At 38.7% G+C, this 288,358-nt stretch overlaps 4 protein-coding genes and 1 pseudogene across 5 annotated transcripts; 4 read left to right on the forward strand and 1 right to left on the reverse strand.

The window, feature by feature from the left end:
* Positions 1-10,626: 10,626 nt before the first annotated feature.
* Positions 10,627-193,107, forward strand: RXFP1 (relaxin family peptide receptor 1). 2 transcript variants are annotated; one of them, XM_043972848.1, is made up of 19 exons: positions 10,627-10,696; positions 11,181-11,247; positions 65,859-65,996; positions 119,490-119,588; positions 125,478-125,583; positions 137,969-138,040; positions 140,998-141,069; positions 144,907-144,978; positions 145,061-145,132; positions 146,319-146,393; positions 169,770-169,841; positions 171,280-171,351; positions 175,395-175,466; positions 177,459-177,530; positions 181,573-181,644; positions 182,954-183,183; positions 186,281-186,691; positions 187,866-188,084; positions 191,344-193,107. In XM_043972848.1, exons 2-19 carry the CDS (start codon positions 11,199-11,201, stop codon positions 191,643-191,645), a joined length of 2,277 nt encoding a protein of 758 aa, XP_043828783.1. In that variant the 5' UTR covers positions 10,627-10,696; positions 11,181-11,198; the 3' UTR covers positions 191,646-193,107. The 2 variants fall into 2 exon arrangements, with proteins under 2 accessions (XP_043828783.1, XP_043828782.1); XM_043972847.1 differs by lacking the exon at positions 10,627-10,696 and having other exon boundaries at positions 10,948-11,247.
* LOC122732600 (E3 ubiquitin-protein ligase RNF168-like) lies at positions 153,479-155,604 on the forward strand. The gene has a single exon (XM_043972849.1). The coding sequence runs from the start codon at positions 153,530-153,532 to the stop codon at positions 155,144-155,146; it is 1,617 nt and encodes a 538-aa protein (XP_043828784.1). The 5' UTR covers positions 153,479-153,529; the 3' UTR covers positions 155,147-155,604.
* On the forward strand, positions 173,258-173,901 carry LOC122732601 (annotated as a pseudogene).
* Positions 193,108-205,602: 12,495 nt separating the features above from the next.
* Positions 205,603-219,001, reverse strand: C6H4orf46 (chromosome 6 C4orf46 homolog). Its single transcript, XM_043970293.1, has 2 exons — positions 218,296-219,001; positions 205,603-208,021 (listed from the first exon to the last, which is right to left on the reverse strand). Exons 1-2 carry the CDS (start codon positions 218,503-218,505, stop codon positions 207,848-207,850), a joined length of 384 nt encoding a protein of 127 aa, XP_043826228.1. The 5' UTR covers positions 218,506-219,001; the 3' UTR covers positions 205,603-207,847.
* Positions 219,002-219,027: 26 nt separating this feature from the next.
* On the forward strand, positions 219,028-248,454 carry ETFDH (electron transfer flavoprotein dehydrogenase). The gene is made up of 13 exons (XM_043970292.1): positions 219,028-219,211; positions 222,974-223,120; positions 223,696-223,925; positions 225,014-225,095; positions 227,648-227,766; positions 227,933-228,010; positions 233,354-233,500; positions 234,405-234,545; positions 235,217-235,360; positions 238,376-238,544; positions 243,936-244,118; positions 245,222-245,443; positions 245,932-248,454. Exons 1-13 carry the CDS (start codon positions 219,178-219,180, stop codon positions 246,093-246,095), a joined length of 1,860 nt encoding a protein of 619 aa, XP_043826227.1. The 5' UTR covers positions 219,028-219,177; the 3' UTR covers positions 246,096-248,454.
* The last annotated feature ends 39,904 nt before the right edge of the window (positions 248,455-288,358 follow it).

The raw sequence follows: 288,358 nt of genomic DNA on the forward strand, positions 1-288,358 counted from the left end.
AGAAGCAAGTACAGCAGACCCAGAATAGAGCAATACCTAAAAGTGAGAGCATCACCCATGAAAATATCATCAAAAGATACTGGCAGGGGGCAGCTAGGTGGTTCAGTGGATAGAGCACTGGCCCTAGAGTCAGGAGTACCTGAGTTCAAATCCGGCCTCAGACACTTAACACTTACTAACTGTGTGACCCTGGGCAAGTCATTTAACCCCAATTGCCTCACTAAAAAAAAAAAAAAAAAAAAGCTACTGGCAGACCTGCAGGATCAGAGACATGAATCGCCCTAGCCTACATATATGTTCTTCTTATATCCCTAAGTTTCTCCCACTGAAAGTGCCTATGGATAGAAAAAAAAGTATCCTAGGTTTAGGTGGTAGGGCATAGGAAATGCTATTTTTCTTACTATATTTCACTAAAAGTATTAACTTTGAACCAAATGTTCCCTGGCTAAATAATAGAAGCAAACAAATTAGTCTGGGTTTGAGAGCTGCAGTGAATATGGACCGAGAGAGTACCTTGAACTCAGGGTAACGTTTCTGAGAGCCTTATGTGTGAAAGGTGGGGTTTCCAGGTATTGTTTATGAAATATATATATATATATATAAATATATATAGGTGTGTGTTTGTGTGTATTTATACATGCACACGTGTGTGCATACACATGTGTACATGTGTGTAGACATGTATGTTTGTCTATATGCATTGTGTGTGCATATTATATGTGTGTGTGTGTGTGTGTACAAATTATATATGGTGCAATGGAAAGACCCTGGATTTGGAGTCAAAGTACCTGGATTCATATCTCAGCTCTCCTGGTTACTATCTTTGTAGCCTTGGACAAGTCACTCAATTGCTCTGGGTCAAAGTTTCCTCTTGTATAAAATTACAAGGTTGAGCTATCTGACTTGTAAGCTTCCTTCTAGTTCCCAGTCTGTGATCCTGTGACCTAAAGTAAAGATTTGGCCATTCTTACAGGTTTTCATCAAAAACTTGGTTTTTTTTAGAATTCTTGGGATAGACATCTAACTTGTACACGCCTTCTTCACTCACTTTGGAACCTTTTTTGGAATGCTAATGATCACATGAGGCTATCAACTTAGAAGTCAGATATAAGTAACTAAATGTGGCATTGAATTGAGATAAGGTCAGGAATAGCTTACTCTGCTTAAATGTCATATTAAGGCTTATTGTTGTTGTTAAGTTGTTTTCCAGTTGTCTGATTCTCCAAGACCCATTTGGGGTTTTCTTGGCAGAGATTCTGAAGTAGTTTGCCATTTCCTGCTCCATTTCATTTTACAGATGAGGATTCTGACGCCAACAGAGTCAATTGACTTGCTCAGGGTCACACGGCTACTAGGTGTCTGATGCTGGATTTGAATTCATGAAGATGAGTCTTCCAGATTCCAAGCCTAGCACTCTATCCACAGTAGCACATAGATGCCCTATTAAAGGTATAGTACATTAAAGCACCATTTGAAAAAGTACAATTTGGGGAGCTAGCGGTGAAAATGGTCAGTTTACCAAGTGAAAAGCATAACCCTAACACTCCAGATGTTGCAAGAACACTTTTTCTTTCTCAAAATCCTAAGTAAAAAAGGTTTATTTAATTAATGATATTGCTCTTATTTTAAAAATGTAAGCCTCCTAGATTGACAAGAAAATATTTCCATAAATTGTTTTTTAATGAATGTGTTATACACCACATGCATTTTGCAGATCCTCTCAACCTTATTTCAAAAGAGGATAAATCATTACTAGAAAATGAGATGTGTTGTATCTTGATTTATATACCAAAAAAATGGGGGTTTGGGGGTATTTATTGTGAAGTAACATTCCCACCTGCTGGAATTTTAGCATATTGCTACTAAAGGATTCCAAGGGAAGGTAAAATGCCATTGGATTTTCATAACTATTATATAAGTAAATGAAACTGACAGTTGCATTGGGATTTTCAATTGTACAGATGGATGGGTTTTTTTATTCATTACTGACTTAGGAAAAATATGTATAGAGAGAATGTGACATCTTTTTTTCCATTCCACAAATAGAGATTTTTCCCCTCTACTCTCTCCCAACCCTTTATTTAGGTAACCATGATGCCTAAAAGAGATAATTTCTTTCTCTTTGTTAGCCCATTCCCCTACCTTTTTTTAAGACTAAAATAAAAATTAATCATCGGTAAGTGTCCCTATACTGATTCAAAACCACATTAGCAAAGAGAAAAGATATCTACTTAAATTTTGTCATATGTGTGTTTATTTATACATACCCTCAATTTTGCCCCTATTCTATTAACATCTCCATAGAATATATATTAACTAAATTCTTACTTTCTGGTAAAATACTAATCCATACCACATGAGAACTTTAAAAATATTGAATGGTGATGGTAATTATAAATCACTGAAGTTCATTAGATGTATAAAAGATAAAATAATAATAATAATAATTAGAATTTCTAAATCATATTAATGTTTAAAAAGTGCTTTACAAATATATTATCACATTTTATCCTCACAACAACCTTGGGAGGTAGGTGTTTTTATTCGACCCACTTTACAAATGAAGCAACTAAATCTGAGAGGGGTTAATTGACTTTACCCAGAATTACACAATTCATGTGTCTGAAGCAAGATCAGAACTCAGGTCTTTCTGACTCCAAATACTACATTATACCCACCATGCGACCAACTTGCTTCTTAACAGAGCAAGAGAATATGGACTAACTTGCATCAGGAGAGAGTTAAATTGACTGCAAAGGAAAATATCCAATGAAGACTATTAAACAGGGAAAGATTACCCAAAGGAAGGGATCTTCCTTGATTGCTAAAAAGAATTTGGATACCTACCTGAGGTGAAATTATTTAGACAGTCTAGTTGGAACCAGAAGTCAAATGATGTGTGTTCAAATCACATTTCTGACACTATCTGTGTGACCATGGGTACAACATGTAACCTCTCTGCTGATGACCTCAAAGTTCTCTGCCAAATATAAATCTGTGCTCTTATGATATTATGACCATCATAAGTTTCTTCCCTAGCTCTATATTAAATGAATGGTTGCTCCATAGGGCAGCTGAACTAAGTGAGCTATATACCCAGGAGTTGAATAAGAAATATGGGCCAATAAAGATAGACAATCTGTAGAAATTTTTGTTTTTCAATCATGTCTGAAATTTTTTTTTAATTTTTCAAAAAATCATGTCCAACTTTTCATGAACCTATTTGGGATTTTCTTGGCAAAGAGACTAGAGTGGTTTGCCATTTCCTTGTACAAATCATTTTACAGAAGAGGAAATTGAGACAAACAGAATTGAATGACCTGTCCAGGGTCACACAGCTAGGAAGTGTCAAGGACCAGATTTAAACTGCTGAAGATGAGTCTTCCTGACTCCAGGCTCAGCACTCTATGCACTGCACCACCTAGCTTCCCATGATCTGTGGAAATGCCTGACTCCCAATCCTGAAATGGCAGTAGGAGTCTATAGCAGTGACGGAGATGAGGCAAAGAAGTATGGTTGCAGATGTGGTTGAGGATCCAACATCCCCATCTTCATCCTCAACCAGGAGATACAAGAGCTGACAAGTCTCCTGTGGCTATTTCACAACACTCCAAGATGAGCAGCTGTCACCACAAACATAATTTAGAAATCTAACAAGCCCCAGGACTTCTGTGACAGACAAGCTAATGAGAAGTGGCAGATACATTTTTGTTTTGGAAACTAATCTCCTCGACCCAACACCTCCACACTTCAGTGGCACAGCTAGAAGTGTTACCTCACAAAGAAAAAAAACTCAGTACAATAAAGTGGATCCACTTTTATTCACCCCAAAAATCACCTGCTCAATCTTACAATAACCTAAGTTCTGTGTCATACAATGTGTATGTTTTGTGCTCATGAACATATAGCAGACACAACTCCCATCCTTCAAAAGCTTCACTCAAAACCCCTTGGGAACCCTAATTCAGATTACAGGAGTTTATACCTCACTTATGTCTCCCAGTCATGCCTTCACTTTTTTTATCAGTTTGTTCGATGAATCCTCTTTTTACCATATCCATCCACTGCATGAATATGCCTCAGGGCCTCTGTGGACCTTTACTATTTTTCTGCTGAACTCACTTACTTGAGAGCTTCTGAGCAATATCAGTTGATTATATAGAAATATATACCCATAAGAGACAGTGTGTACCTCAAAAGAATATATGATATGTAGTTTACCAAGAAGATAGCTAGCTGACCCACAAAAACACCATCTTTCATCATTTCCTAGCTATGTGAAGATCACTTTGGGTCTAAATTGTAGCATTTGAAGACTGAAGATAATTTGTAATCTAAAGGTAAGGGTTGGACCAAGTGATGCCTGAAAGCTATTTTCAGTTCTGTTATTCTGTAACTTCAAGATTCACATTCCTCACCATCACCTTTTTACCCTTCCTTAGTTCTTTTTTTGGTTTTGTTTCGCTTTTTTTATTTTCTTTTGTTTTTGTGGGACAATGAGGGTTAAGTGACTTGCCCAAGGTCACACAGCTAGTGAGTGTCAAGTGTCTAAAGTCAGATTTGAACTCAGGTCCTCCTGAATCCAGGGCCAGTGCTTTATCCACTGCACCACCTAGCTGCCCCCTCCTTAGTTCTTTATATCCCATTGCCTGATAGACATCTCTACTGAGGTCATTATTTGAAAAGTCACATGTATAGAGGTAGAGGATTAATTGAATGTACTGTCAGATAATCAGTGCCTTGGGGGTAGTTTTGCTGAAGTCCTCTTTTTTGTCTTTCTTTTTTTCCCTCTTTATTATAAGAGATAGTTCACTGGGTGAAGGAGAAGGAAGATAAAGAGCCAGAAATGAATGTGATTCAAAAACAAAAGGTATCTATACCCTAACCCTAACAAAAATACTTACAGCAATTCTTTTTGTAGTAGCAAAGAATTATAAAATAAGGTGTGCTCATCATTTGGGGAATTGTTGAACGAAGTATGGTATATGGATGTAAAGAAATATTACTGTGCTGTAAGAAATGAAGAAAGAATAAATTTCAGAAAAACCTGGGAAGATGCATATGGACTGATGCAGAGTGAAGTGAGAACAAAGAAAATGATTTATACTATAACATCAACATTGTGAAAATAAACAACTGTGAAAGACTTAACAACTCTGACCAGTACAATAACCATCTATCAGATATAGAAGGATGCTACCTTTATAATGACTCTTTAATGAACACATCATATAAAATTAGCCATTATAGTTACTTGTGTTCATTTCTTATCTTTCTAGACTGGAAATTTCTTGAGGGCAGGGACCATGTCTTGCCTAAATTTGTTATCTCCATCATCTACCACAGAGTTCTGCATACAATAGATAATAAATGTTTTGAGGTTGTAGTCTCCTTAGTTTGCCTTGTACTACTATATCCAGTACAATCTCACAAGCAAATAATCTTGTTAAGCTTAATAATACAACTACTTCTACCTACCTCCCAAGACTGTTGAAAAGAAATCATCTTATAAGCTTTAATGTATTATATTTAATATATTATAATGTATTATAGAACTGTGAATTTTTATTAGCATTAGTGCTGGCTTTGAAGACAATGCAGGTGATGATGAAAGAAGACAGCACTGAAGTTCAAACAGCCTCATCCATTATATTGCCATCTAATTTTAAAGTGAGGTGTTGAAAACAGTGAAGTAGTGTTTCAGATATGTTATAGTAGAACAAGCCTTGGACCAGGAGTCAGAAGACCTGAGTTCGAGTTCTGGTTCTGCCAAAGACTAGCTGTACAATCTCAGACAACTTATTTTGTTTCATTCTTTTTCTTTCTAACATGAGAATCATCGTATGCTAGCATTATAGATTTAGATTTATCTAAAATATTTAGAACTGGCTTAGAGGACATCGAGTCCAATCTTTCATTTTACAGGAAGAAACGGAGGCCTAGAGAACTGAGGTGATTTGTCCATCACATAGTAAGTGGCAGAGCTATGTCTCTTACTCCAAATCCAGTGCTTTTAACGCTACATTAGGCTGCCCCTAGAGGACGCTCTCACACGGTTGGTATGAAGATGCTCCCTCAAAGTTCTTCTCATGGTGTGAAGATGATACTTCTTGAAGGATTTTGAAGGCTAAACCAGTAGAATATAAACTGTATCAGTTGCTACAAAAAATTTGTATGACTTTGAATGGGTCCAACAATAGGGTCAAAGTAACACAAATCTAGAGTCTTATGAGAGAGAGATCATCTAGCTGAACCATTTCATTTACAGATGAGGAAACAGGCCAAGAAAGGCTAAGTGACCTGCCCAAGGTCATACAGGTAAAAATCATTAGAATTAGGATTTGGAACTTCTGACTCCAGAGCTAGTTCCATTTCCACTATACCACACTCTTTCCCTGTGCCATCTACATACAGTAGGTGTTTAATAAATGCTCATTAAATAAATGAATGAATAAAAATGGAAGCCCAATTAGCAAGCTATTAGAAGAATCCAGGCTAGCTGAAGGTAATAAAGCCTCATCTGAGGACCCTAGACTAGCCAATGCAGAGACTCATCACTAGGTTGCCCATGGAAGGATAGGTTTTTCGACTACAACAACTCATAACAACCAACTATTAAGGAATAGAAAATTTAATGTGTAATCTCCGTTGGTGGAGAAAGGATTCATACTGATAAAATAAGAGATTCTTTACACATGAAGTGAAGTGCATACATTAGGCAGAACGGATAAGATTGTTCAAACCAGAGCAATACTGAAGAATTTTTGCATCTGAGGCCAGAGGCAGGAACATTGCCCTCTGTTGGGGGGGAAAGAGGAGAAGTGCAGAGACCCCAAAACTCAAGTAAATGGAGTAACTCACTAGATACATCTCCTGGCAGCTTCTAATTAGATCCAACAACCATTTATTAAGCACCTATGATATGTAAAGCAGTATACTAAAAATAGAGTCATAATTAGAATATTTGAATCTGAGGCAAGAAGCAACAAAGACACTCTCAGTTCAGGGACAGGGATAGGAGGAGAGAGTCTAAAACGCAATCACAAAGAAGAAATAGCCCACCCCTGTGTGCCTGTCATATCTAAAGCACTATTCTAGGCACTGGGGATACACAGACAAAAAGAAGAACCATCACTGACTAACCAAAGGATATTTGATAAAAAACCATAGATAAGTGTTCAAAAGCTATGAACAAACCATTCTCAAAAGAATTGCATACTATTAGCAATTGTGTAAATGTACCAAATCACTAATAAGTGAAGCTCTGCATTATTTTCACCTCATGCACAACAAATTAGCAATGAGAAAGGGGATATTTTTTAAAGGTGGAGGTTAGAGTACATTCCATCCATGGGGGTAGGGGGTGTCTATGCAAGGTCTTAGAGATAGGAGATGGAATATCTTAAATGGGACACAGTAAGCAGGCCAGTCTGACTAAAATGCAGAGTACATGAAGAAGAGCAATGTTCAGTAAGTCTGGAAGAGAGGGGAGTGTCCTGTCTCTACTCTCTCTAGTCCACACAACTGCCAAAATAATCATTGTAAAGCCCAAAACTTAGTAATCAATTGAATACTGTGGATGGAACTACCACACCAGGAGTGGCCTACCCTGAAGAAATCATGGATCCTTCCTGATTTTGATAGGGCATCAAAATTGCTGTATCTAAACCTTGTTGAAAATTGAAGACAGCTAAGTGGTACAGTGGCAAGAGTGCTGGACAAGAGTCAGGAAACATCTGAGTTCAAATCTAGCCTCAGATGCTCCCAAGGAGCTTTCCAGTTGTGTGCCATGACAAGTCACTTAACCTCTATTTGCCCCAGTTGCCTCATCTGTAAGATGGAGGTAATTAATATCTACCAGGGAGATTGTGAGGAACAAATGAGATACCATATATTAAGCTTCTTACAAACCTTAGTTTGCCATATAAACAGTAGCTGTGTTTGTCATCGAAGCATCTAGTTTCAATGTATGATGACGGCATATGGAGTCTGTTTTTTTCTTAATTTATTGACATGCAAATAGTGGAACCATGGGAGTAAAAAAAAAAAGTTTTTCTCTATGTCCACAACTCCTAAGAGAATAAAGGCTGCTAATGTTAGAAATCATCTTTTCAAGCAAAATCCTTTAAAATACAATATAGGCGGGGGCAGCTAGGTGGCGCAGTGGATAAAGCACCGGCCCTGGATTCAGGAGTACTTGAGTTCAAATCCGGCCTCAGACACTTAACACTTACTAGCTGTGTGACCCTGGGCAAGTCACTTAACCCCCATTGCCCTGCAAAAAAAAAAAATACAATATAGGCTATCTTTAACAAAATTAGCAATGATTTTTAAGCGTTGGGTTGGCAATCTGAGAAAGTTTATAAGATTTGTTTATCTTTATATTACCCTTTTTAAAAAATCACTATCCAACTACCTACTCTAGCTAACATCCTAGATCTCTCCTCCCTTTCATAGTTAAATTCTTTAAGAAAGCCATCTACATTAGGTGCCTCCACTTTTCTCTCTTCTAAATTCTCTGCAATCATCTGGCTTTCAACGTTTTTAAAGCATCTACTATAGGCAAACACTGTGCCAGGTACCAGCTAGTCAATAAGCAATTAATAAATAATAAATAAGTCAATAAACTTGAACATCAACTAATCATCCCTCATAAGAGTGATACAAGTCCTACTATGAGAAGTGCATACAAGAGATCGCCACAGAGCAGTCTGAGTTATTTGAGGAGGGTGGGGAGAAAAAGGAGAAGGATTATTTCTAGCTATGGAGATGAGAAAAGAGGTAATGAAGGAAGTAGCACTTGATCTGGGCTTTGAAAGAAGGATAAGATGTCAGAGACAGAAACATGGAAAGAAACCATTGAAAGTCACTGGGGAAAAAATAAAATACCTTATATGTTAAAAAAAAAAAAAAAAGAAAGTCACTGGGGACAACACACAGTCAGTGTCAGGAGACAGCAGAGCAAAACTGTTCAGTCTTCCTTTTTTGTCTAATTGATTTTATTATAAACTGAAGAAATAAAATAAGCATTTTCATAACATAGAATAGACAGGAAAAGAAAGATGATTGCACATGAAACTGTGACTTACCCTCTGGTCAGCTTAGTTTACATATAGCAAATTCACAAAGCAACTGAAAGCACTTCATAGTTTATCTGTGGGTCCTCATTAGATGCTGGCAGTCTTCCCAGACCACTCTTCAATGAGGGACTGAATGAATGGATGGATGGATAAATGAACAGAAAAATAAATAAGCAATGGAATCACTAATACCACAAATACATTTTGAAAGCATTTCCAATATTATTAAGACTATTTAACCAGGGCAGCTAGATGGTACAATGGATAAATCACCGGCCCTGGATTCAGGAGGACCTGAGTTCAAATCTGGCCTCAGACACTTGACACTTACTAGGTGTGTGACCCTGGGCAAGTCACTTAACCCTCATTGCCTTGCCAATAAATAAATAACCAATAGGAGTTGAAAAACAGTTAACATGGAGGGGCTATATAATATAGTAAAAGAGCACTCCAGAGAACCTGGGTTCAAATCCTGGATTTGCTATTTACCTGCTTAAGTAGTACTTGACCTAGGGCAAGGTCATCTCTGTGAACCTCACTTTCCTTATCTATGAGGGAATTGGATCAGATTATCCTTGACACCCCTTTCAGTTCCAAATATTATGCTCCAATGAACACAATATCTTCCAAAGGAACAACTTCATTAAATAAATTGACTGCTAAATGAATGGGTTCTTTTGAATGTGTCAATACACAACTGCTTAATCTATCCGTTTCATCATTTCCACATGAACCAAGAATCATCAGTAGAGGCTGTCAACCAGGACTTAGTACTAGCCTGCATATATTGAACTAAACATTGTAATGACATTCGATAAAATGGGATTTCTGCCTGCAGAGTGGTTGGAAGCCCTAACCTCACATAGATTCAATTCTCATAAGCACATTCAGTTTGAGGTATGCTAGTGGCAGATGTATTTCCCTATTGGGGAGAGCTGGAACAAGAATGTTAAAAGAAAAAGGAAAGAAAACGGTCAGTACCATGGGAAATGAGAATGAGAGTTTTCTCAGTTGGAAAAGCATTAATAGCTTAGACGTTATTTATAGGGGAACACTCCTCACTCCTTATTTCCCTTCAGGTAATCAATGTAACCTTTAAAAGAGCCATCACTACGGGAGAAACTGCCAGTTTACTAGTTTCGAAATGTATTTTCTTATTTTTATTGATCTATGGAAAAGATTATTCAAATTCATGACTGTAATCATGTGCTAACCTAAAATGAATTTGCTCTAACACTTTTCCTTCCACTTTGCAATTACTTTCTGAACTCTAGGGTGGTGTTTTGTCTTCTTTCCTGACCCGAAGTCACTTTAAAATGAAACATTTTGATTTGTATAACTTTGGCTTATATTCCTTATAGTAGTGTGATTCAAATATTTGTCAGTACACACACACACATTCTCAGTTTTTTTAGCAGAACACAAAAATAAGATCTGTAGAGCAATCAAGGAGAGACTGAATGTTCTCCATTTGAAACTTTTTCTCCCATCTCAGTTTTAAGAGATCGAGAGTGTGGGAGTGTGTGTGTGTGTGTGTGTGTGTGTGTGTGTGTGTGTGTGTTAGAAAAAGGGAATAAGACATAAAAAGAAGAGGAAAATAAGGATAGAGTCTTCAGGTGAATGGGGAGAAAGGGAGTGGAAGAAAGGGGTGGGGAAAAGAGAGGGAAAGGCAATGAGAGAAAGGAGTGAGAGGAGGGGGAGAGAGAGAGAGAGAGAGAGAGAGAGAGAGAGAGAGAGAGAGAGAGAGAGAGAGAGAGAGAGAGAGATTGAGAGAGAACTGAGGGAGACAGAAGGGGAGAGAGACAGAGAGGATAGGGAGGGACAGGAAGGAGAGGGAAGGAGACTGAGAGAAAGAAGAAAGAGGGAGGAGGAGAGAAAGAAGAAAGGGAGGGAGAAAGCGGACAGGAGTCAGAGAGAAAGGAGAGGGAGGGAGAGAGGAAATGAGAGAGAACAAGAGAAAGGGGATGGGAAAGAAAGGAAGAAAGATTGCTTTATAGCTGCTACGACTGCAGTCAGAAATAGCATATGTAATAACTACCGTGAGCTGTATACTATCTACAAGCCGAGACCAGATTTTGTTCACTTTTATTTATTAATTAGTTACTAAGGGGGAAAGAGATGACAGCTGGTTCCATCTTCTTCTACATCTTGATCATTGGAAAATACTGTAAGTATGCTTAGCATTTTATTTATATATACTTTAGCATGTCATGAACTGGGCACATTTACATGAATATTTATGACTTCATTTATGTTAGTAAGATAAAAATGCATGAGGGGGGAGGGGGAGAATGCTCAAACTTGCTCTCTTCAAGATTATTCCTCTTAATGAATTTCTATGTTCATATAATTTGCAATCTATTGCCAGAGTTGATCATTGTGTAAAGCATGGTTAAAAATCCATCTAATGCTTTATTTTATGCCTGCCTGTTTGTGTGTTCTATATTAGTTGTAATTAATAAGGAAATGCTTTTTTAAAAAGAGTAAAGATATTTGAAGAAGTTATATCTAAGCAATATTACTGATAGTTTATGCTGGAGTAAATGGTCAGAAATATTTCCGTTGGGAAATGTCTTATTTTGCCCCCTTCTTTATGACTTTAATATCTTATTTGTGATTACTGTTGGAAGGATGTCTGCATATCATGCCTCTGTCTAAACAAGAGTTTCTCACTCTCCATTTAGCCACAGACACACGGTAACACACCAGGAATCATTTAAACCACTGCCGTGAGCTCTGAGCAATCCCTTTCACTCTGCTGCTATAAAGGCACACTGTGCTTTCTCTAGCCAGTTATTTACTTTTCAGGAAACCTTTTCTGCGGAAGGGAAAGCTCTGTTTTGCATGAACCACATCTGAATGAATGTGGATATCCCTATAGAATCGCGTGCCTAGTTTCATTTCTATCTTAGAAAAAAATAAGGCACCGAAGGACAGATGGCAAGGCATGCAGGGCCAGTCAACAGAGGGCAGGAAAGTTTCTCAGCACCCTGAACACCTGGTAACAAATAATGTTTGGATCTTAAGAAATTCACAACTGACAAGAGTGTTGCTATTTCTGTAATTAACCTTCATATACTGGCCAAGAGTTGATTTATATATTCAGCCTTAAAACTCAGGGTGGCATTATTGCCACTGCTTGGGAAGTGGGATGGGCAGGGATAAAGATGAGAAGCACTTTTTTGGATGACTTTAATCTCATTCCCCTACTTCTGATTGGGGGCAAGCAGAAGCGTACCTCTTGCCACCGTCCCCTCCTCTTCCCTCCTCTTTCTTTCTATCACCATCCACCCTCCACCCCAAAGTTGGAGCTGCAAGGTGGACAGGGTAGAGGAAGCATGGTCAGTTAGAAGATGTCAACAGTGGTGAAAAACTTTATTCCATGATGGTGGAAAACAAATCTGGCTAAATTCTTTGTTTGCCACCACCACACCACAGCTCCATCTTGATTATTGCCACTTCCATTTCACATATAGAAAAAATAAGGTACATAGCAAATATGTCCCATAGCATAGACTAGACCTAGAAAGGCTCTAAGAAATCATCCAGTCCAGGGGTTTATAACTATTTTTGTGTCACAGACCCCTTTGATAATCTGGTGCAACCAATGAGTCTCTTCTCAGAATAATATAGAATATAATATATAATAATATATCTAAATGCATAAAATTTAAATAAACAAAATAAATTTTTAAAAAGGGGGGCAGCTAGGTGGCACAGTGGATATAGCACCGGCCCTGGATTCAGGAGTTCCTGAGTTCAAATCCAGCCTTAGACACTTGACACTTATTATCTGTGTGACCCTAGGCAAGTCACTTAACCCCCATTGCCACACACAAAAATAAATAAATAAACAAAATTAATTTTAAAAAATTAAATGCATAAAATACATAGGATTAAAAAAGAAAACCAATTATATTGATATTCAGTAATCTATATATTTTCCAAAGTTCATGAACCTCAAGTTAAGAACCCTTGATCTAGTCCAACCCCCTGTTTTAGATAAAGACACTGAGATCAATGAAGTTAAGCAACTCGTCCAAGGTCACACAGGAGACCCAAGTATCAGAAATGGAGAGGTTTCTGCTTACAGCCTAGAGTTTGAATAGCTTTTGATAATATTTGAGACATCAGTAACAGCACCAAAATCTCCAGTGAATTTTCCATTTCCTTCTAATATGCATTTTCCATTATATGAACAAGATAAGCAGGGGCAGCGAGTTGGTGCAGTGGATAGAGCACTGACCCTGGATTCAGGAGGACCAGAGTTCAAATGAGGCCTCAAACACTTGACACTTACTAGCTGTGTGACCCTGGGCAAGTCACTTAACCCCAATTGCCTCACCAAAAAAAAAAAAAAAAAAAGATAAGCAGGAAAATTTTTTATATACAACATAGCAATGATATAAATATCCTAGGCTTGGAGTCAGAAAACCTGTGTTTCAGTCCTTGACTCTGGTATGTGACCTCATCTCCTTGAGCCTCAATGTTGTCTGTAAAATGGAGGGTCCTATATGCTCCACCAAATTCATGGGTTGGCATGAAGAAAATGATCGTTATTAACTGTGAAACTCCAAGTTAATGTGAGAGATAATGATGAAGGTGGGGGCGAACAAGAATTCAGGAGTGTTTGAAATGTATTGGGGAAATTTCAGAAGCAACTTTGGCTAAATGAATCATACCAATCATTTCAGGCTTTGCACCTTGTAGGGCTTCAAAACTTGCTGAATGAATAAAGGAATGTTAAATAAGAAAATGTTTTCATTTGTTAAACCCTCTAACAATTAATTGGGGAAGGAGAGGGAGTTCTTTATTTCTGGTTAGTGGACACAGTACGAAATAAAAGTAATCATTGACTCCAATTGTTGTTCCCTCTTTATGACCACTTATGGACTCTTCAAGAGGGGAGAGATTCAGGGAACCAGCAAAAAGGCAGGAGTATTCAAAATGTCATGTGAAGGGGTGTTGGACACTCCTGTCATAGCCTGATATTAAATCTCATCCATAAAGCTGCATTCTTTTAAGTCTTGAAAGATTTTTAGGCTTCCAAAAAGCCATATTTAAAATAACAATCTTATGGAATAATTTTATCTTGAGTTTGTATGCGATGATGGTTTATGAAAACGTTTGCATGCATAGTCATAAAAGCTCACACATATATAGAACTTTATTGTTTACAAAGCTCTTCCCTCATGAAAACCTTATTTGATAAGCAGTACAAGAATCCCTATTCCCATTCAACTCATGAGGAAGCTGAGATTCACAGAGAATTAGTGATGTTCACATGGGTATACTAATAGTAAATGACTAAGGCAGTCTTGAACATGTCTTCTACATTTCCCACTACACCACACATTTGGTCATCATAGTCCTGCAAAATAGACAATATTGTTCCCCGGCCACCATTATAGAGAAAGAGAAACTGAGGCTCAGCTAGGTTAAGTGACATTGTTATAAGATCACAGAGTGCAATTGAACCCAGGACTTCCATGACTCAGGATCATAGCTTTAGATATAGAAGACATATAGGAGATAACATAGTCAAATGGACTCCTTTTACAAAGGAGGACACTGGGGTGAGGAAATACAAAGGGTTTTGCCAATTTCACTCAGATAGTAAGTGAAAGAGTCAGAATTTGAACCCAAGTCCCCTGATTCCCTTTCCAAGGTTCTTTCTACTGCATCAGGCTACCACCACATGAGATCCATAAGCCTTTGTCAGCTAACACCTTAGTTGTAGGCTAACACTAGGTGGATTTAGCAAAAATGGGGCATGGAGTAGTGGTAGGAAGCCCAAGAAGGAACCAGGGTGAGAAACTAGAAAGTAGGAAGAGGACTCTAATAAGAGAGATTGGGAGGGGCAGCTAGGTGGTGCAGAGCATGGACCCTGGAGTCAGGAGGACCTGAGTTCAAGTCTGGCCTCAGACACTTGACACTTACTCCTTGGGCAAGTCACTTAACCCTAATTGCTGAGAGAGAGAGAGAGAGAGAGAGAGAGAGAGAGAGAGAGAGAGAGAGAGAGAGAGCGAGAGCGAGAGATTGGGAGGTTAGGGGGAAGGGCTGAGAGAGGGAAGAGAAAGTGGGGAAATAATATCCCCAAGACAGGTAGCCTGTTTCAAAATTTGGGGCTGTTGCTACTGTTCCCCTGCTTTGAAGAGCTAATTAATCCAGAAAGTAGAAGGCTATACAAGAGGTTAGGCCACAGTTTATTCCTGTTCACATAGATTTACTCTTTTTACCATCTGGCTACTGTGTTCCCTTTAGAAAATTCATCTCCAGACACCGGCATATCTGTCTACTGTTTAGTCTGGCTGCTTGCAATGTTCCTTTATAGTCATGAATAGGGAGGAGGCATTCCTGGGCAGGAATGTAGCTTATTTTGATTTACACATGCAAAAGGAGAAAAATTGGGTTACTTGCCTACCCCAGGAAAGGAAAAATAAAATATTTTCTTTTCCAAAGAAAACTGCAGATGTATCCCTTCTTGCATTTTACTTTTCTATTTTATTGGGTTGTGCTAAAAATTTTGTAGTGCTCAGTCTTTTCACCTGTAATCATATTTTTAATCTTCAGGGGAAAAGGAAATTTGAGATATCTTCATAAAACATCATTGTCAGCACTTTCTTTTCTGCCCAATTAAATTAACAAGGAGGTGTATGGTATTATATTTGTGAAGAAAATAATTTCTTAGGCATCTGGCTTTGCATCAGAATAAAATAAAACTAGTTAGGGAAAATTCAATTAACTGGAATGTTTATGGAATGAAATGTTCCGGTTAATTGGATTTTCTCCCTAAAGTGTTATGCTTGATAACCATAAATGCTTCTTATATCACTCCTGCTGATGAATATTTTTCTAAGATCTTAAAATTAGGAGGAACCTCAAGAGACCATCTGTGCCAGCTTCTTATGCAGGGCAAGAAAATTTGTAGGAGCATGGGTTTTGTGTCATTTGAAATTATATGGGGGAGCCTATCTCTGTCCCAAGTTTTAGGGAACTTAGCTGGGGTTTCTAATACATTGCTACTTATAAATTAGAAGCTTTAGCATCAGAGTTGGGCATTAAGCATTTATTAAAGCATATTAAATATTAGTAAAGAGTGACACGTGCCTCAGAAAGTTCAGAAGGGAGAGAGGGCCATGGCTGCTATGCTTGAGCCCCAGGCCAAGAGAGAGAGAGTGAGTGTAAGCTTCCTGAGGGTCTGGAGGAAAGGCGGCCCTTACACTGCTCCAAGCTAATTGGCTAGCATCATTCAAATCTCTTGGTTTACTGAACTTGAGGGTGGTCCATGAGCAGTATGTGCTGAAGTCAGAGTGCAGAGGACAGACCCTCTGAGGGGAAAGGTTTTCAGGTGGGTGTGGTTTCAATCTCTATTGTCTGTATTCAGAGTCTTAGGTCCAACTTTACTGACTCTGGTCAAGGCTCCGGAGTTAGGCCCTCGAGTAGGGGCTTCTGGGAGCCCCAAAACCCAATATTTTCTCACAGTTTAGAGATGGAAGATACCTTGGTCAACTAATCCAACTGGCTCATTCAACAGACAAAGATAACTAAAGCCTTGAGAGAGTAAGTGACATCAAAAGTCACACAGAGAGTTAGGGGTAGAATGGAGGTCTAAATCCAGGACTCTTGCCTCCTAGTGCCAGCCCAAGACCACGTGGCCTCCATCTATCAGAGAAGCTCTGCTTTCATTAAGTTTAATAGAATTTCAAGGGCTATATTTTGTTGAAATAAAACTTCAAATACTTTATTAGGGCTGTGATCTCATTGTTGTGGGAATTCCCTCTGCCAGTGCAGATCACAATCTCTCTGTTAATTTGCCATGCCAGTAAAACTTCCCTGTCACCCAGTGGCCAGTTGATAAGTCCCCTAGTTTCCAGATAGCAGTGCATCACCTTCCATGTACCAGCCTTTTTAGGTGGGTAAGATCCTCATGTGACATATAAGAATCCTTGGACTCTGAAGGGTTATTTCTGAGAAATACAAGCTCTACTGGGTCTTACCAAGTCATAGATTCCTGATTAAAACTAACAACGTATTTTTTTGGGGGGGCAATGAGAGTTAAGTGACTTGCCCAGAGTCACACAGCTAGTAAATGTCAAGTGTCTGAGGCTGGATTTGAACTCAGGTCCTCCTGAATCCAAAGCCAGGGCTTTATCCACTGCACCACCTAGCTGCCCCCAAAGTATTTTTTAATGACGGGTTTTTACAGTGCCCTATGGTCATGATTATGAGTAGCAATGATCAATGGACAATACTGTAAGTGTGGGAAGGTGGATAAGATTTGGCTGAACCCTGGAAGTCACTTTATTTTAATAAATACCAGAGATCAGCTTGTTCTTGTCTATTTATAATAAAAGAGAAATGAAAAAGAAAAAGTAGGTGGAGGTTATGTGTGCTCTCACTAATTGAGGTTTGATGATACCTGTATAGCCCTGATTTAGCCTTTTGTAGGGAAGGCATGCTGGGAAGTCTGGTGAGCCACTAGACCACTAGAACTTTGTGTTTACATACAGATGTACATGCTCATAAGATCATAGGGTTAGAGAGAGAAAGGCCCTCAAAAGTCAATGAAAGGGGGGCGGCTAGGTGGCACAGTGGATAAAGCACCGGCCCTGGATTCAGAAGTACCTGAGTTCAAATCCGGCCTCAAACACTTGACACTTACTAGCTGTGTGACCCTGGGCAAGTCACTTAACCCCCATTGCCCCGCAAAAAAAAAAAAAAAAATTAAAAAAAAAAAAGTCAATGAAAGACCCTTTGAGGTGATCTAATCCAACTTTGTCATTTTACAGATGAGGTAAGCCATGCCCAGGGAGCTGATGTGATTATCCTTATCTCTGTCCCACTCCATCCACAGTAGAATGTCACCTACTCCGGAAAACAGTTTTACTTTTATGAGGGTCTCCAGCACCTAGCAGAAGGTTTTCCTTGCACATAGTAAATGTGAGGTGTGCCCTTTTTTCACCTCCTACATCAAGTGCATAACAGTCAGTTGTTGACTAGAAATTAATGTAATTGCCTCTGAATGCATTTTATTAGATTTTATAAAACTAAAAATTTAAAAAAAAAAAGAATTTTCTTTTCCTGTTTCACCAACAAATCATAGGAACACAGATTTAGATCTAGAAGGGAGCTTAGAGATCAGCTAGCTTAACCTTCTTGTTTCAGATCTGGAGACAGATCTGGAGACTTGGGTTCGAATTCTACCTCTAACACTTGCGATTTGGGTGATCTAAAGCCAGTCACATAATCTCCCTGGGCTTCAGTTTGCTCATCTATAAAATGGGGGAGCTGGACCAAATGGCTTCTGAGGTCCCTTTCAGCTCTGAATTCTATGAATTCTATGCTCCTGTGATCAATCAATCAGTCAATCACCAATCATTTTTAAGTGTTTACTAAGTACCACGTATTAGGAACATAGAGATGAGGAAGCCCCTGAAAAGTTAAATGATTTGTTCATGGTCACACAGGTAGCAAGCAAATAGCAGAGACAAGTACCCTGGTCCTCTAACTACTAAAGTTCTTTCCACTACATTCTCATTCTCTCCTCTCCTCTCCTCTCCCCTACCCTCCTCTCCTCTCCTCTCCTCTCCTCTCCTCTCTCTCTCTCTCTCTCTCTCTCTCTCTCTCTCTCTGCCTCTCTCTCTCTCTCTCTGTCCCTTTCTCTTGTCCTCCCTTCTTTCTCCCCATCTCCATCTCTGTCTCTCTCTTGTTGTTCCTTCTCCCTCTCTCTCCCTCTCTCTCTCCCCTTCTCCCTCTTTCCTCCTTCTCTCCTTTTCTCTCTCCTCTCTCCACCTCTTTTCCCCCTCCCTCCTTCCTTTTCTATCTGTTTCTGTTGTTCTCTATCTCTCACCGTCTCCTCCCTCTCCTTCTTTCTCTCTCTCCCTCCCTCTGTCCTCCTGCTCCTCCTCTTCCATCTTCTTCTTCTCCCCATCCTCTTCTCCCAGCCACATTACTCCTTAGTGAATGCCATTAGTTAAAAAGACTCTTTCCTCAAACATAAAACCATTCTTAATTACAATTTGTTCTCTCCTGTTTTCTCATTTCCTACCTTGCATTGTCTTTTGAATGGTCTTTTCTGAATCTCAAATGTCCAAGGCCAGGACATATTTGAGAGTAAAGTGGGAAGACGGTGGAGGCAATGCCGCATTAAAATAGGACAGGGTTTTGTCAGAGGTCACTTAAATATGTCAGATGTCTCCAGATTTACTGTCCTTAATAATCTGATTTGTGTACACCCACCCCCGAGTTTAATTAATTTTTTGCAAGCAGTCAAATCCCAGGATTGCATAGACACAATCTTGCATCCTTGAGATTGCTCCCCACTTACCACTTTCAAGACTTTAAAATGAGAAGATGGTCAATGGAGTGGTTATAGCATTAGAGCTGAAGAGGGAGTCAGATAGAAAAATAGCCCATTCCAGTCCCCCAGAGCTCCACCTTCCCATCTCCTGCTCACTAGTCTCCATTGAGACTAAGACAGGTCACCTTCAGTAAGGAAATGAGCTTTCTGAATTCTGTAACCTCTTCGATAACAAACAGCACAGTGGAGTGGAGCTCTTCCTAATAAAATCGGCTCCCCTGCAGTTTAGTGTGTTTAAATGTATTCGACATGCTTTTTGTTCACATCAAGTTCCATTCTGCTTTGAATTCTCTGTGTACTGTTTTTGACCTTAAAGCCCACTGCTCAAAAGTACTTACACAGAGCACTCAGGGAGTGTCCTGTCTCCTAGAAAGGGAGACGAGTGCTGCTTCACAGGTAGAGGAAGGGAATGTCAGGATAGAGACCAATGAATATTCTTTTTTTTTTTTTTTAACAGGGCAATGGGGTTAAGTGACTTGCCCAGGGTGACACAGCTAGTAAGTGTTAAGTGTCTGAGGTCGGATTTGAACTCAGGTCCTCCTGACTCCAGGGCCAGTGCTCTAACCACTGCCCTACCTAGCTGCCCCCTGAATATTCTTAATGTGGCTCACAACAGCCCTCTGACTTTTGCCCACATCCAAGGAAACTCTGGCTCCTGCTTCTCCCAAACCAGGACCACAGCTCAGAAAAGGGCTCATATTTAAATCCACTGACAGTTGAGAAAACTCTTCCCTTCTATCAGAAGGGCAACCAAAACTGTCCCCCTAATCTCTGATGGATCCCACCTTGTGCAAGGATCTACATGGGTCATATGGAGGCCTCACAATGGGGAGGCCAGTGAGGACACTTTGCTCCTCAATCTCATGACTCTATAATATTTATTACTCTTTAGGGCCTGTCTCCCTGTTTCTGCCTCTCTTTTTGTTCTCTCTGTCTCTCCCTTCCTGTATATGCCTCTACCCTCTGATTTTTTCTGAGTTTCTGTTTCTCTCTGTGTGTCTCTCCTTCTGTCTCCTCTGTCTCTGTCTCTGTCTCTGTTTTTCTCTCTGTCTCTCTCTCTCTGTCTCTCTCTCTGTCTCTGTCTCCCTCTGTCTCCTCAGTCTCTCTCTCTGTTTCTCTCTCTGTCTCTGTCTCCCTCTGTCTCCTCTGTCTCCTCTGTCTCTCTCTCTCTGTCTCTCTCTCTCTCTTTCTTATCTTCCCCCTCCCCACTCTGCCTAGTGCCATCCCCTTCTCTCCTGGGGATATATTCTCCGTAGGCCTCTCTCTAGGACCTTTATGACTCACTACTGCTATCTCCTCTTTATCACCCAGCTTCTGTGTTCCTTGCCTTTTCTCTCCCTGAGGCTCCACTTCCTAAGGCTTTCCTGGTCAAAGTTTCTCTTATCAAGGCTCACTTTTTTCAAGGAATTTTTGTTTTGTTTTGTTTTGTTTTGGTGAGGCAATTGGGTTTAAGTGACTTGCCCAGGGTCACACAGCTAGTAAGTGTCAAGTGTCTGAGGCTGGATTTGAACTTAGGTCCTCCTGACTCCAGGGCCGATGCTCTATCCACTGTGCCACCTAGCTGTCCCTTTTCAAGGAATTTTTAACCCAGGCCTCTCACTGGGTCCTTGGTATTATTTAAGCTGGTACTACCTAGAGTTCCCTACAATATACTTACCTCTATTCCTCATAGCCCATGGCAACTCCACCTGAAACTTGAACCTTGCCCAGCATCTCAGGATGTACCAATATAGTCCTAGATTTAAAGGTACCAAGACAGAGGCTCACATGCAATAAAAGCTAACTCTGAGGCTCATTTATCATATATGAAACAAACAAAAACTATTTTGAAGATGCTTATGTCCTATTGCCTCATTGTCATTCAAGGTATAACTATCTGTTCTAGTTCCAAGTTATAAAGTAGTGCTTGCAATTCTCTTACCATCCCCCCCCCCATTTTACATAATGAATCAGATTCAGCTGGGACAGGGAGAGAAGTTGGAGATTATACTAAAACAGAAAAAGGGACGTGGAGTCCATGCCCATATATGCCAGCCACCTTTTAATACACCATGAATAGGACAGATACAAATAAACAGGGATTAATAGAATCCCTTTGTCTTCAGAAATTGCATTTAGTGATTCTTCTATCGGTCCAGCTGTTTTTGGGGGAGTTAATCTCAGATCTGAAGTCTGAGTGGACCAGACAAATTTAAGGGTTTTAGAATTTTTAAATAATTATATTCAATTGATCTGCCAGGTCTTTAGCATTCCGCCCAGTTCCCTCTGGAAGAAGGAGCCCAAAAAGGGCAAACCCAATCATAAAACCAAGCACCTTCCTCTCAACCACCTTGTAAGGTAGGTACTGGAAGTATTATCAACATTTTACAGATGAGGAAAGTGAGGGCCAAACTGTCAAAGGGGCTTGCCTGGGATAGCAGTGAAGTTTCTCCTACATCCTATCTCATCTCTCTTCTTTTTAAAACACTTAGAGTCGGGGTAGCCTTTCATTTTGCTGATTGGCATTTAAAACGCCTCAATCTGCCTCCCCACTTACCTCTCCAGATGTTTCAAATTACTCCCCTTCAAATGCTCTACATTCCAACCAAATTGGCCTACCACTGTTCCTTGAACTGGGCATGTCTTCTCTACCACCATGCTTTTAAACAGACTGTAAAGCATGCTGGGAATCCTTCCCCTTTGCTCCTTCATGTCTCAGAATTCCTATTTTACTTCAGAGCTCGGTTCAGACACGACCCCTTCCATCAAGCCTCTCTCGATTCTCCCCACTTGTTAGCACTATTACCTCCTGAAATTACTTTGTATAGACATTGTACATCCCCACTAGAATGTTAAATTGCTTAAGGATAGGACTGTATTGTTCTTGTCTTTCAACTATTTGTTGAATTGGATTAGATTGAATTGAATTGAAGCTAATCAACAAAGTGTCCTGGCTTTATGATAAATTATTTGGCTTGCTTGTTTTGCTGAGCTGGTATTATAAGTCTTCCACCGGCCTCCCTTCCCCCTCCCTCACCTTGGCAACATAAGGACCCACTTTCAAGTGCGCCTGTCAAGTCACTCCTGCTTTGTAGTGGTAATGGGTGATGATACACTTTATTCCATTTTGCCAATCTGGAATTGGAGCTTGGTGAAATAGAACATGCAAATAGATGTGAACGGGTATCAATTTATGTTTAAAATATGCAAATAAATGTCCATGAATTGACTGCAGAGAAATCAGATTATTTTACCTATTATGTGATCTGTGAGTTTATTCAAGTCACACAGGCTTCAAATTTGAAAATAATCAAAGATCATTAATAAAGTTCCTGGGCACTGACTTCTAAAACAGGTCATTATTCATTGTCATTCATTGTTTAAGATTATATATAACCTTTTTTTCTTGCCCTTCATTACTCCTTTCCAAACTGAATGGGGACATTAGTCCTCTCTTTAACTATCCTGAAAACTGACACACCTCTCTCTCAATTTCTTGATAATTTAATACTTTCCCGGCTTAGATTGGAAACCTTTTACTTATCCATAGCCATCACCATTCTTGTTGTCTAGATTTTCTGACATTCCAGAGACTTCAAGGGCAAGCCTAGATTTATCAACATTTCCACTTCCCCAAATACTTTAAAACCAGGGGAAGTAAAAATATTGCTCATCAGGCTTGGTAGTACAGTGGATAGAGCTCTTGGCCTAGGGTCAGGAAGACCTCTGTTCAAATCCAGTCTCAGACATTTAATATGTGACTTTGGCCAAGTCCCCTTAACCACTGTCTGCCTCAGTTTCCATAACTACAAATTGGAAGTTGTAATAGCACCTTCCTCCCATGATTTTTTTTTTTGGTGGGGCAATGGGGTTAAGTGACTTGCCCAAAGTCACACAGCTAGTGAGTATCAACTGTCTGAGGCCAGATTTGAACTCAGGTCCTCATGAATCCAGGGCTGGTGCTTTATCTACTGTGCCACATAGCTGCCCCCTCCTCCCATGATTTTTATGAGGATCAAATGAGATATTTGTAAAGTATTAAGCACAGGACTTGACATATAGTAGGTGCTTAATAAATGGGTTTTTTTTCCTTCCTTCCTTTTGATTAGCTTCCCTTCCTTTAGCCTCCCTCATTATATCTTTATATTAATTGAAGTGGTTGGCTAATTTGTCAAGTTAAATTTAGAGCTTTATTTCCCTCCTATTAATTGCTATCCTTAACAGTAATCTGGTAAGTTTCCCGCACAGGAAATCATATTCCCTGACAAAAGAGATTGCTTTTCTGTGTTGGGCTTCAGTGTATTTTCCCAACAACTGAGTGATCATCCCTGGGGCTAGCAAAAAGTAAGTAGCTTTCTTATCAAGTCCTCGGCAATGGAAAATTCTCTCCTGACTTCTTCCTAGAATGTCTTATCCGGCTATCTTTAGGTTTCCTTCATTAACACACAGAGGAAGTTTCCTCTGCATGATTTCCAAGGATTCATTATGATTATGAAGAGACTTATTAAGCCCTTAATTGCAAGGGATGCTCTCTACATTTTGGAGGTAAAACAGAATTAAATAGAGCTGATGCCTGCCCTCTTGGCACTCACAAGCCAAGACAGACTTTCTAAAATTGAAATTGTTTAATCAATCAATCAACAGACATTTATAAAATACCTTCTGTGTGCCAAGTGATATGCTAGGCACTGAGATGATATAGTGTAGTAGAAAGAATCTTGGCTTTGGAGTCAAAATTTGGGTTCAGATCCTTCCTCTGCCATGTAAAACCTGTGTGCCACTGGACAGATTCCTTAGCCTCTCTGTGTCATAGTTCTTTGTCTAAAAAATGAAGGGGTTTGGGTCAGCTAGGTGGCGCAGTAGATAGAGCACTGGCCCTGGAGTCAGGAGGACCTGAGTTCAAATCTGGCCTCAGACACTTAACACTTATTAGCTGTGTGACCCTAGGCAAGTCACTTAACCTCAATTGCCTCACCCCCCCCCACCCAAAAAAATGAAGGGGTTTGATCAGAGGGCCTTTAAGCTCCCTTGTAACTCACAATCTATGATCCTATGATACAAAGATAAAAATAAAAGTCTCTGCTCTTAAAGAGCTTATATTTTAATAGGCAAACAACGTGAAAATATACAGGGGTGTGTGTATATGTGTGTTTGTATGTTTGTATGTACCTGTATACAGGTACATATACAAAAGGGACACAATAACCTGGATGAAATGTGAAATCATTAGTAGCTAGGTAAAACAAGAAAGGATTTATTCAAACATGGCACTTGAGATAGTTTTTATTTATTAATTCAATTTCATTTTATTTTCATGTCTTCATTCTCTCCTGTTCACCTGCATCTTCCCCTCCCATCTCCACCCCACTCCCCCAGAAAACAAACAAAAAATTTCATTACAAAGACATATAGTAAAACAAAACAAATTCTTACAGTGACCATGTCATTCATATATATATGTGTGTATATGTATACATATACATCTATACATACTTACATATATTATATGTATATTTTATATCTATATAGATAGATATAGATATAGATATATAGATATACCTTCATCGGCACTCCGAGTCCATCGTCCTTCTATATGGAGGTGGGAAGCATGTTTCATCACGAGTCCTCTAGAATTGTGATTGATTAATGCGTTGATCAGAGGTCCTAAGTCTTTCAAAATTTTTTATTTTTATAATATTGTTGTTATTGTATAAATTGTTCCCCTTGGCTGCAGCTAGGTGGTGCAGTGGATAAAGCACCAGCCCTGGATTCATGAGGACCTGACTTCAAATCTGACCTCAGACACTTGACACTAACTGTGTGACCCTGGGCAAGTCACTTAACCCTCATTGCCCCACAAAAATAAACAGATAGATAGATAGATAGAAAGATGATAGATAGATAGAAAGATGATAGATAGATAGATAAATTGCTCTCCTTATTCTGCTCACTTCATTTTATATCAATTCATACTAGTCTACTCAGTCTTCTCTGAAACCATCCCTTTCATCATTTCTTACAGCACAATACTGTTCCATCATATTCATATGCCCTAACTTGTTCAACCACTCCCCAATTGATGAGCACTCCCTTAGTTTCCAACACTTTGCTACTATAAAAAGAGCTGCTAGAAATATATTTTGACCATGTGAGTCCTTTTTTCTCTTTCTTTGCTATCTTTGGAATACAGATCCAGTTGCAGTATTACTGGGTCAAAATATAGACACAGTTTAAAAGTTCTTTGCGCATAGTCCCAAATAACTTTCCATCATGACTGGACTGGTTTACAGTCTCACCAACATAGCATTAATTTACCTGTTTTCCCACAGTCCCTCCAACATTTGTCATTTTTTTTTTTTGTCAAGTTGATGTCTGTGAGCCAGTACCTCAGAGTTGTTTTAATTTATATCCTGATATTAATGATTTAGCAACAGTGTCAAACTAAAATAGAAAGGGATCCCTGGCACTGCATATTGACTTAGAAAACATCAAATTAACATATATCTATGTAGAATTGTATTTTTATTTTGGTAAATATCTCCTAATTACATTTTAATCTAGTTCTGCTAAGGAGGTTCAAATGAGTTCGATACCTCTGATTTAGGGCACTGTTTTTACATGGCTTTTGATAGCTTGGATTTCTTCCTCTGAAAACTGCCTACTCATGTCCTTTCACCATTTATCCATTGAGAAATGGCTTCTATTCTTATAAATTTGAATCTGTTCCCTAAATATCATAGAAATGAGATCTTTATCAGAGAAACTTGCTATAAATATTTTCCCAATTTCCTGAATCTCTCATTTTTGCTAAATTGGTTTTGCTTGAGCACAAACTTTTTCATCTTATATAATCAAAATTATCTATTTTATCTCCAGTGAACCTCTTTGTTTCTTGATTGGTCTTGAATTCTTCCTCTATAGATCTGATAGGTAATTTCTTCCATGTTTCCTTAATTAGTAAGCCATCCTTTATGTCTAATTCATTTACTCATTTAGAGTTTGTCTTCGTATACAATATAAGATGTTAGTCTATACTTAGTTTCTACCATTCTGCTTTCTGGTTTTCCCAGGAGTTTTGGTCAAATAATGAGTTCTTGCCCCAATAACCGGAATCTTTGAGTTTACCAAACACTAGACTATTGTCCTCATCTCTTTATGTAGATTAGATACGTAAGCTGTTTTGCTGATCAACCTTTCTATTACCCAGAATCAAACTATTGTGATGATTATAATTTTGCAATATAATCTGATATACTTTTAAGCTCCTTTCCTTCCCATATTTTTCATTAATTCTCTTGATATTCTTGACCTTTTGTTTCTCCAGACAAATTTGGTTATTTTTCCTAGCTCTATAAAGTAATCCCTTGATACTTTGTCATAGCACTGAACATGTAAAGTAATTTAGGCAACACTGTCATTTTTATTACATTGACTCAGCCTACCCATGAACAATTAATATTTCTACAATTATTGAGATTTATCTTTGTGTAAAAAATATTTCATAACTGTGATCATGTAATTCCTGTGTGTATCTTGGCAGAAAGACTCCCAAGTATTGAAATACTATTTGAGCCAGGTTTTGAAAGAAATGAAATTTCTAAAAAATAGAGATGAAGAAAGAATGCATGCTAGGCCTGAGGGATAGCCAATGTAAAGCACAGAAATAGTAGATGGAGTGCAAATGTGCAACAGCAAAAAGGCTATTTTGACTAGATAGTAGAGTGGGGAGCAGGAGGGAATAGTGTTTTTAAAAGCTAGAAAGGTAAGCTGGGGTGGGTTATAAAGAACTTCAAATGACAAACAGAGGCTTTTGTATTTGATCCTAGAGGTAGGAGGGTGTTTATTGAGTAGAGGAGAGAGACAAACATGCACTTATACTTTAGGAAAATCATTCTGGTGGCAATGTAGATGGAGTGAAGCTGGGAGGGAGACTAGAGGCAAGTAGATGGGTGAGAGCCATGAAAAAGCATACAAGCAGCAAAATTAAAACATTAAAATAGCATAGGAGTGGATGGTGAGAAGCATCATTGTAGTATAGATAAGGAAGAAGTTAAGTAACTCTATGCTAGAGGCATAGAGGATCAATGATTCAAATCCACGGGAGCAGAGTTGGAAATAAAAATTTTGTACCTGAGGCGAGCAAGCAGGGTGTAGAAACCCAGGACTAGCCAGGTAAGGAATCTCACTTGGCATGCCCTCTGAAGAAGAGGAAGAAACACATCTGTAAGCTTCCTTCTTTTAACTAATTGCTGTTGCTAGCTAAGTGCTAAGCTGTGATGATCCTACCTGCTGAAGGACTTCACTGGAAATGCTATGGTACCTTCTAAATTCAGTGCCCTCAGGCAAAGTACAAGTTGCCCCTGACAAGTTCCAGATCTGAGGCAGGAAAGGGGATGAAGTACTGTTCCCCTCTCATCATTTTGGAGCAACACTGATTTCTCACATAAAGAAACAGGGCATGACACAGCTGATGGCAGATATAACAATGAAAGGCAAGTCAAATGAGGGGGCACAAGACCATCATCACCTTTGGTAACTATGCCAATGTATATGCCAAACACTTGACCAAGATTAATGGGTCTTTACAAAATGTTTTGCTGAGATATTAGGTCAGGAATTTGTATAACTTTCTTTGATTATGCAAATTTGTTACCACACTTTCAGAAGAATTAACTAGACTTGGAGATTTATAGATTTGTTCCCATTTTCAATAAAAACCTCATCAGTCAGGTCAATTTTTACAGAGTTGATAAATCAGAGGATAATTATTCACGTTACAAAAAGAATAGACTGATTTTGTAAATCAAAACCTGAGGCATTGAAATCAAAGAACTATGTTTTTAATCACAAAGAATGAATTCTTTTGGAAATATGAAAGGCAACATGGTATAATGGATGGAAGATTGGCCTTAGATTCAGGAAGATTTAAAGTCCTGCCTCAGTTGGACTCAACCCCACAGTGCTTCCAGACAAATCTTAAGTCAATAAATTGCCAACCTGCACCAATGAAGGGATTTTACACACCTAAAGTATCACTCTGGGGTTGGGGGGTGGGAAAGAAATTCCAATGCCAAAAAAAAAAAAAGTGGGGTGGAGATTGGGGTATGTAAGACATCTTGAACAAATTTAACTCTTAATTCCTATGTTATTAGAACCACAGCCTTACACTCCTTGAGCCTCATTTTCTCCTATTCTTCCAAGGCATTTGTCCAGACTAGTTTGTATTTTCTTTCCACTCATTTCACACAAATATGCCTGCATATCCATGTACACACTGTGCATTTTTATTTTTATCTCCCTTCTCTATTCTTATCTCTCTTTTCCTCTATGCTACTGTGCTAAATAACTCTAATCACAATTTTGGAGGCAACTATTCTCTCTAAAGCATGAGGGCATTAGCCCAAAATCTGCAAATTCCTGTGTGTACATGTTTTTTCCCCATGGCTTAACACTGTGCCTGGGACAGAGTCAGCATTCAAATGCTTGTTGAATTTCTGGCTCTGAGACTTTAGCCTCTCTATTTCTGATAAAATTCATTTTAGTTGTTTGAATTAAATTAAACTCCTCATCCAAAAGCTAACCCTCTACACGATCTCTGATCTCCTACTCCTTCACCCACATTTTGGCACCTGTGATTTCATGGGTATAGGAAGCTGTCCTGGAAGGAAATTTCCTCTATCAACGTGTCAACATAGATCAGCACCTTAAGTCTTAGAGTTACACTGAAAGATTAAACTTGCACTTAGACTGAAAAATGAACTAGGTCAGTTATGTTCCAAAAATGGAACCTGAACCTAGGTCTTCTTAGCCCTAAAGCTCTCACTGCTTAAGAGGGAATCCCTAAAATAATGTATATTATTTTGGACAAATATTTGTTGGTCCTGATATTCATGGCTGCTTAGAGGGGAGGGAAGGGAACGAGCATTTATTAAGCACTTACTGTATAATAGATACTATGCTAAGTGCTTTACAAATCTTTTTTAATAATATTTTAGTTTTCCCCAATTACATGTAAAAATAATTTTTAACATTTTTAAAAAAGTTTTGAGTTCCAAATTTTATCTCTCCCTCCCTGAAATGGTAAGCAATTTGATATGGGTCATACATGTGCAACCATGTAAAACATATTCATATTGGTCATTTTGTACAAGAAGCTGGAAGGGAGAGAGGGAGGGAGGGAGGAAGGAAGGAAAGAAGGAAGGGAGGGAGAGAGGAAGGGAGGGAGGAAGGAAGGAGGAGGGGGAGGGAGGAAGGAAGGAAGGAGGGAAGGAGGAAGGAAGGAAGGGAGGGAGGAAAGAAAGGGAGGGAGGAAAGAAAGGGAGTATGCTTCAGTCTGTAATCAGACAATATCAGTTCTTTCTCTGGAGGCAGTTAGCATGTTTCATCATAGTCTTTTGGGATTGCCTCGGATGACTGTATTGCTGAGAATAGCTAAGTCATTCATAGTTCTTCATACAATATTGTTGTTTCTGTTTACAACATTCTCCTGGTTCTGCTCACTTCACTTCACAAACAGTCTTCTGTTTGTACATATACACACAAAAACTTGGCCAAAAATAACATTGTTCTTCATTTTGTCATTAGATAGTTTAAATGACTGATGCACCCAATAAAATGTTTAGTGAACTCTTGAAAAGACCAAGTTCCCATACTTTTCAAGGTTAAAATTTGCCTCTTATAAGCAAACCTTTGCACCTTGAGGTCTTTATCCATAAAATATAGGTTTCCTCTTTTCCCAATGAAAATAAGGTTTCTAAGTATTGGCAGACTAGTGCAAGATGGTAGTAAAGGGATTTTTTTGGAAATGGATACCTGGTTATGCCTCCTTTAGGCTGCCTCTTGGGCCGGGGTTGAAGCCTAACAGAGGTCAATTCCTGTCTGTGGACTGTGAGTAGTTCATGGAAAGGGAGCCCCTCCAGGCTCAGAGTAGAAGGGAGAGCGTGGGGTAGAGTAGGGAGAGAGGAGAATTAATACTAAGAATCTCTTTGACCACCACCCGACCTCTTCCTCTTCTGTTCTTCCTAAGTGGAATGAATGAGATCTAGGGACTGATGTGTTCCTAGGAGTTCCCAAAAAGAGCAGGAAAAAGGCTTCTTCGTGCTACCAGTCTAGTGTTTTGTACCAACTGTAAGCACCTCTTCTTTAATCTCTGGGAGCACTCCCTTGAGCTCCTCAATCTTTTTGCTCATCCTCAGCCAAAGGCATCTCCACTGCCTTTTGTTCAGGTTGGCCAATCTCTTCTCAATGACATCCACAGATTTGATGAACTGAGACAGCCTCAAAATACTTGGCTGGTATAAGAATAGGGCAGTCCCAGCTACTAATGGGTCTCAGCCAGCAGCTGGTCTGTGCCTCCAGGTAGTTCTGTTAAAGAGCAGAATCTCCTTTCCCTTCATTCAGCTAGCTGCCAGAGAATCCCATTGTCTAGCTATTTCAAAATCTCTGACTTCTGCAAAAGTGGTTTTTTAATGGAAATTTTTTAATGAGAAGGTTCTCAGATGCAGTGGTTACCTATTTCCCACAATTCCTTACTATAGGATTCTCATGCTGGGAACACAATCTTTTTCCTTACATTTAAAAACAGGATGATCAAATTTCATAGTCCTCACATTACAAGATTCACATCTTTATTAAGTCAAGAATTGTGGTACAAAAGAAACATTTCATTAGCTTTAAATCACTACAATTTTCTGCAAAAGTTTTCATGTTGACTAGAATATGTAAGAAAAGATCCATATAATCTATTGATTTTAAATTACTCCCAGGACCTAATAAGCATATATGCATATGTGTGTGCTGCATGTTATATGTATATATAACATGCAAATTACATGTGAAGTATATATACATGAAATATGATGTTGTTCTGTTATTTAACATGCTGCATAGCATGCGTATATATTATAGTGTATATTTGTGTATATATTATAAATATATACACAGAATATATACGTGTATTAATTTTTTTCTCTACCTCTGGAGGTTGCTCTCTAGACGATTGTGTACAAAATATGTTTTTTAACACATGAAATTGAATAGGACTGGCCATTGCTGTACTCTGTACCTCCAGTCATCAGGAATGGCTTTCCTGCATCTCTCACCCCACTGGTTCTGCATTTCATTTCTCTACTTCTCATTTTCAATAAATTCTGCATCATCTGGAGTTCACTTATTTGACTAAGTACATTTCCCATCCCTTTCTCCCTCCTTCCTTTTAAAAAAAATTGATTATTGTTTCATCTTACTGGTTAATACCATCAGCTTTAACTTGCAAACATGGTTTAGACGAAATATAATTACAGAGCACGTTGTTAGCTAAAGGATGACAAGTGAAGAAAGCATGATTACTCATGTAGCCATTCAAAGCACAAGCAACTGATGAAGGTGCATTAAGAAGTGTGATCAGAAAACAAGAACAAAAACAAAAAAGGAGGCAGCTAGGTGGCGCAGTGGATAAAGTACCAGCCCTGGATTCGGGAGGACCTGAGTTCAAATGTGACCTCAGACACTTGACACTTACTAGCTGTGTGACCTTGGGCATGTCACTTAACCCTCATTGCCCTGCAATAAAACAAAAACAAGAAGTGTGATCAGACATTCTATTGTGTTTTTTTATCTGCGTATCTATCCTATCTCCCCAGTAATAAAGCATAATAAGCTCCTTGAGGGTAAGGACCGATTTGATTTTGTACTCACATAAACTAGCACAGTGCTTTCTGTTTTTATGGAGGGGTTGGGGTGGAGAGAAAAGCACCGGGCCTGTGAGTTCATTAGTATAAGGAACGACCAGTGAAGCCACTCTCTCTAACAAGGCAAATCTGCAGCTGTTTTACAGCCTATAGTCTTAATAATTGGAGGAAGGGGGTGCACAGTGAGGGGAGGGGGGTACTAAGAGGTTAAGTGACTTGCCCAGCATCACAATACATGCCCAGGGCAGAATTTGAACCCAGTTCTTTCAGACTTCTAGGGGGCTATCTACTATGCCAAGCTGACTTTTCTTTACACAAAGATCCTTTAAAAATATTTCTTAATCAATTCAGTTTATATTTTACACATAGGTAAAGCAATCAAGTCCCTGAATCATGCCTTAGGCACAGGGCAGCTTAAATGTTGGGCATTTTCTATGAGGAAGGGAAGACATTGTCACAAAGTCCAAGGAGAGGCTTGTAAAATTCTCTTCCTATATCCCCACCTTGCCAGTGCACCTTGTGCTCCCTCAAACAGTTTGTAAACTCCTAGGGAACAATCTGGTTTTCTGCTCCACAGCTTTGTCCCAACCATTGTTTGAGACCTTATAAATGAGGACAACTCATTCCAAGTAACTGCATCCCCCCCAAGGTAATGATTAACCACATTATTCCACTAAGGAGATATGTTCAGGACACAGAGTTTTTCAACAAATAATATTTGCCACTTGCAAAACCTGTTGCTGAGGGAATCCAGTAGAACTAGTAATTGTATAACTACTTTAGCCATTGGTGACCAAAAACCAAGTGACCATAGAGTTACTAAAACTCAACTCAGCCTATGGAACGATCACTGTCAGTTTTACTCCTAATCAGCCAACTTTCTCCACTACTTAAGTTATTCCTTAGGTTGTTAAGGGGCTAAAATTCTAGCAAGTTTGTCTAAAATATCTAATGAGTGGTCGCCAATAAATTATAAGCTTCAGCAAGAGTTAGACTTTTAAGCATTTATTAAGGAGAATAAGAATTTGGTAAAGAGAGAGAGAAAGGCCTAGATTTCTATCTATTAAAGGGAGAGCACATTTCTAGCTCCGCTCTCCACCAGAGTCCAAAGGAAAGACAGCGCGAGACTGAGCGCCAGTCTCTTCCTTCCTCCTCCCACTAGCCCGCGTCACTTCCTGACTCCTGGTCTTGCCCTCAAAGACCTTTGCTTCATGGGCAGAACTCTTCTACAGTAAGTATCCAGCAGGTGGCATCATTCCAATCGTTACAAGGTACAAATTAGCCCCCTTTGAAATCTGCACTAAAGTTCGACCTCCAGCATATGGGACTTCAAGGAACCATGAGTAATAATCTGTTACTGGTTCACAGCACTGAGCAGTAAGTACCCAGGTTAGCAACAACACCAACAAGCACTTCCTATATCCCCAACACTGTGCTGGGAATACGAAGAAAATAAACAACACAGTCCCTGCCCTCAAGGATCTCACATTCTAATGGGGGAGATAACACATCAACAACTGTGTTTTTTGCAGAGAGAGAAAAAAAGAGACAGAGACACAGATAGACAGACAGACAGACAGAGTAAACAAGAGGTAAAACACTATTAGCATTGAGGAAGCTCAAAATAACGCTTCTTGTAGAAGGTGGGATTTTAGATGAGCCTTGAAGGAAACCAGGAGGCAGAGATGAGGAGGAAGAGCATTTCAGACAAGGGGGACCACCAGTGAAAAAGGCAGAGTAAGGAGTGATGTGTACAAAAAATGGTGCATAGCCTAATGTCATTGGATCATATGGTGCGTGGAGGATAGTTAAATGGAAAGGTAGGAAGGTATTGGGTTGTAAAGGGCTTTAAAAGCCAAACGCAGGATTTTAAATTTGATCCTAGAGGCAATACATAGTCATTGGAGTTTACTGAAGTGTGTGTGTGTGTGTGTGTGTGTGTGTGTGTGTGTGTGTGTGAGACATGTCATACCTGAGTTTTAGAAAGACTTTGGCAGGCAGCTAAGTGGAGGATGCCCTGGAGTGGGGAAAGACTTGAGGCAAGAAGACTAGCAGGCTATTACAATAGTCCAGCTGATGAGGGCCTGTACAAGCAGAGCTGTTGTGTGAGTAGAGAGAAGGGGAATGCATAGAAGAAATGTAGAAGAGTGTAAATGACAAGAGTTGGCAACGGATTGAATATGTAAAGTGAGTGGGAAGGGAGTAAGTATTTAAGTGCCCACAATGTGTCAGGCACTATGCTGAGCGCTTTGCAAGTATTATCTCATTTGATCCTCAAAACAACCCTGCAGGGTTGGTACTATTATTAGCCCCATTTTGTAGTTGAGGAACCTGAGGTAAATAGAGGCTAAATGATTTGGGTCACAGAGCTAATAAGTGTCCGAGGAAGCCAAATCTGAACTCAGATCCTTCAGGCCCAGCAGTCTATCTACTTACAATACCTAGCTGCCAAGGCAAAAGTGGAGATGAACAAGGCTGTGAGCTTGAGTGACTGGGAGGATGGTCAGTGGAAAGAGCTTTATTTGTATGGGGGGCATGTTTTACAAAAGGTTAAAAAAGACTTGGTTTCTTTCTTTCTTTCTTTCTTTCTTTCTTTCTTTCTTTCTTTCTTTCTTTTTTAGTGAGGCAATTGGGGTTAAGTGACTTGCCCAGGGTCACACAGCTAGTAAGTGTTCAAGACTTGGTTTCTACCCTCAAGGAATGGCACATTAAAGCAAATATGAACACTGAAGATCCATGAATTCAGGACAGTTCAGCCAAGCTGGTAAATGAAAACCTAAATGATGCAGACTGGTGCTCCAGAAACGAAATCTCCAATATTCCCCAATATGGGTGGGGCCTCTGAGAACAAAGATGAAGGTCCAATATGGCAGGGTCCTGGTACCCTGTCTTTTCTCCCTTTCTCATCCCTTTTTCCTTGTCTGAGCCCCCCCACAACTTTCCCTCTTCTATCTACCCAGGAACTGAATCCAAAGATCAGGCATTTTTCTTAGGCTCAGTTATTCTGACAGCTCTATCACTTCCTGCTTTGGCCAATGGACAACTCTGCTGGGCTCTAAATCCTAGTGGCCACTGAGCAGCCACTTGGCAGGAAGAATTGTGACCTAATTCAATTGGAGCCACAGCTGGAGGGAAAGACCAGCTTATCCTATCACACCAGAGACATCTTTAGGACACACTCAGAAAACATTTCTGGAAAAGTCTCAGATTCCCAGATCCTTGCACAATTTCCCTCTCACTTTGACTATGTAACCTTGGCCTAAAAGACAAGACGAAAACACAACAAAAATAATAGCTGACATTTATAAAGTGCTTTAAGCCTACATTATCTCATTGGAGCCTCAAAAACATCTGGTGAAATAGTTATTTGCAGTTATTATCCCCATTTTATTGATGATTATAACTAGCATTTATATGGCACTTTATGGTTTTGTGCATATTCCTCCTCACAATAAACCTTGGTAAGTAGGATCTATTACTATCCCCATTTTGCAGATTAAAAATCTGGGGTTCATAGAGATGAAGCGATTTTCCCCAGTCATAAATCTAGTATCAGAAGGAGGATTTGAACCGATGCTCTTCCTGCCTCCAAGTCTAACACTCTTTCTTCTATACAATCCTATATAAAGTAGTATAGGCTGCTTGCCTACACATGAAGATTGGTGGGGAGAGGGATAGGGGGAGAGAAGAGAAGGAAGGAATGTAGAGAAAGGAAGACAAGATAAAAAAAATGGAGAATCAGGAGAGAGAGAGAGAGAGAGAGAGAGAGAGAGAGAGAGAGAGAGAGAGAGCAAGAGAGAGAACCTGACTGAAAGGTAAGCCTTCACACTTAATAATTCAGTTCTAGAGAAATTTTGCTTCCTCTTTCCATATTTCTGGGGAACTGTCTATACATTGATCTGGACACCATATCCAAATGGATAGGTCAGCAGGCAGTTATTCAAAGTGTACACAAATGGCTACATAAGAGCCACTGCCTGAATGTATGGGGACTGAAATGCTTCTGTTTGCTCATCCAGGTCACTTCTATTAACCAATATTTCATTCTGAATTCAACACGGCAGATACACAGAGGCAGGAAGTCAGTTGGTCAATGATGCTTACTGAACCTGTACAGCAGAACACCAGAGAGGCCTCCCCCGCCCCACTCACTAGCTAGTGAGCGGCTTTTAATGGACTGTCTAGCGCTGCTCTGTTGCTTCCTGTCCCACCCTTTGCTGAGAAACCAAAAGTGGAAAAATAGTCACCAAGCCAGGAAAAAGAATGGAAGCAGAGATGACATATCATCCATTCCTTTGCTGTTGCCACGCCCTGTTGATTCTGCTCTCATTCCCACAGGACTAAGATCATGTATATAAAATATTTTGAAAATTTGAAAGTGCTAATCGAAAGTGAGATATCATCATCACTGTCATCATCGTCATCATCAAATAGTCCCAGGATGAGTCACTATCTTCCATTTATTCTTTTCTGTTTAGTGTTCAGTGAACTATTGCACAGGTGGACAAAATGATTGATTTTTTGTAATTGAATACAAGTATTGAGATTCAGACTCAGCTTCCATAGGCTTGCTGAAAGCATCTTCAAGATAATCCCAATCACAGACAGGATGATAGAGATGAGCATACTTCCTCTTCCCACTTCTTTCACTTGGTCTGTAGCTTTCTTTCTTTTCCTTTCTTTCTCTCTTTCTTCTTTCCTTTTCTTTCATTCTTTCTTTAAGAAAGTCCAAGGAAGGGGCAGCTAGGTGGTGCAGTGGATAAAGCACCAGCCCTGGATTTAGGAGGATCTGAGTTCAAATCTGGCCTCAGACACTTGACACTTACTAGCTGTGTGACCTTGGGCAAGTCACTTAACCCTCATTGCCCCATGCCAAAAAAAGTCCAAGAAAAATATAGAATGATATAAAATCACAGAATCATAAAATTTCAGAGTTGAAAGAGATCTCAGTAGTCATGTAGTGCAACACAAGCACAAAAAAAGAATCCCCACACAATATGTGAGAAGTAGTCATCCAGTCTCTGACTGAAGACCTCTAAGGAGCAAAGGAACCTGCTGTACCTCACAAAAAAGTCCATTCCACTTTTGAAGACAGCAAAAATGGTTAGGAAGCTTTTGCTTATTTAGGGGTAGGGTGGTTTTTTTATCCAAACCCACCCCACTTGAAGTAAATAACAAGATGTCCAATCAAGTTCAGTCACAGGCTTTAGAATAAGTGATGAAAGACTGGCTTTGCCCAAGAAACACTGTCCAAGTTGAAGAAGCTTGGCCACACTCCAGGACTTATCTCTAAATTAGCAAGTGGGTTTGGAAGAGACTCACTCAAGTGGGGCAAGCATAGCATTCTTGTATACCCCTAAAGAACAAAGAAAGAACTAAACTCTGGCAGAGAAGGAAAATACTTAGGAGAGTCATAGGTTCTACAGACATCTGGGAATAGAAGACCTGAGCTCAGAAAAGTTTTGAGAAAAGGATGACTCTTTCCTCAAGTTACTGGTGCCTATCTACCCACAGACACCATAATATAATCTATTGTTTTGTTACCTGGACATTTTCAGCAAACTGAGTTTTGTCTCACACACGGAGTAGAAAGGGATTATGCAGAAATAGATATAAATGAAAAGTTTGGCAGAGAGCCCAACCTCTGCCTAGATGTTAGGAATGTTTCTGACTGGGTGGGGGCTTTGACCAATTTGTTACTGAACTCATAAGTTTTTGTCTAAAAAAATTACTTGAAGAGTAGGGGACAATGTGGACCTTAGGGAACATTATATTGCCCTCTGAGCTTAAAATAACCTAATTATTGTGTTATGCTTCAATCAAGCCTAAAACATTCTTTTGCTAGGAAAATAAGAATTATTATAGTTAACTCTATCTTATCTAAGGGAAGATTCTAGAAACATTTTCTGAAAATAGTAAAACCTGAATGAATTGTTGAGATATGAATGAATTAGTTAAGTAGTGGTTGGGACATTGTAGACAGAGATGTAATTAGGACCAAGCACAGTGTAACACAAAGTCGTTCCTCAATAAACACTAGATTGTTAATTAATCACAAAAGGTGGCAAAATAATTATTCAGAATAACTATTTAGCACTAAAAGTTTGTGAAAGGTAGAGGAACCAGGAAATGAAGAAAAAGGTCATTTGGGTTAAGACATTAGAATATACAATATCTATCATAAACAAGCAATAAAAATACACAGAATATTCTTATTGTTGTCGACATCATCACCACCACCATCAAGATCATATCATTCCCCATCATCCTGTCTGAAGATGACTTCGGTAAGTCTATAGAAGATAAACTTGCATCCTGGTATACTTTTTGTAAGTTGCAAAGGCAGTCATTTTGCCCACCTGCTCAAAATAGGCAGGATAATACAATACAATATAGCAAGATATCAGCCTGTACCAAGACCATTTCTAGCTGAATTCCAATGAACAAGAGGAGAATGAGATGATAATAATAGCAATGATAATAGATGACATGCTAAAGTATTTTGATGGTCTACAAAGTGCTTTACCTACATTTTTTTCATTTGATCTATACAACAACCCTGTGAGTCTGTTGTTATTGTTATTTCGTTTCAACAGATGAGGAAAATGAGGCTGAAGAGATTTAAGTGATACATCGTTAGTCCCATAGCATTCATGGTGGTATTTGAACAAGCACTAATGGTGATATTCAAACTGGGGTCTTTTCTGATTCACAGTCCAGAGTAATTTCTACTAGATTCAACTGACTTACAGAGTGACAAGTGTGATCAAAAAGCCATCTTTAAGTTTCTTGAGAAATTAGCAAGGAATTAAAACGGATCCAAATGCTGTCAAATGTAGAGCTGCCAAATAATAGCTGACATGGGAAGGAAGGCTGGCCACAAGAAGTTAGCAGCTTTGCACCAGGGACAGTGCAGTTAGCTATCAGACAGTCTGCCAGCTCTCTGTGCTGAGCAGTCGTTTGATGCCGTCCCACAGGGAGCTTGATCACTGTGTTTTCTTCTCTTCAGAGAGAAACCATACTAACAATAAGCTATGAGGCTTCTTCGATGCATCCTAGGAAGTCTATGTGCTAAGAACAGACTCCCCACTCTTCCTTTGGTTTAAAAGAAGTCATTTCAAAATCACAGAGCTCTGTAACTCCATCAACATGCAGATGGTTTGTAATGAAGGGACTTATGAATGATGTTTTAACAGATTAGGAGAGGAGAGGTGGCAAAAGAGGTACCTATTCTTGTGTGGGTCAATTCAGAAACTGGTCACAGATATGTGAGGGCATGTGGCATAATTTTTTAAATGGTCTAGGCATACAATTTTTATCAGTGTGAGGAACTCTTTGGGCAGCTAGGTAGTGCAGTGGATAGAGTCAGGAAGACCTGAGTTCAAATTTGGCCCCAAACCCTTACTAGTTGTGTGACCCTGAGCAAGTCACTGAGCCCTTTGTCTCAGTTTCCTCATCTGTAAAATAGGCTGGAGAAAGAAATGGAAAATCACTTTAGTATCTTTGTCAACACAACCCCAAACAGGGTCATGAATTTAAATGGACATGACTGAAACAAACAAAGAAAGAACAAAGGAACTATTTATGTGAAACTCCCTCCATTGAGGAAATGTCTCTGTAATTTAGAACCATAGAAAATTGTATGTGGCACTAAGATGTTGAATGATTTGCCCATGGTCACAGAGTATGTGTCAGAGGCAGTGTGTGAATTCTTTCTGACTACAGGATCAGCCCTACATCGTCTCTGTACTATCTCTCATATATAATATAATAGATGTGCCAGATATAAGTGCGGATTAGTTCAAAATTCTTGTTAAAAATGGGCAAAGACCTCTATCCCTAGAGCCTAATTTGGACAACTCTAGCAAATCAGTGGTGTGTGTGTGTGTGTGTGTGTGTGTGTGTGTGTGTGTGTGTGTGTGTATGTATGTTTAAAAGTGCAAGATATTCTCTTAGAATTGTGTGTTTTGAAGCTTGGCAGAGAGAGGGGACATCACTAGGTACTGAGAGGTTGATCTTAGAGTAACCAAGAATGGAGTTTAAGCCCTGCATCATGTATGTTATACTTTACATTATATTGTATTATTATATATCATATAATTATTATATATTTTTATATGTGTGCTTATAAATATTTAAAAAGCAGTTCAATAGGCATATGAGTATAAACTGTGGGGACCAATTTTTAATTGGGGAGTGTTAGCTCAGCGGCTTGCCACAATATTGGGGCAAGGAAGGAGACCGGCAGCCTCCCTCAAAACAGAACAGGATTTATTTTAACAAGAACGAACTTAAAAAAAAAAAACAAACCACAAACAGGATCTGTAGGAACAAGGGAAAGGTAATAAAATTGGGAAAGGGAAATTATACAACCTGAAAAAACACCACCGCCCAGGAATCAGCTGAGAATACACAACCCTGCTCCTGTCGCCTTCCAGCTTCCAGCTAGAATGGCGAATTCTCCTCCCCCTTCCCAGCAAACCCCACACAGCCCCCAGCCGATTGGCTGGCCACTCTGACAGTCACATGACTGCCCTCACTAGGCTTCCAATCATTATAATTTTGCCAGACCCATGTAGGCATTGGTGAGGGGTGATGATGTGAGGTGCCAGTGCCATGGCAACGGCTACAACCAGTGGGTGGAGCACCATGCGATTTGCGGAGCCCCAGGCCAGTGCACACTGAGGTTTTTGTTTTATTTTTAATTCTAGCCAAAAGATGGGGTCATAAAAACCTCAAATAACAACTAATTCTTTACAACACACACATGTATATACATACACTAGATGTATAAACATATAATACATGTATATGTGCCATATATATATATATATATATATACCTTTTGTATGTTTATACCATGTATATACACGTGCATACAGTTGTATGCTGGTAAGTGTTTAACAATTTACTCTTGGGATAAAAAACGAATTAGAAATATTTTCTCCAACACTTTCTTAAATTTAGACAATCAACGAAACAGTAAATCAAGCCCTGATTTGTAGTGTTTGCGGATTTCCAAGTTATAAATGCTCACATTGTAAATTTATCAATTATCTGAGACAAGCTAGCTCCAGCACACATATGTCTGGGGCTGGGGGGCGGGCAACTAGGTGACAAACTGAGTAAAATACTAGACTTGCTCAGCAAGCCTGGCTCCTATTTAAATACTCCCTAAATTCAAATTAATATATAGATACCCAGGAGGCAGCATGATATAGTAAGAGTCTATGACAAAGGGTCTGGGAGACCTAGATTCACATCTTCTCTCTGCTACTTATTTACCTTGATGCTTGAGTTTCCTGTTCTGGTCTAAAGAGTTTCCATACCAAAGAATTTATATATCCTTGAAGTATTGGCATATATAACGGTCCCATATTTATATCTGCAGTCATTTTCCTTTCCCAACAAAAAATAATTCTCTGCTAAACATAAGGTAGAATGGTAGGAAGTCAGCATGGTACAGTGGAGTAGACACTGACTCGAGTCAAAAGACTCTTGGTTCAAATCTTGCTTCTGTCAATTACTTCCTGTGTGACCATGGACAAGTTATGACCTTCCTGGGCCTCAGCTTCCTTGCTTGTAGAACTAGGGGGTTGGCCTAGATGGCATCTGTAGTCCCTTCCAGCTCAAGATAAGAGTTTCTTCACCTTTCTGTAAAATAGACCCCATTCACAGTCTGGTAAAACCACTGGACCCCCTCCTCGGAATAATGTTTTGCTGCCTATATTTATAATAGAAGGAAATGCTAAATTCCAGTTCAAGGTTGATGAAAATAAAGATATAATTTTCTTCCCCATTCAACTTCATAGACCCCCTGAATCTATCAGGTTCCATAGATCCCAACCTAAGAATCCTCTAAATCTATGATTTTGTGAAAGGAGAAGAAATACCAAATTCAAACCTCTCCAGTGTATCACACAGCCGGCTTATTAAAAAATCACAGTGGATAGAGCAATGAGTTTGGAGTCAGGAAGATTCATCTGCACGAGTTTAAATCTGGCATCAGATACTTACTTACTAGCTGGGCAAGTCACTTTACCCTGTTTGCCTCAGTTTCCTCATCTGTAAAATGAGCTGGAGAAGGGAATGACAAACCACTCCAGTATCTTTGCCGAGAAAATGCCAAATAGAGTCACAAAGAGTCAGACAGGACTGAAACAAATGAACAACAACAAATGTCTCTTTAACCTTAAGCAGCCCTTCAAGCAAATAACAATTATTTGAATGCCAGTTATGTTCAGGCTGGGCACCATAACAAAAACAGCATCTGCTCTCAAGGAGTTTCCTGTCTGGTTGTAGAAATAAGACACATACTGAGAAAAGTTCATGAATAACATGAGTTGTTAGCATTCCATATACCAGATCAAAGTGTGCAAAGGCAATGGGTGATTCAACACTGAAGGAACAGTACCAGTAGTAAGAGAAGGTCACTCACTGTGAACTAAAGTAGGAGTGACTCCCAAGAGAAACAATTAGGTCTGGTATTTAAAGAATGGATGGGATTTGAAGAATAAATGGAAGGGGAGGAGAAGCAAGCAATGGACATTTGTTCTAAATAAAGGAAAACACATGATTTAGAAGCAAAAAGGTAAAGAAGCACAAGGTGAGTTTGGAGAACATATAAATACATACATGATGTTTACCCTTAGCCTGCATAAAGGTTAATACAAACCAGACCTCCCCCTTTTCCTTTCCCCAAACATTCTTGCTAATAAGAATCATAAATTGTCCCGTGTAAATGCCCTAAAGGTGACAGTCTATTCATTCATCTCTGGCATCTGAATCAATTCAAAAATGTATTTGTGGGGCAGCTAGGTGGCGCAGTGGATAGAGCACCAGCCCTGGAGTCAGGAGTACCTGAGTTCAAATCTGGCCTCAGACACTTAACACATACTAGCTGTGTGACCCTGAGCAAGTCACTTAACCCCAATTGCCTCACTTTAAAAAAAAATGTATTTGTCCATATTCTATTGTTCTTTTGTCTTCCTCCTCTCCAAACAGGTCTGAAACACTTTCATTCTGTTACCCCCTACTCAACCTCTCTTCCTTTCTCTGAATGGCTTCCTGCCACCATTTCTGTAAAGACTCCCTCTGCTCACTCTTTGTGAAGGCCACAGCCATGTATCCATCAAACCTCATAACATCTTTGTGTCTGGATGTAGAGAAAAAAGTGTTATCACATCTGGCCTCAGACACAAGTGTTATCACCAATCTGTAGATGAATAAACTCTGACCAGTGACCTGCCCAAACACACCAATCTATAAATGAACCAACCACTAAGTACATAACTACAAATTTCCAAATTCTTTTCTTTCATGATCATATCATTTACCCCAAAGAATTGTATTAAATTCTTGAACATAATATTTTCTATAGGATTCAATTATCCATTTTTACCATAAAATTATAAATTATTTGCATATACCAGTAAAATTTTTCTATTAAAATATGAGTTATAAAAGAAGCAAGGTATATACATATGTGTATGGGTATATTTACATACAATATTATATATGGAAGACTCTGGTTTGAATTGCTTTTCATACTTACTAGCTGTGTGACCATGCAATAAGTTGTGTAAGCCTCCCTGGACTTCAGGATACTTACTCCTCTATAAAATAGAGGGGTTGGTTTAGATGCCCTCTTACAGGTGCCTTCTAGTTCTAGATCCCAAAGTTTTTCTGGATCAGTATTAGTAGAAGACATTTTGGGGGTGGGCGGGGCAATGAGGATTAAGTGACTTGCCCAGGGTCACACAGCTAGTAAGTGTCAAGTGTCTGAGGCCAGATGTGAACTCAGGTACTCCTGAATCCAGGGCCCATGCTTTATCCACTGTGCCACCTAGCTGCCCCTAGTAGAAGACATTTTAAGCATTCGTGGAATTTATTTATGTCATGCCACTCAAAAAAAAAAAAACTAGACTGAGAAACAGGATTCTGGAAAGCATACTTATTTGCTAAAATGGTTTCAAAATCATCATGCCTAATTTTCTCTTCCACAACAATAAATGTATATTCTCCAAGCATAATAGGGCAAAAACTAATTAATAATTAGAGACTTCATAATTAAACAGGAATGCCTATCCCTAAGGTTAGAAGGGCCAGCTAAGTGGTGCAGTAGACAGAGCACCAGGCCTGAAGGCAGGACGTTTCCTCTTCATGAGTTCAAACCTGGCCTGAGACACTAGCTGTGTGACCCTGGGCAAGTCATTTACCCATCTTTGCCTCAGTTTCCTCATCTATAAAATAAGCTAGAGAAGGAAATGGCAAACCACTGCCATATCTTTTCAAAGAAAAACTCAAATGCGGTCACAGACATGACTGAAACTACTGAACCACTGAAGGGATAGAAAGTCCCTGCTTTTAATACTTTTTTGCACATCTCTGAAAGTAGCCCAGAAGGGTGTATAACTAGGTGCGTGGGGATTGTCAAGTGGAAAATATGCTGAAGCACATATTACCAGGTCTTCACATCCTTGAGTATTTCTCCTCTCCAAAAGCAAAGCAGAAATAGAGCATCTAAATGAAAAGACTTTCCATTCATTCATAGAGAGAAGCTATTTTCTCCCTCAGATCATGTAAATACTTTAGGAGGCAAACCCATAAAGATTTATGAGAACCTGTTTCCAACCTCCAAGGTATTGTTTCATTCACAACAATTATTTATTGAGTTCTTAATAGTTGAACAACAGTGTACCAGGTCCTGGAGGAATCAAGGAAGTCGAATAGAGATAGTATGGTTCACTGAAAACAATGCTGTATTTGGAAGCAGATATAGCTTCATATTGATCACATTGCCTAATTAGCTGTATTCCAATGGGCCAGCCATTGAACCTTTCTGATTCTCTGTTTCTTCATCTATAAAATAGGAATAATAATTCTCTCACAAAGTTGGGAGAATCAAATGTACTACTGCCTTTAGGATCGAATCTAAATTCTCCTGACATTTAAAGCCCTCCATGACCTGAGTCAAATTCTGCGTCAGATACTTACTAACTGTGTGACCCTGGACAAGTCACTTAACCTTCTCTGCCTCAGTTCCTCATCTATAAAATGAACAGGAGAAGAAAATGGTAAACTCCAATATCTTGGACAAAGAAATCATAAATGGTGTCTCAATGGATAGAACAGAGCCAGGAATTAGGAAGACCTGAGTTCTAATTCAGCTTCAGACACTTTTTAGTCATGTGACCCTGAGCAAATCACTTAACCTTAGTTTCCTCAAAGATAGGGATAATGATAGCACCTATCTCACAAGATTTGTGCAAAGATCAAATGACATATTTGTAAAAATATTTATGTGTATGTGTGTGTCTGTGCGTGTGTGTGTGTGCTTGGCATTTTTTTACAGTTCCTGGCACATAGTTGGTGTTATATAAATGCTTATTTCCTTTAGTCCTTCATCCATTCATTGTTTCCACAATCGTGTATTTAATTACTTCTCTGTGCATATCACAGGCAGACAGCATGGATTGGTTATGGGGAATCAGGAGATATGAGTTTTACTCCTGACTTGGTCACTAATTCATTGGGTGACCTTGGAAAAGACATTTCATCATTCTGGGTCTGTTTCCTCATCTGTAAAATGGGTATAAATAGGCAGCTAGGTGGTGCAGTGGATAGAGCACCAGCCCTGGAGTCAGGAGTACCTGAGTTCAAATCCGACCTCAGACACTTAACACTTACTAGCTGTGTGACCCTGGTCAAGTCACTTAACCCCAATTGCCTCACTTAAAAAAAACAAACAAAAAAATGAGTATAAATAACACCTGTAACCACCTCACAATGGTAATATAAGGAAAGTGCTTTGCAACCTTTACCAAACTATATAAATGGAAGGCAGAGCAGCAATAGTAATATGGGGGGGGGGTGACTACAATAGAGAGGGTACTGAGTCAGTAAATATAGATGGAACAAAATGCAAATTTATTTGACTTAGGTAATCTCACAAAACTACTGATTTTTAAAAATTACTTGCACTGGGGCAGCTAGGTAGCACAGTGAATAAAGCACTGGCCCTAGATTCAGGATGATCTGAGTTCAAATCTGGCCTCACACACTTGTCACTTACTAGCTGTGTGACCCTGGGCAAGTCACTTAACCCTCATTGCCCTGAAAAAAAAGGGGGGCAGCTAGGTGGCACAGTGGATAGAGCACCAGCCCTGGAGTCAGGAGTACCTGAGTTCAAATCCAGCCTCAGACACTTAACACTTACTAGCTGTGTGACCCTGGGCAAGTCACTTAACACCAATTGCCTCCCCTAAAGAAAAAAAAAAAGGAAGTCCAAGAAAGGGGCAGCTAGGTAGCTAGGTGGTGCAGTGGATAAAGCACCGGCCCTAGATTCAGGAGGACCTGAGTTCAAATCCAGCCTCAGACACTTGACACTTAATAGCTGTGTGACCCTGGGCAAGTCACTTAACCCTCATTGCCCCTCCCCCCAAAAATTATTTGCACTCGTGTGATAACAGTGAAACAAATACAGTGATATTTCATGTTGAAATTCACATGAATTGCTGCTGCACATTCACAACTTTACAAAGCAAACACATCTCAGATTTGAAGCTAAAATAACACTATAGATGATGGACCACATATAAACATTTGTGTTTGAACCTCACCTCATCCCCGTCCCTCTTCTGTTGACAACACAACACTTCAACAACCAAATAAGAAGCCATATTGTTTTTCCAGCCCTCCCATGAAAGTCTCAATAACCCATTAATATCTAATAACCTTCCCCATAAGGAAGTTCTTCTCTTTATCAAAATCAACACTCCCTATGGTTATTTGTCAATTTCCTCTCTGCACTTAATAGAGAGAAAGAACAGAGGAAAGCTTGAAGAATAGATGTGCACTATTCCTATGCAAAAAAAAAGCTTTGCTATTACACAAATGTACTACTTTAAATTTTCCTCTTTTAAAGAAATGAGTTATACCATATCTGGCAATATCTACCCACTTCTAAAATATTTACAAAATCAATTACAGAATTTCCTCTAGCCATCACAGAAATACCTTATCCATGAATGATCTAATGAGTAAAGACTCCATTTCCAGACTTTTTCTTACTGCAGCTCACCAGCACTCTATATACCAAGTTGCATAAGATCCCAAAGCAAACTAATTAATATTAGGAATGAATGCTTCTCATCAATAATTCAGCAACCAAGAGATTTTATATATTCCTGTCATCTATGTAAGTAAACTTAGGGGTTTTTTTATTTTATTGATATTTGTTGTATTTACATGACCTCTATTTCCCAATATACCCTTCCTTCCTCCCCACCCAGAGAATAATCTCTTATACAAAAAAAAAAAAAAAACGAAAAGAAAAGTGAGGGAAGGTAACTCAAGAAAACTATCTAACACATTATCCAATTCTAATAGTATATGCAGGGTTCTATACCCATAGAGCCCTCATCTCTCTGCAAAGAGAAGAGGCAAATTCTCTTATTCTTCTTCCAGACCAATCTTGATCATTTTAATTGAATAGCAATCATTTTCCATTTTATTATTGTTATTCTTTTCCATTTGCATTGGTGTAGCCATTATACATATTGCTTTCCTGGTTCTCTTTACTTCACTTTGCATCAGTTCATATATGTCTTCCCATGTTTCTCATATCCATTGTTTTTGTTTGTTTCTTTTTCTTTTACAAAGTAATAATATTCCCTATAATCTCTTGGCAATAGGCATCTCCTGACAGCAAGGATGTGGGAGTTCCTAAGAGTAGTCAGAGTGCAGAATAAGGGAGAAGAAGAGGTAGACACAGAAGCAGAGATGAAGTGGCCAGAACTTAGGAAAAGATACTTCTAAAAATAAGGTACTACAGAGGATAAAGCAAGATGAATAAAGGCAATAATAAAAATTGTAGAGCAGATGAACTCAGACCAAGTACTTCAGAATCATTAGCCCAGTAAGGGACACAGAGAGAGTAAAGAAGGAATAAATAGGGTATCATTCACAATTTAGAAAATGAAGTTAAGAATGGACTGAAAATGAAACAATATGAGGAATGCCTTTTTAATAATTATGTCTAAGCTGGTGATTAATGGGAAAGGAATCAAATAATGTTAAGAAATCAACATGTACTGTGCTAGGGTAAGCTCATTTAGGAAGCTAAGAGGGGGAAGAACAAAAAGAAGAGGAAGAAGAAAAGGTTGAGAAGTTATTCCCTTAACTATTTTTTTTTTGGTTAAGCAATTGGGGTTAAGTGACTTAGGGTCACACAGCTAGTAAGTGTTAAGTGTCTGAAGCCAAATTTGGACTCAGGTCCTCCTGAATCCAGGGCCAGTGCTCTATCCACTGAACCACCTAGCTGATCTATTCCCTTAACTATTACAGAATCCAGCAAAAAAAATAACAACTATGTTTTAGATGATATGATACTACAGATAAAAAATGGAAACATTATAAAGTCGATGTGGATCATAGACAAGATTTAAATTCCAGAAGTCATTGAATATAATGAAGTTCAAATCTTAGTGTTTACAATCTGCCCAGAGTTCTCTGGAAAATCATTTTATTCACACTGTAATTGGGCATCCTGAGAATACTTATTATATAACACCATTAAATGAGGTTGTCTTTAATTCAATGGCTGAATTCATTTCAAATCTTCTTATTTAAATAGAATTTTAAATATCTGTCCCTACATCCCAAAAAGGAAGAAAGAAAAAGACATATTTGTATGTGTGTGTGTGTGTGTGTGTGTATATATATATACAGCAGCTCTTTTTGAGGTGGCTAAGAATTGGAAATCAAAGGAATGCCCATCAATTGGGAAATGGCTGAACAAGCTGTTGTATATGGTGGTGATGGATTATTGAGCAAAAGAAATGACAAGTAGAATGATTTCAGAAAGGCTTGGAAAGACTTGAATGAACTAATGTATAGTGAAGTGAGCAGAACCAAGAGAATGTTGTGCACAGGACATCAATATTGTTCAGTGAAGAACTGTGAATGATTTGACTATTCTCAGCAGTACAATGATCCAAGAAAATCTCAAAGGACTAAAGATGAAGCATACCATCCACCTCCAGAAGAAGAACCGATATTGATTGAACACAGACTGAAGCATGCTATTTTTTCCTTTCTTTCATTTTTTTCTTTTATTCAAGTTTTCTTATACAAAATGACTAATATGGAAATGTTTTACAAAATTGCACATGTATAACCTATATTTGACTCCTTACTGGCTCAGGGAGTGGGGAAGGGAGGGAGGGAAAGAGGGATAAAATTTGGAACTCAAAACTTTAAATAAAAATGTTTATTATTTTAAAATTTTTTTAATGTTAACTAAATGTGTTGCAGAGTTGATAAGATGGGGCTTTCAGTGGCTCCTTTTTTGACACTGAAGCTATATTGATATCTCTGTCAAGATCTGTCAAAAAACAAAACCTTTAGTCTTCATTGATTAAAGCCACCCCATTCCCCCAAAAATACCACATGAAGAATCACATTTTTATTACTTTTTTCTGTTTAGAATTTTATTTTCCAAATTACATGTAAAAACAAATTTTGACATCAATTTTTTAAAACTATGTGTTCCAACTTCTCTTCCTCCCTCCCTTCCCACCCTCCACCCCCAAGAACTCAAGCAGTTCAATATAAGTTACACATGAGTAGTCATGGAAAACATCTCCACATTAGCTAGGTTGTGAGAGAAAACAGATAAAAACAAAACTTCAGATTAAGGAACTGTCCAAAAAAAATGTGTTTCAATCTATTTTCAGATACCATCAGTTCTTTCTCTGTAAATGGACTACAATTTTCATAAGTCCTTCAGAGTTATATTGGATCATTTCATTGCTGAAAATAACCACATGCTTCCCAGAAGACCATCTTACACTATTGCCATTATTTTGTATACAGTACATTTCACTCTGCTTCAGTTCATTCAGGTCTTTCCAGGTTTTTTGATAGCATCTTGTTTATCATAATTTTTATGTAGTACCTTAAATTTGACAAAGAATTTTCTTCACAATAGCCCAGTAAAGTAGGTACCATATGTTTTGCCATTATAGTCAATCATCAAAACTATTTCCCTCCATCCTATTACCTTCCCATGGTATTTACTCTATTTTCTATCTTCTTTTACCCTATTCCTCCTCAAAAGTGTTTTGCTTCTGACTACCCCCTCCTCTGCTCTGCCCTCTCTTATTTCACTCTTCCCTCTTTATCCTCTTCCCCTCCTACTTTCCTGTAGGGTTAAATAGATTACTCCTCCCAACTGGGTGTGTATGTTAGGCCCTCCTTGAGCCCATTCTGATGAGATTAAGGTCTTTGAACTAATTCTGTGTTCTAAATTTTTCTTCCTCCCTCCCTCCTCAACCCTCCCTATGAAATCAAGCAATTCAATATGTCATACATGTGCAGTTATGCAGAAATCATGAGGGATATTGGAAGATTAAATGGTTTATATTCCTCCATGGGAAGATAATACTTTGAACTCATAAGAACTTTCTCGGTATTGGGGTAGCTAAAAGGAATACACTTAGACAGAAGATGCAGGTCTGAATTGAATATGAAGGGATGATATTTGTAAAGCATTTTTTTTTTTGTTTATCCTTGTTTTTTGTGGGGCAGGCAGGGTGGGTTGTCTTATGTCTGGGGCAGGATTTGGGTTCAGGCCCTCCTGGGTCCAGGGCTGGTGCTTTCTCCATTGTGCCACCTAGCTAACCCATTATGACATCTTTAAAATAGGGTTGAGAGATAGGAGGAATGTAGTAGGGGAGGGGGGGCAGGGGAGAGATGGACTGGGGAGAGGTAGCTCACATGACAGAACCAAGAAAAAAGCTTATGGAGGGGAGGGGAAGAAGGGGAAGGAATCGGGGAGTAAGTGAACCTTATGGTCATCAGAATTGGCTGAAAGAGGGAATAACATACATACATACTCAAGTGGATATAGTAATATATTTTTGCCCTGAGGGAAAGTGAGAGGGGAAGGAGATAAGGGTGGGGGGAGTGAGAGAAAGGGGAAGGAGGGAAGGGCAGATAGGGGGAGGGAGCAGTAAAAAGCAAAGCACTTTCTAGGAAGGTGAAGATGTTCTGCATTATCACATTTGTTTGAGTACTTAATGGGCCCAATCGCATCCTATAAAATATAACCGCTACATACTGTAAACTAGGATATATGATAAGACCTCTGATGAGATGTTCCTTCTTTCTCCCAACACACAAATTTATAAAAGGAATTCCTCTATTTTTAGCTCATGATTCTGTTTTATAATTACATTTGGTGGTTAGTCCTAGATAACACATTTTAGGAAGAACACTGTACATTGGAATGTGTCCAAAGGAGAGCACCCAGGATGATGAGGGGACTTGAAATCCTGGCATGTGGACACTGGTTGAAGGAACTGAAATATTTATCTTAGGAAAAAAATAAGTCATAGAAGGGACATGTCTTCAATTACTTGAAGGATGCTTATGTTGAAATTAGATTAGTTATTTGTTTGATCTCAGGGGTGACAAAGGATAGACGCTGCAGGTCTTTGTTTGATATAAGAAACAACTTTACTGAAAATTACTACAGCCCAATGTGGAAAAGTCTGCATGTATAACTTATTTTGAAATGCTTGAGTTCTAGTGGGTGGGGGTGGGGGGTGGGAATGGAGGAGGAAAAGAAGTTGGAACACAATTATTTTTAAAAACTTGATGTTAAAATTTGTTTTTACATATATTTTGGAAAATAAAATTCTATTCAATCAAAAAAAAAGGTAGTGAGTTCTCTATAACTGCAGGTCTTCAAGTGGATGTCAGGGATGAGATAGAGCAAGGGGTTCTTAACCATTTTTGTGTGATAACCTCCTTTGGCAGTCTGTTGAAGCCTATGGATCCCTTCTCAGAATAATGTTTTTAAATGCATAAAATAAAATACAAAGAATTACAAAGGAATTATATTTAAATACAGTTGATCAAAATGTAAAAAATAGAGGTTAAGAACCCTGTTCCCAACTATGGGTTATATTAGATGACTTATGAGGCCCTAATCTGATATTCTATAGCCCTGTCCAGAAAGCTGATTGCTCCTCTTCTTAACCCCTTCACCATGGTTCAGAAAGAATTCACAATGTAACATAGGCAAGTCAAGTGATGCCAAGCCAATTCATCAACCATTCATTAAGCACCTACTATGTTCAAGACATTAGTAAGGCAGAAGTATAATTTAAAAAAAGCAGTCTCAAGGTATTTACATTCTTCTGAAAGAACCTAGATACCTTTCCCCAAAAAACATGAGAACATCAAAATGGAAAAACTTCATCACTTGATCTGTGGCACATTTACCATCTAGTCTAGAGACTAGATGGCTGGTGTAATGCTTCCGTCTGGTGGCAGTGGAACTTCAAAAAAAATTATATACATATGTATGTATATATATATAAAGAGAGTGCTAGTCATACATAGATATAAATATACACACATATATATCCAGATGTATTTTATGTATATATATATATATATTGTTCAACAAAAATGATTCCTATTTATAAATTGCTTGAGTGATATTATAATTATTAGAAATTATTTTCTAATTTAACTTCCTAGTTTAACTGTTATGACCTTATAGGTTCATGGTCCCTGGACCATTGTTGTTATTGTTATTTTTAGAATTACTAGTATCCTTCCATCATCCCCACCTCTAATCTTTAATATCTCCATGTCAAATGACTCCTTTCTCTCTGCCTGCAAACATACTCACATCTTCCCATCTTTAAAAAACACTTCATTTGGCCCTACAATTTCCTCAAGGTATCATCTTATATCTCTTCTACCTTTCACAGTAAAAATCCTATTTTAAAAAAAAACTGTTTATAAATACAGCCTCTAATTCCTTTCATCCTACTCACTCCTTGGCTTCATGGGATCTGGCTTCTAACTTCATTCACCTGAAAATGATTCCTTCAAGGTTAAAAGCAATCTTTAATTGCTACATCCAACAGCCTTTTTTTAATCTTCATTATTTTTATTAATATCTAACATTTATATATCACTATAATAATAGCTAAAAATTATGTAGCACTTTAAGGTTTGAAATGGACTTTTTATATAAATTATCTTATTTGATCCTAACAACATATCTGCAAGGTTGATGTTATAATTATCCCCATTTTACAAATAAGGATAGTGGGCAGCTAGATGGCACAGTGGTTAAAGCACCGGCCCTGGATTCAGGAGAACCTGAGTTCAAATGCAGCCTCAGACACTTGACACTTACTAGCTGTGTGACCCTGGGCAAGTCACTTAACCCCCATTGCCTGCAAAACAAAACAAAACAAACAAATAAAGATAGTGAGGTTGAGAGGGTAAGTGGCTTGCCCTGAGTGACATACAGAACTTAATAAGTGTCCAAGGCAAGATTTTAAACTCATTTTCCTGACTCCCAAGTTAAGAACTATAGTCACCGCTCCACCAACCTGCCTCAGTTTGTAAAGAACTTTATATAAATAATTCCATTTGATATTATCTCAATATTTGCCTTTGAACATTTTACACTGTCAACCACTTCATTCTAGATTTCTTGGCACATCTCTCTCTTGATTTTCATCTGTCTAGTTTCTCTTTCTCTATCTTTGCTAGGTCATCATTATTGCCATGCTCCTGAATTGTGGGTATCCCCATTTCTCTTTTCAGAGTCCTCTTAGTTCTCTACATTCTCTCTATTAGTCTAATGGTCTTAGTTCTCCTGGTTTCAGTGATCAGATCTTTACAGATAATGCCCAAGTTTTTAGCTTCATGCCTGATTGATCTCTGTCTCTGTCTCTGTCTGTCTCTCTGTCTCTGTCTCTGTCTCTGTCTGTCTGTCTGTCTGTCTGTCTGTCTGTCTGTCTCTCTCTCTCTCTCTCTCTCTCTCTCTCTCTCTCTCTCTGACCATTTCTCCAAAAGCCTATTGGACATTTCCATCTAGATGACTCATAGGTTTCTAGAGTGTAATATTGCACTATAAATTCACCTCTCCTCCAAATGTTTCTATTTGTATTGAGGACACAACTATCTTTCCAGTCTTCCAGGTTCTCAATCTCAGTATGATCCTCAATTCATCCCTCCCCCTCACCCTCCATACACATTCTTGTCAATTCTAATTCCATATCATTAAACTTGTCTATCCCCTTCTCTCTACTTACACAGCAACTCTAATTCATGATCTCCTTATCTTTCACCTGGATGGAAGCAAAAATTTACTAATGTATTCCTAGTTTTCAATCTCTCCATTCTCCAAATCATACCTCATCCAGTGGCCAATCTTCCTAAAGCACATCTGGCCCATCATATCTGCTTCCTCTTGCCTCTATTTTAAAATACAAATTCCTGGCATTTGAAGCCTTTCACAGCCTGGCTCCAGCCAACATTTCTGAGTTAATTTTACATTCTTCTTCTTTGTTAACTCTACATTTCAGCCAAATTATACAACTTGCTTTTCCCTGACCTTGGCATCCCATCATAGATCATTGTACCTTTGTATAGGCAATTCAATGACACCTGGAATGAACTCCTTCCTCTTCAGTATCACTTAATCCCATGTGCCCAGCACTATGGAAGTCTTTTCTCATCTCCCTAGCTGTCAGGGTTCTCTCCCTTTTCAAAGAACCGTGTATCATCATTGATTTACATGTCAAATCCTTCAAGTAGAATGTAAGGTCTTTGAGGGCAGGGACTGGTTTTTATTTTGTAGTTGACTGTTTCCCCAGCATATCATCCAGTGCTTTGCATATAATAGAGACTTAATAAATACTTATTGGATTGGATTGAGTTCCTCTTTGAAATAAATTGATGAATCCCTAAATCATGCACAATTCTATAGGAATGTGAGATTATTCAAATAAGCAACAACAAAAGCAAGCTTTTTATTACAAAGAATACTGAAAATAAAACACATTTGTATTAATATGAAGCACTTGGGAGAATAATTCCCATTTATCAAGTTTATAGTACTGTTAGACTCAAACTAATACTTTATTGTTCAGTCTCACTAGAATCTATTCAGATATATTCTTTCTTTCCACAAACCTTTCCAAAATAACTTATTTAGGCATAATTCAGATTCTAATCCACATAATTATTTTCCCCAGTCTGGTAATCTAGTAGCAATTACATAAAAATCACATTTTTCTTCCAACTTAATCTGCTTGATCTGTGTATTCTTTGTTAAAAGAAAAATAATAATGCATGATTCTTTGAAGAGGGAGAGAACCCTGACAGCTAGAGAGATTTAAAAAGGCTTCCATAGTGCTAGGCATATGGGACTAAGAAGTATTAGAGAGGGAGGAGTTCATTCCAGGTTGCCCATCCAAAGGTACAATGGACTATGATGGAATGCCAAGGTCAGGGAAAAGCAAGCTGGATAATTTTGCTGGAATGTAGAATTAACAAAGAAGAAGAATGTGCCATTATTGAGACTACATGAGTTTAACAAATGTATCAGTTACCCAGAACCTCATTGAAATTTTGGCTTGTGTTTTTATTGACCTTCTGAAATATTTCACCTGGATGAAGCACCTGATACTCAAGTTGTCTCAAATATCTTCCCCATTATCTTGACTCCTTTTTCAATCAATATCAACCAATCAATAAATATTAAGTGCCTACCATGTGCCAAGCATTGAACTAAGTGCTGAGGACACAAAAGAGGCAAAAGACAGTCCCTAAAGAAGCCTATAATCTAATAGGGGAGATAACATCTAAACAAATATAGAAAGCAAGCTATATACAAGAAAAGAAATAATTAAAAGATAGAACTTGCTGGAGTTAAGAGGGATTAAGGAAAGCTTCCTGGAAAAGGTGGAATTTTACTTGACATTTAAAGGAAGCCAGGGAGGTCAATAGTTAGAGTGGGGGAACCATTGGGGAAAGCCAGAGAAAAAGCCTGGAGCCAAGAGATGGAGTGTCTTATTCATGGAACAGCACAGAGGCCAGTGTCACTGGGTCAAAGAGTATGAGTTGGGGAAAAGGTTGCAACAAGACTGGAAAGGTAGAAGGGTAGTAGGTTATGAAGGGCTTTGAATACCAAACACAGCATTCTGCATTTGTTCCTGACACCAATAGGGAGTCAGTAGTGTTTATAGAGTAGGGGAATGACATGATCAGACCTGTGCTTTAGGAAAATCACTTTAGTGACTTCTGTATCACCCACCATTCTCGTGGTCACATATGGCTTTAACTTCATAGCTATCTTTGACTCCTTCCTCTCCACTCAGTCATCAACTCCCATTAATTCCATTTCCAAATCTCTTCATGTCAGCCCTAAAACCTCAAACCAAGAAGAAATGAGTACTACAGAATGAATAGGCATTGTGATTTAGGTTTGAAGTCCCTAGTTGCTACTTTTTGTCATTGCAAGAACTATGAGTACAGAATGGAGAGATGGAAAGTGCCCTGTGTGAAGTGTAAAGCTTAGCAATCAAATCCAGCTTCTACCACTTACCAGCTTGTAATTTAGGTTAATCCCTTCATCTCTCCAGGATTTATTTTCCTTATCTCATTTAATAATGAGGATAATACTCTACCTAACTCACAGAGTTGTTGTGAAGATTATGTGAAATAATACATGAAAAAGTTTTGCAAATTGTAAAGATGAACATATATTATTGGAAATTATTGGGTAGCTAGGTGACACAGTGAATAAAGCACCGGCCCTGGATTCAGGAAGACCCAAGTTCAAATCTGGCCTCAGACACTTGACACTTACTAGCTGTGTGACCCTGGGCAAGTCACTTAACCCTCATTGCCTCGCAAAAAAAAAAAAAATTATTGGGAAGTACTAGAAAAGCAGTCTGTAGGTCTCCCACATAACTCTGCATCTTTAGTAAATATGTTTGCTTCCTTTCTCAGATGGACTACAATAACTTCCATTTCTTTTTAAATAATGAACATTTTTATTTATAGTTTTAATTTCCAAATTTTATCCCTCCTTCCCTCCCTCCCCCCCAGATGGTAAGCAATCAGATATGGATTATACATGTATGATTATATAAAACATTACCATATTAGTCATTTTGTATAAGAAAGCTTGAATAAAAGAAAAAATGAAAGAAAGTGAAAAATAGCATGCCTCATTCAGTCTGTTCTATCAATATCATCATCAACGTCCTCTTTCTCTGGAGGTGGATAGTCTGCTTCATCAATAGTCCTTTGGGATTGTCTTGGATCATTGCATTGCTGAGAATAGCTAAGTCCTTCACAGTTCTTCATCAAACAGTATTGCTGTCTCTGTGCACAATGTTCTCTTGGTTCTGCTCTCTTCACTATGCATCAGTTCATACTCTTCCATTTCTTTCTTTCTTTCTTTCTTCCTTTCTTTCTTTCTTTCTTTCTTTCTTTCTTTCTTTCTTTCTTTCTTTCTTTCTTTCTTTCTTTCTTTCTTTCTTTCTTTCTTTCTTTCTTTCTTTCTAGGGAGGCAACTGGGGTTAAGTGACTTACCCAGGGTTAACACAGCTATTAATTGTCAAGTGTTTGAGGCTGGATTTGAACTCAGGTCCTCCTGAATTCAAGGCCAGTGCTTTATCCACTGCGCCACCTAGCTGCCCCCACTCTTCCATTTCTTAAGGATGACTTTATGGCAAAATGTCAGTGTTGTGTAAGGGCTGGAGTGCTAGGCTTAGAGTCAAAGATCAGGCTTCACAACCCCTCTAAGCCACCTATTATCTGTATGAATATTGAGCAAATTACTTAACTTCCTTACTATCTCTTGGATTAATGATAATAATAACAACAACAAACAAACAAACAAACAAAAACTAACATTTAGATCACATTTACCATATGCCAGTCACTGTGCTAGGCTCTTTACAAATATATCATTTGAAAAGAAAAACACCTCATTTGATGCTCAAAGCCCTAGCATGTAGGTGCTATTATTATCCTTATTTTATAAATGAAAAAACTGAGGCAGAGGTTAAGTAACTTGCTCAGGGTCACACAGCTAGCAAGTGTCCGAGGCCAGATTTGAACTCAGTATTTCCTGACTCCTAGCCCAATTCTCTATCCATTGCATCTTGACCAGCTGCCCGAAAACTAAACCCCTCTGGCAGGCATTTAAAGATGTCACAACTTGGCCCCCACCCTACCTTTCAGGCATTGTTATACTTTACTCCCCTCCCTTCCTGCTATCCTCCAGGCAAACTGTTTTTCTTGCAGTTCCTCACACATGACACTCCATCTTTTCTCTGTGCCCAGCTGGCTAGGAAGATGGGTGTTACAGTGGATACAGTACTAGTCCTAGAGTCAGGAAGATGTGAGTTCAAGCCCAGCCTCTGACACTTACTAGCTGTGACCCAAGGCAAATCATTTAACATTCATTTGCCTCAGTTTCCTCTTTAATGGGGATAATATTAGCACCTGCCTTCCAGGGTTGGAGTGAGGATGAGATATTATTTGTAAAAGTGCTTATGGATCTGGTACATTGTTGTTCAGTTGTGTCAGACTCTTCATGACTCCATTTGGAATTTTCTTGGCAAAGATGCTGGAGTGGTTTGCAATTTCCTTCTCCAACTCATTTTACAGATGAAAAAACTGAGATAAACAGGGTTAAGTGACTTGCCCAGGGTCACACAGCTAATACATGTCTGAGTCTAGGTTTGAACTCTTGAAGATCAGTTTTCCTGAATCCAGGCTTGGCACTCTATCCACTAAACCAACTAGCTAGCCATGGTCTGGTATACATCTGGTATATAGTCAGCACTTAATAAATGCATGCTTCCTTCCTTCCTTTGAGCTATCTGTCCTCTGTACCTGGAATGCACTACTTCCTCATCCCTGCCTCTTGAAATCCCTGGTTTTCCTTCAAGATTTACCTCAAATGGTCCCTTCTGCATAAGGCCTCTCCTGGTATCCACCAGCTTCTAGAGCCTTACCCTTTCCCCACATGCTTGGTATGTGGTTTGTGTATTCTTCTAGGTATGCAGTTTGTCTCCCCATTAAAATGTAAGCTCTTTAGCTGTGTGACCCTGGGCAAGTCACTTAACTCTCATTGCCCCACAAAACAAACACACACACACACACACACACACACAGAATGTAAAAAAAAAAAACCCGTAAGCTCTTGAAAGACCCGGGTTGCTTCCATTTTATCTTTGTATCCCCAGCACCTGGCACTATGTCTGGCCCATTGTAAAAACTTGATAACTGCTTATTGATTGGTTGATTAACCTCAATGAGCCTCAATTTCCATGCATGTAAAATGGGGAATAATAGCAGTAGCCACCTCATAGAGCTGTTATAAACCTCAACTGAGATAACAGATATAAAGTGATTTTCAAGCCCTGAAGCATTATATAAATGCAAGCCATTAGTATGGCCTATTTATTATCTAAGGCATGACCCAGCGTGTACATGAGTAATGCACAGGAAAAATTATTAGGTTCTCTATTCAGCAGTAATTCTATGCAGCGGATATTCAAGAAACACTGGGATATAAAATCAGTTTGTGACAACATGGAATATGTTATTCAGTATGCATGGGAAACAGTTTTCCAGACAACAGTAAGAAACCATTCAGGCAGGACTAGTTAAAATGTCTTACAGCCTGAGGCTCTATTCATAGGCTCTAAGGTCTTCAAAGATTTATTATGAATACCTTGATTCTTAACTTTATTCTTAAAAGAAAATAAAGATAAAGAAAGTAAATCTCAATACAAATCAAACGTGGGCTTGATATATCTACCATTCCAAATTCATTACAATCACCATTTATAAAAAACTAATAATAATTGTTTTGATTTTATATTCAAAGATTGAGAAATAAATTCAAAGATGATTTTTCAAATTTACCCAAAATGTCATAACTTGTTATTTCAAAGATTTGAATCTCAAACCCCAAATCATGTACCCTGATACATAAGAACTAGAAAGAGTGAAAGAACACTATATAATGGGTAATCTTTGATAAATGTGATTCTTCCCTGTTTATAGAGTGTCATTGTTCAGAAACGTGCTAAAGACAGCTGAACCAAGGATAAATGCTAAATTGTTGGTGAGAGCATTTATACCTCGGAAAACAGCAAACATTATAAATCATGACTTGATTTATTGTTTTGTCGATTGCTTAGACTTAAGAAAGTGATGGTGAAAATGTTAAGAATGCATATGAGACTTATAAGTGTCTGTGTACTTTCCACCTCCTTCCCCAGATGGTTGTTAAATATTTACCAGCACTTCCCAGATTGAATTACAAAGCGGAAGGGTAAAACATACCTTTATTGCCTCTTCCACCTGGATCAAATACTCAAATAGGTCTGGGATCTCATGATACAAGGCAGATCCTATCCTATATATGCCTGGCAGTCTTCCATAGCTCTGAACTCTTGTTCATGTCTCCCCATACATTCATGCCAAGGGATCCTGTGAGGCCCAACATCCTGCAGACTTTCCTTGCTTTTTCTTGATATCATGAGGATATCAGGAGAGCACACAGACTGTTATCCTTCACTCTTATCACAATGACCAAGGCCCCATTGCTTTAGTCAAGGGGGTCTTAGCCAGGAGACTGTCAACTCTTGGGTCCCTAGATAGATTTCAGAAAGTATTTGAACTTGTATGGGGGACACATATCTTTATTTAAACATAATTGGTTTCCTATGTGATCTTTTATTTCTTTATTTTATACATTTTATTATTTTATGTGTTTTATATATAATATGTGGTTTATTTTATTGTTATACATTTTATTTATGTTTTGTTTTTATATTTAAATACATTATTTTTTAAAAGGTACAATTATATAAATGTTTTTCCCTACCCCTTCCTCTATCTTTCATTCCCCTTATAGAGAATATAGATAATCACATTTCAATATTGGTTTCCTTTGTAATCCTATGTATTTATTACATACAATCAAAAACATCACTCTGGGAAGGGGTTCATAGGCTTCACTAAACTCCCAAAGGATTCCATGACACAAAAAATTAAGAACCTCTGCCTAAATATTGTGAAAAATATCTCCATACATTTTTCCATTAAAAAAAAAATGGGGGAAGCTAGGTGGCGCATTGGATAGAGCACCGGCCCTGGAGTCAGGAGTACCTGAGTTCAAATCTGGCCTCAGACACTTAACACTTACTAGCTGTGTGACCCTGGGCAAGTCACTTAACCCCAATTGCCTCACTAAAAAAAAAAAAATGATTGGGCAGCTAGGTAGTGCAGTGGATAGAGCACTGACCCTGGAGTCAGGAGGATCTGAGTTCAAATCTAGCCTCAGACACTTGACAACTTACTAGCTGTGTGACCCTGGGCAAGTCACTTAACCCTCATTGCCTTGCCAAAAAAAAAAATTATAGGGCAGCTAAGTGGATAGAGTACCAACCCTGAAGTCAGGAGGACCTGAGTTCAAATCTGGCCTCAGACACTTGACAACTTACTAGCTGTGTGACCCTGGGCAAGTTAACTTAACCCCAATTGCCTCACAAAAAAAAAGATGAGATCTCTTATGTTTTGTTTGTTTGGGTTTTTTTTGGTTTCATTACACTGCCAAAGGAGTCCATGATACAAAAAAAATTAAGAAATCCTGCTTTAATCATTTACCAGTTTAATGATCCCCAATAATTAGTGCCCTCCTCCTCTCCCCCAACTGAAGAACAGGGTTGTTGGGTCTTTTTTTTTTTTGGAGGGGAGGAGAGGGTAGGTGAGAGAAGACAGACTTATGAGAGCAGAGGTAAGCTGTGGTCAAGGAGGAGAGGGAGACAGCACAATAATGGCATCATGCCTTCCTTGTGTTTGCTACTGAGCCCACTCACTGTAGCTGAAGAAAAAAGTGATCAGAAGTCCCAGTTGCAACTAGACAGCTGAAGCCAGAGAAGACGTCAAGTGTCACGCGCTGTAATTTGCACCAGATCCCAAGTCACACTGGTGGGTTAAGCCAAGGGCCCTGTTTCTGAGACTTTGGGCTCTGCTGGATTTATGAATTAAACATTCTGCATTGTTTATACTACTTTGCCTGGACACTAAAGGGACAGGCATGGAGAGGACCTGAATAAATTCAAACTGTGCATTTGGACTTAGGTCCAAAGTAGTTTCTTACTGTCTAAGGACACTCATAAGATCTAAGAGAGAAACAGGCTTAGAGTCACTTGGGAGATATTTTGTTAGGCATTATTTTCTTGTTATGATGTACTGTTTTTTGGATCTCAAATTGCATTCTAAGTAAAAACAACTCTAGGCCGTATCCAAGCATCTTTGTCTACAACTATGGAGAACTAACATCGATAAGAGACTAGAACTCACCGGTATAGAGCAGGTACAGGAAAGAAGCAATGGAGATTCAAGAGCTAACTTCTGACTGGGTAAATCCACAAGTCTCCATGCCCTTCGATAATTCTGTCCTGCATAGAAAAGCAGAAAGGAAGGATAAAAGGTTCCTAGATCTCTGAGAATCCAGCACTTCTGCTCCCTGGGAAACTTGTGCAAACTGCATTGGTAAGCATGGGACTTTTCAAGACTCTAATATTTTTTGCTAAATAGGTCTGAATGACTGTTCATCAATCTCATATGGTGGTTTCACCAGAAATTAGACTTAACCTATCTGTTTCTTGACTTTTCAAAATGCTATACTCTTAATTTCCTTATAACTGACTTTGTATTCAAGAAAAGATAGAAGATTAATATACCAAAAAAGATTGTAAGCTTGCATTAAGAGCCTAAACCAATATATTAATTAATTAAGTCTGGGTTAGTAGAGTCCCTAAATAACCATCTTTCAGGGTCCAGATTGATTTCTGCAACATTTGGGGCAAGGGGAAGGAGCATTATTGGCCCTGGCAAGGCCTACCGCAGTGAGGACAGAAAAATAGGAAAGAAAAACCCCAGAGGCACCAAGTTGGAAGGAAAACCCTGTGACAGCCCAGCTGAGATGACTAGTCCCATGTAAAGAATGTATTTGTCAGGCATGTGTAAGCCAGGAACTGCCTGAAAGTTGTTTTCTATTTGCTGTTGTTTCATGTATGTTAATCTCTACAGTGAAATGATAACAGCTCACATTTGCATAGCATAACATTTACAAGATGATTTCCCCACGACAACCCTATAACAAAGGTAGGACAAGTATCATTATCACCAGTTTGCAGGTGAAGAAACTAAGGCATGGAATGATAAAGGCATTTTGCCTATATTTATACTGCAAACAAATTTTAGATCCAGGGGTTAAATCTCCATCTTCTGGCTTCAAGTCCAGGTCAAATGGCAAACTTCTTGAAGTGAAGACACACCTCTCACATATCTATATGCCCCATAATTCCTACCTGGATATTCTCAACCTTCTCCCTGCACTCTCTTAGCTCTCCCATCTACTCTCATGACTTCTATTATCACCTCCATAGGCATAACTAAATCTCCATCCAACCATGCTTACTTTCAGAATCACATCTCTAGCAGCCTGAAAGATATCACCATCTAGATGTTCCACCAACATGTCTACAATTAAACTCATTATCCTCTTTTTTGTGAGGCAATTAGGGTTAAGTGACTTGCCCAGGGTCACACAGCTAGTAAGTGTCAAGTGTCTGAGGCTGGATTTGAACTCAAATCCTCCTGACTCCAGGGCCAGTGCTCTGTCCACTGCACCACCTAGCTGCCCCCATTATCCTCTTTTTAAAAAAAAAACTGCTTTTACCCCTTTTTCTCCCTCAAATACTCAAATGGATCTGTGTGCTCATCCATCTAGTAGTCCCCTCCGATATTGGAGAAGACCATTCATCCTTGCCTCTCTAACCTCTGTAACCCTTGTCCATGTCCTCCCAAGAGTTTACCACAGGGATTCCACCCAACATGTAAGAGACTTTGTCCACTTTCTACCAACATTGTGAGTTTACCAGTGAAACCCTCTAGCCATTCACCTGTCATTACTTGCTCTCACCATGTGGCCAACTTACCTTCTCCTTCAGTTGTACAATTATTTGATGATATCCTTTCTTCCTGTTCTTTGGAGTTCCTCACTAAAGATATGTTGCAGCCTGATCACACCCACCATGCTTGTTTTCCATTGCCTTCTGTATGCTCATCTTTAGTTCTTTGGAGGCTCTCATTTTTCAGGTCTTACTGCCCTACAGTTGTTGTTGTTCAGTCTTTTCAGTCATGTTCAACTCTGTGACCCCATTTGGGGTTTTCTTGGCAAAGATACTGGTTTGCCATTTCCTTCTACAGCTCATTTTACAGATGAGGGACTGAGGCAAACAGGGTTAAGTGATTTGCCCAGGGTCACCCAGGTAAGTAAGTGTCTGAGGCTGGGTTTGGACACAGGAAAATGAGTCTTCCTGACTCTAATCCCAGAACTCTCTCCACTGTGCTACCTAGATGCCCTGCTGCCCTGCAGTAATGCTGGCAGAATGTCTGTATTGAAAAGATAGGTTTTTGCTGTTCAGACAAACATGGGTCATTAAAAGAGCAGTGCAATTTCTTGAAAGCAATACAGCCTGATCTGCTCTTCTTTTTCAGCTCTGGGTCCACCTCATCATCCATCTGTATTGTCTGTTCTGGGTATATAAACTGTCTGATGAGCTTTACAGGCTCTTCATTTCAATCATGCTAAAATCTGTGCAATAGAAATTCTTCATTTGGTCTTTTCTTTGTGGGTAGATAGGTAAACTCCTTCGAGTGATCAGATCTCTTTGTAAGAGGCTCTGCCATATAAATCAGTCAATAATCATCTATTAAGAAATCTCCCTAAGTCAGGTCCTCATAAACTTTCTTCTCTGCCTTCAGCCTCCTCTGTATTCAAACCTCCCTTCATAATGCTATCCAGGTAAAGAAAAATGATACTACTAATAATTTAAACAGGCATTTATTAAGCACCTGCTATGTGCAGGGCATTGTGCTAAGCTCATTACAAGTATTATCCTATTTGAGCCTTACAACAACCTTTGGAGGTAGGTTCTATTGTTTGTCTCCATTTTACAAATAAAGTGAGGGAAGCAAAGGTGAAACAACCTGCCCAGACTCACATGGCTACTAACTATCTGAAGCCAGATTTGAATTCAGATCTTCTAACTCCAGGTCCAGGACTATATCCACTGCCCCACCTCACTATAATCCTAGTACTAATATGACTACTATGCCACACTAATAATGCACACCGAAATTTTCAGTAGCTATTCATTGCCTACTAAACAAGTACAAATCCTTTAACCTGGCATCAAATTTAGCTTCACAATCTATTTTTCCAGCCCAAAATGCTATACAAAAATGTCAGCTCTGGGGAAGCTAGGTGGTGCAGTAAATAAAGCACCGACCCTGGATTCAGGAGGATCTGAGTTCAAATCTGACCTCCAGACACTTGACACTTACTAGCTATGTGACCCTAGGCAAGTCATTTCACCCAGTTGCCTCACCAAAAAAAGAAAAAAGAAAAGAAAAAAGTCAGCTATTATTATTGCTGTTGTTATTGCTAGGCAGGAAAACATAGTGGGTAGAGTGGTAGGCTGGAAGTCAAGTGAGACCTGGATTTGAAATTAACCTGTGACTAACTCCACAAATGGAAGGAGTCTCCATACCAAGACTCTCTCATGCATATGAAATCACTGGTCCTTTGCATATTCATCTATTGCTATTAATATTCCTGTCTTCCCAACTAGATTTTCAAACACCGTGAAGGCAGCTTGTAGCATTTATTTCATATTTCATTTAACAAACAGGTGGGATACTCATAAAAGAGCATGGGAAATATCCCTTTCCTGGTTAACCCCATCACAAAGGCACCACAGCCCTCCTACTCACACCTTGCTTGTACAAATGGAGTCTTCTCTGCTCTTGTCTTCACAGTTATTCATGGAAGTGAACATGATAGCCAATGCTCCCTTGGTTATTTCCCGTGTGGAAATGTAACCAAGTGCTTGCCTCAGCTACTTCATTGTAACGGTGTGGATGACTGTGGAAATCATGCCGATGAAGAAAATTGCGGTAAGTGAACAGATCATGATCCTAGACTTTAGAGACAGCAGGAATCCGTAATCAGTCCACAGACTGATAGAGCCCAGCAGAATAGAAATGAGGAAGGAAAAAGGAGAAAAGAATGAGTGATCAACCTGCTTCAGAAAAACCTATCATTTTACTTCCCCTTTTGCTCCCCATCATTTCAAACAAAGACTGGAATCCCATGTATCAGAGAGGTTAGAGATGGGATTCCTCTTCATGTTGGATTCTGAAGTCCCTTTCAATTCTGAAATTCTATTAACTCAAAATATCATATTAATTCGAGGGATTTTAATATCTGACCTGTGAAAGGACTCTATGATAAGATATGGCATCCATCAGGGACTTAATAGTTAAACCAACTTCTTTTACATTTTCCACTTTATTTCAGATAGGGATCCCTGTGTACATATTAATTAGATTTGATTCAATTTTTAAAATTAATTAGCTACTCCATGCAAGAAACTTGTGTTGGATTCTAGGGATAAAAAGACAAAAGTGAAAAAAAATCCCTGTCCTTGATAAACTTACATTCTCCTGAGGGGATAAAACATGGATGTAGATAAGTCAATACAAAATAATTTCAGGAGAGAGAAAGCCTAACAATTGGAGAGAATCATGGAGGAGGCAGTTAGCTGAATTGTACTAAGGATGTTATAAGGTAGAAATGAGAACATTTATATCTTGGCATAATAGATTCGCTCCATTAATCTTTATTCTTTTTCAAGTTTTCCCCAGAATAGAGAGAAAACAAGAAAGTCCAGTAGGAAAGGTGTTGAGACACATTTAGCTGGTCTAGGGAAGGAGAAAGATAAGACAGAGCCCTGCAGAAGCAGGAGTGTTTGCACTGAGGATACCCCAGATGTTTCTTCATTGATGCTGCATAGTTCAAATACTGTCAACAAACCCTTGCACTCAGGTTAGCTCCTTGGATCTATAGATTGGCTCCATAATTCTGCCACTGGTAGAGAATAAGCAAATGAAACCAAGGTCAGGAAGCCCCTGAAAGAAGAGGTATGGAGGGCAGATGTTGCAAACCATGACACGGAGGTCCAAAAATTATGGGGCACTTATTCCTATGAGTCTGTAACCATGCTAATAAGGATTTCCTAAGGAGAAGACTAAAAGAGGCATGTCTGATGTCCATCCCCAACACATGCACCCAGCTAAAGTCTTAATCATTTGTAATCCACTTGTCAAGCAATTTGGTGTGTCATCCACAAAGAACACCTCAGGTGTCTTGTTTGTCTTTTTTTTTCCTGCAGGGCAATGGGGGTTAAGTGACTTGCCCAGGGTCACACAGCTAGTAAGTGTCAAGTGTCTGAGGTCAGATTTGAACTCAGGTCCTCCTGAATCCAGGGCAGGTGCTTTATCCACTGCGCCATCTAGCTGCCCCCTTGTTTGTCTTTTTAACTATGATGTACTCATATTTCCAAATCGATAAAATCTGTCATTAACAGATCCTTCTGAGCTATTTCTTGTTCTTTAAGGAATGTCAGTGTCAAGAGACTAGGGAACTCAAGGTCTTATTATGGACCTTGACAAACAGTTCTGAAAGTAGATTTGTCACCAGCTAGAGCTTCTAGGAAAACTAGTCTTGGGCTTTTCTTCAAATCTGTATAATAGGAAACCTTGAAAATTAGTTTAATTTCCTTGAATCATCTGACCATAAAGCATACACAAAAGTGAAGGTTTGGGCAAGAAACAATAGTATAATGTATGCCATTCATGGGGGGAAAAGGGAGATTTTTCCAGAAGATGCATGCATATGCTTACTAGAATTTGAAGTAAAATATCTATTTAATCTTGTTGTTACTCCAATATTTTTGCTTTCCAGAGTCAAAGAGATTTAGTTACCTCTCAGAGGAAAGTGAACCTCTAATCTGGATAAATTGCCCCCAAGACAGTGACAATGTCTCAGTAACAGTGAAACAGTCTGAACTATGTGGATTAAGTTGTAGAATATTTGAATTAGAAATTATTATGGTTTTTCCCCTTTTAAAAATCAACTCTTTACCAAGATAGCTGTAGTTAACATTAAACTAAATTTTAGGATGAAGTTTTAGCATTGGGTTTCCAGCTATTAGATTATGAAGTATGACCCTTTTGCTTGTGAACTGGTAGCCACTATTTGCTTATCATAGTCCATTGGACTTTTAAGTAAAAAAAACCACAAGAAGGTAATATGGTTACTCCTTGTGACTTAAAGTGCAATAGGAAGACTACTAATTTTGGCATCAGAATTCCCAGACTCAAATTCTAGCTCTATTTTTTTATGACATGGGTAAGCTTTAAACACATCACCTAGACTCTCTATGCCTCAGTTTCTTCACATGTGAAATAAGGAAGTTGTATTAGATGACCCCTATGGTTGCTTCCAGCTCTAAACCCCTATGGTCCTAACTACTGTAAACAACTGGATTGTCCTTCATAACCTGAAGATGTAAGTAGATTAAGCTAAATTTTAAAGAGTAAAAATGATCAGAATATTAAAATGTGAACATTGGGAATGGCAAATGGAATAGCCCATTTCTCATGTAATTATAGCAAATTCAGCTTCGTTCTCATTTACCTTGAGAAATTGTCCAGCAATTTGAAAAGCAAATATGAAAAACGTTTCATGACAAATCATAGCACAGTTTGCCAGAAAATGTGCTGCTGATGATTCGTGGGGAAAAGCAAGAGAAGAGCAAATAAAATCTATATTTGCTAATAGGATAAAATTATCAGCCAGGAAAGTAGTGGCTCAGGAGTTGCTAAACATAGGAAATCATTCACAAATAGTGAATGCACAAAAATGTTTAGTCGGTATATTAAAATACCTTTATAGAAAATTTTTAAAATAAAATATTTCTAATACTGTGAAAACTCTTAGAGACAATTTAATTTAATAACCATACATGAAGTATTTACTATTTGTGAGGCACTCTGCTTGGTATTAGGGATACAAAAAACAAAAAGTGAAACAGTTCCTGCCCTCAGAGACTTTACCTTCTACTAATATGGTCATTTTTATTTATAACCAACCAGAAGATTAAATCTGTGCTGTCATATTCTATTGCATGCGGTGTATTATGGGAGCTGGAAGAGATTCTGATGGTTTACCTCCTAAATAAATATGTTAATGCTTAAGGGCCTCATGAAGAATTAATAACACTGCTTCTGTTCAACAAAGGACATACTAGCAAGGAAGATTTTTCATCTACTCTTACAGAATGTTTGAAACATAAATAAATTTACATCAGTACATCTAGTTCTATTGCTGTTTGATAGGGCTCTGAGTATAGGGGAAGCAAATGTTTCCTCTCTTTATTTAAAAAAACACCAGCATTCCATTTCCCTTCATAACCCACCAGATGCACTTTATGTGCAAATATTGCTGAAGGAAATAGCAGGGGAATGGTTTTAGCCCCTTAGTTTGTCAACAAAATTAAGGTGATCACCCTTGTGGACCATTTTGAGCATTTCTCCAAGAAGCTGATAGTCAATATCCAGAGCTTCTTCGACTAACGAGTTATGATGGCTCTGCCGGGGTGACATATAGAAGAAATTTTCATTCTGTCTCAAACAACTGAAGATGTTTCTGTCAGAAGGGGGTAAAGCAGAGGCTTTGAATATAGGGAATAACTGAAATTCTTTTTCATGATGAACACGGCTTCTCATTTAAACATGCCAAATGAGGGAGTGGGAGGTAAAGGGCTTACTTTGGAAAGACTTTCTTTTACTGGAATGAAAGCTCTCTGCATTTAAAGGTAATTGAGAAAGGCACATTGGTGTTTGCAGCCCTTGCCGCAATAGAAGTGTGGGTCAGACTTGAGTTCTTTGCAAAAGCAACCATCAACAGTCAAGGCATATTTGCTGAAAAATTTCAGGAGTTCAGAGAGAGAAAAAATAGCTTTTCCCATTCCAATTAAACCCTAGATAAGAACAATTATGAACTCAGCCTTTGCCATTTGTTAAAGGTGACCAACCACAATTAGAACCTGACTAAATAGACTGAAAGGTTTGTGCAAACAACCTTTAGGAATCTTGTCAATGAGGTTAAGAATTGGATCCTTAAAGCTATAACATGGGTTCCCCTAAAACTAGTACCTTTAAAAAAACAACAGATGATGGTCAATGTTGACAATGACTTCCAAAATTACAGTAATTTCTATTATTCTGTAAACAAAGATTAAACATCTGCTATCCAAAAGTGGGCTGGAGCCAGCTCATACCAGCTGCCTTATCAATGATTAAATTTTCAGTGTGTAATCATTTATGCCTCAGAAATTAGCAAATGCTACAAATCAGTTATTGATTTATTGTTTCATTATCTAGACTTAAGAAAGTAATAAAAAAGGAAAGTAATGGACAAAATGGTAATAATACAGATTTAACTAAAAGCATGTCCTGCATACTTCCCCCCCCCCCCCCCCCCCCCCCGCCCCAGATACCCTGTTGTTAAACACCTACCAATACAATCCTTGCTGGTATGTAATAGGCAGCCAGGTTAAAGGGATAGAAGGTCCAACTTTGAAATGAGAAAAATTTAGGTTCATGTATTGCCTCCCATATATACTAACTGTTTGTCGGGGGGTGGGGCAGTGTCACAACATTCAGTGCCCAGGCAACTCTCTGAGATTAAAAATGAGTTGTCTATGTGCATTAGTGAAAGGAATTCCCATACCCAGAGTTTAATAAGCCCACAAAATGACAGGCTTAGATCAAAAAAAATATCTATAGTAGTGTGCTAAGAATTAGGAATTATAGGGGCAGCTAGGTGGCACAGTGGATAGAGCACCAGCCCTGGAGTCAGGAGTACCTGAGTTCAAATCTGACCTCAGACACTTAACACTTACTAGCTGTGTGACCCTGGGCAAGTCACTTAAACTCAAATAAAAAAAAAAAAGGAGTCACATCCACTGAAGAACCTCTCTAGGCACAGCTGGGCCTCACCAAAAAAAAAAAAAAAGAATTAGGAATTACAAATAAAAGTAGCCTAGTCTTTGCTTTCAAGGAATTTATAACCTAGCAGGGATGATATAGGGGCAGCTAGGTGGTGCAGTGGATGGAGCACCAAGCCTGGAAGATGATGAGTCTTCCTGAGCTCAAATCTGCTCTCAGATATTTACTACCTGCATTACCCTGGGCAAGTCACTTAACACTGTTTGTCTCAGTTCCCTCATCTGTAAAATGAGCTGGACAAGGAAATGGCAAACCACTCCAGTATCTTTGCCAAGAAAACCCCAAATGGGGTCACAAAGATGAGTACATGACTGAACAACCACAAAAAAGGAATGAGATATTAGTAATAGTGTAGAATCTTTATAGTACTTTAATGTTTGCAAAGTGCTTGAGTACAAATTGTAACATTTCCCCATTTTGCAAATAAGGAAAAAGCTCACAGAGTTTTAGTAAGCTTATGATACAGGTAGTTGTTGAGCATGTGTGGGCAAAGAATCCTAGCTCTGGAAGCAGGGAGCCTGGGCTTGAATCTCAGCTCTTCCACTGTGTGACCTTGGGCAAGGTTACCTGAACTCCTCGAAACTATTTACTCATCCATAAAACGAAGGTATTAGATCATCTGTCCCTTCTACTTCTAAATCCTATGATTCCATGAATGTTATTTGAAAAATTACGCATTGAAAATTCTCTCAATTTTGGCTCAACATAGAAACGTTTTCTAATATTAATTTTAATAAGAATAGGCTAAGAAGCTAACAGATAAGTCTTGATTCATGTCTGAAAATGAAAAGGTATTTGCTCATTGTTGAGCGTATCTCTAAGAAATGAAAACACAGAAGTCCAAAAAACCCACATTTTTATCAAGATAATAGATTATTAAATATTTTTCATAAATAATAGTCATATGCTTTCTTGGTCTGTTTATACTTACTTTTAAAATTTTTTATTGATTCTTTTGTTATTTATACCTATTATTTTTTTATCTTTTCCACATACACATTGAACCTTCATTTATAACAAAGAATTCAATTCAGTAAACATTTAACAAATTGAAATAATAATCCAAAATTGACCACAAAATTACTGTGTCTGGCGCTGTGTACAAAATTTTGCACCTTTGCACCTTTGAGTGTTAATGCAATGTATGCCTGTATTGATTTTGATAGCCATTTGATTTATAGTATCATCATTATTGGAACTCTCTCTAAGAAGACAGATTTTAGCCCCTCCACCATTTTTCTGCTTTGCAATTATCACTTGTGTCATCCCAAGAATATTCCAAAGATCATTCACCCAAAATGCCTGCTGCCTTCCTCGGGTTTTATTCATTTCTCAAGGGATATCAACACAGCTTTTGCAACGTCTATCCACTGTCTTCAGTACTTACTATATGACCAGCCCACAGCCCACAGCCCACATCTATCAATCTGTCTATCTATCTATCTGTCTATCTATCTATCTATCTATCTATCTATCTATCTATCTATCTATCTATCTATCTATCTGTCTGTCTGTCTGTCTGTCTGTCTGTCTGTCTGTCTATCTATCTATCTATCTATCTGTATATATCTATCTATCTGTATATATGTGTATATATTCTTTATGATGCCTTCTATGCCATTTCTTGCACATAAAGCACTGTTGGAAATGTGCTAAAGCCTACCGATGCTGACAATGCATCTTCTCATTGTCCTTTGGATATCTGTAACTTTGATTCTTCTGAAATCATGGTGTTCTATCAGTACTTTAGGTGGCAAAATGGATAGAATGATGAACTTGAAGTCAGAAAGACCACACTTCAAATCCTGCCTCCTACTAGCTGTGTAAATTGGAGGTGATAATAATACTTATCTCACTAAGCCATGCTGCCTTAATTTTTTTATGCTGCTGCCCTAATTTTTTATATTAAAGCAATAAAATATATAGGGGTACAGATAAGGTTAGTGTAAAATCTCTCTGGCATCCATTAAAATGCATGTCAAATATTTAACAGCTCTTACAAAGAACATTTTTATGTTTGGAAAATATTATACCAAAATGGTTCTTCCCCCTTTAAATGTTAAGACCATTTTTATTTGAAAATCTGCTTCTGTAAAACATAAATAAAGAAGGATCATTTTTAATTAATGTTCATGTAACAAAAACATGAAGAATTCAAAAGTTATATAAATTAAAGCTGTAAAACTCCTGTATTCAACTATAGAAGCACACTCAGGAGAATAACTGAATTTACAAATACACATCGTTGTGTCAGGAATTAGGATTTGTGTTTTGTCTTTTAGCTTATTCATCAAATTCTATTCTCTCCATATATTGTAGAATGGTAGAGAAACAGTATTAAAGTGACTACTCATAAATAAGGCAATCAGCCATAAAAATATACAGGCTTTACCTTTTTTTCCCTTTTGTCAGCTATTTAATGTGCAACCCATTACCAAGGGAAAATTGTGCAAGAAAAGTAGCTAAAAGGATGTCATCAGAGAGGTGATTCTAAGATCCCTTGTAGGTCTGAATTTCTTATCCCATCATGTTCCTAGGAAATGTATGCCTGGAAAAAGAAGTGGGCCAGCAATATAGTAAGAGACCATCATAATAGACAGATAGCCCTCACATTGCTTGGCTGGTGCCCATGTGGTTTCAAGAGATCTGAAGCAACTAGGTGATCAGGGAAAAGGACTTGGCATCAAGAAGACAAGGTTTAAGTTCTTCCTCAGGCACTTTCTAGTTGTGTGATCCAGGACAGGTCACTTAATATCCTTTTGAGTTTCAGTTTCTTCTCTATAAAATGGAGATAATAGGAGTATCTACCTCACGCAGTTGTTATTAGGACATAGAAAAATAATATATGTTTAGGACATTGTAAAACTTCAATAATGTTGGCCATTATTATCATCATCATCTAGAGAAGACCCTCAGCTAGTTAGGTGGACCTGGTATGGAGGATCTATCAGAAGACATGGACAAGAGTCCCATAGGATGAACAGACAGAGATAGATCATGACCTATATCATTAAATCTTCATTGGTGAGATAATAAATTCATCCAAGCATTGAAACAGCAACCAAGGTTTAAAGGAATAATATATCCACCCACTCTTCCCTTAGGGTTGATCATTATACAGATGTATGTGAAAGATGATTTTTCATATACTTCTGAAAAAATAATACAGTAGTTTTACAAACTGGAAGAAAGAACAAATTGGGCCCATTGATGTGCTCATTTTTCTGCTATTCCCAGATCCCTGGCTCTCCATGAATTTTAATAGTAAGCAATATAAAGTGAGAGAGCACATTATGACTCCTTTCTTTCTACTTTAAATTTGACTTTTGACCATAAACTGGAATTCAATTATTACCATTGCAGCAATTCTTATTAAGAGCTAGAGGCAAGTTGGAAATGTCACCCCATTTATTAGAGGCCTTAATTTAACAGCATGATCAAGCTAGAAAATAGGAAAGAGTTCAACAGGTGAATACAGGCAAACCACCAGATGATGAAAGTAGCATCAAAGTTTCATTGCTATCTATATTTCATTGCCATAGAAAAGTCTATGATTTTTGTCACTGTGGGTATATCCTAGAGTGGTGGACACAAGTCCTCTGTGCCTTAAGTAGACAGCCTTCATGAGTAGCTGTGGTCAAAAAAAGTTCATCCCCTACCAATCAATTTTCTGGAGATTTCTCTGCTCATTCAAGTAGGTCAAAGGTGACAGGTATACATTTTGTCAAAAAGCCCATACATGAAGGCTTCCCAGTTTGGTAGGAGATGTCAGAATTGATGTGGTCCACTTTGAGAATTCAAGGTCTCCCCAATGCCACACTGAGATACCAGAATTAGGATGTAATGGTGCATAATTACCTACAAGAAAAATAAAATCTTCAATTGTTTCTGAATTTTCTTTTCAAATATGATTTCTATTGGGTTTTTAAAGCTCAAAGGTTTCCTAAGAAACAGAGTCTAGAATTTAATCTATTTCTCTTCATATAAAGATTAAAAACAGATGGGTAGGAACAGATGATACCAATCACTGGTAATTAAGCAAAAAAAAATAGAGAATCTCAGAGTTGGAAAGGACTTCAGAGACCATCTAGCTGTACCCATGCCTGAACAATAATCCTTTCAATAATAATTAAAAATCAGAGAGAGTAACTATGGCATAGGAAGTTTAACAGCAAAAACATCCAGTGATTTGTGGGAGACAAAATCTAAAAGACCAATCGAACAATAAATATTTGTTAAGCACTTTTTATGTGCCAGGCACTGTGGTAAGTGCCAGGGATACAAAAAGAGGCAAAAGAGAATCCCTGCCCTCAAAGAGCTTACAATCTAATGTCCAAGAACATACAATTTTGTACAAAACGAGCTATATAGAGCATAAATAGGAAATAATTAACAGAGGGAAGGCATTATAATTAAGAAGGGTTGAGAAAGTCTTCCTGTAGAAGGTGGGATTTTAGTTGGCACTTAAAGGAAGCCAGGGAGGTCAGTAGTCAAAGTGGAGGAGGAATATTTTTGCAGGCATTTGGGGACAGCCAGAGAGAATGCCCAAAGCCAAGAGATAGAGTGTCTTATTTGTGGAACAGCCAGGAGACCAGTGTCACTGGGTTGGAGAGTTTATGTTAGGGAATAAGGTAGAAGAAGACTGGAAAGGTAGGAGGAGGGTAGGTTATGAGAGACTCTGAATGCCAAACAGAGCATTCTGCATTTGTTCCTGAAGGCAATAGGGAGCCATTGGAGTTTATAGGTCAGGAGGAGGTAAAGAGGGGAACATAATTGGACCTGCACTTTAGGAAAATCACTTTTGGGACTGATGTAGCAGAAAGAAAATCAAACCTGAATTCAGCTAACCTGGGTTCTGCTCTGGGGCATAGCTCTGCCACTTAATGTATTTAACCCCAGAAGAGTAACTTTATTTCCCTGGGCCTCAACTTTCTCATGTCAAACTGTAAAATGGAGATTGGTCTAGATCATTTCTAAAGTCCCTTCTAGCTCTGCAATGCTATTTAAAGGGAACCTTCAGACCCTGGTGGGAGTGACTTAAGGTTCTTTTCTCAAAAAGGCAACCTACACATTTGTTCAAGTCAAGAAAGGCAATCAGAGTGTTTAAAAAAAAGAAACGTATTTGTTAGCTAGAGTAACAGAACATATCTTGTGCAAGGTCCCAACAAAAGATGGCTTTACAACTGATGCATTTTTACACAATTAGTATCTTACCAAGCACAGAGTCTTAAAATCCTATAAAGCCGGGGCAGCTAGATGGCGCAGTGGATAGAGCACCGGCCCTGGAGTCAGGAGTACCTGAGTTCAAATCCGGCCTCAGACACTTAACACTTACTAGCTGTGTGACCCTAGGCAAGTCACTTAACCCCAATTGCCTCACTAAAAAAAAAAAAAATCCTATAAAGCCTCCTCAGAGAAATCTGATCATGTGAAAGAGATTAGTCTAACCATCCACGATGGAAAAGCAAAATGGATATGAAATGTATACTGCCTAATTGTGACATATGGCTGAATATGTGTTCTATCAAATCTGTTCATTAATATGTATCTTGATGAGATGGACTTTTATACTGCTATCCATCCCTACACAAACTCAGGTGTTTCTCATTCCAGAAACACTGGCAGCAATAACAAGTTGTCCATATGTGAGGTTCTTTCAGAATATTAAGAAGGTTGAGATAAACCCTAAATGCTAACAAAAAGATGGCAGCAAGTTACATGAATCAAATTAATTTCAAAAATAACTTATTTATAAGATCAAACCCATTTGGACACCCTATTCTTTGGACTCTTGTCTAACATCAGTTTTGCTTTTTATGTTCCAATGCTCCCAAATTGCCAACCATTGTTTCTAGGTCTTATACACAGTAGGCACTTAATAAATTGATCGATATAACCTATATCAAATTGCTTACTTTCTCAGGGATGGAGGAAGTGAGGGAAGGAGAGAGAAAATTTGGAATTCAAAATGTTTTTAAATGGAATGTTAAAAATGATCTTTACATGTAATTTGGGTAAATAAAATATTATTAAAAATAAGTTGAAATAATAATAAGCTAGCATTTATATAGTGCCTACTACATGCCAGGCACTATATTAGGAGCTTGACAAATATGATCTCATTCAATCCTCACAACATGAATTGAATCCTGGACACCAAACTTGCTTTTGGCTTCGAGATCTGCTTGCTATCTTGTAAAAATTGGCTTTGTGTATAAGAATGCAAATCAAATGACATACCACCACTCCACTTGCTTCTGGTAATTCGCAGCCAGGACTATTACTATTACAGACTGTTACAGTCAAAGCAGGGTTTTCTATCCAGGTGGCCTCTGAATCATCTTCCACATCCCCTCATCACCAACAGTGGCCTCCGGGCCAAAGTCTACAATCAGGGTAGGACCCATGGGAATAGTACAGCTGCAGAAAATAATGAACTTGGCAGAGAAAAAAGATTTGTCTAGGCATCTGTACCAGGAAACAAAATAAATTAAAAATGTGCATTCCCCAGACTAGCAGATGGATAGTAAAAATTGGTCATATAAGTCTATCAATAAGTTAGTTTTGAAGAGGTACTGCAGTTGGACAATATGCTGAGCCTAGAATTAAGGAGACTAGACAATTGAAACACAGGAATCCTCTGGTTGAAAAACATGAAGAAAATTTTAAAACATCTTTGATAAAAAATAACCCCACTTGGTTTTTGGGTGACCAAAGTGAGCCCAAGGGAATCTGGCTTTGCCGGTGTCACATAACTTGTCAGGGGTATGGAAGGGACAAGAATACAGTTTGAATTTCTCCCTGTTCAGTGCCCTTGTCACCACACCTTACTTTCATTATTAAGGGAAGGTGGGGGAACAGGCTGTTTTGATTTCCTCCCTCTCCTTTTTTCCCCTTTCATCATTCTTTTTATTTATTTATTTATTTATTTATTTATTTTTGCGGGGCAACGGGGGTTAAGTGACTTGCCCAGGGTCACACAGCTAGTAAGTGTAAAGTGTCTGAGGTCACATTTGAACTCAGGTCCTCCTGAATCCAGGGCCAGGGTTTTATCCACTGTGCCACCTAGCTGACCCCCTTTCATCATTCTTAACCCTCAAAAATCCTTATTTACAAATTTTGGAAATTTGGGGAGATTTTTTTAATCTTAATGAAAATACCTTTCTTTTATATCATTTCTCTTACCGTCTATGAAAACTGCCATTTTGGGGGCAGTGAGGTGGCTCAACAGATAGAGTACTGGCTCTGGAATCAGGAGGACCTGAGTTCAAATGCAGCCTCAGACACTTGATACTTACTAGCTGTGTGACCCTGGGAAGTCATTTAACCCTGATTGACTCACCAAAATAAATAAATAAATGGAAAATAAAGGGAAAAACCAACAGAAGAAAAAAAAGAAATTGACATTTTGACAGTTTAAATTTGGATACAGTCTTACATACCCATGAGATGGGTTGCTCTTGGTTTTGCTACTACTTCACCATAGGAGAAGGCAGTTGTTTTCACTTTTACCTGGCAGCAGCAGCAGCAGCAGCACCACCACCACCACCACCACCACCATCATCACTAACATTTAGATAGCACTTACTTTTGCCAAGTTTGCTAAGTTCTTTACAAAGATCTCATTTTATCCTCACAACAACCCTGGGAGGGAAGTTCTATATTATCCCCATTTTATAGATGAGGCAATTGAGGCAAATAATGTTTAAATGACTTGTCCAGGCTCACACAGTGTCTGAGATCAGATTTAAAATCAAGTCTTCCTGACTCCAGGCTCGTTGTTCTACCCATTGTGCAACCTCATCTTCCCCAGTTCAAATAATAGCACTAGCAAATGAAGACCAGGGCCAAGTTTATCCTGCTAACCAATCAACATCATCAATCTCAAAACCATTAATGTCAACCAAAATGTATTGCCTTCCCCCACCCCCAGGGGCATGGCAATTTAGTAGCTACCACCAGCTAGTCACCAAAAATGCTAGGTTATTCTTCACACTGTAGCAAGGCCAGATCTTTCCAAAATGGGTCTCAACTTTGGATGCAAATGATAAAATGATGAAACTCATTTATTTCTGCGTGCCCCTTGTTAGCTTAATTTCTTTTTGCAGCTGTGTTTTTTCCACATTATATTATCTGGATAATTTATGCTACCCATGCTGTTTGATTTAAATATATTTAAATTCTGAACACTGCTAATTAAATTAAGCTGAAAGTTTGATTCTCTTCAGAATCAAATGTAAACTCTCACACATTTTAAATAAGCAGCTTTAAAATAATTTTGCCAATACAGCATAGAAAAGCAAAATCAGCAAACTTACACATCAGCTTAGAGTAATTATATGCAACTTAATAGCACAAACTCAATCAAAAGCCTACAATGTTACTGTTATTATTTTGACAAATGGAAACTGGCAAGTTTTCTAAACAGGCGCTCTTAAGCTTAGCTTGTAAAAGTTTCCTATGACTCCTTTTAAACTATTTAACATCTACATAAGTAAAAATTATTAAAGTTAAACATTTTAATTTGATAGGAACTAGTAAATAAAGAAGTAAAACTTCCATAACACAATTTTTGGGTTTTTGTGGGGCAATGGGGGTTCAGTGACTTACCCAGGGTCACACAGCTAGTAAGTGTCAAGTGTCTGAGGCCGAATTTGAACTCAGGTACTCCTGAATCCAGGGCCAGTGCTTTATCCACTGCGCCACCTAGCTGCCCCTAGAACACAATTTTTTAAAGATGGAAAGAAAAGCATTACAAAGGAGAAATAAAATGAATATGCACTTATCATACTGTTACGTAATAATTCTTGAAATTTAGAAAGGAGAGTTATTTTGAACCTCTTAAAAAATAACTCAGGGAAATTTGAAATCATTCACCTTGTTTCGGTACTGAGCTCCATGAAATTCTCCATTTAAAAAAAGTTAATTTAAATATGTTAGGAAAATGTAAAAATTAAACCTAAAAGATCTTTTTTAAAAATATCAAACTTTAAGGGCATCAAGCTATTAAATGTTCCCTGTGGAAACATATAAGGAACTTAGAGAGAGAAGGAACTCTCAAAAAGTTAGGAGAGTAGGGGCACCTAGGTGGAGCAGTAGATAAAGCACTGGCCCTGGATTCAGGAGGATCTGAGTTCAAATCCAGTCTCAGACACTTGACACTTACTAGCTGTATGACCCTGGGCAAATCATTTAACCCTCTTTACCCCGTCCACCCCCCCCCCCAAAAAAAAAGGTTAGGAGAGTAATTTTCTTTCTAAACTGCCATAGCTTTTAACAGACCAGTGACTAAACATCCCTGCCTTCCAGCAAGGGATGTTCACACCCCACAAGAGTTCTAGGGAAATCCAGATAACAGACTGGTTCACAGTAAAGACAGTAAGGGCCTAGGGCTTGAGATTTTAAAAGGAGCCTCATCCTATCATAAGAGTCTACCTACATATCCCAGGGCAACTAGGTGATGCAGTGGATAGAGCACTGGCCCCAGAATCAAGAGGACCTGAGTTCAAATCTCACCTCAGGGGGCAGCTAGGTGGTACAGTGGATAAGCACCAGCCCTGGATTCAGGAGGACCTGAGTTCAAATCCAGTCTCAGACACTTGACACTTACTAGCTGTGTGACCTTGGGCAAGTCACTTAACCCTCATTGCCCTGCCTAAAAAAAAAATCTCACTTCAGACACTAGCAGTATGACCCTGGGAAAGTCACTTAACCCCAATTACCTTAAATATCCGGGACCATCTCTAGTAGTCCTGATAGATAGATAGATGATAGATAGATAGATAGATAGATAGATAGATAGATAGATAGATAGATAGATAGATAGATAGATAGATAGATAGATAGATAGATAGATAGATATCTTGCCACTGTACCCAGATGGCTCTGGAGGAAAGAGTGAGATAGATGACCTTGCACAGCCCTGCCTCACTTTAAATCCAATTCAGTGCAAGTCATACCACCACCCTGATGTCATGGTCCTCTTCAACAACAAAAGACAAAAAAATCCCAGGAAACTGGAACAGAGGAAGGAGCAAGAGGTCATCAATTCTCTTATCCCTTGTTCCAGCCAACCTCAGAACTGCTTGGTCTGGCTGCATAAAATCGATACTAATTAGAGTTACATCTGAACTGCTCACCATGGATAACTACTTACCAATATGTGTTTTCAGATTAACTTGGTTGTCAGCGTTATTTGATTTCAACACTAAGTCCATTCATACTGGTTTAACCCTCTTAGCTCAGTTGCATGGGTATCTGTTCATAAGTGAAAAATCAGAAGAAACTTTTGTCCTGATCTCGTTCTGGTGATTAAAGAGATCCTAGGAAATTATTTAGCATCGAGTAACTCTAGTCAATCAATCAGCAAACATTTATTTAAGCACCAAGTATATGCCATGCACTGTGCTAAGCCCTAGGAATACAAAAAGAGGCAAGGAAGTAGCCCCAAAGATATCCTACCCACCGGATAAAATAAAGCTCAACTATAATGGAGCTATTATAGTCATGGAAGCCTGAATAATTCCATGTGACTTAAGGAAGCGGATCATAGACTTCTTAACTTGAGGAACTAGATGTGTTTTCAATGACCCAGAAAACTCCTGAGCAAGAAAACTGCCTATTAAGATCACCACATTATGGTCTGAGGATTGACCCAGAGCACTCAGAGGTGAAGTGTCTTCCCCAGGATAATACAACCAGTATGTGTCTGAGGCAGAATTTGAACCCAGCTCTTCCTGGCTTCCAGGCCAACTTCTATTCACCACACCATCTCTCCTTTTGTGTTTTATTTATATCTCTGTATCTGCATGCTGTCTTTTCCTTTTGAATGAATCCCCCTTGAGACCTCACATGTGGGTTTGATTTCATATTCTAGGAAAATGCCTGGTATATAATAGGCATTTAAATTAATGCTTGCTGATTGGTAAAGCTTATTTTTTATAAAGCTTTATTATTGATTAAGTTTATTTTTTTTAAGTCATGATAGGGGGCAGGTAGGTGGCAGAGTAGATAAAACACCAACCCTGGATTCAGGAGGACCTGAGTTCAAATCTGCCCTGAGACACTAGACACTTACTAGCTGTGTGACCCTAGGCAAGTCACTTAACCGTCATAGCCCCACCAAAAAAAAAAATGTCCTGATAGAGTCAGTTTAAGAGATCCTTCTACCTTTTTGTCCACCTTCATGATGCTTTCAGTATCCTAAATATTCCATTTTCATTAAATACAGTTTCTTATGAAACTATTAAAATTGTGGTGCTTTCAGAGTCACAAGTAGAACTTGATCATCCCCCAGTTAGACTATACATTGAAGTGGAAGTATCCTTTCCTTTAAAAACAAAAGAATCACCAACTAAACTTTAACAGGAAAAGGATCTATAATTTCATCATTGTGTTATACTTTTTATCAATTTGAAATAGAAAAGTTCCTATAACCCTCTCCCCCAAAAAAATCATTACTAAGGTGCTAATCTTGATGATTTCTCTAAATCTAAACTATCTTCAAGTTTTTGAACAGTTTTTGGAAGTAGATAGCGTGCCATACTTGGAGTCAAGAAGATTTGAGTTCAAATCCTACCTCAAACATTTACTAGCCTTGTGACCTTGGGCAAGTCACTTAACCTTTCTCTCAGCCTGTTTTCTCATCTGTAGAATGGTGATAAAAATAGCATTTCCCTCCCAGGGTTGTTGTGAGGATTCAATGGGATAACCTATGTAAAAAAATACATTGCAAACTTTTAAGCTCTATATAAATTGTAGTTATTATCATTACTGTTGTTATTGTCATTTGAAAAAGAAATTAGACTTTTTGTGCTTGATCCCAGGGAACAGAACTGGGAGCAATGGGTAGAAAGGCAGATTGTGCTTAATATCAAGAAAAGATTGCTCATAATTAGATCTATCCAAAAGTGGGAAGATCTACCTTCAGGAAGTTGTGGGGTTTTCCCTGTAATTGAAGGGTTTTGAACAAGGGTTGGATAAGTAGTTGTTAGGCTAATTATAAGGGAGATTCTTTTTTCCCCATACATGTGACTAGATTGGATGACCCCTGAAGGCTCTTCTGATTGACACTCAGCTCATCACCAAATCCATTCTTGGGACCTTCTCAGTTTTGTGACCCACCTGATCACTCGTGGTCCCATGGCAAACTTACCCACATGTGATGAGACCTCAAAGCAGGACTTTAATGGAGAAAGGAAATCAAGAAAGGAAAAAAGAAAACTGAAGTGGTTCATAAACAGGATGTATTGATATGCAATCGTGTCCTGTTTTTAAAAACTCAGTTTCTTATTTTAGCTTTCTGTTTATCATTCCCTAAGTGATTATGAAAATAACCAAGTGCTCTGCAGAGTTTACATCACAACGCAGTTCCATTTAGAGCAGGGTAATTTGTGGTCACGGTTTGCTTTGTTGTTCAGTTGTTTCCCTTTTCTTCAAATGAGCCCATAGATAACATTATGCTCTTCTACTAACTTTCTTGATATCATGAACAACCATGTTCAAAAATGCTGACAAACCAGGTGGTTTATTTGTTCATGAGGCAACTAATGGGATTAACATTCCAATGGATACCAGAGAACTGGTTAGATGGATCGTCCTGTCTTTGCAGGCTATATTTCAGGGACTCTTCTAATGGCTATGGGCACCTCTTTTTTTTCTGAGGGCCATCATTCTGGGGGGGAAATGCTCCCAATTATATTTTAATGTCCCTAATAAAATCAACAAAACTTGATAATTAATGCAGAAGAAAAAGAGGTCGGAAGAGAACAGAGAAGAAAATAAGATAATGTTGTTATTACTTCATTAATGTTAAATAAAGCAACTATACACATTTTTTCCTCCCCAATAAACTATAAATATCTTGGAGTTAATGGTCTTAGTTATGATTTAATTTTTTTATTTTGTTTGAATATTTTTGCTCTTGGCCGTTTTGTTAATATAAAATTATAATGTAAAAGTAGAGGGGATATAGTGTAATGAAAAGAGTGCTAGATTTAGTATTAGAAGATTAAGTTCAGGTCCTGAGCCCTGGATCTGCTACCATGAACCTGGACAAACCTGGACAAGTAATTTCTCCTGTGAGGTCTTAATTTCCTTAGTTGTAAAATGAGGGGACTAGACCAGACCGAGGTTCTTAACTTCTTTGTGTGTCGGCCAATAAACATTTATTAAGTGGTAGGCACTGTGCTAAGCACTGGAGGGTATAAAGAAAGCCAAAAGGTAATCCCTTGTCCTCAAGGACCTCATAACCTAATGCAAGAGACAATAGCAAACAAGTCTGTGCAGAGTAAATAGGAAATAATTGACAGAGGGAAGTCACCAGAATTAAGAAGCATTGAAAAAGGCTTCTTCTAAAGAGTGGGATTTTAGTTAGAACTTGAAGGAAGCCAGAAGGCAGAGATGAAGTGGAAGAGAGCATTCCAGGCATGGGAGGGAGGGGCAGCCAGAGAAAATACCCAGAGCTGAGGGCTGGAGTGTCTTGCTCATAAAATAACCCGGAGGCCAGTGTCACTGGATCAAAGAGTATATTGGAGGGGCGGGGTGGGAGAAAGGGGAGGAAGGGGAGAAGCCTTGGCCATGAAGGACTTTGAACTCCAAACAGAGGATTTTGTCATTGATCCTATAGGTGATAGGGATCCCCTGGAGTTTATTGAGTAGTAGGGTGACATAATAGCACCTGCACTTTAGGAAAAATCACTTTGGCAGCTAACTAGAGGACAGACTAGAGTAGGGAGAGACATGAGGCAGGCACACCAAACAGCAGGCTGTGACAGTGGTCCAGGTGTGAGGTGATAAGGGCCTACACCAGGGTGGTGCTGAGTGGTATACTGTTATCAGAGAAGGGGGCGGGGGATATTTGAGGGATTTTGCAAAAGGTGAAATTAACAGGCCTTGAGAGCAGATTGGATGTGGGGGGAGGGGAATACAAGGCTGGGGGACTGGGAGGATGCTGATGCTCTTCAAAAAGTATTATGAGGGCAGCTAAGTGATGCAGTGGATAAAGCGCTGGCCCTAGATTCAGCAGGACCTGAGTTCAAATCCGACCTCAGATACTTGACACTTACTAGCTGTGTGACCCTGGGCAAGTCACTTAACCCTCATTGCCCTGCCCAAAAACAAGAAAACAAACAAAAAGTATTAGGGAAATTTGGAAGAGGGTGGGCTTAAGGGGTATAATGAGTTCATTTTTTGATAGACTGAGTTTAAGATGTCTACTGAATATCCAGTTCAAGATATCTGAAAGGCCATTGGAGATGCCAGGTTTGAGATCAGTTTAGAAGTTAGTTAGGGCTGGATTAGGCAAATCTAGGAATCATCAGCAGAGAGGTGATAAATCCACAAACCTGAAGAGATCATCAAATGAAGTAGTAAAAGACATGGAACTCTCTGACGATGTAGTAAGGCCTATAGGCTCCTTGTCAAAATAATGCTTCTAAATACATAAGATAGTCATAGAATTACAAAGGAAACAAATTTTACTGATATACCATTATCAAAATATCCTCTATCCTTTAGATAGAGTACATTAAAGGTATAATAAGGTTACATATGAAAACCAGGTTGTGAAGGAGTTTAAAGGCTACACAGAAGAGTTTATAGTTGTTCCTAAAGACAATAGGGAGAAACTTGAGTTTATTGAGTAAGGCAGTAAGATCAGTATACTGTTAACATACAAAATAAAGATAATTAATATTTTCTGTCTAGCCTTTTTTATTGACTTGATTTCCTCATTAATTAATGACTCAAATTAACAGCGAAACATGTTTCATTTTAATTCAAGCTTATACTAATTCATGCAAAGGAATGATTATCATATCATCAATTGTTCTTCCATTTTCTCTGCCAGAATTAATTTAGAAACATTAGGGGTAGGGAGTCCCAATCCACAACTCCTGACTGACCCCAATTTTCCTTCTTCCCAGTAAAACATCTAGAATCTATGAATGTTGTACAGAAGTAATGACCATGAGTTTTTTGTTAAATGCATGCCCCCTTTTATGCATGCATACAAACACACACACACACACACACACATTCACACACATCCTTATCACCTCACACATCACCTAGTTAGAATCCCTGCCTAAAGTCTCTTCCCACATGAGTCTGTCCTTCACTCAGGGGGCCAAAGTGAACCTCTTAAAGTACAAGTCTGACCATGTGCCTTGCCCCCCCACTCAATAAACTACAGTGATTCCCTATTGCCTCCAGGATCAAATATGAAACGATCTTTTTAAGTTTTAAAGTCCTACATAACTTGAAGCCTTCCTACCTCTCTAATCTTTGTCTACTCCATATTATCTATGATCCAGAGACACCAGCCTTCTTACTATTTCTCACACCGAGTGATTATATGCCTTTTCACTGGTACTACCATAGGTAGTGCCTTTGGTACCTTTCATGAGTACTACCCCCATCCCTGAAATGTCCTTCCTCCTCACCTCTGCCTCCTGGCTTTCCTGTTGTTCATCATCCTTTCTCAAAGAGGACCAATGACATCAAGAGGCTGATGTATGAATTGAATTTAAGTGAGGCAGAGCTGTACAAAGTTATCCGCCTCACCCCTCCAGTCATTGGAGTCCGCTGGCAAGACAAGAGTCAAGATGACCTGCAATGGCCTGGCCCTGGCTTCGCTAGCCTTTCCTTCAAGTCTCAGCTAAAATTCCACCTTCCTTAAGAAGGCTTTCCATCCCCCCCTTACTGCTGACTGCCCTCTGATAGTTTAGATAGATTTTTGTGGTTCAGTTATTTCAGTCATATCTGACTTTTTGTGACCTCATTTTGGGGTTTTCTTGGCAAAGATACTGAAGTGGTTTGCCATTTCCTTCTCCAGTTTATTTTATTTTATTTTATTTTTTGGTGAGGCAATTGGGGTTAAGTGACTTGCCCAGGGTCATACAGCTAGTAAGTGTTAAGTGTCTGAGGCCGGATTTGAACTCAGGTACTTCTGAATCCAGGGCCGGTGCTCTATCCACTACACCATCTAGCTGCCCCCAGTTTATTTTTAAGATGAGGAAACTGAGACAAACAGGATTAAGTGACTTGCCTAGGGTCACATAGCAAATAAATGTCTCAGGCTGGACTTGAACTCATGAAGATGAATCTTCTTGATTCCAAGCTTAGTGCTCTATCCACTTTGTCATCTAGCTGAAGATACAGATAGATACATGATAGATAGCAAGATAGATAGAGATAGATAGATGATATAGATTGATAGATTGATAGATGATAGATAGCTAGATAGATGACAGATGATTTTTGCATTCCAAGTGCTTAATACAATGTCCAGAACACAGAAGACATTTCATAAATGCTAGTTGATTTGATTTTATACATCCATAGCATTTGCCCTCAAATGCTAACCCCAGACGATCTGCCTGCCACAAATAAGGAAGGAGGGAAACGTGCTCCCAGTGTACTAAGTTGGTGGAGACAGGGTGGTATAGTGTAAAGAGCCCACAATTTGAAGTCAGGGCATTTGCTTTCAAATCCTGACTCTTCTGTTTACAACCTGACTAATCTCAGAAAAGTCACCTGATTTCCCTGAGTCTTGATCTCTTCATCTGTAAAAAGAAGGCGTTTAAGTTAAATAACTCCCAAGTCCCATTCAGCTCTAAATTCTATTATTCTTTAAAAGTTACCTAATTTCTTTGAGCATACATCTCCCCATCAGTAAAATGGATATAACACTACTTTTACTACCTATATCATAGGGTTGTAAGGGAAGTGCTTAGTGAACCTTCTTGTTATATATAAATGAGTGACATTGTCGTTCCAGAAACATTTCCACAAGTGTGGAAATGATACCATTGGTGTTATAGTGTAGTGGTGATGTTACCCAGATCCTCACTCCCCCACAATTCCCTGAGCCCCAGTGCATGTTTTTATGAGTTGCTTTGGCCAGGAAAAAAACAAAATCTTCACCTATCAACCAGGTCTCTGGAGATGAACCTCTCTGTATGGAGCTAGGCTGATCCTTAAACAACACTAGATCCCCAGGTCTATACTTCAAGCCTTTCCTACATGGTAAGACCAGCTGAAGCTTGTGTTCCATTGGCATGGCCTTAGAAAACCTTGGGCTCATGGTTTGGGAGCAGAAATACAGTGGAAGACTGTAGATTTATCACTCAGCATGGGGTTTTTTGACTACTCTGGGAATCTAGTTGCCATTTGGAATATAATTTTCTTGAGAAAAAGCATTGTAATTTTCAAACCGATTAAACAATGAACTTTTAGAACTCAACCCATTTGAAGTTTGAGGCTACCTGTAACATGTCTTTAATAGGGTTTGAAATTTATTGTCACCAGGTTGCTTGTGACAAGCTGAGAATTAAACTCTGTTGTACGGCTAAGGAAAATAAATGCCTACTTATGGCAAGATAGGTGTTTTATTCTTTTTCATTTTTTATTAATATAAATGTCATAAAGCTCAACAAATGCACATAATCAAATAATAAAACCAGAGCAAATCTCCAAATAAAACCTTAAAATCTGAAATTACATTCTAACAAAATAATTGTCTAATAAAATTGTTAACAAAAGAACAAGAACAATTGATTAATTCTATGTATAAAGTTTTGTTTCCTTTGTTCAATTTTTATTGTTGATAATCAAGATACATGTTGTACTGGTTCTCCTGACTTTGTTTGGCAACACTTTTGTGAGTCTTTCCATACATATTTTTAAAGTCTTCATATTTGTCATTTTGATGGGACAACTATATTGCATGATTTGAATATACCACAATTTTATTCATTCCAATGACACAATACCAGAGTTAGAAAGAAACTAATGCAAACCCCATAGGTAACTGAGACCCTGGAATTTGGCTGACATAGTTGGTAAAAAAAAAAAATCAATTGCCAGGTCCCAGTCTTGAGTGTCATTTTAATACTTTTGAGTGTTTTTATGAGCATAACTCTCTCTCTCTTTAGTGTAAAAGCTATGTACTTCCTACCACAAACTCATTCCTCTCCATTCCCCCAATACACTTGATTCTTTGCTGTACCATGTATTTGAATAAGAGGAAGAGGAAGAGTCTAATCCCCAGAGAACTCATGAAAATCCCAATCTGGCTAAAATGTCTCCAATTTTCCATTTCTGATCCATCAACCTTAATGCTATGGAAACAAAAGATGAACCACAAAATGGTTAGTGGATAGTGTCACTTTAGGAAGCAGTGTGATATAATCAAAGTTCCACTGGATCTGAACTTGGGACACATATGTGAGTTCAAATGCCAATTCTGTACATTACTAGCTATTTGACTTCAGGTAATCAATCAAAAACAAGAATTTATTGAGCACCTATTATGTACTAAGTAAGCACTGTGCTAAGTACTAAGGACATTAGGACAAAAGTAATTTAATGTCTCTAGAACTCAGTTTCTTCCTCTTTAGGAGTGAGAGAGTTGGGTAGATGATCTCCGAAGTCCTTCTCATTTCATATATCCTAAGTAGATTGTGTTGTAGTAAAAAGAGTTCTGAATTTTTAGCTGAAGAACCTGGGTTCCAATGCTGAGTGCTATTTCCTATAGGTATGATCTTGGGAAAGTCTCCCTTCCTTTTTGATCCTCAGTTACCTCATCTGTAAAATTAAGAGGCTTGATGGGGATATTTAAGGCGACATGACTTTGATATAAAAACAAAAGGTAATTGTGAATCTTTTTAAAAAGAGAAAAAAATGAGAGGACAAGACTAAATGGTTTCTAAAATCTCTTTTAGTTCTGAATCTAAAATAACCAGGTGAGGGGCAGCTAGGTGGTGCAGTGGATAGAGCACCGGCCCTGGATTCAGGAGGACCTGAGTTCAAATCTAGCCTCAGACACTTTAACACTTACTAGCTGTGTGACCCTGGACAAGTCATTTAACCCCAACTGCCTTAGCAAAAAAATAAAAATAATAAAAATAAAAATAAAATAAAATAGCCAGGTGGCAAAGTGAATAGACCACCAGGCCTGTAGTCAAGAAGACCTAAGTTCAAATCCCATCCCAGATACTTACTAACTGTGTGACTTTGGACAAGTCACTTAACTTCTGTTTGCCTCCCTCATCTTTAAAATAGGGATAATAATAGTACCTACCTCCCAGGGTTGTTGTGAAGGTCAAATGAGATAATAATTGTAAAGCACTTAACAGAGTGCCTGGAATATAGCAATTACTATAAAAATGTTAGTACTTCAATGTTTGCAACATACTTTAAGGATATTATTTGAATCTCACAACAACCCTATGAGGTAGCCACCCATAGCTTCCATTTTTCCCAGCTTTATTTATGGAGAAACTGAGATCTAGAAAGATCAAATAGGTTACTCTCCTTCTACAAGCAATATGCTGACCAAATGTATATGTATATATACATACACTGGCATACTTACATACATAGATACATACATACACATATACACACACATATATGTATACATACATACATATATATATGTGTGTATATATATATATATATATTCATGTATCTGAAGAGAGAGAGAAAGTTCAGTGTCCTAAGCTTTCCTGAAGTGAGATAAATGCAAACCCATGAATTTTGTACCTTGTTCCCAGTACAACGGAAAGGCAATTCTAGATTCCAATCAACTCCTGTTTCCAAGTCCATCAATCAATCAATCGATTACACCACTTAGCTACCATTATATTCATTATCTGGGGCAGAGTAGGATATATGTACACATATGTCTATATATATGTGTATGTGTGTTTATACATATGTACATGTTATGTACGTGTGTGTATGTGTGTATATACATGCATGTGTGTATAAACTTTGGGGCCTTTTGGCTAAGCAACTCTCTCATTATAACTAGGGGTGAAGCCCGGTGTAGACTTGTGATTTCATTTGGGTGAGGACTGATCTCCCTGGGAAATTGCTGGTATGGAAACTCTGACCATTGTTGCAGATCAACAAGTCCTCTGCAGAGAGCTGTCTCAGGTACTAAGCAATTAAGTGATTTGCCCAAGGTCACACAGCTCATGTATGTCAGAGGCATGAAGTAAACTGAAGACTTCCTAACTCCACAGGTAGCACTCTCTCCATAAGGCTAAGCTGCCTCTCACCCTGAATTATCACAAATAAGTTCCAAATGAACAGTCCTTCCTAATGAGATTTTCCTATATACTCAGGAACCGTAATTAAGAAGACTGAAATGCCTTGTTTGCAAAAGCTAAGCTAAATATAGTGCCTTTTTAAGAACCACGGGTAGGGAATATGCAGATGATAACCAAGCAGCTATTTTCTGGCAGCCATTCAAATTCATTGTCTCTTGAAATTTCCAAGCAACAATACAAGGAGAGACAGAGACAGAGACAGAGAAAGAGAGAGACAGAGACAGATAGACAAAGACAGAGAGAGAAAGACAGAAAGACAGCCACAGAGAGACGGACAGACAGACAGACAAAGACAGAGACAGACAGACAGACAGACAGACAGAAACAGAGGCAAAGGAGATAGAAACACCACAATCTCTATTCTAACTCTGTACCACCTGGTCCTGCAGATTTCTGAGGGGTCCACAATGACCTTCAGTGACTGAGATATGCAAGCAGCATTAGCCTGGGCTAAGGAGGAATGGGAATGTCAGGTTCTAAAGAAAGAAGAATTCTGGATTCCCCTGACCACCCTACCTAAGCAGAAGGTAGCAGTAGCAACTCATGCTGCTGAGAGTTTCAAGTCTATCTTTCCACCACAGCCCTGTCCTCACCCAATAAGTGAGTCTATGTCAATCTGTCTATTCCTCATCACAACTGGAGGCAAATCAATATCCCTTGCTTAATTTTTAATGTTTGCTAAATGAAATTATTTTGATAAATTGTTTTGTAGTAGATAACAATGATTTGATTACCATTACTTGTGTGAATCAATTTTTTACAAATTTATAAGCTGAAATGGAAGTATGATTCATTTCTGATGGCTACTACTTAAAATTATCCTTTTATATAAATAAATCATTTTTACTGGAGAAAGAGCAATGATTTTAAAAATGAAACAGTCAATCAAATGAGCAAAGAATAAAAACTCAGGGGGCAGTAAGTGGTGCAATAGATAAAGAACCAGCCCTGGATTCAAGAGGACCTGAGTTCAAATCCAGCCTCAGACACTTGACACTTACTAGCTGTGTGACCCTGGGCTAGTCACGTAACCCTCATTGCCCCGCAGGAAAAAAAGAATACAAACTCAATGACTGTATACTTGAGGTTCTTTGATAGTTCTGTGATTTCACTGATATCAGGATGCCAAATATTACAGATTGTAATCTCTTCATATCCTCCCATCCTGTGTGACATTTGTCCATGTTTCAATAATAAAGCCTAAAAATAGCTAGTTTTTACATAGCACTTTAAAGTTTGCAAAGCACTTTATAAATACTATATCATTTTATCCTCATGACATCCCATGAGTTAGGTATTATTATCATCCTTTCGGTTGGAGAAACTGAGGCAGGCAGACATTAAGTGATTTGTTTAAAGTCACACAGCTAGTGTCTGAGGCCAGATTTGAACTCGAGTTTTCCTGACTATAGGTCTAATGTTCTAGCCATTGGGTCACCTACTCCATGAGTGAAATACCCAGAATTCTACAGATCTTCCTATTATTCTTTCAGTATCTCAAAATACCAGTGTACCTCTTAGTTATCAGTAGATTCTCATTCTCCCTATGTGATTGATCCGCCTCCTTCTTTGGTCAAATATGCTATTGATAATTCCTTTGACACCAGTTCTTGCACGAAAGTCATCATTCCAACATCTTCAAGCCTGATCATCATGTTTCTTTCTGTTACAATTGAATTTATTTGCCATTTTAAGTCTTTTAAAGTCATGGTGTTGAAGGATTTGCAGCCAGATGGCATCATCAGAAGAGTATTATTGACAAAGATATGTAGTGTTAAGTAGCATGGAATGATTGAAAGCACTGCTCAATTTCCGAAATGCAATCCAGCCTAGTCTCTTCCTAATACCAGACTCATTAAGTAGAATTTTTTTCAAATGGGGAAAAAAGAGTTTAATAGAGGCATAGGGGATGATGATCTGTCCCCAGTCCTAACCCTGGAAGGAGCTGACTAGGAAGGAGACTCCTGGGAAAGAAATGCCATAACAATGGAGTCAAGAAAAGTGGTAGGCCCAAGATTAACTGTGGCATGTGGTGGTGCAGACCAATAGAGAATCATGAGGTGCTTAGATGGTTATCACAGTGGGGAGGAAACTCACCCCCTAGAGAGGAAGTACACTCCTTCTGTATATAAGCACTCTGGAAAAACACTTTATTTACCCTATCCAAGTTAAATCTTTGTCTACTACTTGATTTTAGGCCTAGTTCATTGTCTATCTATAGCAACTATCTAAGATATACCTATTTATGAACTAATTCAATAGATTGTCTAATTACATCGATGTAAAAAATGTGCATTTTGAGAGGCTATTATGATTTTCCATTAGGCCTGATTAGATTGATTTCTTTCTCATTTCTGTGGTTGCCAAAGAGGAGAATCTGAAAAATTCTGGGCTTCAAGGCAATGAATATGTATGAATAGGAACACTTGGAAAACCTCACTTCCAATTGGGAATCTTTTTGTGTTACCTCTTCCACAATTCTGAAGGACACTTTAGCTAACATATGTTAAAAACTCACTTGAAGTCAATACTCAGTATGTCATTAAATAGTCATCTCTGTAGTTGCCCTTGGTCAGGAATTTGTATGATTCTGATGTAAGTATGCGAGACACTTCTGAGAAAGAGTTATATGGTTGCATTTTGTCCAATCAAGTCAAAAGCTTCAGTACTTACTTTGATGGATCGATGTTCTAATAATGAAGATCATCCATGATTTTTGTCCATGTCTTCATGTAAAGCCTTTACTGCAGTCCACCCAACAGGCTGGGTGATTTCTCTTAGACTTCTTGACACTTTGTTGGCATTAGTGGGCTTGACTTATGGACTGTCCATCAGGTATCCCTTGCTCTCATCACAAGCTATTCAAACTTCTTTTCTGGCAGCAGAAACACCAAACTCAAGGCCCACAGGATACATGTGGACCACAACACTCTTGAGTGCAGCCTAAAACAGATTAAAATGTAGTTAACCATTTGATTTTAATGTGTTGATGTATTAGTTTAAAAAATACATAAACAGGGGGGCAGCTAGGTGGCAAAGTGGATAAAGCACTGGCCCTGGATTCAGGAGGTCCTGAGTTCAAATCCAGACTCACACACTTGACACTTACTAGCTGTGTGACCTTGAGTAAGTCACTTAACCCTCATTGCCCCTGCCAAAAAAAATACATAAACATATGTGGCGTTCTAAGTCAATATGTGGTCCATAAGGATGTCTGGTTTAGTGGCTTCCATTTCTTTTTTAGTTTGACACCACTGTTTATAACACTTGTGCAATGCATTGTTGGTAATGGATTGCATCCCACTCCTGCCCACTTTGTATCTCTCAATTCCTCAGAAACTAAGGTATATCATGACTTTTGGCTATAAAAACTGGGGGAAAATCTTATAGTTAAAAAGATGAACCTTTGTTTCAGGAAGAAGCTTAGAATCATAAAATCACCACACAAATTCCTATATGAGATCCAGACCACTTTCCTCCTCCCATATATTTATTGGCCTAGCTCATTGCCCATCCATATTTAAATAATAAATACAGCAGGTTCTTATATTCTTCAAACCTATCAGTACAGTTATATGATCACAAATATGTGGTCCACTGTATTCCATGAAAGAATGCTTGTTCCCATGTCATAGTCTCATTAAGGATATTTTCACTCTATGTGTAGCTGCTTACCAGTGAAGGGATTGATGGGAAGTATAGTGGGATGGAAAACTTTTGAGTTCCTCAAATAGGAGGGGGCCCAAGGTGCACACATGCACCAGCACTAGCAGCCAGATGATTGCTTATGAAGGAAGCTGCTACTCTAAACTAAATATAATTAGCAGTCAGAGCTTTGTCTGTCTCGCTCACCCACTTAAGAAGTATCCTGCCAGGACAGAATTTGTTTTTTCCTTGTATGTTGTCACAGTGGGACTTGGTGAATTTATCCATTCTCCATTCCCCAACTCTGCTTCACCATTGCCTGGCCCAGTTTCCTGTTTTCTTTAAACCTTGCTGATTTACTGTCTACACTTTTATAATGAGTTTTGTCTCCAGATAAAAAGATAATTTTATTGCATTCTGAGTGAGTATTTGCAATAAATGAATGTACTATGCTATGGGGAAGAATAAAAGGGAACCTATGGACCAACAGCCTTAGACTTAACCATAAACTTATATTAAAGCTCTGCTACTCTCTGGAGACACAGTGAGGAACTTCATATGCAGGGACCATTTTATAATACTTTAAAGAATTGAGAAAGCAATCATATAGGACATTAGTTGAGGGTTTCTTCTTGGTTATACAACTTTAGTTAAAGTATCTTCCCGGATGGATCTTTTCCATAGTTCTGGAATCTTTGTTTCTCTTTGCTCTATCATAGAATCATATATTTAGAGCTAGAAGACATTGCAAAAGTCATCTAGTTCAACACCTTTATTTTACAGTTCAGAAAATTGGGGCCCAGGAAGGTTGGGTGATCTTTTCAAGGTCATACAGGTAGCAGACCCAATACTCAAGATCAGAGCTATCCAATTTGATTGGTGCTAGACTCAGCACTCTTTCTACTTGAGTCCCTGAATGTCTTTAAAATGGGTAGTCTATGTGGATTTCTTCCATGTGTATTTTGTAAGGTCCAGAAGTTCTTCCTGAATCTTTGTTAAGTGTCATTACCCGATGTGCATTAGGTATAGAGATGGTATAATCCAAATGACAGCGAAACCATCAAAATTCAAATAAATCTCAAAAATGCCCATAGAATGTCATCATTTTACAGTTGAAAGGGAGCTAAGAAATGATTATACTATAGCCTGTTGATGTAACAGATATTGAAAGTGAGACACAGAGAGATTAATGGTGTGACTTATTTACCCAAAGTACCAGCACAGCAAAAAGAAAACCCCAAACTCATGCTACCACTCAAAATGGTGTTTTTTCTGCTAAGACTCTATTTGTCTGAATATATTACTATGTGGTCACACTTTTATAATGGGTTTGTCTCCAGATGCAGATAAAGTTATTTTATTAGGCCTTTAAACAACCCATGCTAGTTTGTTAAGAGGTGTTATAAAAGGTAAACATAAATGTTCATTTATTTCTCAATATGGTACTTATAAATTTTTCACTATTGGTTTCTTTAAAGATGATGTTATTTTAAAAATTAAAAACAAAATCAATTAGCATTAATTAAGCACTTAGTGTCTTCCAGGTGGGGTGCTAAGTAGTAAGGCTACCAAAAAAAAAGGCACAAAAATAGTTCCTGCCATCAAGGAACTAACTTACTAACAGAGGAGACAGTGTAGAAAGAAAGAAAAGGGAAAAAGGAAGGAAGGCAGGAAGGCAGGAAGGCATGGAGGAAGGAAAAGGAAGGAAAGAAGTTGGAAGGGGGAGGAAGGAAGGAGGAAGGAAAAATGGTTTTGCGTTGGAGGGTATGAAAGGAAGAGGCATGATACAATTTTTTTTTGAGGCAATCAGAATTAAGTGAATTGCCCAGGATCACACAGCTAGTAAGTGGCTGAGGTGGGATTATGAACTCAGGTCCTCCTGACTTCCAGGCCAGTGCTCTCTCCACTGTGCCACCTAGCTGCCCCCATGATACAAATCTAAAATAGTTACATACATGAACAATATGGAGTATCTTCTTTAAAGGAAAAGTATCAAGTGACTCCACATACTAGGAAGGTCTCCGACAGAAGGTGACATTTTTTTTGCAATTATGTAAAACATTATTATATTAGTCATTTTGTACAAGAAAACTCAAATAAAAGGAAAAAAAGAAAGTGAAAAATAGCATGCTTCAGTCTGTTTTCAATCAATATCCTTTTTTTGAAGGTGAATAGTATGCTTTTGTATTTCTGAGAATAGTTACATTCATTCACTGTTCTTCATTGAACAAATATTACTGTCACTGTGCACAACATTCTCCCGGTTCTGCTCACTTCACTATAAACCAGTTCATATAATTCTTTCCAGGCCTTTCTGAAATCATCCTGTTTTTCACTTCTTATAGCACAATAATATTTCATTACAATCATATACCACAACTTTAACAGCCTTGAAAGAAGCTTATCTGGAAAAAATTGACATTCAAATATTAGGTATTGCTATTGTTTAAAAAAATTAGAGTTATTAATAGTTATTATACCCAAGGTTGATGAATTAAGAGCCAAAAGAGACAGCAGCACAATTAAATGTGCTTTGACCCAAAATAAAATTCCTGTTCAAATCTACTTTGTCAGTGGGAAATAAATTAATCCTAAGAAATTATAAATCTTTTTTTAAAGTAAAGGAAGTTCATACTGAATGTATTATTATTTAGGGGAAATTCCCAGGATTCATTTTCCTTATTTTTTTTACAATATATGATTAAGGGTAAAATACACTAGTACTTTACTAGTATTTTACTAGTCATAGATGCTTTTTAAGTTAGTGTTTTGTTTTCTTTTTTTTAAGAAATTCTTCAGTTTGGTTTTGAATAGGTACTTCAGAATGCAGAGACATATTTCACATTAAATTTCCATTATCACACCCAGCCAAATTCTCCCTAGGCAGATAAGGATACCTAAGATGGGCTTATAGCCATACATCCTTCTAATCATCTAGGACCAGGAAGCAAGCAGGATATATGGTAGAAGATGAGAAATAAACCTGCTTTTTTTTGTATTCTTGGACATAGTAGATACTAAATAAATGCTGGATTGAATGGAAATGAAATGAATTAAGATTAAATTATTTTAATTGAATTGAATTGAACTAAACAGAACTGAATCCTACCATAGTCCAAAGCTTTCCTCTATGACTAGGGGAATGGAAGTAGACACACTAGGGTATCCTTGCCCAAAGGGGTGTCTAATCTTCAAATGTTCCCCAAATCTACATTTCCCTTCTGCCAAAGAGCATGGAGGCCACAAAGTCTGGGCCTTTGCCAAAGGTAGTTTATGATCTAGGAAACAGGTATGGAAAGCCAAGCTGTTGATCATCTACCAGTGCAATTGTCATCATCCCTATTGGCATTTCTATAACCCTTTAAGATTTTACAAAAAACCCTTCCGCATGTTATTTTTCCTCAAGATAACCCTGTGAGGTAGGTCCTAAACATATTATTATTATTCCCATTTTACAAATGAGAAAACAAAGACTAAGAGAGGTTGGATAGATTACTCAGAGTCATACAGCTAGAAAGTGTCAGAGGCAGGATTCAAAGCCAAGGTCTCGATGACTCCAACTCTAACACTGTAGCCCCTACACAGCACATAGCTACCAGCCCTCCCAGTTCATATTAACTATGATTCATCACAGACCAACCTCCCTACATTTGGCAATAAGAGGCCCCAAAGCAGAGCTTAAATCTGAGTCATTCTATTTAAAACAAGTAGTTAAAATCCTGGGTTGTCTCAGTTAAACCATGATATCTAATCAAAAGTATTTCCTTTTTATATTCCTTTCCTCAATGCATTTACTAAACCCATACTATGAATATACTAGGTGCTGGAGGGTGCAAAGGGAAGAGACATGGTACAAATCTTTTTTTTTTTTTTTTTTTTTTTTTGGTCAATGGGATTAAATAACTTGCCCAGGGTCACACAGCTAGTAAGTGTCTGAGGCTGGATTTGAACTTATGTCCTCCTGACTTCAGGGCCAGTGCTCTATCCACTGTGCCACCTATCTGCCCCCATGATACAAATCTAAACTAAGGCCTGCCCCTTGCTCTCATGGAGGTATATGACATATGTGTCAATAACTATAATATGAAGTATAAATGTGAAATCTGAGTATAGAAACATCATTACTTGCTAGGAAACCAAGGAAGGCTTCAAAAAGAATATCCTTGCCTTCTTACCTCTCTGCGTCTTGGTTTCCTCATCTTTAAAACGAGGTAAACTAGATGGTCTCTGAGATCCCTAATAGTTCTAAATCCGTGATCTCACGATCCTGCCTTACAAAACATGCTCTACTTAAAGGGGAGATCAAAATCACAAGTCACCTTATATAAACAGGAAAGACCAAGAGAATGAGTAGAAGAAGGTTGTAAGGTACAACAAACAAGGTACTTGGGGTCAGGAGACTTGCATTGAAATCCTAGCTTTGACACTTGTTCCCCATGTAACCTTGAGATAGTCACTTAGACTCCTTGGGCCTGTTTCCTCAACTGTAAAATAAACTGGCTGAGCCAGATGATCTCAGCTCTTCCATTGCTCCACCTATGATTCTATTAACTTATAATATTTTTCAGAATCAGTTTGGATAACAAGGGCTCTTTCTTAGAGAACCATGATCAAAAGGTGAAAAAAAAAACACTGGCCAAAAAAAAAGTTACTTCAGGGTTCATATTGCTCTGAGACTCTAATTTACATGCAAAATCCCAATTAATTCTTCTCAGCTTTATAGGCATTGAAAAATATGGGTGGGGGCAGCTAGGTGGCACAGTGAAAAAAGCACTGGCCCTGGATTCAGGTAGACCTGAGTTCCAATCTGACCTCAGACACTTGACACGTACTAGCTGTGTGACCTTGGGCAAGTCACTTAACCTTCATTGCCCCACCAAAAAAAAAAAAAGGAACTAAGAAAAATATGAGCTAAGTTAATGAGAGTACATATTTTTATTTGCTTCTCAGGTAAGTTTTTATCTGTTCTAAATTTAACTTTAGATACTTATAGTAAGTATGTTCAGTTGTCTTTCAATCATGACTAACTCTTAGTGACCCTATTTAGGATTTTCTTGGCAAAGATACTGGAGTGGTTTGCCAGTTCCTTCTCCAGCTCATTTTACAGATGAGGAAACTGAGGCAAATAGAGTTAAGTGGCTTTCTCAGGGTCATACAGCTAGTAAGTGTCTGAGGCCAGATTTTAACACAAGATGATGAGTCTTCCTGAGTGGAAGCTCAGCACTTTATCCACTGTACCACTTGGCTGCCCATTTATAGTAACCTCCTTTAAAGAGTTCAAAGTATATTTCATTGATAGGGGGCGGAAAACCCACACATACTTCTGAATCCTTTCTCCAAAAGAACTCTAGCCTTCACCTTTGTTACTCTCAGGTTAACATAATCCCTGTGTGGGTACAGTGACTTGCCCAGGATCACACAGCTAGTAAGTGTCAAGTGTCTGAGGTGGAATTTGAACTCAGGTCCTCCTGAATCCAGGGCCCATGCTTTATCCACTGTGCCACCTAGCTGCCCCTCCAAGTGTCTGAGGTCCTACTGAATCCAGGGCTGGTTCTTTATCCACTGCGCCACATAGCTTCCCCCCACCCCCGGATTCTTTAATGTAGAAGCTACTAGATCCTATTTAATACTGACTATGGCTCATCAATATTTGAATTGTTTCTTTCTGGCTGCTTTAAATATTTTCTCCTTGACCTGATCAGGAATTTGGCTATATTCCTGGATGTTTTCATTTTGAAATATCTTTCAGGAGGTGATCAGTGGATTCTTTAAATTACTCTCTTTAATTCTTTAATTTTACTCTCTGGTTCTAGGATATCAGGGCAGTTTTCCTTGATAATTTCTTGAAAGATACTTTCCAGGCACTTTTTTTGATAGTGGCTTTCAGGTAATCCAATAATTCTTAAATTATCTCTCCTTAATCTATTTTCTAGGTCCATTGTTTTTCTTTCTTTTTTTTTTTTTTGCGGAGCAATGGGGGTTAAGTGACTTGCCCAGGGTCACACAGCTAGTAAGTGTCAAGTGTCTGAGACTGGATTTGAACTCAGGTACTCCTGAATCCAGGGCCGGTGCTTTATCCACTGCGCCACCTAGCCGCCCCCTCCATTGTTTTTCTAATGAAATATTTCACATTTTCTTCTATTTTTTCATTCTTTTGATTTTATTTGATTAATTCTTGATGTCTCACAGAGTTGTTAGTTTCACTTGCCCAATTCTAATTTTTAAGGAATTATTTTCTTCAGTTAACTTTTGTACCTCCTTTTCTATTTAGCCAATTCTACTTTTTAAAAAGCTGTTTTCTTCAGTGGATTTTTTCCATTTTTTCATTTTTCCTTTACCAAGCTGTTGACTCATTTTTATGATTCTTTTAGATAACTTTCATTTATTTTCCCAATTTTTCTTCTACCTCTCTTATTTGATTTTTAAAATGCTTTTTAAGCTCTTCTAGGATTTCTTTTTGGGCCCAAGAACAATTCATATTTCTCTTTGAGGCTTCATGAGTAGATGTTTTAACACTGTTGTCCTCTTCTGAATTTGTGTTTTGATCTTCCCTGTTACCATAGTAGCTTTCTATGGTCATGATTTTGGTTTTGCATTTTGCTCATTTTCTAGCCTGCTTTGTGACTTTTAAAGTTGAGCTCTACTCTTGGGAAACAGGGGGCACTGTCCCAAGCTTCTTGCTCTGGGGGGCAGGGGCCTGGCCACTGGCCTGCTGCAGCAGGGTCTCTGGGCCTGGTCTCTCATTTGCTGCACCAAGGATTGGCCACTCACCTGCTGCACCCGGGATGGAGGCCTCAGAGCTGGCCCATTTTGCCACTGGCCTACTGTTCCAGGGCCTGAAGGAATTGGTTGCTAATCTGTGCTCAGACTAGGGGCTTCCTGCTGGTTTGCCTAGATACCTCCTGCACTGGGCTATCCTCCCTTTTACCTGAATGGGAAAGACCTTTCCTGGAGTCCTTCTAAGTTACCTTGGGCTGGAAAATTGTTTCACCCTGTCCCTTTATGGATTCTGATGCTCCGAAATTTGTTCGGAGGTGTGGTTAAGAGTTGTTTGGAAGGGAATTTGGGAAGGCTTAGCCAAGTTCCTGTCTTTTCTCTGCCACCTTGGCCCTGATGGAATACTTCTGAAAGGAATGAAATAACCATTTATTAAGCACCTAGTATGTCCGTGTCAAGTGCTTTACAATTATCATCTCATTTGTTCCTCTCATCAACCCTGTGATATAGTTTTGTTATGATCCTCATTTAATAGTTGAGGAAACCGAGTCATACAGAGGTAAAGTGAATTGTGCAGGTTCACACAGATAGTAAGTATTTGAGGCCAAACTTGAATTCAAGCCTTCCTGACTCCAGGCAGACTCTACACTGTGACACCTAACTAACTCAATGCTGCAAGGTTTGGGACTTCAAAGTGCAAAGACTAAGCCCTGAGCCTCACTTGTGAGTGTCACATCATAAAGCCAATTAAGGAAAACAAGATCTTCTAAGATAAACCAAAGGGGCGGCTAGGTGGCGCAGTGGATAGAGCACCGGCCCTGGAGTCAGGAGTACCTGGGTTCAAATCTGGCCTCAGACACTTAACACTTACTAGCTGTGTGACCCTGGGCAAGTCACTTAACCCCAATTGCCTCACTTAAAAAAAAAAAAAAGATAAACCAAGAGCACAGAATCTAAAGGATGCCTTGTTCTCCTATATCTGAGCTCTCTGAGGCTCCTTGGAAAGTTGGTATAATTTTGTTTCTGGGCCCAGCTTCCTATTCATAATCAAGTTTACGTACATTTGAAAGTGTGCTCACCTTAGCAACAGATGACCCAGGTGTGAACTTTTAATTTTTTCCAGCCCCCAAGTCCCTCTAGGTTTAGAATGAACAGTAAAGTAGGATGAGCTATTTCCTAGCTATGTTTTCCTAGCTCTGTGTTTGGTAACCTACATTTGTTTAAAATTGGGTATATACTGGGGGGCAGCTAGGGGGCACAGTGGATAAAGCACTGGCCCTGGATTCAGGAGTACCTGAGTTCAAAGCCAGCTTCAGACACTTGACACTTACTAGTTATGTTACCCTGAGCAAGTCACTTAATCCCTATTGCCCCACCAAAAAAAAATTGGGTATATACTTAACGAAGAACACCTGTGCTCTAGGTCGTCATCTGCCCTATTTGAATTTATTTCTTTTATTATATTGTGATACTTTGACAAGCTGTATTCCCACTAATCCAGGAGCAAAATTTCCTGAGTCAGTGACTTCTTGGGCTAGTCAAATCCTTACCCTATCAGACTAAACTGATAAGAATATTGAACTGGGAATCAGAAAAACCTGAGTTCAAAAAAGAAAAGAAAAACCTGAATTCAAATCCTACCTTTAACACTAGTTGTGTGACCATGTACAAGTCTCTTAACTCTCAGAGTCACGCTTTCCTCATAAAAAATGGGGATATGTAAAATGGGCAGCTAGATGGCCCAGTGAATAGAATGCTAGACCTGAAGTCAGAAAGGCCTGAGTTCAAATCTGGCTTCAGACACTTACTGGCTGTGTGACCCTGGGCAAATTACTTAATCCTGTTTGCCTCAGTTTCTTCATCTATAAAATGAGTTGGACAAGGAAATGGCAAACCACTCCAGTATCTTTGCCTACAAAAATCCCAAATGGGGTCATGAGGAGTCAGATACAACTGAAAAGACTGAGTAAGAAGAACATAAAAAAATGGAGGTAATGATACCTGTAAGCACTTACCTCTCTGATGTGTTGTGAAGCTCAAATGAGATAATATCTAGAAAGCACTTTGCAAACTTTAAAGCTCTATAGAAATGCTTGTTATTATTATTGTTGGTATATCCGTTAAATCCTATTGTAGACTTAGCCAATCTAAAACTTGCATCGCTTTTAAAGCCCTTTACGGCACTGCCCCTTCTCACCTTTCCAGTTTTCGGATACTTTACCCTCCTCCATGTACTCTATGATCCAGCAACAATGGCCTTCTTGGGATTCTTTTCACACCACATCCCCTCCATGTACTCTATGACCCAGCAACAATGGCCTTCTTGGGATTCTTTTCACACCACATCCACCTTGAGACTTGTTGCCTTTCCATTGGCTGAACCCTATGCACAGAATGTTCTCCCTTCCCATCTTCCAACCCCCTGGCTTCTCTGCCTTTCAGAGAGTCTCAACTGAAATCCCATGTTCAGCAGGAGGCCTTTGCTTGTCCTCCCACTGCAAATACCTTCCTTCCAAGATTACCTCCATTTATACTGAATAAATCTTGCTTGTGCATAGTTGTCTCTGCCATTCAAATACAACTTCCTGGAAGGCAGAGATCCACGGGACTTTGCCTTTCTTTGTATCCCCAGCACTTAGCAGAGGACCAAGCATAGATTAAGTGCTTAATTACTGCCTTTTACTGACCATGATTCCAGAGCTTCTGTTCTGGGTGCACACAATTTTCTTACTCCCCTCAGTGCTTTTTTCATACAACAACACTACTGTCTAGCATTTATATAATACTTAAAGGTTTGCAAAGCGCTTTCTAAATTTGTCCTCCGAACAATTCTGGTAGGTAGGAGCTATTTTACAGATGCAGATAGATGCCTATTTTACAGATGAGGAGATTGAGGTGGGGGAGCCCAAGTGACACAGCCAGTAAGTATCTGAGGCTGGGTTTAAGCTCAGGCCTTCCTGACTCCAAACTCGTTACTCTGTGCCTCCTAGCTGCATCAGATATACTCCCCCTTCCCAGAATGCACAGTCAAAGATTAATCGTGCCTCATCTCTCCTTCATAATTATGCTCAAAATGGACTTCCTTCATATAGCCACCCCCACTGAAAGTTATTATTGTTCAGTCATTTTTCAGTTGCATCCTACTCTTCATGACCCCATTTTGGTTTTCTTGGCAGAGATACTAGAATAGTTTGCATTTCCTTCCATAGCTCATTTTACAGATGAGGAAATGGTGGCAAACAGGGTTAAGTGACTAGCCCAGAGTCACACAGCTAGTAGGTGTGTGAGGCCAGATTTTAAGTCAGGAAGAGAAGTCTTTCTGACTCCAGACCCAGGACTCTATGCACCAAGGTGCCACCTAGCTGCCCCCCAACATTGACAATGGGACCATTTTTAATGACTAACAACCCCTCAGTCCTTCTAGATGAAACATCAAAGAGGATGCTCATTTACATGTTTCTATTGTGTTTTGTCTGTCTTCCCCCAAAAACTGAAAACTCCTGAAGGGAACAGAATTAGTTTCTTTTTTGTCTTCTTAAAGTACTAAACAAACAAATGTAATTAAGTAAATAATCATTATTTTACTGTATCCATCTGCATTGGGATTGGCCTCATAAATGGGATTTTTCATGCGTAAGATATTTTACATGGCCTAAAAGCTATAGATTGCTGATAGTCAGACCACAGCTTAATTCTCTGCACTAGGTCTTAGCCAGAAATAGTTCAAGACAGGACAGGTTAGATTCATGGAACCAGCTAAACCATATGGTTGTCAAGCAGATCAGTTCATAGAGTGAAGAGCATTTGAATACCCTAAGATGAATCAGGGAGAAGAAGGCAGCTTTTGAAGATGCAGGCTGACAGATCAGAGGTGAGGGTCTTACTGTTCTATAACTCTCCATTCTCTCTCCCCATCCCAATCCATCTGACATACTGCTGTTGTTGTAATCTTGATGCACAAGTGCATTGATTCAAGACGGGTTATTCTTTGTTCCCTGAACTCATCCTGTCTTGCCTCACATTACAGATAACATCCCCCACATCTCAAATGCATTCTCTCCACAAAGCTGTCAGCAAAAGTCTTTCCTTAACTTCAACATCCAACTTGGGATACTTCCTCTATGGAACTTTACCCATTTTTCACTCCTTGAATTGATTGATCCTTCCCTCTTCAAATCTCTCAGTGCCACTCCAGTTTGTACATCTTTTTCTGTACTACTCATCCCTTCTTCTTTATCCCAAGCACCCAGAACAACACTGGCCACAATGAATGTTTTCAATTGAATTAAAAATTGTGGGATCATAGATTTGAAGTTGGAAAGGACCTTAGAACTCATTTCATATAAAATCCTGAATGTACAGATGAGGAAAGAGGCACAGGGAGGTTACGTAACTTTTCCAAAAACATATAAATATTAAGCATTAAAGGTGGAATTTGAAAACAGGACCTCTTCCTCCAGAGTCTGTGCTTTCCAAAATATTGGGCAATTGGGCAATTGAGGAATCTGGAAGCTAGCATTAGGAATCTGAAGATGACTCTATCAGGTGCCCAGACACAGGAACGATGGGTGGTAGGGATTAGGAACCCAGACAAAGAGAAAATGGAGAGGAGGAATCAGAATCCAGAAACAGATTTTGGAGCCAAGAAGCTCAGGACCAACAGCAAGAATTACCTTCATACTGAGGAGCTAAGCACTTTATAAAAGCAAGGGATCCTCATAACCTTCCTGCCCAGCACTAACACTAGTCACAGAAGGTTGGCAAGCTTGAGTCCAAAGACAGAATAAAAAATATATGCCTGCCTACAGTGGGGGGAGTGAGAAAGAACAAGCAAGAAACCTACTTGAAGGCTGAAGGAAGGAACTGTTTAGCCTGGAGAAAAGACTTAAGAGGAGGTATTTCCAGAATTGTCATCTGGAAGAGAAATTCAATTTTTTTTCTACTTGGCCTTGTGGGGGATGGGGGATGGGGGACAGGGAAGGTGGGAGGAGAGAAGAACCAGAAACAATAAGTGAAAATTGAAGAAAAGTAGATTTAGGCTCGAGTTAAAAAAAATATGTACAATGCTTTGCAAACTTTAAAACACCATATAAACACTAGTTATTATTCTTAAGATTACTAAAATTAGAGGAATCCAAAAGAGGAATGGGCTTCAAAAGGAGATAGGAATCTAAGGTACCGCTCCCCTAGAAGTCTTTACGAAAAGCTAAACAAAGCTCAGGGCCTGTAGTCAGGAAAATCTGAGTTCAAATCCAGGCTGAAATACCTATGAGCTGTGTGACCTTGGGAAAGTCACTTAACCTCTACCTGCCTCATATTCTTCATCTATAAAATGGAGATAATAATTGTATCAATGTCCTAGGGTGGTTGTGAGGATAAAAGGAGATAATAATTGTAAAGCACTTACTACTGGGACTTGACTCATAGAAAGCACTTATATAAATGTTAGTTTTTATCATCATCATCCTCACCACTTGTCCCATATGTGGTAGTGAGTGGGTCGGGGAATTCGCCTACTGATTCAATACTCAGGACTCAAGAAGAAAGGAGGCCAAAGCATAGAGTTAATTTATTATTCTTTCGAAAGAAGGTGCCTCTTGCCACCAGGACATCTGACACACCAAAGCAGTAAGTCAAGCACCTTTTTACAATCACAAGGCTCAGCACAGGATGTGGCAATCAAGTTAAGACCAGATGTTAATAAGTGACATATTTCTTTTTCTCAGAGCAGAATCCCCCTTGACCCTGGGGTCCCAACAATGAGGTATTCTTCCATTCTTTATCCTAGCAAACCTTTTATTTCTTTGATTTCCCAACATAACCAAAGGTAAATTTTAAGCCTGTCATCCTTCTAAAATTAACACGACTACAAAACAATGCTGAAATACCTGAGTGACTCTTCCTGTTATTCAAGTTGAACATCTTTAGAGATAGGGGCCAGGGTCTGAAACACCTGATTCTTCTCAGTAGTAAGACAGATTTTTGTACCACAGTGTGGACTAAATGACCTCTGAGCTACCTTCCAAATCTGAAATTCTGCGGTTCTATGACACCAAATTAACCACACTGCAGGCTTTAGTTTGGAAATGAAAATTGTCATTAACTGAGAAGCACCCAGAGGAATGCACTATACTCAATGATCTCTAACATTCTTTCCAGCACTTCTAGTCCACCTGCTGCCTCTGAAAGTGGTCTGGACTGTTCTAAAGGCAAGAGTCTGTTCTGTTATCTGATAGCCAGTCCCACTGCCAACTTGCCAGTTGGCTCTTTCCATTTATAATTAAGAAAAATGATTTTATAGGACATATAAATATAGATGTGTGTATATATATTTACATATGTGTGTGTGCAAACCTTCAAACTGTGGCATCAGTACCACTACTGATGCTACTTTTGCTACTTCTAAAACTCAAGCTAAAATAAAATCTCCCTAGCCCATTCCAGTTAAGAATATGCCTTGTGGTCTAATGTGCTGGCAGTGGCAGCCCACCCAGCAGGTTTGCTGCCCTGAGGAGACATGAGGATTGCTTTTCAGACACATGGATCCTGTGCCAGGATATTTGCTATCCTATCCTGGAAGTCAGATGACAACCAAGCCAAAATCTCCATTTCTGTAACTAATAGAAAAGTAGCCTAAAGTGGATAAGGTAAAGGCGAGGAAAATCTTAACCCACCAACCATTCTCTATGCTCTTATGTGCTCCTCTTCTTTTATTTTCCCCTTCCTCTCACAGTTTTTAAAAAGAAAAATACTGCAAAATCTCATTTTCCCTTTCTCACAACTTCCCAGACTCCCCACCATTCCCCCAGAACAGTGGTACCAAATACATTCCAAACACATTAAACATACAAAAGCGCCCCACGCCCCACTCCCCAGAGCAGCTCCCACCCCTATGTGGCACATTGTTTAGATAATGACAATCCATTTACCAAAAAGTATTTAGTAAACACGGGTAGCATTCCAGGCGCTCAGCTAAGGTCTGAGGACACAAATATTAAAACAGAAATGAATTAAGGAAACAGACCCTTGCATTGAATGGCAGGGAAACACTACACAAATAAGCACCTATAAAAGATGTGCCGTTGGGTAAGGGAGCAGAGAATAGCAACTGGGCAGAATAAAAAAATACCCCTGTACAAGATAGTGCTTGAGCAGAGCTTCCCAGGAAGCTAGGAGCAGACAAAAGGAAAGATTGTCCCTGTTATGGAGTACAGCCAGTGAAAAGACACAAAAATGGAGAAGGAACTTCATGTGTGGGAAGCAGCAAGCAGGCCTGTTTTAGTAGACCATATGATAGATGAAAGTTAGTGATGTGTAACAAGCCTGGAAAGGTAGGCTGGAGCTAGACTGGGAAAGGCTTTAAATATTTTTTTAAAGTTCATATTTTATGCTAGAGGCAATAGAGAGACTCTGGAGCTTTGTAAGCAGATGAGTGATATATCAGACCCCTGTTTTAGGAATATTGCTTTGTCAGATTGGAGAGGGAAAGACTAAAGGCAGGGAGAAAAGATGAGGCAGGAGACCAATTGGGAGTCTATTGCAGTAGTCTAAGTGAGATGTAATGAGGTTTTGAAGTGGTTTAATGGCCAAGTGAATGGAGAGAAAGTGGGAAAGATTTGGAAAGGAAAAAGGAAAAGAGGGAAAGATAATTTTAAGGGGTAAATATCTAGGACTCTGGGCCTCCTTCAGGAAGTATCAAAAGTCATCAAATGCTTAACTAAGGATGAAACTCAATATGGTCTTTTGTTGTTTAATCAGTTTCAGTCATATCTGATTCTTCCTGACCCTATTTGAGGTTTTCTTGGCAAAGATACTAGAGTGGTTTGCCATTTCCTTCTCCGGCTCATTTAAGACATTTCAAATGAATAGATAGTCCAACATCTTCACAGTTCAAAAGTAGAAATTAAAATAGAAATTTAACTATTCCACTGGGGAATTTTCGGCAACCCAAAGGAAGAGGTCATGAAAGTGACAATATGATAGCCCAACGCAAGCATGAAATACAGATGTTATTGTCAGTTCATTGCACAAAATTTTAGAAGGGTCAACCAGACAGCATTTGAATAATTGACAATATTGAACTGTAACTACAGCTTGTTGTTGCTGTTCATTCATTTCAGTCATATCCAACTCTTCGTGACCCATTTGGGGTCTACTTGGCAAAGATACTGGAGTGGTTTGCCATTTTTCTTCTCTAGCTTATTTTATAGCTGCTGAAACTGAGACAAACAGGGTTAAGTGACTTGCCCCACGGTCAACACAGCTAGCAAGAATCTGAAGCTCAATTTGAAGTAGTCTTCCTGACTCCAGACCCAGCATTCTATCTACTATACCACCTAGTTGTCCACAATAGCTTATATATTTGTTTATTTTTTTAATTTTATACTTAAGCAAAATTATCATTATATTAAAAATAATTAAGACAACTCCTAAGAAATTGTACTTTAATTAAAATCTTTAAAGCATATGCAAAAATTAATTAAAAGCAAAATTTCCATTAGATAACAGAGATAAATATGTAATAAAGATATGAAATATTTGTATTTAAAGAAATTATATTTTGTTCTTATTTCAAAAGGGGCCTCCTACTCTAGACAGCTGCAGTCTTGATATAATATTTCATAACAATACAATATTTATTATTAAATATCATATACCTATAGAAGTCAGGGGTGTAACTGGAGCCAGCTCAAAATGGCTTATGAGAGCCCATTGTTAAACTTTCAGTGTGAGTATTCACACCTTTGGAAATTGGCCAATGCTACAAATTAGGATTAGGTTTATTGTGATACCAATTACCTTGACTTTTAATCTTTTTTTTTTTTGAGGCAATAAGTATTAAGTGACTTGCCCAGGGTCACACAGCTAGTAAGTGTTAAGTATCTGAGGTCGGACTTGAACTCAGGTCCTCCTGACTCCAGGGCCAGTGCTCTATCCACTGTGCCACCTAACTGCCCCAATTACCTTGACTTTTAAAAGTGATGGAGAAGGGGCAGCTAGGTGGCACAGTGGATAGAGCACTGGCTCTGGAGTCAGGAATACCTGAGTTCAAATCCAGCCTCAGACACTTAACACTTACTAGCTGTGTGACCCTGGGGCAAGTCACTTAACCCCAATTGCCTCACTTTAAAAAAAAAAAAGTAATGGAGAAAATGTTAACAATGCAGATCAAATTTAAAAGTATGTTGTGTATATTCAGAGAGCCAATTGTTAAACATTTACCAACTCACCCCTGATAGAAGTAATGAAACATTGACCAAGTGCAAGTCTCATCAGATATTGAAGATAATACAAAACAAACTATTAAAACACAAAAATTAATAATTTAAAGAAAATGAACCCAAAATTTATTATTAAAAGAACTTATTTTATAAATAGAGATCTCAACTCCAATACTCTGATGTTCATTAAATCTTACATTGTTATTATTAAATATTTCATTATTAATCAAATATATCATTATCAATATTTATATAACAATATTAAATCTAGTGTATCAATATTATTAAATATTTCATTAAAATTAAGACAAAAAATTTATAAACATACAAATTATTCTGATACTTTGATGAATCCAGAATCCCACCAGTGTCAATATATTCAGTTCTCATACTCTCTCTCTCTTTTTTTTTCTTTTTTTCTTTTTTTTTTTGCAGGGCAATGAGAGTTAAGTGACTTGCCCAGGGTCACACAGGTAGTAAGTGTCAAGTGTCTGAGGTTGGATTTGAACTCAGGTCCTCCTGAATCCAGGGCCAGTGCCTTTTCCACTGTGCCACCTAGCTGCCCCCACCAGTGTCAATATACACCCCACCTACAAAGAATGCAACCCAACGGCAACTTCTCACCATATGCAATTCATATCCATCCATATCCTCTCATAAATCTTCTATAGACTTCTACTCTACATGCTAGAGGCCATCCTCCAAGTCTTTTAATATATTGCACACAATATAATCACAGCTGGTATCACTATCATTATCACTATTTATTGGAAAAAATTGAAACTATCTGAAATAATTGCCATAAAAAGAAGCCAAAAGAGCCCAGAATGAGCCAGCAAGCACAGACTACTGCAAACGTGAGCTACCTACCTGATATCTCTTATTCCTTCTATATAACTAGTCCAGTTCCATTGCCCAATCACATATATTGATAATCCTATCTGATATCATGCATTAAGTATAAATCATCATTGGTAATTATACTGTAGCCTACTTATACCTAGGAGGAATCAATAAGCAATAAGCACAGCACCATCTCCTCTCCCTTCACGCCTCAGTTAATTATATGGCTGTGAAGATATGGCCTGTTTCAAGCATCTGCCAATTCCCTTCTCATTTTCATCATGGATGTTCTATGAGTAGAGGCCATTTTCGTAGAGATTGTATCAAGATGAGAAAGTAGACACATGAATAGATAGCTACAGATGTCTTAAGTTGTTTTTTTGGTAGTGATACCAGCTGTAATTATTTTGAAATTTTCACTTCCTTAGGACATTTTGATAATTGCTTATATTTGAAATTGTGTACCTCCAGCACAAATTTCCTTTGTATGTACTTATTTTCATGCATTCTTCCTGATTTCATCTTCTTTAGTGCCATTTTTACTTCCTTATATAATACATTAAGCACTGAGAGTGCCTAATGTGTTGATTCTATTGTCCTCCATGAAGAAAATAGAATCCTATGGAAATTATGGAAGATAGATTCCATTTCATGTTTGCTGTCCATCCAGGTTCATCTATCATGCTCTTGGGATGATCTCGATTCGTTAGACCTCACAATAAGCTTTTTCCCAGTTTGCTTTCCCCTCTGTGGCTGCTCACAATTGTGTCACACAGTACTGCTTGTCATCCTCCATCCTTCTTCCCCATAATATTTTGCAAATGAGCTTATACTTCAAACTGAAGCTATTCTTGACTGCCTAGTATGGCTCTCTAATTGGCAAGGGAGATGAAGTGCTTGCTGGCTTGTTCTGGGTTCTTTTGGCATCGTCTTTATGGCAATTATTTCAGATCATTTCAATTTTTTCTAATAAATGGTGATTAATAGAGTAAATGTTTTTATTGTATCTATTTCTTATTTTTCCAAGTAAAAACTTTGCTTAAATAGATCATAATAAGTAGTTGTGATGGCCCTCAGTGTCTTCTTATTTTAATTCTTTCTTCTATTTTGATAGTAATTCTAACCTTTGTTTCTAATGAGCTCTAATGACATACAGCTGACTAGTTACATCAGTAACTACTTTTTCCATTAACAAAAAGAGGCTGTTCAAATATACTAAATTTCATTTCTTGTGTATTGCTTTTGGGTGCTTACCTTGTCCAGTGTTTTCCACCCCTGTACTCAAGGGAAATAATTGTGATTCATAGATATTATATTTCTGAGTGAGGCTTATAGAAGTCTTATTTTTCATTTTTCACTCTCCTCCCTTGTGCCAAAATTCACATTGAAGTCATTGACTAAGTATATGTTGATATAGTTTGGTAGGGAGGGAACATCAGGTTTACATAGGATGTTTCTACTTCTTTGAAAGGAACATTAATCCTAAATATGCCATTTTTTTCATTTTCTGCAACACATAATTGCCACGTAAGGTATAATTCTCTTCATGGTGTTCCTCTTCTGAATTCTTCTGGAGTGCTGCAAGTTAAGATTTTATAATGGCTGATGAAATTATCTTTGATTTACCTCTTCAAGGAAAACCACCAGCCTAGCCTTCCATTTTACAACTTCAATTTGTTCATAGGATCATAGATTTAAAGCTACAAGGTGTCTCAGAAGCCACCGAGGTCATCTAACCTCTCAATGTCTTCTTTTATTCAAATAGTTAATATGTATATTAACTCACAACAACTACGTGAAGTGATGCATTAGGTTTTGTTTTGTTTTGTTTTAGTGAGGCAATTGGGGTTAAGTGACTTGCCCAGGGTCACACAGCTAGTAAGTGTTAAGTGTCTGAGACCAGATTGGAACCCAGGTACTCCTGACTCCAGGGCCAGTGCTCTATCCACTGTGCCACCTAGCTGCCCCAATGCATTAGGTTAAATCACCTGAAATCAAAGAGCTACTAAATTTCTGAAACAGGTTTTGAACTTGTCTTCATGAATCAAGTGCCTACTTTATCCACTGTAAAACCTAGCTGCCCTAAATTATAGGGAAAAAATATGTGTTTCAACTCTTCGGTGTCTAGGCATTATTTTTTACATTTAGAATATCAATAGTTAAATTAATGCTTTATATATATGTACATACATATATATACATATACATATATATATATATTTCTAACTCTTTGTAATTCTTAGCACATTATGTGTCAAAGAATTCATTGCCAAATAGCCAACCTATAAGGGGAGGCAATTTCCATACCTAGCAAGGCTGGTCTGGTAGAACTTGTGAGAGCTTACACTCCATCATCCCCATGGTTACTTCCACATCACAATGGAAGATCTGAGGAAGACTTTTGTGGAATTACACTGGCTTTTCTGAAATTAGTACTTTGATATTAATTTTAAAGTTTTGAGAAGGGGGCAGCTAGGTGGCACAGTGGATAAAGCACTGGCCCTGGATTCAGGAGGACCTGAGTTCAAATCTGGACTCAGACACTTGACACTTACTAGCTGTGTTACCTTGGGCAAGTAACTTAACCCTCATTGCCCCACCCCCAAAAATGGTTAAAGAAAATAATAAAGTTTTGAGAAAATCTTAATTTCTTTTAATGAAATAATATTCAGAACATAAATACACTCCAAATGAAAAGCAAGCCAGGTTTGACTTCTATGTCAAAACAATCTGTTAGGAATCACCAGAGTGAAGGAAATGGCCAGTTATTTCCAGCTTGTACTATTACATCTACCCCTAATATTTAAATGCATTAAAATGTTTTCAAAGTAAATTTCTTTTCATTTTATTCCTTAACTCTATATGGTTTTATGTTTATTAATGTTTTAAATAACAGTTCCTTCCCAGTAACTGGCTTTAGTGATAAAATACTGGCTGATTGGCAACTCTCCTTTGCTATCTCCCAAACTGCACACCCCCTCACAGCCCTTCATCATCCTCTCTCTCTCTGTCTCTGTCTCTCTCTCTGTCTCTCTCTCTGTCTCTCTCTCCCCCTCCCTCCCTCCCATTTTAAATAGCATTTGTGCTAGCAGTAGAGGTAGTCTAAGCAGAACTTTCTTTGGCCTTTTCAGAGCAAACAAAAGTAGTAATATCAATTGGATGTTTACCACTAACTATACTAAGAAGAAGGGTGAGTTTAATCAATCAACAAGTATTTATTAAAACCTCCTATACTCCAAGCACTGTGCTAGGAGCTGGAGAGACAAGTACATATAAAGAATGAAACAATTCCCTACTTACAGTGAGCTTATTTTCTAATAGAAGAGACCACAAGTACAAATAAAAATATATATGGGGAAGCTAGGTGGCGCAGTAGATAGAGCACTGGCCCTGGATTCAGGAGCATCTGAGTTCAAATATGGCTTCAGACACTTGACACTTACTAGCTGTGTGACCCTGGGCAAGTCACTTAACCCTCATTGCCCAGCAAAAAAAAAAAATATATATATATATATATATGTGTGTGTGTATATATATATGCATAAAGTCAATAAATAAATATATATGTACAAAGTAGTTTGAGAAAGAGAGAAGGAAAAGTAGAAGGAGGGAGGGAAGGAGAGAGAGAGAGAGAGAGACTGATTGATTGATTCAGGAGAGAAGGCACTAGTAGTTGGGGGATCAGGAAAGGCTTTATACAGAAACTTGTGCCTGAACTTCATCTTATTTTTTTTTAGTGAGGCAATTGGGGTTAAGTGACTTGCCCAGGGTCACACAGCTAGTAAGTGTTAAGTGTCTGAGGCCGGATTTGAACTCAGGTACTCCTGAATCCAGGGCCAGTGCTCTATCCACTGCGCCACCTAGCTGCCCCTGAACTTAAAGAAAGAAAGCAACTCTGAGACAAATGTAAGGAAAGAGTGTATTCTACATTTCAGAAACAATGAGTGCAAAGGCCTGGAGGTAGGAGATAGAGTGTTGTGAGTGAGCAACAAAGGGAAGGCAGTTTGACTAGACCACAGAATGCCAGAGACGTAGTAAAGTTGAATGAAGTTTGAAAGATAGATTAGAACCAGGTTGTGAAGGGCTTTAAAAACTAAGGAAAGAGGGGCAGCTAGGTGGTGCAGTGGATAAAGCACTAGCCCTGGATTCAGGAGGACCTGAGTTCAAATCCAGCCTCAGCCACTTGATACTAGCTGTGTGACCCTGGGCAGGTCACTTACCCCACACCCAAAAAAAACACAAAAATCTAAGCAAAGGATTTTATATTTTATTTTACAAGCAATAAGAAGTCCCTGGAGTTGGAAGAGTAGAGAAGTCAGCTCTCAGTACTCCATCCTGACCAGCTGCCTCTTGCCTCTTTTTTCATCTTTTCTTCTTCCTATTGACATGGAGCAAGGGGATAGAACAGTGGTGTTCTGAGGCTTTAGCAGCTGCTCTGGTCATTCTCTACCTGGCACAGCTCCAAACAAAAAACTTAAAAGGAAAGGAAATCCTAAATACAAATATTGTCTTTCAATCTTGCAGCAGCTTGATGTAGTAGATAGGGGCTCAGCTTAGATTCCAGAAGTCCTGGGTTCAAATCCTGTCTTTGGTACTTACTAGCTGTGGGTCACTTTATTTCTTTGAGCCTCAGACAGCTTTCCCAGACTGGTTGCTGGTTCACACACATTCTCTCATTCAATCCTAACAAAAACCCTATCAGGTAAGTAAGGGGAGGAGTGATGAAGGGCATGTAAATTTAAAAATCTATAAATAACAAATCTACTATGATGCAGCTTTTACACATATTCTTTGCTTTTCAAAAAACTCATTTACTGTAGTTTGTATTCTTTTACCTTCACCCATTCGATTTCCCTTTCTTCCAAAGTCACTGTCCCTGATTCACCTCCTGCATAGGTAGGAATACACTTTCTCTGGTTGCAAAAAGGAGAAAAGTTCCTTCCTGAATTCTCTCCTTAGACTAGGGAAGTGGTGGAAAATATAAGTGGCACTGTGCATTACCACCATGTTAATTAAAGAAAATTAAAGTAAAGCCATGATCCCTAAGCCTTCATGCTATCAAGTAGAGTAGAGTTCTTCTCTGAAAATTAGCAAATCCTATTAATCCATGTCTATTACTAGACCTGTCCCTCTAACTAGATAATGAGCTTCTTGAAAGCAACAACCACATCTTGTAGGTTTTTGTGTTCCTCCTGCCCATTTCCTGGCCTCAGAGTCCATAACAGATGCTTAATAAATGTCTGAGGAGGCAGGGAAGGAAGAGTGCCTGGCATAGTATTAAAAGCACTGGATTTAGAACAAGAGGGTCTGGGTTCAAATACCAAATCTTTTTTTTTTTTTTCATATGTGTGATCCCTAGAGCAAGTCACTTGGTAGACCATAGTTTCCTCACTGTAAAAGGGGGTAAAGGAAGGAAGGAGAAAAGATTGGACTAAATTATCTCTAAGGTCCCATTTAGCTCTAAATAATAGGATCCTAAGAAGTGGAAGAATGTTAAACTTCCTTTAAATCGCACCCTTACACACAAATTACCCCAATCCCTTCTTTCACTCTTGTCAAATTTGTGGAGGGCATCTTTCCTTCATGAAGATGAACACATGCAGTTATCTCAACTATGGGACATAAAAATGGACACAATAGATCAAAATGTCCTTTTCCTCTTGTCTCTAGAAGAAGCATGGCTTACTATCTTTGGACTTCTTTCTCTCTACATATGGTTAAGAGAGCACTGATTGCGCAGTTTCTTAGATGTAAAAAAGAGGTTTTTTCTTTACCCTCTTCATATACAACCACTGTATACCAGACTAACCAAGGAATAACAACTACTACCTACAATCATTTTCTTATGGTGCAGGTGATCAGAAGAAGGGAACATATTAACATGCCATCAGTGTGCTTTCTGCAGCCCCAACTAATGACCCAGTGAAACCAAAATGAAAACTGCACCCCTTCACCATTCAGTACAATTATTTCAAGATTATTTTATCCCAAGCAATATAATATGCCTTGAAAATATGTCTTACAAACATCCAGTTTATGATGAAGAATTACTACTGTTAGTATCATGTACTTTTCAATGTCTTTTCACATCTATCATTATGTTAGATCATCACAATCCTAGGAACTAGATGGGGCAAACATTATTATTCCCACTTAATAGATGAAAAAAAACCCTGAAGTAGAGAAAGATAATGTGACTTCTTTTCAATGAATACAGGTTAAATCAAAATTATTTAAAAGAGTTGCTAAAGTCACATAACATGTTCTTTCCTTGAGGAATTCCTGCATGATAACTATAACCAGATGTTTTTTTATATTGAAAAAGCTGAGCTAACCTCTCAAACTTACATTTTACATAGCTTGGGGCTCCTATATTGTTGTTTATCCTTCATTCTGAAAGAGGACCATGACATTAAGGTGATGTCATGACTTGCACTGAATTGGATTTCAGTGAGGGAGGGCTGTGCAAGGTCACCAACCTCACTCTCTCCTCCAGAGTCATCTGGGTCCAGTGGCAAGATATACATCAAGATGACTGGAGATGGCACTGGATGTTTAAGGCAATTGGAGTTAAGTGACTTGCCCAGGGTCACACAGCTAGTAAATGTCTGAGATGAGATTTGAACTCAGGTCCTCCCAACTTCAGAGCCAGTGCTCTATCCACTGTACCACCTAACTACCCTGGGGCTCTTATAAATGGCCTACTAAAAGCTACACTCAGGTTCAAGTAATTCTTTGGGTCATTATGTTTTCAAATCTATAATTCACAAATTGCCATCCATTGTCTGTCTTTTACCAAACTAAAACAGATCACACAAGTTCAAAGAAGAAACACAAGGCACAATGTTGTGTTTTTAATTGAATAATCAAATTTAAATCAACTTAATAGGATTATTATTAATTCTTATTATTCTTGCTATGTGATTATACTTAGGTGAGTCCACACATAGTGTATCATACCATTCTGAGAAGTTTTCAGGACTTCTAGATATGCTCACATTTCAATCAACTCAAATGAATAAGTCTTTATATCATTTTTATTCTAATTTGAGGTTTTCTTTTTTTATTCAAGTATATTTTATTTTCAGTTTCAAATTCTCTCCCTCTTCCCTTCCTCTCCCCCACCAATTGAGAAGGAAAAAAAGTAAAGAAAAAAAACATTACAAATATGTTTAGACATGTAAAATTAATTTCCATATTAGCCATGTTTCAAAAAAAAAGCAAAAAAGACAGAAATATGCTCAAAAAAAAAGAGAAAAATATGCTATATCCTAGGAGTCCATTAGTTTTCTATCTGGAGGTGGATAGCATGCTTTATCATAAATCCTTTGGAATTGTGTTTGGTCATTGTGTTGATCAGAGTTACTAAGTCTTTCAGAATTGATTAGCCTTACAATATTGTTACTGTGTAATTGTTTGCATGGTTCTGCTTACCTCAATTTGTATCAGCTCATACAAGTCTTCCCAGGCTTTTTCTGAAATCATCCTCTTCATCATGTTTTACAGCACAGTAATACTCCATCATATTTATATACTATAACTTGTTCAGCCATTCCCCAACTGATATGCATCCCCTCGGTTTCCAATTCTTTGTCACCCCAAAAAGAATTGCTATAAATATTTTGTACACACAAGGCCCTTTTCTTCTTTCTTTCATCTTTTTGGGGTATAGACCCAGGAGCAGTATCCTGGGTCAGAGGGTGTGTACAATTGAAAAACCCTTGGGGCATGGTTACAACTTGCTCTCCAGAATGGTTGGACTAGTTCACTACTCCACAAGTAGTATTTTAGTGCACCTATTTTCCCACATCCACATTTCCTTGCTGTATACTATTTTTGGAAGAAATTAAAAGGTCACCTAAAACATAATTCTAATGTTTAAAATAGTTTGATTTCTTCCAGTAAGAATATAATGAAACATCTATTTTCCCAGACATGGCTGAATGTTTCTGAAGTTTTTTTGAACTTTTTGTCTGATTTCTTTTTAGGAGACAACAATGGATGGTCTCAGCAGCTTGATAAATATTTTGCAAATACTTATAAAATGATTTCCCCATATCCTTTTGAGACAGAGCCATCTGAATGCTGTAAGTAGTCATAGGAATCTACCATCATTGTTAAATATCATAGAGTCAAGTATGTTTCTTTGGTGAACTTAAGTGTAATGAAAAACTATTTTTTAAAATACAAGATGTTTGTTTAAAAAAAAATTGATGAATTGCAATCTGTTATTTGAAGTTTCTCTTCCAAAAAATTGAAAGAGAAATTAGTAAAGAATAAAAATAAGTGATTCTTCATGCCTTTCATTCTAATAATTATTAATCATATGGGAGATGTTGTTATGACAGGATTTTGTGAAATGGAAATAATGTCACTTAGGGATGGACAATGCTTTTGGCATGGACCCCCACTTTTAGCTATAACTTGAGTGCTCTTGTGAACTCTAACATGAATAAAACTGAGAAATGGGGCTACTACATGGATTTTAATGTTTGTTCAAGTAAGAAATATCCTATAAAACTCAGTTATCTTTTAAGTTATGACAGCATCATTAATCAAAATACAACAATGTGTAGAAATACTATCATAGATTACAAAGCTATTGAATTTAAATGTCAAACCTTAAATATAAGCTTTTCTAATGTTTTCTATTATGAAGACAAATTTGAAACAAAATAACTCATTTTTTATAATTTTTTGTACTCTATAAATATTAAAAATGGGTACCTTCTATATCTAAGAGGTAAAAGTTTGTACTCAACATTTTGATTAATAACAAAGTTGTTTTTCTTTACATTATTGGGTATAGTGTTATATTTCACTATCAGTTGAGGGATGTCACTCAAATTTTTTTAACCTCGCATTTTGTTCACTTTGAGGGGAATAAAAATGTACCCATAAATTTTAAAGTGGTTACTATTTTTATGTGTGACCAGAATCGTTCCAATAACTCACAGAGAAATTATAACAGTAAACTAATCTAGCATCGGTGTGAGCATAAAGTTAAAAGAAAAAATTGCGGGAGAGGTATTTCCGGCCCAAGTTATATAACTTGGTTATTTATTTATATTTGTTAAAGGGTTAAAAGTATTTAGACACAAATAACGTTACCTAAAAACTAATATGAAACATTGAAATAATAATTGGATAAACTGTACTAATTCTAAAAGTATATTCCTTTTCATTTTTTACTTTATTATTGCTGTCTTTTATTGAATGAGAGTTTAATATCTAAGTTGAAATGATGCATGAATGGAAAAACTTAATGGAAATATCATATGAAGACTTTAGGTAAAACTTAAATTAAGGTTCCTAATGTACTGCAATATTAAGATCATATTTTCATATAGGTGCATTTCACATTAAACATGTGAGTCTTGCTTTTGGCCATTTGGAAGCTAGATAAGAGGAAATCCCAATATTTACTTCAATATTTCAAGTGTCACTGGCAGACATAGTACTCTTTCACTGATGCAGATTGCAACTCTTCTATGACTCAACTGACAGTCTTGGAGGGTTGCTGTCGTGAAAAATAAGTCACCCTACAGCCAAAGGGGTATCGTGCCTCTCCTACTTCACTAGATGTTCTTGAATGACAGCTAGCCCTCACCAGGTGGATGCTTTCCAGCTTGATAGGACCTATCTTCTGGCATAGTTTTAGGGAAAAAAAACAGGATCATCTCTATGCCATTATGAGACACCAAAATAAGACATTAATAGGGGAGAACATTTCAATTAACACTTTAAAATTGATTTCCAGGGGCAGCTAGGTGGTGCAATGGATAGAGTACTGGTCCTGGAATCAGGAGGACCTGAGTTCAAATCCGGCCTCAGACACTTAACACTTACTAGCTTGTGTGACCCTGGGCAAGTCACTTAACCCCAATTGCCTCACTAAAAAAAAAATGTATTTCCATCTCTACTTTGACCTGTAGAACTTTCTTCATATACCACACAGTATATATGCACAGTACTTCCCAAAAAGCATAGTTCTCTAAAGATGTGGAGAACTCTTAATTTCAACATAAAATAACATAAAGACTATGACTTGGAATGGAATGGCCTGACCAAGCCTACCAAGCTTAAAGGATGAGGCCTTTGTTCTGGTCTTGAAGACACCTGATTGAAGTGAAGGGGCAAGCTCATTGAGAGGACTAAGATCAGTTCCTAAACAGAGTATGAAGAAGTAGACAAGTCAAGTTAACCTTCTTCCAAGGACCCAATACAATTCTCTGGCCTCTGCTTATCTCTGCTCTCTTTTATAGTGGCCCTGGGTGAGTCTCGGGCTATCCACAATAGCCATAACTCAGTTCAACTTCCTCAATGCCATGATTCAGTCAATCACTCACAACAGACTGACAGTCACCTAAGAAAAGGTACCCATTTATACCTGGAAGGAGATACCGTCAATCACCTCAATGTGATGAAAATGGGGACATACTGAAGGCCTTATCCTTTAACCTTGTTGGGTTTACCAAGCTATTATTATTCATACCCTCCACGTTATCATTGTAACAGACATTACTTAAAACTACCATCCTTTAAAAGGAAGCTTATACCATTTCTATGATTCCAAGGAAGAATCTGGGTTTGAAATCAAAGAAAATCAAGGCTGTGTCACCTATTACCTGTGTAGCCTTGTGCAAGTCTCATCACCTCACTACCTCAGTTTCCTTATGTGTAAGATAGAGGGGCAGATGCTCTTTAAGGTCTCTCCCAGAACTTAATCCATGATCCTGTGTTCTAAGTAAAATTAAGAAATTAATAATAGCTTCTGGTTGGGATAAGAGCACTTGTCATTCACAAAAGACAGAAGATAATAACTTCATTTTATCACATTGTTTATATAAAGGAACTGGATTAAGATGCCCTAATACAAAGAGCTATGCCAAGTTCCTAGAAGATATCTGTAGGACCTTGCTCATTGTGTGTAACTGATTAAATAAGGTAGCTCTTTAAAGTTCTAACATGAAAACAAACTATTTCCTTCACTTCCTCTTGAAAGATGGCAATTTCTCCCTATAGTACCTTTTTCACTCACTCATAGGGACATAAATAAGAGCATCAAGAAGTGATCGATAGATGAATAGATAGATAGATAGATAGATAGATAGATAGATAGATAGATAGATAGATAGATAGATAGATAGATGATTCAAGGCACACTTTTCAGTTTAATCTGCATTATTAACTTTCTCCATCACTTTCATAAGTCTAGACAATCGACAAAACAGTAAGACAAGCCCCAATTTGTAGTATTTTCCAATTTCTGAGGTGTAAAAGCCAATACAAGCAATCTCCAAGCACACTGCTTCCCCCATCTTTTAGGTGTGGCTAAAAGTAGCATTAGCATGTGTTGCCCACCAATGGTCAGAAAACATTTACTTTCAAGTCTGGTTTTCCCTGTTTTCCTTGACTTTCAACTAATTATATGAAATTTGAAATTTAGTAATTTGGTAGGAAATGGAGGCCCCTCATAATCTGAGGTCCTAAACTAAAATTTACTTGGCCAACAATGGCTAAATATAGGAGTGCATGGTGGTGAAGATTCCTGTTTCCTCGATTACAATGGTCCCCCATCTACTTTGAAGCTCTTGAAAAGATGTGGGCATTGCCATATTATACTTTTGTTTTGGACTGGACTTGTGATTTCAATGTTATAGGAAATTCCCTTATCCAATACAGATCACCAACTGCTCTACAATTTATGGTCTTAGAGAGTGACCTCAAGCACTGAGTGATTAAGTGACTCTACCAGAGTGACATAGCCAGTATGAGTCAAAGCCAGGATTTAAAACCCAGGTCTTCCTGATGACAAAACCAGTTCTTTATCTTCTATCATAGAGGACCTTAATCTCTGGTCCATGGACCTCCATTTCAAATGGTCTATGAATGCAGATGGAAAAAAATATATCTTTATTTTCACTGAGCTCTAACTGAAAATTAGCTCTTCCTTCAATTAGATTAAAACATTATTCTGAGGAGTCCTTAGGCTTCACCAGACTTCCAAAGGAGTCTAGGACACAAGAAGCTACCAGCTTGTGGCAGACGTAACTTAACCCATCTTAACCCAGATGCTATTATTACCTTAAAATGAGTTTGGGGAGGTTTGGATGAAGAAATAAGTTTGGTTTGTTTTGTTATTAAAAAGTATAGTAGGATCTCTTTATAAAACTCCTCATTATTACTGAATGGAGTAGACCAGGGTTAAGATGCATCTCTAGAGTTTATTACTATCTAAGGCAGGCATTTAGCCTTTCTCCCATGCCAGAGTACAAAGGGCTCCCAATGCCTCTTATTTTTCAAGTGTAATTTTTCTGGAATGCAAATGGAGGTTTATTTTGCTTCATTTGGCCTTCCACAGCCAGAAGTCTCAAACAGTTTCATTGAAAAGATCTTGGCACTTGTGCCATACTCTGGGACAGGTGTCAGCATCAAGGCTGCAGAACCAAAACTCTCCCTGAGAATCTGTCCAGTAAATGCCCCAAAAAGAGTTGTGGAAGTTGGCTGACCAAAACCCCAACAGGAGCAAGAGGACAAGCAAAGGAAGCCCTCATGGTACTTCCCCACAGTCAATTGGCCAATAAAGAGAGAATCAAACAGACTGGGTACCATAGTCATCTCATGATGTCATAAAGGAATGAAAATTCCATTAAACCTGTTAATTTGGACCGTTTAGGTGTGTGATTCATCAACTACATAAGTAAGATTGTTAACACTTTGTGGTACAGTGAAATGAGCACTGACTCTGGAGTCAAAGGATCTGCATTCGAAATTGTGCCTTGAATGAGGTATGATATTGGGTTGGTCAATTAACCTCCCTGGGCCTTAGTATCTTCAGCTATAAGATGGTGGGGGGGGGCACAGTATAGACTAAATGACTTCTGAGGAGTTTTGTCTCTAGAATTACAAAGCTTCAGAAAGTGTTGAAGAAGGTTCTTAAAGGCTTCCATTGTATCCCAAGGACAGAGTCTGGTGAAACCTAAGAATGCCTTCTCAGAATGATATTTTAAATAATTGAAGGGAATGCTAGATTTCAATAAAAAGTTAGGGAAAATAAAGGTACATTTTCCCATCCAAATTCATAGATCCCCTAAAATCTATTCCCAGATTTTAAACCCCTGTTCTATCCCCAACCAGGAAAACTAAAGGCAGAAATCCCTTCCTTTCACTGCTTTCTCCTCCTCCCCATCCTTCCCTACATGTGACCCATAGGCATGGGAACCCAAAGAGCTTTCCACAATAGAGAATTGGGCATTCCTACACACCTAAGAAAGTCATAAAAGGGCTACTCTTTGGCTCAAAAAATTTGTCAGAGAAATTCTCCAAAAGCAAATGACTTCTTCTGTGGTGCAGATGGTAAATTACCAAATTATCTGAAAAATTCCTGAACTCTCCTAAGAAATTCTGCAGCAAAGCTATGGTATAACATGTTTAATGAATTTTCTTTTCTTCTATTTTCCTCACTAGTTCATAAAAATTATGTAGTGTTCTATTAAAGGCAATGGCTATGCTGCTACTCATAATACTTTCTTCTTGAATAGCTTCAGCGTTAATGTGGACCTCAAAGTGCATCACAGAGGAACAAGCCAGCTTTGGAAATAGCTACTTCCCTAGGTCAAAGGACAGCAAGTTCTAAAGAATGCTGATTTCATTCATTTTGCTGGGAGTAAAGGAGGGTAGGTTGGTTAAAACAAATGTGGGCTGGTAATTTAATGTACATATTTACAAGGCTGCATTAAGCCATATAATTTCAGTTCATAGATGGGCGAATTATTCTTAACAACATCTAACATCCAAAGAAAAGTAAATCAAATGTAAATCTGGGAACCTTAATTTAAAGCCTTACCTAACTGTCCTCAGCATAGGATATGCTATGGTACTAAGTAATTTTCTCCTAGCTTCTCTCTTCCACTTTCTATCTTCCTATTCATCCCTCACCTTCTGCTATCCCTCTCCCCCTCCTCTTCATTCAGTGGTTGATTCTGTGCCAGTGAAATGTCTATGCCAAGGTCTAGAGCTTGACTGTGACGAAGCCAACTTACGTGCTGTCCCATCTGTATCTTCAAATGTGACTGTGATGTAAGTAGAGCAGAATGTCCTTACCTGCCAGCCATCAATTGCACCCAGAGAGACCACATCACAACCAGGGCTTCATAATTAATAATGACACCCTGTTTTGTTTTTTTTTTGTTTTGTTTTGTTTTGTTTTGCGGGGCAATGGGGGTTAAGTGACTTGCCCAGGGTCACACAGCTAGTAAGTGTTAAGTGTCTGAGGCCGGGTTTGAACTCAGGTACTCCTGAATCCAGGGCCGGTGCTTTAACCACTGCGCCATCTAGCTGCCCCCGACACCCTGTTTTTAATATCACATAAATGATATCACCGACCCTTGGTCGATAGGAAATGTACTTAGAGTGATTATAAAATGATTATTTTCCTATGAAGTTAATGCTAAAAAGAATAAAAGGATCTACTATCTCAACACCTAAGGTGGTTTGCTAATCTCTTACTGTTGAACCAGACTAAGCTCCATCTGCTTTAAGATGGAAGTGTTGACAACATAAAGCTAAACATCTGGTTGAAAACTGTGGAACTTACCTCTCAGCAAAGAGCTATTGGACTAGAGGTGCAGGAGGTGGCTTACATTGTCTTTCTTTTTTTAAACTGTATTTCTTCAATGAACAAAATCTGTTTCTCTCCCTCCCACCTTTCCCCTCTGGAAAACAAAAACAAAAACCTTTGCACAGTCAAGCAAAACAAATTCCTTCATTGTATTATATCATAAGATATAATGAAAAAGACATTTTGAGACAAACTTGAGAAGCCTCTTGTGAAATGATATAAAGCGACATAAGCAGAACCAAAAGAACAATTTATATAATAATAACATTGAAAAGACAGACAGACACCTTTGAAAGATCTAAAAACTCTCATCAACACAATGACCAACCATGATTCCAGGGGACCAATGCTGAAGCCTGCTGCATACCTTCTGAGAAAAGTGTTGGACTCACATGCCAAAACAAGACATATATCTTTTGGACAAGCCAATGTGGGAATTGGATGTGTGCGTGTATGTGTGTGTGTGTGGTTTACATTTCCACACCTGGCCAATGCATAGATTTGATTTTGCTTGACTATAATAACTTGTTACAATATAACATTCTTTTTAAAAAAATAGAAAATTGAGGGATAGAAAGCCAGGGTTCCCCCACCCTCTTTTAACCAACTTAATTTCAGAGATACAAGTTGTCCAAATGTTTACTGAAATTTTCTTTCTTAATACAGTTATTTTCATGTCATATAAACTCAACCTTTGAATATACATGGTTTAGATGTCAACAAGCACAGATCAGTCTGTGTATATGGCTGACACTCCTAGGATAAGATATTCAGAGAGGTAAAGGACGTTAGAGGCCATCAAATCTAACCTTTTCACTTTATAGATTAGGAAAGAGAAGCCTAGATCATTCAAGTGACTTGCCCTTGGTCCACACAGCTAGTTACTATTGAAGGTGAAATTTGAACCCAGTTCTTCTTAACTCTGTCTAGTTCCCTACCCACTATGCCATACTGCTTTAATAAATGCCTATTGAAATTAATTTCTACTCTGCATAAGAAAGTAGGTTGTATGCCTTTACTCAAAGGGGAAAAATAATGGAACACAACAGGGAGGAGCTAAGGAAGGCCATGCAAGCAATAATTCTGCCATTTTTGCAGCTAGCCCTCTAGTGCCTTTCATAGGAAATGTTATTCTATGAATCAAGTATCAAATATTTCTAGGTCACCAACAGTTTGTACAGCTGGTGATGGCCTGGGAAAATAAAAATTAGGGAATATAGTAGACCTAGGATCTAAGGAAGGTTCTTTTCTCTCTAAACTCACTAAGGTATTAGATGTCACTTTCCCAAGCTCATAAGGAAAAAATAAGCTTCCTTCATTTTTCTTCTCCCCAAGCAAGAGAGAGACAAACAAAAAGACAGAGAGAGCAGAGACAGAGAATGAGAGGAGGGGGGGCGGGGAAGGGGAGAGAGTGAGAGAGATGGTGGAGGGGGAGAGGACAAAGAGGAGAGACAGAGACAGAGAGGAGGGAGAAAAAGGGAGTGAGCACTAAATCCTATTTCAATCTTAGTATTGGTGTGGATTTCATTCATTTAAAAAAAAACAGTTAATACTGATGTGAGATTTTAAGAGACATTACCATATACCTTCTCTTTTCCCTCTTTTCAGTTTCCTTTTGTGTTATCTTAAATTGTAAGTTCCTTGAGGGCAAGAACTGTTTTTCTTTTCTGTATTTGTATACCTAGCACTTACCACTGTGCCTGGCATATGGAAGGAGTTTTGTGTATTGACTGACGAACTCTATAAACTTAAATAAAAAGATACTGGTACAACATGATGCTATAAAGCAAGCAACATTCTTTGCAATCTCTCTCTTCTGCAACATCTTGAAAGTACAGAATGGCATTCAAGATTTGCAGTATCCAGTGTGACTCATTATTTTGTGTAGTTATCATCTGCTTTACCCCATGAAAGAACTAAAAATGCTTCCTGAAGGGGAGTTCATTAATCTTCCCAGTAAGCCAGTAAAAATGAGGAGTTAGGTCACAGAAAGGTGAATTATTTGACCAGCAAGTTGGTGGAAGCATAGGAATTAGTGAGATTTGATCTGAAGACACCCTAATAGACAACCATTTTTTCACTATGGTGAACAACACAACCAAATACACCTGTCACCTAAATCAGGACCACCAGACTTAACTGTGACAGGAGATGGAACTGGGGATTGTGACAAGTCTAGCAGAATTCCCAATAGTTTCAGGATAGCAATGTAAAAGATAGGTTTGTCAATTGTGAACACAGGAGTTGTTAAGTCTCGGGTTGAATGATTCTGATTTTGAGGCAAATGGAATTCTCTCGTTTATTTGTATTTCCCTGTTCGTGTCTTAGTGGATGAAGGTGAAGTAAAATAACTGGTCAATTAAGGGGATTTAAGAGACAAGTGGGACACAACGAGCCTACCATGTAGGCTTCCTGATTGGCTGAAAGTGGACCTGTGATTAGAAAAATGAATCAATGAGCTCAGTCAAGAAAGTCAAGATAGTCTAATACTAAATTTTGATGTAGAGTGTTGTGATAGTACACACCATTTTCATCTGAAGTCATGCAAGATGGGGCCTACAGGGAGGTAGCCATGTTCTATTCTTGGGGGCTTAGAAACTTGATTAGAGAATAGTTTAGAAAGTTTAAGGTCACCTTGTCTGGGACCAGGTAGGTTTCTTTTACATGAATTTCTAATATTCTTTCCCTGATCTATCATTTCTGAATGTACCTGTTCTTGTTTCTCTTGTTACAAAAAAAAAAAAAAACCTACAAAATGTGCTCATGATGTAGAGTGTTGTTAGTTAGAGCATAAAAGGGAAAGAGAAAAGTGAGTCCTAAGAGGAAAAGGGAAAACCTGGAGGGAGTTGCAACAACAAAGGAAAATAGGCTGGTAATTAGATCTCAGGTGCAATCAAGCTAAATTCAAAGTTCAACATAAAAGTCAAGTCCAGGATGCTTAGTATCCCAAGCCAGAGTCCCAAGATCAAAGGATTATCATAAAAAGTGTAAGGGGGAAAAGTCTTCAGGGAAACAATCCCGGGACCAGCTAGTTCCAAAAGGAGTTGGCATTCTAAAATCCTGACTGTGTCAATAGGGCCCAAGGTCTGTCTGAAGCTAGATTGTGGCATCTTTTATAAACCTGACTTCTCAAATGCCCAATATTAAATCTTTTGAGAGCTATGAAACCTTTCTACCAGCCCTAGATATTCTTTCATACATTAGGACTTGGCTCAAACAACCCACAGGACATTCTACTGATATGTCCGTGGGATTCTCTGGTTTATCACAATTCAAAACAATGATCTCAAAGGCTCTAGAACAAGCCTAGTAATGCAAGAAGGGTGACAGCACCAATATGAGGCATGCCAAAGCTATGTGGATCTGAGGAAATACCAAAATGGGCCACAACTATCTTTTATGATGAGCCTTTGAAGTTCCAGGCTAGTCCAAGAAAAATCAACTGCTTTTCATGTGAAAATTTAAAGTAATGAGAATAGGGTGTTGCTGGAATCACATGTGACTTGGATTTTTTGAACTAAAAAAATCTTGCTTGAAAAAGTCAAATGCCAAATGTTGAAGAAATATTTCCTTTTGCACAAAACATTGTTGGAGTGATATTTCCTTGTGGACTGTTCAAAGGGAGACCCTTTGGGAGCAAGAAAAATAAGTCTAGGGGCAGCTAGATGGTGCAGTGGATAAGGCACCAGCCCTGGATTCAGTAGTACCTGAGTTCAAATCCGACCTCAGACACTTAACACTTACTAGCTGTGTGACCCTGGGCAAGTCACTTAACCCCAATTGCCTCACCCCCCCAAAATAAAAGAAAAAGTCTAATACTATACTCAAAGGCATTTATAGCCTTCCCAAGCCTTCACTTCTCCAATTTGAACATCCCTCTTTCCTACAATGATTCTTGTAAAACATTATCTCAATGCCTCCTCTATCCTGCTCACCTTTCTATGCATATGCTAAATTTTTTGATGGTGTTCCTAAAATTATGGTTCCCAGAACTGAACACTATATTCCAGATATTATCAACTGGAGCAGAATTATTAAGGATAGGGCAGAATACAGAAGGCAAAGAGGAGCGGGTGATAACAAAAATAGCTGATATTCCTGTTGTAGAGAATAAAGCAAGCAAATAAGAGAAAGAGTAAAGCATGGGGGTATGTTGAGAAGATAGAGAGAATAGTAAGAATTCATAAAACTGGCAGGGGACAGGTATTACCAAATTGTGAAAGGCCTTGAAAGCCAGGCAATTACCAAAGAATTCTAGAATAGGAGAGTTGGAAGGGAACTCAGTGGCCATCTCATCTAATGCATAAAAGAAACCAGGAGTTTCTTTTACAACCAGGAATATGCTGGAGCCAGCTCATACTGGCTCCTGAGAGACAATTTTTAAATTTTCACTGCGAGTATTTATGCCTAGAGAATCATCAGATGCTACAAATCAGGGCTTGGCTTATTGTTTTGTTGGCTGTCTACCAGAGATATCAAACTCAAATAGAAATGGAGGCCACTAAATCTTACATAAGGATCCCTGCACTTTCATATTGACGTAAGAAACCACATGTAACATTATTTATGTCCCATTGTATTTTTTTATTTATTTTGTTACTACTTCTCAATTATATTTTAATCTGGTTCAGTATTGCCAGGCATTGCAGACTACAGGGTACATGCTTGACATCTCTGCTTTAGACTTTAAGAAAGTGTTGGAGGGGGCAGCTAGTTGGTGCAGTGAATAAAGCACTGGCCCTGGATTCAGGAGAACCTGAGTTCAAATCCGGCCTCAGACACTTGACACTTACTAGCTGTATGACCCTGGGCAAGTCACTTAACCCTCATTGCCCCACCAAAAAAAAAAAGTGATAGAGAAAGTGCAGCTTAAACTTAAAAGTCTGTTGTGCATATGAGTTTGTTTGTTTTCCAAGAGCTGGTTGTTAAATTTACCACCCTAGCCCTAACTACAACATACCCCAAAAGTGATCTTCCAGCCTTTACTTGAAGCCTTCAGATGAAGGGGAATCTACTATCTTTTATGGTACCCAGTTCCACTTTTAGACAGCTCTAATTGCTAGATTTTTTTCCCTGACATTTGGCCTAGACTGGCCTCTTTGAAACTTCAATCCATCATTTCTGACTCTTCCCTCTGGAGTCAAACAGAACAACTCTAATCCCTCCTCCATAGTAGAGCCCTTCAAAGACTTGAACAGAACTATAATGTCACCCCTGAGTCTTCTCCAGTCCCTTCAGGTCCTCATACTCAAGGACTTCCACCATGTTGGCTACCCTTCTCTGGACAGTATCCAGCTTATCAATGTACTTCGTAAACTGAAGAACTTATCACATTACTCCAGATAAAGTCTGACAAGGGCTGAGTATTGTCATTTCCATATTCCTGGAATCTTTGTCCCTCTTAATGTGAGCCATATTTACATCAGCTTTTTTGGCTACCACATCACACTGTTGCCTTATATTGAACCTGAAGTCCAGTAAAATGCCCAAATCCTTTTCAGAACAATTGCTATTTCTCCATGCCTCCTCCATCTTATATTTGTGGAGTTAGGGCAGCTTGGTGGTACAATGGATAGAGCACTGGCCCTAAAGTTGGGATGACCTGTGTTCAAATCTCACCTCAGACACTTACTACTGGTGTGACCCTGGGCAAGTTACTCAACCCCTATTGCCTCAAATATCCAGGGTCATCTCCAGTCATCCTAATGTATATCTTGCCACTGGACCCAGATGGCTCTGGAGAAGAAAGTGAGGCTGGTGACTTTGCACAGCCCTCCCTCACTTAAATCCAATTCAGTGCAAGCCATGACATCGCCTTTGTAAAAATATTTTTCTGACTAGCTGGCCTGGGGCCTAATCTTACTGGGGGCTAATCTGAAGATGGACTAATGTGGGGACTTTTTACTGGCTGGCTATCTGACTGCTATTAATTTAATATGGGCCATTTAAAAATTTCTCCACACTTGCTCTGCTCCCAAGTTGATAAGCAAAAAATTAAGAAGCCTCTTAATTAAATAATCAAAAAATAATTTACTTATAAAAATCAATGTAAATGATAAGGGTTAAGAAATGCAAATTATACAACCTGTCTGCTTTTAATATAATAAGAACCCCTTTGCTGCCTCTTGCCTTAGGGTATGCTCCAGCTTTCTCCAACTTTCACTCTTTTTCTCCTTCACTCCAGCTTCCCTGCACTTTCACTCTTTTACTTCTCTCTCACTACCTTAGCGATGAACCCCTGAAAAGCCCCTTACTCCATACTGCTCCTTCCTCTGTCTTCTCCAACCTCCTGTATCGTCCACTTAGCGTCCTTGTAGCAGCCTCCCTTCTCTATCCTCCGGAGCCCCCCTTTCTGTCCTTTCCTTCCTTACTGTCTTCTTAATCTTCCGGCCTCCCCCAACCTCCATAGTCTGCCTCACTCAGTGTCTCTAGTGTCCCTTTTTATTAACTCTCTCTCTCAGGTGGAATCTGGGGCTGGCTGCCCCCAGGGACAGCTGAGCCCTGCTCCCTAGGCAAAGCTGGAGGCTGGGTGAAGCAAACCCCAGCGTCTCTGAAGGTTTTCGTGCGCCTCCCTGCTGTGTGCACTGCGTTGGGGCCTGGGGTGGAGGGGGAGGGGAAGCTCTGCTTGTGGAGCCTGAGGCTAATTTCAACACCCACACCTTGATCTTGATGCCATGGTCCTCTTCAAGAATGATGGACGGGGGCAGCTATATGGCACAATGGATAGAGCACTGGCCCTGGAGTCAGGAGTACCTGAGTTCAAATCCAGCCTCAGACACTTAACATTTACTAGCTGTGTGACCCTGGGCAAGTCACTTAACCCCAATTGCTTCACTAAAAAAAAAACCAAACAAACAAAAAAAAAGAATGATGGACAAAACATTTTTGAAACAAATATCTCTGATAAAGACCTCATTTGTCAAACATATAGAGAACTGAGTAAAATTTACAAAAAATACAAGTCATTTCCCAATTAATAAATGGTCAAAGGATCTGAACAGGCAGTTTTCAGACAAAGAAATCAAAGCTATCTATAATAATATGGAAAATGCGCTAGATCACTATTGATCAGAGAAATGCAAATTAAAACAACTCTGAGGTACCACCTCACATCTATCAGAGTGACAAATATAACCAAAAAAGGAAAATATTGGATGTTGGAGAGGATATGGGAAAGCTTGGAGGCTTGTTGTGGACAGATCCGACAATTCTGGAGGGCAATTTGGAACTATGCCCAAAGGGCTATAGAACTGTGCATACCCTTTAACCCAGTAATACCCCTGCTAGGCTTAAAACTATAAAAGCCCTTTCTGTTATCCTTTCCTTCCTTCACCAGCCTCAGCTGACTTTGGGCTTTAGCATCATTAACACTATTTTTATAGGACCATTCCACACATATTCATCTTGACTACCTGGTCTTGCTTCTGTCTTCTGTACATTTCTTTTTTAATTCTAGGTTGGTTGATGAGTTCCCTTTGTATCCATCCACATGTATCCCTTTAGGCAAGTCCTATTTTTCCTCCTTATGGGTGTAACGATTGGAATGACGCCACCTGCTGGATACTTACTGTAGAAGAGTTCTGCCCATGAAGGGAAGGTCTTTGAGGGCAAGACCAGGAGTCAGGAAGTGACGCGGGCTGGTGGGAGGAGGAAGGAAGAGACGGGCGCTGACTCTGAGGCTCTTTTCCTCTGGACTCTGGTGGAGAAGGGAGCTAGAAATGTGCTCTCCCTTTAATAGATAGAAATCTAGGCCTTTTTCTCTCTCTTTACCAAATTCTTATTCTCCTTAATAAATGCTTAAAAGTCTAACTCTTGCTAAAGCTTATAATTTATTGGAGACCACTCATTAGATATTTTAGACAGTTTAGCTAGAATTTTAGCCCTTAACATGGGAATTGTTTTCTATTATGTGTTCAAAATTTGCTTGAGCATCAACCATCCCCACTGGGTGACTTCCCCTGAAATAATTTATTCTGTAGAACTGTATTTTTCCTCTAAAATCACTGAAATCTGCTTCCCAAAATCTAAGGGGCCATGTCAGACTAAACCTAGTTTTCTTTTCTTTCCCTATCATAAATTCTAGGATGGAGAAATCACTTTTCCCTAAGGTTCCCACCATTTCCACCCCAGAAACCACTTTCCTCCAGTTAGTAAAAATCATACCCAGTTTTCCTTTTATTTGTTCCTCTATCTTTTCAAAGATGAAATCATCACTCGAGAAAACCAAAAGGTTATTGACTATTCTGCTTTTGCTAGAGAGAGAACTGCAGCAGATGGCTAAATAATTGAAGGCCCTTCATCACTACTATCCCTCACCTATGTCAGTCTTGTGATCTATCTCCCAAACTCTTCATCTACTTTTTTTTCTTTCTATCCCAGTGGTCTGTAATATAAATCAAGGAAAAAATCACTTCTATTTCTCCTTCCTTTGACCTTCAGCCAAATACTTACTTTATGCTTTTCCTCTGCCTCCCCCTCTCCCTGACTGATTCCTGGATTTCCTCACATGAGTATACCTTTTTAATATGTAATGCTACCCCATTCCCACACATTTTACCTATTCTCTTTCTTTTCAATAAGGTCTACCCATCCATAGCTATGGTCTAATCATGGTTTTCACCCTACTGAGTCTCAATAACAGCCACAATGTCAAACTTCAGGTCACGTTTGATTTTCAATTGTTCTGTTGTTCAGTTCCTCGGTGAATCCTTATATCCAGTCCCTAAATGTTGCACTAAAGCCTGCACATAGGAGGTGATAAAAACCATCTTTTAATTTTCCAACTCCTTCCTTAATCTGGGATGGGATTATTACACATTAATAACTTGGTCTGGAGACAAATAGTTTAGAAGTGAAAGAAACATGGGGCAGCTAGGTGACGCAGCGGATAGAGCACCGGCCCTGGAGTCAGGAGTACCTGGGTTCAAATCCGGCCTCAGACACTTAACATTTACTAGCTGTGTGACCCTGGGCAAGTCACTTAACCCCAATTGCCTCACTAAAAAAAAAAAAAAAAGTGAAAGAAACAAAATTTTAAACCAGGCTCTAGGTGCTAATATGTTTTTCAGAAGTGGAAATTCACTTTGGCAAAAATGAACAAACCTAATTCCATGCCTGGGGTTAGTTATTCATTGTTCCAACTTGCTAACCATTAACTCTTTTTAATAGCATAAGCAGTTGGCTTTAAGGAGCTGGAAGTGACATTGGGGTTTAGTGGAAAGATCATTTATTTGAAAACCAGCTTCAAGTCCTGGTTCTGCAACAGGTTAGGTAAGTTTGAGAAAGTCATATAGCTGCAAAGTATAAAGATACACTGTATAGTAGTACCCTGGTTTTTCCAACTTCTAAATAGGGAGAACTTCATTTCTCTACAAAAATACTGTAACAACAGGATCATAACTCCATAGCCATATAATTTTATTTTATTCTGAATTTAAGAAATAAAACAAGCATTTCTATAACATAGAATAGAAAAAATGTACAGACTTTCAGTGACTAATTCATTTTGACTATTATAAATACCCAAATTAACTACAAAGGATATATGAAGAAAGATGCTATCTGCGTCCAGAGAAAGAACTAATAAATAGTAGTATGTATAGAATGGTTTTACATATACATGCATGCATGTGTGCATATTTGTGTCTAATGGAAGCCATCTCTAAGGGGAGGGAGGGAATAAAAAAAGTTACATGATAACTCTTTTATATATGTAAAAGGAACAGAAAGTTGTACATACAATCATCTTTTTTCTATTCTATGGTATGAAAAGGTTTTATTTCTTAAATTCAGAATAAAATAAATAAAAATTTTTAAAAGAAAAATCAAAGAGCCTGCATGTTCTAAAATTTTCTAAATGATGTTTTAAAATATTTATATAATTTGAAAGGAGCATAAAGATCATCAAGTCCAAACACCTCCTTTTAAGGAAAAGGAAACAAAGGCCAAGAGAGATTAAGTGACTTGCCCAAAATCACACAAGCACCAAAATTTGAACCAAGATTTTGAAGGGTTTCCAGAAGAAATCACAGTTATCCCTTCCACATCATGACCTTATTCATTGTGGTTTTGATATATTGCAGGTCTCCATAAGACATTAAATGGGAATTTCTTGGGAATTTTGTGGAAGCCACAGATGATACATGAAGGCCAGCAGATTTAACAGGAAAAGTTCAGAAACGCATAAAAAATACGTATAGTACTGAATAATATCAACGTATTTTATCTTTTAATACCATAATAATTCAGACTTCTTCTCTGGTATGAAGAAGCAAAAAATTTTACACAGATTTTCCAGATTTTGCAGGGAGCAGCACTGCTAATCCCCATGATGTGGAAGGGATAACTGTATTCTAAAAGTATATGCCTGGGATATGAGACATAATTTACCAAGGAAAGTATTCTGTGAATAAAACAATCAGAGGCATATGCAATATTTACTTAAATAAAGAAACAGATTTCTTGTGGCTATGACTGCCTTACATATGAGCAAAGCAAACTCCAATATAGAAATCCAGATTTATACAGCATACACATTTTGTGAATTTATGAGGCAGAATTGGGGGATCTGGGGCACATAAGATTGTATAAAAGTACTTTGGGGGAGGTATCATGAGCTAGGATAACATTTATGATACCACTGCTCAATCTGGTTGTGTCAAAGGTAAACATTAGCATTTCTGGAGGATGGCTAATTGAGCAACTTTTAATAATCATTGAGAGCACTAACTAACTAGTAGCTGTAATATATCATAGTGGTACCTAAACATAGTTGGTCTATTTCACAGTGAACCATGAATATCAGAAACAGTATTTCTTGGTGTTTATATCACATAATGTAGCTATCCAGATAGTCTATAATATCATCAATCATAGAATGACAGAAACAGAAGGGACTTTAAAGACCATCTGATGAGGTATTTTATTTTCCAGATTAAGGAAACTGAGGCCAAGAGAGATTAGTAATAACTAATCAGTGGCTGAATTGACAAGAATCAAGTGTTCCTGCCTTATTCCAGATTTCTTTCTACCATGCCCTAAAGATTCTCTAAAAGATGGAAGACTTGGGTTATATCTAGTACAGTCAATTATGTAGATAGCTTTTGGTCAAGTTGTTGACTGTGAGGAAAAATTGCTATAAAATATCTCAGAAATTGAGCTGTACTTATGACAATTTCCCTAACAATTATTTTAAAATGAAAAGAGATTAGTGAAATGAATTATTTTGAGATATATGAAATGGATATTTTGAATATATTTTAAATGAACTTTTTGTTTAATTTCACTAAAATTTACAACTGAACAAGGGAGTCAGTCTGGTAGGAGGGAGAACACTGGGCTTACAATTAGAGGAACTCTGTTTAACAAGTCTTTATTCTGATACTTATTAACTTCTCCAAGTTTCAGTTTTATCATTCATAAAATGGAGGCAAACACATATATACTAACTTCTTCATCATGTTATTATTTTTAAGTGCTTTGTGAACCAAAGAGCTCCTAACAGAAATGATCTATCTCTTCTCTAATGTTGTTATCCAGGTGGGGAAATGAAAAACAAAACTGAATATTAATTAGATGGCAAAATTAAATAAACACAAAATATCCTTGTTAGGATGGCTACATAGTGTTCTATATCATTTGACCTTAAATTAAGGTAAAAAAAAATGCATTTGCCTATAAAGACCGCTATTTCAGAATCAAAACACTGGATACATTTTAAAATGATGAAATACTAGGGTGAATTTGATGTGTTTAAGTTGCTATGTCCCCTGGGAGGGCACAAAATGTGCTTATATCATCACTATTATAAAACCACCTTAACATCAAAATTCACACTCATTTCAGGTCACTGCAGCGGAATTTACTAAGAAAACTTCCCAGTGATGGTTTCAAGAAGTACCAAGATCTTCAGAAGCTGTAAGAAAACATTTTAATCCTTCCAAAATGATCAGAAACACAGACCACTACCTTTTAAAATATTTTTGCATATGCTATTTGAATCTCACTTTACAGCTCCCCAGGGAATATCAGTACACAATAAAGTCGAAGAAATCGACAGCCTTCCCTGTCTCTCCTCTCTGTTTTGAGTAGGGAATTGTTAAGGAAAGGCTTTTGCTGCTGCCAATCAACTGCTTCCTAAGATATTTAGGAAACTCTCCTTAGACAGCCTAGCCCCATAGAAACTAGATCTGTATAAACATTGCGATCCTTACAATGCTTTCATCACCATCCTCTACCCACCTCCCCCCCCAAAAAACGGGAATTCTCAATAATCAATGTGCTCTTGAAAGATGCTAGAAAAGAAGGCATTATGGAATGCATATTCTTTCCCCTGTCAAGGTAAACTAGGTTGTCCTTTGAGGGTACATACTAGCTCAAAGCTCAAAGCTGACTGAAATTTGTCATTAGCAGTGTAACGATTGGAATGATGCCACCTGCTGGAGAGTTACTGTAGGAAAGCTCCGCCATGAGGAGAAGGCATCTGAGAGCAAGCCATGTGGTTAGTTCCTTGGCGTCAGGAAGTGACGTTTGCTTGTGGGTACTATCAAAGCTACCAGCCAATCAACTTGAGGAGCCTCCCATTTCTGGGAGAAAGACACAAAGTAGGAAGTGGATGCTGGCAGAGGGGTTCTTCCCTTTTTGGTTCCTGACCTTGCCATAGCGGGTCAGATGATGGGGTCTCTTAGAAATAGTTAGATTTTTACCTTTCTCGCTGATCCTAATGCTCTTTAATAAATACTTAAACACTTAAATACTCTTGCTAAAGCTTATAATTTATTGGAGACCACTCATTAAATTTTAGATATCCTCAGATACATGCTCCCTGTGTGCCTGCAGTCAAGTGACAACCTCTCAGTGTCCACACAAAACTCTAAATTACTGATGTACATCTTTTGGACCTCCCTATTCCCATGAAATGAGAAAGAGGGGTACGAGGAGTGAGGGAGAAATAGGGGGACAGATGGGGGAGTGAAGGAGAGAGAGGGGAAATGGAACGGAGGGGGAGAGGGTGAAAAAGGGAGGAGTAGGGAAGGAGAGGGAGAGCATGGGTTAAAAAAAGGGTTTGGGGGCAGCTAGGTGGCACAGTGGATAGAGCACCGGCCCTGAAGTCAGGAGTACCTGAGTTCAAATCCGGCCTCAGACACTTAACACTTACTAGCTGTGTGACCATGGGCAAGTCACTTAACCCCAATTGCCTCACTAAAAAAAAAAAAAAAAAAAAAAGGGTTTGAAGGTTTATGTCATGAATTATCAAACCATCTAGAGAAACTGTAATGATTTTTCATTTTATTTTCATTCTCTAAAGCTATTGCTTATACTAGAAAAGCCAAGTCTATATCTCACCATTAAACTAAAAACTAAAAATTGTCACTAATGACAGCACATGAGCAATTTAGAAATAAAAAAGAATTCCATAATAGAACACTTTCAAAATGTGATCAAAAGCATTATCATTTTTTAAAATAAGAATTTAATTACAATATTTCATAACTTAGGCTGAAGCTTTTGTTATCATGAAGAGACCAATATTGCAATCCTGATAGAATCCCTTCAATGAGACTGAGTCAGTAATTTCTTGATTGCAAAGAATTCTTGTGTCTGTAGCGCCACCTCATGTCCAGAGTTTAATATGCAGCCAGTAATATTTAAATGCAGAGTTTTGCAGCAGCCTTTTGTATAGTAAACATGGAGCAATGGACTAAGCAGTTAGCCTGACTAAGGAATAAAATAACTAGCTCACAAGTGCCTATTTGACCAATAGTTAACAATTTCTTGCTTAGCACTAGATTCTTTTTTTTTTTTGTCCAGACCTGTAATTTCATATCTCTAAGAAGTTCCAAGGTGAGGAAACTCCATTTTCCATTGAAAATCAGCAACTTTTCTATAACTTCCTGAGGCACTGGGCTTACCCCAAGTCACTCAGGAATTATGTGTTAATGCAAGCCAGCTTTCGATAGAAGATATACTAGCCCTCACTGTTCATTATGCTTTGGATCATTATAACTTTTTTAAATGACTATCAATAATGGCTCATCTAATGAGATGTAGTTCATGAGGTCATAGCTTAAGAGACTGAAAGGTCATCTGGTCCAACCCCTTCATTTTTAGACAAAGAACCTGAGACCCAGAGAAGTTACACAATTTTCCCAATATCACACTGGAAGTAAGCCCGGAGCTAGGATTTTTAACTCAAATACTTCAAATCCCAAGTTCATTCTACTGTACTACATTGTATTTGCCAAAGGTTGTGTAGTAAACATTGAAGTATAAATAAAGGTGAGTTCCTATACTGGAAGTTCTTAAGTGAAAAGAATTTATGTATAATCCCAGGGTGCACAGAAGAGTATAGTGACCCCACATATCCTCCCTAGTCCAAGCAGTCAGATAAAAAGCTAGGTGGTCTTGGTCATCTCCCCAAACGCAGTGGAGAAGCAATTGTGAAAAGTCAAGTCTTTAACCTGTGTAAATTTGATATTTCCCCTGCTTTAGTCATTGAATGAAGAATCCCAGCTCAAAATTTCCTTGTCAAAAGTTAGGCAGTCCTGAGGTCTTAGAACTGTAAGGAATATGTTAACTCATTCCTAGGATGAGGAATTACAGAGGGGAGGTGGCATCTAAAATTTACCTTTCAAGAGATTTTTGGCTAAAGTGCCATGTGACATAATGTTTAATGTGTTTATTATATTTTTGTTGCTAAAGACTCTAAAAGCTACTTTTTAAGTTTTGTATGTTTGTTCATGGAATTTTAAAACAAATTTACTTTAAGGTTTACCAGTATTTTTAAAGTATTCTAAATGCTTTTAAATCATGTTGATATTCATCTTTATTCATTTATTTCATTTTTCACTGTTTTATTAACATTTTCTTCATAGGTACCTGCAAAATAATAAGATTAGATCTGTATCTGTACGTGCTTTCAGGGGACTGCATAACCTTACTAAGCTGTAAGTATTAGTCTTGAAACCTTTAAAAACAGGACAGAAAGACTAGATCTTAGGACAGTGCTGGGATAAAACATGGTCTGGGATATTTTCTGTAGTCCCCTCACACTACTCTAATCCAGTAAGCGTTTCTGAATTAATTCAATGTAATGCAATAAATATTTATTAAGTGCCTACTATGTGCAAGACCCTGTGGGCAGAGGATTCAAAAGTGAAAACCAAATGCATTGTCTAACTTCAAGGTGTTTGCAGTATAACAGGAAGGATATGAAATTTATGAGACAGCAAGTTGGGTGGATAGAGAGGTAGCCTGAAGCTGGAAGCATCTCCATAATTTTAGTGATCTCAGGAGGTGGTTGAGGATGTGAGGAAGAGATGGAAATGTACAAGGGGAAAAAAAGATGTCATCACCCCCACTCCAGTCCTTCCCCTCATTGTTGTGTCATAGTTCAACCACCTCTGGAAAATGTTCTATAGAGACTTTGTTCTCCTACTTCAATCCAATTCAATTCAATATTTATTGGACATCTACCTACAAAATGCTATTAGGTACCAGGGAGTCAAAGAAAAGAAGTTTCTGCCATCAAAGAGTTTCTATTATACTGGGTGAGAAGGGCTGGAGATTGGTTAATAAGTACAATATTAAGTTTGTACATATTTGTTTGCTTGTTGTCTCCCGCATTAAATTGAGCTGCTTGAGGCAGGGAGGGTCTTTTGCCTCTTTTTGTATCTCCAGTGCTTCACACGGTGTCTGGCACGCTGTAAGCACTTACATGTTTATTGACTGACTTTTGACTAATAAAATGCTTTGCTCTGTGCCTAGTTGTCTGAGATACACAAGCAGGAAAAAGCATCTTCAAGGACGTTAGTCACTGGAGAAGTAAAATCAGTTTCCATAAAACTATTAAGGATTAACTATATGATTCAGTACAAGGGCAGTTCAGAGAAGGGAATTAACGGTATGAGCTGGAATAATCCTGGAGGAGATAAGAGGCTCAGTTTAAATATCACCTCTTTCTGGGGGCAGCTAGGTGGCGCAGTGGATAAAGCACCGGCCCTGGATTCAGAAGTTCCTGAGTTCAAATCCGGCCTCAGTCACTTGACACTTACTAGCTGTGTGACCCTGGGCAAGTCACATTGCCCCGCAAAACAAAACAAAATAAATATCACCTCTTTCCAAGAAGCTTTCCATGACTTCCCCCATATAAAATTAATTTCTTCCTCATCTGATTTCATAGCACACTGCATTTTTCTTATAATCTTACCATATTCTAAGTTGTATTTTATGTAGCTACGTCCCTAATTCATCACCTCCACTTTCTTGTTTATCTCTGTATCACTCCAGCACTTACTATAGTGTATTACACACAGCCTGTATTAAATAAATACTGGACATTTGAAAGACAAGAACTATAAGCAATAATGACTGTGGTTCTAGAGGACCAATGAGGAAGCATGCTACTGACCCCAATAAGGAGGCTGGTGATGCAGCTGTGTGTGTGTGTGTGTGTGTGTGTGTGTGTGTGTGTGTGTGTGAGTGAGAGAGAGAGAGAGAGAGAGAGAGAGAGAGAGAGAGAGAGAGAGAGAGAGAGAGAAATGCAGGGATTTGTTTCAGCCATACATATATGAGTTTTCTTTTTTTTTCCAACAGGGGAAAAGGTGGGTGGTAATGAAAAATAGATTTTTTTTGTTCATTTAAAAGTATAAAATTGCCTTTTAAAATGTTAGTTAAAGGGTATGGATCAAATCTAGATATAGAATAAGGTCTTATGTCAGTGCTTTGGGGTTAGTAGGACTCCCCGGAAGATCCCTACATTGTTTGTATATAGAAGAGCCCTGGGAAACATTGAGAAAAAGGAAGAAGCTATTTCTGAATACCAGAATCCATCTGGAATTCAAGGATGGAAATAAAGCCATTTCTCCCCTAACTTTAGGGCTTTATGGAGGGAGCAAAATAGATCACATTGGTGGTGGTGATCATCCCCTTAGACTGAGACATTCCCCTGGTAGAGGGGGAGCACCATAGGGAGCATGTAAAGTGTGATCTAAATTGTATATTCCTAGAAATTCAGAAAAGAGAGACATCCATATGGACTGAATACTTAAGGAAAACCTCATGGGACCTTGAACAATGTCTTGAGAAATGGCTAGGATGGGCATCAGAGAGCACATTCTAGATAAGTAACTTGGCATAAATCAAAAATTTATAATCCAAAGATGATGGGCCCCTATGAGGTTGTGGAGCTAATACTACAGTTGGTAGTGAAACTACCTGACCACCCCTTAAAAAGTGTCTTTTTATCTTTAACACCAAAGCAGCATGACAAAATATCATAAATGTCTTAGACACATATTATAACTTTTCAAATGTATATACAGAATGTTACAATTAACAAAATATTCATTTTATATACCTTATATGCATTGCTAAATATATTATATCTATATACATTGTATATACTATAAATATAATTTATAAATGAAATATATAATAAATATATATACTAAAAATATATACTGAACATACATTACAAAATTTATAGTAAATTTTTGTCAGCATGTACTTCCTCAATCAATGGATACAAAAAAAGAATCCCTGTTATTGAGAGAATTGGGGGAGGGGGGTAAGAACCCTTCTTGTAGAGAAAAAAGAGGGAAAAAAACAATCTCTAGCAAAAAAAAAAAACAAAAACATTGAGCTTTAAGGAATGACTAGATTGAAAGGGCAAATGAAGGAATAAAAGGAAACAAAGGAACACCAAAGAAACCAGAAAACCCTTTAGAAATGTCCATGTTTATTGTGCTTTGGAGATGACTTTCTTCACAAGACCCTGCGAGGCAGATAACACAGGTGTTATCCCCATTTTATAAATGAGAGAAGGAAGAAGGGAATACACATTTATAAGCACTGATTATGTGCCAACTGTTGGAGACATAGGAAGGTTAAGTGGTTTTCCTACAGTCATATTAACTAGTTGTAACGATTGGAATAACGCCACCTGCTGGATACTTACTGTAGAAGAGTTCTGCCCATGAAGGGAAGGTCTTTGAGGGCAAGACCAGGAGTCAGGAAGTGACGCAGGCTAGTGGGAGGAGGAAGGAAGAGACTGGCGCTCAGTCTCGCGCTCTTTCCTGAGGACGCTGGCAGAGAAGGGAGCTAGAAATGTGCTCTCCCTTTAATAGATAGGAATCTAGGCCTTTCTCTCTTTACCAAATTCTTATTCTCCTTAATAAATGCTTAAAAGTCTAACTCTTGCTAAAGCTTATAATTTATTGGCGACCACTCATTAGATATTTTAGACAGTTTAGCTAGAATTTTAGCCCTTAACATAGTAAAAATAGCAGAACTGTGTTTTGAACCCAAGTTTTTTGACTTCCAAACACAGTGCTGTTGGTATCATTACAAAGCCCCCAAAACTGATCACAGTAGTCATTAGACACTTTTGTTAATCTTCTTAAAAATTGATGTCTATAGATAACTCACTTCCAAAAAAGAAATGAAAAATTAACCGTCATTAAATGATTTTTTTTCTTTGCAATACCAAAACTCCACATATTTGACTATCTCTAGATTGACTTTTTTTTTAATGTATGAGGTATTTTATTTTTTCCATTACATGTAAAGATAGTTCTCAACTTTTGTTTATACATGCTTTACAATTTCAGATTTTTCTCCCTCCCACCCCTCCCTCCCCCCTCCCCTAGACAGCAGGTAATCTGATATAGGTTATATCTATATATCTAGATTGACTTTTAAGTTTTACTTTTCCCCATACTTGTTTGACATAATAAATAGAATAAATTCTAAAGTGTGTTTCCATTGTCTTTTTTTTTTTTCAGGTATTTGAGCCACAACAAGATAACTGTTTTGAAGCCTGGTGTATTTGAAGATCTCCACAGATTAGAATGGCTGTATGTTTTCTTTATAGGCGAAAACATTCGTTTTTATGTCATTGTAATACGTTAATGAAAACAGTTTTCTTCTACTTGGCAGGATAATTGAAGATAACCAACTCAGTAGGATTTCTCCATTAACATTTTATGGACTTAATTCTCTTATCCTTCTGTAAGTACAATTAAACAATGATAACAATTGGGTTTTTACTACTTTACACTTAATAGGGATAAATTGGATTAGCAGGAGATTCTAAAGTTTCTTCCCCCATTGTTATTAATCTGTTAATCATGGGAAAGGTCCATGATGTCCGTGTTAGTTCAATTTCAAAGACTGTAATACAATTTGGAAATCTCTATTCCCCTATCTTTTCCATGGCAAATGCTTTCTGAACATGGAAGTAAAAAGAGCATCTTTGGAGTATAAGACCATTTAAAGTTGGATACAGTCTGATATATGTATTATAATTTGTCTTTAACAAACCAAGAACTCAGGTTTGTCTTATTAGAAAAACTCAACTTTTTCCTTAACACTCTTACTCAAAGTTAAAAGGAGTGACATTTGAAATTAGAAACTCAAAAGGCTGCATTCTCATGTATCACAAATAATAGCTGTTGAAATTTAGTCACTGACAAGCATTTGGTGACCCCAGTACTTAAGAAGACACTAAATAGTAATGTCAGAAACCTACAAACTCTGTCTATTGGGCTCCAACATCTCAGTAGTAGGAGCATTTGGAAGAACTTTGGCTGGCACAGCTGTCATCAAGGATGCAGCAGTCACTGACCTTGTATCACAAAGGGATCATCACCCATACACATCAGTGTTCTCTGTGTCCAAGAGCTGAGTCAAATCCAAACACATCCAGGCACACAAGATTTCTCTAAAGATATATACAATAAACACAGTGGAATGCAAGAAAAGCCACTCAGGAATAACAGAACCCTAAAAGCACATTCATTGTACTGTTAACAACATATCTCGCTTGGTTCGTTAGTTTTCACTCCTTCCAAAAAAAAATAGCTCTGCAACAGCAGTAGAATGGGCCAAACTCAAAAACACAAGCCTAATGATTCCTGTTCTCCCTACTTTAAACTGCTATCTATAAGCAGACAGAGTGGGAGAGATATTCGTTTGTCAGGACTGCTGCCTGTGGCTGCTTCTTCCCACCCTCTCTGCTCAGTTGCTGTGGCTTTCTTTGTGTGGGAGGGAAAAGTCAGTGATTTATTGGCTACCACTAGCTTTATCAAAGGATACAATGACGCCAGCTTGGCTCTGAGATGAGAAAAAGGCACCTGAGATCCTTTGACTTCTTTCATTGTAAATATGTCAAAAGGCATTTCTTTTCTCTTTCCAGGGCACTGATGAATAATTCTCTAGTCCATTTACCTGATAAACCACTTTGTCAGCATATGCCTAGACTACACTGGCTGTAAGTTTCTCCTTTTATTTTCAAAAGAGCACGCCTATTATTTTCTTAACTTAATTCTATTTGATTCATCAGATTCCTTGGCAAAGCATGAGGTAAGTTCTTCTGTCTTAGGTGTCATATTAAATCCACTACAATACAATAAGAGGGCATAGAGTATTTTCTCTGATGTCTGTCTCAGTGGCACTAGTTCTTAATAAAGAGAGAATGAGATAATGTCCTGTTTGCACAAACCTAAGCTAGGTGGGGTAAACCGATCTGAGCAGAGCCTTCATCAAGGGGCAAAGAATCTACCTCTCCAGTTTCCATTTCGTGCACATTCAAACCACTCTAAAAACCTCCAAATTCCCCAATCACCCACCCAACAAGACAGAAAAGGAAGAAGAAAGGGTGAAACCATAAAACTTCTCTCCTTCCCCATCAGCTTTCAAAACATTTTCCAGAATCGCAGAAGCTGGAGTAGGGAAGGATTTCCAGAAATCATCTGGACAATCTCCAGTATATACTTGAAGAACTTCAGTGAGTGGGAACCTATTACTGATTAAGGCAGCCTTTCTACTTTTGGACAGCTCTGATTTTCAGGAAATTGTTCTTTACCTGGAACACCATTCTGCCTCCTTGAAACTTCCAGACATTGGTGGGATCTCTGTCCTCTGCAGTTCTAACAATACCTGATATTAATATAGCCTTTAAAGCTGACAAAGTACTTTACATACTTTCCTTATTAGATCCTTATAGTGATGATCCAAGACAGGTGTTACAGGTATTATTACCTCCATTGTATAGATGAGGAAACTGTGAATCACAGAGGATGAGTGGTCTTCCGTTTTCTCATGGACTCCATGAGTCAACTAGTTCCTCCTGGGTCTAAATCGTATGATTTCCTCAGGGTAGTAAGTGTCCAAGGAAGGATCTGAATTCAGTTTTCCCCTAACTTGAGTCCAACCCTTTTTCCACCATGACACACTGCCTCTTTAATCAGAAGAAGTCAAATCTGTCTCTTACATGACAATGCTTCAAATGTCTGAGAACACTACATATGTTCTACCTCCCATCCCCAAACCTACTCTTCTCCAAATTAAACATTATCAGTCACTTCAACTCTTCTTCACACAGTATGGTCTCTATGAAGTATGATCTAGATGCTCCGAGCCTTCAATATCTCTCCTAAAATTTAATGAACATAGCACTTCAGATGTGGTCTGACCAGGGCAGAGGGACAGCAAAATGCTCACTCCCAACTTCTTAACATTATGCCTCTCCTCAAGTAGCTTAAGTTGGTTTGGGCTTTTTCTGGCTGTGGTTAATTCCCAACCCTGGCATCGTCAGCTCATGATGAGCTTGTGGTCCACTGATAGCCCTAGACTATTTTCATCTTTACCACTGTCTAACCACACTTTTGCCATCCTGGATTTGGCATCATAGACTCAGAACTGTAGGAGACCTTTAAAAGAATCTAGTCTGACACGCTCATTTTATGTAAAAGGAAATGGAGACTCAGAGAGGAGACTAACCCAAGTCTATACAGAATCTAGGTTTAAATTCAGGTCCTCTAGGAGCAGCTAGGTGGCACAGTGGATAGAGCACTGGCCCTGGATTCAGGAGGACCTGAGTTCAAATGTAACCTCAGACACTTAACACTAGCTGTGTGACCCTGGGCAAGTCACAACCCCAATTGCCTCACCAAATAAATAAATAAATAAATTCAGGTCCTCTAAATCCAAATCATAAGCTCTTTCTACTGTACCAACTGATACAGTTGATTCTTTTGAATCCAGGAATTTACATTTAACCATATTAGATTTGGTCCCCAGCCTAGCCTGCTGGAATCTATTCTGGATTTGAACCCCACTGTCAAACAGTGAGCTCCATTGTCAAATCATCCATCACAGCTTTATGTCATCTGTACATTTGACAAAAAAGCCACTTTTAAGTTCATCCCCATTATCAATGTTTAGCAGCACAGGACAGAGGACAGAATTCTGAGGCATCTAATTCACTAAAGAATGACACTGACATATCAGTGACTACTCTTTGTGTCTGATCATTTAACAATCAGTGTCTATGAAGGTGCTTACTAAGCACAGGGCTAGGCATTAGGGATACCTGCCCTCAAGAAGTTTATATTCTACTGGAGAAGATAACATATGGAAATATATGTAAATAAAAAATATAGGGGGCAGCTAGGTGGTGCAGTGGATAAAGCACCAGCTCTGGATTCAGGAGGACCTGAGTTCAGATCCAGCCTCAGACACTTGATACTTACTAGCTATGTGACCTTGGGCAAGTTACTTTACCCTCATTGCCCCGCAAAACAAAACAAAACAAACAAACAAATATATATATATATATATATATATATATATGTGTGTGTGTGTGTGTGTGTGTGTGTGTGTGTGTATGTATATATGTGTGTGCATGTATATGTGTGTGTGTATATATTAAATACAGGGTAATGAGGGGAAGGCACTAGCAGCTAGGGTGATCAAGAAAGGATTCATGGAGAAAATAAGCTTGGAAAGAACTTGAGCTAAGCTTCAAAAGATAGGGATACTAAGAGGTAAAAGTATTTCCTAAAAACAGTAGGGAGCTACTAGGACTTTTTGAGTAAGTGCAGTCAGCTTTGTTGAACTTAGTAGTTATATAAAGAATGAACTGGAGAAGGAAGAAAATTGGGAAAGGGGAACAAATTATAAAGCTACTGAAGTATTCCAGGCCAGAGGCGCTGAGGACCTAAACTAGTGTGGTGGCCATGTGAATTTGCAAATTAATTTATGTAATTATGAAATAGGGCAGGCATACATGGTTCTTTGGGTACTTGTCAGCAAAGACCACTATGGCAGCAGGAAGTGAGGCTACAATCACACTTAAATAAGGCATAGAAGATCCAAGGGCAGATAGCACAAAGTACTGAGACAAATGGTGCAAGAGGGAGTGAATAATACAGAGGCAGACAGCATGGGGACTGGGATGGAATGGGAGAAAGAGGCATGTAGCATAGGGAAGGGAAAGGGAAGTGGGAAAATCACAGGAAGTCACTCCCACAAGCACAGACTAGAGTTGGGAGCACTCAGCAGCATGGTCCCAGATGATGTTAGAATGCTGAGAGGGCAAAAGTTTGAGGTCTCATTCTTATAGGGTTTTGGTCAGGGACTTTGGGGTTAGTTAGTTAAAATATCCAAATGATCTCAAAGTTGTCAACAACAATCCACATCATCTCAAAGTTATCAACAACATTTGGTGTTCTACTGGTCTTACTGTGGATGTCTGGAACCTGAGATTTATATATCATAGCACCAAAAGCCTCTGACAGCAAGGCCTACATGGCTTCCCTTGATTAGCACATTCTCAGGATGTGAATTTTGGTTAATATATGATACATTTTACAAATTATTCTCCTTTGTCCTTTGGTATGGTGTGTTCTGTGACTTCTATGTTCCCCTCTGTAATCTTAATCCCTGCTGTTGTTATAAACTCACACACATATACCAGGTTTGGTTCCAGACCACTGAAATAAAGCTAGTATCACAGAAAAGTAAATCACACCAATTTTTTGGTTTCCCAGTGCATATACAAGTTTATGTTTACACTATATTGTAGTCAGTTAAGTGGGCAATAGTATTATATCTAAAAAATGCACACACCTTAATTTTTAAAAATATTTTATTGCTAAAAAGTACTAACTAGCATCCAAGCTTTTGGAGAGTCATAATCTTTTTTGCTGGTGGAGGGTCTTGCCTCAGTGTTGATGGCTGCTGACTGATCAGGATGATGGGTGCTAAAGGTTTTTTGGTTACCTATGACAATTTTTAAAAATAAGACCACAATGAAGTTTGCCACACTGATTGACTCCTCTTTTCACAAAAGATTTCTCTATAGCATGAGATGCTATTTCATACCATTTTACCCACGGTAGAACTTCTTTCAAAATTGGAATCAATACTCTCAAATCCTGCCACTGCTTTGTCTACTGAGTTTATGTTAAATTCCTCAATATTATTGTGTCTCTGGGAATAGGGGGAGGCCCAAGGAGAGGGAGAAAAACAGGGGAACATTTGATCAGTAGAGCAATCAGAACACATACATTTTTTGGCATGGTTCGTGGTACCACACAATTACAATATTAACATCAGAGATCACTGATCACAGATCACCATAACAGATATAATAATGAAAAAGTTTGAGATATAGTGAGAATTACCAAAATGTGACATAATATGAGCACATGCTGTTTGAAAAACGGCACCAAAAGACTTGCTCAATATGGGTTGCCACAAATCTTCAACTCGTAAAAAATTTTTTAAAATAAAAATCATTAAAGCACAATGAATCAAAATGCAATAAAACAAGGTATACCTATACTATACTGACTAGAAAGGGGAGGAAAAGGGTCAAGGAGACCAGAACAAGATGCGATTTTAACACCATGTTAAAAAAAAAAAAAGAGGACAGATGTAAATAATGTTGTAGGGATAGAATCAAAAAGATGGCAATTAATTGAAAATAACAAGTAAAAGAAAGTAAAGATGATTCAAAGGTTCAGGATGAAAGACCGAAAGGATAGTGGTGCACTCTACAGAAATTGGGCTATTAGGAAGAGACAACATAGATTGGGACGAAGGATAGTGAGTTGTTTCAGATATATTGATTTTGAAATGCTTACTATGACCTCCAGTTTGAAATGTCCAATAAGAAACTGGTGATATAGGACTAGAACTCAGGAGAGAGACTAGGACAGGATAACAGACCAGCAAATCATCTACATAGAGATAATAATTGAACCCAAATAAACTCATGACATCACCAACAGAATGAGTATAAAGAAGAGGGGTCAAGACAGAGCCTTGATACATAACCACAGATAGCTTAAGCAGTTACAAATCCAACTAACTGCATTTTCACCTAGCCCACACTTCTATATCTTGTAAATGATGACAACATAAGAAACTGTAAAAAGTGTCTTCTGAAATCCAGGTAATTTACTATAAAATGTTTTATTTCTAAGTTCTTAAGGCTAAGAAAATGGTGTATATACAATAGTAATCATGAACGTTAGATAGAACTGAAAGGAATTTTAGTGATTATCTAGTTTGATGGGGTCAAACTTAAATAGAAGCAGAGGCTGCATATTTTCATAGAAAACCATATATTTACATCTTTTTTTTGATTCACACATGAAAATTAAAATCAGACAGGAACTCCATTTTAATCTGACTCTGGCCACACTTGGGAGAGTTGTGGACCACTTTTGATCTGGCCCAACTCTCATTTTACAGATGAAGAAAGTGAGGCCAGGTGGAATTTGCTTTAAAGGGATTCTCTTATAGACTACAGTCATAGCAGCAGCACTTTAAGGTTTGCAAAGCACTTTACATGTGTTATCTCATTTGGATAAAATCACATTTCCTTGAAATACTGAAGTAGATGCCTAATGTATCGGTTTTGTAGTCAGATGACTTTGGTTTTGAAAATGGGGGGGGGGGGGGGCTAGGTGGCGAAATGGATAAAGCACCAGCCCTGGATTCAGGAGGACCTGAGTTCCAGTCACTTGACACTCACTAGCTGTGTGACCCTGGGCAAATCACTTAACCCTCATAGTCCCGCCCCCCAAAAAATGTTAAGGGGGCAGCTAGGTGGCACAGTGGATAGAGCAAGGGCCCAGGAGTCAGGAGGACCCAAGTTCAAATCCGACCTCAGACACTTGACAATTCTAGCTGTGTGACCCTGGGAAAGTCATTTAACCCCAATTGCCTCAACAAAAAAAAAAAGAAAGAAAGAAAAGGAAAAGAAAATAGGCAGTGTGTCATTTTCTGTATATGCCTATCACCTGGAATATCCATCCCCAACACCTGGAAACTGGTAAGTGCTTAATAAATGAGTGCTTGTAGATTTGAGGTGGCTTGTGTGACCTTGGACAAGTTCCTTCCCCTACCTGGGCTTCAATGTGTTCCTGTATAAAGTGAGATGGGGCAGATAGTTGGTGCAGGGGATAAGAGTGCTAAGCCTGTAGTTAGGAAGACTCCTCTTCCAGAGTTCAAACCTGGTCTCAGACATTTACTAGCTGTGTGACCCTGGGCAAGTCACTTTACCCTCTTGCCTTAGTTTTCTCATCTGTTTTATAACCTAAAGAAATAAGTGACAAACACTCCAGTATCTTTGCCAAGAAAAACCCAAATGATGTCATGAAGGGTGGAACAGAACTGATCAACGAATATTTTCAAAGAAACTATGCTTGATTGCAGTATCATTTACAATACTTTGTTATTTTTAATGGATATAGATGGAAAGAGAAAGATATGTAGAAAATATAAATATATGATAGAATATAGATATTATAGAAAATATAGATGAGATATAGAAGACATTAGATAAATGATGATAAAGAGGACATAGTATAGATAGATGTAAAAGATAATTAAGACAGAACTTCCCCAAAAAAGCAAATTGGGGGAAAATAAGGAAATAATCTCAAATTTGAGTTGGCTTAGAGGTTTTTAACCAGGGGTCCTAGTTGTGTTTTTTTTTTCTTATTTTGCTAAGTGTATTTCACCATAATTGGCTCCCTTTGGCAATCCCTACGTGTTTTATTTCATGCACTTCCAAACATTCTTCTGAGGTTGGTGGGCTTCACCAGAAAACCGGAAGTGTCCTTGACACAGAAATCGCACGAAAATCCTATGCTCTAAGATCTTCAGTGGTAGCTTCTCGCTCCATCATTTTTAGGGCTAGAAGGGTCACCTGCATGAAAACCGGACTTTCTAAGTCTAGTGGGCGCTTCCCAGCAAAACACGTGGACAGAGCAGACCCTCTTCCAGCAGCCCCTCAGGGAGCTCCGCGTGGGGGGCTGGAGGGGCGGGGAGGGGCGGGGGGGGGGCAGAGGATTGCGAGGGGTGACCCTGCTTCCGCAGCCTCTGACGTCACAAAGGCCAGCGAAGACCCGGACCGGCCTAGCCTCCCTCAGTTCAGCTCGGCTCGGGGCAGAGGGAGAGCCAGCCTTGAAGCCCCGCCTTCCCTCCGGGCTTACCCCAAGGCCCAAGCTGCAGGCTCCGCCTCTCAAGACCCCGAAGGGGCGGCTGCGGGGTCTGGAGAGGCGACTGTCCAGGGCGCCCGAGGCTCCTGGAATTGGGAGCCCCGTCGGAATGGCCACGTCCTCGGAGGCCTCGCTCGTGCTCTCTGACTGCTTCTGCCCCATCTGCACCGAGATCCTGATGGAGCCCGTGAGCCTCCCGTGCGGCCACACGCTGTGCCACTCGTGCTTCCAGCAGACCGTGCAGAAGGCCAGCCTGAACTGCCCCTTCTGCCGCCGTCGGGTGTCCTCGTGGGCCCGCGCCCAGGCCCGCAACAACACGCTGATCAATCTGGAACTGTGGGAAAGGATCGAGAAACAGTACCTGCGGAAGGGCGGGCTCGCCGGCGCGGCCGGGAGGGGCGGGGGCCAGGAGCGGGAGGCGGAGCTCCCGCCCCTCAGGCTCAGTGAGCCCGGGGAGCTGAGACGCGAGTATGAGGAGGAGCTGAACAAGGTGAAGGCGGAGAGGCGGGCACGCGCAGAAGAGGAGGCGCGCGTCAGTGCCGAGTACATAAGCCGGCTGTTGGCTGAGGAGGAGGAAGAGGAAAGCAAGCGGGAGCACGAAGAGGAGGTTTTCCCGAGGCCGGGACCAGAGGAAGACGGGAAGCAGAAACTGCAGCTAGGGCAAAAAGAGAACCAGGAGGAGGAAATGGATGAAAAGGCAGAGCAAGAGGAGGTTCAGACTACGGAGAAGGGGAAGAAGCCCAGGTGTGAGCTGGAGGCTAGGCAAACCTTGGCTGGGGAGAGGCCAAAAGACCGGCTGAAAATAGACAAAGAGCTGGCCCAAGAAATAAGCATCAGTCTTAAAGCTCTGAAATGTGTCTTGAATTCCCTTTTTGCTGCCAACTCATCTAACCTTGCCCCTGGCAGGTCACCAAAGAAAACCGAGAACAAACTGAACAATACTAGAGACATTCACAAGTGCATGCCACCCAAGTCCCTGCTTACCTCCCCAGCACTACAGAATGAACTTGGCAAGGCAAAAGGCAAGGGATCCTACAAGTCTAAGGAGGTCAGCCTTGGTAAAGGACAGAGCCCCAGGTGGCAGGGGAAAAGAAGAAACTGGCCAACTTTATCTACACAAGCCTTCTGTCAAATTGAGAGCATTGATGCAAGAGCCTCTCTGAAAGAGGAGTTGGAATCGTATCTCAGAAGAGAAAGTAAGCCAGGAACAAGTGGTGAGGATAAAACTATAAGGCATTGTAATGTTTCAAATCGCAAACTGCCCAAAACCATATTTTTCTGCCCTAGGGAAGCTGTAGCTAAGCCTTTGGGGAAATCGGAGAATGAACCCACAGCTGAGATGAAAAATGATGGTACTAGTCTGTTGGTGAAAAAAGAAATTCCCCGAAGGAAAAATCTGGAATCTCTGTCTGAATCCCTCAGTGATTCAGGCTTCTCTTCCAAGAAAACGAAAATGTGCCCAGAAACCCCCTCAGAGAAAGAGGAAAGAAAAAGTACCTTTACCCAAAAACTGATAGATTTAGAGCACTTATTTTTTGAGAGGCATAAACAAGAGGAAGAAGATAGATTATTCGCATTACAGCTTCAGGGAGAAATTAATAAAGAACAGGAGAGGCTGAATCTGAGAAAGAGGACCCGAGATGAATACCTCCTTCGCCCTAGAGTCTCCTTAAATCCAGATAAAGGAAGAAGGATTTGCAGCAAAAGTTCAAAGAAAAAAAACTGAAGCAGCAGTTTCAGAGACTCCAAGGGGTTCAAAATATGAATAGTGGCCATCTTTTAAAATCTAGTTGAAACTTTCAGCTAATGATAAAGGAGAAAAGGTAACAAAATGACCAGAATGCCCCTTCTCATTGCCTAGTTAATTCACACCAAAAAAATGAACTTTTCAGATCTTGGAATAAGCTGCAAAATAAGGAATATGGGAAAGGAATAAGGAGTAAAACTTGATTGTAATGCTCTCCTATTCCATAATATCCTTGTAGTTAGGTTTTGTTTTTGTTTGTGTTTTTGGTGCATTTTATTCACTGAAGGTGCCTGTTTTCAGTAGTAGTTCAAGTTGGGAGGCTATCAGAGAAAAGCTCTTCAGGTGCCATTACAAATGTTTGTCTTCTGATAGAACTCTGGAGGTGTACAATACGGTTGCTTTTTTTATATTAGCAGTAACCAGGGTACACTGAGGTGAAGGATCCTACTGGTTGGTCTATACCTTCAGCTAGATCCAAGATAGCCTCAAATCCTTTGTCCATCATAATCCTTTCTCAAAAAAATTCACAACAACCAAAAAAAAAAAAGAAAAAGAAAAACCCTTCCCTTTGAGATTACTGTCCACCTTTTTGGCTTGTTGAATTGGAATTTAATTTAAATAAAACAAGATATTGTGTTCTAAAGAATTTAAAGAATCAAGAAAAGATTTAATCTTCACTGGGAGAAAGATGAATTCAATCTCCTTGTTACTTTTCTTAATGTTTAAGGAGTTTCCTATACTCAGTAGCTTATCACTAAATTTAGTTCATCTTAATTAGATTTTGGGCATTGTAATAAAGCCTTTATGGGATAAATCAGAATAGATGAGAGAGGAGAAGGAATTAAAAATGAGTTGAGAGGAAGGAAAGTTCATTCATCAAGCAAAAAGAAATGAGTGGCTATATGATTAAAATAAGGAGACAAATGGAAATAGGATAAGGAAGCAAGTGACATTGGAAAGACAACCTCTTCTGTGTTGGTTTTCTTTAGAGACACTGGCCCTCCTTGGGCCTCTGACAGTTTTAAATCTTGATACCAGGCAACAAATTGTTGCCGATTAGGTTGATTTTATAAAATTGGCTTTTAAAATTTCAATTCCAGAAAATGAAATTTTATATAAGGCAGTAATTTTTTTAAAGAAAAAGAAGTGAGCAATGTAAAAGAACCCATGTCACAAGTGATAACGTTTATATTTCTATAGTGTTTTAAACTTTACCAAGTTAAGTTCCTCCTGAAAATCCTATTTAGAGAGTAGGAAGTACAAATATTACTTATCATCACCCATGGCTCAAAAGGTTTAGATGAACTTGCCCTATGGTCACACAGTGAATAAATGGTATTAAAATTCATGTTTTCTTATTACATGTCCAGACCTCTTTCTCTATATCAGGCTACCTTTATGCTAGAAAGCACAAATGAATTTTTCCTCAATCAAAATCAGAGACTTCTTTTCTAGGTTTGATCTAACATCAGTTCATTCTATGATGATAGACCCTGTTGAATATAGATGACTCATGTATGTTAACATTGCAAATAATATTAAATATGGTGTCTTCTTTTTACTGTGAATTAGGGATGGAGGCATTAAGTGAAAATTTTTAGATCTTCATGATATGAGCTACTATTGATTATATATGATCAGTAACAAAACTGATAACAAAGTTAAACTATTCTAGTTAGAAGACTTTCTACTGTTTTACTTTTGTTTATACTTGATGGAATATATATTTATTAGGAAAATATAAGCTTAATTACATTCAAAGCCAAGCAAATTAAAACCAACTTACCCTTTCTTTAAAAAAAAAATGTCAACCTCTATAATAGAACACAGACTTAGAATCAAGAGATTTAGATCAAAATTCTGGCTTTTAGACTTCCTTGTTCCCAGCCAAATGACCTCCAGAGCCTTTCTTCATCTATAAAATATAGGTTATAATTTTTTTATTACTTCACAGGGTTGTTTGTGAGTACATGGTCTCATAGATGAGGCCTTCAACTTGACAGCCTGTAAAGTCTGTCACTTTACAAATGAGGAAACTGAGGCTCAAAAAAATTAAATGATTTTCCCAAGATCATATGGGTTTTCAGATTCCTAATCCACAGATTCTTTAACAGCACTATAAATGTGGGAACGAATAATCTGTAAAATGGGGGGGGGGGTGGTATTACATAGTTTCACACAGTATAAATAACAATCTAAATTGGAGCTTTCACGGATTCTAAATATTTCCATTCAAATTATACATTTCACTTGTAGAGCTAAAAGGGACTTAACAATTCACCTAACTGTGCTACCCTGCTTTCCCTCTTTCAGTTTTAAGTTGATTCTAACCAAAAGAGGTTAGGTAATTTGCCCTGTTAGAAGCTTTCAAATTAATAGTAAAGTAAAATGTCTTTTAAATAAGAGAATCAAGTAGAGAAAAATACCCCTAAGTAGGATTGGTATTAGTATTGAGATTAGCCTTGAGTCTCCAGGTTGATGATGAATTTATGGGAGAAACAATCTAAGTTCTAGGAGTAGGAAACCTAAGATCATGTCACATCATTCTGCTTTAAAATATCTTAATTTTCATAAGGAACTCCAAAATCTTGCAAGCCACTTAAACTCTGGTACATAAATTAATATTGATAACCTTTACTTTTTGGATCTAGATGTGAAGGAAGTACTGTATTTGAAATATTGTATGTTGAAAAATTCAGTCCTTATATAAAAAAGGGCTTACAAGGGAAAGAAAGTGAATGCTGTGGGCTAATAGGTGGTTTTAAGCAATTAAATGCAAAATAACAAGTATTTCATATGAACAATCAATAAATATTGTGCTGGGGCAGGATAAAAGTAAAAAGAGTACAAAAGTGACAAAAGTCAGCTGGCAATAATGGTAGCTAGCAGAACTTATAAAAGCAAACTTGATATCCTGCATGGAGGAGAATTTGTCTAAGGTACAGTTGGGAATTTATGCCTCTATGGTTTTTCTGTTTGGTATTTTGGGTTTAATCGTGAGTCAGGAAAGAGCTGGTAATAAACAATCTCGTCCTTTAAAGAGGATATCTGGCTTTGAGGATTCAAGAGAGAGGTGTGGGCTAGAAAAGCAACTTTTTTTAAATACATAGGAGCTACAGATACCATCTAAGTGGCATTTTTTTCTATTGTCCTAGAGGAAAAAATTGCTTCATGGTATGCCTGAACTCTGGTTAACCATATACTTAGAAAGTCTCTGACATTTTGAAATAAATTTTTTTGTTCATCCTAGGATTAATATGAATTAATAATTTAAACTAAAACAATGACAGTTGACTCCAAGAACAGAGACACAGTGATTATAAGTAGGCCATGGTATATTTGCCAGCATTAACTTGTATGCAGGACATAAGATAACTAGAAAATTAATAGAAGGGGAGGTACACCGGAGAAAGGGATCACAAAGGATGACCCCAAGAGTGACACTAGTAGTATGAGAATGCTAAAAGATTTGAACAAAGAAAGGGCTCCAGCTCATTGGTTATGAAGTCTGTGGAGGATTTGGGGAAACTTAAGAATATCAGGATAAAAAGGCATGACTGCATTGTAGTTTACACTATCAGTAGAAATACCCATAACAATGAGGTCATAGATCTTTTGAAAAATTAGAGTGTGACTTATCTTTCACCCAGAGTGGAAGCTTTGGGTTTATACAAACTGGTTCAAACTTGGGGGAAGGAAGAAGGAAGGATATTTCTGTATTTCTCACAAATCATTCTGTTCATCTCAGTTTCCTACCAAACATCAGAACTTGGCCTAGAAATCATTTGGGAGAGGAAGGGATAGGGGACTATAATAACTCAGTACTGTTTTTGTCATCTTCCCTTTGTGAATTATTTCCCTGTCCCAGAGCATCTCCACAAAGGCAAAAAGAGGAGTCGGGTTTCTCCCAAACTATTATTTAAACCTTCTCTAAGAAAATTTTCACAACCACAACAAAGTCCTCACTCATTCTTTAATCTTATTAAACTTTACCAGGAGTTTCCTGGTCACACCTTGTCGACAAATAGAAATAATTATAGACACTGGGTCCTTTTCAGTTGACAGCACTTTCATCACAACAACCTGGTAGTAGTATATACAGTGAAGTGTTAGGCTAAGTCTGATTTAGACATCAGCCTATGCCAAATATTCCATTTCCCTTTCATGTAAATATGCACATGTAAATCATAAGATCAGGTTTTAGAGGTGGAAGGGACCTCGGAAGCCATCTAGTTCAGCCCTCCCCATTGTGCAGATAAGGAAACTACAACCCATTAAGTGATTTGCCTGATGTCATTCAGGTAGTAAGTGAAGGAATCAAATTTGGAACTGAGGTACTCTGCCTCTAGATCCAGTGTTCATTCCATTGTAGAAAAAGATGATTTTTGTAGTAGGAAAAAAAATCAACTGACTAGACTGACTCAACTTGAAGAGTACATTTATACGGTTTAATACTGAAGGCACTTCTAGCATCTCTTGACAGTTACCCAAATTGTAGGTGTCAAATCTAATAATAAAGTAACTGAGTTCTAAGGAACATGTTTTGTAAAGCCAACCTTTTTCCTCATGACAGCAGAAATCACAAAGGACCAGAGGCTTTAAGATACTTGATCCGGACTAATATCAGGGTAAAAGTAGCAGGACTGGTACTGGAATTTCTTAGCCTTCATTACCATAAAATTATGGGAGTTGAAAGAGATCTTGAAAGTATTGTCCACAACAACCAGAACTACTTTTGTATATAGTATTGCTTCCTTTCCCAGGGGTATTGAACAAGAGGCTGAAGGGAGGCTAACAATGAGAAAGGAAGAGTCAGAAATAATTTCAAAGAGTGCATAGGAATACCACAGACTAAAAAATAAAAAAGGAAGGACAGGATTGGGAAAAAGACAATAGCCTCATTTGTAATGTTTGAGGTGCCAGTGGAACAGCCAGTTAGGCAGTTAGAGATATAGCTCTGGAGTTCAGTAAAGTCCAAAATGGCGATAAAGATTTGAAAGTCATATGCATAAAGATAGAGTTTCTAGCAGTAGGAATAAATGAGGTTATCAAGGGAATAGATGGTGACTACTATGATTATAACTTCGACTACTACTAGAACTAGAACTGCTACTCATAAGAATCATAAGGAATAATAATAGCCCACATTTATGTAGTGGTTTAAGGTTTGCAAAGCACTCTACATTATCATCTTTGGTCTCCAAAACAGCTTTAAAGGTTATTGAGATCGACAAGTGACTTGCCTACATCACACAGCAAAATGTCTATGGCAGGAAAACTTAGATTTTCTCAACTCCAAATCTGGTGTACCATGCAACCTCACTTAAAGCAAAAGACTGACCCTTGAGAAACACCCACATTAATAGATCAGAAGAGGAAGAATTAGCAAAGCAGGTAAAAAAAAGGAGTCATTAGGGAGATAGGAGAACCAAGAATCCCATGTCACTAAAGGCAAAGAAAGATAAAGTAAGAAGGTATAAAGTATATATATATAAAGTATAAAGGTAAGAAGGGGTAGTTAGTAGCATACAAAGCTACATAGAATTTATGGAAGATTATGGAAGAGGTTATGGAGATTGGAAAAAACTTGTCATCTGTAAACAATTTTTGTAGTGTTTGAAATAATTAGAAAAGAAAAGAAACCTGGGTGGGGGAAGTCATCTATCTGCTTACATAGGCTGGATTCATACCAGTATGTCTGCAGAATTCTGAAATTAAAAAAGTAGCAATGAGCAAGAAGCTGTGCTGCATAAAGTAACTAGTGCTGAGTGCCAGGAGGTTGTCCCTGTGATTCAACCTGATTCCCTAATGCCTCAATCTTATTTTTTTTGTTTAAACTGTTTATCTTTCCTCACCCATACTAGAAGTATGGGCTGGATCCACCAAACCACCTCAAAACAGATAGATGGATGGATGAACTGTCAGGCACTATGCTAAACCCTGGGGATATGTGTTAAACAAGATAGTCCCTGCCCTCAAGGAGCTTACATTCTGTTGGACGAAGACTACACAAAATGGTATTGGTAATGGAAGCCTGTAAAGATAGAAATGGTACTAGCCTGAAGACATGGAGAGGAGACTGCAAGAAGTGCTAAGAACTAGATCCACATGAGTAAAGGTTTGCCTTTCAAAGCATTGAGAGAACCAGGAGTGGAGCCCTAGTTTCTGGTGGGGTTGAAATAATTGAAGTATAAGTGAAGAGACTAGGAAGAGGCTAGTTGTCTGGTCCCCAAGATAAGGTAAAAGGTTCATCTACTGAAGCCATTAGTTGTCCCCATCAGGCAATGGGCTTATACAGAGCGGGTGACTACTAGAGCAGTTCCTGAAAGAAGCAGGAGGAAATAGGAGCAAGGGTATAAAATAGAGGGATTAATTAGCCTTAGTTCTAAAGTTAGCTTGACTACAATCTGAAGGCACATGTTACCTGAAAGTTTGGCATGTGAATGTGGTATTAGATGACTTGTGCTGAGCCTCAGAAGGCAGAGCTAGTAGTAGTAGTTTGAAGTAGCAAAGATGTAGATTTCACCTTGATAGAAATATTCCTACCAAATGCATATATCTCATGGAAGAGATCCAGCACAGATTACAAACTGAAAAGATACACCATATAGAGAGTGAAGTTCTTCCAGTGCTTGTGTTTGTGAATGGCAGTTCAAATTGCATCAAGCCCTGGAACATTACAGACTCCAAAGTGAGATGCAAAAACCTCTCAAAGGAGTTTAACCTACCTACCCATAAAAGAAAAATCTGAGCACCTACTAACAGAGCAATGGAGGAAAGGTGCATTCTGAATATAAACAGGTTGCAAAACATGACAAATTAGGAATTATGAATGAAATGTAGTTTAAAAGATATCAAAGAAGTATATGACTAGAAAAAAGATGGTCCAGTCATGTAGCAAGATCAAGAGACCAACATTCCATAGTGAGCTCCACTGGTATATACATAATGTCAAGAGAATTTGAGGAGGTCCTCTAGGACATTAGGTAAGAGTCCTTTGGCAAACGTACAGAAGACATAGGTAAGAAATGCACAAGATGGGCAAAGCACTGATGGGTTTTAATCTACACCATTGAACAGAATGCTCACATCAGTGAGATCACTGATACACTTAGCAAACTAAAATATAAGGAAAAATTGATAGCAAAGAGAATTGTACTGAAGTATATTCAAGGGTAGTGGCTTTCACCTCACCAGAAATCTTCAAGCAAAGATTGGATGACTACTTAACATTATGAAAAGAATTCTTTTTGTTGTCTGGATAGAATCATATGGCCACTGGAGTCCCAACATGGAAATACTTTGATTCTATGAAGTTATAGACCATAAGTTTGTAATAGAATGTCCAGCCATCCTCTGGATTAACCCCAGCTTAACTTCCTTCTTAAAATATAGATATAGGGCAGCTAGGTGGCACAGTGGATAAAGCACCAGCCCTGGATTCAGGAGGACCTGAGTATAAATCCAGCCTCAGACACTTGACACTTATTAGCTGTGTGACCCTGGGCAAGTCACTTAACCCCCATTGCCCCACAAAACAAAACAAAACAAAACAAAATTGTAGATATAATGGTTACCAATATAGGATGCAATGTGACTATCCTAGTAATTAACACTATTTCTAATATGCAGCCTGACGTTGAGTTAGCCTTTTCACCACCTATATTAATCAAAAAATCATTAAGTGGGGCAGCTAGATGGTGCAGTGGATAGAGCACCGGCCCTGGAGTCAGGAGTACCTGAGTTCAAATCCGGCCTCAAACACTTAGCACTAACTAGCTGTGTGACCCTGGGCAAGTCACTTAACCCAAACTGCCTCACTTAAAAAAAAATCATTAAGTGCTTGCTTTGGGCCAGGCACTGTGCTAAATACTAGGGTTACAAAAGCAAAAACAATACTTGCCCTCAAAAAGCTTACCTTTAATGGAAGACATAAGGTAAATATAAATGTACAATATGCATACAAGATACATAGAATAGATGGAAAGGGCCTTTGTAGGGAAGGCGCTAGCAGCTGAGGGACTAGGAAAGGTCTCTTGCTGAAGGTTGCATTTGAGCTGAACCTTGAAAGAAGCCAGGAATTGAATTTAAGAAGAGGCAATCAAAAGGGGAAAACATTCCAGGACCAGGGAACAGCCAGGGTAAAAACAAGGAAGATTGTAGATAGAGGACTGTGTATGAAGAGCAGACATTGTAACTGAACTGCAAAATGCATGGAAAGGAGTCGTGTAAAAAGATTAGAAAGGAAGGGGCCAAGTTGGAAAAAGCCTCAAGAGCCCAATAAAGGAATTTCTATTTGATCCTAAAAGTAATATAGCGGCAATGCATTTTATAGAGTGGAGAGGTTGACAGGGTCAGACCTGCACTTTTAGGAAAATCAGCTTTGTAGAAGATAGATTAGCATGGAGAGAGAGCCAAGACAAGAAAAAATTAATTAGAAGGCATTTCCAATAGTCCAGGTGAAAGGTAATGAGTTACTGAATTAGGTTGGTGGCTGTCTAAGGAATTGGGAGATGATTCTTTTCTTTCCTGGGTTTGTTTTATTTTCTAATTGCTCCAGACACTTCTAAAAATTGTTCTGACACCTTACAGCTTCTTTAACATTTAAGTAAATGGTTACAGGCCTCTTATCCAACAGATGAAAACAACTTGGAAGAGGGGAAAAAAGCATTGAAAATTAGTCTTATCAATTCAGTTCTATCATTTACATTCAAAGTCAGATGAAGAATGCCCCTCCATCTTAACTCAGTAGATGAAATAAATAGACAATTTGTGAGAGGACAACTAAAGTGTCCAGAAAATCTTTTTGGTCCAGTGATTAATAACTTACCAGTAATACCCAAAGAAGATAGATTCTTTTCTATCTCCCTGATCCTAACAAAAACAAACAAGAAACTCCAGCTCCAACATAAGGTTGTCTTTTTCAAATAAAGCCTAAACTTCTGAATCAGGAATGATCTCACTGAGCTGCATATTCTCACAAAAGCACCATTTTAGTGTGTATTACAAACCAAAGAATGTTTTAACCAAGGAATACCCAATACTTTATCAACAGAAGGCATGGGTTCTAGAGCCCCTACTTCTAGATCCCCTAACATCAGAAACAATTCTAGAGAAGGTATAAACAGAAAACAAACAAAAAAATACGTACATTCAAACAGAGCATTTCACAATGAGAAAATATCTATAAAATTCTCTTGCAAATTTTGTTTGTATAGTGGGGCTCATTCTTCTGCCCTATAGCGCATTTGACTCCTTCTCCTGTCAGGTTCCTAGGGATAACCCTAAGAATTTGTGGTATTCTAGTATTATCATTCACAAGTCCCTCATCTGATGTGTTCCCCAATATCAGCCAGTTAACATGCTCCCCCCAATATCAATCAACTCGTTCACATAAACTACCTCTTATAAAGGGATATTTACTGAGAAAGTATAACAGGGACAGAAGTTAGAAAAAAAATTTCCCTCCAAACAGAGCAAAGTGGCCTCAAATCAAAAGGTACTGAAATGTGTATATTGAAAGCAGAAGGGACCAAGATTACATAAAGACTTCAAAGATCTTTTTTCCCTTGGAAGAGTATCCTCCAAGTTCTCTTTTGGGTATGGCCTAACCAAAGGAGGAATTCTTTCCATCAATCAATTGTACTAGTTCCTTTTAAGAGTGTCTTGGCTCCCTGGTTGATTCACTGCTGGGCTCTGTAAAGCCAGTCTTCCCTCATGTCTATTGCCCAATAGATTGTGAGGGTTTATGTACAGTTTAAACAAAGGCAGGTAAGGAATATTGGAAGGAAACATGGGCTTAGAAAGGCCTACTTACAAAGGGAGAGGGGGTGAGGAATTCCAGGGGTCAAGGATGTAGCCTTTGATACATAAATCAGAAAGCATTCTTGGTGATAAGCAGTTCACTTCAAGGTTTGATTAGGTGATGTCTTGATAAGGAGAGCTCTCAAAAGAAAAAATGATTATTCCAAAGTTAAGGAAATCATTGACGATAAGGTTGTCTCCAAAAAAAACATAAACAGGAGATAGCCATATTCTAGTCTCATATCCTGCAGTCAAGTGAGTCTTTAGCTTCAGAGTTACTGATTTCCTATACATCTAGCTAGGTGTATTCTTAGTCATGCAAAGGATTGTTGGTATGTTAGCCAATGAAGCGAATCCTCATACAGTTGTTCTGGTTACATGGATAATTGGAGGACTCAAGCAAATCAAGGTATCCATTTTCGCAATGTTATCATTTTAAAAGAGGAATGGAAAAGGAAGTGACGAGGAATACCCTTGGGGTGGGAAGGGAGTACACAAGTAGAAATCTGTACAAATTAGAGGACATGGGTAAAGAGGAGCAGCTGAAACTTGAACTTCTTTATATACAAACACACACACACACACATAGAAAGTTGAGTATAGAATATATTTCAATAAGGATAGAAGGGAGAAAAAAGAGAAAGGAAAGTAAGAAGGTAGATTAAGGGAAGAATTAGCCCTAAGTATAACAAATTCTACGAATGAACAAAATATATTTATAGCTCTTTTTGCATTTGCAAAGAATGGGAATCTGAGGAGTTACCCATCAAATTGTGAAATGACTGAACAAATTATGATAAATATGATGGAATACTATTGTGCTTTAAGAAGTTATGAAGGAGATGGTTTTAGAGAAAAATGGGGAGACTTGTATGAACTTATGAATAAAGGGAACAAAATCAGGAAAATGATTTCTACAATGACAACAATATTGTAAAAGAAAAAACAAGTACCCCCTCAGGCCCTAATGTCTTCAATACAAATGGAGTTAAATAAGACAGAGAGACACGTAGTAGTGTTGATTAAAAGAAAGAAAGAAGAAATATATTAGAGAACAAGGGGAAACTTACTAGTTCACACAATCCAAGTGGTCAAGGAGAAGACAATACAAATAAAGAGGAAGGGATGAGGGGCCAAGCAAACCTAATTTGCATCTAAACCAGTCATATGAGGGTAAAACACAGAGTTTTGTATAGAAATATATTCGACTGAAAAATATTTTTAAATAAATATTCAACTGTACAGGGAAACAAGACATAACTAGAAAGAGGTAAATAAGAGGGAGAAATTAATCATAAAACAAACTACAACCTAGGAGGGTGGATAGTGAAGAAGGGTTTAAAAGGAAAGAAAGAAGATTAGAACCTGCCTTTGGGATATGGGAAAAAGGAAGAGAAAAGGGACAGGAGGACAGAAGCAATTAAGTCAAGCATAGACGCAAGTGTTGAAGAAACTTCTCAATGCTCTCCTTTTCTTTGTAAAAGGGAGCAGAGTGGGACAAAGAAAGAAAAAAGTATAAATATAGCATGGAGGAAAATACACAATAATCATATCTGCAAATGGAAATGGGATGATTTCATCCATAAAATGGAAGAGAAAAGCAGAATTGATTAGAAAGGAAAATACAATTTATTTTTAATAAGAAACATCGTTTAAAGCATTAAGATTCACACAAGGTTAAAATATTGGCCCAGAGTAAAAATCTGTTATGCTTCAGTTGAGTTCAATAAAGCAACAGCAAAAATGAACTTGATAAAAAGGGAAACTACATAATGACAATGAATTAATATCAAACTTAACATACTGGCACATCTTCTAAAATACCTAAAGGAAAAGTTAATTGATTTACAAAAAGAAAGATATTGGTAAAACTATAATAGTTGGGGATTTCAAGATGCCTCATTCAGACCTACACAAATCTAACAACCAAAAATAACTAAGACAATGAATAGAATTTTTATAAAAGATCTTTAGTGATACTGAATGGAAATGAAAAAGCATATACATATTTGTCAGCATTGCCGTTATTATAAAAACCAACCATGAATTGGAACATCAAAACCTCACATAAACAGAAAAAGAGAAATATCAACCATACCCTTTACTGACCACAATGTAATTTTTTAAAATGTTCATTAAAGATCCGTTAGAGAAAGAACTAAAAGTTAAGTTATAAATAATATAATCCTTTAAAAATTGTGGATCAGAGAAATGAGAGCTTTTCATCAAAGAAAATAACAACACTGAGCACACCGAAACAGTCCTTATAACAAAACATAGATCTCTAAACACTTCCATCAACCAAAGAAAGAAAAAACATTAATTGGGCATGGAACTAAAAAACTAGAAAACCAATTAACTAAAAACCCCAGTTAAACTAAAGTGCAGAATGCTTTACATATGATAATAGTATCCTCATTTCATAGACGAGGAAATTGAAGTAACAAAGGTTGCTTTTCTGTGATCATGTGGCCAGTTGGTATCAGAGGTGAGATCTGAACCCAGATCCTGCTGACTATCCAGCAATCTAAACACAATGCAACTCTGCTGCTCCAGGAACTAATAACACTCTCAATCTTATATGTTGGCCAGTAACCTAAATTCATCTTTATGACATGGTTAACACTAAACATCATCTAGCGAATTCAATAAAATGCAGCTTCAAACTCTGTACAAATACTTAATACTGTTGATTATTAAAATGTATTAAACCAATTCCTATAATGGATAGTCACAATATTTTCCATTCTTTTTGATTCCTCATTTTTCATACTTCTGTATCTTTCCTTTATATCAGTTTGTCCACTCAAAAAATATAAGGGAGTACAGTATAGGAGAAAGATGAATGACCTTTTATTATGTGAAATTATAGTATAGCACAAGAAGTTATGATAGTTTTTCTCACCATCCCCCACCAGCTACTCTACCTTTGGACTTCTTTGGAATTCTTCAATATGCCCTCCTTCCCCATGTAATGATTGGAATGACGCCACCTACTGGAGACTTACTATAGGAAAGTTCTGCCATGAAGTGAAGGTCTTTGAGGGCAAGACCAGGAGTCTTTTCTTCAGCGTCAAGAAGCGAAGTTTGCTGGTGGGAGGAGGAAGGGGGAGCCGGGGGCTCTGTCTCACTCTCCTTCCTGGGGACTCTGGCAGAGAGCGGAGCTAGAAACGTGCTCTCCCTTTAATAGATAGATGAATGTAGGCCTTTCTCTCTCTCTTTACCAAATTCTTATTCTCCTTAATAAATGCTTAAAAGCCTAACTCTTGCTAAAGCTTATAATTTATTGGCGACCACTCATTAGATATTTTAGACAGACTAGCTAGAATTTTAGCCCCTTAACACCCAGGAAACCCCTCATTGGGAAACCTCCTACTGCAAGATTGCATCTCCTTGGTACTCACATATCATCAGTCCCCTCTGCCTCTCTGATTGAACTCTTAGGCTGAAGGACATGGCTGTAAAAAAAATTTTAACTATAACTAATCTGAAAAATTATATAACTGTTCATTATATTAAAATTATAACTTTATGAAAAATTATAATTGGGCCATAAATCCCTTCAAATCCATTCAAATGTAAAACTATTTTAGCTTACTTGGGGGCCTAATCTGGGGACTTTTGACTGACTGGCTATCTAACTGCTATTAATTTCCTAAGCCAATCTGTTAGGGCCTTTTAAAAATTTCTCCACACTGCTCAGCTCCCAAATTGATAAGCAAATGAAGCCTCTTAATTAAATAACTAAAGCAGGGTTTACTTATAAAAATAAATTTAAGAGATAAAAATGCAAAGTTATATGAGACCTGACTGCTTTCCACGCTGCTTGTGCTTACCCTTTGCCGTCTAACCTCCTGCATACCAACGGACCTTCTTCTAGCATTTCCCTCACTGAAAAGACCCCCTGCTCCATACTTTTGCCAACCCCCCTGAAAAGCCTCCTACTGTTGTGAACAACCCTCGAGCACTTCTCTCTCACCGACCCCCTTGTGTTCTCCTAGTCCTCCGGCGTCCTCCCTTCTCTGTCTAACTCACTAAAAAACAAAAAACCTTTTTCTCCATACCGTTCTTTCTCGTCTGTCCACTCTGTCAGTTCGCCCTCTCTAATTTTCTCTATCCCCAAAAGCGTCTCTGCCATCCCTTTGTATTAACTTTCTTTCTCAGGTGAAACTTGGGGCTGGCCACCCCCAGGGCTGGCCAAGCCCCATGCTGCATGCCTGAGCTGGGGGATGGGTGAAGCAAACTCCAGCATCCCTCAGGTTTTTGATTTTTGGTTTTGTTTTGTTTTTCCCCCGTGCACCTCTCCACTCCACACCTGTGGCTCTGGGTTTTTGGTCAGCGCAGCTTAGCCCAGCTCAGAGGGCCACCCCCCCCCCACCCCCCGCAGCTGAAGCTGAGTGAGAGGGGGCAGCGGGGAGCCTGAGGCCAATTTCAATGCCCACAGGGCCATGGTTCTCCAGGACCTCTATTTTAAAAGGGAGCTTGGGGGGCAGCTAGGTGGTGCAGTGAATAGAGCACCAGCCCTGGAGTCAGGAGGACCTGAGTTCAAATCCAGCCTCAGACACTTAACACTTACTAGTTGTGTGACCCTGGGCAAGTCACTTAACCCCAATTGCCTTGCCAAAAAAAAAAAAAAAAGGAACTATGATTTCCTTCTGCCCCAATATGACGATTATCCTCTCAGTACTAATATGAAAAATATGAATAATATGAAAAGACAGATAGAAAAATAGATCAGTAGTGAAATCTTAACCAAATTTATTTTTGTCAATGAAAAATGCTTTTTTTTATCTTACAGAGACTTCGAAGGCAACCATATCCACAATTTAAGAAACATGACTTTCATTTCCTGCAGTACTTTAACTGTCTTGTAAGTAACAGTCCACAGGCATTGCAGTCAAAATGAATTTTATTTGCTAAAAGAAGCTAATGTAAACAAATGCACGGTAATTATTGATAGATGTTACCTCCCAGTTAAAACTTCATTGAAACAGAGAATGAGTGAAAATGGTCAAGTTTAAGCTCCGTACAACCAAAGAAACATAACACACAAGAGTCATCAGAATGATACCATAACATCTCAGGACACTGGGAAATCTGATTTCCCCATGTCCCTAGGGTATCTGTGACACAAAAGCTTTCCTGTAGGACAATGTTTACTTGTCATGCATGCTGGCCTCCATGGGGGCCTTCCATGGGCGGGCCTTCCCTCAGAGTAAAAAGCTTCTTACCTACTTCTCTGCCTCAGAAAATATAGGATTCTTGTGGTCCTATAGTGTTCTTTATACTACTTTTGCTCCAGTCTTTATACTCTGATACATTCATACCAGTTACACTCTGAGGGTTTCAGTCCTACTTTTGCTACCTAGTGATGAGATATAGAAAATGGTCAATGGAAGTGAAATTTAGCATATACTTTCCTCTTTTAATCATGCAAAGCGCATACCTATCAGATTGTCTCTACTGCGAATCAGTCAACTGGCCTAAAAACTCCTGGATAAATTCTATATTTCTATTATGTGTCCTTGCATTGGTTCTTTACTTAATTCGTTTGTCAGAGACCACTTGAATACATTCCCTCTAGACATGTGCTTGAGTTTTCTTAGTCCAGTGATACTGGGAGTATTGGAAGGAGATCGAGGATTGGAATTTTAGTTCCTGATGGTAGGGAAAAGTACAAATTGATAGGCTAGTGATTACATTTATGGCCTTGGAAACCTTCTGAAATTCTGAGCAAGGCTGCCTTTTCCATATTTTAGCTAGGGTAGGAAGGAGAGGGGAATCACTAAAGTGCTCACTTTAATTCCAGCTCCCTTTGAGGGTCTAAAAGTGGGAACCTACTGAATTGTTCCAACTTGGGACTAGAATGGACTTCCTTAAGCAGCTGCAGAGTAGTAAGCCAAATCAAATTAAAAACTCCAAAGTGTTTACCATGAGCAAAACACTGTGTAAGGCATGCATGATGCCCGAGGGATGAGGAAACTCAAAAAAAAAAATGCAGTATTCTAGTCTATAGTTTCACAGGAGAGGTTTTCACTATTTACACTGCAAATCTCTCTCAGAATGGCATTGAAGAATTTACATCATTGCTCTTTTGTTCCATTTGTGAACTTTTGGATAACCCAGGTTAAAATTAATTCAGTTATTCTTCCTATATCTCTAAGATATCTGATGCCAACAAAACACATTGAGATGATTCATAGAAACAATATTGTTGCTTTTCCTGACGAATTTTCACCCTTTTATCTTGTCTGGTAGCAGTGGTGTCAAAAGGCTAAAGCGTATTTTTTTTTCCTTCATTCTTTCAGGGTGATGAGGAAAAATGAAATCAACCATTTAAATGAAAATAGCTTTGCCCCACTTCAGAAACTAGATGAACTGTAAGTCTGGGGTAGGACTGAGGGGTAGGGAGTGGGTGACAAAAAAAAAAATTAGAAGTTATTTTAAAGACTTTTCTTTCAATTTTTACAGTATTTTAGAAACTTGTACATTCCATGGTATCCATCTCCACCCACATTAAGCATAAAAATAAGTGATAACATTTTATTTCATAATTTGTTTGGCTGTATATAATTAAAGCATTTACAGGAAAATAGTATAAAATATATTGAGCTATATGTGTCTTTTTGTCAGGGAAAAATTCACTTAAAATGTCCTATCTATTGTAATCTAATAATTCACTTTTCTACTTGGTGTGAGATTTTGATCTGGGTTATCCCCATGCAAAAGAAAACCCATGATATACTCATAAACCTGTAGTATAAATGGTTAGCGCTCTGGACTGTGAATCTGGTGATTTGGTGAGACCTTTATTCTGGAAAGAGATGACCTTAGACCAGTACCTTACTTTTCCTAATCTTAGTTCCTTATCTGTAAAATGAGGGGTTTGGACTAGATGATCTCTGAGGTCCCTTCTAGTGTAGATCCATGACCTAATGGTCCTACAACCCTACCCTTCTTATTGGCAAACTTAGAAAGGAAAAGGCTTGTTTTGCCTTAGAGGATAATGATGAGTGCTATGAAACTTCAGTCCTGCCCTGCTCAGTAGGATCTGAAACTTGTTTCATTTGTTCATTCATTCTTTCATTCATTCATTCAACTGTAACAGATATATAGACTCTAGGAATACTTAACCAACTTGCACTTGCATTCATAAATCATGTCCCCAGAAGAGTAGCTATTTTCCCCCTCAGAATTCTAGGGCTGCTCCTAAGGGATTATGGGTATCTTTCTCAAGCTGCTAGCTTGAGATCCCATTCTGGTACATTCACCTTAATATCTATCGCCACTTACATTTAGTGTCTCTCCTTTATCAATAACTGACCCAGTGATTAGTACCCCACTCTCAAGTTGACAAATTAACCCTAATTAGCTTTCAGAAAGGGATATTTGCTGAAAACAGAGCAGACCTAAACTACAAAATATCCATCAACTGGGGTATATTCTTTCCTATACTGCCTCAATCCATAGGAACATGAGTCTGAACCTAAGGTTGTTTTTCCAAAGCATTCATCCCACCAAGTTCACTTCCATATGCGGCATAGCTAATGGACAGGTTGTTCCCTTACTGCAGAACATGAAGTCTAGGCTACCAGCTTGGTCCGAGGCTGTGTTGAATCAAGCAGGTAGTTTCTCAGGGCTACCTGTATGGATTCCAGTTCTGGATTCCTGGCAGCTAGCCATTTTCAGCCTTTCTAAGCTCACCAGATCACACTATCTCCAATAATCCTTCACCTCAGCACAAGCTAGAATAGATACAACAGAAACAGAAGCCACACCTGGATCATGGTCTCAAAGCTCCCAGAATTAAAGGCAGATAAAGGTCTTTTTCCCACCTAGAGGCCCACAACAGTTTACATTCCTCATTGTAATAGTCGAGGCAAGATAAGATGGGATAGTGATCTTCACTAGAGGGGTGGCCTTGTAAGCACAGAGAAGGAGAGGTATTTGAAGGTGTTGTGAGGGTTGCAGAGGTGGCAAATGATTGGACTGAGAGAGTGAAAAGTTGGAGTTTGAGGTTCCGGTGATTCTCCTCTTACAAAAACAGGAAAGTTTGGATTTGGAATGTCACATTTCATGCATTGTGAGCTTGCTTGCTGATGGAACATCCAGGTGGAGATGCTTAGAAGGCAAAGATAAGGGCTGTCTGTATAAATTTGGGAGTTGTAAACCCATAGAAGTTGATGAGTCAGGACGGGTAAGAGTGGAGAGAAGAGAAGGCTCAGCAAAGAACCAAAAGGGACAACCACACACATCTCCTCCATGCAGACTTCATCCTGTATAAGTATGATGGACCAGGCCCATCAAGAATAGTAGCCCATCTGGCCGATAATGTACCTCAGACACCTGATAACAAGCTGTCACTTCTAAATAAGATAATGGATCTCCTGGATAGTATCATTTTTGGATGAGTTCATCCAAAAACTTATCTGCCACACTGTGAGCATTACATATTCACATTTGACCAGTGGCTACTTGTAGAGAGCCTGGGAGACCAGCTGAAGGTGTGGATGGCCAGATATTTTGGGGGCACCAACAAAGCTGGACAGGTCTTCATCTGCAATCAAGAAGAAAATATCAAGCCCAAGAACACTGTGAAAATGGACTTTGATCAATTATCCAGGATTATGGCCTCTTCCCAGTAATCACTTTGTTCCACTATCCTCCCCATAATTTTTCTCCAACATATATACAGCTTCTTAAATAAAAGTTCTTTATTTTCTTTAAAAAGAATGAAGGAGAGGAAGGTGTCTATAAACAGCAGCAAGGGAGCAAGTATGCAGATAAAGACTGAATATGGGAAGGAAAACTTCCAAAGGATACCAAGAGGAACAGGCTTAGGATAAAGGGCACAAGTAAAGGGGTTAGCTTTGGCAATGATAATGGCTATTCCTCCTTCAGAATTTGGAATAAAAAGGAAGATTAAAAAAAGAGTGAAGATAAATGAAGGCACGAAAACTTTTTAAGAGGCTATTGTAGCACATTCAGAAGAGTGCCCATCTCCCTGAAGATGAATAAAGAAGACTTCACCCACAAAAAAAAGAGGCTATTGTAATAGTCTTAGTGGACTTTTAAACAAGGAAGGAAGGCCTATACTATAATGGTAGTAATGTACATAGGAGGGAATGGAGGCATGAAAGATGGAATCGGTAATGAATTGGATATGAGAAATAAGAAAAAAAGGAAAACCAAAGATAACCTCTAGAGTTTTGAACATGAGAGTTAGGGTGAATGATCATGCCCCAAGATAGAAACAGTGATATTCTCAGTAGGAGAAGGTTTAGGGGAAAGATAATGAGCTTAGTGGATCTAGGGAAACAATCAGTACAACATAACATCATAAAGAAAAATAACTTTGAAAGATTTGAAAACTCTGATCAATACAATAATAAGCAAAAATTCCAGATGACATGAAAAAACAGTCAATCTGCTTTCTGACAGAGAGGTGATGGACTCACCATACAAGATGAGACATACATATTTGGACATGACCAATGCAGGGATTTGCTTGATTATGCATATTTGTTATAAGAATTTTCTTTTGTTGGTAATGGTCAGGGAGGGGGGTGGTGGAGAAAACATGCTTATTCACTGAAAAAATAAAAAATAAGTTTAGATTTTAGCATTTTGATATGAAGGAAGTCAGAGATGCAAGTCTGGAAGTCAGAAGAGAGGTCAGGACTGGAGATAGTGATTTTAGAGACATTTGCATTGACTGAATGGATAGCGTGCCAGAGGAGAAAGTATGGACAAAGAAATGGACCAAGAAAAGACTCCTCTCCAGGAGTTATTACATTCTACCCGAACCCCTGTTTTTCACGGGGTTCAGCTAGCAGGACAGCCCCCTCCCTCTAGTTTCTTCCTTTTGCCAAAGACAAAGGAATTCTAGAGGGCCACAGAATCATAGACGGCCCAGCTTTCTGCTTATCACATCAGGTAATACTTGTACAAGGACCCTGGGGTAGAAGTTTAAAACTAAGAAGCTTGTGGCTAGAAATGATTCACAAAATCACAGAAGTTTAGCGTTAGAAGGATCCCTACCACAATATGCATTCAATTAGCATTTTCCCCCAGAATCAAATAGGAAGGCAAAAAAGCCTATATAGTATATAAATGAAGTATAAAACCCTCTGTCTAATGCCCACATCCCAAAATTAGGATAGACATATGTGTTAATAGTTAAGAGAATCAGAGATAAGATTTATTAAACACTCCCCCCCCCCAAAAAAAGAACTATTTGTCTTAGGGAAATAGTTATAGGAAATGCATTCTGTGATTATTGCTTCTTTCATAGCTCCACTTTTTAAAATTGTTAGACATTTTCTTATTCAGTTTCACTCACCAGTAGCCTCACCTAATAAATATCAAAGCAATAAATGAAGTCTTGCAAATGACATGATGTATTTGGGTTGTTTCTCCTTAGGGACTTAGCAAGTAACAAGATTGAAGTTCTTCCTCCTTACCTGTTTAAGGACCTGAAGGAGCTCTCACAACTGTAAGGTCTAGCAGGAATTGATTTAATTCTGCTGCTTCTGTTTTTCCCCCACTTGGCCCACCCAGGACAGAAATGACATCCCAAATGTGAAACACCCTTAACAAAAACCCCTCCTGCAGAGAGGCTCCCTACACTGCCCTGGACAGGTTGCTTTCCCCCAGCTCGGGGCTCAGTTTCCCCATTTGTAAAAGAGAGGGATCTGACTAGGGGATCTTTGAGGTCCCTTCCAGCTCTAAATCCATGGCCCTCTGATCCTTTTTCATTAAGATGACCCTCTCTGCTCATTGCAGCTCATCCCATTTCTTCTGGTTCTCAGACCAACCACTGACACCTGGTGGAGGCACTGACCAACAACAGAAAAAAAAATTCTGACCCTCCCCTTAGAGAAGCCCAGTCAGAGCTACGTGACCCTTTCAGCATCTTCTCCTCATTTTGCATTTGAGGACTTTAAGGCTCAAAGAGCATAGGTAACTTGCCTACAGTCACACAACTAGTAAGTGACAGAGCTGGGACCCAGGTCTCCTGACCCAACCTTAGGGCTGCTTCTCCTTCATCACAGTCCCTCCCTCTACCCATACTTTCAATGTCTGATTAGTGAGTCTCCGGGACTCCCCTAGAGAAACTCCCATTGTGAATCAATAGCACTTATGAGCATACATTCTTACACACACACACACACACACACAAAACACACCCCTTTACATCCTTTAAATTAAACTACACTTTTGCTTTGAGGTAAGTATCGTTCCTTGCTAAAAGAACAATTTCCTTAATTTTCATACTTTAGAAATATCTAGTATGATACCATTCATGGATGTGGATGTGGATATAAACAGATAGAGAGATAGAGAGAGAGATGTTTTGGTAAAAATATTCTTGTCTGATTACATAAACTTATCTTTTTAAGTGATTATTTTATATTGTGTTTAAGCTAGGTATTCCCTTAGGAAAAATGGGAAGGAAGCTACCTTCCCACCTACTTAGTTCTTTCTTGCTATCTAATATTCCTCTAGTCCTAGAAGAGAAGGAGTGGTTAACCTAATTTATACCAGAATGTTAACAACTATTTTCTCTCAGTCTGGGGCTCTCTATATCTTAAAAGAAAAATTCAGAAAAAAGATGATTTTTAATGGAAAGAAATATACAAAAGTGGAATTCTGGGTATTTCAGCACCTTAGCTAGGAGAAATATTTGAGAGCATAACAGTTTTTAAAAAACTAAAGGAGCCAGAGGCACAAAGTTCCAAGTATGACCAATTATTAGTAAAGTTTTAATTTACCAATAAATAGGATCTCAGTTTTCTCAGCAAAGCTAAGACCCAGTTATGGGGTAAACAGCATTTTTTATATTTTGGAGAAGTGCAGAAAATAGGAAGGCTAGCATCATAGATTGAAGAAAATATAATTGGATGGAAATTGGGAATGAAAGGTTAGCAACAACCTCTTCTCCCCCCCCCCCCCACTAAGAAATTTTTGTTGTTTGAGTCCAGCTGCATCTGCAAGGACAGAGATGGCAAACCATACACATTTGGATAACAAACCAGACATTCTTGAAGGATAGCTTGGTGGTGTAAAGATACTAGTCCAGATTCCCTGATATCCACCTACATCCTTCAAGCATAACAGATTTCCTTAACACAAGAATAGAAGAGTAAATAACAGGAGAACTGAATTTCTAAACTCATTACAAGCCATTTCAGAGACCAAGAATCATGACTTAAGCGATTACAGGAAAAAAATCAATTAACTGTAAATATGGTCAATTAAAAAGTCACAGAATCAATCTAATTATTTCAGGGGCTTTCCTCAAGGCCCTTAAGTCATAAAATAGAGGTAACTGACTTGTATATAGCCCAATCTAGTTTAAACCTCTGGCATCTCTTTATCTTGGTTATTTTTCAAGGCCACAATTTAAATTTTACAAAAAGTCAATGAATCTTTTTTATGTAAACATTTTTAAAACTATACTAACTCATCACTGTTGGCTTAACAGGAACCTTTCCTACAACCCAATCCAGAAAATCAAAGCAGACCAATTCGACTATCTAGTCAAACTCAAGTCTCTGTAAGTATATGAACTAGGTGGGTTAGGGATTTATGATGACTTCAATTTTCAGATGGCAATATTTTGCTTTTTAATATAACCCCTCATTTCTGAGCCTTTTAGAGAGGGGTATTAGGAAAAACTCTACAGGAACTTATGAGTATTAATTAGCTAGATTAATACATGACTATAAATTAGTGTCTCTCTAAAACTCTGGGCTCACACAAACTGATCCTGCAGGGAAGAGGGTCATTTTCTCTCTTTGCCTCCACCAGGAATTACTTTCAGAAAGTGTCTCACTATATATCATTGGGCCCTCATGCGGGCTCCTCCAAAGGTGTAGAACAAAGGCCCAGCTCCCTCCCAAAGAGGTATTCAAGTTGGTAATGTATATAATGAGTAGCACAGCTTTTCTTTCACTCTACAAAAAATTCAGAAGATGCAAAGAAAAGGAGCCCACATATGGGAGTACATAAAGCACTCAGCTCTTCTTGGAAAAGAACTAAATCTGGGCTGCTATCGGTACAACACTTTGACATTTGACATAGGGATTCTTAACCCTCCAAAACATCCTACACGGTCATACTCTATAATTTGTATTCCTCCCACAGAGCAAACACATCACAGGTCTGTACAATAAGCAGTCCTCTTCGAGTGCACTTGTACTATATGAATAACTCACTGCTTCCCCAAGAGGGACACTGCTCACAAACCATACAGGTTCTTTCTCCAGAGAAATCCACTCTTCCTTCTAGAAGATCTAATCCCGAGATTACCCATGAAGCAATCACCAAAACTTGTACTGTCCAGGAAGCCTTCCTTCTTAGGAAAGATGTCTACGTTCCAAGATCACACTACTTCCAGAATTGGAAATTCTTTCATGCACACAGAAGTTAGGGGCTCACAAGCATTGTCCATTAGCTACTCTCCTAGTTGAGTGGCCACACAGAATTGCTTCAGTAACAGCAAGAGGAAAATAAGTAGCATTTATATAGTGTGTGTAATTTAAGATTCTAAATGTGGGTTCTAATCTGTTCCCCCAGTTTTGGGGGAAACTGACTAAAATCACTGATAAAACGAGTTTAGGTTTTTAAGGGTTTACTGAAAGATAGAAAGAGAAAGATTGAGAACAGAATTCCAACAGCCTGGCATTCCTATCTTTCCTCAATTTTCCTGTGAAGTCCTCTGCCACCACCATCAAGTCAGGAACCCAAAAGAGAGAGACCTCTGCATACAGGCCCTTCTTCCTCCTTTCTGTACCCTCCCAGACAATGGGAGGCTCCTCAAGTTGATTGGCTGGTAGCCTTGGTGGACAGTACCCATGCGCAAATGTTACTTCCTGACGCCAAGGAAAAGTCGCATGGCCTTGCCCTCTGAGGCATTCTCCTCATGGTGGAGCTTTCCTATAGTAAGTCTCTAGTAGGTGGCGTCATTCCAATCATTACAAGTGCTCTAATGTTTGCAAAGCACTTCACAAATATCTCATTTGATCCTCACAACACCTATGGAAAGTACATTTTACAGATGAGGAAACTGTGTTAGTAAGTATCTGAGGTCAAATTTGAACTTGCGTCTTTCTGACTCCAGGTCCCACATGCCATCACATGTTTCTGCAGGAACTCTATCCTGTTCCCTAGCTGCTCCATTCTCTTTTTCTGGGAAAGTCTACAATCATGCTTTTTGCTCTTCAGCACATGATACTCCCTTGTGTCTCTGTCCCAGTACAACCATTTCCAATCCCTTGGAGAGGAGACCATTCAAATTCAGATTCCATTCCCTTCCTTCCACTTCCACCCCAACGCAGGTTTGTCCTGCTATGTCATTTGAATGGGAAAGCAAAACCAAAGTCCAAAAGAGACCCTACTAGTTTGTCAGTTTGCTTTCATACACCGCTCCACTGAGAAGAGTCTTCCCTTCTGAGCATCAGCCACCCAATCATCTTGCAGGCAGCCCCAATCACTCTGAATCAATCAGGAGTCCTGCATCCTCTCAGCAAAGTCACAGTAGTCATTTACCCACCCCACACCCCAATATGTCTCCAAACAAAAACTAAATATCATCAAGTTGGCTGGAGGATAATCACCAAATTGATGAAAAATATGCAATAAATCCTTTATTTTCTTCAAAGAAGTTTTTTCCTCATTTAATGTCTCCTACAAATGATAATCATGTCTGTTTACATAATGCCTTAAGTTGTACAAAGTTCTCTCCTCACCAAAACCCTGTAAAGTAGGTAATGAAAGTCTCATTAGACTCATTTTTTGTTTTGGGGTTTTTTTTGTTTGTTTTGGGGTTTGGTTTTTTTGTGAGGCACTTGGGGTTAAGTGATTTGCCTAGGGTCACACAGCTAGTAAGTGTAAAGTGTCTGAGGCTGGATTTGAACTCAGGTACTCCTGAATCCAGAGCCGGTGCTCTATCCACTGCGCCACCTAGCTGCCCCTCAGACTCATTTGATAGCGAAAACTGAAACGCATAGCAGTCACCCAGCTTGCCTAAGGTCACACAGCTGGTAAATGTTAGAGCCTCAGAGCTAAGAATTCCACACCAGATGTTCAGCATTCTTTCTCATGTTCCATACCTGCCTCTCAGGAAAGAAAATAAGAGCATGCTTGTTTTCTTCTAGTTGTACAGTATGCATTTATGCAAAGCAGCTAGGTAACAGAATAGAATGCTAAATTTGAACTTAGGAAGACCTGAGTTCAAATCCTACCTCAGACACTCAACTGTAAGTGACTACACTAATTATAAATTACACTAATTGTAGGTGACCATGGCTAAGTCATCTTACCTCTTTCAGCCTGTTTGCCCATTTGTAAAATTCAAATAAAAATAGAACCCACCTCCAAGGGTTATTGTGAGGATCAAATGAAATATCAGATGTAAAGTGCTTTGGAACACATAAAGTGCTTTTATAGCCCATTTTTAAAATTTTGCTACACATCTCCAAGAAATGCCATTTGGGTTTTCTTTGAGACTCTATATCCCTATAGAGTCAGCAGACTTTCATTTTGAGTCCTGAAGCTCTTCTTCCTTCCCACTGACTTTTCCCACCTCTCTTCCCCTTGACCTCTAGTACATCACCACCAAATATTGTCAGGTACCTGGTTTTGCCAAAGCAAGCAACGCTATTCTCTACTTTCTCTCCTCCCTTAACTTTTTAGTAAAGAAAAGACAAAATACCAAAATATAAAACTTGAGTTCAGAAGTTTGAAAACCTTTTCTGAAAGTTTATAAAAGCAAGTAATTTTTTTCTGTTTTAAACAATTCTATTTCGACACTGCCACAGCAAAATGACTGATAAAAGCTATTAAGAACAAGTTGTCAGTTTGGGGAAACTCTCTTATGGGCATTTGCAGCTAAACTATACAATTACCTAATACCATTACACTTCACCTGAATGAAGGTCAATTTATCTAAAACTGATTATCCTAAAGTCAGCTTACTTAAAAATAGCCTTTACCTAAATTTTGTATTTCAAATAAGATAATAATTCTCTAATTTTAGGTGAAACAGTCATTAGCCAATTGACCTACTTCCTACAAAAACTGATGGCAAAGCAGTAGAGCAATTTTCTTTAGTTCTGAGCAAGTCTTATCTCCCTATTTACAAGTGGTGGGTTTTTTCCCTCACATGGACTATTACATAAGAATATGTCTGTAACTGATTGCAACCCAAACTTAAACATATTTTTGTTATCTAATATTTTATCTTCTCCTTTCTTTCATTATCTTTGACTAATCAACATTTGACCACAACTTGTTCTTAATTTTTTTCCAAAAGGATGAGATTTAAATCTAGCATAGCTTGAGTCACTAATTATAAAAGAAACAACATCATAATTTGTTTTCATTGAGTGTGACAACTTTGGTACACACATGGGAAAAATTGCAGGTACCTACTCTGCCACTTATGTAATACAGACTGAAAGGAATTGACTTAGATCTGATTCTGAAGCAATGCTGAATAGTCTTATTAGTTCTAGCATACCTCATAAAAGCTTGTTTTGTCATGCTACAGATTTCCGATCTCTTGCTTTGTCTGATTTTGAATTTGGTGTTTTTAGAAGCCTAGAAGGAATTGAAATTCCAAATATCCAAAGAAGAATGTTTGAACCTCTTAGGAATCTATCCCATATGTAAGTTTTTTCCCCTCAGCTTTTCAACTTGTTAATCTATTACTTGTTCCTAATGTGTTTGTATAAAACATCCTCACCAAGCGTACTTGTTAGACAATTTTTACTATCTCATTTGCTATAAAAACTAATGCTCATGCCTCTGCCAATGGGGACTGTGTGGAATAGTGGAAAGAAGACTGGCTTTAGAATCAAAGGATCTCTGCCTCTTACTACTTGGATGGCTAACCTTGAGCAAGTCCCAACTTCTGTGGAAGTTTATTTCTTCATCTGTAAAATAAAGGGGTTTTATTAGATGACCTAGCGGTCCTTTCTAGCTATAAATCTATGACCCTATAGATACCCCCCCCAAAATCGTTGTGCACATGATGTGCTGTGCACAACCATCCCATGGTTCTGGCTGTGCACAGAACACTATTGCAGGTCCCTCCAGAGGTCTTATGATTTGTACATCTATTATAACTACCACTGGTGGGTGAGCAGGACTGGGGTGGCCTCACTGTTAGAATTGCTGTGAACATGAGGCTACAGTAACTATACCTCTGGTAGCTGTCTGTTTATAGACCCTGGAATCAAAAGGTGTGGGTGAAACGTCATCCCTGGAAATCTCTTTAGCAAATACTAGTAAGAGAATGTCTGCCTGGGTTGTGTTGTGCTCATCTCCTTGTTATGCTTAGAGCAAGTGCTATGCCATATCAATAATTTCTCAACGATACAGCTGGTACTCAGTCAATCAACAAGCATTTATTAAGCACTTACTACCACCAGAGACTGAGCTAGGTGTTGGGATACAAATAGAAGCAAAAAGGTAGTCCTTGCCCTCAAGGAACTTACATTCTAATGAGGGGGACTCATCAGAGTTCATAAAAGGGGAGGGGAGTAGGAAAGGAAGCACAAGGGGCACGAAGCAGAGCCAGGACGGAGGGAGGGTGAAAGGATGGCCGGTCTGGAACACTCCCCCAGATAGAGGACCCAGGAGTTCACCAAGGGGAGAAGGAGGCCACAGGAGTGGAGGGGTGTTCCCGGAGTGAGAAGGCAGCCAAGGCCTGGTAGCAAAGGCCAGAGAGCAGAAGCAAGGCTACGTGCAAAACAACTACACCACTGATCTGTGATTTCATCCCCTGGTGTGGAAACTCCCTCCACCCCAACATAGAATCTACACAGAACTGAGCTTGTGTGTGCATGCCCTCTCCCCCACTTGCCAGACTGTTGCACATTTTGTCTTTTTGTCCCCAACTGGGGTGGGGGCAGGGGTGGAGAGAGTCTATGAAAATGAATGAGAAATATCACATTTACTTCTTTTGTCCAACAGATATTTTAAGAAATTCCAGTACTGTGGCTACGCTCCACATGTACGAAGCTGCAAGCCAAATACTGATGGGATTTCATCCTTAGAGAATCTCTTAGCGAGCATCATTCAGAGAGTGTTTGTCTGGGTTGTGTCTGCAGTTACATGTTTTGGAAATATCTTCGTCATCTGCATGCGGCCTTATATCAGGTCCGAGAACAAGCTTCATGCCATGTCAATCATCTCTCTCTGCTGTGAGTATTCCTCCTGGGGAAAGGGAATTTTTAAACTATTCATAGTCATTAGTTAGAGAATAAACAAATGCCAAACATTTTTCAGAGTCAATCTATTCTGTGGCTTTGTTTCATAGTCACTCTAAAGGCTTTGGGAGCAAAGAAATCCAGACCTGGGATTTCATCCAGAAGGGCAATTCTGGATGGGGAAACTCCTACCCCATGTTAGAGATTGATAACTCCTCAGTAAGACAGAGTCTTAGAAAAACACCTAAGGGCAGGAGAGGTTAAGTAACGTGCTCATGGTCAGTTATTAAGCATCAGAGACAGCACTTGAAACCATACAAAGACCAGCACTCTTATGGACTATATCATCATGCTGGCTGGCTCTCTTAGCACCTTTCACTCTAAATAATATAATGAGATCCTACGGGCAAATCGATAAAAGTACAGCATGTTGGCTCTCACTCCTCTCTCCTCTCCTTCTGGCCCTCCCCTTCCAGGCGTCCTACCCTCCAATGACGTCATGACCCCAGGAGAGAATAGCTGGGCTGCTTTATGATGTAAGCATTTGATGCAGTGCCCAACTCCATTAAAATCATTCTTGCAGAAATCTGCGCATTATTATCCCTGCTACCCCCAAGCATTCAGATGTATCCCCTGCCCATGCCTCTACCTCCTAAAACAAAGAAGTTTGTCAGCCTCCGGCTAGATCTGGTTTCCTCAAAGAGGTGCTAGAGCAAATTCTTATGCAAAGCTGTAGTTTAGTAATGCTGTTTATTAGCTCCTTGAGATTAGGCTTCTCTATAGACAAACAGTTCTCAATCAGTTTACACCACTTATCTACTGATTGTTTGATATGCTATCAGTAGAAAGGCTAGTTGGGGGCCACTGCAGTGTAGACTTATGTTTAGCTTTCAAAATTTCTTCAGTGGACGCAGGTTCTCACTAGTGTGAATATCTCCCCCCAACAAAGTAGATACACAGCCCATCCACACTTTATCATCCTGTGCAATTTTTCCCATATCCTCCTTACACAAATCGTACAGAGAATACCTACCTGACATTTTAGAGCACTTCCTAGAAGTCTTGAGATCCTATTCTCCTTTAAAAAAAAAAAAAGGCATTTGTCTAATATAGGAATTCTTCATCTTTTTTTCTATCATGGACTCCTCTGGCAATTTGGTAAAGATTATGGACCCCTTCTCAGAATACTGTTTTTAAACAGAAAACATAGGATTTCAAAGGAAACCAATTACATTAAAATACATTTATCAAATTAGCTTTAAAAACAAGTTCACAGACCCTGGGTTAAGAGCCCCTGGTCTAAAAGATCCTAAGATCAACAATTCCATTGTAAAGTATTAGAAAAAATCCTAAATTATCTAATCTAATTCCCCCTGCATCCAGAGGAAATTTAGTGCCATTAAATTATTTATTTGCATTTTAATTTGTCATTTCAGATTGGTAGAATATCATGACTCAGTACTATATTGTTTTTCATTCCTTATACATATGTTGCACACCTATTATACCGAAAAGACTATGCTACATACAAGGGCCTACTCTGCACAAAGCCTGTGCTAAGCATGTTAAGCTGAATAAGAAACAGGCACTCTCCTCAAGGAGTTTACCAGATAACCTGTGTAATTTATATTCTTAGAGCATTTTCCTGGGGCACTGAAAGATAACTTGCTCAGGGTCACACATCCAGAATGTGTCCAAGGCAGGACCTGAACCCAGCTCTTCCTGGCTCCAAGGCCAGCCTTCTATCCACTACCAAACCATGTTGCCTCTCTGTGACTCCTTATTAGGGGACTGAGTATTCCATTCCCCAGTTAGAAATTCCACAGACAAATACTATTGTGCTATAAGAAATAATGAGTAGAATAGCTTCAGAAAAACCTGGGAAATCTTATATGAACTGATGCAAAGTGAAGTGAGTAGAACCAGAAGAACATTGTACATAATACCAGCAATATTATATGGTGTTCAGCTGTGAATGACATCTATTCTGATCTGTACAATAATGCAAGTTAATTCCAAAGGACTTAGGATACTTTCTAGCTCCAAGGAAGAACTGATGGAGTCTAACTAAATGCAGACTGAAGCATAATTTTTTTTTCTCTTTTTCTTATTTTTTGTGGTCGGTTTTTTTTTCAATATGGCTAATACGGAAATGTTCTGCATGACTTTACATATATGATAGATATGTTGTTTACCTTTTCAAGGAATGGGGAAGAAGCAGGAGGGAAATAGAGAATTTGGACCTCAAAACTTTTAAAAACTAAATGTTAAAAAATGTTTTAATGTAATTGGGAAATATTTTATGAAATACATTAAAATATATTTTTAAAAGAAATTTCACAGATTTATACTGCGAATATCCATCAGAAAGCCAAAACATTAACTTATCATCCAGTCTGTTAAGACATCACAGCCTTTTTAGGAAGGCGGATTTTGATTGAATAGGCACAGTCTCAGAAGCTGGGAGAAGGAATAAGTGCTCAGAAGCAATAAATAGTACATAAAGGGAAGACCGAAAGGCTCAGAAGGGAACAATATGGGTGACAATTTTTAATCCTTGAAAATATGCTCATTCTGAAGAGTACTACACGATCATTTGCATGTATTCTCCATAATGAGATTCAAGAGTGCCCTGGGGCAGCAACTACTCGATTACTTTCCACGGGACCAAATTCAGACACCAGTTTTTAGATCCCTCTGCAAATACTCAAGCACAGCTGCAAAGAATAAGTTTGGTTAGTGTTGGTGGTGGGGGTTTTGTTGTTGTTGTTTTTTTTTTTTAATTTACCTATTAGTTTCCACTGCTACATTCTGTTAGTGATGAGCAATGGACCAGACAGGACATCAGTCACTCTGACATGCCAACTACCCTGTCAAGAAGTGTAGAATACTGATGTGCTTCTAGTCATTGATCATACTTACTGCCACATCGCTGCAGGGCACTCTGAATTTTTTTCCATTCAAGGATAATAATCCCAAAGAAAAACATTCTCATTTAAGTTGATTTTCAAACAATATTGCTTCTTGTAACATAGGAAAAAATGTACTGGTATCTATGCCTCTAAATGTATTCTATTTACTGATTTTATAGGTGCTGACTGCCTAATGGGAATATATTTATTTGTGATCGGAGCTTTTGATCTGAAGTATCGTGGAGAATACAATAAACATGCACAGTTATGGATGGATAGCACCCACTGCCAGCTAGTAGGATCTTTGGCCATACTGTCCACAGAAGTGTCGGTTTTACTTCTAACTTTTCTGACTTTGGAAAAATACATCTGCATCGTTTACCCTTTTAGATGTTTGAAACCTGGAAAATGCAGGACAATTGCAATCTTGATTCTTATATGGATTATTGGGTTTGTGGTGGCTTTTATTCCACTGAGCAACAAGGAGTTTTTCAAAAACTATTATGGTACCAACGGAGTCTGTTTCCCTCTTCATTCAGAACAGGGAGAAAGTACAGGAGCACAGATTTATTCAGTAATTATTTTTCTTGGTAAGGAACTATCATCATGCTTTATGAAGTCTACAGATTTTTATTTCGAATTTTCATTAAGTAAAAAGTCAGATATTAAGGAAGCACTAGAAGGGCCTAGAGAGATTGTAATCTAACTCTCCATTTTTCAGATAAGAAGACTGAGGACTAAATTAGTAAAGTGACTTACCCAAGATCACACAGCAAGTTAGTGACAGATCAAGGACCTTGCTCTCCTGATTGTCCAGTATAGTATGCTTTCTACCAGACAGCATTATCTCTCTAGCCAGAACTGTGATTAGGGCAGGGCAACCAGGGCTTTGCTCTCAGGGTCCCAAAATGCACAAAGTACTGACAGCATTTGCAGTTCCTTAGCAGTATGTACTTAGTTATCAAAAATAGTGAAAATGAAAGCCATCATGTGGCCACTGACCAAATCCCAGGTGAACTCCTCTGCCCCTTCTCCTACTTCCATCTTCCCATTCCCCGCACCCAGCCAAAGTGTCACACTGCCCTAGAGCATACATGCTACTTCACACCCCTCAACCCCCAACTGAATTAAGTGTGTATTTCATACTTGCCTTAGGTACATGTTGTATACTCACCCCAGGTACATTCATTACTAGTTACAGATCTTTCTCTGCCTTCCATTAATATAAGCAAGCTATAACATAATGCAGATAGTTAAAACATCTAGGAATTTTTACCAGCATTTTTGTAAATGCCAATGTGAAAGTGAAATTTGGGTCCTTTGCATTTATAATATTTAATATACAAGCATGTATATTTTGTGTGTATGTTTGAAATAGCAGAACTGTGGAATAACCATATTTAAAAATATATTTATATTTAAAGTGTAGCACAAAGTGCTTGAATTATGAAATATCAACATCATTATTGCTAGAAAGTCTGATGGGCTCAGGCACAGCGAAACATTAGAATTCTTAGTTTTACTCTATCTCTTTCCAATTACACATTCCATCATTCCCAGCAAATACAGGACAGTTACAAATGAATTCTTAGTGTTTCCACTATTTGCAGTGTGCCACGTTAATTTTTAATATAGAACAAAGAAGCTCATGTTACATTCCAACAACTTCCCTTTAACAATACTGACAATAACACTGAACTATATAATGCCTTATGCTTTCCAGGTCAATCACATATGGACTAATGGGGCTTATCTCCTAAATAGGTGTTAACTTGGCAGCCTTTATCATCATCGTTTTTTCCTACGGGAGCATGTTTTACAGTGTTCACCAAACTGCTGTTACTGCAACAGAAATCCGGAATCATGTTAAAAAGGAGGTGACCCTTGCCAAACGTTTTTTCTTCATTGTGTTTACGGATGCCTTGTGCTGGATACCCATTTTTGTATTGAAATTCCTTTCCCTGCTTCAGGTAGAAATACCAGGTATGACGGGGGGGGGGGGGGGGGGGGGGGTCCTTTTCTTTGTGAGTAATAAATTCCTCTTTCTGCTGTATTTCTCTGAGAAGAGATGATTTAAAGTCTAAATCCAAAATCGTCTTCAGGGGCATATGTTAAAAAAAATGCATGCTTAGTCCATCAGAAAAATGTTTGTGTTTTGTTTGGGGGGGGGGGTCATAGAGAGAGCTGTGCAGTTTCTTTTCATGAATATCTAGTAGCACAATGCTTAATAGAACAAAGAAATGGAGTCCAAGAAGTATAGATGACCTACTTGAAAATATCCATTATTAATAGTGATGTAGAAAAACCAAGTTGGATAATCCAATAATCACTTGCATTTTGCTTGAAAAATAGATATCTAGTTAGTTGACAGCTTGTCTCCTAAATTTTATTTAGTTTAGGGTTTGGGGGTTTTGCTTAATTCATTCTGCATTGAGTCATGCAAATAGTCCCATGTTTCTCTAAATTCCTCACATTTGTCATTTCTTACCACATTTATATTCATGTACCATAGTTAAATAAAAAGTAATTCTAATAAATCATTTTTTAAAAAAATAATTTCTATATAGCCTGAGGACACACCAGTTTAGATGGGGAACTTCCAGGTGACAACATGATACAGCATGATGCCTTTGGGGTCAGACATGGGTTTATGTTACATCATGGCCAGTCTATGCCATTGAAACCATGTACAAATTACTTAATCCCTATGAGACAAGCATTTCTTGTCTGAGAGATAAGGATAATAATACTTGTGCTACCTCATAGGGTTATTGTAAGGTAAGCTGTGGCTAAGCCTTGAAGTGCTATTATGTGAGAGTTATGAAGGCGATTGGAAGAAAGCATCCAAATATTAAAGACTAGCCGGTTTGGAGTAGATAAATAAAGTTTCCCATAAGACTTAGTTCAGTTTTAAACCATCAAAGTTTACTATTAAAGCTGCACTAAGACTTTGGTAATGCCCTGTAAATTAGTAAGCTATATGGGAATATGCATATGTGTATATATGTACAAATATATACCTATATATGTGTATGTGTATAGATATGTATAGATATATAGATATGCCACATGCAGAGAATCAAGTATTCAAAGTCATACTTTTTTTTTTATGTTATCTTTTGTTTTACATCCCCTTCATTTCTCCATATATCCTTCCCTATACAGAGATATATCCCATATAACAAAGAGAAAAAAAGAAAGCAATTTAGAAAAAAAAGCCTAAACAATACCCGATTCTGGTAGTATATGCAACGTTTCACATCCATAGTGACCTCCTCTGCAAAGAAGGGCAGAAGGGCAGGACCATAGTCTGAGAGCTGGAAGGGAATTTCAAGACCATCCAATCCTCCCATTTTATAGATAAAGAAACTGAGTCTCAAAGAAGCAAAATGTCTTGCCCAAGTTTACTCAGTTCATTAGGGGTATAAGGAGGAATACCCCTTATAAGCTATAAGGAGGAAAATAAGTCCAACAGTAAAAGAAATACAAATTAAAACAACTCTGAGGTCTTACGTTACAACATGCAAATTGGCTAAAATGACGAAAAACAAGTGGGGAGAATCAGAGTTGGGATGACAGATACACTAACACACTGCTGGTAGAGTTATGAATTGGTCAGACTGTTCTGGATTATGCAAGAGAAGTACGAGATAATGACCATATCCCTGGTTAGATAGAAAAAGACCTAAGTTCAAATCCTGTCTCTGATACTTATTACCTGTATAACCTTGTCCCCATGGTTGGTTATTGCATGATCCTTTGACCCAGCAATCCCACTAATGGACATATATTTCAAGGAAGTCAAAGGTTCAATATGTGCCAAAATATTCATAGCAGCATCCTTTGGTAGCAAAAACTGGAACCAAAATGTGTGTCCATCGAGAGTAGAATTCTTTTTATGTATGGGTTTTACAAGAGGGCTTAACACAACGCCCTAGCACTTAGCACAGTGCGTGGCACATAGCAGAAGCTTAACAAATGTTTGTTGATTGATTGATTCCAACTCTGAAATTCTAAGATTCTATAACTGGGTAATGGCTGGAAAAAAAACCCCTATAGTATATGATTGTAAATGAATAGTATTATGTAGTAAGAAATGACAAATGTGCAGAATTCAGTGAAACATGGGAAGATTTGTATGACAATGAATGAATTAAGCAAAATATACATATAGATGTATATATACATACACACACAAACACACAATGAATATGATAATGTTAATGAAAAGACTAGAAGGAAGTCAAATACAGAGTAACTGAAAAAGCCATTAAAGTGTTAGAGAATAAAGAAGCACACTCTCCTCTGAATGGCAGGGAGGCAGAGAACTACTATGGTAAAATGTTGTCTACATTGTCAGGTATCAGTTTCTGCTTGATTGTTTTTCTCTTTGTCTCAAGGGAGGGCTTAATCTGGAGATAGACAAGTTTGGGTTGGTTGGGGTTTTTTCTAGAAAAAACTGATGTAAAGACAAAAGGAATCAATAAAACTTTTGCTTTTTACAAATTCTTTACATGTCAATCAATAAACATTTGCTGATGTTATTGGAATCAAATAAGCAATCATGACAGAAAATTAGGATGGACCACCGAAATTACAGTAGAAAAATATAACTGTAGTTAAAAAAAAAAAAAGCAGTAGAAAAACCTGGCTTTTCACGGTAGGTCTAGATGCTCAGAAAGATTACAGCAAATGTACAGCATTAATTTAAAACATTTGAAAGTAAATGATTCCAAGTACAATGAGATTTTATTTTTCCCAAAATTGAATCATAATATAGTGTGAACCCTGTGTGAAACTACTTCTATTTATCAGGTAGGTAGTAGGTTTAGCCCTGCAAGGACCAGTTTTCCTGCCTCCATGCATTAAACAAAAACTATACTCTTTGCCTAGAACTTATTCCTTCCACATACTTGCCTGGTTAAATCCCCTTGGCTCAGGGAAATGAAATGACTAGCACATTGCCTGGCTCTTACATGTTCTTACTATGAATAGAGTTGAATTGAAATATTCCTTTTTTTAAAAACTATTGTGATGAAGTACTGATGTTCTGAAACAATGTTCGGAAAGACACATATAGGCCAAACATACAGTCAAATGACAACACAACAAAAAAGTAAATCAAGAAGTTGGGGAGGGAGAGGTGTTTCTTGTGGGGAGGGAGGGACAGAACATGTTTTTTGGAAGCTTGTTAAGTGTTTTTTTTAAAACAAAAGCTAATACTATTTAACATTTTTTCCAGGTACCATAACTTCTTGGGTGGTGATTTTCATTTTGCCTATCAATAGTGCTTTGAACCCCATTCTCTACACTCTAACTACAAGACCATTCAAAGAAATGATTCGTCAGGTTTGGTATAACTACAAGCAAAGAAGATCAATTGAGAGCAAGGGTAGTCAGAAAACCTATACTCCATCATTCATCTGGGTGGAAATGTGGCCAGTTCAGGAGATCCCACCTGAGCTAATAAAGCCTGCTCTTTTTACAGACTCTTGTGAAATGTCACTAATCACTCAATCAACAAGAATAAATTCGTATACATAACCATAGTCTAAAAATTAGAAAATCTACAATGAACACCACCATCTATTTCAAAGTAGACATACTATTACCAACACAAAGCTATAAAATAACCAGTTTATACTAGACTCAGAGGAAGAGTTAGAAAAGACCAATAGGAAGGCCTTCAGTATGCTGAATCTCTTTGGTGGGAGATTTATAGAAGGGATAGTCACGGATGGCACAGGATGAGATGATGCACATGAATTGTGATCTGTACCAGCCGAAGTCCCCATACAAATGAGCCCACGAATCCACAGAAATATACCAGAGACCAAAATCAATTAACTAACAAGGACATCTGATTGTAACTCCTCTGGAAAAAACAAAAGAAGCTCAATACCATATAGAGGGAAGTAAATTGTAGAGGACAGTGAACTGAAAATAATTCATACGTTGCATGGGAAATTGAAAAAAAAAACTTCACAGAGGATTGTTTGGATCAATTTTCAATCTGCAATGAATAATTATTCATGTACAACAAAGAAGATATCTGCTAAATAATTGGGTTTCCAGTAATTGGTAGGGGCTTTGTTGACTTTGTATTTTAGCAGATACAAAAATCACATGCTGTTTTTTCCCTCAAGTTTCTTATAAATATATGGGGAGCACATGGCTTCAAAGAATCAAAAAAAAAAGTAGCAGAAGGAAGCACACCAGATTCAGAAGACATGAGTCTGAATCCTGGTTCTGAAGCTTAGAACCTGGGTAGTAACCTTGGGCAAGTCACTCAAGGTCTCTCTGGGCCTAAGTTTCTTCATTTGTTAAATGAGGGATTGGAATCTAAGGGTGGATCTCTATAACGCTATGATCTTGATCATCTATAAAAGACTCAGAGATATCTCTTCCTTAAAAGTCCACTTCTTTCATTTCCTCTCCTTTGAGGACACCTGTACATACACCTCACACATGAATCCAAGCACTGCTATTCCTTTCTCAGGCAGAACTGCCAACACTCACCTGCCACTCTCCTGGCCGGTTTTCTTTCAGTTTTAAGTGGACAGCAAGCAGCATCTGGGACTGCAGAAGCACAGTCCATATTTTGCAACAATGTGGATCCAGAAGCATGCAACAGGGTCCAAGCAAGAATACAGTGAGTAGTTCTAATGCTTTTCTTCAGGTCAGGAAAAGTTCAAGAGACCTGTCTCTGGTGAGAGGATAGTTGCCACTGAATACTACACCTTGCTATATGCATGAACAATTCATATGATAATTACTTTGTGACTAAATGATTTTCATCTAAGAACTGCTAGAATCTTATTTCCAATTTGAAAATTTCTTTAAAAGGAGGAAGATGCATTCAGGGGTTGTTCTTTTTTTTTGTGCTAAACAAGCAAATAAGGAATTTAAAGTGTGATTTTTAATGTGTTTACAAGTCTTCAAAATAGCTTACAATGAGGAACTGATGAGTATGTGTATGTACTGTTTCTTTTGACAATAAAGTTACTTGAACCATAAGCTGATTTTAAATGCATTTTTTTAAATATACAAAAAGTCATGTCAAATTTTTCAGTCTAATCTGGAATTACTCCCAACCAGTGTTTATTTTTCTATGTGAAGAAAACAAGATATTTTAAACAAAGGGGAAAACAACATAAAAGTAGTTCTTCCTATAATATTTAATATTGTTCCAACATACTAAGCATTCAATTCTACAAATTCTGCAAGTAGCTCACTATGTGCAAGGAACTATGCTAGCCACTGGGAATACAAAGACAAAAAAAGTAAAAGTTTCTGCATTCAAATGTTAAAGGTGGGGTAAAATATTCACAAACCAAACATAATATAAGGGGGTAACAAAGGCAAAGGAAGAATCCAAACAAATATCTCTGAACAAAGGCATTGATATACCAACAAAAATCTGAGTCTTTATCAAATATATAGAAGTGAACAAAATATAACAATGCCCTTATAATTATCATAAGCCTTTCAATAAAGTAGCAACTCCAAAATAATCAGATTATAAAATTATTACCAGAAATATATTATACATTATAGGAACTGATCAGAAAAATATATTTGTCTTAAGAAGAAAAAAGTATTAATTATCTGACATATATAAATAATCATGGAGACATGAATGAATTATAAAATAAATGAATATTAAATACTTAACTGCCAGGCATTATGATAAGCAGTAGAGATACAAATACAAGAAAGCAAGATAGCCCCTGCTTTCAAAGGGCTTATATTCTGAGAAAAAACAAAGCTAAAAAATAAAGCAAAGTTAGAAAAGGGGTGGGTCTTATATGCCTAGTAGTCAGCTAGGTGCTATAGATCAGGGCTTCTTAAACTTTTTCCACACTAGACCCCTTTTCACCCAAGAAATTTTTACTCAATCCCAGATATAAAGGTATATAAAATAAGTACATATAACCTTTTGCTGTTGCCAAATTTTTCACGACCACCACATTCAGTTTTGCAACCCCATATACAGTTTAAGAAGCTAGGCTGAAGATGATGTAAAAGAAGCATGGTGTGATATGAAGTGGTGACCACATATGGGTTTATTTTGAGAAATCAAACTTCGTCCTGAATTGGGAGATCTATTATGTGAGCCATGCCTGTCCTCAGAAATTTGGAGTACAACACATGCTTGGTGGGGAGTGTCAAATTTTGTTTCTGTGCCTGTCCTCTCATGGAAAAACAAAACAAAACACATCAAAGAATTGCTAGGGAAGTGCCAGTTTACTTGTCCCAAGAACAAGCAGGCATGAATCACAGGGAGACCCCTTCCAAAGAAGGAGCTCAAAGACTCCCTCTTTCTGAGGGTATATAAGATTTCTTTGTTCACTGGTTACAGGGTGTTATCAGTTTGTAACGATTGGAATGACGTCACCTGCTGGAGACTTACTGTAGAAGAGTTCCGCCCATGAAGCGAAGGTCTTTGAGGGCAAGACCAGGAGTCTTTTCTTTGGCATCAGGAAGTGACGCGGGCTAGTGGGAAGAGGAAGGAAGAGACTGGTGCTCGCTCTCACTCTCTTTCCTCTGGACTCTGGTGGAGAGCGGAGCTAGAAATGTGCTCTCCCTTTAATAGATAGGAATCTAGGCCTTTCTCTCTCTCTTTACCAAATTCTTATTCTCCTTAATAAATGCTTAAAAGTCTAACTCTTGCTAAAGCTTATAATTAATTGACGACCACTCATTAGATATTTTAGACAGTTTAGCTAGCATTTTAGCCCTTAACAAGTTTCATTATCATGATATGATACAAAGCAAATACTATAACAAGAAGAAACATAATGAAAATCATTTGATTTCAGGAATAACAAGAATGTAGGAAATACTAATCAATTTGTTCATTCAACTTAATGGAAACGTTTTGATAAGATTATATAATTCCCCCCAGAGAAGGGGTTTGGCAAGGACAAGGTTGCTCAGATGCTTTTACAAGATAAGGACTTCCTATCCTGGGGAAAGAAGTCAGCAGATACTTATCTGCTGGCTATCTGGGTTCACTTCCTTGCTCAGTCAAAGAACATTTTGCTCCTATTAATCCAGGGTTTCATAAAAGTCCTTTTGGGTAATAAGGCAACTCCATCAGATCCAGGTGGTCCACACATTCATCATAACAATCCCACCTGTTTGTCAAGGGGTCAGTCTCACTGACCCCTGTAGACCCAGGAGCTTCTGATTGAAACACAACTTTTACAGCAACACCATTTGATAATTCCAATGCCAGTAGGATGACTCCGTGACCAGCAAAAAAGAAAAGGAGAATGAGGAACAGGAGGATTATAGCACCAAACAGGAGAGAGTGAATGATACTTCCAAGTCCTCCAGGGAGGAAAGAGAGGAAACCATAGACCTCTATGTCCCAGTCTTTAGCCTAAAGACCTGCTCTCACAGGTAGTGGCCATTATCAACTATTTTGTTGGGACAGGTTTACATAAAAACAACACTCCAGGGCCCTTCCGTCCTGGAGCACTATCTCAGCAAGAGAGTCAACTTATGGAGTTTGTCTCCTCCATGATTGCTGAACCAAGACAGCAGTAGAAGCTGCTGTGGACCCAACTTCCTCAGAAGTCAAACAGGCATAGGTAGAGACTGTGAGAATATTTTGTTAACTAGGGCTAATTTTGGGGGGCTAAACTATGGATGACTAATCTGGGGACTTTTGCCTATTTGGCTATCTGACTTCGTTAATTTAATGTGGGCCGTTTATAAAGTTCCACCGCACTGCTCCCAAATTGATAAGCTACAGATTAAGAAACCTCTTAGCTAAATAATCAAAGCAGAGTTTATTTATGAGATACTATTTAAAATTAAGAATACAGGGAAATAAAATGTACAACCTGACTGCTTTCCTCCGGTCTTTCCCACCTGCTGCTTCGAACTTCTTGAATACAATAAGGGCCTTAGCCGCCTCCTGCCTCAGGGCACGCTACACTTTCCCTGCTCAGCTCCTTTCTTCTAACTCCTCTTAATCTTCACTTTCTCCAACCTGTGCCCTGTGCTGACCCTTCTGTGCTCTCTGCTGCCTCCTGTTCTGTCTGTCTGCTCCGTCCTTGTCCGCGCTCCCCTCGAGTCACGTCTATCTAGTCCCCCCTGAGTCTAACTCCCAGGTCTATATATACCTTTTCTTCACTCCACTCAAATCTCGGGGCTTCCTTCGACCCCCACAGACCAAGCTAATCCGCCCGCCAGGGCTGCAGCTGGTTGGGGGGGCGGGGTGCTCGAGCAGCTCGCGTCTCAGCACAGGCTATCCAGGATCTTTCGGATAGTTCCGCTCAGGTCGGAGGGAGCTGGGGCTTTTTCCCCCCCTCCCAGCTGTCTGACCTGGGTCTTGTATAGCCCACGGGGCTTTTTGGCTCAGCTGAAGCTGAGGAGGAGGGGGAGAGACCCTGAGGGCCTAAGGCTTTCTAATCTCAGCCTAAAGGTAGGGTCCCCAAATCAAAATAAATTTCCACAAGACAAAAGAGGGTATTGGGAAAGGTGAGGAGTCATGGAGATGATAGAATGAGAGGAAGGCCTGTAACCTGGAAAATCTGGCAAAAGCATGGAGATTCACTGCAGTGACACATGAAGCATCCCTGTCACAGAGGTACTGATCTATAAATCAGAGTGGGATGGCCAGGATCCTGTCTGAGAGTCAGTAGGTATGCAAAGCCAGCAGGAAGATAGGTTCAGCAAGGTTACAGGTTTTTGAACTAGGGGTCTCAGCTGATGTGGAGTGATATGAGAGGGACTGAGCATTGTCAAATGGGGGGCAGAACTGGCTGTGAAGAAAGCCCCTACAAATAAAATACTAGGTACCAAAACGAATTCCACCTGCAATAGAAATCAACAATAAGGATAAAAGCCATATACCTGACAAGGTGGATAGGACACAGAGAATGAGACTAAAGGGACAGAGTCCTTGGGATGCAGGGCATATCAGCCCCAATCTGGAATCTTGGGAATGCAGTCACCTCTAGATGTCAGCTATTTCTGGTCCTCAGGGTCAGGGATAAGGCCTTGGGTGAGCTGGAGCCAAAGATTTTCACTGGGCTGGACAGTCCAAACCAGTTCAGCAGCCCTTTTCAAAGTGTGAGATATGTATCCAGGACTCAGTTGCCAGGAGCAGTGGTTATCATCAGTACCAGTTGATAGGGTCCTTTCCACCTAGGCTTAAGAGAGTCTTGGGGGTGGGGTGCAGCTAGGTGGTGCAGTGGATAAAGCACCAGTCCTGGATTCAGGAGGACCTGAGTTCAGATCTGATCCCAGACACTTACTTGACACTTACTAGCTGTGTGACCCTGGGCAAGTCACTTAACCTTCATTGCTCCACAAAAAAGAAAAAAAAAAGAATGTTACTGAAAAAAAGAATATTAAAAATTGCCTTTACCTGGAATTGGGAAAAATAAAATACTACATAAAAGAATAAAATAAAATGAATTCATTAGGGCTGTTTGATGCTGGCTACCTACCAGAAACTGACCAAAGGAACCATCAGTTCTAGAAAAGTATAATTATATTAAAACCCTCAAGATCAAAGGAATGTCAGTGTGGCCAAGATCCAATAAAAACCTAAGAATCTTAGAACATAAGAACTAAAGGACTTTGGATCCTAGGGATATTTTAAATTAATTCTTCACCTAAACCCACCTAATTCAGAACTGCTGAAAATCAAATAAGGTATTCTGCAAAAAAGGGGGGCTTTCAAAATTATAGCACTCTACATAAGATGGTCTTAAATACTACACTAAAACAATGGCAAAGTGACTAGAGGAGTCATGGAATCTTAGAACTGGAAGGGAACCTCAAAGATCATCTGTGGTTCAATATCCCAATCTGTGGATTGAAGAATTGCCTCTACAACACACTTAACAGCCATCCAGCTTCTTCTCAAATACTTCCAGAGATAGAAAGCTCACCACCTTGTAGGCTAGCCCGTTCCATTTTTTGATACTCTAATTGCTGGGCAGCTAGGTGGGACAGTAAATAGAGCACTGACCCTGAAGTTGGGAGGACCTGAGTTCAAATCTCACCTCAGACACTAGCTGTGTGAGACCCTGGGCAAGCCACTTAACCCCAATTGCCTTAAACATCTGGGGCCATCTCTGGTCATCCTGATGTATATCTTGCCACTGGACCCAAATGGTTCCGGAGGAGAGAGTGAGGCTGGTGACCTTGCACAGCCCTGCCTCACTTAATCATTCGCTGCAATGTCATGACATCATTTCCCATTATGATGGTCCTTTTCAAGAACAAAGGACAAAAAAACAACTCTAATTGCTAAAAGTCTTCCTTACATTGAGCTGAAATCTACATACATATAATTTCCACTGAGTAATCTTTGCTCTCTAGAACTACAAAATAAATCTGATCTTTTCTTTCTCAAGGGCTCTCTTTGATATTATAAGATAGCTTTTCAATTATTATGACTTTTATATCATCCTCCCCAACCAAAATTTTCCCCAGTATAAACAACTCCAATTCTTTCAACCATCCCTCATATGATAAAGTTTCCAGACATTATATCATCATCCTGGTTGCCCTCCTCAAGAAACACTTCAGTTTACCAATGTATTGGCATATGGTCCTTAGACTCAATCAACAAGAATTTATTAAGTGACTATCCACAACTCAACAAGAACTCTCTATGTGATCTGACCAGCCAACAGACTATTACTTGACTGGTGCTAGGCACCATCCTTTAACTAATGTGATCTAAGATAGCATTAGCTACTTGATCAGTTATGTCACACTACTGGATTTTACTGAGCTTTTCATAACCTAAAACTCTAGGAATTCATATGAATTGCTGTTGGGGTGGATTTCATCTAGAGATTATGTCATTGCCTTAAAAAAAATCTAAATACAGCAATACTATTAGTATGCTTATACACCAAAGACATAAAAGAAAAAGGAAAAAGATCCATATATGCAAAAAATATTTGTAGTAGCACTTTGTGTTGCAGCAAAAAAGTAGAAAAATGGAAGTGCCTATCAAACAGTGGATAAAGGCTGCATAAATTATATTATGTCAATGTCATCAAATATCACTCAGCCATAAGAAAGGATGAGTTTTAGAGAAATCTGGCATGATTTATTTGAACTGATTCAGAGTAAAATGAACAGAAAAAGGAGAACAAATTACATAATAACAATATTAGCAGCTAGGGGGTACAGTTGATAGAGTGGCAGGCCTGGAGTCCTAGAAACTCATCTTCCTGAGTTCAAATTTAGCTTCAGACACTTAATAGCTGTGTGACCCTGGACAAGTCATTTCACCCCCGTTTGTCTCAGTTCTTCTTCTGTAAAAATGAGCTGGAAAAGGAAACGAAGAAAACCATGCCAGTATTTTTGCCAAGAAAACCCCAAATGGCCTCATGAAGAATTGGACATGACTGAATAACAATAACAACAACAAACAATACTGTATTTTTTTAAGTGTAAAAGACATAAAAACTCCGGTGACTGCAATGACCAATGGCGACTCCAAAGAACTGATGATGAAACATGCTACCCACCTCCTGACAGAGAGGTTTTTGTTTTGCTTGATTATTTATTATAAGGATTGAGTTTTTCTTTTTGTAGGGAGAAGCAGAAGGGGGCAGGGGAGATAAAAGTAACACTAAAACTGCAAAAAAGAACAGCCATGAAAGTATTTTTTTAAATGCACTAAAGGAAACTCAAAAGAAAACACAGACAAGCAGAATAGTTTTGAAATATGTTGAATTTATATACTTCTCTTTGTATTTTTATATACTTTTAGAGCAAGCTGTTCATAATCGCATTTTTATATATAATCCTCTTTTTTATTCTACTTTGTAAATGGAAATGTTTTTTTTGTTGTTTGGTGTTCATTAAATTCTGAATAAATGAATAATTTAAATACAAGGTAGCCTCTAAAGATTTGTTTTATTATTCATGCTATCATTCATCATATTTACAATAATTCCCAGCTTTGTCTATAAAATTAGACAAATGTGTTTGAGATAACAAGCTTTAATGGAAGGTCACTGGAGACCTGGTCCAGACCTGGTTTTGATCACTTTTTGGACTTTAAACAAATCATTTCAAGTCTCTAGGCCTCAGTTTCCCTATCTTTAAAAGGATTTGGAGCAGATGATGTCTAGTGCCATTGGTTCTGTAACTTTTTATGTTACTGGTAAAAAAAAAAAAAAAGTAAAGGAAGACAGAGATAAATACAGAATGTGGTTGCATGCTATGTTGGAGACCTTCATCTGGGTTAATAACCACCAATCCATGCACTTTGGACACAGCCGCTCAATCAGTTTTAACTCCATTTAACTATCTGCACTACTATCCAACTCACCTTTCTCCATGCTTTCCACCAGGATATCACAAGCAATTTTGTAAAATATCTTCTTGCAATTAAAGCATTGCATGTTTGCAACATTCTCCTTATCTGTGATGTGGTATGATATAGATCAGACTTTTGATTTCATTGCTGTGGGGGATTCGCAGAAAGGAATTTCTCTACCAGTGCAAATCAGTACTTTTCAAGCTAATTGTAACCCTAGAGAGTCACCTAGGAATAATGGGTGGTTAAGCGATTTGCCCAGGGTAATAATACTGACAACATATGTCAGAGGTAAGGCTTGAACCCATCTCTCCCTGGATCCAGAAGCAGCTCTCTACCTGCTCTACCACACTACCTCCACAAAGATCCATAAGAATCCTATCAAAAAAGGAAATGAGGTGAGTTTGGCAACACCTTGCTCTCAATGAAGTCATGTTGTGTCCCAAAGATCACTCACACTTTGCCCCCAGACTATCCTTTTCACAAATCACAAAGCCTCAGAATTGGAAGGGACTTCAAAAGATATCTAGTCCATCCTCTATCGGAACAATAACCTCCTGTAAAACATCGCCAAACCAGTAGTTGCCTAACCTTTGTCTAAAGGCTTCAATTGGAAGAGAACTCCATAACCTCTAGAGGGCTCAGTTCACTTTAGGATAAACCCTAAGTTTTTCCTTAAACCAAGCCTTAAATTTGCCTCTTTGCAACTCTGACACATGTATTCTAGTTCTGTCCACTGAGATCAAGGAAAATAAGTCTAACCCATTCACTGCCACCTTACATTCTGAAATGCTTGAAAACAGCTCTTACTTTTCCCCTCAATTCATTATTTTCCAGGATAAATAGATACCCATCTCTTTGGGGTTTGTTTTTTCAGTCAGTCCTCCCACAGTGTTATCTCCAGGCTCTTTGTCATCATGCTCACCTCCCTCTGTATCATTTTTAAGGTTGGAATGCCCTTCCTAAGTTGTGCCCCCCAGAACTCAATATGATATCCAAATGCTATCAGACCAGAGCAAACAACAGGATTTAGCACATCCTGTGCTACTACTAATAATCAGTTAAGCCTTTCATCCCTGGGCCCTTTTTTCAGCTGAGCTTTATATCTTTCAGTTTCATCCTGATTCATAACATATTATCTTTAAAATACTCAGGGGAAGGAAATGGGCATGTAATTCCTCCAGAATATCAGTATGTTCCTGAGGAAATGTTTCAGAAGATTGAGGGATATGACCATTCAGAATTGTTCTTTTAATTTAATGTAAAAAATGTTTACAAACTTGAACAAGGGCTGGGCTGAAATGTACCTAAATTCAAAACACACATTAACAAAAGAGGACATAGATGTGAATGATTCGAAATGGTGAATAAAAGTCAAAGTTCACACCACGAATGCCACCTGTGAACCAAGTGCCACCACTGGGGCAAGAAAGCCAGCATAGCTGGCCATGTAGGTAGCAAGATAGATACCCTAAATTAGAGGAGACACTAGGTCAGGCCAACAAACCACTGCCACCACTTGCCTTCAGGGATGACTATGCCCTCTCCCCTCCCCTCCTCTCACCTCCCCTCCAGAGGCATCTAGGTGGCACAGTAGATAGAATGCTGGGCTTGGGGTCAGGAAAACGAGTTAGAATCCAGCCAGACACTTGCTTTGTGACCCTAGGCAAACCACTTAACCTATGTCTGCCTCAGTTTCCTCAAATATCAAATGGGGATAAAAATAGTGCCTACCTCACAAGGTTGTTGAAAGACAAATGAGATTTATAAAGTGCTTCGCACAGTATCTGGCACATAGAAGTACTTATTCACACACACACACACACACACACACACACACACACAACGGAGAGAATGTTTCTACCTGTTGAGTTTTGGATTTTTTCTCTCCAGTTTTAACTGACATATGTCAGTATTGTTGCACTGGGCAAATCACTTAACCACTCATTGCTCCTAGGCAACTCTCTAGGATTACAGCCTGGGCTATAGTTTTAGGAAGTGTCAATAAACATCTTAATGAAGTATTTAATTGGGTTAAGGAATAACACTTTATCTTGGTGTGTTTTCAAGGACAACTTTATGTTTTTGGTTTTTGTTTGTTTGTTTTTGCAGGGCAATGAAGGTTAAGTGACTTGCCCAGGGTCACACAGCTAGTATGTGTCAAGTGTCTGAGGCTAGATTTGAATTCAGATCCTCCTGAATCCAGGGCCGGTGCTTTATCCACTGCACCACCTAGCTGCCCCCAGTTAATAAACATCTATTAAGCATCTACTATAATTCTAGGCAAAAAAAGCAAAAGGCAGTCCCTGCTCTCAGGTCTAAAGAGGGAGTCAATATTCTAACAATTATATACAAATTAGATAAATACAGATAAATTGGAGATAACCAACAGAGGAAAGGCACTTGCAATAAGGAGGGAAAAGTCATCTACTTAAAGGAAGGGGAAATCTAGGAGGTGGAATTAAGAATGGAGAGAGTTCTAGGCATGGGGAGCAGCCAGTGAACATGCCAGGAGTTTGAAGATGGATCATCTTGGGCGAGGAACAAGAAGATCAATGTCACTAGATGACTAAGTACATGGTGACCAAAGTGTCAGATAAAAGAAGCCTGAAAAGGCAGGAAGGGGCCAGATTATAGAGGGCTTTAAAAATCAGAGGATTTTCTATTTAATCCTAGAGGGATAGGGAGCTACTGGGATTTAGTTGGGGGGGGCGGGCCTGGGGTTGGTAGAGGGAACATAAATGAGATGTTAAGACAGATGTTAAGACTCTAGGATTTGACAACTAGTTAGATATGGACAGAGCTGTGGGCTGATAATGTTGAGTCCAGGAGGACACTTAGGTTGAAAGCCTGGCTGACTGGGAAAATGTTAGTACCCTCTACAGTAATAGGGTTAGAAAGAGAGAAAAGATTTGGAAGGGAAGAGAGATGAGTTCAGTTTTAGACATGTTGAGTTTAAGATATCCACAAGACAAAGGGGGCAGCTAGGTGGGGCAGTGAATAAAGCATCGGCCCTGGATTCAGGAGGACCTGAGTTCAAATCCAGCCTTAGACGCTTGACACTTAGTACTGTGTAACCCTGGGAAGTCACTTAACCCTCATTGCCCCGCCAAAAAAAAAAAAAAAAAAGACAGACAATTTGAAGAGGAGTTCCAGCAAGCTTAGGGCTGGACAAATAAATCTAAGAATCATCTGCACAGAGATCATAGTTAGCCTCTGCAATTGCGGTAGCGCCTAACTCCTCAGCAACTACACTTACTGACAACCCAAAAAAGGAAGTTCTTGACACCAAAATCCTAGGCACGATCAAAAGGTTCAACAACTGAAGCCAATATGATTTTATCAATGGAAATAGTATTAAAGAATATGCATTACTCTTTTGCTGCTGCACTCCACGGACTACTACCATTCCATCTGACTTACAGCTAAAACCTAAAATGTGGTGTTCCTCTAGTAGAATGTTTAAACTCCTTCAGAACAGGGACTTGTCTTGCTTTTCTGATTTTATCTTCATCCCTCAGCATAGTGATTAGTAATGTAATAAGAGCTGAATGCATTTTTATTCATTCACCCATTCGCATTCAAGAAATCTGAGCCAAGTACAATAGGAACCAATTTGCCTAGTTTTGTGGGAATGACCTCAAAGCAAATAGGACCACACTTATAAGACAGAATAATATTGTTCATGTAACATATTCTAGGTATTGTGGGAGACAGAGAAGCCACATGGGCAATTCCTACATATTGCCATCCTACATACTCTTATTCGAGAAGATAGTCAACAAGCATTAACCACCCATTACCAGGCACTGTGCTAAATATTGAGAATACAAAGAAAGGCAAAAGCAATTACTGCACTTAAAGAACTGCACTCAAGTCTTATGGAGAATGTGACATGTAAATAGGGAAAGAAAAGATAGGAGATCAGAAGCCATGGGCATTGAGGGGAACTAGAAAAGGCTTCTTGCAAGAAGCCAGGGAAACAGAGACCAAGGTGAGGATAGGGTGCATTGCAGACAAGATATATAGAGATAGACAGGGTGGCAGGGAAGAGGGAGAGAGAGATAGCGAGCACCAGTATAAAGGTAGGGAGAAGGTACTGCCAGGAAGACTAAAGTTTGCTTTAAAAGCTCCTGTGCCAATTAGACTGGGATAGCATGTGAGTAGCCCCTGCGTTCCTATATCTATCTATCTATCTATCTATCTATCTATCTATCTATCTATCTATTTATCTAATCTATCTATCTATCTAAAGCAGGGAGATGGTAGAACATGATGTGTGAGGAACAGCAAGTAAGCCAGTACACGAAGTCTAAGACAACCAAAAGGGTAGAAAGTAGGCAGGTTATAGAGAGCTTTAAATGACAAAAAAGGATATTTAATCCTGAGAGGCTCTGGAGTCTATTGAGTAGACTGTCAAACCTACACTGTAGATAAATTATCAGTATCAAAATAAAGAGGAGACTTGAGGCAAGACCAATTAGAAGAGTATACAATAATCCAGGTGAAGCATGCTGGGACCTTAATTAAGGCTGTGGCTACACTGGTGTAAAGGAGAAGATATATATGTGAAGGTAGAAAGATTTGGAAACAAATTAGTTAGGATGAGGATGACACTGAGATAATCCTGAGTAACTGGGAAGCTGGTGGTACCCCAAGTGAAGAGAAAAGGAAAGTTTGAAAAGGGAAAGATGAACATGTTTTGAACATTCTGAGTTTGAGATCCCTGTTAGACTTTAGTTTGAAATTTTCAAAAGTCAGTGACTTAGAACTTTTAGCTCAGAAGACATACAAGAGAAGCATATATAGACTTGGGAATCATCTGCATAGGGATAACAGGACCTAAGAGAGTTCACCTATTGAGTTTATTGGTTCTCATCTTTGCCTATTCATATGGGTAACAGGCATGCAGTCAGAATAACATTTTATGCCTGCCTTAGCAGTTCTCTGACATGTGTCCTGAAGTTGTTAAAAGTCTAGGATTATTATCTGGAATTTTATGGTTCTGAAGACCTGGCAACAAATTGTCAAGTAGATTATATGACCATAAATGAGAGGAAAATGACCAAGTACTGTTTCTTGATGGCATTGCAAGGGCTCTTAAGAAAAAAAAACTAAAGAGGTAGGAAAAGGGAATGTGCTATTAATCATTTTGTTAAACGAATTTAAAAATAAATGAAAGCAGCAAAATTTACTTTATGAAAAAAGTTTATTTTTACATAAATAAAATTGTTGTTTCTACCACATTCTTTTAAAAATATTTCCTCTACCATTGGAATAATTATCTTTTTGGTACAGGGAACACAGTACAGCATGGTCCACCAGCTCTTTTTCTAAACTTATCCTTCTCAGATAAAATACAGAACTGTGAGTCAGTATGTAGTCTAGCAACTGTTACTCCCTTTTACCTCTCCCACTAGTTTCAGGACTTAATTCTCTAAGTACCTAATTATACAAAATTCTTTACATTATACCAAAGATTTCACAGATTTTATGTAACAGATTTAGATGGCTTTGGTATCAACACACAGTGCAAACTAACCAAAGGAGCAACAAAAGATTCGGGGAAAAAAACTATCATCTGTCACAGTTGGACCCTTAAAAAATTTATGAAAAGTCGCTAAGAATGAATTTTAAATTCGGTAACATTGAAACAATTAAAATAATTCACTGCTTTCAAAGAAGTTATAGAAACACTAAGTTACATACAAGTCACTATAGAAATGCTAACTTACATACATCCCAAAGTAATATGGAACCATACAAGCATAAGGCACTTTAAAAATAATCATCAAATGTACAAAAGGGTTAGATATAAGAAACTGTAATTGTCAGTAAAAATGCAGCTAAGTAGAAAAACCTGGGAATATACATGTCTCCCATGCAACTTTTAAAAATGTTTTGACTGAAATCCCAGGTTTCATAAAAAGTTTAAAAAAAACCTTTCATCATTCATACTTTTAAAAGTACTCATCTGTTATGTTTACATATATTTAAATGAAGGCAGTGGTTCAGGTAAAGAATATATCTATACCTTTGTTGAAGAAAAAAACAACTTTCTCCAACTCAAGGAAGCTTTAGATTGTACATTCAAAGGAGGGGGAAATGGCCACTATTTCCACTGGCCAATATTCCCATTCTAGAAACAGGAAAGAAAAAAAATAACATTTTTATTGGCAATTCATCGTTCAACCAGGAAGAATTAGTCCTATATAGTGTGATTTGCTAGAAAAAAATATATAGAACTAGAAGCCAGAAGTCCCAGAATTCAAGTTCTAGGTCTCCCACTTTCTCTGAGACTGTTTCTTCATCAGGAAAATGAGAATACTTATATAGTATGCAGGGTCTGACCCAACAATAAAGACAGGAAAAACCAAGTGGATGAAGAATGACCATTACTTGGCCTATGACAGGTGATTAGGTAATGAGTTGGCTATTAGTACATCTATCTTAGACATACTCTCAGACGGACCACGAACTGGTCCTAGGGTTGAAAAGCAAGAATACAGACTGGATTGCTTTTCAGAAATAAAAGTACTTTCAACAACTCCAAACTGTTTCCTGAGCTAAAAGCCCATTTTTTTAAACAGCAAAATTCGTCCACTGAAACAATACAGCTATGAATCATAGAATACCACAATATCTAAAAATTTAGGTGACCCAAAGAGGCAAAAGTGAAACATATGGTGAGCATAAACCAGTAGTTTAACACATCAACAATGATATGCACACAAGTGGTAGCCCAGAAAGTATCATCCTTGAGATACATTATCAGAAAAGAAGGTGGGCCAACCAAATAGCAAAAGTGAGGAGCAGATGAACAGCCTGGAGTACTGTTCTGGTACCAGCATCATTTTAAAAGACCTCAAGGAAGACCTTCAGCAAGTTGAATGTATCCCTTATGGCAAATCGCTGAGAGTGCATAGATAAAAGCCGCACAAGAGAAGGCATAAATGGGCTGTGATCTATACTGTTGGAGGGAGTATCCCCACTGATGTGATCACAGGTCTACTGAAGTTCTAAAATATACTTGTACTACCTAGTCATAGAACTGTTGTAGGGAAAACTATTTGTACATTTTAAAGCATTCTAAAACTGAGTTATTTTATTTCTGAGTTTCTTAATCACAGATAAAATTAACTTACTTTTAAAAGTAAAATAAGCCCGTGAAGGTTTAGTAGGCACAAACTGACTCAGGAAAAAGATCAAATCCTGAGTCAAAATTAAGTAAATATTTTCCTTTTAAAAACAGGAAAGAGACACAAGGAAGTAAAGTCTTAATGTTCAATTACAAAGCAAAGTGTAAATATCCAGAACTGTTGGAAATAAAAGTCTTATACATCCATAGGTGCAAATATCACATGGGAAAAAGTGCAAGCATTATACATGTAGCAATTCTGCCCCAAATTTCCTAAAACAGTCATTTTTTCAAAATCTAGTTGGTTGTGCTGCATTGGTTGTCTGGTTTCAAGGAATCGTAGCCTTCTTTTAGCAGACCCCTCCATGTTTTAAGAAATCGTGCATTTTCGGTGCATTTGAATGCCAGCTCTTCCACCTGGGCTGAAACAGCAGATGTGGCCTCAAGAAGTTTAATTAATGAAAAGGCTGCCTGTAATTTAAAAAGAGACAGAAGTATTTAAAGTATTGTAGTTCATTTTAAAATTATAAGTTGTCATTTCACCACAACCCCTTCAACAAATAAACAACATAAAGCCTTGACTCAAGAATTTTAGTGTAAAACTCCCTATTAAAAATACAAAGCCAAAAAGAAATCTATATAAGATCTCATTTCAGGGTGACTAACATTTTTAACAAAATAATTTGAATATATTTGTGTCTCACACCACCTGCCCAAATAAGTTCCAAATGGATATTAAAGATCATACCAATATTACCAACAAAGCCCAGCAGTAAGAGATAGGAAGAAAAATTCCATTTAAAATAGCTGTAGACAATATAAAATACTTGGGAGTTTATCTGCCAAGACAAACCCAGGAACTATATGAATACAATTACAAAACACTTTGCACAAATAAAGTCAAATATAAACAATTGAAACAATATCAACTGTTCATGGGTAGGCCAAGCCACTATAATTAAAATGATAATTCTACCTAATTTTACTTATTCAATGCCATACCAAACTATCAACAACAATTTTATGGAGCCAGAAAAAAATAATAAAATTCATCTAGAAGAATCAAAAAGTCAAGAATCTCAAGGGAATGAAATCTTATCTAAACAAATGTTGAAAACTAAAATAAATTAAAAAAAAAAGAATCTCAAGGGAATGAATGGAGGAAAAAGTGAAGGGAGGTGGCTTAGCTGTACCAGATTTCAAACTGTATTATAGAGCAGTAATCATCAAAATAATCTGATATTGGCTAAGTTAGACTGGTGGATCAAAGGAATAGAGTAGTTACACAATACACAGCAGTAAAAGATCCATAATGTCTGATAAACCCAAAGACCCAAGCTCTTGGAACAACTCACTATCTGACAAAAACTGCTGGAAAAACTGGAAAAGAGTATGGCAGAACCTAGATACAGACCAACATCTTATATGATATACCAAGATACAATTAAGATGGGTGCATGATTTAGAATAAAAAATGATACAATAAACAAATTAGGAAAGCAAGGAATAGTTTACCCATCAGATCTATGGAGAAGGGAAGAATTTATGATAGCCAAATGAAAGAGAGTAAATATGAGATGTAAAGTGTATAATTTTGAATATGTTAAATTTAAAAGGTTTTGCACAAACAAAACCAATGTAAGCAAGATTACAGGGAAAGCAGAAATCTGGGGGGGGATTTTTTACAGCAAGTATTTTCAATAAAGGCCTCATTTCTCAAATATGTAGAGAACTGAGTCAAAGTTATAAGAAGACAAGTCATCCAATTGATAAGTGGCCAAAAGATATGAAGAGGCAATTTTCAGATAAAGAAATCAAAGATATCTATATAGTCATATGAAAAAATGCTCTAAATCCTTACTGATTAGAGAAATGCAAATTAAAACCTCACTCACCTATTAAGATTGGCTCATCTGACAAAAAAGGAAACTAATAAATGTTGGAGAGGACGTGGGGAAATTGGGACATCAATCCAATTTTGTTGAATTGTGAAATGATCCAATCATTTTGGAGAGCAATTTGGAACTATGCCCAAAGGTCTGAAAACCCCCCAAACGGAATTCTTTAAAGGAAAAAGAATCTATTTGTATAAAACTATTTATAGCATACATTTTTGTGGTGGCAAAGATTGGAAATTGAAGGGACGTCCATCAACTGGGGAATGAATAAACAAGTCGTAGTATATGAATGTAATGGAATACAATTTTGCTATAAGAAATGATGAACAGATTGATTTCAGAAAAACCTGTTAAGACTTACATGAACTGATGCAAAATGAAGTAGGCAGAACCAGGAGGACATTGTACACAATAACAGCAATACTGTACAAAGAACAACTGTGAATGACTTTGCTATTCTCAGCAATACAATGATCCAATTCAGCTCCAAAGGACTCATGATGAAAAATGCAATCTACCTCCAGAGAAAGAACTGATGGAGTCTGAATGCAGATCAAAGCATAACAGTTTTCACTTTCTTTATTGTCTTCATAAGTTTTTTTCTGGTCTATGTTTTCTTTCACAACATGACTACATCAAAATTGTTTACTGTCTCAGGGAGGGGGGAGGGAAGGAGACAATGTGGAACTCAAATTTTTTTTTTAAATGTTAGAAATTGTTTTTACATGTAATTTGGGGAAAAATATTATTCAAAAGTGTTTTAAAAAAGACTGGACTCAGGGCAGCTAGGTGGCGAAGTGGATAGAGCACCAGCCCTAGATTCAGGAGGCCCTGACTTCAAATCTGGCCTCAGACACTTAACACTTACTAGCTGTGTGACCCTGGGCAAGTCACTTAACCCCAATTGCCTCACCCCCCCCAAAAAAGAAAGACTGGACTCAGATACTACCTCCTACAAGAAATTATTCCTGATTATCCTAGTTATTCATGCTATTAAGAAAAGTATTTATACTTTAAAAAAAAACAGTCATACCATAAACAAATTGGAAGAGAAAGGAAGGAGATATGCTTCACAGCTATGGGGGGTAAGGAGAAGAATAGTTTTTGACCAAATAAGAGACAGAATTGTTCATAAAAGTTAAAATCTGTAATTTTAGTTACATAGAGCATTGGATTTAGACTCAGGAAGGCTCATCTCATGAGTACAAATCTGGCCTCAGATACTAGATGTGTAATCCTGGGCATGTCACTTAACCCTGTTTGCCTTAGTTCCTTATCTGTAAAATGAGCTGGACAAAGAAATGGCAAACTACTCCTGTATTCTTGCCAAGAAAACCCCAAATGGAGTCACAAAGTCAGACACAACTGAAATTCAAAAGCAGCAGCAAGATAGGAAAGGTTATGCACAAATAAAATCAATGAAATAAGAATCAGAAGATAACTTAGAAAACATTTGCAGCAAGTTTCTCTGGTAAAGTCTAATGTTTAAGATACATATAGCAGAGTGTGTAAATATATATTTTAAAAAACTATTCCCCAATATACAGTCAAAGGATAAGATCAGTTTCCAAAAGAAAAATCAAGCTAGCAACAACCATGTAAACAAAATTATCTAAATTACTAGTAAGAGAAATGCATATTAAGATAACTGAGGTTCTACCTTACACCTATCTGAATGGTTGGGAGGACAGGCATGATAACTGCACTGTTGGTAGAACTGAATGGGTACTGCCAAAGAATTGGAAATTGAGGGGATGCTCATCAACCAATAAGGGAATGGCTCAACAAGCTGTGGTATATGAATGTAATGGAATACTATTGTGCTATAAGAAATGATAAGCAGATGGATTTCAGAAAAGCCTTACATGAAACAATGCTGAATGAAATGAGCAGAACCAGGAGAACACAGTACACAATATCAACAACATTGTGTGACAATCAACTGTGATAGACTTAACTCCTCTCAACAATACAATGACATCCAAGACAATGCCAAAGGACTCATGGTGGAAAATGCTCTCCACACTCAGCTGGAGTCTGACTAGGGAGTCTGAATGCAAATTGAAGCATACTATTTTCAATTTTGTTGTTGCTGTTGTTGTTTATTCTTTCATGAGTTTTTTTTCCTTTTCTTCTGACTCTTTTACAATATAACTAATGGGCAAATATGTTTAACATGATTGTAATATATAATCTATTGTAACGATTGGAATGACGCCACCTGCTGGATACTTACTGTAGAAGAGTTCTGCCCATGAAGGGAAGGTCTTTGAGGGCAAGACCAGGAGTCAGGAAGTGACGCGGGCTAGTGGGAGGAGGAAGGAAGAGACTGGCGCTCAGTCTCGCGCTCTTTCCTGGGGATGCTGGCGGAGAAGGGAGCTAAAAATGTGCTCTCCCTTTAATAGATAGAAATCTAGGCCTTTCTCTCTCTCTTTACCAAATTCTTGTTTTCCTTAATAAATGCTTAAAAGCCTAACTCTTGCTAAAGCTTATAATTTATTGGCGATCACTCATTAGATATTTTAGACAGACTAGCTAGAATTTTAGCCCTTAACAGATGGCGACCACGAAGGGACAAGCTAACCCTCAGTCTTCTGATCTTCTGGTTGGGTAAGAAATTTCCCCTCCCTCTCCCTTTAACTGCTAAGTACTGGCGTACTGGCTGTGTTTTCCCTTTAAATTTTTTCGAATGGACCTTTTAAACTCCCTAATTACCCTATTTTTGATTTTAGTCTGTTTAACCAGACAAATGGGAGATAAGATCATGTTAATGCTTTGTTTTTGTGGATTTTCTATTTTTCTTTTTATTTTTGTTAAAAGAGCCAGCAACTTACTCACACAAGGAAATATCTCCCACTCTCCCAACCATGCTTTTTCAGAGAAACCTGAAGAGATTCCCGCAGCTTTTCCCAGTTCTAACACTAATTGTTGCTCTAATTTTGCATGCCTGGAGGCAATGACCCACCCTCTAGAAGTTTTTAATCCCCTAGCGCCTGGAGGCAAAGTGGGGGAAGAGGAATCCAGGCCTGAGTTCAAAATCAAGTCTGATTCAAATTGTGCTGGTCCCTCCCCTCCTCTCCAGACCCCACCCTCTACTCCCCCCATGGCCAAGCCCATTGCTTCCCCAGCCCGGGAAGTCCAAAGATCTAATGCGCATGCTCAACTTTCTCTAACTACATTTGCAGCTTCAGGCTCAGCCCTTCCCCAGCCTGGCTGTGCTTCTGAGACAACCTTAGAAAACCCTTTCAATTCCAGATATGCTCGTTTTGTTCATAATTTTGCTAACCTGCTTTTGTCTTTAATTAGTAATCTTATAAAGCATTTGTATGGTGAAAAGCCCGACAGACAATATAGAGGGGTTAAAGAAGAAAAACTTAAGCTGAATAAGAATGACAATCATCAACATAGTTCAAGACTCTGCTTCTTTTGCCATGGAAGCGTATATATTTTACAGAAATGTAGAAGTAAGCAGCAAGGTATTGATATGAGTATTGGGGATTTTAGATATCGGAATCAAGAGTGTTCTGAATTCACTCAGATTATTAATGTCAGTTCAGAGGTTACATAGGATTTCTATGCTATTACATATACATTTTGAAATTAATGGTATGGGTCTATTTTCATAGAGATTTTCAATGCTTTTGAGATTGTGTCTTATACTTAGTTTTTAAAACAAGGAGAATATTTGTAAAGCTTTTTATAGTCATATGATCAAGTTTATATTTTATAATACTCTTATTAATATTAAGTTCACATTCATTTAGTCCTAGTTTGAATTTCATTGTTTTTTATTGTTCCATGTGTATTTTCTTCTATTCGTTTATCTATCTGATTTTGAAAAATTGCAAGATGGTTTTGATTTCATAATACAATGTTAATTCTAGGAGTATTGTGCTCCCATATTCTGAGTTGTTTGTTTTTGTTATTTTTTCTCAACTGATTATTTGATCAAACTCTTTAAAGCATTTCTTTGGCAAATTGGTTGCCATGGCAAGTGTAAAGTTTTCTTTTTTCAAAAAAAAAGTTTTCTTTGAGATTCTGTTGTGCTTTAACTTGTATTTAAATATGTTCAGATTTTTCAAAAAAGTAATTGTATACTAAGTTAAAAAAGGGGTATTATTTGAAATTGTTGCATAATTATATATTGTGTTCTGAGTCAAGATGTATTCACATTTTTTGCAATCATTTATTATCCTCAATTTTTAAATCCATATGAGACTTGGATTATGGGAACTTATCATTTAAGACATTAATTGCCTTTATTCTGAGTTATCAGATGCCAGTTGGCCAAGATGCCATCCAATCACAAGAGGAATACATGCAAGAGCAGACACTGAACTGTCACATGAGGGGAGAAATGCATGAAGTCAAGGTATGGCCGAGGGAACAGCTTTTGACTAATGTTGAGGTTGGATTCTCTTGGTTTAATATTTTATTTTATTTTTCCCCACAATATTGTACAGATGGCTGGAAGTATTCATCCCACCCATCTCACTCCTACACCTGGCTTCTATGCTCCCTCCTATATGCCTGATGCCATGGACATCTCAATCCCATGCATCTGATTAAGTCTGACTCAGTTTCCTCCAATATGTTCGGTGGCATGGACATATATTCCATCCACCTATTTTAAGCCTGGCATACTGCATGGACAGTACATATTGCTCAAGTGTGGGAATGCTCATATCCCATCATTTCTCTGTTCTTTTATGGTAACCCCCATAATTATCTCAGGTGTCATGATAAATAACAGTGTTGAATTTGGCCTTGACACCTGTTACCAATTATATTAGATTTTTTAATTTCTCATAATGGCATGAGGATAATTAGGCAGATGATGCAAAAAGTGATAAAACAAAGATAAAAATTATTTTTATTAATTAATATCGCAGCAATTGTCTTCTCAATTACCCTCCATGAGGGGGGACTATAGTAATATTATAATTTTAAAGAATGTTTTAATTTTTGTTTTATTATATGTTTCATGTGTAACAACTAAGATTCTGAATTCCCTTAGACATGTTTTTGAGAACTTTCATTGTTTGATTTGATTATTGACAAAGCTATTTTAAAGTTGTGTTAAGCTCAATTTTGTAGGAAATTTTCCTGGCTGATTACCAGCATCCACACATCAACCCCTGAAAAGACTTCCATTCCATAACTACACCTAGAGGACATCTGAGAAAAGACTTTCAGAGACTTTAAATGAACAGTTTTGATTTGTTGTTTTTTTTCTCTTTCTGTTATAATATACACCATCTGTAACATGTATTCTCTGCAGAGGCCCTCCCTTTGCAGGACTAATGTCAAAGCGTCGGTTCATGAGGACAAAAAAAAATCGCCCCTCTGGACAAAACTTTCCTCTCTTCCTTTTCTATATTGTTGTTCACATATTATTAGTTAGCAATAGTTATTATATTCTTTTTACTGTTCCGTCAAGGAAACATTTTGTTTCTTGAGGAACAACAGGGGGGACTGTAACGATTGGAATGACGCCACCTGCTGGATACTTACTGTAGAAGAGTTCTGCCCATGAAGGGAAGGTCTTTGAGGGCAAGACCAGGAGTCAGGAAGTGACGCGGGCTAGTGGGAGGAGGAAGGAAGAGACTGGCGCTCAGTCTCGCTCTCTTTCCTGGGGACGCTGGCGGAGAAGGGAGCTAAAAATGTGCTCTCCCTTTAATAGATAGAAATCTAGGCCTTTCTCTCTCTCTTTACCAAATTCTTGTTTTCCTTAATAAATGCTTAAAAGCCTAACTCTTGCTAAAGCTTATAATTTATTGGCGACCACTCATTAGATATTTTAGACAGACTAGCTAGAATTTTAGCCCTTAACACTATATCAGATTATTTGCTGGCTTCAGGAGGGAGAACAGAAGGGAAGGTGGGAGGAAAATTCAGAACTCAAAAAAATCTTTACATGTAATTGGAAATTTTAAAAATTTTTAAAAATAAAGTGATTTGTTAGCTTTTAAAAAAAGAACTGAATGGGTGTGATCATTCTGGATCTATGCTCAAGGAGGAAAAGGAAAAATATATACAAAAAAATTTATAGCAACACTTTGTTGCAGAAAAGAACTGAAAACAAAGTGTGTGGTGATTATTAGTTAGGAGAATGGTTAAACAAATATGCAATAATTACCAATCTTAACTCCAAAGGACTGAGGATGATGCAGAAAAATGATGAATTAGAGGTGAAGAATGAAACATACATTTTCAGAAATGGCCAATATATGAATTTTTTTGACAATACTTATCAGATGGGAGGGCATGGAAGATCAGGTAATGACAGAGTTGCAGAGTAAAACTGACAAGTTAAAAAAAACTTTATATAATAGATTCCATTTCATGTATAATCTTTTTCTGTATTTTTGTATATGGGAATGTTCATATTTGTTGATATGTGTTAAGTTCATAGTAAAGCAATATACTACTACCTGGTATTTTATTCAATATAACTTTAGATATCACAATCTAGCACTATCACTTTACAAATTGAGTAAACCATCTGTGATCTAAAACCTAGCTTCTTAAACAGTGGGTCGAGATCCCATTTGGGGTCGAGTAACTGAATATGGGGGTCGAGAAAAATTTGGCCACAGTAAAAGGTTATATATACCTATTTTATATACCTATATACCCAAAGTCGTGTAAAAAAAAAAACTGAGGGGGAAAAGGGGAGGAAGAGTCATGACTGAAAAAAGTTTAAGAAGCCTGAATTCTTTAGAACAGTTTCCACAACCCCACTACCCAAAACTAAATGTTTTCTCCCAAGTATAAGTATTCTTTATTTAATGGTTTTTTAAAAGTACACGAATAAGTATAAAAGTATGTTCAGGTGCTGACAGATATACTTCCTAAATAAGAAACTTAACTCATCTTTTTTGAGGAAGACTGTCCTATTATTTCTTTCTTTTCTTTTTTTTTCTCCCCTCAGGGCAATGAGGATTAAGTGACTTGCCCAGGGTCACACAGCTATTAAGTGTCCAGAGTCTGAGGTCAAATTTGAACTCAGGTGCTCCTGACTCCAGAGCCAGTGCTTTATCCACTGTACCACCTAGCTGCCCCTGTCCTATTATTTCTTAAGTTTATCTAGAAAACAAAAATAAAAATAAATGAGTGCCCAATAGTCATCAAAAATTATTTTTTTTAAATCAACAATACATACTGAACAAAACCTGGTTCATTCAATTCCCTGCTTCTATTCTGAACAAGTGGGTCCATTCTTTTTTTTTTTTTAATTTTTTTTTGTAAGGCATTTGGGGTTAAGTGACTTGCCCAGGGTCACACAGCTAGTAAGTGTTAATAGTCTGAGGCCGAATTTGAACTCAGGTACTCCTGACTCCAGGGCCGGTGCTCTATCTACTGCGCCACCTAGCTGCCCAAGTGGGTCCATTCTTAAAAGCTTTCCAAGAAAGTGATTCCTTGACCCAGTAACTCTCCCTAAAATTCCTTATAACCATAATCTCTCCCGCTGCAATGTAAATCCATTTCCCTTTGTTCAGTATTTGCTGGAAACAAATAGGTTTTTTGCTATTACTTCAAGAGAGGATCTAACAAAGATCTATTAATGCAAAATCTGAAAGGATCCTATCAAACCTTGGCTAGGAGAAGATGCAAGATGCAGGGGATACAAAAGAGGTACCTATCCCCACCATTTACTGAAATCAACCAAGCTAATAATGCATCACAGTTATTTCCTTTGGGGGGGGGGGGGCGTCAAGCCAGAGACCATAGAGAGGAATCTTCATTACCTTCTTATTGTCTATCACATGATTGTTGGGGGTGAAACAAGGAGTTTAGGAAGTAAGTGCCCGTATTACGAGCCAGGCACAGTAGTAAGGTTTTGTTTTTAGTACTAAAGTTTTTGCAAATATTATCTCCTTTGATCCTCACAACTATGGAGGTAGGTTCTATTATTATTCCCACTTTAGAGTTGAAAAAAATGAGGCTGATAAAGGTCCTTAAGAGATTTGCTCAGGGTCACCCAGCCAGCCAGGGTCACGTTAACCATTAGAGGCTCGGGTCCCCTGTCTTTCTGTGTAAGCAGGTGAGAATCCCTACGTCATCTGCAAACTTGAAGTTCCTGCTACATGAAGGTGGTCCCCCTAAGTCTGGAATTCATGAGGCGACACCTCCTACAGGAGACCTTTCCTGACCCAAATAACTACTTTTGTTATGACCTTTCTATCTGCCTTCCCGAGGTGTTGTGCCTTAACACCCGAACTGGATAACGCTCCTACAGAGCAAGGACTTTTAAAACACTCCGGCACCCGGCACATACAGACGTTTCATTCTCCACCCACCCACCGCCGAGCCCCCAGCCCGGCACATAAACAACCGATAAATAACCGGTTCTTAATCAATACTCGTGCGCCGATTCTCCCATCGGTGACATCGCGACCCCTCCGTGCTCTGCACGGAACTAAGTCCGGAGAGAACTCGGGGAACGCCCCCTGAACACCCCTCAAAGATCGGCCCGGCAGGTTTGCGGGCCGGTCGGGTTCCTGCTCCCGCGCAAACTCAATAGCGCGGCTGGGCTTCGGGGTGTGGGGGAACCAGACGAGCCCGAACTCAAGCACGGGCCGTTCGGGGAGAAGGGCCTGGAGGGCTTAACCTCTTCACTGTCCAAGCCCTACGGTCCGGGGCTCCGGGGCAGAACCTGGAGAACGGGGCCTGTGGGTGGGCGGCATCACCCGGAGTCCCGCCCGAGGCCGCCCCCGGGGACACCGCGTCCCCAGCCCCGGCCCCGGCCCCTGCGCTGCCGCGGCGGCGCTTTTGTCTCAGCGGGGCCAGGAAGGGGAGCAGGGACACTCCCGGGAACCGAGGGCGGGCGTCGCACTTACTCACATCATCGATCTGCATCTCGACCTCCTCCAGCGGGTCCACGGGCGGAGGCTCCACGGCTCGGCCCCTGCCCTGGCTCTGGTTCCGGATTCTCCCGGCCAAGACGGCCGGCAGCTCCGGAGACAAGGAGAAGGCGGCGGCGCGGGCCAAGGGGGACGAAGGAGAAGACGGGGGAGGAGGAGGCGGCGGCGGCGAAGCTCGAGCCTCGGCCATGGTGGACAGAAAGCGTCCGGAGGGCTGAGCGGGGTCCGAAAAGTCCAACCGAACCGACACCAACGGTCAGAATAACGGTCTTTCAACTACGCGCGCCCAAGACACCCCGCCCCTTTCTCCTTTCCCCCTCCTCCCTCTATCTCGCGCCGCCCTCCCAGTCGTGGAGAGCAAAGTCAACATTAGCACCTGGCGCCAGCCAATGAGATTGCGGCCACGGGCTTCCAGTTATATTCCCACTGCGCCTGCGCAACGACTTGCTCCCTCGGGCGCTCCCTTGAACTGATCCCAAAGCACTACAAATCCCAACATGCGCTCCTCTGCCTTCTCTTCTTCCTTCCTCCACTCGCGTTGTATGATGGGATTTACGGACTTCCCCCAAATGAACCTTAGTTCACGTTAGGGAGGCGCTGACCTTCAATGGAGGAACTGAAAGACTTCATATCCCATCAGGCCGTGTGGCCTATGCGCCTGCGTAGAATCCCAAAGAGGCGGGAAAGGAACGAAGTTAAGTGGGGTCAATGATGCGACTCTGTGGAGAGTCAGTAGAGGCGCTGGCGTAGAGTGAGGAGTAGATGGCGCCCCCCGCGGCCTAGAGGTCCAGCTCCTGCTGAGAGGTAGTGAATTCATCCTACTCGGCCCGGAGCCGGAGAAACCCCCCCAGTGCCTGTCATCATGTTGGTGCCTCTAGCGAAGCTGTCCAGCCCAGGTGAGCTGGGACCCTGGCGAGGTCTGCGGGAGGAGGAGAAAGAGCGGGGAAAGAAAGGAGGCGGATGCCCAGCCCGCCACCCCCCCAAAACTAGGGCAAAGGTCATGACAGTCTTTGTAACTCCCCGACCGGCTCGCCCAGTCCCTGCCTACCCGCCTAGCGAGCAGCTGCTCCGCGGGGCCGTCCCGGGGAGGGCTGGCATCTGGGGCAAAGGTAAAGGGCATAGGAGACCTATCAGCCCTGGGCTCCGAGCGCTCCTCCCGCCAGGAGCTCAGGTGCAGTGACCCTCCCGACTATAAAATTGAGAGGGGGGGAGGGGTGTGTATGTTGGGAGGTGGTGGGGAATGATTCCTAACATGAAATTGAAGAAGAAAAGTTGTTCTAATAAAAAAAGCATTACACAGTTTAAAATGCTAAAAGTTTATTGGTTGTGGTTTTGTTTTTAATTCTGCAACGATTATATTACCTTTTATTTAATCCACACCTATGTTTTCATCTGGGTAGGGAACTCCTGGTGTGGAAACTACCCCACCCCGCTGTTAGTAACTTGCCATAGATGTTTGCCGTGGAGATATGGAGAGGTTAGTATGATTTGCCCGGGCCAACACAGCTGGCACGAGAGGCGTTCTTGACTCCAAGGCAAGCCTACTATCGCTGACGGGAAGCAGCCTCTTCTGTAAAGTTCACTGGCGGGATAGAGGACATTTAGGTGAGGAGGTATACCTTGGAGGCGGTGACCTAGAGATTCAGATCTCATTGCTGCCACATACCAACTGCCAGAGAAAATTTAAACCTCTCAGGACTGCAGGCAATTCTTCCTAGCTGTATGTTAGAGACGGTTGCTCTGCATTAATAATAAGCTGCCAGGGGCAGCTAGGTGGTGCAGTGGATAAAGCACTGGCTCTGGATTCAGGAGGAACTGAGTTCAAATTCAGCCTCAGACACTTGACACTAACTGTGCGACCCTGGCCAAGACACTTAACCCTCATTGCCCCGCAAAATAATAATAATAATAATAATAATGATAATAATAATAAAGGAGTTTCCACCACGGGAGTTTTCTCTACTGGTAACATTTCTCATCCGAGAAAAAGAATTACAAAAGAAACAAACCTTGCTCTTCACCAGAGGTCTCCATTTCTGTTGAGGAAATCCTCATCCTCCTAGTCATCCAGGTTCATAAACTTGACATCAGTCTTGACTCTTCCTCTCCCTGATATGTCAGTGGCCAGGTCCTCTCAATCCTCTCTCCACAGCATCTTTTGTGTTGCTCTAGTCACCTGCTACTACTGCCTTAGTTTCGATTGGGCTATTGATCAACTTCCAATTTCTATCTCCTATCCATTCTCCAACACAATTGCCAAAGTAACCCTCCTAAGGTAATTTCCCTACTCAAAACCCCTCAGTGGTTCCTTTTTATCTCCAGGTAAATTATATTAGAGAGAATAATTGTCTAAATGAGTTTAACATAGCCCTGTACCAAAAGTTCACCACTGTACCCATGCTTGAGGCTCCATGACTGCCTAAGGATCTTTGATTAGATTGAATGTAGTCATAAACACTTGCCTGAGAGTTGGGAGATGTAGGTCCTAGCCTTGCCACAGATGGCTTACATTTGAATATATCATTTAATATCTTCGTATATGTGTAAAATGGAATTTATATCCATTTTTACCTGCCTCACAAGAAGTATTGAAGTAGTATGAAGTGGTATGTTTGAAAATTCTTAATTATTCTTTATTTCCCTAAAATATAACTTTCCTTATATCCTCCAAGACCATAAACAGATAAGTTGATCATTGACCTCTGATATTATATTTGCAGATCATATTGAGATATCTGACATTTTGCATCTTGCTTTACCTCTGTAATCTAGAGTTTGCTCTCAGAAAGTCCAAACACAAAAGCCAAAGCCTGTTATATCTGGATAAATGGAATTATGGTCTTGAATTTACATGTAGAAATAAGCTTGTCTAGGCAGCTTCTCTCACCTTCCCCTAGATAATATGCAGACTCATATAATATTAGAGTTTCAAGAGACTTCAGAGATTATCTAGATCATTACCTATCCATATCATAAATTCTCTCTAGAACATTGCCAGCCTGTGATCCCCTAGCCTCCAGTAAGAACTCCAATAAGGAGTTCACAGTGGCATCTTCCCACCTCCACACATACAAATACAATATATTCAGTTGCTCTACCCACTCCCCTGCCCTACAGTCCACAGTCCACTCTGATTTAGGATAACTGACTTGAGAAGTTTTTCCCTAGCCAATATCTGCTTCCTTATACTTTCTCTCCCTCAGTTGTGCACACCTTTTCCACTGTGATGGTATGCTGACAGAAAGGAAGTCAAGAGGTTCTGAGTCAGTGTTTTTGGACTATGAACATTAATTCATTTCCTGGTTCTCTAAATTCAAGATCTGCTCCCCTATGAACAAGGAGAATATGAAACACAGCATGGCGCAGTAAAAAAGGCTGCTGGATTTAGATGGAGAGGACCTGAGTTCAAACGCCACCTCTGCCAGTTATAATCTGTGTAACTTAATTACTGTGGCAACAATTTCCTCATAAATAAAAGGAGTAGGCCAGAATGACCTATGATACTTAAATGAATACTCTCATGACCCTAATTCCATAATAGCATCCATTCACTCGAAGTCTAATTCATCTTCCATATGACTGCCATTATAGTTCCTACAAACTTTTTATTTTCCAAACATCTCCAGTTCTTTCAACCCATGACAGCACATTGTACATAGAATTGAAGACCTAGGTGAAAGTGCTAACTTTAATACTGACTAGCTGAGTGACCCCCAGAGGGTGGCATTACCGATTTCAGAATGATGGTGAGAAAAGTGCAGATCCCACCCCATCTGCATCTTCTGATATTGCACATTCTCTGCCATGTTCTGCCATAGAGCCTTCACAGAGGATTGACCTAATTTGCTGGAAGCCTTCCTCTAGTTTTTTAGGTTTTGGTTTTAACTTTGTGGTTTTCAGCCAGCATTCAGAAGACCACTTGACTTGACCCAAGAAAGATTTGGGTTCAGATCCTGGGTCTGACACTTAGGAGCTTTGTGACCATGAGCAAGTTATTATACTTCTCTCTGAGACTTATGAAAAAGATAAATTTGTAGATTGGCCTTCATTGTTGTGCACACCTGTCCCGCTATGTATGTATGCTGACGGAAAGGAAAGGTCAGCATTTTAAAACTAAGAACATTAATTCAATTACTGGTTCTCTAAATTCAAGGTCTGTCAGAGAACTGATGCGTTGATACACTTCTCGGGAACATGAAATATATACATATTGGCATTCTGGCTATTAAAAAAAGAGAGATCTAAGGTCATTATAACTAAATAGCATCTCTTCCTAGTGTTCAGCACCCTCCATAGTATGGTTCCAGCCTGTCTTTTTAGATTTGGTTTTGGTCTGCTCTCTGTGTTCCCAGAATTGTGGATAGAATAGTTTGATTGGAAGAATAGCAACATTTAATAGAACCGTAGGATTTTAAAACTGGGAGCAGCCTTAGGGAACATGTAGGCCAGTTCCCTCATTTTATAGATAAGGGGCTGGTGCTAGAAAAGTGCAGGAACTTGGGCCAGATCACCCAATGACTGTAGCAGAGCTGGGATTCAAACCCGGGCCCCTCTCATTCCAAATGCAGCAGCCTTTCCATTGTGCCTGCTGCTGCTTCACAGGGATTGGTTTGCATGAAAATTAAATTATAAAATTAATATCCTTGATCTTTATGCAGCACATCAGTGCTTACATGCCCTCAAAATACTCAAGAAGGATTGTCTGCTGCATCCTTGTGCAACAAGATGGGCTTCAGCTGCTGTGGTGCCTCGTATCACCACACACTATACAATTTATCCTCGGGAGAAAGACAGTCGATGGGAAGGTAAGTAAGAAAGACGTGGCAGAAAATTGTGGCAAGTTTTTCTGGGTAAGGCCAGTGTGAAAACATTAAGAATGAGACGATTTCAAAGTTTTAAGGAATGACATTTCTATTTTCCCGTGGTAGTTCAAAGCTTTTACATTTTGTATTCAGTGAATCTAAATTATACTTCTGCCAAATACATTCTTAGATACTAATCCCTAGGTAAGTCTACATTTAAAAGCCAGTATAGGGGCAGCTAGGTGGCGCAGTGGATAAAGCACTGGCCTTGGATTCAGGAGGATCTGAGTTCAAATCCAGCCTCAGACACTTGACACTTAACTAGCTGTGTGACCCTGGGCAAGTCACTTAACCCTCATTGCCCTTCAAAAAAACAAACAAACAAACAAAAAAAAAGCCAGTATATGTAAAGTCTCAAAGCTAAGACTTGATTTACCAAGGCTAATAAAATCAGCACAATAGTGGGATTTTAGGGAACATCTACTACAATACTATATTCATTATTAATGTTGTATTTAATTGAGATTTTGTAAAGCAAGAAATAATATCTAATTCTTTTTTTTTAACCTCATTTAAAGGGGTGAACATGGAAAGATTTGCAGAAGAAGCTGATGTAGTGATAGTTGGCGGAGGCCCCGCTGGTCTCTCTGCAGCTATTCGTCTAAAACAATTGGCTGCTAAACATGAAAAAGAAATTCGAGTATGTCTAGTGGAGAAGGCTGCTCAGTTAGGAGCACACACTCTCTCTGGTGCTTGTCTTGAACCATCTGCTTTTGAAGAACTCTTCCCAGACTGGAAAGAGAAAGGGGTATGCACAGCTCTTGGTTCTCCATTCCAAATATTTGTACAAGTATATTTCATTTTAAGAATTTTTCTCAGAGGATGATAATGAACATTTTAGTGAACGAAGGGAAAACTAGAATTAAAATTACGTTTAAGTATCAAGGTTTTAATTTACTTTGGTATTTTCTGCATGCTTTACTTATAGGATTTATGATATAACCTTTCTTTGAAAGTTGAACCGTTTGTATTGGGGAAAAATACAGGATGTTCATTAAGTTTTGTTATATAATCTTTATTTCTTCTTAGAATCTTTATTTATAAACCTGAAAAAAATTCTTCCAACCCAGAGAAGCCAACCTGAATTTTGAAAATAAACCTACAGCCCCTCTCCCTCCCTTTCCATCTCTTTATGCCCTTTCTCTGTCTCCCTCTTCCTCTTTCCCTTCTTTTCCCAGTTTCTATTACCCCTCCTTCTCCCCCATATCACTAGGAAGTTGGCTAAGAGGAGATATTTTTTCAGCCGCAGGAACTCAGAAAGGCCCAGTGAAAGGAGTGCCTACACTGAGGAAGTCATGGATCTTTAAAGCACTCAAGATGCATAACCTTTCAACAACCAGAGCAAATTGATATCTAATTGGTTGATGTCTGTTCTTAACCTGCTCGTTTGACTTTGGGCATTACATTTACATACCTGTTTCTTAATTTATAAGGGTGCTATGTAACAGCCCTTCCTCACAGAATGGTTTTCCATCTGTTTATTCTGAGGACACTTAGGAAAAAGGTAAAAAATGGATACCGGCCTTATGCTTTTCATATTGACCAAGTTGAATTCAAAATAGTTTCTGTTCCTCTTCTCTATATAGTAACTGAAGTACATGTTTTTGGATTAATGTTACCAATTTTAGTATAAAAAGAAAAGTTGTTCTTCACAGGTCTCCTAGTATGTTGACTCTATTGTAGATTCTAACACAGAGCGCCATCATTACCTAAAATAATATAAAACCTGTTAACCCCCATAAAATAATGAAAAAGGAATGCAGTGTTTTTGTTTCAAATGTAAAATAAATATTTTTATGAATAACTTTGTATATTTTCCTCTTTCTTGATATCCAGGCTCCACTTACAACTCCTGTAACAGAAGATAAATTTGGAATTTTAACAGAGAAATTTAGAATTCCTGTGCCAATCCTTCCAGGTAAGGAGTGAGAAATGCTGAGCATTGAATGAGAAGGTAGGAAAGCAGAAATGAAGTATAAGTATTGTAACTCTGTGGTGTAATTTGTTTTTTAAAATCCATTGTGACTTTTATTTCACTACAAGTACAAATCTAGACCAAAATATAATAAAGTAATGGAAGTTTTATTGAAGAAGTTGGACTTGGGACAGGTGAATAACTATAATTACAATGTAAATATATAATTTTTTCCCCTGTCTGCTGTCTCCCAATTAAAATTCTGTTCTGTCCCATCATGGTGGTAAAGAAATAACCCTGGCTTGTCAAATCCTGACAATACCTAAAAATTGGAAGGGTTTCAATGATAAGCTATGTGTCTGTCATCTTAGTTTCAATTGAGCTAATTTTTTCAAAGTTTCTTTTATTATGAACTTGACAAACACAAACATTTCCATATGAAAAGAACAGAAAAAGATTAGTGTATATGAAACTGCAAATCTCATGTACTGCTTGTTTTTTGGTTTGGAATTTTTAAAAAATGCTAAATTCAGCAGACTAATTCAGAATCTATCTTGCTTGTTAATGTTTTCCCTCTAAACCCCCTTCTCTTCTGTGCATTTAAAAAAATGCTTCATTAATGCTCTTTGCTTTTTTTTAGTCCTTCTAAAGCCCCTCCCCCATTCTTTAAAACTTTCACTTGGAACAAGTTAGCATAAACATACAAAGCAGACACATACAGGATATGTCTGAAATTTTATATCTTATTTTGCACCTCTAATCCATCACTTCTCTGGTAAGAAGGGGAAAGTATATTTTGTCCTTGGTCCTCTGGAATCATAATTGGTCATTGAGCTGATCAGAGTTTTCAAGTCTTTCAAAGTTGTTTTCCTTTATAGTGATGTAGTTATTGCATGATTCATTCTCCTGCTGCTTCTCCCTTCACTCTTCATCAATTCATGCAAATCTTTACAAGTTTCTCCTATTATCTTTCCCCACCCAAGGTCTCCCTTCTTCCTAACTTTCCTATTAGTGTTGAAGATATCACTGTCCTCTCAGTCACCCGGACTCAAATCTTATTTGTCATCCTCAACTCCTCATTCTCTCTCACCATATCCAGTCAATTTGCTAAGTCCTATCAATTCTACCTTCGTAACATCTTTCATATATTCCCCTTTCTTTTTTTTTTTTTTTTTTAGTGAGGCAATTGGGGTTAAGTGACTTGCCCAGGGTCACACAGCTAGTAAGTGTTAAGTGTCTGAGGCCGGATTTGAACCCAGGTACTCCTGACTCCAGGGCCGGTGCTCTATCCACTGCGCCACCTAGCTGCCCCATATATTCCCCTTTCTTGATTCTGATACAACCATAATCCTGATATAGGCCCTCATCTCTTCATGCCTAGACTATTACCATAGCTTTCTGATTGGTCTCCTTCCCTCAAGTCTCTCCTCACTTCAATTCATTCTCCACTCAGTTGTCAAATTGATCTTTCTAAAGGACAGGTGTGACAATATCACTCTTCTATTCGATAAACTCCAGTGGTTCTACACCTTCAGGATCCCATATAAAATAAAATACTCAGATTTTAAATTACTTCATAACTTTCTTAGACCTTCCTCCTCCCCTTGTAATTTATGATCCAGTGACATAGGCCTCCTTGATGTTCCTGGAATATGATAGTCCATTTCTCCTATATATTTTCACTGGCTGTCCCTTGAACCTAGATTCTTTCTCCTTATCTCTGTCTCTAAGCTTCCCTGGCTTCTCTTAAGTAGCAACTACAGAAAGCATTTCCCAATCTCTCTAAATGGTAGTTCCCTCCATTGATTATCTCCAGTTTATCCTATAGATTTCTTGTTTGTACGTTGTTGTTTATGTGTTTGTCACCTTCCATAAAACTGAACTCCTTGAGAGCAGGAACTATTTTTGCCTTTCTTTGTATCCCCAGTGTTTAGCACAGTGCCTTATATCTAATAATTGCTTAATAAATATTTGTTGACTTGGTTCTAAATCTGTCCTTTTCACCCTCTTATGGCATAATAATAATCTGTTATGTTAATATAGCATAAATTTTTTACCATTCCACCAATTAATGGGAATCTTTTTAGTTTCCAGTTACTTCCTACATTAATAAGATTGCTGTGAATATTTATTTTCCATGGTGGTTATTTCCCTGTTTATTTTGTCTCTTTGGGGCACATGCCTAGCAGTTCTATTGTTGGGTTGAAGGATGTGTACAGTTTAGTGACTTTTGGAGTATAGTTCCAAATTGCATTCCAAAATGGTTGAACTAATTCAGTTCCACCAACCTTAGTTACAAAGAGAACTATCACCAGAAATTTGACTATCGAATGATATTCAGGTGAAATAATTCATGAAGCAGTATACTAGGGGATAAAGGAGTTGCGATCTGCATTGGTGTGGAGAGTGAACCCGTACAATGATGAAACACAGAGCCTTATGTATTGAAGTACATACTAACTCAAATCTTTATTACTTAATTTATATTTTTAAGAATACAATTTTAGAAATATACTATCAGTAAATACTTAAGAATATGTATTCTGTATTTGTAGGTCTTCCAATGTCTAATCATGGAAATTATATTGTGCGCTTAGGCCATTTGGTTAGTTGGATGGGACAGCAAGCAGAAGAGCTTGGTGTTGAAGTGTACCCAGGGTATGCAGCTGCAGAGGTAATGAAATCTTCTATTGTCCTAATGAAAAGGAGACTTTTTAATTTTGAAGTTTGTAGTTTAAATAAGATGTATGCATGGGAAGAGATTTGTTCATGTAAAGGAATTACACTTTAGTTTTGTAGAAAGAAATAGTGATTCGTTTGTTTCTGTCTTTAAAAATAAGGTCCTATATCATGAAGATGGCAGTGTAAAAGGAATTGCTACTAATGATGTAGGCATACAGAAGGATGGAGCACCAAAGGTAAATTTCTTAATAATAATTTGATTTTCAGAAACTAATAAAAATGTTGAGGGAACTTAAAGTTGATGAAAATGCATTTAACATTTTGACAAAAACATTTAATGATGCCATAAACTGCTGAAATAGTTAAGAGAATCCCCAGATATCAGTTAACAGAACTTTTTTCTTGAATTAAAAAAAACAGTTGAACCATAAAGGCCTGAGGTACAGACATGACAGTACAAAGTTGTCCGAGAGACCAATGAACAAAGAACCAGTCTGTACTTAATCCCATTTGTAGCCAAAACTCCTGTCATTCATGTATGTGTGTATATGTGCATATGTACACATGTGCATGTGTGTGTGTGTGTAATATTTGGTATTTCAGGTGTCTTAATGTTAAGTCAACAGGTGTATTTTGTATTTGTGTGTTAAATATACATATGTACACATACATATGTCTGTGCATACATATACATGTGTGTATGTGTGTAGAACATGCTAGCCACATATGGAAATTGCATTACTAGCAGTGTTACTTTCTTTATGTTCAGATATAGAACTGAAAAGCCAGAAAGAGACAGACATTCTTTCTGTGCTGTGGCCAGCAAAGACTATACTTTTGATTTGAGGCTGTACCTATTACTAATCTAAGATTTATGCTATCTTTACATCCAGAGGGATTGAGATGGTTTATGTTAAAACACATTATAAAATAAGAAACATATCATCCAAGGAGTGAAGACAGATTCTAGGGGCAGCTAGGCAGCGCAGTGGATAAAGCACTGGCCCTGGATTCAGGAGGACCTGAGTTCAAATCTGACCTCAGACATTTGACACTTAACTAGCTGTGTGACCTTGGGCAAGTCACTTAACCCTTATTGCCCTGAAAAAAAAAAAAAAGACAGATTCTACTAACCAAAGTTTTCTGGCAGTCTTCCTGTGAGAAGGTGGCAAAGGACCTGCCTAGTACTACTTGCATCTGTGCTAGCACAAGGCATCTTCCACTTTTGGCTTCCAGCCTGATCTCCCACTCCCAATGTGGAGAATTTACAGTGCAAAGACTCCTTTGACCTCAGGCCTTCCACTTCTTGCTGTGCCTGTCAAAGGAGAGCAGGACTTCCATGTTCTCCTGAACCATTTCCTTCCTAATCTCCAGCCTTAAGAGGGAAGAAAAGTAGTGAAATGGTGCCTCATTTGACCATCTGTTGTTTGCCTTCCATCTTGTGCTCACTGATCTCCAACCCTGATCTTCAACTTCACTGGGAAGAGGAGTGACCCCCTCCCGTTTTCATCTTCATACCTGATCATAGCCTACACATCTCAGTGATTCTGAAACCATGTAGGTCATAATCAAACTTCATTCCCCATCCCCCAACCACCTGATTTCTTATTTCTGTCTCCCTCAACTTTCCCATCCCAAAGTTCCAACCAGCTACCAACCCACCCCTTCTACTTTGCCCCCTGGACGGCTTGTTCCAAAGGTAACAAACTTCCCTTCACCTTCAATCTTTTTCTCTACCACTCATTCTGTCTTCTAGTCATTACTGAGACCTGGCTGCTTCCTGTACCACAGCCTCCCTGGATTTCTGTCCTTGCCTTTGGTTCTTTGCTTGAGGCAGAGAAGTTGGAATATTCCTTGCTCCCCATTGCCACTTGCAGGTTACCTTCTCACCTCCATCACTCAGGAACCTCCTCCTTTGAAGTTCATGCTGTTCATATCTACTACCCAATCAAAATCCTGGTAGCTGTTGTTTTCAGACCTCCAGCTCACTCTCCTTCTTGCTCAATGACTTTGGTACATAGCTTAACAAATTTTCTTTCTTCTCTAACTCCTGCCCTTGTACTACGAGACTTCAGCATACATATTGACCCTCTTTCACCATAACAATACCCTGACAACTCATTTATTCAACCTATTCACTTCTCACGACTCGTTCTTCTACCCACCTCAACCACATACTAAGATGGTCATAATTTTGATCTTGCCGTCACCCACAAATGCACCTCCTCCATGTTCAAGGACTCTGAAAGCTCCTTATCTGACCATTACCTACTGGCTTTCTACCTTTCTCTCTGCTTTCAGCACCAAACCTTACTCTTTATGCATACCACAACCTTTAATTCTTCTACCCCTCAATTCTCTCCAAGGCTACCTTCACTGCACTAGCCACTCTCTTCCCTTTTCTCCAGCTTGACCCTTTGTTGAACTAAGTATAACTCTACACTGTCCTCTTTTCTTTACTCCTTATCCCCCTTAGCACTCACCAGTTGTGCCCTGCCAAGTCGTAGCCTTGGATCACTTCCACAGAGAAGGTCACACAACTATTCTGACTGGGTCCTCTACACATTTATGTTACACAACCTTACCTGGGCCTTCACAGCTGTTAATCAATCCTACTACCTGCCAGTGTGGTTGTATTGTAAAGTTAATTTTTTTTTTTGGAATTATATTACACAAAAGTCCTACTTCTACTTCATCATTGTATGAATGGAGGTGGATGATCCTGTGTTCTTGAAGGCCGTGTCACAAAGCAATGAAAGGTTTCTGTTAATGTCTGACATCAGATACTATGTCTGTTCTCCAAGGGCCAACCTAGATAAGGCTTGAGAACATCACCAGATTAGCCTTAGGAAGGTTAATTCTTTGGCTGCGTTCTCTTGTTCCAAGTCTTGGAGGAACTTGTGATTTGCCTTGGTAGAAGGATTATACTTACCAATAAAATCATTGATTCTTGAAATATTTCAAAGGTGTTTAAAAACAAAATTTAAAATATTTTCCTAGATTCACAGAATTTTAGAGCTGGAAGTAATTTTAAATATCATCTAGTTTAGTTCCCTCATTTTACATATTAGGAAATTATGGCCCAACAAGGTTAAGTTACTTGCCTAAGATCACATAATCTCCTGACTCCCTGGCTAGGGTTTTTTTTTTCTATTAAAACATAGCATGAAAGACTGATCTCATGTTCCTGGGATTTATTCCTAAGGGTCACAGTATGGGAATTAAGCCCAGAGTTTTGCCTCTTTTCTTATTGAGACCTCCAAATCATTCTCAGCTCAAAGTCTAAGGTCATAGGGTTTTGGAGCTAGCAGCCAGGTGTGACAGTAACTAGGTGCCATTTTGTCATGCCAGTTTCAGTTCCATGTATAGTCCAGTCTTTCCCCAGTAGCCCAGCAAGTGTCATTGTTTCATCCCCAAACCTGGGGCTGGGACAAAATTTGGGACTATGGTGGGTCTGCATGTTTCCCAAATATCTGTTTCGTGCTATTTTTAAAAAATCATTTCGTTCAAATATTCTTTCCAAAGAACATTTCAGATTTTCAAATTCATTCTTCAAAATCTTTGGTCTTAAATGTTTTTGACAAATTATTTTCGCCTCTGAATTGATCAGTTCTACCCGTATATATGGAGGCAGCTCAGTGGCTAGAGCACTAGGCCAGAAGTCAGAAACATCTGAGTTCAAATTTGGTCTCATACACTTACTAGCTGTGTGACCCTGGGCAAGTCAGTTTGCCTCAGTTTCCTCATCTATAAAACCAGCGAGGGAAAGAAATGGAAAACCACTCCAGGATCTTTGCCAACTAGAAAACGAGTTGGACCCAAATGGGATCACAAAGAGTAGGACGCAACTGCAACAACTGAACAACATATAGATATGATGCTTCCCCCATGCAAATGCATATGAATTGCAAATGTTTGAACTGAATTGAATTTTTTATATTTTTAAAACATGCTCCCCGTTATTAATCTTGGTAATAAAAGAGTAACACAAGTGCAATCTGTCACTTTGCTAGACTCAACAAAAACTGCTTTGAGGTGGTAGCAACCAATAATAAAGAAAACAGCCGTCAGGTAAATAAATTAGGTTAAAAAGAGAGATATCACCATCTGCCCATTTTATTGATCTATTTATCTTTAAGGGCCAATAGCCAGTTTATAGATTTGTAACAGAGGTAGCCTGTACCAAGGTTTTGCATTTTCCCTCAAGCTCTGATTCTTAATCATAATACTAAAAACTCAGTGTTTACAAAGAACTTGAAGGTTTACGAAGCATTTTGTTCACAACAAATGACCAATTGAGATTATTGGTAACATATGCATTACTATCTTCATTTTATTGCTAGGGAAACGAAACCTCCCAGAATTCATTGACATGCCCACAATCACACAGCAAACCTGTGCCTCAGTCAGAAGTTGAGACTTACTGAGGCTAGGCGCCTTTCCACTCATTTTTGGCCTCACTAGAAGCACTCATATAAATGAAATAGGTTTATTAGACCCGTAAGCATTTTAAGCCAGGTGACAAGGCCATGCATCCTTTCTGCTCCTTCTGTCTTATCATTTCACAAGCCTGGCTCTTCAGTCTAGGAATCTCCCAAGTGAGGGATCAATGTTGGGTATAAAATTGGTAGGGAGAAGCACTGGACATGTTGCAGAGGAAAGTGGGCCTTGGTAAGTCAAGAAGGTGCTGGGACCTCATGGTGACTCAGTTCCAGGACCTTTTCCCTTCTCGAGTGAACCTCATTGTTTCCACACCTCTTGTCCTTCCCCAGAACTACAGCACATCTCCCATGCAGAAGACCTGTGTTGTCTGCTGGCCCCACTTGAGAAATTTCTCAACAAAACTAGTTGGACACCTCTTAGCTGTGTGTTGTCCAAATCTAGTCCTATGAAGTGAGGTTTACATTATTGTCTCGCTATGGGGTACACATGCTATCTTCCTCATGTCTTTATTTCTTGATAATAATTTTTTTCTTTTTACATTTTTTAATCCAAAACAGAGTGTAGTATAAGTAGAATCTTGGTCATTTAAGCTTCAGATCTGAAATTTTGAATAGCCCTAATTTGACTTTTTTTTTCCTTTGGCTCTCTACTTTGATGCATTGGGGTGTAGCTTGGGTTCTCAAAGGTCCTGTCAGTAAAAGTTGTAGCAGGAGGGGCAGCTAGGTGGCGCAGTGGATAGAGCATCAGCCCTGAAGTCAGGAGGACCTGAGCTCAAATTCAGCTTCAGACACTTGACAGTTACTAACTGTGTGACCTTGGGCAAGTCACTTAACTCTCATTGCCCAACCAAAAAAAAAAAAAAAAGAAACAAAAAAGTTGTAGCAAGAGAGAACAGCCTCATTCAGATAAAAGCCCTGTGGATGGACTGTCAGCTGACAAGCAACATAGCTAAATTTAGGAAGGCGGCTCATCATCAGGGCAGTGACCACCAGATGATGGATTTTTTTTTTGGTCACAGCAATTCCTAAAGCAGCTTCCTAGAGTATGGAGAAATCTCATTCTGTATTGGTGGAATGCTAGACCTACGTCTGTGTTGTTGGAGACAGTGCGGATTATAACATGCTGTGCTTTTCCAGGATACATTTGAAAGAGGACTAGAGCTACATGCCAAAGTCACCATTTTTAGTGAAGGTTGTCATGGACATCTCGCCAAGCAGCTGTATAAGAAGTTTGATTTGAGGGCCAGTTGTGAACCCCAGACCTATGGTATTGGATTAAAGGAGGTAACATTTTGTCACTGTAGAAATTTTAATTGTTGGAAGATAAAGTTTAAATCAGTTGATGTTATTACACAGCTATCTTACATAGCTAATAGACACTTTTAAAAAAATCAAGTTGAACTGTTTTATTGTAAAGGTAGTTAAAAGTCAAATCTCATTACAGCAAAAATGGTCCAGGTCATTTTATTATATTGGTATTTATTTTTTATCAAATGTTATGTGATTTAATGATGGAGACTTGAATTTTACTTGTTATCCAGAGCTTTTTCATTTTAATGATTTTTGTAACAGATTTTAATCTGTTTCTCTAGCTGTTAGTAATATGACTTAAAATAAGGTTTATATTTTAGATAGTCTATCCTCTATATAGTGTTTAAATTATCTTCTCCTTTCGATCTTGAATTTCTTGGACTTTATAAAATATGGTTTTACTATGATTTATAAGATTCCATTGGGGCAGCTGGGTGGCACAGTGGATAGAACACTGGCCCTGAAGTCAAGAGGGCCTGACTTAAATCTCACCTCAGATATTTACTAGCTGTGTGACCTTGGGCAAGTCACTTAACTCCTTAAGTTGCCTTAATGAAAATTCCTGGTATAAAGCTGGAATCAAAAAAGTGCAAGGTCCAAGACCCAGTGCTTTTTTTCATTCCAGCTTTGACCTTGAAAAATGAAATTTAAAACCTTAAAGGAGAATGATATGCTTCCTGAAAAAATACTTTAAAAATTCTGATCCTTTTTACTAAATTTTAATCTATATATATATACACACACACATATATATGTTCTTTTGCTGAGAGAAGAGCCTCTTTTATGTATCTTTCTCATTATTGCTGCCTTTTCAAAGAAATTTTTCATTGCTAAAAAACAAAGAAAAACATTAAATATGTCTGTGCCTTGTTTACAGTTATGGATTATTGACAAAAAGAAATGGAAACCAGGCAAAGTAGAACACACAGTTGGTTGGCCCTTGGACAGACATACATATGGAGGATCTTTCCTCTACCATTTAAATGAGAGTGAGCCAATGGTAGCTCTTGGTTTTGTGGTAAGTTATTTCTGTTCTCTAATACTTGTTGTGTTCAGAGGATCTTTTTTGTTATGAAAATAAGAGAGATGAGAGGACATAAAAACCTTTAAAAACTAATAGTTCACTTTTCATTTCAGTCAACATCACTCTTAAAGAAGAAAAAAATGTTTGATACTTATGAGAATGTGTTAAGCACCTAATCATATGTAATTATGGCTGGATATTAAATCTAGACTATACTCTATTAGATTATCTGCAGGAATGAAAACAAAGTAGAAGTGCATTTGATCCTACTGTATGCTTGTCAAATCCTACATCAACTACTTATTCACTGTGTAATCTAAGGCAAATTAATTAACTTCTCTGGCCTCAATTTCCTTATCTATGAAATGTGCAGGTATCTAAGGTTTATTCTAGAGTCAAATTTACCATAGTATGACACATCTTTCCAATTGTTATTAAATTGCCTCTTATTTTATAATGTTTGCTAATTTTTAAAAAATCAGCTACTGTATTGTTTGCTTGACTGTCATCTTTCCTATGCAGATTTCATATGCTATTTATTCTTTTAAATTGAGGTAGCTGGTTATTAAGATGTTAAATGTTAACTTGACTTTTCCCGTAAATTAAAGTAGCTAATTACATATGTCTACCAGACTTAAAATATAAAAATACTTTTTTTTTCAAAGGTTGGTTTGGATTATCAAAATCCATACCTAAGCCCATTTAGAGAGTTCCAGAGGTGGAAACACCATCCTAGCATTCAGCCAACCCTGGAGGGTGGGAAAAGGATTGCCTATGGAGCCAGAGCTCTCAATGAAGGTGGCTTTCAGGTAATATTCTTTCCTTTTCTTATCACTAAATCATTTTCCTTGCTTTTTTCCCCGCTGGTGTATACTGTATATCTGTTATAAATTTGATATTGAAACTAGCATAAAAATTTAGGTGAAAAGAATTATAAAATGGAAGAAAAAATTACAGAACTCTCACAAACCACCTATTGTTTGAGTATATACTATTTTATTTGGTAGTCATTGTAAATGTAACTTATTAGTATCCTTTAATTGTAAATCAGATGCTGTATCAGCCTCCTCAAAAAAGTGAATTTGTTTTTTTTAACTATTTAACAGACTTTTATTTTTATATTTTGCTTAACCATAGCTGATCAACTGTTACCCACTCTCCTTCATTCAAAGCTCTATATGATAAATTCTTTCTTAAATTTAGTTGAAGTAAAAAGTTTCTATCCTGACAAATTATCATTGAAAATTCGATTACTTTAGCTTTGAGCAAACTGAAACTAGTTAAATACACATCTCAAATAGCTGCTAACATTTACTCCTTTTTCTCCTTTTAGGTAGTCTCAGTTCTATTTGTAAACTGTCCAATTTTATATCTCATTTAAGTCTATAATCTACCCTGTAAATAGGTAGAATTCCCAAACAATGTTTAAATAATTGAATTTTGAAATTAAAATAAAATTTAAAAATTTTCATGATACTTCAAAAAATCCATAATTCACAATACTAAATTCAACATACTGATTTATATCTGTTATTTATAGCTATATATCTATTTTTGAAAATATTCTAATCTTATTGTGAGGTGAAAGATACATCAGTTCATGTCCATAAGGTCACAAATAACCAACATTTCCCTTTTATTGCATCATTATCGTTAGAGCCTGAAAACAATACTTTCTTTTCGGGTACCTTGCCTTAAGAGCACCTTATAATGAGATTTTTGTTGCCTTGGTAACTAGGCCCTCTTAAATAAGGTATGAGAAGTACTTGACTTATATAACGTTCTACTATGAAGCATTAAAAAAAAAAAGATTCTTACTACATGATCTGTGCTTATGAACCCCTGATTTTGGATGTTCCATATGTTACTGGTCTTCTAACAATGTTTCTGTCTTTCGGAGTTGCCATCGTTACTACCTATAGAAGTGGCTATCAGTGTTGTCACTGTCCCTGGAACGGTGGTACCCTCACTTGAGCTCTTGCTCTAGCAATCACAAGGCTTCAGGGTCTTCTATTTCCACTCCCACTCCCCACCTGGCCCTTGGCTAGTAAGAAGAATCAATGCAAGAATTCTTCTCCTTGAAGCTTCTTCCCTCCCCCCCCCCACAACACACATACACACACACACCACCTATTAGGTATTTCCAACTAGATATCCCATAAGCATCTTAAACTCAACATGTGCAAAACTGAACTCATTAATTTCTCTCCCTTCCCCCAACCCAGCCCTCTTCTAAACGTCCTTGTTTTTATCAAGAACATCTCTGTTCTTTCAGTCACTTAGGTTCACAACCTTGGAGTCATCCTCACTCTCCCTTATGCAATATATCCAGTGAGTTGCCAAGTCATATCAGTTCTACCTCCACAGCATCTCACCTCCATTCCATTTCATTTCATTCAGCCACCAAACTAGTTCAGGCCATCATCATTATCTCTCACTTGGACTACTGCCATGTGCTCCTAATTGGTTTCCATACCTCAAGTCTTTTCCCCTTGCCAATCCTTCCACCACAAAGATGCCAAAGTCAATAATATTGCTAAAGCACAGGCCTGAGTATAGTATTCCCTTGATTAAAAAGCTTTGGGGGGCTCCCTGTTCCTTTAGGATCAAATATAGATTCTTCTGTAGCATTTAAAGGCCTTCTTCACTCCCGCCATTCTGGCCTGCTAGCTGTGTCTCATACATGACACTCCATCTCCTATCCATGGGCCTAGAATATCCTCCCTTCTCACCTCTGACTGACCGACTTGTGCCTCTTAGAATCCCCTTTCCTCAGGAGCAGCCACCCACAAGAGGGCTTCCTAGCTTCCTCCCCTCAATTGCTGGCAGCTTCCTCCCTCCCCTAAATTGCTTTGTATGTATTCTTTATTTACTTACATGTGTGTAGATTGCTTTTCCTATAATAAAATATAAAGTCCCTCAAGACAGATTTTTGTTTTATTTTTATCTCTGTATCACAGCTCCTGGCACATAGTAGGCACTTCATAAATGCTTATTTCCTAATTGATTGAAGAAGAGTAGGAGGGGAGTACTGGGGAAAAACTCTCTTTCTAGGGCTAAAGAGTAAGACAGGGAGTGAATGTGCTCCTTGAATCCCTGGCTTTGTATCCCCAGGCTTCGCACAGTATACCTTGCTAGGTACAAAAATCTGAGTTTGAATCCTAATCCTGACCCTTGTTTGCTGTGGGACCTTAAAAAGCCAATATACTTGAGCCTCTCAGTATTCTAATCTGTAAAATAGGAATAATATTTGCACCATCTACCTTCCCAGTAGTGTGGTAGGGGAAAAGGTGCTTCAAAATCTTAAAGCTATATATCAGAGTCATTTTTAAAATAAAGTAAATTATAGTACTAAGAGAATTCACTTTTTTTTAGCTAGTTCTTCAGCTTCACATTAGGCAAAATTATGTTATTAACTGTGTCCTTGGAGTGCTTATAAATGAGAATATAATTACTTAACAATTTCTCTAGTGGTATACTCTAGATCTTGGGTTGCATGTGAATTCCATCTTCTATGTTAACTAAGCTCTATTTCCCCATTCTTACAAAGAATACCTAGACTTCAAGAAATAGAAAAATAAAGTAAAAAGTTTAACCTCCCTCTAAGACTACCAAAGTTCATATCTCTTTATTTAGCAGGTGTTCATCTGACTCTGCTTCTTTTTCTCCTCTTAATTTTTTCAGTGTATTAATTCCAATATATTTACTAAAGAAAGTTATTTTTCAGTTTCTGAATGGATGGATGGATGGATGGATATATTTAAAATTTTTTTAAGTTACTGATATCACTTGGAACCTCAATCTTTATTCTTCTCTCCCCTCAGTCTATACCAAAACTCACCTTCCCTGGTGGAGTGTTAATTGGTTGTAGCCCTGGTTTCTTGAATGTTCCTAAGATTAAAGGTACTCACACTGCAATGAAAAGTGGCATTGTGGCTGCAGAATCCATTTTCAGCAAACTAACCAGTGAGAATCTCCAGTCAGAAACAATGGGTAAGAACTTACTAGTTAATGTATGGAGCAAACCCATCACTTGCTCCATTGGAAACTTGTAAAAGCAGCATTAGCTCCCTAGGTGAATTACATATTATATATAAATAATATGAAAAATGTATAGGACTTTTAAAAATATTAACATAAATTGATTATTTTTATACCTATTTTATGTATAAGGAATGAACTACTCTTTCATAAGATTATATGTTATGGTAAAAACTCATATATGCTATCTTAAGATTTAAAGTTTTTTAAATATCTAAGTTTTTTTATATCTTTTGCTTTTGTCATTTAAGATGTGAAAAATACTAAAATGAGGTTGAGGTACATTCTAGCTTTGTCAGACCATTCTGTAAAAATCATGTTTACAATGTATGACTGTGCCTAGAATGACAAAAGCCCTCTAGAGCTTACAATCCAAGACAGCATGAATGTGTTACACAAACATAACAAGATATGCCATTGAAATAAAAACTGACACATTCATTCTGCATGCAGTTTGTGCATAACTACAGTTTAGGAATGGGTATGGAGAACAAAAGCAGGAACCTGATCAGGTAAAGATGGGGAAGAGAATCATAAGAGTTCCGTGTTCTGACTTGAAGATGAAGGCATCTTCTCTGATGACTTTGAAAAGAGGTTTCATCCTGGAGAAAACAAAAGAGGAAAGTGACTTTTCAAGCACTAATTTAACTGAGGATTTAAAATAGAAATGAGATGAGTAGACAAAAAGGGAACTTTGAGCATGAAGAGCTTTCAAACGCAAGGTGAAGATCTTAGGACCCAATCTGTAGTAAACTAGTAGGCTGTCATAGGGATTTAAATGCAGAAAAAGAAATCCATTTCATTCAGTGAACATTTGTTATGCACCAGCTATATGCAGGTGGATGTGCTGGATTCTAAAGGAGAGATACACAGTCTATTACAATTTAGTAAAAGAGTGACATAGTTTACATAAAACCATAATGCATAGTGATGCCATGGGGATCTGAAGGGTGACAACAGGATAGACCAAATAAGGTTTCCTGGAGGAAGGAGACATTGGCTTTTAAAATTTAGTATGAATTTAACAAGCAAAGAAGAGGGAGAAGAGGACATTCTAAGCATAACAAAAATAGGCAAACAGTGCATGTTCAAGAACCAGAGTTCTCTAGTGGTGTGGAAAATCATGTGAAATGAGGCTAGAAAGGTAGATTGTTAACAGATTATTTTCATTGTTTAGTCATATCTGACTCTTCATGACCCCATAGACCATAGCATTCCAGAGCCCTTCTGTCCTCCATGTCCCAACGTCTGCCCAAACCCATGTTCAATGCTTCCATGGCACTATCTATCCATTTCATCCTCTGCTGTCCCCTTCTCCTTTTGCCTTGTCTTTCCCAACATCAAAGCAAGATGATGTAACGCCTTAAATGCCGGGTTAAGGAGTTGGAATTCTGATTCTTGCTGTGTAACTAATCCCTTAAAGCTGTTTCTTCATCAATATGAAGAACAAGGGGTGGGAGTGATTTCTAAAGTCCCTTTCAGTTCTGAGTTTCTTTGATTCTGTGAGCTTTTCTACTCAGGAGGGAACAGAGAACCATTGAAGACTTTTGAGCACAGGAATGACATGAACAGATCTATACGCAAAGAGGATTGGTCTGGCAGCCAGATAAAAGATGCACGGGGGAGGGGCAAATGGAGGTTAGATGGGCCTTTTAAGAGACTATTATAATAATCCGGGGGTGGGGGGGAGTGAGAGTTGTGGGAGCAATAGGAAGGGATGTGAGACAGTTGACAGAGGTAGAATCAAAGGGATTCTGTATAAAAATGAATAGGAGATTAGAGAGGAAAAAGTCAGAAACATCACCTAAGTTTCAGACACTGAAACTGGGTGAATGATATTACTGATACCTCATGTCATTCAGAAGGAAGACCAGGCTTAAGGAGAAGAAAAATGAGCTCATAGACATGGCAAATTTTATCTCAATAGCAGTTGGATACAGAAAGATAGGTGATGGTTACAAGATACAGAATGAGACATAACTCTTCTGGAGTTGGCTGGGGCAGGCATTTGTTCTGCTTTTATATGTGTGTATATGTGTATGTGTGTATGTGTGTGTGTGTGTATGTGTGTGTGTGTGTGTGTGTGTGTGTATATATATATATATACACATATTTGTTATAAGAGTTTTTGTGTGTGTGTCTTTTTCTCAGTTTAATTTTTTAAAAAAAGAAAACAGCCTTGGCAGTGGTAGTTAGAAGAGCCTGAAACTAGGGAGGCTGGCAAGAAAAGGTTGAAGTAGTCCAGGTAGGAAACCACGAAGACATAAACTGAAGAAGTTAAGGAAGGCTTATCACCAAAAAGAGGTAGAGAAGCCAGGAGCACGTTGTGGCAAGTGAGTAAAATCATTCAGTGTGAAGTAGGAAAGTGGAGCAGTCAGGAGGACCATGAAAAGTATATGAGCAAGATTGTTTCCAATTCTTCTCTTGAAGACTATATGTTTTCTAATGATATTTCCTATAGCCAGATAACGATGTATTTTATATACATACATATATTTTTTTCTGTTAACTTGTGCAAATATAGAGGGGTTAGGGAAGGTTAAAAACAGAGAGGTTCTTAACCTGGGAGCCAAAAATTTGTTTTTTATATATGTTTTGATAATTTGTATTCAATAGAATGTATTTCCTTTGTGATACTGTGTATTTTGTTTTGTGGATTTAAAAACATCATTCTGAGAGGGGGTTTATAGGCTTTACTAGTCTTCCAAAGGGATCTGTGACACAAGAAAGGTTAAGAACCACTGCTTTAGGGGGAGGCTAGGTAGCTCAGTGGATAAAGCACTGGCCCTGGATTCAGGAGTACCTGAGTTCAAATTCGGCCTCAGACACTTGACACTTGCCAGCTGTGTGACCTTGGGTAAATCACTTAACCCCCATTGCCCCACAAAAACCAAAAAAAAACAAGAACCACTGCTTTACATAACAAGTAATTGTAGCTTTGAATGTGAATGGGGGATGAATTTACCTATAAAAGGGAAACAGCATAATAAAAATTTGCATTCAATAATATGTTGTTTTCAGGAAACATTTAAAAATGAGAGATAAACACAAAGATAAAATAAAGGGCAGGAGTAGAATTTATTATGTAAAAAAAGCAGAGATAGTTAACATCTCAGACAAAGTTAAAGTTAAAATACATTTAATCAAAAGAGAAATATAGAAACTATATTATGTGTCAGAAATAGTATTCAATGTTGTTTTAGACCATTTAAAATAACAAGACAGTATGAAATACCTGAGTGTATATCTGCCAAAACAGACATAGGAATTATTCGAACATAAACACAAATTTCTTTTAATACAAATAAGCTCAGATCCAAATATTTGAAGTAATATTTATTGTTCGTGGGTAGGTAAAACCCATATAATTTTAAAAATAACAACTTAACCTAACTTATCTACAGACTTAATGCCATCCCAATTAAATTACTAAAAAATTATTTGACTGAGATTAAAAAAAAACAGAAAAGTTTATTTGGAAGAACAAAAGATCTGGAACTTCAAAGAAACCATGAAAAAAGGATATAAAGGAAAGTTTTAGCAGAATCAGACCTTAAACTGTATCGTAAGGTGAGAACACTGTTGAAGCATAAAATGTATAATTTTGGTTTTTCTAACTAAATTATTCATGTATAAATAAAACCTATGTAGCCAAGAATAGAAGGAGTGCCGAAACTGGGGGAACATTCTTGGACAATCCCTCAGATAACATGTGATGGGCTTGGAATATTTCTGTGGGGTAGGAGATAATGAGCTAGTTGATTTGGAAAGTCTTGGACTTGTGAAGGAAGATGCTATCTATCCACCTTCAGAGAAACCTGTATGAGTGTATATGTGTATATAGGTGTATGTGTTTAGATATCTATGTGTGTGGGTACCTATCTCTAGATATAATACACATACATGTACTTACGTTTGTGTCCACACTTAACTGCAGTCTTCTTTGGGGAGGGGGGGAAATAATAAAGTAAAAAGTACACAGTAGAGAACAAAAGAAAACCAAAGAAGCAAAGAAAAGCTGGGCAGACTTGAAAACAATGTGTAGTATTTATTATATGGCTTTGCTCAAAATGGAAATTTATTGTTTTATATTGAATCCTTTCCTATGTTCTGCTGTATATATGGCAGCATTTTTTTCTTTTCTCATTTTGTATTTAAATCTAAAATTTAACACTACACCACACCCCACCCCACCAAAGAACCCCTGCTCTAAGAAAAGTTCTACAACAAAACTTTTGTGCAGAAACCAACCTTCTAGTCCTCTCAAGTGCCCAGAATAGTCCTGAACCCAAAAGTGAGCATGGGGGTGGGGAGTAGTGTTTTGGGTGTTGGAGAAAGAATTTTGGTGCAGAGGGCAATGACTGCCATACATGCCACAGTTGCTGTGTTTGCAGATAATAAAGGAGTTTACTCATCAGTGTCCACCCTGTTCAATGAAAGGTGGGAAACAAAAGGAGACAGAATGGAAGAAAAGTGTAAAGAGAAGAGAGGAGACAGAAATTAGAAATGATAGTAGTCAGTAGATACTGTTGTCAAAGAAAGATTCAGTGACAAAAATGAAAAAGACAACCAAAAAGCTGTACCTCTTCCGAAATGTTCACGTCTTTTGGTCACACGTTTTTCCATGTCAGTTTTATCAGTTTTTGTTCATATAGAACATTCAGACCCACACTTCTGCTTTTCATATACAAGTGTATATTAAATACCTTTGTGCAGGGGCACGTACATCTTACATAGGACCAGAACTGGCGTCTAACAGAAAATGGGAGTCAGAACATGAACTTGACAGAAGGGGCTGGAGCTCAGAGTAAAGAACAGTAGTTGGGAAAGAAGTAGGGAGTAAGGCGGAGATGCAGAGCTCCAGAGAACATGACCGAGGCATGGGCTCTAGAATGTCAGCAGCACATTGTGTGTCAGAGCAGTTTCAGGAATGGCATAAGTCTTCGTTGTTAAATTAAAACAGTAAGATGAAAGATAGGGTTTTAAGCATCCCTGTTCATAATAAAATTTGAAATTTCATATTTATTTTAGCAGTCTTTCAGAGAATTATAATCTCGTTGGGTAGATGATTTTCCATGCTCCCTCCCTTCCCCCCCAAAAAACCCACTTCATTGACTTTAAGTGATAAGATGTTAATATTTTTAAATATAAAATTCTGAAATTCTTTAAATATGCTGCATATATTTACACATGAAAGGTGCTTTTCATGCCTTTTTTTACTTGACTATTGCTCCTAGTTGGTTAAAATTACACCAGATCTTAGTAGTACTACTTTGTACAGGGTTTTCTACTTTCCAAAGCATGTTCACACAGATTATCTGAGCTGAAATTTTTGAATACTAGGACTCCACGTGTCTGAGTATGAGGACAATTTGAAGAAATCATGGGTGTGGAAGGAACTTTATGCTGTTCGAAACATCAGGCCTTCCTGCCATTCACCATTGGGTTTGTATGGAGGAATGATTTACACTGGATTGTTTTACTGGATATTCAGAGGAATGGAACCATGGACATTGAAACATAAAGGTAATCTGAGCATTCCATTAACTTCCCCAGACAATATGAAATATAAATACATGGCCATTATGCTCAAATTTTGTGCCATCGAACAAAATTTATAGAAAGGAGAGGATTATCTGTCTACAAGTAGGTAGACTATTGGAGGAAATTTTTATACTAGTATTTATGTAATTTTATCATAAAAAAGCAGAAGGAAGCTGCTATATTTACTAGGAGATTAAGAGGATGGAGGATAGTATTCATTTTTCTTCGCTATGGAAAAGATTTTCTTGGCATTCTCCATTATCATAAAAAGAGGCATCTATGCCTAGGGTTTGGCTAGAAGGAGGAAGCTAAGTTGGGGAGAGTATGAAGATGTGGCCAGATAGGCCACAAGATTGCATACTCATCATTCAGGTCACTGTGAAATGGCTGGTGTTGAAGCTGGGCTGAGCTATGGACCCTCAGTCCAAACCTCAGAGCAGTGCTTCCCCCACCACCCCCACCTTTCCAGTCTTCCTACACCTTCAATGCCTGCATGTATCCTTCAGTCCAGTAACGGTGGCCTCCTCACTGTTCCTCAAACAAAGGCCACCCCTCTGCTCCAGGCGCTTTCACTGCCTGTCTTCTATGCCTGGCATGCTCCCTTCCACCTCCTGGCTTCCCTGACTTTCTTCAAGCCCCAGCTAAAATCCCACCTTCTACGGAAAACCTTTCCCAGTCCCTCTTAATTCTAGGGTCTTCCCTCCGGTGTTTATTTCTTATTTATCATGAATATAGTGTGTCTGTGCATAGTTGTTTCCATGTTGTCTCCCCCTTTGTGAGCTCCTTGAGAGCAGAGACCGTTTTTTTGCCTCTTTTTATATCCCCAGCACTTAGTGCCTGGTATGTAGTAAGTGCTTAATTAATGCTTATAGACTGACTTTCTCCAAGGGAAGGAGTTGAGGAGGGAAGCAGTGTTTTAATGAAGAAATGTTTGTTAGTTTTTGCTCCATTCTCCATATGACTAGTACATGGTTCACTGAGATTCTTGTTTTTAATCAATTCTTTGTGGCACTTTCTTTTTTTAAAAAAAGAAATGAAATTAGGGTTTATATTTCTGTTAACCATTTAATTCAAAATCTTTCTAGGGGCTGACCATGATCAACTAAAGCCAGCTAAGTTTTGTAGACCTATTGAGTACCCAAAACCTGATGGACAGATCAGTTTTGACCTACTCTCCTCAGTGGCTCTTAGTGGTACTAATCATGAAGAGAACCAGCCCCCACACTTAACACTGAAGGATGACAGGCTACCTGTGGATAGGAATTTGATGATATTTGGTGGACCAGAACAACGATTCTGTCCTGCAGGTAAGTACTTTTATTTTCTCTTTTTCCCCAGAATATTAACATTGCTTAACATACCCAGAAGAACCTTAGTGTAATAGCTGGTTTAAAAAAAGTAGCCAAACTTTCACCTGTACCCAAAATTTGTTGCAGGGGTCTCTCCAACAGTCATCATCACCTTTAACTAGCTTGGGAAATGAGGAATTTCCCAATTGATTTATCTTCTCTCCACAGTTGTCTTAAAACTTACCTTCCCCCAATTAGTAAGGCCAGCCTAGGTATTGTGCCTTCTTATTTAGTTAATCACATTATAGTTGTGTCAATAGTAATTGATACCATAACAAAATTAAAGATTTCTTTAACTACCATTTATAATTTTATTATTTTAACTACTATTTATAAATTTATTATTTTATTTATAATTTAACTATTATTTGTAATTTTAAATTTTAAACATTCATAACTCTCCCCAAATAATAGCTAAATTAAGATGACATATTTTTACTTTTCAGGAGTTTATGAATTTATACCGTTGGAAAAAAGTGTTGGATTTCGATTACAGATAAATGCTCAGAACTGTGTCCATTGCAAAACATGTGATATTAAAGATCCAAGTCAGAATATTAACTGGGTGGTACCAGAAGGTGGTGGAGGACCTGCTTACAATGGAATGTAATGTTAATCTCAGTTGATTTCATTTATCAGTGGTTTGCTTGATGGGTAGTTCCCTAACATTTTATAGTAAATATAGCTTTAAGTTATTTTTTTAAATACGTACGACATTATCCTGCAGCCTGCTATTAATGAGAAGGTTGAGCTTCCCGGGAAGTTAAAAGCATTACTCTATAGACCTAACGTAATTTTTTTTTTTTTTACAAATTAAAGAGAATCGAGGAAAAGGAGAGGAGATAAATGGGACATTATGAGAGGAAGAAGGGACGTATTATGAGATGAAGAAAAGCAGAAAGGGCTGTAGCAAGGATTCAGGTTTGGGAGTGGTTGATGTGTGCAGTTCCTCCCCACTTAGACCTGTTAATTCTTCAGAAGAGTGTCATTGGTCAATTATTCTATCATGTATGAAGTTGACTAGCTTTCACTGAGTCACACTTTTTCAATGGGTGAATAACTTGGGGGGCTTTGAAGCCTAAAAACCAATATTTCATCATCATTATTATTTCCCCTTGGATTTAAATAAATAAATCATTTCTAAGTTATCCAGTCTGTACAGAATGAAGATTACATGAAATTTCTCTTCATTAAATTCTAGTTTATCAAAGACAATTTACAAATAGGTTATGTACAGACAGCGACAGTTAGAAATCCAAATTGCTTCATTAACTGCAAAAAGCTCAGTGAAGTATTGCATTATGAAAATTAAAGTTGACTTTTTTTCCTTCACCAACTTACACAGGAACATAAATCTCGAATAGCTTCCAGGTAGACTGGATATGACTATTACCAAAAAATAAAAATTTATGTGAACTATGCAGAAAGCTGTTGTAAAAATTCAAGATTTCACACTATTTTGTAACAGTTTTATTAAGAATAATTCTTACCTATTTCTATACTGTAAGATGTAGGGAACTCTAAGTTCAGTATTTGTTGCAGGCTTGTATTATGGAACAAATGCAATATTCAAGGACACCCTTAAACAGACTTCATGCTGCCTTTGTACAATCAGTGCATACTATTTAAACAAAAACAATGTTCTTAAGTAAACATTTTTTTTGTATAAGCTGCATTATCTTTATCCTTCTGTGCCTTAATCTGTTTGGTCTTTTGCATTTCTGCCTCAGTGGCTGTAAAATAAACACCCATCATTTATAACATCTGTTAAACATAGACTGTTTTCTGCCTGTATAAAGGAAGGGATAAAAATGGAGTCGAGGTCAGTGAGTGTTTCATGTGTTTGTCATTTCAATCATTAGCTAAACAAATACTGTAGGAACTGGAATAAGAAAAGACAATTGTATTGGTAAAACTTTTTAAAAGAATTTTCTTAAATTAGAAATTACTCAAATTGCCTCTTTTAAAACCTACCTCTGAATCTTTAAGGGAAATTTGCGTGATATCTTACCAGGGCCATCTTTTTAGCTTGGTGATATTCTCCAATTTTCGCTTTCTGTATTCTGTCATAATAGACAACTACACAAACAATTCTAGGAGCTGGCAGAATAGGGTAGCTGAAGGAATGCCAGGCATGCTGTCAGGCCAGCTGGGGTCTATTCCTGGCTTTCCCATTTACCTCTTGGTTGATTTACCTCTCTGAGCTTGCTTTCCTAATCAGTAAAATGGGCATACCCATACTTCCACTACCTCGCTCACAGGGTTATGGTGAGGAAAATGCTTTATGAATGTTAAAGCACTGTGAAAATGTGATTTGTTAAAGGGCAGTGGTTGTTAAGTTACTACAGTATTTTATCAAATAGTAATCAGAAAGGGCTCTTCTGAGTGAAAAAGCTGCCCCTTTAAATACAGACGCTCCTAGAATATGTTTGTGGTCACTCCTCAAGCTGCATCCACTTATCCCTCTTTGGGACATGGCCAGCAATGCCCTTTATCCACATTCCAATAATCACCCACATTTCATTGTTCACCACATTCTATGGCTACTCAGGTACCAAGTGGACATTTCAAGAGTAGGAAGACTGTGCTGTACCTTCTCTGAACAGTTGCTTCTGTTACCAGTAGAACATATAACACTGTCACTTTTCTTTTATTGACACCCACAACCATAAGTTTTCTCTGTTTTTATTCTGATAAAAAAAGCTGATAAACTGTTGAAAATTATAAAGGTACACCTTACAGAAACCCCTTAGAACTCTGTGTGTGTGTGTGTGTGTGTGTGCGCGCACGCGCGCGCACACTCAAGCTAGAGGCAAAATTTGGGGGGGAGGGGGGAAACATGTGTTTAGCCTCAAGTCAGATACTAGGAAGAGGAAGAAGAGTCTTCAAAAATATAGTTCTATCAGAAATAATGATGACATATAAGATTAAAGTAATTGTTTTGATTTTAATAAAATTATAATGATTTTAATATGGTGATAAATTTGGTCTATTCTATACCTACCTATTTGTTTTCAAATTGGTTATATGTATATGACTTTTAAACAGACAATTTTAGATGATTTTAGACTGATGGCACTTTAACAATAACAGGTCTTCACATAAAGCATTATACTATATATTTTTGTTGTTGTTGTTGTTTGTTTGTTTTTTTTTAGTGAGGCAATTGGGGTTAAGTGACTTGCCCAGGGTCACACAGCTAGTAAGTGTTCAGTGTCTGAGGCCGGATTTGAACTCAGGTCCTCCTGGCTCCAGGGCTGGTGCTCTATCCACTGTGCCACCTAGCTGCCCCTATATTTTTTTTAAGTACTCTCACATGCCTTGCCACATCTCATTGCCACTGTAAAGCTGTCACTTTTCAAGTAGGAAAACTGAGTGGCTAAACGTCTTAAATCATGGGGCTAAGGAAATTTAAATAATTTTCAGATATCCATCAATATGTACTATGAGAGGTATAGTAGAAAGCCCTGGGTATACAGTGAAAAAAACACAAATTTGAATCCCATCTCTATTTCTTTATGCTCTGTAATCTTGGATAAGTAGACTTAACTTCTGATATTTTTTCCTCATTTTTAAATGATCTACATGATTTCCAAAGCCTAAATGCAATCCTGTGCACAGTGGTAACTTCCTTCCCAGTCTCACAAAGCTGTGGTCAGGATCAGATTCACTGATGGGCCAGAAAAGTTGAAAATGAAATAAAAGGAGCAAATGAGTTTTACCTGGTAATCAAATTTTCAACTTCAGAATTTCTCCCTAACTAATGTCTCATTCCAATTTGAGAAGTTTCTACTCTGAATATGAAGTTCTGAATAATGACAAACAGAAAAATGGCTATTAGAAAATGAAACAGGGGCAGCTAGGTGGCGCAGTGGATAGAGCACTGGCCCTGGAGTCAGGAGTACCTGAGTTCAAATCCGGCCTCAGACACTTAACACTTACTAGCTGTGTGACCCTGGGCAAGTCACTTAACCCCAATTGCCTCACTAAAAAAAAAAAAAAGAAAAGAAAAGAAAATGAAACAGACAGAGGAGTGTTATTAATGGATGACCTGTACATAGTTCATAAACGTTTTCTCCCACTTGGGTTACAGCATCTACAAACAATTATAAAAGAATCTGACCAGCTAAAAGGAAGCAAATGGAGTAGGTTCAGCATGGAAGATGATACACATATATGAAGTCAAATGATGAAACACAACTGATGAAACAACACATACATGATGTCACTAAAAGTATCACATTTATTGGTCTGTTCTTTAATATCCAAATTATTATCCTCTATGGGCTCCATTCAGGTTCCTTATCTATGAAATGAGGGGATTGGACTTAGATGAATTTTTTAAATTATGAAAGTATTTTATTATTTTCCAGTTACATGTAGAGATAGTTTTCAACATTTGTTTTTATAAGATTTCTAGTTTCAAATTTTCCCCCCCTCCCCAAGACAGCAAGTAATCTGATATAGGTTATATATGTACAATAACATTAAACATATTTCTGCATTAGTCATGTTATAAGAAAAGAATCAGAGCAAAAAGGAAAAACCTCAAAAAAGAAAAACAACAGCACCAAAAACAAAAGAAATAGTATGGTTCGGTCTGCATCCATATTCTGCAGTTCTTTTTTTTTTTTTTCTGGATTTGGAGAGTCTTTTCCATCATGAGTCCTTTGGAACTATCTTGTACTGTTGTATTGCTGAGAAGAATCTAGTCTATCACAGTTGATCAACACATAATGTTGATGATACTTCGCACAATGTTCTCCTGGTTCTGCTCATCTCACTCATCAGGACTTAGATGAATTTTGATCCCTTCCCCCCCTGACTCTGTGATCCTATTCGGAGAAGATGGAATCACATATTCTTTGGTGAGGCAATGTAATATAGTAAAGTATACACTGGAATTTGAATCAAGACCTGGTCTTGAATCTTGGATTCAAATTCCACTTTCTCTCAGTTTGACTGTGGGCAAATCTTTTCACCTCTTAGGCCCAGTTTATTTTTTGTTATTTTTTGTAAATACAAAAAAAAAAAAAAAAAAGAGGGTTGGACTAGCCAGCCTCTAAAGTTAAGGTTCCTTTGACTCTGGATACTAGAGACATGAAATTATTCTTTTTATATCAATATTCCCAGCACATCCCCATGGAAGGAGGTTCAGACTCTTGTGGCTATGAAATTCTGACTCATCCCTGTCGCCCTGGATCCCAATTTCCCAATCACCATCTCACACTATCAATCACTGTCAAGCTTGAGAGGAAAATGTCCACTAAGCAGCTGGCCTAGCCCAACTGTGGCTCCATCATTCAGTTATGGGTCCCAGGCCTAAAGGTTAAGTGTGATGGATTTCTGAGGATTCTGGGAAGGTGCTTGGGATGGTTGCCCCAGGTAATGGAAATTAGCTGGGGATCTGAAATTGAAAGTGAGGAAAGATAATTTGGACCGGAGAGGCAATCATGCCATGACTCTGAGGGTTAGCCAAATTCTAGCCCCTCAAAAAATGACTGTAAACAAACAAACAAAAAAAACCAAACCAAATTCCACTGCAGGGTGGAACAGTTGTCAGACTAGGAAGAGGGAAACAAGCAAAACCTTGTGAACACTCATGGTTGCTTTACTTATAGACACACTACCAACTGTTCTCCTTTAAATGACACCCCCCAAACCCCCCACCCCCGGCAGCTAGGTGGTGCAGTGGATAAAGCACCGGCCCTGGATTCAGGAGGACCTGAGTTCAAATCCAGTCTCAGACACTTGACACGTACTAGCTGTATGACCTCGGGCGAGTCACTTAACCCTCATTGCCCAGCAAAAACAAAACAAAAATAAAGGCCCCCCCCATTTTTTTTTAAGTATGAGCCTTCTCTTAGAACTGGACTCTGGAACCCAAAAAGGAATAATAGATGCTACAGAGTGAAGCTAATGTACCAAAAACTCCCTTCTCCAATCTTCTCTGATAAGTGGAAAAAGTGGAAATCAGGCCCTGGTTTTCAGAACTAAACTATATTAATCTTTCACCAGTTCAGGCAGATAACATTCAGCCAGCCCAGGAGAGCTTGTATCCATCTGTCAGTTGACTGTTTGAGGAGTTCCTTATCTGCCACTGAAATAGCTTCAAAGAAGCATTCTTTATATAGTCACTATTTCAGGAAATGGACTCGTGGAATCTGAAACAGGTGAGATCTAGTTGGATGATTTCAAGGATAACATTAGCTGTCTTCACAATACAACTGCACACATACATGTGTCATTTTATAAAGCAATAAGACTAATATATACACTATCTAATTTGATCCTTAACACAACCATGTACAGGTAAGATAGATATGGGCAAGTATAACCAGATACTTTAAATTATCAGATTTTTACAGATAAGAAAAATCAAGTCTCAGAGGTTAAACGATTTTCCTATAGGCAAGGCTAGTAAAAAATGGCTGGAATTCAAACCCCAGCCTTCTGGCTCCAAATTCATGTCTTGTTCAGCTATACTATCCATTCCTCTACAGTCACATGTCTTGTATGTATATTACCTTGGAATATTTTCTTCTAGAACCATAGCTCCCAACCTGTGGGCAAGACTCAGAAATCCACTTATTGTTAGAGGTCTGCTAAACCAAATCTTTTTTTTTTTTAATTTTATTTTTTTTTAATTTTTTTATTTTTTAACAGGGCAATGGGGGTTAAGTGACCTGCCCAGGGTCACACAGCTAGTAAGTGTCTGAGGCCGGATTTGAACTCAGGTACTCCTGAATTCAGGACCGGTGCTTCATCCACTGCGCCACCTAGCTGCCCCTAAACCAAATCTTCTTACACTGTGGGTTGTGACCCCGTATGGGGTCAAGTAACTGAATGTAGGAGGTCGTAAAATATTAGGCAATAGTAAAAGGTTATGTAAACCTATTTTATATACCTAGATACCCGGGGTCACATAAAAATTTCTCAGGCAAAAAGGGATTACAAGTAGAAAAAATTTAAGAAGCCCTGTGCTAAATCGTGTGGGCAGCTAGGTGGCTCAGTGGATAGAGTGTCAGGCCCGGAGTCAAGAAGACCTGAGTTCAAATGTAACCTCTAATGCCCCAGGAAACTTCTCATCCTACAGGATCACTCCAACCCTGCAACTCAAACTTCATGTGTAGCCTCTGTCCCTGGATTAGAGGATAGGGAGCTCTCCTCCCAGAACTTCCCCCTTCCTTTAAATCCTTTTTACTTTTCTCCCTCTAGTCTATAAACTCCTTAAAGGCAGGGACTGCCTTTTGCCTTTCTTTGTATTCCCAGTGCTTAACCCAGGGCCTGGCACATAGTAGGTTCTTAATAAATGTTGGGGGCAGGGGGCGGGAAGAGGAACAACACGAACATATATATTTACATAATATGTACAAAGTGGAGTTCATGGAGGCCTCCGACTTCTGATCTAGCAACTGTCCCATTACACCATGTTCCCACTATGCAAAATCTTCTCTGGGTATAGTCCCTGCAGAATGCTACTCTTGGCTGGTTCAGGCTGTCCAGTAGTAGCCGCCTGCTGGTGTGGTGGCTTCTATGATGTTCTGCAGTTACTCACTGCTCCCAGCAGGTGTCACCAGGATGTCTCCTGTTCACAGCCACCCCTGCACAGGGCATCTCATTCCCCTATCCCTTGCCCGTCCATGTAGTTGTCTCTTAATCACTTAGGGCTAAAAATATTTCCCTGTTGAGAAAAAAAAAAGTTTTCTCCATCATCAACCTTACCCTTTGCCTTAGTCGGAAAAACTTCATGTATTCTGTTCTGGATATATGGCGGCCAGATAACACAATAGATAAAAAGCAGGACCTGTTATCAGGAAGACAAGAATTGAAATCCAGCCTCAGACACTTACTAGCTGTGTGGCTCTGGGCAAGTCACTTAATCTCTGCCTGCCTCATTTTCCTCATCTGTAAAATGGGGATAATAATTAGCACCTACCTCCCAGGGTTGTTATGAGGATCAAATAAGATAATATTTGCAAAGTACTTTGTTGTATTGATTGATTTACAAAGGAGAGTCCTAATGTGGGTGTACTGGTAGAATCATTGGGAAGTAATTGATTTTTTTTTCTATTTTAGATAAAACTTTTTTTTTTTAAAGAATACTTGTCTGACAGATGAGTAACAGATAAGGGAAGCTTCCATTTAAAGACTATCACTCCACAATTTTTTTTTCTGGGGCAATGAGGGTTAAGTGACTTGCCCAGGGTCGCACAGCTAGTAAGTGTCTGAGGTCAGATTTTTTTTTTTAAGTAAAATCATAGTTTATTTAGGTGCTAGAGAAAGGAAACCAAGAGAGAAGTCCTTGGACTTCTTCTCATGGGGAGAAGGCATGACACAGAGGCTTGGCTCTGAGATGCCTATCTCCTGAGGTCAAATTTGAACTCGGATCCTCCTGAATCCAGGGCCAGTGCTCTATCCACTGCACCACCTGGCTGCTGCCCGTTCTACAAATTTTGATATCCTTTTCCACTCTGGCACAACGGAGGGCTGGCTTCCACTGAAAGGAATACCTCCCAATTGTTCAGCAGTCCACTAGCTCTCATATTAGCTCTTTTAAGCTCTCTGGTGGGACTATTTAGCTCACCTACAGCTGTCAACCGTCTCTTTTGGTTACCAGCCCCCTCCTGAGATGGGAAGGACTATGCTTTTCTTATCTACCTAGTATACATTTCCTTTGCCAGATAGCAATCATCCTTAGCTCTCCAGAGGAGAGAAGGGAGGGGGAAATATTTCACCTTTCAGTACTTTGGTGTCTGATCTCATAGCACTATGTAACATGTATGTATGACATGATGTCTCACCTATTCTAATTAGTAAAATTTATGTGTCCCCATCTTTTCTCTCCTGTCTAAATCACGAGCTGCTTGACTTGTGTTGAATGAATAAATGGTGAGCTGGGATTTCAAACCTATTACTGGATTATAAACCCTATAAGGAGGTACCAAATTGTATACCTAATAAAGGGCACTAGATAAATGCTTGGAAAGACAGTGGAAAAGAGGACTGGAACTGGAATCCCACCTCTGTGACACTGCGCGATTCATTTAACTTCTCTAGGTCTCGTTTTCCTCATCTATGAAATGAAAGGGATGGATAAAGTGACCTTGAAACTACTTTCTGTCTCTAAGTCTATGAAAGTATGAAATTATTGCTGAATGGATGGCAATATAAGGCAGGGGGGCAGCAGCTTGTTGTCAGTCAACAAGCATTTTCCAAGTGATTACTCTATGTCAGGCATTGTGCTAAAACTCTGGGAATACAAATACAAACCAAAAGAATAATGGTCTCTGTCCTCAAGGATATTATGCAGGGAAGAGAACACATTAAAGGAAGCCCAAAGGGGAGGCACCTGCCCAGAAGCATGGAGATCCCAGAGAGGAATGAAGGAGTTAACATGCTGGCTTGGGCACTTTCCTTAAAATGGAGGTTCCGACCAATCAGAGGAAGGAGATCCAGGGGCACGACTTCTAGGGTGAGCAAGTCACGTGTGAAAAGGCTGCTATGGCATGGGACTGAAAGAAGTCCAGAAAGCCAGGAGCAGAACCCAGAGAGGAAAGAAGGAACAGAAGCAAAATATTGGGAGTCAAGAGACCTAGGTTCAAATCATCCTGGTTCTGCCACTTATTACCTTTATGACCCTGAGCAAGTTCCTTTATTTCTCTACACTTCAGTCCCCTCATCTATAAAATGAAATGGTTGTATAATTCAAATTCCTTTCCCTAGCGGCAGCTTGGGGTTGGTGGAGAGTACTCTGAGTCTGGAATCCAGAAGACCTGAGTTCAAATCTAGCCTCAGGCACTAGCTGTTTGACTTTGGGCAGGTCATTTAACTTTTGTTTGACACACTTTCCCCAGATGTAAAATGAGGATAATAGTATCTACTTCAAAGGGTTGCTATAAGGATCAAATGAGAGGTTGTTATTACATTTTTTAATATTTTTTTTAAAAAATCACTTACTATAGTGCCTGACACATACTCGATACTTTGCCAATGTTTATTTCCTTCCCTCTCTGCTCCACTCTGAATTTATCATTCTGTGATTTTTCAAATCTGAAATGTCTCAAAGATCCTGTGTCTTACCACCAAAATGAAAGAAGTCCTTCCTTCCCTCCAAAACGTCTACACCTTTGCTTATAGTGATCCCTCCTCCCTGGACCAACTCCTGAAATCCTGCCTTCAAGATCTAGCTCAAAATCTATTGTCATCCAATTGCAAAGAACTCATGATAGAAAACGTTCTCCACATCCAGAAAAAAGAACTGTGGATTCTGAATGCAGACTGAACCAGACTGTTTCTCCTTTTTGGCTTGTTTTTTTCCTTCTTTGAGGTTTTTCCCTTGTGTTCTGATTCTTCTTTCACAATATGACTAATGCAGAAATATATTTAATGTGATTATACACATATAACCTATATCAGATTGCTTTCCATCTTGGGGAGGAGGCAGGGAAGGGAGGGTGGGAGAAAAATTTGGAACTAAAAATCCTATGAAAACGAATGTTGAAAACTATCTTTACACATAACTGGAAAATAATAAAATGCTTTTATGATTTAAAAAAATTGGGGGCAGCTAGGTGGCACAGTGGATAAAGCACCAGCCCTGGATTCAGGAGGACCTGAGTTCAAATCCATCCTCAGACACTTGACACTTATTAGCTGTGTGACCCTGGGCAAGTCACTTAACCCTCATTGCCCCCACAAAAAAAACCCAAAAAACAAAAAACAAAAAAACAATGTCATCAAAGAATCCTTCTAGGAGCCACCTAGTTGAAAAGGAGTCTTCCCTCCACTGCTATAGCATATTGCTTTCTATTTCATGCAGTGTATGAAAATAATCTGTGATTTTTGTCAAAATGGGGAACTCCTGGTGTGGAAACTCCTTCCACAAATGCGATTTGATTTGTACTTTAGTAGATGACTCCCTACAGAATCACCTGAGGCATATAGAGATTAAGTAGTTCCTTCAAGGTCATATAACCAGTACAATTCAGGGTTGGGTTTTGAACATAGGTCTTCCTGATGCCAAGTCCCACCCCTCTATCCACTGTGTCTTGGACACATTGCTTCTTTTCTTTTGGCTTCAGTCTCTTCATCTATAAACTGAGAGGACTGGATGAGGCAATTTCTAAGGTCCATTTCAGCTCTAAATCTTCTTATTGTATGCCAGAATGGCATCTTAATATATTTCATATTACAATTTTATTTTGAAAGGGTTGTATTTGACTTCCTGACAAAATGACAGCCCAAACGAGAAGCAGACCACTCAGCGCTCATGTATCTTCTCAAGTAAAATCCAGAGGTTTGTACCAGACTGAAAATCCAATAAGAAAGTGTGACTTCTTTCACCACAAAATTACAAAGAGGTCAGCTAGAAGTCCATGGGCAATAGGAAAGGGAGCCCCTCCAGCAAAACAAAGGCTGGTACTAAAAAGAACACCCAAAGGAAAAGTCTTAGGAATATGATAACCCAAATCCAGAGTTCCCACATCAAAGGAAAAACTCTGCATGCACCCAGAAAGAAGCAATTCAAGCAACAAGGAACTACAGTCAAGAACACGAGACCTGGCAACTTCTACTGAAAACCAGAGGTGATCTTGGAATACAATATTCAAAAAGGCAAAACTGAGTATAATCCCATGGGGAAAAACAGATTTTTAATGGAATTGAGGACTTTAAAACATTTTTAACAAAAGAACCAGATTTGAATAAGAACTTTGAATGAGAAACACAAAAATACAGAGGACCCTAAAAAGATAGATTTATTTTAACAACTGGAAGGAGCCATATTATGATATAATACAAACATACTAGTAGGAAGAGAAGAAACAAGTGTCTCTTTAGGACTTTATTTTTTCAGTGGGTAATGAGAGAATTGAATAAGAAAAACAGAAATCTTGGGAGCAGATTTTCTGTTCTGGGAATAATAAAAGGGAAAGAAAAGGGAAGAAAAAAGAGAAATATGCTAGTGCAGAGAGGAAGAAGACAGCATTTGCAATTTCTTGTTATTGGGGTATGTAAGAAGAATATACAAGCATGGAGAAAGGGATACGGGGAGTGGCCATCAAATAACTTTTACTTTTATCTGAAATGGACAGAGGAGGGTTGAGCACACACAAGAGTTTGGTGTAGAACCATGTTAAACTCAACAGGAAACAAGCAAGGGTGGAGGGGGTAAGAAATAATAGAATAACATCAAGGAAGTATTGGGGGAAAAATGTACAGATACGGAAGGGAGAGCTAAAAGGGGGGAAGGATAAAAAAAGAAAGAATTGGAATCTAAGGTAGGGAGAGTATGCCTCTGACAAATTGTGGTATATTAATATAAGGTAATATCATTGCATTATATGATAAAAGTTCCTAAAAAATCACCTAGGGGCAGCTAAGTGGCACAATGGATAAAGCCCTGGATTCAGGAGTACCTGAGTTCAAATCTGGCCTCAGACACTTGATACTTACTAGCTGTGTGATGCTGAGCAAGTCACTTAACCATCATTTCCCTGCAAAAAAAAGAAAAGAAAAGAAAGTTCCTGAGAATCCTGGATAGTATGAAATGATGCAGAATTAAATGAGCAAAAAAAATTTTTTTAATTAATGAAATGAGCAGGACCAAGAGAACCATCAATACAAGGCAAACAGCATTGTAAAGAAAAACAACTTTGAAACACTTAAGAACTCTGATCAGTACAATGACCAGCCATATTTCCAGAGTGCTTATGACAAAGCATGTTACCCACCTCCTGATAGAGAAGTGATAAGCACAAGGTACAGAAATACATCTTTGGACATAGCCACTATAGAGATTCATTTAACTGTACAATGCTTATTTGTTACAAAGGGTTTTTTCCCTCTATTTTTAATGGGAGTGGAAGGACCTCAGAAAAGGAGAATTTGCAATACTGATGCCCCTCTACCAAAAAAGCGAGCCCTTGTAACATTTTAAAATACACAGAAGGTAACAGAAGGAAATTCAGAAGGAAGCACAAAACAGGATAGTTTTGAAAGTAATGTGAAGACTTTATTATATGCTTTCAAAAAACCCAAGCTATAAGAAATGAATATTCATGGTTTCACATAAAATCCTCTATGTTCTCTGGTATTTATGGAAATGCTTTTGATGTTGTTGTTGTTGTTGTTGTTCAGAAGTTAAGAAAAAAGAAAAATATATTTTCATCCTATACTATAAACCTCTCTATAGCAATGGCAATGAACTGCTCTTATCTATCTTTTTATTCCACCATGACTCAGTATCTTGCACATAGCAGGCACTTAGTATTTGTTTTGGATTTAATTGCACTGAAGGCAGCATTATAACTTAATACTTTACTGGGTAGTTGTGATAAAAGTGCATTGTAAACTACAAAATTCTGTGTAACTAGGAAGTGGCCCCTGGATGACAGGGCACCCAGTGGCCAGCCCTCCAATATATCTATGTAAAATGTGAATTGTTTTATTACTTCCTGACTCTCAGAAATTCCAAAACTACCTCTGGCATGTAAAGCCATGACAACAAGAAGTCCTTATTTTCTCTCTTCAGGACGGTGGAAAGAAAAAATAATAGCTCACTTTATATAGCATATAGCACAATGATTTCCTCCCAATAGCCCTCTAATGAAATATTTTTTCCCATTTTGAAGTTGAGGAAATTGAGGCATGAGGAAGGTTAAGTGAAGTGACTTTTCCAGGACTCCTAGCTCAGTCCAGTATTCAGTCACTAGTAGACCATGTTGTCTCTCAAGAAACAATTTTTGTTGTTGGGTTGTATCATATTTTTTGTGATCCCATTTGGGGCTTTTCTTGGCAAAGATACTGGAGTGGTTTGCTGTTTCCTGCTCCAGCTCATTTTACCGATGAGAAAGCTGAGATTAAAAAAAGGTTAAGTGACTTATTAAGTCACACAGCTAGTTAAGCATCTAAAGGCAGATTTGAACTCAGGAAGATGTCTTCCTGACTCCAGGCCTCTATCCACTGCACCACCTAGATGCCCATCAAGAAATTATACATTTATTAAGTTCCTACTATGGCGATCAAAGGCCTATGCACCAATGGTATATCAAGTTTAAACAAGACACGATATTTGCTGCTTTTAGGCAGTGTTGTTTAATACTAGACTTGGAGTCACCTGGCTTTGCAAGTTATGTGACCCTGAACAAAGTCCTGTCTTATCCTTGGTCTCTTCATCTGTAAATTGGGGATAGTAATGGTCCCTACCATACAGAGTTATCATGAAAATTAAATTATATATGTAGCACTCTTTACCAAAAAAGCTCCATAGGAACATGAAATATTATGATAGCCTAGTAAGCAATAAGATGCTGACACAGATCATTAAAAATAGCATATGATAAGTTCATTCGGGTTACAAAACAGAGCTTTGGGGAGGGAGGAGACAAGGAGAGGGAAGGTGACATTTGAGTTCGAAAAGATGGGTAGGAATTCAGTAGGTGGAGATGAGAAGGGAGGCTTCTCCAGGCAAAGACACAAAAGGGAGAGATCATGGGGTATATTCCTTGCCTTAAAAGTAGTCCAGGGAGCAGCTAGGTGATGCAGTTAATAAAGCACCAGCCCTAGATTCAGGAGGACCTGGGTTCAAATTTGACCTCTGACACTTGACACTAGCTGTGTGACCCTGGGAAAGTCAGTTAACCCTCATTGCCCTGGTCCCCCAAAATGTAGTCCAGTTTGTCTGGAATTTAGAGTTTTGGAAGAGAATAAATAATATAAGAAGCATGGGATGGAGAGGTGCTAGAGTCTGTTAGGTCTTGAATGCCAGGGAAAGGAGACAGTATTTCTCCAATTACTCATTGAAAAAAAAAAAAGTGATACATATGAAGAAGGAATGGAGAAAAAGATGAGGAAGTGGGAGTATAACGAGAGAACACTTTAGGGACTCGTTATATTTCAACTTAATAGAGACTGTGAGGGCATCAGAAATTGATGGGGTTGGAGCCCACAAATAAGATGCCATATGTAAAGTATATCACAAACTTCACAGCGCTATATAAACACCAGTTATTATTACACCACTCACTGAGACTGCAAGAGACCTCAATAGCCTCAATAGCTTCTAGGTGGCTGGATTTCGTCCGTATCCCAGCTCAGTTTAGTCTCCCACGTCTCCGCCCCCGGCTGCTGGCAGCAGGGCCAATGGCTGCATCCGGATACCACGTGGCTTTGGACAGAGGATGCTCCGACTCCCAGGAAAGTTCAGGACCTGGGCGCCTGGAGCACTGTCCCCTCTTCCCATCGCGATGTCCCTGTAGAAGGAGGCATCGAGATTGTAGGCGCAGATGGCCTTCGCGTGGGGTAACCGGGGGGACATCATGCTTGCATTGCGCGTTAAGAAGCAAGCTGGGGGAAGCGGGGGCCCGGGGACCGCTCTGATCCAACAGATCCACCTCCACTTCGGCTGCAACTGGAGGATGATAGATTTGCGGAACTGCTTGTGCTGCCGTCGAGCCGAACTCCAGTAAGCCGTGAGCACCGCCCACGGCCGTGCGGGGACAGCTCCAGTTGTCCCTGGGTGCACCCTACCCTCTCACCGACCCCTTGGGGAGCTAACCACAAGCTAACCAGTCACCCGACCTTCTGCGGGCGGTTCTGTCTTTCCCTCTGTTTTTATTTATGACTTTGTCTCTCACTGTCTACACACACACACACACATATTCTGTGTCTCTGTTTCTGTCTCTGTATCTCTGCCCTTCTGTCTCTCTACTGTCTCTCTGTATGTTTGTCTCTCTGCCTCTATGGTTTTCTCTATTTCTGAATCTCTGCTTCTCTCTGTTTCGTTCTCTATCATTCTCCATCTCTATTTTTCTGTTTCTGACTTTTGTGTCTGTCTTCATCTGTCTCTATTTCTGTTTCTCTCTGACTCTCTCTGTCTGTCTCTCTCTGTCTCTGTCTCTGTCTCTCTCTGTCTCTGTCTCTCTCTCTGATGTTAAGGTTTCCAAATCAAAAATGAGGGTTGTGATTAGATAACCTCTAAGTTCTTTTCCAGCTTTAAGTCTATGATCCAATGATCCTGTGCTTCCACTCCACTCCACTCCCAGGCCTGGCATTCAGTGGACACATCCCCACTACACTGTGTTATCTTGCTTCTCTCAGGCTCCTTTCTCTGTTAAGTATTCACTAGGCAGGTGGTAGAATCATTTCAGGTCAAATCAACAAGCTCTTACTAAGGGCCAGGCATTGTGCTAAGAGCAAGGGAAAGAAAGAAAAGCCAAAGACAGTCCCTGCTCTCAAGGAGCTCACAGTCTAATGGGAGAGACAACATACACACAACTCTGTACAAACAAGAAACGTGCAGGATAAATTGGAGAGAATCAACAGAGAGAAGCACTAGCATAAGAGGGTCAGGCAAAGGCCTCTTATAAAAGTTGGGATTTAACCTGGGACTTGAAGGAAGCCAAGGAAATCAGGAGATAGATATAAGGAGGGAGAGAATTCCAGGCATGGGAACTTTATATAATGCTTTATATAACACTTGACAGTTTGCAAAGAATAATACAAATAGTATTCTATCCCTAACAACAGCCTTAAGAGGTAGGTGCTAATTATTATCCAGGATCACACAGCTTGTAAGTGTCCAAAGCTGGATTTGAACCTGGCTATTCTGGATTCCAAATCCTGTACTGCATGGACTGCATCAACTAGCTGCCTCTAACTAGCTGGACAGCCAGTGAAAATGCACCCAAAGCCAGGAGATGAAGTTGAGTATAAGAGAAACATGAGGGAGGCCAGAGTTGCTGGAACACAGTGCATCTGGAGGGGAGTGAGGTATATAGAATAATGGAGTGGTAGGAAGCTTTAATTATCAGAGCCCCAAGTCAGAAGATATGGCTGTGTGACATTGCCGAAACTCCTTCACCTCCCTCCCTTAATTGCAGAGGTGGAGAACAATGGGTGTAGAATATTGCATATACTTTAAGAGCCAGCCCATGCTGATTGATGGGATCATGGATCTAGAATTAGAAGACACTTCAAAGACCATCTAGTTGAATCCCCTCATTTGATAGATGAGGTAACTAAGGCCTTGGGAAGGTAAGGGACTTAGTTAAGGTCTTGCAATTATCAGTGGTTAGATTTGAACTTGACTCCAGAGCTCAATATTCTTTCCTCTGTACCATGTTAATTGGTTGGTTCTGCTAAACTGCCTTTTTCCCTCCTTCTCAGTCTTTTAAAAATCTTTGTTACAAGGGATAGTTCATGGGGGAGTGGGGGACATCTAGGTGGCACAATGGATAAAGCACCGGCCTTGGATTCAGGAGGATCTGAGTTCAAATCCAGCCTCAGACCCTAGACACTTACTAGCTGTGTGACCCTGGGCAAGTCACTTAACCCTACTGCCTCACCAAAAACAAACAAACAAAACAAGGGATAGTTCATTGGTCAGGTGGAATGGGTGGTGGAATATATATATGTAAATGGGTGTGCTACAAAAAAAAGACATTAAGAACTTATAAAAAGATTAACTGATGTCTTTGAAAACTCAATGCATAGCATCAAAAATTGCACACCCACTTAATAAGGAGCCTGTTTCCCCAAAGATTCTGAAATATTTCCTATCTTTGGAGAGACTAGGATAAAAACAGCTTTACATGTTTAAATGGGGGAAATGTGAAGGATTCCATGCAGCCCTAGTCAAATGTTTCTGTCAAGTATATTGTGACAGGTTAGGAAGAGAAAATATGCGATTCTTTCTGGAAAAAGTAACAAGTAACAAGGACAGCCTGTATTTGCATTTGTTTTCTGTTGGTGTTTAGCTATTGGTGCCATGCCAGCAGCATCCTTGGGACTCTACCAAAGTTTCAATAGTGTTTGAGAATGGTGCCTTTGCAGATGAGTGTGTTTCACTAAAGATGCCCTCACAAAAAAGGGGGAGCTGTTTACTCTCACAAAGTCCAGGAAGCCCCTTATCTTCCTCCTGGTAACACCTTTCACCTACATCAGCAAATGCACAGGAAAGGTTGCTGTAGCAACCCCATCGATTCTAGACAACTCAAAAGAGGAGATTTGCAAGTTGGTTTTCAGAGAGGAGTCTGGGGTTGATTTGACGGATTTCTGGCCTTCTGCCCCTGCCAGATTGATTGCTACTATGCAAAGTCCAATGCACTGGCAATTCGAAAACTTCCATGTTTTCTGTAATGAACATATTTTGTTTATCGTGCTTGGAGGACGATAGCATTTCTATCCCTGTAAGTCCAGTGTGGCTTATAGTAGCTATCATTCTGTCACAAGATGCAACATAGCATGGGGTCAGAGGACCTAGGTCCGAATCTTCATTCTATTTATGGTCTGTGTGACAAACCCTTTCACTATTCTTGGCCTCAATTTCCTCACCTGTGAAATGAGGGGTGGGGATAAGACAGCCTTTGAGGTCCCTTCTAGGCTCTAAATCTCTAATCTTATGAATGCCATATGATTTGCAAACTGTGATGTTGATTCTAGTCCAGCTCTGCCACATGCTGGATAAATCATTCACTTTGACTCTCTGGGAATGTTTCTCAATTTTAAGATGAGAGGGTTGGAAAAGAGGATCATTACCATCCCTTCTAGTTCTAAAATAAATGAAGATAAACATTTCCTTCCTCACCTCCACTTCCTACCCTACCCCCTCCCCAGCCACTAACCCCACACAGAGCAGCTAGATGGTGCAGTGGATAGAGCCCTGCGTCTAGAGTCAGGATAGACCTGAGTTCAAATGTAGTCACAGATTGTAAGCCTTTAAGACTCAGACTTGCTAGTTGTGTGAGTCTAGGCAAATCACTTCATTTCTACCTCAGTTTCTTCAACTGTAAAATGGATCCCCATATAGTAGCACCTACGGATTTTGTGAGGATTAAATGAGATCATATTTATAAAGAGCACTTGGCCACATAGACACTATATAAATGCTTATTTGCTTCTCCTTTCCCTCCATCCCCAATGTCCCCTGTTCACTTCCATTCTAATATATCAAGGATTTGTCATTTCTTTGGAATAGAAACGTCTTCTATGGCTGTATATCAGATTTTCTGTGCCTGATGAGACAGTCTTCTTTATGGTTCTGGGAGAAAAATTCATTACTTAGTAGCCAATATTTCGATGATGAGCCTCTCTGAGCTGTTCCAGAGCCTCATTTCTGAAGTCTTTTTAGCTTATTAGGATCTGCCAGCATTTAAGCTCTGTTGGCATAGACTTCAAGCACCTCTACACCATACCGAATCGTTTTATTGACATCTGAGCAATAGGCTAGAGATAGACTTTACCATCTCCTAATTTGGCATTCTTTTTAACAACTAGTTACACATGTAATTAGGGCATGTCCAGTTGCCCTTGATGATGGACACTTGACTTCCAATAATAGGAGGCAAGGGAGTTTGCATTTGTCAGGAGGAAGCCCTAGGAAATCAGAACCCTAAGACTCATACCTAAATTCAAAGATTTTAACAGGAGACATGATTTTGGAAGCAGAAACAAAAGTAACCAGATGGGGAGCCACACAGAGCGGTGTCTCGGTATGGAATCCTGAGATGATCCTTAACTGCTATGATGTCCCGAGATACAATGTACCACCTCTCCAGCCTACACTCAATCTGTTTAGGTATCAGAGACTGCAGAAGATGGGAATCACGATAATCACAGTCAATATCTATATAATGCTCTAAAGTTTGCAAAGTTCTTTGTACATTTCATTTGATCCATACAGAAGATGGATTCCACATGGAGGTAACTAGGAACCTAGATCCAGACTTGAGGCAAATCCTATCCCAGGAGCTGCAGAAACTGCCATGCTAGGCAACTAGGTGGTGCAGTGGATAGAGTTCTGGGCCTGGAATCAAGAAAACTTGAGTTCAAATATGGCCTCAGACACTTACTATCTATATAACCTTGGGCAAGTCACTTAATCTCTGTTTATTTCAGTTTCTTTAACTATAAAATAAGGATAATAATAGCACCTATGTACTAGGACTGTGGTAAAGATAAAATGGGATATTTGGGATTTGGGTTTTTTTAATATAATGTTTTATTTTTTCCCAATTACATGTAAAAACAATTTTAACATTCTTTTAAAAAAAAATTTTGAGTTCCAAAGTTCATAAGTCCTTCAGAATTGTCTTGGATCATTATATTGCTGAGAATAGCTAAGTCATTTACAGCTGATCATCATACAATATTGCTGTTACTGTATACAATATTCTCCTGTTTCTGCTCACTTCACTTTGCATCAGTTCATGTAAGTCTTTCCAGGTTTTTCTGAGAGCATCTGGCTCTCATTTCTTATAGCCCAATAGTATTCCATCACAATCATATACAACAACTTGTTCAGCCATTTTTCAACTGATGGATATCCCTTTAATTTCTAATTCTTTACCACCACTAAAAGAGCTGCTATAAATACTTTTGTACACATAGGTCCTTTTTCCTTTCTTTTTTTTTATCTCTTTGGGATATAGACCCAGTAATGATATTACTTGACCAAAGGGCATGCATGATTTTATAGCCCTTTGGGCATAGTTGCAAATTGCTGTATAGAATGGTTGAATTGATAGATCATTTCACCAACAGAGTATTAGTATCTCAATTTTCCCACATCCCCTCCAACATTTGTCATTTCCTTTTTCTGTCTTATAAGCCAATCTAATAGGTGTGGGGTGGTAGCTCAGAGTTGTTTTAATTTGCATTTCTCTAATCAATAGTGATTTGGAGCATTTTTTCCATATGATTATAGATAGCTTCTATTACTTCATCTGAAAATTGCCTGTTCATATCCCTTAACCATTTATCAACTGAGGAATAACTCTTATGTCTATTATTTTGACTCAGTTCTCTATATATTTGAGAAATGAGATCTTTATCAGAGAAATTTGCTGTAATTTTTTCACAGTTATGATTACTATGTATTTCCCTCCATCCTATTTCCCCATTTATTTTACTCTTTCTCTCCTTTCACCATATCCATTCTCAAAAGTGTTTTGTTGGGGGTGGCTAGATGGCGCAATGGATAAAGCACCAGCCCTGGATTCAGGAGTACCTGAGTTCAAATCCAGCCTCAGACACTTGACACTTACTAGCTGTGTGACCCTGGACAAGTCACTTAACCCCTACTGCACCACAAAAAAAAAAAAGTGTTTTGTTTCTGACTTTCATCTCCCCCAATCTGCTCTCCCTCCTATCAGCGTTCCCCCTTCCTTTCTCTTATCCCTTTCCCCTCCTGCTTTCCTGTATGGTAATAAAGATTTCTACACCCAACTGAGTGTATATGTTATAAAAAAAGATATTTGTAAAGTGCTTGGCACATAGTAGTATTATGATTATAGTATATTACATTCTGGGTTGCAATGAAAGTTGTTTTCTTCTTTCTTCTCTCAAGGTCTAAGCTTTAACTTGACAATAATTTTCCAGTAAATAGTCTTTTCCAAGCCAAGTAAATTAATTCAAGCACCTATTAAACCATTGTATGCCAATGTGTCATTTCATTTTATGTTTGTTGTTGAAGAGTCATTGTATCTTTTAATGAAGTATAACTTTGATGAGGTAAAATTCACCTCTATTGACATGTACCATGTAATTATGTGTATGTTGAAATGACATAGTTGAGCCACCATTGTCCCCTGCACACCTCTGGGCTGGGCTAAATAGTCATCATAGCTATTTAGTTATGGGAGAATTGCTGTTTCGTAGGAGGAGTTAACTCCTCACCGGTGGCTTTTGAGGTCACCTCTTGGCTGTGATGCTGGTGATATTAGAATGTATATCCAACAATTATCATTGTACCTGGCACACAGTAAGTGATTGATGAATGCTTCTGACACAATGATACAGATATTCTCAGGGAAGATCAGATGCTAAAGTGCAAAGAAAGGAAGACAAAGCTCTATTATGGGAGCTATCTCAGACTACTGGATATTCCGAGATCCCTAAAAGAGAACTCTGACTTGGAGACTTGTTCTTAAACTCCTTAGAGTATTGCATACTATGTTAAGACTTTCATGGCGAGAGAAGGGTGGACTTAGGATGATATAAAAAACCTGATGAGAGGGACAACCACCCTTTCAGCAGCCAAAGATCCAGTGATGATGATGGCAATCTTGGGGAGCAGAATGCCAATCTACTAGTACTCTTATAGCCAGTCAGTCAATGGTTAAAAAGCATTTATTACTCAATGTGGAAAGCTATGGTATATTTTAGAAGAGTAGTCCTCATCTACCAGGCATTTCAAGGGTATCCCATGGAAGTGATGCAAGAGTGTTGGGAGGGGGGCAGCTAGGTGACGAAGTGGATAAAGCACTGGCCTGGATTCAGGAGGACTTGAGTTCAAATCCAGCCTCAGACACTTGACACTTACTAGCTGTGTGACCCTGGGCAAATCACTTAACCATCATTGCCCTGCCCCCCCCCCAAAGTGTCAGGAGACTGAGGTGGAGAAGCATATGCAACTATCTCAGAGCAGATAGTTTGCCTTGTCTATTATTTGGAAAAGCAACATCCTAGTGTAGGGTCGAACAGAGCAACCACCATTTGGGCCTTTACCCTTTGGAGGTCATGGACCACAACAGGTGGATAGTAAAAAACAAGTAATATGTACAGGTTGGAATAGTAGTAATGTGACTAGTTATATGGGTGCACCCAGAACAACCCTTCAGTTATGGTGAGTGGTGATAATAACTATAATAACTGCTATATTGATATGAGGTTTGCAAAGGTTTTACTTTGCATGTATTATCTCATTTGATGCAATTGATCAGGGAAATAGAGACATCAACAATGATCAGAGAGAGTGGGCAGAAGTGACTAAAATGAAACCCACAAATCTTCAGTACATCTCTCAGGGACAAGATCAAAGCTAACTCAGATGTACCAGTTTCCACTAAAGGTCAAGTAAAAACTGCTAAGAGATGGACCAATGTGCTAAAGCCAGCCTTCCCAATAAGACAAAGGGTATTGGGATCCAAAGTAGAGATATCCCACCTTGGAAATAGCAGTAGTATAGTACAATCAAAGAGGCTGAGTTGTAATTTGCTACAACTGTGGTCAAAGACACACTAGGTACACACAAGTGGAGAATCCAGTATTTATTTACCAGAAGATAAAAACCAGTGGAGCAACATCAGAAAATAGGGATAGATTCAGGCAAATCCCAGAGTTTAACCCTTATCTCATGAACTTTGGCTGGGTCTTTTTGTCCTAAACTCATAGGACACAGTGCAGCAGTGATGGTAAGAATAATAGAGAATGTCCTACTATAGGCAGTGAGTCTCAAATGACAGACAATTATATTATGGTAATTTTATGAAGAACATTTAGAGTGTTTATGTAGGGGCTATGTCTCTAGATTGAATAAGAAGAGATACTCATGTTTGGATTATCATGGTGCATTTGGAATCCACTTGGAAAGTCATTGGAAAGTCATGGATGGCCTTGATGCAGTGAACACTGTGGCCCTGGTACATCTAGACTCAGCAAACATCTCTGGAGTTTCAACATTGATTGGGGCCAACCCCAGTCTGTGCACAGCATTGGCAGAGGATTTCAGTTATCAATCTGGAGTTTGGAATCTGAGTTCTTTGTAAATCTGTGTCGCTTGTGTGGAAGTTTATAGGAAGATACAGAAAAGTGTGTAGAGAATATCAAAGGTGTGTGGAATGTCCTAATTCAAGGGTAAATCCAGAGAAATCCAACCCTGGGTACTCTATGATATCTGAGGAATGGGAGGATCCTCTGAGAAGGGTACTCATGATGAGAATCAGTGTATTATTGCTACATTGATGGGTTGTGCTCAGAGAGACACATACAGTCCATTTCAATGAGCTAGATTATCAGAGTATTCAGTACCAAATATCCAAATGATAACTGCAGTATTCTTTCAATACTGTGCACAGCTTGGTGTAGGTCCCAAACAATGTTGAAATCCAGAGATGTTTGCTAATTCTAGATGTACCAGGGACACGGTGGTTCTTTTATATGTGTGTGTGTGTGTGTGTGTATGTGTGTGCGTACACACACATACATATACATATAGATAGATGATTGAGTGAATAAATAAATAAATGTGTGCATGTATATATATATATATGTATTTTGACTTCTTAATAGTATTTTATTTTTCCCAATTACATGTAAAGATAGTTTTCAATATTCATTTTTGTAAGATTTTGAGTTCCAAATTTTTCTCCTTCCCTCCCTTCCCCTCACCCCAAGACAGCAAGCAATCTGGTATAGGTTATATATGTACAATAATATTAAACATAATTCCACATTAGTCATGTTGTGAAGGAATAATCAGAACTAAAGGGAAAAACCATGGGAAAGAAAAAAACAAACAACCAAGAAAGTGAAAATAGTATGCCTTGATCTGCATTCAGACTCCATAGTTCTTTCTCTGAATGTGGATAGCATTTTGTATCATTAGTCTTTTGCAATTGTCTTAGATCATTGTATTGCTAAAAAGAGCTAAGTCTACCATAATTGCTCATTACACAATGTCGCCATGTATAATGTTCTCTGGGTTCTGTTCACTTCACTTAGCATCAGTTCATGTAAGTCTTTCCTGGTTTTTCTGGAATACTGATGGGTATCCCCTCAATTTCCAATTCTTTGCCACCACAAAAAGAGCTGCTATGAATATTTTTGTACATGTGAGTCCTTTTCCCATGATCTCTTTGGGATATAGACCTAATAGTGTTATTGCTAGATCAAAGGGTATAAACAGTTTTATAGTCCCTTGGGCATAGTTCCAAATTACTCTCCAGAATGGTTGGATCAGCTCACAACTCCACCAACAATGCATTAGTGTTCTAATTTTCCCACATCTTGTCCAACATTTATCATTTTCCATTTTTTGTCATGTTAGCCAATCTAATAGGTGTGAGGTGGTATCTCAGAGTTGTTTTAATTTGCATTTCTCTAATCAATAGTGATTTAAAATATTTTTTCATATAACTATAGATAGCTTTAATGTCTTCATCTGAAAACTCTTTTGACCATTTATTTATTGGGGAATGACTTGTATTCTTATAAAGTTTTATTCAGTTCTCTTTATATTTGAGAAATGTGTCCCATGGATTCTTAAGGTTCTTCTGCCTCATCCTCAAAGGTGATATAGTAAAAGACTGAAAACTTGGATGCGTGTGGACTAGGGGACTTTGAATAAAAGAACTAAGGTGGGTCAGCATACCATGTCACAAATTCAAAATGCCTCAGCATCTTTCTCTTCTAGACAGCCATTTATTTGTAGTGTCAGTTCTATGTCATATCTATCATCTGTTTTCTATGACAGAAGGTAATAAAACAGATGACCTTCATTTGCCCAGTGGGATTCTACCATTCTGAATGCAAACCTCAAGGGATTTCTGGAACTCCCAATCCTTTTCAATGGTTAATGGAAAGAGCAGTTGGTGACATGAACTGCCTGAAGATTCAACACCAATTCAAACCATTCAACACCAATGTGTTGAATGATTTAACTTTTCTTTGTAAAGATGTGAGAAGGGTATGAGGTCTACCTTTGGGTCAAACAGAGAATGCATGGAGCTTCCTTGTGTTTTTCCAGTTGATTACAAATACTGGCTCAGTTCTTTGTACATTCTGCAGATAATGAAGTAATCCCCTTATTGGTCATATGCAGGAAGAGCTGATGATTCAGGGGACCTTTAAAAAGGGAGTGACTCCATCTCCATGGCTCTCTTACAAGCACAGTCCAGGAGACATCATGTAGATCTGGCTTATCAGGATGGGTAGAGAAAGGGTAGATCATTCTTTTCTGTCACTGAGAGCACACAGAAGCTAAAACATTTATCCTACCTAGGCCTGCCCAATACTGGATCTCAGAACTCTAGCTTTCTCCTATTTAAGGATTCTTTCCTGAATGTAGATGGCCAAACTTTGCTCTCAAGATGGAAATATCCAGATTTGGAGGTGGCTCTGTGAGTTCAAAAGGCCTGGAAGTCCTGGATCCCTTAGTCAGAACTGGCTGGTGGCTAGTTCTACAGAGCCTCTGTCAAGGATATGGGTATGGTACCCCAGGAAAACTGTTTTTCTATGTCCAACCTTTTTTACACCTGGCTATCTGTGCTCTGGAGATGCTCTTTCTGCCTTATTGGTACCACATTGTTATCACACCCTTTCCCTGCTCTAGCCTTCATCTGGAAAATCCCACATCTGGATTCTTCATTGTGAAAATGTTCATCCTAGCTCCCTTTCCTATCACTGTTCATGCTTTGTTATACCTCAGCCCTAGATTATTCCCACTATCTGCTACCTCTGCTTCTACTTATGTGCTACTGAGTGGAGCATGAGGAATTCCTACAACTGTGTGCCCACTCCATATTTATGTTTATCTAATTTTATCTGGGCCCTCACTGAATCAAGGCAATCCTTTCTTATATGCCTTCCTAACTGATTTTCTATTGCACTCCTTACAGTGACTAACCCAATTATTTGGGGCAGCTAGGTGTCTCAGTGATTAAAGCACTGGCCCTGAAGTTGGGAGAATCTGAGTTCGAATCTCACCTCAGACAACTACTAGCTGTGTGACCCTGGGCAAGTCACTTAACCCCAATTGCCTTAAATATCTGAGGCCATCTCCAGTTGTTCTGATATGTATCTTGCCACTGGACTCAGATGACTCTGGAGGAGAGAGTAAGGTTGGTGACCTTGCACAGCCCTCCCTCACCTAAATCCAATTCAGTGTAAGTCATAATATCACCCTGATGTCATGGTCCTCTTTGAGAACAAAGAACAAACAACAATTCCAATCATTCTCTCCTATCTTCAGGCCTCCCAAACTATCTTTTCTTTCCAGTCTCTTAGTCAAGGACCTTACCATCTACTTACCATGTACTTTCTCTTTTCCCTTTTTACACATCTCAAAATCCTGTGATATCTTCCCCCATTCTTTCCTCCTTTGCCCCAGAATCTGATGAAGAGGTATGTAATCCTTCTTGTCAAGGCCAATGTCTCTCTATGTATCCTTAATTTCATTCTCTCCCATCTTCTCTGGCAGATTGCCCTCACAACCCTCCCAACTCTTTAATCTTCATTTCCCTCCCTAATGAATAGTTCCTTCCTTACTGCTTACAAACAGCCCCAGGTCCTTAAAAATGTACCAATTGGGGGCAGCTAGGTGATGCAGTGGATAAAGCACTGGCCTTGGATTCAGGAGGACCTGAGTTCAATTCTGGCCTCAGACCCTTGACACTTACTAGCTGTGTGACCCTGGGCAAGTCACTTAACCCTCATTACCCTGCAAAAACAAACAAAAATCTACCAATTGACCCCACCATTCCTTCAAGCTATTGTCCTATATTTGTTTACTCTAATAAGTTCCACTCCTCTCCTCTTATTTACCTCTCAACCCTTTGTAAACTCATCACTCAACTGGAACTTCTCTCTCCAAGTTACCAATGAGCTCTTAATTGACATATCTGATGGCCTTTTCTCAATCCACATGCATCCATTTTGTCCTCTCTGAAGCTTTTGGCATTGTTGACTTATCTTTTCCAGACACTCTCCCCTTTGCATTTTTATGGCACAATTTGTTGTTTCTTAGGTCTTTTCCTACTTGTTTTGACCAGTCCTACTCTCTCTTTTGCTAAATAATGATTTACATCCCAAGGTTTTCTTTATGCAGATGACTTCTAGATCTATGTATTCAGCCCTAGTCTTTCCTCTGAGCTTCAGTCCTACCTTACCAACAGATTACTGACCATTACGAACTCTTTTGAAGAAGCAGCTAGCTGGTGCAGTGGATAGAATGTTGAACTTGAAGCCAGATAGACTTTACTTCAAATCTTACTTCAGATACTTACTAGCTATGTGACCCTGAACAAGTTATATAAGCTTATCTACCTCAATTTCCTTATCTTTATGGAATGAGAAAACGGCCATTGACCCTAGTACTTATGAGCATAGGTAGAGTTCTGCTGATGCAGGCTGGGGATTCTGCTATGATGAAATGTGATGGAAGTGCACTAGAGAGACTTTAAAGCAAGTTCAGGCATTTTCTAAGTGGTTCCCATCTACTTACCATAGCCACCTACTGTCTGTGTCTGTTAGCCAAATCTGGGGCTACCTTCCAAAGGTACTATTTAATATGGTCCTTGTATCTTGGAAGGACTTCTCTTGATCTGACCCCTTTTTTCTTTCCATGGCTTCTTCCTGCATTGAGATTTGGAGCTTACAATGCTGTAAGGGGAGAGGCCTTTTTTCCTCTGTTCTGAGCCCTTCATGTGGCCCCCAAATATATGCACTTGATATTTGCCTCGATATTTGTTATTTTGTTTTAGGCACAAGAGATTCATCTGAAGGCTAAAGCCTTGTGAATTTTGAAAATTCAGGAGCCCTACTCCTTTTAGCATTATTGACTAGTTTCTGTTTTCTATAGAAATCTTAAAATCCCTCAAAACAATTCCAATGCACTGGGACAATGTATCGCCTAGTATTTCAGTGGACAGGGAATTCTGGTCCTGAGAACGAGTGATTGAATGAAAAAGCATTTATTAAGTATTAGCTGTATGTAAAACACTGAGCTAAGTTCTGGGAATAAGATTAAAAAGCAAGAAAGTCTCTTTGCTCTCAAGGAGTTTGAATTCTAGAAAGCAATTCAGCATACATAGAATGGTTAATTGCAAGTCACGTAAAAAATCCAAGTGGTCCTTTGAGTGCAGTAACAAAGGAAGGAAGGAAACAGGCATTTATTAAGTGCTTACTATGTGCCAAATATCTTGCTAAGCACATTACAAATATTAATCCATTTGATCCTTACAACAACCTTAGGAAGTAGGTGCTGATATTACCCCCTTTTTACACTTCAGGAAACTGAGGAGAATAGAGGTTCAGTGACTTACACAAGGTCACACAGCCAGCAAGTATCTGAGGCCAGACTGGAACTCAGGTCTTCCTGACTCCAGGTCTAGAGCTCTATCAACCTTGCCACCTAATGCTAATGCATCTTCTATGATGACAGTTCCACTTAGGCTGGATGATAAAGCACAGTGAGATAGATGGCAAACAAACAGTTAGAATGTAATGTAGAAGGAGCGTCATCTCTGGAGTCATTTTAGTTCCTAAATTATGTCTGTTTATGCTGTTGGCCCATTTGCCAGTGTCAATGACTTTGGTGTCAGAACTTGCTTTTCCTAGTCTTCGGGTAGCTGTGCCTGCTGGGGGAAATGGAGGCTACAGCACTGGTGAAGACATGTGTTGTTTCCGTAGGATTTGTTCCCTTAGGTGACAGTAGACTGGAGGCACAGAAATGTTGAATAGGAGGATTCTGGGAGGAATTGGTTGTGTTGTAGAAAGATAAAAGCATCTGTTACCTATTATCAAAGTGCATATGCCAGCTGAAGACTCTTATATTGTAACTCCCATAAGCTCTGAGATCCTTATCCCAACTCCCATTGTCACAGATGGAGACATCTCTCCTCTTAGGACTCTAGGGATACCTCTGAGGGGTCAGGAGTGATTCTCTGATGCCATTTTCTTGAACCCTCACTGGTGTGCTTCCCCCAAGATTATTAGTTAAGAACCATTTAGTCAGGCAGCCTTAAGTATGTTTTAGAAAGGGATGTTGATTAAGAATTGTTGGTATGAAATGTCCACCCCCAAAGTCTGTGATATCCTCTCCCACAAGTATAGATAGAGTCCAGGGAGAAGTGGGCTTAAGAGTACATTGGGTAAAGGGGTAACACATAGCTCCTGGGTGCTGGAGATCATTCCCAGCAAGCATGGTGCAGTTTCTTTGTTGGGTTTCTTTGCGAAGCTATAAATAATAGGGTGAATCTGCCCTTTGTTATGGGAAGACACTTCCATCAGCTGATCTGAGGATGTAGCTAGGATACTAAAGGGAAGATGCCAAGTCCCAAATCCTTCAGACCCTTTGAAGTGTTAAGGGCTAAAATTCTAGCTAAACTGTCTAAAATATCTAATGAGTGGCCGCCAATAAATTATAAGCTTTAGCAAGAGTTAGACTTTTAAGCATTTATTAAGGAGAATAAGAATTTGATAAAGAGAGAGAAAGGCCTAGATTCCTATCTATTAAAGGGAGAGCACATTTCTAGCTCCGCTCTCCACCAGAGTCCAAAGGAAAGAGAGTCAGAGCGAGTGCCAGTCTCTTCCTTCCTCCTCCCACTAGCCTGCATCACTTCCTGACACCAAAGAAAAGACTCCTGGTCTTGCCCCCAAAGACCTTCGCTTCATGGGCAGAACTCTTCTACAGTAAGTCTCCAGCAGGTGGCGTCATTCCAATCGTTACAGTTGCTTGCAAGGACCTCCTCTGGCCAAAGTGTGTGTGTGTGTGTGTGTGTGTGTGTGTGTGTGTGTGTGTGTGTGTGTGTGTGTGTGTGTGTGTGTGTGTGTGTGTGAGAGAGAGAGAGAGAGAGAGAGAGAGAGAGAGAGAGGGGAAGTGGAGAAGTGGGGAATGAAGGGCAAGAGGAAAGGGGAAGGATGCTTGAGTAAGACTGAAGCCAAAGCCTAGCCTTCCCTCCCAGGCAAGTGCACCCCAGGGATGCTCTGGAAAGTCATGCTAGCTTCAGTTGCTGGAATACCTTCTTAACTTGATTGATAACTTCTAGACAATTCTAAGTTTTCCTACACCGATCTTAATATGATTCTTGTATCATTCCAGTTTGAAGGACTTTTTACACTTTATGTAAGGGTCTGAGAACTTGTTTTAAAATATTCTGAAGGCCATATTTCAATATAATTGGTATCTCTGGTCACTCTATGATTTTATTTATGTACTTAAAAACATTACTAGGAGAAGGGGCCCCTAGGCTTCACCAGACTCTCTGCAGGATCCATGACTCTGTGGAAATTTATTGTGATTTGGGGAACCCTGCCTTTGGGCTGGGATTAAAAAGCCTGAGGCCCTCAGGAGTTTTTTCTGTGTAAGAGGGGCTAGGGCCCCTCCCCCTCTGTTTCAGCTGCAGGAAGGCCTCTGAGCTGGGCTAAATTGCGTAGACCAAAACCCCAAGTCACAGGTGTGGCACAGCGCAAAAGGCCCACGAAAACCCTCAGGGACGCTGGGGTTTGCTACGCCCAGCCCCACCTGCGGGCTCGAGAAGCATGGGGCTTGACCAGCCCTGGGGGCAGCGAGCCCGGGTTTCACCTGGGAGAGCAGGTTAATAAAATGTGGGCTGACAGAGACAGAGGGAGAACTAGGGAGACAATGAAGGGGGGATGCTGGAGGACTAGGAGGCTGGAAGATTAAGAAGACAGTAAGGGATGAACAGACAGAAAGGGGGCTGCTATAAGGATGCTAAGGAGACTGAAGCTATGGTAGTGAGAGAGGAGTTAAAGAGTGAAGCAGGGGGCTTTTTAGTGAGGGGGACGCTAGAAGAAGGTCAGTTGGTACAGAGGCACAGGAGAATGCTAAAAGGTTCCAGGTGTGGCGGGAGGAGAGAGACGCGCCGGAAAGCATTCAGGTTGTACATTTTATTTTCCTGTATTCTTAATTTCAATTGTATCTCATAAATAAACCCTCTGCTGTTAAATTGGAAGAGGCTTCTTAATCTTTTGCTTATCAATATGGGAGGAGAAAGTGTGGGGAAATTTTATAAACGGCCCATATTAAATTAATAGCAGTCAAATAGCCAGCCAGTCAAAAGCCCCAGATTAGGGGCAGCTAGGTGGCACAGTGGATAGAGCACCGGCCCTGGAGTCAGGAGTACCTGAGTTCAAATCCGGCCTCAGACACTTAACACTTACTAGCTGTGTGACCCTGGACAAATCACTTAATCCCAATTGCCTCACTAAAAAAAAAAAAACCAAAAAGTCCCAGATTAGTTCCCCCAAATTAGGCCTAGTCAGTTAAAATATTTCCACATTTGAATGGCGACCCAGGTGGGACTGATGGCCCAATTATAATTTTTCTAAAGTTATAATTTTTCATATACTTATAATTTTTATAAGTACCATTATATAATTTTTTCAGATTAGATTAGATATAGCTAATGATTTTTTTTTTTTACAACTCAAAAAAGGGTGAAGAACCCTTGGTCTAAGACCTAGGATTAAAATGATTGACCTGTAGCTTATTCACTTGCTTTTAAGTGGGATGGGGTTGAATAAATCAATCATCCCACTCTTATACTAGAATTCAGCTTCCACCATCAGAAATTTGTGAAGAGCTGTGCCATCAGTGATTTCACCTGTGCCTATGTAGTCAAAAAGATTCAAAAGTAGAAAGGCAAAATGGGGGCTATAAGGCCTCTGAACCCTATGGAACAAAAAATTTAAAAATGTGAGTTGGCCTTTAAGAACTTGGTTTGCTGCTTCATACATTTAGAACTGAAAGGGCCCTATAAGAAGACCATCTAACGTAGCCACTTCATTTTATTGTTGAGGAAACCAAGTTTTAGAGAAATGAAGTGACTTAATAAAGGACACCCAGGTAACAATGGCAAATGCAGGATTCAAACTCAGGTCCTATGACATCCCTTGGTTCAGTTTATTCATCATCACTGTACCATTCAATGTGAGTACCAAAACCCATATTTGGTATGTTTGGAGTCTAGAGTCTCAGGAGGACAACATCCCAGGAAACCAATTCCACATGGAGGGGACTGGCCACCTACAGATGGAATTGAAGCGAATCCAGCCCCAAGGAGGTTAAGAGATCTTATCACTAATACCCAAATCCTTGATATGACCACCAGTCATGAGGTTTTATGGTTAAATTTTATGGCTAATTTATTTTCCTTGGAAAATCATCTTATTTTATCACAATTTTAAAAAGCACTATTTTAAGATATTTTATTGATACCCTTTGTTTTTATCCCCCTCGGAGTGAACCTCGCTCCTTTGTGATGAAGAAAAACAATTAAACATAAACATTCAATGCAGAGATTATGTCTGACATCTAATGCAATAGTATGTTCTCATAGTTCTTTTGCTGTACCCTGAAGAATGAAGTTTGGTTTCATGATCTCCTTTCTAGGACCTTTATTATTTTTCTTTTTTCCCCCACATTACTTATAATTCATATTTCTTTAAATATTTTGCTATTTGATTTAAATATCCCTTTAAATATTTTGCTATTTGATTTAAATATACTTTTTTAGATATTTTATTTGATTCATAGCATGGGCTATGAATAGAGCGTTTTGTACCTTATTGATCCCTTATTTATACAATTGGTTACCCAAACTCCTTACACTGAGCCTGTAAAAATAGTGTAATAACAATTAATGCTCTTGGATCCAAGGGGCTGGAGGCATTGCTCCCACTTCCTTCTCCATTAAAGGGCCCCTCTGGATTCACTCATGCACACTGTCCAGACCAGGTTCAACCTTTGGGAAATACAACCTCTAATGAGAAGGGTTAAACTCCCTTTTCTCATACTCTTCAGTTTATTAAACCCACCACCACGTACCCTACAGGATAACTGATTTATAGTTTCCTGTTTTGGCTCATATTTAGGTCTTCACAAAAGGTGGGGAGTAAAAAGGTTCTTATGGTACAAAGGACAATTATTTATTTTCTATTTACAAAAGAAATGCTGACTAAAGAACACCCATATTAACACATCTGACAAAAATGAATATTAAACAACAGTAATACTATTATGTTCTGCCAGGAAGTTGATATGTAAAATCACCTAAACATGAAGCAGTTTGCAGGACTGCTGACTAGGTTTTTAAAATTTCACCTTGGCCTTACACTGTCTTCCTCAAAGTTCATGTCTTTTGACAAGTCAGGGGTGAGCTCCCTCCCCTATCAGTGTTGTTCTCTTTAATACAGGAACTCCCTCAGCTTCCAATCAGTTTCATGCAATGGCCCCAAGACTTCTTGAACATATGAGGTTGCCTCTAAGCCTGGCCACATCCATCTCAAAAACCATGTTGATTTGCCTACTAAGGTAAGGAAACTCAAAGTAGAAAAGGCAATGGGGGCTCAGGTTATGAGCTATACTGCCCTGTGCCCCCCTGAACTACCTTCCACGTGGAAGTAGCCAACATCTGGCCATAGAGGAGAAAGTCCAGCCCTCTCTTACCACTCATGGAAAGTGTCAAGTTACAAAAGATTCCACGTGGAGGGTTGAAGAAGGACAGCAAGCCAGAAGTTTTCCTCCTTTTAACTGACATGACACCCTGCCTCCATGTGGCTGGATGTGGAGAGGGGGAGGGAAAGGGAAGAAGACTAAGGGACCACTTAGGGTTTGTTTCCATCATACCAAGTTGAGGTTCTTTCAGAAGCAGACAGGGCCTCATTATCAACAATGCACCTAAGTGCTGAGTCATACATAAGGTTGGCTGGAAGCCGAGGGACAGCCTTGGGCTTGTTCCATGGGATGACTCCATTACAGTAGCAAAGGCTTCCAAAGGGACTTCAGAGGCCATCTTGTTGCCAAAAGGAAAATCAACCCTCCTGCATAATGAATTTAATAAATACAAACATAAGATGTGGCTACCTACCAGCCCATAATGGGTTGTGATCCAAGCTGATAAGTGTGCTGCTGACCTTCTAAATGAAGTCGGAGAAAACTGCATGGAGTCTAAAATCGCTGCAGAGTCTAAAAGCAGCTAGGTTAGATCTGGAAGAAATGAGCATAGGGCTGGTACTGTACATTTTAGCTGCAAAGAAAGGTACGGTTAAGATTTAGTGAGGTGGGGCGGCTAGGTGGAGCAGTAGATAAAGCACCGGCCCTGGATTCAGCAGGATCTGAATTCCAATCTGGCCTCAGACATTTGACACTTTCCAGCTGTGTCACCCTGGGCAAGTCACTTAACCCTCATTGTCCTGCCCCCCCCCCCAAAAAAAAAGATTTAGTGAGGTGGTGTTAAATTTGGGGTGCTATTAGAAACCATCTGAAAGGTTGCCTCCTAGCAGAGGAAGTACTGAAAAGCAGAAACAAAGTTGTTGTAGCTCAGAAATATATTCATGAAAATGTCTTATATGATTGCACAGGTATAACTTATATCAGATTGCTTATAAGAGATGGGGGAGGGAAAGGAGTAATTGTATTTGTCTTTCTTTGTAACCCAAGGGCTTAGCATAGGGCCTAGTATATATTGGACTCTTAATAAATGCCTGTTACCCTGTGGGTATGTTTCTTTTTTTTAAATAATATTTTATTTACCCCCCAATTACATGTTAAAACAATTTTTAACATTTAAAAAAAAAATGAGTTCCAAATTCTGTCAAAGTCCCTGTCCTTAGGAGCTTACAATCTAATAAAGGAGACAATATGCCAACAATTACATATATTTAATATATACACAATATGTAGTATTTAAGTAATACAAACTCCAGAAGGATCCCCTTGATAAGTATTAAATAATGTTGGAAAGGAAGGAGGGAGAAGAGGATAGACATATTAAGGTAAGACAATTATAAAGACAATTTCCCCCTGGTAATAACACGATTTGTTTTCAATAAAATCCTAAATTTGCTTATATCCTGGAGAATAGAATTGTCCTCCGTATCCAGTAATTAACATCCTTTCCTGCTCCCAGTGATAGGCGCCATGATAGAGTGGATGGATTTAAAGACAGGAAGAACTGGGTTCAACTTCCTCCTTACTAGCTGTGTTAGTCTGGATAAGGTTATTCTTTTTTTTTTTTTTAGTGAGGCAATTGGGGTTAAGTGACTTGCCCAGGGCCACACAGCCAGTAAGTGTTAAGTGTCTGAGGCCGGACCTGAACTCAGGTCCTCCTGACTCCAGGGCCAGTGCTCTATCTACTGCGCCACCTAGCTGCCCCTGGATAAGGTTATTCTTAACCTCTCTGAGCCCTCAGTTTTCTCAACTGTAAAATGAAGATAACAATAGATCTAGCTCCCAGAACTGCTCTGAGGATAGGATGAGATAATGTATGTAAAGCACTTGGCAAGGGTATAGAATGCTAGATAAATATTAGCTCTTAAGAAAATGAAAGAGTTCATTTGGGGAAAATTTAAATGATGACTCAGACTTTGCGGCCTTCCAGAAGGCATTCGGATCAAGTCATAGGATGACAGGAGAATAGTATGAAAGAAGGGTCCTTAGAGGTCAACTGCCATAGGATCATAGGTAGAAAGCTATAGGGGACCTCAGCAACCACGTAACCCAATCCCTTCATTTTGCAAGCCAAAAAACTGAGGCCTGGAGTGGTTAAAGAAGTGGCCCAAGGCCATGCAGGCTGTAAGGGACAGAACCTAGATTTGAATCTGCATCCTCAGCCTCCAAGTCTAGACCTCTTTCTGCTGCCATAACACATTGCCTCAGACATCTGTGTCAGACTTAATTAACTTGTTTGAAGTTCTCTATATTGGAAATTAACCATTTTGGTCAAGATTTTTGAACATACTGATTTTTTTTTCAAATCTCCAGATATTTATTAGAAAATAGGTAGGAGCGGCTAGGTGGCACAGTGGATGGAGCACCGGCCCTGGAGTCAGGAGTGCCTGAGTTCAAATCCGACCTCAGATACTTAACACTTACTAGCTGTGTGACCCTGGGCAAGTCACTTAACCCCAACTGCCTCACTAAAAAAAAAAAAGAAAGAAAGAAAGAAAAGAAAAGAAAATAGGTGATAAATGATAAAGCAGCTGGACATCATGGGCCTAAAACACCATCTTCATCATTCATGTTAAGGACATGTTGATTTTTAAAAGTAACATGAATGATGAAGATTGGGTCAAGGGGGAATTATAACATAGTAAGGGAATTTTTAAAAAGGATTGATAAAACATTTGTAAAGGGGCAGCTAGGTGGTGCAGTGGATAAAACACCAACCCTGGATTCAGGAGGACCTGAGTTCAAATCCAGCCTCAGACATTTGACACTTACTAGGTGTGTGACTCCAGGAAAGCCACTTAACCTTCATTGACTGGCAAAAAAAAAAAAAAAAGTAAATAATAGTTTAGAAAGTTAGAATATGTAGGGTGTAATTGCTTTAAAAATCAGCTGACTATAAATTTCTCTGGATGGCTGTACTTGATTTAAAGATAACTATTATTCTCAATTAACCATTTAAAAAAATTTAAATATAACCCAAAATAATTAAACATTAAAATTATGATAGCTATAATTTAAAATTTCCATGATGTTATACGAGCTATCCTAAAAGTCTTAGAACAACTAAACTTTCACAGATTAAAAGTGCGCTAAAATTTTGGGGACACTCTTTACGAAGTGTTTTTTAGAAGGCATTTCAGGACCCTGCAGTGTGTCAGGGTCATTGTCATGAAGATGAATTACCATTTATTGAATTGTAGAAAAGGGTATCTTCTGATTAATTGGAACTTTGGGTTCACAGAATACCAGGTACACCCACTTTGGTTGTATTATTGTTGTTTTTGTTGACATGATCCATTATAGTTAAGTTAGTCCATCAATACAGATTTCTTGGACAAGTACTACAAGTACTACAAGCATTGGATAAACTATGCCTAGAATTGAATAGGAGGAGGAGAAATCAAGCAGTACTTTCAGTGAACCCAAGCTGCTTCCTGGTATTGAAGTCCATTATTTTTATACTGATATTCTCCCATTGATACTATGTTTACAAATCATAGAATACCAGAATCTCAGAAAAATCAAAAGTCTTGACTGAGAGGGTAATAGAAAGATATTTGATGGGTACAAAGTATGCTGTAGTGTATTACCCACCATGACCTATGTGCAAGAAGTGGCATGCATCATTTTGGGGGGGAAGTGAAGGAAGAACAAGCATTTATTAAGTAATTATGAATCAGGCATTGTGTTAAATGTTTTACAAATATCTCATCCTATCCCCACATCAATCCTGGGCGTGGGGAGAAATGCTATTATTATCCCCACTTTACAGATGAAGAAGCTGAGGCAGGCAGAGGTTAAGTGACTTGCCCAGGGTCAGTCAGCTAGTAAGTTTCTGAGGCCAGATTGGAACTCAGGTCTTCTTGAGGACATGCAAAATGGGAAAAGGAGAGAGACGGATTATGTTGGGGATTGATAGATGTACAAGCTAGAGTGTTGTACTAATCATATCCATGAATGCAGTTGACTGATTGACCTCTTTGAGGACAGCCTTTGGCATACTGGATAGAACTTCTCTGGAGGATTTATAGAAAGAAAAGGATGAGACATGTACCGGATAAAAAGGTTGTGATCCTCACTGGTGGGGGAAACATCCACACCAAGGAGATGACAGCTCCATTGCAGGCATATTATATCACCATTTCCCTGGTCTCATCCTTTCTCCCAAAGGCCCATCCATTCAAGACTACACCCAGGGGCCTGGTATCAAGGCCTAGAATTTGTCTAGTCTAATAGACAATTAGTCTGACCCCAGTTGGTGCTGTAAACAGAGGCAGAGACTTGCATGTCAATTTGAGTAGGACTTCATTAATCCTGGAATGTGGGTGTCACCACAATGACCTGTCAGAGTTCAATGCTCCAAGCATTTTCTCTGGTTATCCCTCAGGCCTGAAATGTTCTCCCTTCTCAACTCTTCCTGCTGACTTCTTTAGTTTTCTGTAAGTCCCAACTGAAATTCCATTTTTTACAGGAATACTTTCCTTTTCTCTCTTAATTCTATTGCCTTCCCTCTGGTGAATTATTTCCTATTTGTATATTTCCTGCAAAAGCATGCTTCATGTATATTTGTGTATGTATGTATATGTGTGTATTTGTTTGTATGTTGTCTCTACCATTAGATTGTAAGCTCCTTGAAGGTAAGGACTCTTTTTGTATCTCCAGCACTTAGCACAGTGACTGGCACATAGTAGGTGCTTAATAAATGTTGACAATAATAGCACTGTACTTTTACTCTTGGGAGTTTGAAGGGATTTATAAATTTTGTGGCCTTTTCTTATACAGGTGGAAGGAACATGTCTGCAATAAGTCTCTTTATGTAGCCTAACTGGGGAAGAATGGTAGTGTAATGGAAGAATTGCCACTATGAGGTGGCATCACATCTATTGAGCTCCACACATGAGCAAAGAGAAGCTGCTCTCATCATTTTGGAAGATTTGGCTGGTCTGGAGCTGTCCAGAGTCTCAAGTTGTTCTGTGGCTGAGGTTTAACTCAGCTCTTTGAAATATTGAGCTTACCACTAATTAGGCAATTCATTACTCCACTGAAATTAGTGAAGTGTAAAGACAGGGGATGAAAAAGACCTCATTCTGATGGAGTCTTTCCCTACTACCAGATTCTCCTCAGGGAGAGGCTGAGCCAGGCCCATTAACTCCCTCAGGCCACCAGGTTTCTATTCAGTGCAATAGTAATGTGCCAAGTGGCATCACCGTAGAAAGGTACTAACCAGCATTTGAATTGGTGAAGCTAGAGGAATGGACTATGAGACTTTATGATGTTTATTTTTTAATTAGCCATTAGAGCCCTACAGTAATAATTATAAAGTATATTCTTTTGGTATACTTTTTTAAAAGTACCCAACTAGACGACTGAATGTAAGGGCTGACTTAGGCCCCAAGGAGAAGAGACTGCCCAATCTGAATTCTAAGTGAGTAGTTCCCCTGGGCACGAAGTATGTGAGGTGTGAGTCAAAAGGAATGGGATTAATTTCACACAGGGAAAATGATCATATACTACTCTCTGATACTGGGAAAATGATCTAGTCCTTCAGTAGTTTACAGACACAAGAACAGAAATTCAGAGATGGAAAAGGACCTTCAGCAATCGTCCTTTGACTTTACAAATGTGGAAACTGAGGACCAGAAAGATTAAATTACTTACCTGAGGCCACACAGGTAATAGATTTAAATTCACTTCCTTTGATTCTAGATCCAACAATCTACTTTGTTGCTTGTCAGTGCAGTGGAGAAAGCAACACACATACACACATACACACAGACACACATATACACATCCCCAGAGAATATTTTTACCTATTGAGTTTTTTCCCCTCCAGTTTTAATTGATATTTTTTGTTTTGGTATCCTCTTCATTTCCCAATGTCCTTTCTTTTCTCCCTACACCCAGAGTGACTTTTTTATTAAAAAAAAAAAAGTAAAAAAGAAAGAGAAAAAAAAAGCCAGCTCAATAATACTAACATATCAGTCTGAGAACATTCTTTTTAAAAAAATTCCCCCAATTACATTTTTTACATTTGTTGGTTTTTTTAAGCTTTGAGAATGTTCTTAATAAAAATGATGGCTCACAGTTTCATAATGATTTAAGGTTTTCAAAAGAGACAGCAGCATGATTCAATGGACAGAAGGTCAACCTTGGAGACAAATTATGTAACCTCCTGGTTTCTCTAATAGTATATATTACAGAGTTGACAATTGGCATCAGGGGAGGGAGTTTCATAAGAAGTTCCCCCATGCCAGTAAAGTCCCAGGTGCAGTTAAAAAAAAAGTTTGCAAAATGCTTGCCTTAAAACAGTCCTCTGAGGTAAGCAGTACAAATATTACTATCCCCATTTAACAGATGAAGAATTAAATTCATTCACCCATTCAACATTTATTAGAGACCATGCGATGCTTGGAAAGATAATTTGGTAGGAGGGACATTTGTTGTATGTCAGCTGGACTGGTCTCCATTAACCGGCAAGGAGGTCATCCTTGGGATTTGGTTGGTCTGGAGAGCTTGAACTACTGGTTTGGCTACCTTGTCCCCTGAACCATAAAGAATCCAGCCCATGGGGAGTTGGTGTTAACTGAGGTTTGGTGGAATTCGCAGTGCCATGCGGAAGGGCCTTCTGATCTAGCACTGCTGTCCTGTTAAATTGAGAGGTTGAAGGGAACAATGTCTATTTTTAGTAAATCATATCCTTTTAATTTTATTGTAAGTAAATTTAATTTTGTTTTGTTTTGGTTTTTTGGCTTTTTAATTTTATGATCCACAGAACTGTGTTCCAGTGCTAAGTCACAATCACTGGCTTGGCCTAACCTAGGTATAGCCCAGGACATTTGGCTTTAGTTAACAGAATTAGACTGTACTTACTATGGGGTTGATTTCAAAGTTGAGGTGGGGGGAAAGTTATGTGGAAGAAAGGGAGCCTTGGTTGATTGGATGGCCAGATATAGGAGTCTGAAATGCTATGGCTGCTCCCCATCTTGCCACACGTGGGGAGCCACCATTGACCCTGAAGGATTAGCTACATGAGTGCTTAAGGAACCTGACAGGGGAGTAAAAGTATTGAAAAACTTGATATTCTCTTGCTCTTACTATTTCTTTTTTTTTTTTTTTTGGTGGAGCAATGAGGGTCAAGTGACTTGCCCAAGGTCACACAGCTATTGTCAAGTGTCTGAGACCAGATTTGAACTCAGGTCCTCCTGAAGCCAGGGCCGGTGCTTTATCCACTGTACCACCTAACTGCACCCCCCTCCTTTTTTAAAAAAAATTATTAATATTTTTTTTGGTGGGGCAATGAAGGTCAAGTGACTTGCCCAGGGTCACATAGCTAGTGTCAAGTGTCTGAGGTCACATTTGAACTCAGGTCCTCCTGAATCCAGGGCTGGTGCTCTATCCACTGAGCCACCTAGTTGCCCCGCTCTTACTAATATCTAGAAAAATTAGATCCAGCTGGGCATGGTGGTGCATGCCTATAATTCCTGTTACTGGGGAGAGTGAAGTTGGTGGATAGCTTGGGTTCAGGAGTTCTGAGCTGTTAAAGTCTCAGTCCATTAAAGTACAATAAGTCCAGCAGGGGACAGAAGGTGGGAACGGGGAGCAGGCTGCCTAAGGAGAAACAATGTAACCTTGGTTAGAAACAGAGCAGGTCAAAGCTTCTGTGATGGTTAGTAGTGTGGTCTGGCCTATGAGTAACTAGCACTTCTAGACTGGGTGGGCTAGGTTGACCCCATCTCAAAAAGAAAAAGAAAAATTAGATTTCCAGCATAATAAAAATGAAAAAAAGTATCTTTGTGCATTTAACAATTAGATACAGTTTTGACTGTGCTTTTGGTTTTTAAAGATCATTCTTTGAAAGCAAAGGGGGGTAGCTTATGGATTTAATCACACAGATGAATGGGACTATACTGTCCTTTTGTCTTAGGGATAATCCTCTAATGGGAACCACTAGGCTGCAGGTGGAAAATATGGTTTCTGAACCTGAGTTTTTAGGGGAGAAAGTGTTGAATTCTACTGAAATTAGAGGTATAAGGGAAGAGAATGGAAATGGGAGAGAGAATGAGAACATAGCAAGAAAGCACTAAGCTTACTCAATTGCTAACTCCCAAAGGGAGGTTGGAGGATGGGCAGATTTTTACCATCAAAGAACTTGGGAAGCTACAGGAGACATTAAAACATTTTTTTAGTTAAGGAAAACCTATTTCCCTCTCTCTTCAAACTTCTTCACCCACTCATTCAAAAAGAAAGACAACCAAAACCCTTATACAAATATGCAGTCAAGCAAAACAACTTCCTGCATTAGTCATGCCATCCAAAATGATACCTCTCCATCTGTACCCTGATTCCATCCCTTCTCTGTCAGGAGGTGGGTAGCATATTTCAACATTAGTGCTCTGGAATCACTGCATTGCTCAAAGTCCTTAAGTCTTTCAAAGTTCTTTGTCTTTGTAATATTGTTGTTATTGTGTAAATCACTCTCCTGGTTCCCTTCACTTCACTCTGCATCAGTTCATACAAGTCTTCCAAGTTTCCCTGAATTTATCTCCTTCAATATTAAAAAAAACCCTTAATAGTATTTTATTTCCCCCAATTACATGTAAAAATAGTTTTCAAAGTTCATTTTTGTAAGATTTTGAGTTTCAATTTTTTTCCCTCTCATTCTTCCCTCCCCTCCCCCCAAGACAGCAAGTAATCTGGTATAGGTTACACAGCACAATCATTTTAAACATATTTCCATATTAGTCATGTCATGAAAGAAGTGTTTCTTTCTTTTTGTTCTGATTCTTCTCTTATAATGTGACTAATGTGGAATATATATTTAACATAATTGTACTGTATACTACAACAGATTGCTTGTCTTGGGGAGGTGGGAGGGAAGGATGGGAGGGAAAAATTGGAAC

This window comes from Dromiciops gliroides, chromosome 6 (genome assembly GCF_019393635.1).
Source record: "Dromiciops gliroides isolate mDroGli1 chromosome 6, mDroGli1.pri, whole genome shotgun sequence".
In the NCBI taxonomy this organism is placed as follows: domain Eukaryota; kingdom Metazoa; phylum Chordata; class Mammalia; order Microbiotheria; family Microbiotheriidae; genus Dromiciops; species Dromiciops gliroides.

Bases quoted from the DNA above. Each gene is read 5' to 3' on its own strand.
- RXFP1 (XM_043972848.1), top strand. From the start codon at position 11,199: ATGACAGCTGGTTCCATCTTCTTCTACATCTTGATCATTGGAAAATAC. The intron at 169,842-171,279 runs GTAAGTAACAGT...TCATTCTTTCAG, and splicing joins TGCAGTACTTTAACTGTCTT to GGTGATGAGGAAAAATGAAA. The intron at 177,531-181,572 runs GTAAGTATATGA...TGGTGTTTTTAG, and splicing joins CTAGTCAAACTCAAGTCTCT to AAGCCTAGAAGGAATTGAAA.
- C6H4orf46 (XM_043970293.1), bottom strand. From the start codon at position 218,505: ATGGCCGAGGCTCGAGCTTCGCCGCCGCCGCCTCCTCCTCCCCCGTCT. The intron at 208,022-218,295 runs GTGAGTAAGTGC...TTTAAATTACAG, and splicing joins TCGAGATGCAGATCGATGAT to GCAGCCTTTTCATTAATTAA.
- ETFDH (XM_043970292.1), top strand. From the start codon at position 219,178: ATGTTGGTGCCTCTAGCGAAGCTGTCCAGCCCAG. The intron at 227,767-227,932 runs GTAATGAAATCT...TTTAAAAATAAG, and splicing joins CAGGGTATGCAGCTGCAGAG to GTCCTATATCATGAAGATGG. The intron at 233,501-234,404 runs GTAACATTTTGT...CCTTGTTTACAG, and splicing joins ATGGTATTGGATTAAAGGAG to TTATGGATTATTGACAAAAA.
- LOC122732600 (XM_043972849.1), top strand. From the start codon at position 153,530: ATGGCCACGTCCTCGGAGGCCTCGCTCGTGCTCTCTGACTGCTTCTGC.